The following is a 288,358-nucleotide window of genomic DNA, read 5'->3' as shown; positions in this document are numbered from 1 at the left end:
AGGTCCTAGAGGCCCCGGATGTGCCCAGCATTAACTCAGCAGTTGCCCGGTCATGGTGACGTGCCCAGGGTCCTGGGGGAGGGGCTGGGACACCCAGGCAACTCTGGGCAGTGGCTACTTCCTGACCTATATGGAAGCATCCTGCTATGTTACCATCAGGAAATGCATCCCACTAAAGACCAGCCCCACCTGTGATGTGGAAGAGGCACGTGTTTTGGTTCCCAAATCACAGGTGGGAAAACTAAGGCTCAGAAAGCTATAGAACCTGCAAATGTTCCAGGCCACTGACTGAAATGAGATGTTTTCCTTCCTGCTAGGTTGGCCCGCCAGATTCTGGGGTATTGCCCCACCACAGGCTCTGTCCCCACCACGAGCTCTGCCCCCACAGCAGGCTTTCAGTATTCTCCGATATTCTGTAACTTCTGGGCTAGAAGAAGCACTATACACAGGTGTCGGATGCCCCTGCTAACCTCTCCTCGGGGCTGTGTGCAGATGACAAAGGTCTCTCTCCCTTCCCTGAGCCCCCTAGCCTGTCTCTGCCAAGGGCCTGGTCCTGCTGCCTGCCCTCCCTGAGTGTCCTCTGGGCACACCTCCCTCCTCGTCTTTCCTGGGCTTCCCTACTGGGCTTTATTCACTCTCCACAGGCAGCCAGTTGCTGGGCCAACACCTAGGGCTGTCCCCACAGTCAACAGACACAAGCCATCCTTTGGGATATCCTTCACAGGTGCTGAAGTGATTTGCTGGCATTGTCCTTTATTTCCATGTCTTTTAATCCTTTTTGCCCCCGGCTCCTATGTGTAAGACCCTTCTAATCAATTGCGTTGGGTTGAATCACTTAAAAACTGTCATTTGTGTGGGTCAAAAACAGTCGAAGAGCAGCAACGTCATGTATTTTTCAGGAAGTTGGCAAACTAGAGCAAACTCCAAGAGGTCAGGTTCGTTCTGGAGGTGGCCAGGTGGGGGCAGCAGAGAGCTGAGCTGACGGAATCCGGGCTCACATGTGGGACTGTGGACAGAGTCAGGTCCAGAAAATGGCCTGCCAGGATCTTGCCAAAGTGGAGAGGGCCAGCCTATCCGGGACCCCTTAGGTGGACAGAGGTGAAGTGTGAGCACAGCGGTAGGCACTGTGGAACGGTAGACAGTTGCACCAATAGCTCTTGGATTGGGCTCTCCTGCCCAGTCCAGTCTGACTACCCTTGAGGCTGAGCCTCTGATCAAGGGACATGCCAAGCCCCTGGGGCTCTCCCAGACTACAGTCCACAGTGGAGAGATGACCCAGCCAAATGCAACAGCACATGAAGCAGGGAAGGCTGATCTCTGTTACAGAGGCCCTTGAGCTTGATTTTGACCCATGTATCTCTTGCAACATTGCTTTCCACACCTGCAAGCTCCCGGGAGCTTTCCACCACCCAAGCAGCATGGGGGTAACAGCCAGCATTGGAGGCAGACTCTCTTGATTGGAAGCTGGAGGGGCTTTTGTTGGGAAGGCTTATAGGATTTGCTGGGTCCCAGTGCAAAATTAAAATTCTGGCTGACCCTTGGGTCAAAAATGATTAAAAATTTTAAGTCGACAAGGCAGAGTGTAAGACTAAGCCCAGATCCCCTTTGAGGGCAGGGCCCATTTGTCAGCACGGATGGCATGCCTGTGAAGCCAGCCCTGGCTTTGGTCTTGAGCCTAGATCCTGTCTGGAGTGTGTTTCGGGGAGGGTGAGCTTGCCTTCTACACATCGACCTGTGCCTGTGTCTGAGATGCTGATGGCTCCATGGATCAGGAAGCCAGGAAGCCCTGGCACAGGCCAGTCATCTCTGTCTAGTGCTGTCTTCCCTCCAATTGTGAGCAAGATGGGTGCTGAGGCACCTGAAATAAGAATGTCACCAAACTCCTGAGGCCCCAGAGTAGTAGGCACACCTTCCTGGTGCAATGGGCGTGTGCCACAGGTATGCCCCTGTGCAGTCCAGCCGGGTGAGAACAGCCAGCATCCTTGATGGTCCATCCCCAAGGAGCAGATGGGAGAATTAGAACAAAGACAGCAATGTGGGGCGCCTGGGTGGTCTGTTGTTTAAGCATCCACTCTTGATTTCAGCTCAGGTCATGGTCTCGCTCCTGGGAGTGAGCCCCGTGTCAGGCTCCCCACTCAGCGCTCTCTCTGTCTCTCTCTAAAATACATAAATGAATCTTTAAAAAGAAGAAGAAGAAGAAGAAGAAGAAGAAGAAGAAGAAGAAGAAGAAGAAGAAGAAGACCAGCATTGCAGTTCCATAAGAGAAAGAGGAGAGGGGCAGAGGAGGAGAGGGGCCAGATTTATGGCAGCCGGCTGAAGCAGCCCAGGACAGTGAGATGGTGATGCTATTAGCCATTTCAGTTCCAAAACTGTTGCACTGTTGAGTACTGACTAATGTTGATGTGGATTGTTGGATACTGTAAACATCACTCCTGGATGGTGGCAGGCCTGGTCCCTCTAAAGATGGGTCACCATCCGCAATGGGCACATTCTGGAGTTCATGGGGTGGAAGGAAGCCCTCCATCCTGCCTGCCTTGGTTGAAACAATGGTCAGCAGAATGGGGAGGTCTGGAGGTCTACAAATCAAAGGCGTGGCTGATCCAGATCCTGTTTCAGTCCCAGCTCTGTCATGTACCAGCTCCATGATGTGGGCAAAGTCACCACCTCCCAGGGACTAAGGCTCCCCATTTGCAAAACAGAGGAAAAAACGCCACTTTTCCTTACTCACAGGATAGAGACAGATGCCAGGCATAGACTATACTAGCCACGGGAGCCCCAACTTCCAGCCTCCAGGCCTCACTTTAACACTTAGACCACATTGCTTCATTTCCCATATGCAGGGAGGGCAGTGTCTGCCCCAAGATGTCTGAGAATCCCTGGCACTGCCCAGATCCCATTCCATAGTCACGGCTGATTGCTGGAAATTCCCAATGCCTACCCCCCGCCCAGAAGCTCCTGCAATGCTCCTTGTCACCATCCCCCCCCTTTTTAATATTTTATTTATTTATTAGAGAGAGAGCACAAGAAGGGGAAGTAGCAGAGGGAGAGGGAGAAGCAGTCTCCCCCCTGAGCAGGGAGCTGGATGTGGAGTTTAATCCCAGGACCCTGGGACCATGACCTGAGCTGAAGACAGACACATAACCAGCTGAGCCACCTAGGCACCCATCCTTGTCACCGTCCTTCCCAAGCATGGATTTGAACCCTGTGTGACCCCCAAACCACCACTTAGCCAAGGCAGTCATATGAGGTCAAGTTGTAGTGAAGTTTTGAGAACAACCGTGAGACCAAAATGGAATGTTAGCATGGCCATCTCCTAGCCCTGGGCTGCCCCAGCCAGCGGCTATAGATCAGGCCCCTCTCCCACTTTCTCTTCACCCCCTTTCACCTCATTTGTCTTGTGGAACTCTATTGTTTTTCTTTGTTCCAAATTCTCCTATATGAGTCCTGGCCTTCAGAATGCTGCCTTTTACAGAAAATCAGGCAGTAGAATGACTTTCTGCGAAACTGAAGACCATCTGCCCCCACAGGACTGGTGGCAACCTGGAATCGCATCCAGATGCCAGCTGCCCACAGAGGCCTGGAGTGGCAGAGACTCAGAAACATAGTAACTGACTGGTCATTTAAGGGGATTCTGTGAGATGTACTTGGAGATGGTCCCTTCTCCACTGTCTAAGTCAGGAATCACCCAGAAACCCAAGAGGGGTTCCCAGGAGTGGGAAAACCTGGGGATTTAGCCTTGCAGCTGCACACATCTGCTCCATGGGCTAATCTCAATTCGGTATTAATGCATTGGTAAAGTGCTTCGAAAATCAAGCCATTTCTCCTCTGGTCAGCACCTGATAAAAACCTTCCAGCAATTCATCCTGTCCACACTGCCAGTATCAGCTCCCTCCTCCAACTCCTGGCCCCCACCTCCCGGAACCCGGACCCACAGCAAGGGACCATAGGTATGTCCAACCCTTCCAAGGGATGGTAGGAGAGTTCTAAAGGGACAATGGGTAGGGAGAAGAGTATGGGAACATCTACTAAAACCCTGGGTCCTATATGCACATATGTTGATCAAAGGAGGTGTCCCTCTTAAGAGACAACCCATTCCTACATGCATTTGCTGTGGTCTGTTATTATTGTTAGATGAAATCTATGAATGTCTCTTCAATCATTTTTTAAATTGTGTTGCTCAAATCTGTATCATTTTTTTTGCTTTATTATCAATCATTAAGAAAAGATGTGTTTAAATCTCTCACTATGATTTCTTCTTGTGATTCTGCCAATTTTTGCTTTGTGTATTTCGAAGCTATGTCATTAAGTGTATACATATTTAGAATTCCTTTAACTCCCTAGTGAACTGAACATTTTCTCATTAACTTTCTCTGTATCTTGGTCATTCTTTTTGACTTAATGTCTGCTTTATTGGAGATTAGTTATGTCGTTTTCCATCCTTTTGGTTTCAAGCTTGCTATATTCCTATATTTTAGGTGAGTCTCCTGCAAATGGAATATGATAGAGTTTTTAAAATATATATAAAGCATGAAAATTTTGGTTTTTTTCCCTATAGCACCTATGCCATTTATACATAATATAAATTCTGATAAGGTTATTTAAACCTACCATCTTACTTCGTATTTTCTATTTCTCGCCTGTTGTATGTCTCTTTTTCTCTCATTTTCTGCCTTCTTTTAGATTATTTTTATTGTTATCTTTTTCCTCCTTACTGGATTGGAAATCACACTCTTTTCCAACACTTTTATTGTTTGCCTGAGACTACACACGCATTCTTGATTTATCAAAGTGTAGTGTTAATTAGTACTTTTACCTCTTTCCAGTCAATGCAAAGACCTTAGAATTCTAAATCCATTTAATACCCCCACCTTTGTGTTATTAATGTCATGTATTTTTAAAATTACTAGAACGTATTTTTTAGAGTAGTTTTAGGTTTCTAGAAAATAGAGCATATAATAGAGACTTCTCAAATATTTCTCCTCTCCCCCTCACAATTTTCCCAATTATTAACATTTTGCAATATATGGTACATTTGTTATAACTGATGAACCAATATTGATACATTATTATTAATCAAAATCCATAGATTACATTAAGGTTCACTCTTTGTGTTGTACATTCTATGAGTTTTGAAAAATACATAGTCATGTATCCACCATCACAGTATCATACAGAATAGTTTCCTGCCATAAAAGTCACCTGTGCCCCACCAATATATCCCTTCCATGCCACTGAACCTCTGTCATCGACTGTTCTTTTTAATGTCTTCATGGTTTTGCCTTTTCCAGAATGCCATATAGTTGGAATCATACAGTGTGTAGCCTTTTCAGACTGGCTTTTTTCAGTTAGCAATATGCCTTTAAGCTTCCTCCATGTCTTTTTGTGGATTGATAACTCTTGTTTTTAGTGCTAAATAATATTCCATTGTTTGGCTCTACCACAGTGTGTTTACTCATTGAACTATTGAAGGGCAGATTATTTGCTTCAAGTTTCAGCAACTGTGAATAAAGTTGCTGTAAACATTTGTGTGTAGATTTTTGTGCGGATGTAAGTCTTGAATTCATTTGGGTACATATCTAGGAGCTCAATTGCTGGATCATATTATAAGACTATGTTTAGCTCTGTAGGAAAGGCCAAACTGTATTCCAAAGACACATTCTAACCAGCAAAAGTAAATGTTTCTGTTGTTCCACATCCCTGGTAACATTTGATATTGTCTTTCTTAAGATTTTAACCATTCTAATATATGTGTGTCGGTATGCTTTGTTGTTTCAATTTGCAATTCCTGCTTTTTCTGATAACATATGTTTATTTGCTCTCTGTATATCTTCTTTGGTGAGGTGTCCAGATCTTTTGTCCAATTTTTAATTGGGTTGTTTGTTTTCTTATTGTTGAGTTTTAAAAGTTCTATGTATATTTTGGGTGTAAGTCCTTTATTGGAAATGTTTTGCAAATACTTTCTCCCAGGCTCTGGTTTGTTTTTTCATTCTCTTAACAGTGTCTTTCATAGAGTAGAATTTTTTATTTTAATAAAGTTCGACTTAGCAATTTTTTCTTTCATGGATCATTCTTTTGGTACTGTATCTATAGTCATCTTCAAACCTAAGGTCACCTTTCTTTGATTTTTTTTCATTAAAATTTTGTAGTTTTCTCCATATTGATCTTGTACAAATTTTGTGAGATTTACTACTAAGTACTTCATTTTTTGATGCTAATGTCAATGGCATTGTATTTTTAATTCCAAATTCTAATTGTTCATTGCTGGTACATCGGAAAGTAATAGACTTCTATCTATTGATCTTATATTCTGTAGCTTTGCTGTTATTGTGTATTAGTTCCTTTTTTTAAGAAAAAATTATGCCGTTTTTTTTTTTTTGGATTTTCTACATAGACCATCATGTCATTTGGGAACAAAAGCAGTTTTATTTCTTCATTTCAATCTGTATGCCTTTGGTTGCATTTTATTATCTACTGCATTAGCTATAATTTCTGTATGATGTTGAAAGGAGTAGTGAGAGGAGGCATCCTGGCTTTGTTCCTAATCTTAGCAGAAAAGTTTCTGGTTTCTCACCCTTCAGTATAATACTAGCTGTAGGGTTTTTATACATGTTTTTTATCACGTTAAGGAAGTTCTTCTCTATTCCCGGTTTGTTATGAGTTTTTATGATTTATGGGTATTGTATTTTGTCAAATGTGTTTTCTTCATCTATTGATATGATTACATGATTTTTCTTCTTTACACTATCAATGTCATGGATTACATTAGTTGATTTTTGAATATTGGACAAGACTTGCAGACTCAGAATAAATCCCATTTAGTCATGATATATGATTTTTAAAATACATTATTGGATTTGATTTGCTAATATTTTGTTGAATTTTTGCATCTTTGTTCATGAGAGATATTGGTCTGTAGTTTTCTACAGTTTGTAGTTTGGTATTAGAATAATGCTGGACTTGTAGAATAAGTTAGGAAGTTTTCTATTTTCTGGAAAAGACTGTAGAGAATTGGCTTATTTTCTTCTTTAAATGTATTGCATAATTCACCAGTGAACCCATCTATATGATAATGTGCAGTATTGTCAGCTTATTAATTATTGACTTGATTTCTTGAATAGATATGAGCCTATTATCTATTTCTCCTGTGTGAGTTTTAGTAGACTGTGTCTTTCAAGTATTGATTCATCTCATTTAAGTTGTTAAATCTGTGTACATAGAGTTGTTCATAATATTCCAATATTACTACTACTCTTTTAATGTCCATGGGGTCAGGAGTGATGGCTTCTCATTGGTAACTGATATTAGTAACTGTGTCTTCTCTCTTTCTTCCTGGTTAGCCTGATTAGAGGTTTGTCAATGTCATTAATCTTTCTAAAGAACAAGCTTTTGGGTTAACTCATTTTCTCTATTGATTCCCTGTTTTTAATTTCATTGAATTCTGCTCTATTTTTATTATTTCTTTTCTTTTTCTTGTATTAGATTTCATTTATTCTTCTTTGTCCAGTTTCCTAAGGTGAAAGCTTAGATATTAATTTTAGATATTCTTTTTTTAAGAAATGCATCAAGGCTATCAATTTCCCTCAAACACTGCTTTCACTGCATCCCACAAATTTTGACTAAATGTATTTTCATTTTTACTTAGCTCAAAATATCTTTAAAATTCTCTTGAGATTTCTTCTTTGACTCATGTGTTATTTACAAGTCTGTTGTTTAATCTCCAAATATTTGGGGATTTTCCAGCTATATTTCTATTACTGATTTTAGTTTAATTGCATTGTGATCTGAAAACATATTTTTTTGATTTTTAAAAATTTGTTGAAATGTGTTTTATGTCTTCAATAGTGGTCTATTTTGGTGAATGTGAGTTTGAAAAGAATGTACATTCTGCTGTTGTTGGATGAAATATTCTATACTATAAATGACATTTACATCCAGTTTATTGATGGTGCTGTTCAGCTTATTGGTTTTCTGTCTGTTGGAACTATAAATTACTTACAGAGTTGGTTTTAAGTCTCCAGCTACAAATAGTGGATTTGTCTATTTCTCTTTGCAGTTCTGTCAATTTTGCCTTACGTATTTTGATGCTCTGTTGTTAGGTGCATACATACAAGAACTATGTCTTATTGGAGGATTGTTCCCTTTACATTACGTAATGCCTTCTTTATCCCTGTTAGTTTCCTTTTCCTGAAGTCTCATTTGTCCTGAATTAACACAGCTACTCCACCTTTCTTCTGATTAATGTAAGCATGGTATATCTTTCCTCATATTTTTGTGCTTTTTTTAAAGATTTTATTTATTTATTTGACAGAGAGAGAGAGACAGCCAGTGAGACAGGGAACACAAGCAGGGGGAGTGGGAGAGGAAGAAGCAGGCTCCCAGCAGAGGAGCCTGATGTGGGGCTCGATCCCAGAACGCCAGGATCACGCCCTGAGACGCAGGCAGATGCTTAACGACTGAGCCACCCAGGTGCCCCCATATTTTTACTTCTAATCTATCTGTATCTTTATATTTAAAATGGGTTTCTTGTAGACAACATATAGTTGGGTCTTTTTTTTATTATTTACTCTGACAATCTCTGTTTTTTAATTGAGGTATTTAGACCATCCACATTTAAAATGATTACTGATCTAATTGGATTAATCTACCATATTAGTAACTATGTTCTATGCATTACATTTTTTCTTTGTTTCTTTTCTTTCCCTATTTTTCTGCTGTCTCTGGTTTTAATTGAGCATCTTACATGTTTCAATTTTTTCTCTTCTCTTAGCATATCAATTGTACTTAAAAAAATTTGTTGGTTGCCCTAAAGTTTACATATATATTTACAAGTGATCTAAGTCCACTTTTATTAAGACTATACCATTTCATGGGTAGGCAAATATAATGTATTCCCACTCCCTTCCTCCCATTCCTTATAGCATTCTGTCATTGATTTCACTTAACTGTAATCTATAATCATCCAATACATTGTTTCTATTGTTATTTTAAAGTTTTAAGTATCTATTAAATTGATGATAAAAATAAAAGGTTTATTTTACTTTATTTTTTACCTTATCTAACACTCTTCCTTTCTTTATATAGATCTGAGCCTCTGATCCATACTTTTATCTTCTCTTGAGGAAGTTCTTTAAGCATCTTTTTGCAAGGAAAATCTATTGGTGACAAATTCCTTCAAATTTTCACTTCATTTTTCTTGTTTGCATGGTTTCTGATAAGATTCTGATGTAATTTTTATCCTTATTCCTCCACTGAGAAGACCATTTTTATTCTCTTGTTTCTTTCAAGATTTTTTTTTTTTTTTTGGTTTTCTGAAGTTTGAATATGATATGTGTAGGTATTCATTTTTTTTAAAGATTTTTTTTATTTATTCGACAGAGAGAGAGAGACAGCCAGCGAGAGAGGGAACACAAGCAGGGGGAGTGGAAGAGGAAGAAGCAGGCTCCCAGCAGAGCAGGGAGCCTGATGTAGGGCTTGATCTCATGACCCTGGGATCATGCCCTGAGCTGAAGGCAGACGCTTAATGACTGAGCCACCCAGGCGCCACTGTAGGTGTTGATTTTTAGGTATTTATCATAAATAGTATTCTCCAAGCTTCCTGGATCTGTGGTTTGATGTATGTCATTAATTTGGGAAAATACTCAGCCATCACTACTTCAAATATTTCTTCTGCCCCTTTCTTTCTTCTCCCTCTGGTATTCCTATTATATATAATGTTATAAATTTTCTCGTCTGGTAATTCCAGAATCTCTGCTGTTTCTGAGTCTGGTCCTCTTACTTGCTTTGTCTCTTCTGTTTTGTTTTGTTTTTATTTTTTATTTTTATTTTTTGACATTTAGCACTTGTAATTGTTGTTGAAATCCAGGCATGATGTATTGGATAGAACTGAGGTAAATAGGACTTTATTTGAGGGTTTATATTTATCTGGCTAGGAGTTATATTGTGTTTACTGTTCACTGTACCATAGGTATGTGAAGTTTTACTCTCCTCTAGTAACTTCTTTTTTTTCTTTCCTTTTTTCTTTTCTTTTCTCTATTCTCCTTCTTCTTCTTCTTCTTCTTCTTCTTCTTCTTCTTCTTCTTCTTCTTCTTTTTCTTCTTCTTCTTCTTCTTCTTCTTCTTCTTCTTCTTCTTCTTCTTCTTTTTCTTCTTCTTCTTCTTCTTTCCTCCCCTTTATCTTTGAGGTCTTGAACTCCTTAAAAAGAGTCTGAGGCTTGCAATTCTTTCAGCTGCAATCCCTTTACTATATATAGGAGCACTGTTGTGGTAGTGATAAGGTATAGGGAGTAGAGAAGCATTCTGTCATGCTACCATCAGGGCTCAGTCTTTCACTGAGCCTTTCCCTGTGGCTCTGACCTTCACAAATGCTTATCAGCTTTTCCCCACTCTTAAATGAGACATGAAAACTAGAGGGGGCTGTAACTGTGTATTTCCCACCCCCACACTCATTAGGGTTTGATAAAGTAGTTTTCCTTGGGGGCAGATGGAGAACAGTAGGATATAAGCATATATCAAAACGGATACTTTTCCCTCCCCCTGACAGAAGCATGCGGAGGATTCTTCTCTGACCTTCACTGTGAGAACCTAGTTGAGCTCTTGGAGATAATACAAAAATGTGGGGAGGCCTCCCTAAGACTGGGCCCCCTGAAGTGTTAACTCTCAAGGTAATCCATAGTCAGCTTCCAGCAATTTGTCAATTACAGTTTAACTTTTCTTACCTATTCCTGGTTCTTGTGAACTGTGATTCTCTTCACTTGCCTGTCTCTCTAGTTTTCTGGGTGTCTTTCCCATGACCTCAACTCTTTGATAGATTAAAGAAGATTTTTATAAGAATTGAAGGTGATGGATTCCAAAATCTGTACATGTTCAAGCAGAAACCAGAAGTTGTTGTCAAGTATTTAAATTCTGCATCTTCTTTAAATCCCAGAAGATATTACTGATATTACCTTATATAGTTGGTAACCATGTATATGTACACACACATTTACTATTTTCATTTCTCTGCATTTCTTTCTGCTCCATACTTCCATCTGTGATTCTTTTACTTTATATGAAGGAAGCCCTTTGTAATTCTTTTAATGTGTGCCTGTTATAAATGAATTCTTTGTTATTGTTTGCCTGAAAATGTCTCTATTTTCCTTTTGTTGTTGATGGATATTTTTGCTGGGCATAAAATTCTAGTTTGGCAATCGTTTCCCTTCAACATTCTAAATACATCATTTCATTATCTTCAGACTTTTGTTATTTCTGTTGAGAAATAAATTGCCTTTTTTATAGCTGTCTGCTCTACTCAAGGTAATCTGGATTTTTCTCTTCAACCTCTTAAGACTTTCTTTTTGTCTTTGGTTTTCAGCAACTTCACTATTGCATGTCAAGATGTGTACTTTTTCACATTTATTCTGCTTGCAATTGATTGGGATTCTTAAATTGTAGGTTAATTTGTTTTATCAGTTTGGGAAATTCTCAGCCATTATCTTTACAGTTGTTGTTTCTACTCTATTTCCTCTCTATTGCTTCTGGGATTCCATATAAACGGTTAGACGTTTTCCTTGAATTATCTGCATTTATCCTCTCTTCTGTGTTTACTTTTCTCTCTACTACACCATTCTGAGTAATTTCTTCTAATTTGGCTTCCAATTCATCAACTCTCTCTTTAATTGGTTTAATACATTGTTGATCTAGTCCATTGGATTCTTAACTTCAGTTAGCAGATTTTTCGATCTACAATTTCTAGTTGGCTGTTTTTAAAAGCTGTGAAGATTCTTTTTAAAGCTTTCTGCAAAAGTTTTCAACTTTACCTTCTCTCTCCTTGGTCACATTGGTATTATTTCCTTGAAGCCTGTGTCTGGTAGTTCCAATACATGGACACGCTGGTGGCTTTCTTCTATTGTCTGTTGTTTTGGCTAGCTCTTTTTCTTTTTGTTTTGTATCTCTAAGTGTCTGGTTATCTTTAATTGTTTGCATAAATTGTATGTAAAGAAATATTGTTTGTAGTAACACACTGAGGCTTAGGATGATGTTATCTTCCTCCAAAGAAGATTATCACTTTTTTTTTGTCCTTTCAAGCACTTTGAAGCATTAACAATCTAGGATCACCTTAATTTAGTTATACGAATTGAGATTTTTTTTTTACACGTAAAACCTTAAGCTGAGTTGCAGTTCCTGTGCAAGCTGGTCTATTCATGTTTTTCCCTAGAGAGTAGCTCTTCAAGGTCCCACCCCAAAGCAACACAGGGAATTTACCATGGTCTGAGAGTCTGGATCTGAGGATTGTGCTCAGCATTAAGGAGAAAAGTCCCAGCACAGGAAAGGCTCCATCCATTCCTCTTTCTCTAAAATTTTAATATTCAAAAAATAAAATAAAATAAAATTTTAATACTTAGCAGGAAAATTCAGTCTAAACTTCTACCAAGAGAGCTATGAAGGAACAGAACAAGGGTAAATCCCAGAAGGATGCTGGTATGCTCAGCAGAGAGGCAGTGTGGCAAATTGGCTTAGAGCATGGCTCTGGAGCTTGACGGCTCTATTTTTTTATTCTGTAGCTGCCATTTACTAGCTGTGATGTTTAGACAAGTTGTTTAATCTCACAGTGATTCATTATGTCTTATATGTAAAATGGAGATAATTACGTATCTCCCTCACAGTGCTCTTGTATTATGAGTTAATTTCCACTTCACACCCATTAGTATGGCTATTATTTAAAAACAACACAAAAACAAAGAACAACAAATGTTGGCATGGATGAGGAGAAATTATAACCCTTGTGCATTGCTGGTGTAAATATAAAATTATGCAGCTGCTGTGGAAAACCATATGATGGTTCCTCAAAAAGTTGAAAATAGAATCACCATTTGATCCATCAATGCTACTTCTGGGTACATATACAAAAGAATTGAAAGCAGAGACTCAGATATTTGAACATACACGTTCATAGCAGCATATTCACAGAAAAAAGCTGAAAACAACCTGAATGCCCATTAACAGATGAATGGATAAACAAAACATGATCTATACCTACAGTGGAATATTATTCATCCTTAAAAGAAAGGAAATTCTGACATTTGTTACAACATGGATGAACCTTGAGGATTATGCTCACGGAAATAAGCCTGTCACAAAAGGAAAAATATTGTATGTTTCCACTTATATGAAGTCCCTAGAGCAGTCAGTTTCATAGAGACAGAAAGTATAAGGGTGGTTGCAGGGACTCAGGAGGTGGAGAGCATGAGTTTCACATTGAGATGGTGAACAAATTCTGGAGATGGATGGTGGTGATGCTTACACAACAATATGAATGCACTTAATTCCGTTGAACTGTACCCTTTAAAATGGTTAAAAATATAAATTTTATGTTACATACAGTTTTCCATAACAAAAACATTTAAGTTTATTTAATTTAGAGTGTTTTATAGGAGAGCAAAAAATGTGGTTATGATTAGGTATTTTGAGCTGGGGATAAAGAGAAGGAGAGGATTTCAATTATTATAAAGCAGTGTCAGGGCTATTCAAACTTATCATGGAGAAGCCACCTGCTTCTCCTCATCCTTCCTCGTCTCTGTTTCTAGGTTAGAGTCTAGCTCATCCTCAACAGTTTCCAAAATCACTTGGGTAATTTCCCACTTCCCTATCCCCAAGGATAACCTGACACTAGAGCAGTGTTTTCTAGAGTGGCGGTGTAGACCCCTCAGAAACATTTCCATTTCTGAACCTATACTCATATTTGCCTGCACACACCATCTTCAGATGGTAACAAAATAAACCAAGACAAGTGTTATCAATTTTGGAGATGTGGAAACTGTAGATAGCTGCCAGGTGTGGGTGGGAGACTTCCCTATAAACCTGCCTGTGCTTTTAAAATGTTTGAACCGTATGGATATAAACCATTACTAAGTTAAATTAATTACAAATAAAAATGACTTTAATTTGCATTCTTTAAAAACAAAAGACACTAATTTGATGACATTGAATCTGCAGATTGGGGCTGGTGTCTTCGCTTAGTCTGCATGTCTTTGGTCACTCTGCAAGATGAGTGAAGGCAGGGGAAAGGTATTGACCTTTCATCAGTGAATGGGGAAAACTCCAGTCTTTCTGCAGCTCCCAGAAGGGGCAGAGCTGGGGACTGGGCAGGCAAGTGAGGATGGGCAAGAGAGCCATGTGACCTCCAGTGGAGCAGAGGCAAGGCAGTCAGTTATGGGTGGAAACCCCACAAGCATAGCCAGAGCAGAGCCTCCTGTGGGGCCCTCCAAGATGGGCTGCAGCAAGTACAAAACCTCCAGCATACAAGATAGGAAGCCTGGAGCTGTACAGCATGGTAGTGAAAGTATGTCTCCCCATGGGGAGCTGTGCAGATCATTATCACCCAGTTGAACATCTACTAGGCACATGGGAACTCCTGCATTATGATGAGGCCCTTGGCAGGGGGGTCATGTATAGCAGGGAGCACAGGGTTCTGCACAATTGTTCCCATCTACGGCAGCAGGCGCTAGGACAGAAGGTGCTGTGACAGCCAGAGAGGGCCACAGTCTCCAGGCTGGGCTGGCTGGGAAGGGCTGATGGAGATGCTGCCCCCATGTGGGGCATGAGTTGGGCACAGAAAGCAGGGTCCAAGCTTGGCAAATGTGCTGGATCAAATGTCAAAGGCCAAGAAAGAGATGGGAAGAAGAAGGGCGTGTTTGAAGATCCCTACACAGGAAAGGCAGTCAGCTAGTTTGGTAGATGTGGGAATAGAACCACAGAGGCCAGATTTTCACAGAAAGCTAAGTGCAACCAGTGGCCTTTGAGAGAGCTCTGGGTCCAGTGGTCACAGGCTAGTGAGCAGCTCAGGAGGCAGATGCTTTCCCTGGAGTCTGCCCATGAGTTGGGCAGGGGCAGGGCTGCTTGTGCCCTCTCCTCTTCCTGCTGATTTAGCTAGGAGATTCACTCTTATCAGGGACCATTCCCTAACCAGATCATTAAGTCACAGTGGGAGCTATTTAGGTATAACCCACACTGGGACATGATTCCATCTCACCAAAGCCAAGGAAGCCCTCAATAGGGACCATCAGGAACCATTCTCCAGTCCTTTGAATGGGACCTCTGGGAGTAAGTTTCCTCCAACACTGAACAGTTATGGGCCCCTCGAATAGTTAAGTTCATGGTTACTTGAGTTTGGGGCTTCCCAAATCCTTCCTTTGGCACTGAGTGATATTTAGAGATATTTTAGAAGAACAGAAGGACTATGAATTTAGGAAACGCTGGGCTCCATAATAGTAAAAAGGTTTCTTCATTGCGTGACTTCTCAGAGCCTTTAATATCTTAATATGCACTGTGACTCTTTAGAAGGAAAAGAGACAATGCAGAATTGCCCCAATTTAATTCACATGGAGTCATTTTTTGAGAATGCCCAATCTCTTAAGAGCCTACTTTAGAAGTTTAAAGAATGTTGCTCCCAAGCAGACGCAATACTGTAAGAGCATCTCTGAGGTAGGGACTCCTCAAAGCAGACACCACTCTTCTTCATCCCAGTGGCTTTAAAAAAAAATGTAATTGCCCCCTTGGGAGGAAGGAACTGGGCATGATGAGAAAGGAAACCTCAGCCAAGCAGTTTCCTGGGACAATGGAAAATTTGGGACTAATTACTAACAATCTCTTTAACCAAAGTGTTCCTGTTTGCTTGCCTTCTGAGTCAACTGGGAAAGAAATAATTATCTTTAAAAAGTAAAATGATTCAGCCATGAGACAGAAGGAAATCCTGCCATTTGCGACAACATGGATGGATCCTGAGGGTATAATGCTAAGTGAGATAAGTCAGACAGAGACAAATACCGTATGATCTCACTTCTTGTGGGACCTAAAAAAGTTAAACTTTTTAGACTCTCAGAGAAACAGAGAATAGAGTGGTGGTTAGCAGGGGCTGGGGGTAGGGAGAAATGGGAAGATATTGGTCAAACGTACAAACTTCCAGTTGTAACATTAACAAGTTTGGGGATCTAATGTACAGCATGGTGATGATAGTAATAATTCTGTCATATTCTTGAATGTTACTAAAAGAATGGATCTTAAATGTTCTCACCACAAAAAAGAAATGGTAACTCTGTGAAAGGATGGAGGTGGTAGTTCATACTATGGCAGTAATCACTTTGCAACTTATAAATGTATCCAATCAATACATTGTACACCTTAAACGTACACAATGTTATGTGTCAATTGTATTTCAATAAAGCTGGAAAAAAATAAATGTAATATGGATCCTTAGAACAGAAGAAAGGGCGTTAGAAAAAAACTAAGGAAATCTGGATATAGTGTTTAGTTAATGATAATATATCAATATTGGCTCATTAATTATAACAATATACCATAGTATATATGTTACCATAGAAATATATATATATATCACATATATATTCTTATTTCACAGTATAAATGTACCATAATAATATAAGATATTAATAATAGAAGAGTGCAGGGTATATGGGAACTCTCTATACTATCTTCTCAATTTTTCTGTAAATCTAAAACTGTTTTAAAAAATAAAGTCTAGGGGCACCTGGGTGGCTCTGCCGGTTAAGCATCTGCCTTCGGTTCAGAGAAACTGCTTCTCCCTCTGCCTCTGACTCTCTATCTCTCTGTCTCTCATGAATAATTAAATAAAGTCTTAAAAAATAAAAATATTTCTAAAAAAATAAAAAATGAAGTCTATTAAAAGTATTTAAAAGAAATAAAATGCCAGAATCTCTCCTGACGTTTCCACACTTTGCAGAACTAGCCCTTAACCACTATAAGCTCTGTGTGCTCACACTTGTTACACTTCTCCTTAGCAGTCTTCCTGGGCCTGTTTTTCAGAGACTTTTCAAAAGATTTTTATCAAAAGATTAAAATTCAAAGTGATTCTGCTAATTGAAACAAAGATTCAAGTAACAAGGGCACTCTGTTCCCAGAACTTTTTGCTTAAAGATTTATTGAGATTTACTGGACATGCCTGAATTTTTGTTTGGAGTGCATTTTTGCTTTATGGGTTATTGCAACCAAATTGGGTAAAATCCAAATTTTAGTAGCTACGAAGCATTACTCAAAAGAGATGAGTCTGGTAGGAAATTATCTTGAAGACCATTAGGAGCTCTCCCTTTCCAGTGAGGCATGATACATGAAATATAAATAACTTCTGTGCCAGGTGTCAAGGGAGCACAGCCTGTGGCACCTTTACACATTCGAGGCATCTTTCAGTGCTGATCTGTGAGAAGGCACAGCTGGCTTCATGAGGCTCATGCACATCCTTTTATCTCCCAGAGATCTGTTCTCCTTATGCATCAGCTGCTGTAAACCAAGTCACAGAGGGGTGAAATAACTTCTTGCCATGGCTCCCGCCCAAAGTTCTCAGGAACACACATATCTTAAAGGAAGAAAAGGTCAGAGTGACTTTCATATAACTGGACTCACATTTTGGGAGATTTGCCATTGCTCCACAGTGAAGAAGAGTATTTAAGAAGCATGAACCACAGTGTGTTTGGAATTTGAAAGTACACCCACCAGAGGGCAGCACGCTATATTCAGACTTGGACAGGTTCCAGCACTGTGATGCACTGCTCCTTACGTGTGGTTGGTGGACTTGTGGATGAATGAGATGTCAAGAATTTTGTGAGAAGGAAAACCAGCTCAGATAATGCTCTTTTTTTTGGAAGTTCCAGAAGCTCCAGCCATGACGAGGCCACCCCGTAGTCGCTCCAGGCACACCGCTCTTCTTTGCCCAGACTGGCCATACCCGTTCCTGACGTTTATGTCACCATAAGACTACTACAAAGCTTTGACATAATTGATTATTTCCACAACAAAGTCACTAGCTTTACTTTTGTTGTGGAGATTATTCTGGAAACTAAAAATAGTTAATGTTTGGCAGGTTTCTCACCCATGTGCTTGTTATCTTAGCTCACGTCATCTGCCAACATTGCAACATAATCCACTGCCAAAAATAAATAAATAAATAAATAAAAAAGAAGAGAAAAGAGAAAAAAAAAAGAAAAGAAAGCTGTCATGATCAGACAGGAAGCCATTGTCCAATTGGGACCCTCCAATTGGTATCTCCATGGTAGGCTCTCCAGAGCCTTTGTCCTTCATTGCAGAATGAGCAGTAATGAAGGCATGCTAACAACTCCAGCTCTCACAAGCCTGGAGCCATGTAGAATGGAGAAGAGCTGTATAAAGAGGTTGCTGCCAATATTCAACTGTTGATGAGGCCGGGAATCCTTTGAAAAATGGCCAGCATATTTTGGCCCACTTGGCTCCTGAGACTCACCAGGAAGGACCTCTGCCTTCCAGAGAATGGAGTTTACACAGCCTATGTTCCAAATGTTTGAGGATCTTAGTTCCCCCAAGTGGAAAAACCCACTTTATGCGTCAGTCAGTAGAGAATTTACGGAGAAGTGGAGGCAGATTTATGGCGATCAAAAGCTCTGATAGACTTGTAGGTCTCTGCCTAGTCTAGTTATTCATTTATTTACTTTTATGACTACCTTTGATAACAATACCAAAGATTTTAAATTCCTCTGTAGCTTTCTTCATTTGCAGAGGCACTGTTCAATGAAATATGAGTTTAATTTACAATGCAAATATATCTTTTTAATCTACCACCTCAGCTTCTTTATTTCAGGGATTCTGCTAATTAAGTCATTCAAAAGTCAACACTATCTTGTTTTTTTTTTAAGATTTTATTTATTTATTTATTTGACAGAGATAGAGACAGCCAGTGAGGAGGGAACACAAGCAGGGGGAATGGGAGAGGAAGAAGCAGGCTCATAGCAGAGGAGCCTGATGTGGGGCTTGATCCCACAACTCCGGGATCACGCCCTGTGCCGAAGGCAGACGCTTAACCGCTGTGCCACCCAGGGGCCCCAACACTATCTTGTTTTAAAATGTATGTAAACAATACAGAAATATGGAAAGTGGAAACTCACCTCTGCAGCCAATCCCAGGAGCAATGCGTTGTTGTACAGATACAAGTCCTACCCCAAATAAGACTTTGAGAAGGAAGGTACTTAGGGAACAAGACTTTAAGGTCAGGATTCACAAACCTTCTGTTTGGCTAGTACTAGCCTGAGCCCTCAGCATCCCCAAGTATCTCCCACCTTGCCCTCTATTCCCAGCCTAGTCTTCCCCCTTCCCTGTTCATCACCCCTCCTGGCCTGGGAACTATGCTTCAAGTCACAGGGCCTGTGGGCCTGCCTGAGTCCCCGCTTATTCCCCCTCTAGCTCTTTGCATAAAGTGCCTTCTTTCCTCAAATCTGCCATCTAGATTCCCATCCAAACATGTCCAGTTAAAGCACCTCTCCTCCTGGTAAGTTCTCTCTCCCTTTATATTTTCTTACTTCTTGGCAAGTTTGATTAGAATGCTTCCTATAGTCTGCCTTGTATTTCAAATGTGTTTGTATAGGTGCCATCTCCCCCACTAGCCTATGAACCTTGGAAGTCATATCTGAGTCATTCCCACACCTCTGCACAGCCCAGAAAGGGTGATGTCATATCTGATAAAGGGTTAGCATCTAAAATATATAAAGAACCCATACAAATCAACACCCAAAGACAAATAATCCAATTTAAAAGTGGGCAGAAGGCATGAACAGACATTTCTCCAAAGACATACAAATGGCCAACAGACACACGAAAAGATGTGCATCATCACTTACCATCAGGGAAATGCAAATCAGAACTACAATGGGATATCACCTCACACTTGTCAGAATCACTAAAATCAACAACACAAGGAACAATAGGTGTTGGCAGGGATGTGAAGAAAAAGGAGTATTCGTGCACTGTCAGTGGGAATGCAAACTGGTACAGTCACTCTGGAAAACAATATGGAGGTTCATCAAAAAGTTAAATATAGAACTATCTTATGACCCAGCAATCCCACTACTGGGTATTTACCCAAAGAATACAAAAATACTAATTCAAAGGGATACATGCACCCTTATGTTTAAAGCAACATTATTTACAATAGCCAAGATATGGAAGTAGCCCAACTGTCCATTGATTGATGAACGGATAAAGAAGATGTGGTATATATACACACTGGAATATATTTAGCCATAAAAAGGAATGAAAATTTGCCATTTGCAATGACGTGGATGGAGCTAGTGAGTATAATGCTAAGCAAAATAAGTCAGTCAGAGAAAGACGAATACCGTATGATTTCACTCATATGTGGAACTTAAGAAACAAAACAGACGAGGAAAGGGAAACAAAAGAGAGAGAGAGAGAAATCAGGAATCAGACCCAGCTATGCAGAACGAACAGGTGGTCACCAAAGGAGAGGGAGGCGGAGGGATGGGTTAAACAGGTGGTGGAGGTTAAGGAGTGCATTTGTTTTGTTGAGCACCTGAAACCAATGTAACACTGTATGTTAACTCACTGGAATTAAAATAAAGACTTTAAAAAAGAGAGAAAGGGTGATGTCAGTGATGAATTAAATTGATGAACTATGGATAGCAAGGAAGCAAGAGGCCAAGGCAAGTAAAGGAAGTTAAATGACAAATGACAAGAGGGTGGAAAAGATTTGCCACGTATCACAGTCACGAGTTCACCATCTTTATATGAACAAGCTTTAAGAATAAAGAAAAAGATCCCATTTAAAAAATGAGCAGAAGATGTGGAGAGTTCACAGAAATAGAAATGCAGATAGCACCTAAACACGAAAAGGTGCCCAACTTCACTCATAATAACATAAATGCAAATTAAAACGACACTGACCTATAGACATGTAATAGAACACTCCACCCAACAGCAGAGTGCATATTCCTCTTGAGTTCACATGGAACATTGTCCAGGATAGACCATATGCTACTCCATGAAACAAACCTAAATAAGTTTAAAAGGATTGAAATCATACTAAGTTCTCCAACCACAGTGGAATTAAATTCAAAGTCAATAACAGAAAGAAATTTGAGAAATTCACAACTATACATACACTTAAGCAATCAAGGGGTTAAAAAGTCACATGAAAAATTAGAAACTACTTTAAGATGAACAAAAATGAAAACACAACATACCACAACTAATGGAACGCAGCTAAAGCAGTTGCAGAGGGAAACTGATAACTTTAGACACCTACTTTAATAATGAAAGACTGCAAATCAACAGTCTAGCCTTCAACTTTACAAAACTAAAAAAAGAAGAGCAAACTAAACTCAAATCAAACAGAAGAAAGGAAATAAGACTAGAAAGGAAAGAAATATAATAGAAACTAGAAAAACAAAAGAAGAAATCAATACAACCAAAAGTTGGTTCTCTGAAAAGATCAACAAAGCTGACAAATCCTTAGCTAGATTGACAGGTGGGGGGGGTGAGAGAGAGAAGACTCTAGTTACTAAAATCAAGAATGAAAGAAGGGATACCACCATTGACCTAAGAAATAAAAAATATTATAAGGGAATATCATGCCAACAAATTGAAAATCCAGAAGTAATAGACAAATTCCTTCAAAGACGCAAATTATTAAAACTGAGTCAAGAAGAAATAGATCTGAATAGATCAATAAAAAAGTAAAGAGATTGAACTATTAATTTTAACACTTCCCACAAAGAACACCCCAGGCCCAGATGGTTTCTGTGGAAAATTCTATTGAACTTATAAGGAAGAATTAGTACTAAGCCTTCACCAACTCTTATAGAAAACAGAAGAGGGAGAACATTTCTCAACTCATTCTATGAGGCCGGTGTTACCCTGATCCAAAAATCAGACAAGGGCATCCCAAGAAAAGAGAACTACAGACCAAAATTACACGGAGACACCACTTCTTAATCGGATTGGCAAACATCCCAAAGTTTCACAACATATTCTGTAGATGAGGCAGTGGGGAAACAAGAACTTTCATAAAATGCTGGTGGAAACACATAGTGGTAACCTGTATGGAGGGGAACTTTGCAATATTAGCAAAATCACATGTGCATTTACTGTTAATTCTAGTCATCTCTCCTCTAGGAATCTAGCCTAAAGATTACTGGCAAAACACAAAAGACTGTATGGCATGGCTTTTTATTGCTATGAGACCTGTAAAGACTGAAAACCACCTGAGTGTCCATTCGGCTGAATCAATTTTCATTCATTTACCCAAAGATTTAGGCTATATAACTACAAAAAGAAACGAGTGGCTAAGTAACTCCCACGAAAAATGAAGACACAAAGTACTCTTCCGTCTATGTGAAAAAGAGGAGGAGGGATATATATATGTATATATACATATATATATATATGCACACACACATATATATACATATATATGGAATTAATATTATGCACTAATATTTAAAAATGGAAAGATAAAAAAAATTTTTTTTACTTTACTTGTAGAGAGGGAAGGACAAGGGGGAGAGAGAGATACAGTAGCCAGATCTGAACAAATCTTATCTGCAGTTTTGGTTTTGCAATAATATGTTCTATAAAATTATAAAACAAAAGTAAATTGAAAAACCAATTTCTAAAAATCCGAAGGAAAATTAAATAAATGAACCTAATTGTGTATAAAGTTTGCAGAATAATGCAGAGAAGAATCATTTTAAGTAATTTTAAAACTTGAATAGGATATACCTAAGGTCAAAATGAACAACAAAACAATGTTTGAAACTGCATTTAGTAATTGTATTATTAATGGTAATATTGGCATTGTTGCTCTGAAACTACACCGAGGATAAAGGAAGAGAGAAATTATGTTAATGTCATTAGGAATAAGACTCAGCATAAGCAAAAAGAGACACAGATATAAAATCAGGACATTAAGTAAATTAGCTGTGTTTCTAAATTGGAATTGGAACTATCAATGTGAACTCACGATGCATTTTCTCTTATATATCTCATATATTATATATAATTATGTTACATATAATTATTATATATAATTATACTATATAATTATTATATATTGTATACCATATGTATATTATATGTATATACACATATAAAATATCACCATTCTGCCAACTGCAGGGACTAGAAACAATTCAATTCAGAAGCAGATACTAGTTTCTAAGCACCTTTCCCACTAAAATGGTATTTAAAAATACTCCTCAGACAAATGGCCACATTCAGGTCTAGGCAAGAAATGTGCCCGATAAGCGTGAAACACCTTTTCATTCCAGATATCAAGGGTGCTCTCGGAGACCCCTGGTGTCGTGCCAGAAGGATTCAAGAGCCCATGTGAAATTAGGACAATTTGAACAACAGTAAGAAAGTTACTGCTGTGAGATGAAATGCGTCAAGTATGTTTCCATCATGAACTCATACATACTGACACTCTGAAAAAAGAAACACATTAGTCACCTTGGGATGATGCCAGGGAACCAACTCATTACTCTGGAAACCAAAACCTTTTGCCTTTCCTGTGTGAACCACACTAACCAATTTGGTCAGAGGAAGTCTCTCGTCATAAGTGAATTCCAGTGAATAAATGAAGAAGGAAAAGTAGAATTGAAGATCACCCTTTTGCAAGTTCTAGTGATTGCTCTAGGCGATCGTCATCAAGATCGCCCAACCTCACAAAAGACAGACAAGCGGACATTAGGTGCCTCCTGATGGAAGGACACATGACACCAGTGAGTCTTGTCAAAAAATCCTTTCTGAATCCGAGCGAGTCTCAAGGTCTGACTATTGGTCAGGAAATTCAGGGCACAGAGCAGGATGAGAAACATCACAGACTTAGCTCAGAGTCTCCTTTGAGGGGAACCCAAACCAAGACCCTGGAAACAGATGCGAGTGCTGACTTCCCTGCCGCCTGGTTGCTGCTGCCTTCGCAGGAGCCCATACAGGTGACCACACAGGTCACTGTCCTAGCTCCTCTCACCAACTGCGATCACAGGCAAGCTGCACGTTCCCTAGGATCTTCGGCACCTTTATTCCTTACTCAGGATAAGAAAGGCACCACCTCCAAGGCTGGCTGACCAATCGAGTAGGTCACTATCCAAGTGGCAGGACCTGGCAGCAGTTAACTGCCCGGTGTATCTTCCTCGTCACGATTATCAGTGCCATTATCATTGGCTCAGATGCTCACTGGACACGTAATAATCTTCACACACCAACCGCGTGTCCATAGTTCTTGTGTATTGTCTCCCAGCACCAGGTTCTTCCAGGTGCCATGCCCCGAAGGGGATACCTCCTGAATATGGGAATTCGCTCAGGATCCCCTCCCTTCCCCGGCTCCAGCTCAGCACCAGCCAACGGGAATATACTGTGAGCCATAGTTGCGAGCCACAACCATCATTTTACATTTTCTAGTTTTCAGGTAGGTAGAAGCAGGTAAAAAAAAAAAATTAATAATACATTTTATTCAACCCAAAACATCCAAAATATTTTCTCAACATGTAGTCAGTATAAAGTCTTGGCCATCTTGACTGTTGTATGCCTGGAGCATATTTCATCCCAGACTGGATGAACGTGGAGTTCCTGATGGGCCGCCACACGTGGCTCGGGCCACCACGTTGCACTTGGCAGTTCTGGTTGCCTGCCTCACTGTGCCAGCCCCAGAGAGAAAGGTTGTTCACTTTTGGAAGGCTCAGGATCACATGCTGTCCATGTTGTCTGACCCTAGAAAGGGCCTGTTTGACTAGTGACCGTAGCGTCCATTGGCTGGAGAGGCATTGACTGCCAGCTGAGATGGGCTGCTCCGTGGCATGGAACACAGGGTTTCCATAGTTTGTAGCCATGCTGGAGCTCGAGGCTGACACAGGGAAGACAAGACAAGCACCTGCCACAACGGGCCTCCCAGCTGCTTTCAGTTTGATTCTTGGTACCCCAGCAACACCTTGCCTCCGTAATTCTGTCTCAGCCTGTGCCATCCAAAATACTGTCATTGCAGATGCCCTCTGACCCCTGCAGGAACTCCTGCTAAAAGCCGTGAGTCTATCTAGAGCCAACCATGAGTTTACAAGGAAAACAACAGTGGTGCTGGGCCAGAGCTGCCACTGGGGGTGGGGCGGGGGGGGGCGCTGCCCTGCCCCCAGGCTGTGTGCACCTGCAAAACATGGGCAAAGTCGCACTTCACCCCCACTGGGCCCAACCAAGGTTGTCAACCTCTGGTGGGCACAGACCTGAGGGAAGCTGATGAAACAAAGGACTCACTCCCACCCCAGAAAATGGCCTGGTCCACCTGCCTGGTCTAGCATCCACCTCTGGAGGTCAGAGGCTCCCTGGGCCCCCGGGTGTCCTCCAGGTGTGGATATGGTCTCCTGCAGCTTGAGGTCGGGACACGGTCCCAGGTTCAGGATGCACCCCCACCAGGGCTTGATGGGGTGAACTTACGTTCCCGCTCCACCTCACGTGCTCACTCAGAGGCCTCAGTGTCTCATCTGTAAAATGGGACCTTGCATCCAGTCTGTCTGCATTTCTGTCCACTCCTCTGGGAGATGAGGGAAGCAGCCCAGGAGACCTACAGGTGCATGGGGAACCCGGCCCCCCGCCAAGAGGCTTGTGGACAGGAGAATTTCAAGGTTTGGGTTTTCTCTTTCTTGCTAGTCTGAGAAAGCTTGCTGAAAGTTGGAATGAATGTGCACATCCTTACAGCATACCCCTACGGCAGTTTTAGGGTGACTGTGGATACGGCTCATGCAGGCTGCTGGTAGTGCGGGGACGAGTGGGGGTTAGGAGCACCCGGATGGGGACGGGAGTCATGTGGGACTCACACTGCATTTGTGGTGGAGTTCACCTCGACCTCTGGCTCAACCTCAGATGATCTGAGAAAGGATTACGGGTGATTAGTGCCATGTGCTGCCTTCTCCGCGCTCCCTGGGGCCCTGGCACTGCCCGCCTGATGAGGGGCTTCTGAAAGAACGATTATGTCCAATTGTCTCAATTATGCAAACCATGCTGACATTTCTAGCAGGGGAAGGACTGGCCGGGGGGAGGGTCACTTCAAAGGGAAAGTTCTAGCTCCCCCATCTCTCTCAGATCTCAAGGCTCCTTTCATGGGATCCCACACTGAGCAGCCTGGCAACATGGGGCCCTGGTTTCCTTTTCTGGCCTGGGGGCGAGGTCATGGGGCCATCGCCTCACCAGGATCATGAGGGCCCCAGCACGGGCGCTCACATGCTCCTCATGTGGACTTCTGTTCTTAAAGGGTGGGCCCACCTCCGCCAGCTTCCTGTCTGGCCAGAGGAGGAAGCTGGAGAAGGCCGGGCTGAGCCCCCTCCCCGCCCTGCCACTGTAGCAGGTAAGCCCAGGTGGGGCTAAGCTCAGGTGTGGGCAAGCCCAGCTGGGGGACTCTGCTTCTGGGGGCCTCTCCTGCTGAGGCTGGGCAGGGATGTATCTGTTCTCAGCCAACAAGGCCTCCGAGATGATTCCCGGAGGGGACAAGCCCTGTGTCAGCTGGCCAACACCAGGCTCCAATGTGTCGAGGCTCCCTCAGAGCTGGCTTCTAAATCTAGGGGCCAGGGATCTGCAGCAAAGCCCCAGCTCGAGCTTAGCCTCCTTGCCTTCACTCCTTATCATCTTACCTCTGCTCCTTTGCTTCCTGGAGGGTGTGCCTCTTCCCGAGAGCCCTTGCGGTCGCTGAAATTCTTTGGGGTGGGGGGCAGAGGTTATACCTATGAGCCTTTATCAGCTGATATTCCAACTGTTAGTTAAAACCTCAGGGGAAAGACAGGCTCTACTACACAGGGCTGTGAAGGGAGGTGGGGATGCCCTCTCACTGCCGGTGGGACGTGGGAAGGGGTTTCTGGAAGGCAGTGTAATAGTATGTAGCAAAGTACAATTCTACGTGTAGGGATCTCTTCTGGGGAAATAATCCTGAAGGGAAGCCAAGATTTACTTAGTGTTGTGTATTGCAGTCGGACACAGGAACAACCCAGTGTCCAAGAGAGGGGACTGAACACGGAAATCACGGTCGAGCCACAGGATGAAATATAATGCAGCCACTTGCAAAAGGACAGAGAACAATGTATAATGACAATTGCAGAATGGACATGTTTTTCATTACACACACACACACACACACACAGACAATCTATTCACAGAAAAAAGCCTAGGAATACACTGAAATTCTATCTGTTGTTATTTTAGGATGAAGGCCATCTGGTTGATGTTTATTTATTCCTTGGTGCATTTCCTCTTCTTTTACTTTAATCATTTTCTATAGCAAACACATTTTCCTTTTGTTACCAGAAGTTATACCTTTCAATTTTTTTTTACCTTTTTTTTTTTTTTAAACCTTAGCTAAAATTAGCAAAAATAGAGGGGCGCCTGGGTGGCTCAGCTGGTTAAGCATCTGCCTTCGTCTCAGGTCACAATCTTGGGGTCCTGGGATCGAGCCCCCAGTCGGGCTCCCTGCTCAGTGGGGAGTCTGTTTCTCCCTCTCCTTCTTTCCCTCCTCCTCCCCCCTGCTCATGCTCCCTCTCCCTCTGTCTCTCTTTCTCACATAAGTAAATAAAATTGTTTAAAAAATTAACAGAAATAAAGAGTAGGGGGACAAAGAATGGAAATATTTACAGGACTCATTCCTGGGTTGACCAAGGATAGGAACTGAGAATGAAGGAGAACCAGAAAGGTGGGGAAGGGAAATAGGAGACAAATTTGCTCTTTCTGAATTAAATATTTAGGGAGGAATTAAAAAGGACACCAGCCTCTCTGGGAGTGGACTTCATACGGGTTTGACTTTAAGGAAGGACTGACTTTGGCAATCTTCACCAACTATCATTCTGTACACTACCAGCAGCACTTTGAATTCATGGCATTTGCAATGGTATTTATAGCATAAATTGGCCACTGTCTACAATGTATTTCAGGCCCCAGGAAATTTAATTGAAAACATCAACTAGCATAGAATGTGTTTGCCCTAATTGTTTGTGTTTTATTGGTTCTTTTCTAGGAGAAGTCTGGAACTTGGTTTGGTTTGGCTCTTTGCATTCTCACTTATTTGCTTTGCAAAGTTGATAAGTACAAGAAACAGAATGACGTTCAGGCATGTTAAGTGGCTAGTCATCTTCATTTTGAACTAAGTATAAACAAAACACACTTTCTATTAACTTAAAATCCTCTTACTTGGAGCATTTAATATTTTTAGAAGTCTCTCTTTTGTTTTGGTTGAAAATGTTTTCAAGAATGTCCTATAGTTGTGTGTGTGTGTGTGTGTGTAAATTCTGGACCTGGGAAAATAGAAGCCCTCATGCGGGGGAATAATGGAACCCACTCCTTGATTCTCTTCCACAGCCTAGAGGTTAATAGGGTTCAACATCTTAACACCTCCATTAAAAAGGCAGTAGCCAGAGACACGTCGACGTGCAAAGCACCCCAGGCAGTCAGTGGCTGCGATACCCCTTCGTTCTCTAGCTCTATTAGCCTCTGTAGTCAGTGAACAAATTACAGCGTCCACTGGGAGCAAGCGGGGTCCAGGAAATGTTGGTTCATTGCCCCAGACACACATCAAATACAGGAGCACTTTTCCCAGGCTCCCACAGAAAACACTGACTAGAATTTATCTTGCTATTTTCCAGAAACTGTGCCCTCAATTGCTAGCCACGTCAGGGGGAAGAATGCATTTCCAGTGCTAGCGATGGCTTTAAGAAAACAACCTAATGTCAGCTCACAGCGCTCCCCTCCCCGGCTGCCAGGGCCTTCTTGCTGCTGTGTGACCTCCCACCTCCCCCCACTGCTCCTGGCTCTCACCCCGCCCGGTCTGCTCTCCGCATGCCTGTGGCGGGGAGACAGCGTGTCCTGCATCTGTTCCGTAAGGGCTGGTCATGCTTGATATGCCCCAATGTAAAATTAATGCTGAAAAGCAGGTGGCCTCTGCCCACGGGCCATGGGCCCTCCCTATAGAGAGGGCATCGGGAGGGCAAATTTGTCAGGCGTGGGGAGGTGGAAAGCATGCTGGCCAAGAATCATGGCAACAGCATCATTTTTCTGCTAATGTATACAGAGAGGTAAAGTTGTATAACCATATGCAGAAGAGCCGAGGGAAGGTCCTGCTGTACACACCTCTCCTAATCCCACCCCCACACGCTGAGCATGCTTGGTGGTTTGATGTCTATCGTTCTAAACGAACACACCCAGTCATGCCTGAGCCACAGATATAATTTTAAATTGTAGAGTAGCCACGTTAAAAAAGTAAAGCCATGTTAAAATAAGTGAAATTAATTTTAGAACTTGTTTAACTCAATATATCCCAATTATTATCATCTCAACATGTAGTTATTTTAAAAAACTTAGTAGTGACGTATTTTATGTCCTTTTTTTTTTTACTTCAAAATCTAACCAAATACTACTCCTACCCTTTTTCTGAGCTCTAATGTCAGACATAAAAAATGGAATTTGCTGTCTTGCACTTGAACTCATGGCATATCTCAGTTAAGACTGGCCAGATTCCAGGCGTTTAATAGCCATGTATAGCCAGCGGCTACTATGTTGTACAGAATAGCTTTAGACCTCTGCATATCAAAGTTTGTTCCTCTTTTAAAAAAAGATTTTTTATTTATTCATTTTAAGAGCGAGAGAGAACGAGCAAGAGCATGAGCAGGGGGGAAGGTCAGAGGGAGAAGCAGACTCCTGGTTGAGCAGAGTGTCCGACAGAGGGCTCCATCCCAGTATCCCGAGATCATGACCTGAGCAGAAGGCAGACACTTAACCGACTGAGCCGCCCAGGGGCCCCTCAAGTTTTGTTCTTGCACAGGTGGATCATATGAGAAAGATCTTACTACAACTTCTTTTTCAATTCATAAGAGAAACATTTACACTCAAGAACGTAAAGTTCTACTTTCGAATGTCTGATAGTGGCACAGCCCATGATTCAGTATATCGTCATTGGTTTAACCAGTCCCTGATGGAGAGGAAACAAGAAATTGGAGGTTTCTAATCTTTCACTCGGTTCAAAACATACTGCAACAAACACCCAAATATTGCCTGTGTACACATAAGACTATTTCCGGGTAATAGGCCCCTAGAAGTGGATGTGCCAGGTCAAAGGGTATGTACATTTGACCCTGTGGCAGACGCTGCCCAGCTTCCCTCTTCCAGAAACACGCTGCAAGGAGTCTGTAAGAGGGAAGCAGATCCATAGCAAAGTGGGCCACCAGCTAGCCTTGGGTTTGGACCTTGGTTCCCTTAGAAGTAAAACCAAAGAGTTGGGCTAACCCCTCTTAAATGCCTGATTCTATGGCTCAAAGGTTGGTGGTTTCCGCCCATCCCTTTGGTGGGAAGGGGGGCGCCTGGGCGAGAACCACCTGCCCCACCTCCAGCAGGGCAGGCTCAGAGAGGCAGACGAGAAGCTCCACACGCACCTTGTCCAAGGTCAGCAGAAAACTCTCAGCGAAGACCCTCTGTTTTTCTGTACAATTACTAGTACACTATGTTCAGTTAATACAGTATTGTCTATTCAGTGTCATCACCGCTAAGGAGCAGAGGAGCAAGGACCAGCCCCAGCTGTTTGGCTCCTGAGCTGGCTGCCTCAGGCATCACATTGAGCTGCACCCACCTCACTCCCACTGGCGTGCCACCCAGTGTCCTTCCCCACCCTGGTGGCCCCAGCAGTCATCACAGTCCCTGAGGGACACAATCCTTGTTTGCACACACCACCAGTGGTGTGGGGCACCTTCCCAGGTCCTGGGAGTTCTGATAGAGGAAGCCTTGGGGATAGGGACCTAGAGAGTAGCAAAAGAGCACTGAAAAGGAGAGGGTGCCCCCCATGGGAGCCAGGTGGGCACCGGGAGGTCAGTCTTGGTCTTCCAATCCTCTCTTCCACGGGCACTGGGCTGCACCCTCCCAGCCCGGGAAGACCAGACCGGGCTCCCGTGTCAGGTCAGGGAGGCTCTATGCATAGTGGCTTCCCAACTTGCTTGCTTTCCTCAGCAAGCCAGCCAGGTGACGCTGCTGAACCAGGAAGGGGAGCTGCAGAGGGGGCCCCCTGAGACCCTTGTGGCAATCCTCAAGTTCCCAATCAGGGAGGAGCTGGTGATGGGGGGAAGGGAAGGTTGGGCGCTTGTCCATCCCCAGCTGTGTGCGACTGAGGCTTCTGACCATGGACATGGGGGTCTTTGCATTTAATCAGGTCTCTCACCTTCTTCCAGCGATGCCTTATGGTTTTCAACGTGCAGGTCTTTCGCCTCCTTGGTTAAGCTTATTCCCAGATACTTTTCTCTTTTTGATGTTATTATAGATGAGATTGCTTTTTTAATTTCCTTTTTGGGTTCTTCACTGCTAGTGTTCAGAAACACAACTAATTTTTGTGTAACGGTCTTGTACCCTGCACTTTTGCTAAATTTGTCTATTAGCCGTAGCGGGGGGTTTTTTGAGGACTCTTTCAGAGTCTTGCGATTGTTTCATTTTGGACTGCATCTGTATCCCTAAACAATATATTGTTTAGCTTTGTCTGCTTTTGAACTTCATATAGACTCGCACTGTGTGTGTCCTTGGGGACTTGATTCTTTTGCTCTGTGTTATGTTTTGAGAGCCATTCAGATTGTGTGGTTTGTCTGTTTCTGTGGCCATATCATGTTCCCTTGGTTGAATATGTGGTGATAGACTGTAGTTCCTACTGCAGCTGGGCGTCTGGGGTGCTGTCTGTTGGGGTTCTCATGAACGGTGCTACGTGAGCATGCATGGGGGTTTCCTGGTGCACACATGCATGAGCGTATTTGGGGTAGGACTGCCAGATTCAAGCATGTGGCCGCTCTGCTTCCCCAAACGATGCCAAAGGTTTTCTCTCCTCTTTAAAGGGAGGAGCTCGGAAGCATCTGCCCATTTTGGAGAAAACATTTGGAATCAGCCAGAGGAGACAGATGTGTGAGGAGGGACGGGGCTGTGCATAGGAGTCAGGACCAGCCATCTGGCATGAGGACAACCCAGACCGGTGGCTTCACCATGACTCAGTCTCCTCTCTTGATGCCCATTCACCTCCCAGAGCCCTGACCAAAGCCCTGACCCCTCCACCCTGTTTCCCCATCTTTAAAACCACAGTGAGGGAGCACGTGCTCTCTGTAGACCCCTGCCGCCCAACAACCATGGCATCTCAGTTCTGTGCGACAGTCACGGTGACCTCAGTGGGAGACGGGATCAGGTGCTCTGCCTTGCACTTGCTGTTCCCTCTTTCAAGGGACCCTTTCCCCTTTCCCTCTGCACCCACCTTTATTCTCCTCGGGCTTCGAGGATGAGCCACATGCCCCTTCCTTTCTTTCCCCATCTCACCAGTTCCTCCCCAGAGAAAAGTACTTGTTCCTGTCCCCCTACACCGTGCGCACCTTTGCAGTGCCGTCTGTGCACCTGGGAGCTCCCGAGGGCTGAGTGCACTCACTTCCCCTGCAACTAGCAGAGCCCACCAGGTAAGGGAGCTTTGGGCATGAAACACACGAATGCCGGCTTTCTTTCAGGTCACACAAGGTGGTTCAGGGCGACAGAGGTCCTCCTGAACTTTTGAATATAGATTTTCTCTGCCATAACCCTCCCAAGTTATAAATGCTGAGTTGTGTGTGGGAACACTTATCTATAAATACATGAGCAGCCCAGACACTGGCCTGAGTCACGGGTCACTACAGACCACATTGGTTAGGACAGCCCTAGAGGAACACAGCAAATGTGAACCGCATTTGGGATGCTCTGCCATGCCCTCTCCTCTACACCCAGCCCCCCATGCATCTCTTCACAGCCCCTCCCTCCCCAGGCCCCCTCCCAAGACTGGTCCCTGCAGGAGTGGCCCTGTTGAAAGCAAGGAACTTCGTATGATTTGTTACAAGTAAGAAGAAACAGGGAGCTAGCTCTCAAAGCACTGTCTCCCGTGGGGTCAGTACAGTGTACCGGGGGCCAGGGGAAGGAGGTTGCATACACATTCAGGAACTTAGACGTACTCTATTTGGGCACTTCGGTTCACTTGCGCCTGCCCAGTGTTTCAACATGCTAGTGCACACATTGCATATTTGAAAAGTGGTGGAAAACTCCACCCATAGGAGGAGATCTTAGTATCATAATGAGCTAAAGGTAACTTCAGGACAACTCAGGGGGGCTTCTCAGCTCCAGCCTGGCTCAAACTGGCTCATGTAAGGTGTTATCAGGCTAGACCCATCTAGCAAGGGGCTCTCAGGTGAAAGACCTGGTGGGGGTCTCCTTCGCTGGAACTGTTGCTTCTGCAAAACAAAACACATTCTTTCTCTGCTTCTGTCCCTCCCCCATCTCCCTTCCGCTAATAATGCTTAGCCCTCTTATTTCAGTAACTTCCCTTTGCATTCTAGCTGACCAAATCTGTCCCGTCCTGGCTCTCAGTCTCTCGGAGCTGACTGTTGCAAACTGGCCATTGTCTGCACAAACAGTACTGAAATATGAGAGGTGCTTGCTGATTAATGCATGCACACTGGTCCCCAGGAGCCCCAGGAATCTGACTTAGCATGGATGGTCATAGTGTCAGCACAGAGCTGCTATGAGGACAGAGAGGGAGAATACTGGTGAAAGAAAGCCCTGGAAAAACACAAACCAAGACTTATGTCTGACATTGTCAGGGCTGATGACTGAGCTGTGAGTTTGAGAGGGAAGGCTCTCTGTCTCATCAAAGTGTCACTGATCTCAGGGACAGCTGGTCAGGCCTGGGCTTGGCTCTCAGCCCCACATCCCACCGGCCTCCTGCTTCCTCTGCCATGGACCGGGGAATTAGGAACAGTGTTCCAAGGTCCACCGACCCAACCTGACAGATCCTGGGCATTTAAAAGGAAGCTGAAATCTTACCCTGGTTACACTTCATCCAGTTCATGCTCATTTAAGAAACTCAAAAACTGCTTCCTGAGTACTGATCTCTGCCAGACAATGGGCTTGGGGTTTTTCACACTAAATTGTATTTAACCCACACAACAATCCCACCTAACAGGCAAGATAACTGAGGCTTAGGAAAGGTAAATAACTTGGCCAAGGTCATAAATGTAAGAAACTTAAGAATCTGGGAGCTGACAGGTATGTCAGAGTTCCAGAGTCCTTTTCTTTCCCCCACACCTTTGATTGCATTTTTACTTTAGGGACCACCTTCAAAGCCTTCACCCAAAGAAATGACTTCATTAGTAAAACTTTCAGGCACCAGGCCAAACCCACTGGGAAGATTCTTTTCAGGGGTGACCCCATGTGGAATATGCCCAGGGGATCACAGGATGGAACACGATGCTCACTGCTTAAAGGATGAGGAAGCTCTCTGTGCAGTGGGTTCAGGTTGGCCAGGTCCAAGGACCCAGAGGGGGTCCTGCAGGACTGGCCAAGAGGGGTCGTGGCTTTATGCAGGAAAGAAATCAAATGCAAGCCAAGAAGTGAGAGCAGAGTTTATTGAAGACAGAGCAGATACAGATAGAGTCTGGGAGACTCAGGAAGGAAAGGAGAGTGAGTCTCGTCTTTGCTTGGGGTCTGGGGTTTTTATTGAGGATTGTGATCTGGTGCACGTGTCCTCTCAGGCACTGGACAAAACAAGGACAAGTGCTCAGGTATCCTCCATAAGTCATTTATGTCCTGGAGCCCGGGGTCTTGCCGGCAAGGTGTCTGGAGTCGGTGGTCTTAGAAAATGTATACACTGACCTCGCCCGTCACTCCTTACATGTTATCTATTGTGCTGGAAGACGCCAAAGAAATCATTAACTCCTTGACTTTTACAAGGAGGACATACATGTGTGTGGTGAGGGTACAAGTCCTAGCAGGGAGAGAAGCAGAAAAGAAGCAGTCCTTCACGACACCTGTTTAGTTTTCCTATTTCACGATGGTTCAAAAAGATGCCCACAAATATCACTAACTGTCATTCTTAAAACGCTCTTTACAAGAGTGTGTGTATTTGAATAAACAGGAGGAAATGTCTGCAGGGCGGACTGCAAGTGTTAGTGGGCGTTCCTGCTGGAGGCTAGGGGTTGGACGCAGATGGAGGGAGAATCACTTTTTAATTTAGACATTTCCCAATCTTTTTAATTTGTTCCATGGAGCACATATTAGTTTAGGGATGCTTGTTTGTTTCTAATTCTAAACAAAGAAAAAAAAAACCTACACCATCTCCAGACCCCACCTCCACCAGCCCATGGAAATGGTCACCCCCACCCCCACATTATGCTCCAGGCTTGAAGCTTTGGGGGCCATCTCTTTAAGGAACAGAATAGAAAACTGAGCTCCAAATCAAGTTTCAGGTCTTGGAGAGGTGAGCGTGGGACCTGCCAAGCCCGCCCCACCCCCAACCACTGTGCCTTCTAGAATGTAAATTCTCATTATGATCCCAGGTCCCCTTGTAGCCCGGGCACAGGGGTGCCGGAGCACCTGGCTCTGGAGCTCCCAAATAGACCAGGTTTGGCCACTCACTGTGACAAAATCTGAAGGGAGAGAGAACAGTGGTGACAAAACAAGAAAGGAATTTATTTCAGGGAGGCCAACACGAGGAAGACAGCTGACCAGCGTCTCAAAGACTGTCCCCCAAGTGCTGAAAATACTTCTAGGTTCATAGAAGGAGAACGTGGGACAAAGGTCGGTGGGTTTGTGCAATGGGCGTAAAGGTCAGGTGGATCACTGTCTTGGGGTCAATCACATGGAGTCTTGCTGGCATCAGGCCAGTCGCTATTGTGGCTCCCATCATGGGATGCATTGCCCACTGGATCTTTTGCCCGAGTTAAGAGATAAGCTGGAAAGAAGAACTTCATTCGTTAGAAAGTACAGACTAGGGTCAGAATGGAGGTTAGTTGAAGTCCTCTATCACACTCAACATGGGCCTCCCCACCATCCTCCGACAGCGGTGTGGGCCACAGAGGGCCAACCTGCCATGGTTACCAGTGACCTGTTGTGGGCACCACACTGAGCCATACTGGAGTCTGTGGGAGAAGGAACAATGAGTGCCCTACATACACTTACCAAAATATCCTCTCATGTTTTCACCTGCGTGGGAAAAATGAATAAGAACTCTCCAGTCAAAACGCATGACTATATAAAAAGCCTCCCACCACCCAACATGCTGGCCACTGTGAGCCCTCGCACACTGCCCAGTGGACACCGGCTGGTTGCACAACCCAAGAACTCTGAGCTGCTTGGAAACCACCTTTGCACCATGATGCAAGGTCATGAAACAAGCGACCACAACCTGTCTTTAAAATGTTGATATTGTGTTCACAATGGACTCTTTGCATTGATTTTATTTTTTTAAAATTTCGTATGACATGTTATTTATTGTAGGTACTGACTTTTGGGAACCCTGGGGTGAGTGTCTGACCAGCTTCACCCTAACCCTGGCCCTGCCCATCACCCAAGAAAGGCACACCAGGCCCAAGTGCACTATGGCTGCTCGACAGCTTCCGAGCACTGATTCCTTCCCTGGGTGTCCAGGTGACAGCGCTGCCATCAGACGCGTCTCCTCTGACTTGTTCCCTCTCTACCATGAACTTGCAGCTCCTTGAGAGGTCTAGCTTGGAAGGACCCAAACAGAGTAGCAGCGAACTGAGAGCAGCATGGGCAGCGGATCTCGAAAGCTTGTTAAAATACAGACTCGCACACCCTGATTCTGATTCCAGGGCCTGGAATGGAGCCTCGATATCTGCATTCTTTAAAATGTATACTTAATTATAGTAAGATACACACAACATAATATTTACCAACGTCGCGATTTTTAAGAATCCGTTCACTGGCATCGAGGACATTTACGTTGCTGTGTGGGCCGTCAGCACCGTCTTATCCAGGATTTCTTCATCCCCCCCAAATGGTAGCTCTACCCAGTAAACACGAACTCCCCATCTCCCCTCCTCAGCCCCTGGCAGCCCCCATCCCACTGTCTGCGTCTATGAATTCGATTGTTTGAGGTAACTCATCTAAGTATCTGTCCTTTGTGACTGGCTTGTTTCACTCAGCGTAACGGCCTCAAGATTCAGCCGCATTAGAGCAGGTGTTAGGATTTGCTTCCTTTTTAAGACTGAGACTATTCCATTGTACAGACAGATCACATTTTTTTGCTCACTCAAGCAGAGGGACACTTAGGTTGACTCTGCCTTTTGGCTATTTTGAATAATGCTGCCATGAACATGGGTGTACAAGTATCTCTTTGAGATGCTGTTTTCAATTCCTTGGGATATAGGCTCAGAAGTGGAATTACTGGATCATGTGATAATTCCATGTTTCGGTTTTGGGGAACTACCATACTGTGTTCCAAAGTATCTGCTCCATTTCAGAATCTCACCTGTAGTGCACAAGGGTTCAGATTTCTCCCTCTTCCTCGCCAACACTTGTTATTTCCTATAGTTGTTTAATAGTAGCCATCCTAATAGTGTGAGGTGATATCTCACCGTAGTTTTGATTTGCATTTCCCTATTAGTGATATTAAGCCTCTTTTCCTGTGTTTGTCGGCTATCTATAGGTCTTCTTTGGAAAATGGTGGTTCCAGCCCTTTGCCCATCTTTAAATCAGGATGTTTACTATTGTTATTTTTGTCACTGTTAAGTTATAAGAATTTTTTACATATTCCAGATGTTCTTTTTTTAAAGATTTATTTATTTATTTATTTATTTATTTATTTATTTATTTGAGAGAGAGAGAGTATACATGGGAGGGACAGAGGGAGAAGGAGAGAGAATCTCAAGCAGACTCCCCACTGAGCACAGAACCCAATGCGGGGTTCGATCCCATGACCCTGAGTTCATGACCTGAGCCGAAACCAAGAGTCAGATGCTCAACTGACTGAGCCACCCAGGTGCCCTGGATGTTGATTCCTTATCGGATATTTGATTTACAAGTATTTCCTCCCATCCTATAGTTGTCAGGTATCTGCATTTTTAACCACCTCCCCTGCACCATACTTTGAGGAACACTGGCACAGATCCTAGGGAATCCCATTCCAGAAGCAAGTTTCTGGGCCAGGTTCTGTTGAGGAGCAGGGCTCGAGGGGAGGAGACAGGAAGAAGAGCTGACTCCACTCAGCACCCACTGGCCCATTCTGGGAGAGGTGGCATCACTGACCTGAACAGGTATAGGTGTCTGGCACCGGAAGGAGAAGAGGCATGTAGGGTGGTGCAGATCCTAGCACCCAGAAACTGTGGCTTCCTCCCATCTACAGAGCAAGGCATCCTTCTTCAAAAGCATGATCCTTAAAAACACGGGCCACCCCTGGGTCCCGTGCTATAATGGGGAAGAGAGACCACTCACGTCTGTGAAGCATAGCTTGTGTTTAGAAGTGTTTGTCTAGCTTATCCTTATGTGATCCTGGAAGTGGGGAGCAGAGGCATCAGACATCCAGATGGGCATGTAACTTGCAGGAGCTTTCTGCTCAGATGGCTCTGCTGGGGGCTAGAAGTTGACCTTGGCCACCTTCCCTCTTCTCCTCCATCACCCCTGCCAGCCCATCATCTTACCTGAGCTCCTGATAGCTCACGCCTTTTCTTCAGGCTCAGTGGAGAGCCCTCAGCTGAAGTACAAACGGCTCATGCTCCTTGCCCATCAGTCCTCATTCTTGACCAGACCGGCAGAGCTGTCTGGGGGGTGGAAGAATTGCATCTCCCAACACATGGCCCCTTCGTGTTTCCTCTCCTCCTTCAAATGGTCCAAAATAAGTGGATGTGTGAGTTGGTCCCACAAGACCTTCCTTCCAGGATATCGAAATATCCATCTGGGTCCAGGGTCTTTTGCTGTGTCTGTGGGACCTGGAGGTCTTTCCTGTCAGCAGTAAAAATGAGACGCGAGTATCAAAGACTCAGTGGCCTAAGCCCAGCTGCTGCCTGTGTGGTTCGCCCAGCTCTGTCATTAAGTACCTGGATTGCTCTGATGGGTTCTCCTTTTCTTTTGTTTTGCTTTGGTTTTTCCTCCTAATTGGTGATTTGCACTTGCTCGGGGCTAATAACCACCCTGCATTCCACCCAAAGGTCAGCAACCCCCTCACTGAAGGTGAGGTCAGCCTGGCAGGGAGCACGTGTGAGTATCTGGCCTCCAGGCAGCACCACTTTGAATTAAGACCTTATCTTATGTGATTTGACTGCATCAAGAATGATCATTCCAAAAACAAATGGGTGTGTGCTCACATTTAAACAGGAAAACCCAATTTTGATGAGATCCACACACTGAATTGTGGCAAGACTTTTGTCTTAGTCCATTCAGGCTACTGTAACAGAATACTGTAGACTGAGTGGCTCATACATGTATTTCTCACAGGTCCGGAGGCTGGGAAGCCCCAGATCAAGGCACCTGCAGATGTGGTGTCTGGCGAGGGCTTCCTGGTTCACAGATGGCTGTCTTCTCCCTGTACCCTCACATGGTAGAAGGGGCAAGGGGACTCTATGGAACCTACTCTGTAACATCACTAATCCCATTCCGGAGAGCTCCAGTCTCCTGACCTAGTCACCTCCCAAAGGCCCCACCTCCTAATACCTTCACACTGTAGTTAGGATTTCAACATACGGATGGGGGGAGGGGGGCACAAACGTTCAATCCATTGCAACTTTTCTACAAGTGTAGAAAAAATACATAGTCTTTTGTCATTGTGAATCAAACTACTAGTTGCCATTCAAGACGTGTCCTATAACTCCATTATTTGCAATCACAGCTCAAAATATTCATAAACCCGAGATGATGGAATGGCAGTCAGCTGCGTTATTGGAAGATTACAAAATTAGTGATGCTGCTAAAACCCCAAGGGTTTTAGGCCAGACCATGAGGCTGGCCTCCCAGAGCTGGAGTTGGGAGACCCTGGGCTCAGAGACTCTGAACACTGGCCAGGTACCATGGGCACATTCTCATTTTCTTTTTAAAGTCAATTGTAATTTTCCTTAGACAATTAAAAACATGATATAAATAATGAAGAAATGAGAGGAAAATATTCTGTGTCCCCTACCACAAGCACAGGTTAACAAGCTAATAAATTTGCTTCTTTTTTTCCTGGCCTTATTCAGTACTCGCTCGAAAAAGAGAAATGTCTTTAGAGCAGTGCTCTTTGCAATAACCAGGGAGTGGCAACAACCCTAGCGTCCACGATCGGCTGAATTCCTCCCGTGGAATATTACTGAGGCATAAAAAGGAACGAAGCCCTGACACCTGCTCCATTCCTGCTACGCAGGAAAACATGCCAAGGGAAAGAAGCCAGCCGTAAAAAGCAACATTTTGATGATTCCATTTATGTAAAATGTCCAGAATAGGAAAATCCATAGAGACAAAAGGCAGTTGAGTTGTCGTCAGGAACTGGGGGGAATGCGGGAGTGGGGAATGACTGTTAATAAGCAAAGGACTTTTCTTTAGGGATGACAAAAATGCTCTGGGATTAGACAGTGGTGCGGTTATACAGTCTTGGGGATATACTAAAAAAACTACTGACTGCACCCTTTAAAAGGTGAATTTTAGGGTATGTGAATTATATCTCAATTTTTTAAAAAAAGAAAGAAAAAGAAAAAGGTTACTCCCTGTGGCCTAAAGAGCCAGCTCTGTTCCCGGGACTCCAGTCTGGAGGATGGTTTTACAGTGTCCCAGGGAGGGTCCCTAGATAGAAGAGGGCTGGAGACCTGGGATCTGGGGAAGAGGGAACCCTGGCCCAGGGGAATGAGGGGCTTCGATGAACCCTGACATTTCCTGCAGGCCAGCCCTGTCACCTCCTGGGGACTGTGCCAATAATTCAGGAAACCAGATCTCGAAGCTCTTTCAAGCACTATCATTGGAGTCTCATGTTTTCATCCCCATTTTACAGACGTGAAAACTGAGGCCCAGTGCCAGAGGGGCAGCCACACAGTGGGCCATTACTTGGGGCTCCTAGTGGTTCTCTTTGCTGTAGGGGGCAAGTCTGTCTGGCCCAGGAGTCTCCCTGAGAGGCCAGAGCAGGAGTATCAGGCAAACCACCCAGAAATGGCCTGTTGGGTGGGGCCCAAGACCTCCTACATGGTGGGGTGAGTGCATGGCAGGTGGAGGAGGAAGGAACAATTGTGGAGTTCTAATCCTTGTGCACACAGAGATAGATGCTTTGTGCCAGTGCTTTGGCAGGGGAGTTGTTTCATTCTCTGGGATGGAGAGTTTCCAGGCATGCAGGTGCTGCCCCGGGTGAGGCCCACAGGTGCTCCCAGAAGCCAGGCAAGGGCAGCAGCTTGGGGCATGTGTGGGGATGTCCCCTGGTGTCCCCCATGTAGCGAGGGCATTCCAGAGAAGCCAGAAGTCAAGATTTCTGCACGTAATCCCCCTCTCGGTTGATAATGGCAGCTAATTCTTCCCTTTCTACAAGGGTCAGACCAAGTCCACGTGTGGGCCACACGCAGCCCTGGAATGAGCACTTGAGGCATCTGCTTTAAATACACACAGGAGACAAGCAGTTTCTTTTGGCTAAATTGGTCCGTGAATCAGTCGTTTCACTGTGAGGTTTGCTGTTAATTTTGGCCCAAGAAACAGGGCCACTGAGTAAACAGAGACTCGCCTGACAGTAAACCAGCTCTTATATTTGGAAGCCACATCCCAGGGTTGGTCGCATCTGCCCAGGCCAGAAACCACTCCCTGTCCTCCTGGCCCTGCCTTCTGCCTCCCCCTGTTGCCCTGCCCCTCCCCTTCCTCCCCTTCCTCCCCTAAGTTGTCCAGTCCCACCCCCTCCATTCCACACCTTCTCCACCCCCGCCCCCGTCACCCTATCCCAGCCCCAGCCTTCTCAAGGGTGTCCCCCAGCAGACTCCTCCTCCCTGCTGCACCTCTCCTAAAGGGTCATCCCCATTGTGTGTACATGTTCCAGAAGGTCAAATACTCCTGACTCCTCACGCCCCTCCAGCTCCCACCACTTCTGGGCCTCCCAGGACACTTCTCACAGGGGTTGGTACCAGCTGTCTGCACAGCCTCAGGCCCCACCCTCTAAATCTACATAAAAGTCCAGAGAACAGTCTGACAACCAGCATCTGGGTGACCACAAAACCCAGACTGTACAAAGTTACCTTCGTCCTGTTTACAGTAGGTATTTCTTTCTTTTATTTTCTTTCTTTACCAAAAGAAAAAAAAATCATAATAAAAACCTGGTAGTCCCTGGACACCGTTGAGAAGGCTGGGGCTGGGGTGGGGGGATAGGGGAGCAGGGCCTGGACAACTTGGGGGAGGAGGGGGAGGTCCTGGGACCCTGTGCTCTTGCGCCATCATCTGGTGCGGCCCATCGTGGGCACAGAGTCCCCGGCAGAGGGACCATTGCATCTGTCCTCCAACTCACCGGCCTTTCTTCCACAGGCCCCTCCTCTGTCCCTCGAGGCTCAGTGCTAGGCCGCCTTTCTCTCTTAGATGTGTCATTTTTCCTCCACAATCTCAGTGACTCCCATTATCTTAGATAGCACATACCCAAACTTGTGCAGCCAGCAGCTATGAGACCCCTCTGCTGTACCTAGAAGTCTAAGGGGCCCCTGGAGCCTGGGTTTTCCTCCCCAAATCTGTTCCGGAGCTATCCCACTTCCGTAAATTGCACCACTAGCCACCCAGTTTCACAAGCCAGAAAGCCAAGGGTCATTACTGGGTTCCCCTTTTTTCACTCTTATCAGCACAAGTTCCATTCCCTGCTCCACCAGCTATCTCCAACCTGCTCACCCCACTCCACCTTCCTTGCTCCCAGGCTAGTCCAAGCCTCCAACATGTCTTGCCTGGACCACACTCCAGTCTTCCTACTGGTGCCCTGCGTCCCCTTTGCCATCCCCAGAAGTTCATGCTACTCCTCTGGGTACCCTTTCCTGAGGCCTAAAGTCCTCACAGAACACGCCCCACCTGTCTCTCCAGTTCTACGGTCTACCGTGTACCCAGTCCACGCTTCTCAGCAGCCACCCCAGCTGTCTGCCCCAGGTCCCCCCCACAGCCTGTTCCATCACCTAGAATTCTCCTCTGGTCTTTCTCTTCTCCATTTAAATGTGTAACCAGTTCAGCCAAGGCTTCCCAATCTAACAAGACCTCCAATCTACCCACATGCACACCACATACTCCATCACACCCTCCTCTTTATTCCCTTCATGTTCTTACCACACTCTGCAATGCTCTGGTTTATCTGCTGCCTTGTTTGCTTGCTGCTAGTTGTTACTGGACCACAATGGAAACCCCATGAGGGCAGGCCATGACTACCTGGCTCACCTCCACCCCCTGCCCATCGCCCTGAGCCCGGCCAGCCCCACACTGGCCACATGGTGGCGCTCACAAAGCACGTGGAACATGAATCTGTGGCAGCATGGCTTCCTCCTGCCCTTCAGTTACTGAGAGAAGACCCCACTAAAACATTCATCTCATGGTGGGCCTTCTCCTTCACAGCCCATCCCCAATCTCATGTGAGGGGTGGCACAAGAAACCTGCCCCTCCCCTCCATGTCCTCGCCCACCTGCGCCTCAGCACCCCCTCTTCTCCTCCACCACCCTACTCCCCTCCCTCCCCCCTCCACTGTCCACCGGCATCCTCACTCCCTCTGCTGTGCACATGCTGTTCCTCCCACCCCACCATTCCCTGGCCCCAGATGTCTTCGGCCCACCTTTTCAGATCTTGCCTGTACTATGAGGTTTAGCTCAAGTCTCTTCCTCCCTGACTTACCTCCTCCGAACCCCTGAGCACCTGCTGGTTTTAGAAACACCAGCTGAAACCTTGACAACATACGGCCTCTATTTCCATCATGCATCTTACTATCCTGTGACAAAAATAATGACCTGGATTTCTCTTTAAAGCTAGTACCTCACTGGGGCACCTGGGTGTCTCAGTCTGTTAAACGTCTGCCTTTGGCTCAGGTCATGATCCTAGGGTTCTGGGATCGAGCCCTGGGTCAGGCTCTCTGCTCAGCTGGGGGTCTGCTTCTCCCTCTCTCTCTGCCCCTCTCCCCACTCATGCTCTCTCACTGTCTCTCTTTCACTCACTCTCACTCTATCTCAAATAAATAAATAATATCTTTTTTAAAAATCTAGTACTTCCCAGATACTGTACAAGTGTTATCCCAGGTGAGGCTCAAACTATGTAAACCCGTTTCCATCTCAGAGATGAAAAAGTCACAGCTCAGAGGGCTTGGGGAACATGATGGTGGCACCACCTCCATGTCCCCTCTCTTCTCCTTGCAGACAGACTGTCCAGTGAGAGAGCACTCTCGCAGGTCAGATTTAAATCCCCAGTGCCAGTGTTCCTGTTATCTTGCCCTAAAGTGTTTAAAATAACCATTCGTGATGGGCAGGAATATTTCGATGAGTGGATAATATCTACCCTAACAGGGGGATCTGAAGGGTTCATAATGAACTATAGAGACTCTGTTCTTTCGTTTCACAAGGACGTGCTTTACAAGATTCTCTGGCTCTTTGTTGTTACCTTGGCAGTATTCAGCCCTGGTAGCAGAGGCTGGAGGGGAAGGAGGAATGTTTGACTAAGGGGTCCTCCACCCTTCGCCTTTCCCCTGCATCAGTGCTGTGCAGCCACTCAGGAGGCTGAACTTCCCCACGGTGAGCAGAGACTCTCCTCAGGCGACCTGGTTACCTCCCTTTTGCTCTGTGTGCACACGGCTGGGGGAGCGTGGGCCCAGGGGCTAAGGCTGCGGTAGGCGGTGTTGATAAGCACAGAGCAGCCCTGGCAATGTTCCATCGGGTGATTTATTGACTTATTTAGTCATTACAGGGTATTGAGCACCTCCTCTCTGCCAGGCATTTGTGGAGGCACTGGGGATAAAACAGAGAACTGAACAGGGTTTCAGCTTCCATGGCTTTTGTAGGAGAAGACGCAGAAGGAAAGAGAGGGATGAGGTCAGTGGGATGAAGCATACGGAGGACAGGGAGCAGGGCTTGGGGGCGAGATGGGGCGTCAGAGAGCCTCCCTGAAGAGGGGACATTTGAGCAGAGACCGAAACAGTGTGAGAGATCGGATGCAAAGACCGATTCTTATACCTTCTGTTTATCCTCAGAAGATTCTAGAATATTTTGGAGACTCAGCAGTAACTTGGAAATTTTGAACAAGGACATTCTTCAGGACTAAACTTTTAAAAAATCAGTAGTTAATCCTTAAAGCAAAGCACTTTTTCCCTCAGGGAAAGTATGTCAGTCACATGCTAGTTTATTTATTAGGGGAAAAAAGGATTTTTAGTGAAGCAGAGGGAAATGAGTTGAGCCTGGAGGATGCCAGCTGCTGCTCTTGGCTACAAGCAAGGGCTGGGGCTTGGCACTCTGAAAAGGCCCCTCCCAAGTTTGAGGGGTAATGTGCAAGCCAATGCTCCCTCAGGATCACAGATGCCCTGCACCTGCTTGTAAAGGAGATGGGGTGAGGGGAGCACTCTGTGATGGAGGCATTTAAATGCTGCTTGAGACAGAACAGACATTAATAAAAACGAGAGGCACATTACTGCCTTCCAAGTCCTGCATCCACCTCAGCATATTAAATCCTGTTGGGCAGGTGGCATTTCCCTTTTTGATGATGTGGGACCTAAGCATATTCCTCTAGGAGCTGGACATTGGTTTTCTGATTGCCAACTGTGTTGGCACAGGTTTCCTAGAGGTGCCCACTGGCTGGTTTGTTATGTGAGGGGGGCTGAGAGGGAGGACCTATGGAACAGGCAGAGAGGGCAGGGCCTAGCAGAGAAGGGAGAGGGCTACAGAGGGAGCAGGAGGAGGGGCTGAGAGGGAGCCAAGACTGCAGGGCCCAGAGATGGAAGGGCATTCCATAGTCATGTGTCTATAGCCTCTAGACCCATTCCCCAGTCTTGCCTTGTCTTTCATGGCCTTGACATTTTTGCAGAGTATGGGTCATTTTGTAGGATGATTCTGTTTGGGTTATCTGAGGTTTCCTCTTGATTAGATTCAGGTTATGTATTTTTGGCATTTTTATCCTCTGTGCATTTTATCGGGAGGCTCATGGTGAATATTTGTTCCATTACTGGAGATGCTCACTTGGTTTTAGGTGGTGTTCACCAGATTTCTCCACTGTCAAGCCATTAATTTTCTCTTTGTAATTAGTAAATATCTGTGAGAGATACTACGAGATTGTTCCCTGTTACTCTTCAAACTTTTACCCACAATTTTTAGCATTCCTAAAACATTTGTGATATCCTGATATTCATGCCTTTGAAATTGTTGTGTTGGTCCCAGCCTATTGCTAGTGATGCTCCTGGCTGGGAATACCTGAGGCACTTGCCAAAGCCGGTGTTACTTACAGCAAGCCCGCGCAGATATTCCCACCATGGGACTAATGTTGTATGGCAGGACCAGCCCTTGTCATTCTTATCATGATCGCAAGATGCACTTCAGCAAACAACAGCAAGAAACTTTGAGGAATGAGATTTATTACTCACAAGCCTGGAGGGTATATGGCACACCTGAGGACCACACAGCAAGATCACAGATAAAGATTAGAGTGCAAACCTAGAACTCTACCCTTTTTAGGGTCCAAAGGTGAGGTGTCTAGGGTTTTGAGGGTTTACTCTCTATGGCTAATTTCAAGCATGAAAGCAAGAATTAGGGCATAGGAAGGGCAATGGTCAAGTATCTAGGTCACCCAGGGCTTTCTGAAAGAAGGAGCTTGGTGAGTGGGGGCAGCCTAGTTCTTTACTTGGTTGTTTTGCTAGTAGCTGTATCACACACCGGGCAATATGTTTATTCAAGGTGGATGTCTTTGACATGAATGCCTAAGCAGTCAAAGGCTTAATGTCAGGCACTCACATTATAATAGAAAAAGCTTAATGTCCACTTACACTACAGTAATCCTCTACATCTGAGTGTGGGGGGCAAGACTGGGTGACTGTCTTCCAATGCATGGAATACAGTAAAAGTGATGAGATATCACTTCAGATATGAGGTTATAAAGAGACCGTGGCTTCTGTCTTCTGTGACTCTATGCTCCCCCCTCTGATGGAGGTCACCCACCATGTTGTGAGGCACCTTGTGGAGAGGCTCACATGGCAAGAAACTGAGTGAGGTGCTGGGCCCACAGTCCTTGAGAGGAAATGGATCCTGCCAACAGCCAAGTGAGGGGGCTGGGAATGGGTCCTCCCCAGTGGATTTCCTTCGGGTGAGACTGCAGCCCCCACCCATGGTTTGATTGAATCCCTGAGAGAGACACAGAGTCAGAAGCACCCAGCTAAGCCTCATCCAATTCCTGGTCCACAGAAACTGTGGGATAATAAATTTTATGGTTTTAAGCCACCAAGTTTGGGGACAATTTATTATATTAAGCAATAGGTAACTAATACAATATATTATGTATACTGTGTGTGTGTGTGTGTGCATGCACGCGCAGAGGGACCACACACACCTATATCTATATAAATTTTTCTCTCTATACACATTGCAAACCATGGGTTCATACTAATCATTTCAATTTCCAATCCCCTGCTGCAGGGATTTGTTCTAACCTTCCCCACTTTCTATGTTTGTAATCCTTCTCCAATAGTGAGAAACCCAGCTCCCATTATTCACAATATACTGATCTCTTTCTTCTGTCCTAGAATACACAGAAAGTAACTTCAGAATTGCTATCCTATGTCTCTGTGAAAAACTAGCCTACTCATGGGAGTTCAGTATTTGTTAGCGCTCTTAGTGTCTTTAGTTAAAGGCATATAGTCCAAATACTATGAACTCTGTTTAGAAAGAGTTCCCCTTGTCTGGGAAGTGAGGAGCGACATGCAAAAGGGAAAACATAGTTTCTCTCCAGGCAGCAAATGCCCTGCTTAGCTATTTCGCACTGGATTGTTGTAACACTCCATGTGAGAAGGCCTGGGGCCAGACCTTGCCACTCTGAGCTTTCTCCTCTGGGCTGATGTGGCCACTTTCCCCTCATTAGCAATGTGATTTTCAAGCAGTCATTAAATTATTTGGAGAGAAAGGTATACAGCGCTGCTTTTTGAAGGCCCCTAGGGAAGATTTTGAATTATAACCATTCCTGTTATTCAAAAAGAATTCAAGTGACCGGCTGACTCTACGGTCTTCCCAGAAAGGCTTGGGGCCCCATAGGTCCCTCCAGAAGGATGAAAACCCTGATCAGACTGTCTCTGCATGACTAAGACTGGGGCCAGGACTCTGTGGCGCAACAAAAGTGGCATTGGGTCGTGACACAACCTCACTGGGGAGAGCCTCTGTGACAGGTGGTTGTTGCTGCCACGCTCTGAAGAGTGGCATCCATGGACACAAGGGAACCCCTAAATCAGCGTTGCTGCCCAGGTGAGTGAAGGCCACTAGACCCTCAGGTCACAGGTCACACTGTGATGCTCTCTGGAAACTGTGGAAGAGTGGCCAAGAGCATGAGGCTCTGCCCTCCATGGTTTCTTCAAGATCTGACTCAGGATTCTCCAGGTTTCACATGCGAGGCTTCTCCTCTTCCCTGTGCCTGCCAACCCACCTTCAGAGACACACTCGTGTTATATACACACCGCATGATACATAGCACACAAGCCACACCCGCTCACCTACACACCATCACACATGTGCATGCATCACACCACACACACATACGTATACACCATACACTCTACACTCATGCACCACACATACATCGTACACACGCACAAACACACCACACAAGCACACACATCGCACATACACAGATATCACAACACACATTGAGCCAGGCCTCAAGGAGATACAGGGAAGGGTGCTGGCTCCCTGGTAAAATGGACAGGCTTTCCTCCTGCCTCCCTTGGCTCCAGAACGCCACCCTGTGCTTCCAGCCTCCTTCAGTGCACGCGGGCACTGCACCATCCGACATTGCCGGGGGGGTGGTGACCCAGCTTGCCCTGGAAGTCCCCAAGCACTCAGCACAGCGCCTTGCACAAAACACATGTTCAACAAACGGACATAGAACAAGAGGTCAGAAATGAAAAATGACAGCACCCAATTGTTAGAGCGGCCTAGGGGCTTTTCTCTTTTTTGTAAACTTGCTTTATTTTACTTTTGCATTGCAGGCAAACTTTTGCTATTTTTAAATAGTTAATACATTTACATAATTCAAAATTTTTAAGGAAAAAAACCCAAAATTTTAAAAGGGAAAACTTAAACTGGCACATAGGTGTTTACTGCATCTTTATTCTATTTTTGCATCGTTTATTGTGTGTTTATGGCGTCGTTATTCCAAAACTCAGAAGTCACCAGCTTCAGTGGGCGAATGGATGAACGGCGGCTCACCCAGACAATGACATCTTATTCAGCATGAAAAAGAAATGAGCTACCAAGCCACAGATAGGCATAGAAGAATCTTAAATGCATGTTAGTAAGTGAAAGAGGCCAATCTGAAAAGGCTACAAACATATGACTCCAACTGTATCACACTCTGGAAAAGGCAAAACTACAGAGACAGTAAAAAGATGAGTGGTTGCCAGGGGCTGGGTGGGGGAGGAAGGGATGAAAAGCAGAGGGAAGAGGCTGTTTAGGGAAGTGAACTGCTCTGTATGATACTGTAATGGTGGATACTTGTCATTATACATTTGTCAAACCCATAGGCTATACGACACCAAGAGTGAATCCTACAGTAAATTATGGGCTTTGGGGGATTATGAAGTGTCAATGTAGGTTCAACCTTGGCAAACAACGTACCACTTTGGTGGATAATACTGATAATGCTGATAATGACTGAGGCTGTGGCTGTGTGAGAACGGGGTTATATGGGAATTCTTTGTACCTCCATTTCAATTTTGTTATAAGGCTAAAACTGCAGTTAAAAAATAAGTCTTTTTCAAGAATTTAAAAGAGCACCCAGTCTGTGAGTGTCTCCTCTTCTCCCATGTCCCCCAGGCTTCCAGATCCCCCCGCCCCCTCGGAGGAACCAGTGTTAGCTGTTCCTTGTGAGCCCTTCCTAGTATATTGTGTCATCTTCAAGCAAGTGTATTTTCATATACATATTTCTTCCCTGTAACAGAATGACAATACCCTAGAGATTATTCCATGTCTTGCCTTTTCACTTACTGTAGCTTGATGACCTTTCCTACTGGGACAGAGATAAAGTCTGATACAGAATGCCACGGATGACTCTTCCACAACACAAAGAACACTCCCCTACTGGTAGACAGTAGGTGATGTCCAGTCTTTTGATATCATGAATCGTGAATGCGATAAATGAACCTGAGCGTGTGTCATTTTGCATGTGTTCAGACATGTTGGTAAGGCAAAATACTAGAGTGTCCAAAGGTATGTGCTTTGTAATTTTGATATTATTGCCAAATTGCCCTTGAAAGAGATTGCCACTTTCCAGCTGCGGCGGCAGTGTTATGTGAGTGCCCATTTCCTTACAACCTTCAAAATTTTTAATTATAAAAATAACATGCAATGAATCTGAACACCAGTTAGAGTCCACTTGTAAAATTACTATGGTGTGTAGGTGCCTAGAAGCCCACAGAAGATGAGGTTCTTTTTTTTTTTTTTTTAAGATTTTATTTATTTATTTGACAGAGAGAGAGACAGCCAGAGAGAGAGGGAACACAGGCAGGGGGAGTGGAAGAGGAAGAAGCAGGCTCCTAGCGGAGAAGTCTGATGTGGGGCTCGATCCCAGAATGCCGGGATCACGCCCTGAGCTGAAGGCAGATGCTTAACGACTGCACCACCCAGGCGCCCCGAGAAGATGAGGTTCTTGACAGCAAAACAAAGCCGTAATCAGAGACTTGCAGACTTTGTGGGTTGGCTCCTCCAGTAACTCATATTCACACCAGGGCTTGTCTGGGCACTGGTTTACTCCAGGGCGCCGTCATGCCTCCTTTGCGGACTCTGACTTGCATGCAAAGCCTAGGTGTTTTAGCCCTATGGAAACCATGAATACATAATTCCAAGCCATTTCTCTGAAAAGGAACCAGAGCTAAGATCCTTGAAGATTTGCCCCCACTCTTACTGAAGGTGTCTATTCAGATGTTTTGAACAGATTTCCTGTTAGTGGCATAGTGATTTTATAAAAGTAAAGGAAAGAACTTTGACTATAGTTTGGGAATATATCAGTCTAATTTTCATTTCTTTCTCTTCCAGGGACAGAAAACTTGGATAGAAAAAACCTTTTGCAAACGAGAATGTATCTTTGTAATTCCCAGCACTAAAGACCCTAACAGGTAAATTGGAAGTCACAACTGAGACATTATCCAAACCAGCACTTGTCTACCAGGCACCAGCAACTATTCCTCTTGTGTTTGTGGGAGGGGGGAGAGGATACAAGAAGAATGACTAGAATCCATTCCCCACGGGAGGCATTAACCAGGGAATACTTCAGCTAAGAAGCTTCTCTGTTAAGATGCAGAAAAGATTGCTGTCCGACACTCATCGTAATCTAACGTGTGCTCTCATAACCAGATGAGCCCACAGTGTTCCTCCAAGTCTTGGGGAGATCAAGATGCTAACAGCATTAGACAGATTTCCAGGATAACTTCATGGCCTCTTGTTAGAGTTTCATGATGTTATTTAGATAAACAGGTACCTCCACCATGGGAAAGATCTGAGTGGTTAAGTTAACTAGATGTAACTCTATGAAAAGGCAGACTTTGTACACATAATGTCAATTTCATTCACCTACATGAAAATGAATCTGTTATAAACTAAATAGTGGGTCTTCTAAAGCTGTGAAAGTGACCAGAGATGAATTTAGCTAAGCCTTCCCATCTCTGAGGACAATAGCTATGAGTGGAGTTTGGAGAGCCGAAGGAGGATGATTTATCCATATGTTCCCCCAATATGAAATCCATTCAGGTGGGATCACTGACACAGAGTGTACAGACTCTCAGCGATCACCTAGGTCAAATTTGACACATACAACCTCAGCCCTGCCATGTCCCCAAGCTCGCCCTTTCCATTGTCACCTCATGGATTCCTCTCCTTGCTTAAACCCCAGTGATTGCCCCCCAGGGCAAGCAATATGCATTAGGGGACAACGCCAAAGATCACAAAAGTCTTCCTTTTGTTGTACATGAATGTCCCTTCTTATTTCAGTGACACCTAGACCCTCCTTGATGGAAACTACCTATGCCAGCCCTCTTTAGCACCTGCCGCACTGCAGGCCCCCACACAGCCAAGTGGCTAGGCAGCAGAAGAAGCGGAAAGGGCCTCAGGGACTCACACATGAGACTCCTCTGTGAGTTGTATGCATTTTCTAGCATGCGCTAAAAAAAAAAAAAAACTGGAATGAATAAACAATCATTTAAAGTCCCTGGAAATGGTCCCAAGGGCCAAGAAGAAATAAAGAAATATCTATTCCAAAAAACCGACAAAAATTCAGTAAGAAAGACTAGAGTCTGTGGTATTTGAACCAAGAGAGCTCTGCCCCTCCCCCCTCCGGGCTCAGTAAGATTAAACTAAATCTTAAGGAAGCAGAAGGAAATAATAAAGAATCAAATGGAAGTTAATAAAAGAGAAAATTTTAAATCAATAGAGAAAAATCAATGAAATCAAAAGCTAGTTCATGGGAAACTCAATAAAATTCACAAACTTTTAACTAACTCGATAAAGAAACAAAGAGAGAAAACTCAAATTACTAGAATCAGAAATGAAAGGACATTACTACCAATCTTACAGAAATAAAAATGTATATAGAGAAGTGCTATGATTTAAACACCGATGACAGTAAATTAAATAACTTAGATGAAATGGACAAATTCCTAGAAAGATACAAACTACCAGACTAATTCAAGAAGAACTACACAATCTGAATAGACCTATAAGAAATGAAGACATAGGATTACTATCAAAAATTACCCACAGAATAATGGCTTCACTGCTGAGTTTTACCAAATATTTTTAAAAGAATTAATACCAATTTTTCACAAAAAAATTTCAAAACATAGAAGATGAGAAAACACTCCCCATCTGAGTTTCCAGTTTCATGAGGCCAATACTACCTGGATATTAAAACCAGACAAAGATTCACAAGAAAGGAAAACTATACAACAATATCTTTTGCAAATATGGATGCAGAAATCTTGAACAAATACTATCAAACCAAGTCTAGAATTATACACTATAATCAACTGGGATTTATCCCAGTGATGCAAGGTTGGTTTCACATCAGAAAATCAACTAATGTAATACATCGTATCAGTAGAATAAAAAACAAAAATCACATGATCTTCTCAACTGAGAGCAAAAAAGGATTTGATAAAATCCAACACCTTTTAAGATTAAAAAAAACCCTAGGAAATAGGAATAGAACTTCTTCAGTCTAATAAAGGACACCTATGAAAAATCCATAGTTAACATCATTCTTAATGATGAAAGATCGGATGTTTTGCCCCTAACATCAGAGACAACACAAAGATGTCCACTGTCACCACTTCTATTCAAAATTGTACTAGAAGTCCTAGCCAAGGGTAATTAGGAGAAAGAAATAAAAGACATCCAGAGTGGAAAGGAAGAAGTAAAGCTATCTTTATTGGCAGATGACATATGTTGTATATAGAGAATCCTAAGGAATTGCTGAAAAACTATTGTAACTTATAAGCAAGTTAAGCAAGGATGCAGTGTAAAAAAAATCAATATACAAAAATCATATGTATTTCTAACTACTTTCAATGAACAATAGGAAAATGAAACTAACAAAACAATTTCATTTACAATATCATCAAAAGGAATAAGATAGTGGGGTGCCTGGGTGGTTCAGTCAGTTAGGCATCAGACTCCTGATCTCAACTCACATTTCGATCTCAGCATTATGAGTTCAAACCCCACCTTGGGCTCCATGCTGGACATGGAGCCTACTTAAAATTAAAAAAAAAATTAAAAACAAATAAAAGAATAAGGTACTTAGGAATCAACTTACAAAAGAAGTGCAAAACCTCTACTCTGAAAAGTACAAAACACTGTTGAAAGAAATTAACAAAGATCTAAATAATTGGAAAAAATAACCCATGTTCATGGGTCAGAACAGGCTAACATTGTTAAGATGGCAATATTCACAAAATGATCTACAGACTCAATGCAGTCCCTACCAGAATCCCAGCTCACTTCTTTGCAGAAATTGACAAGCCAAATGATACGGAATTTCAAAGGATGCAGAATAGCCAAAGCAATCTTATTTTAAAAAAGAACAAAGTAGGAGGACTCACACTACTTGATTTCCAAACTTACCGCAAAGCTACAGTAATCAGAGTAGCGTGGTACTGACATAAGGACAGACATATAGACCAATGGAATAGAATTGAGAGTCCAGAAATACCCATACAACTATGGACAATCAATGTTTCAGCAAGGTTGCCAAAAGAAATAGAGAAAGAATAGCCTATTCATCAAATGGTACTGAAATAACTGGATATCAAGACGTAAAAGAATGTATTTAGACCCCCACCTCACACCATATATATAAATTACCCCAAAATGTATCAAAAACCTAAATGTAGGGGCTAAAACTATAAAACTCTTAGACAAAAACATAAGAGCAAATCTTCATGACTTTGGATTTAGCAAAAGATTCTTAAATATGATGATAAAAGTATAAGCAGAAAAAGAAATATATTTTCGATGTTACTTATGTAGAGAAATGTTTTACGAAGCAGGAGAAGAATTCAACAATATTGAAAAATCCTGGAAGGTCAACTCTTTATCTGGAGGACATGATTATACTTTGTCACAGAATGTTCAACAACTGATGACCGTATTGATGTTTTCAAGACATCAAAGAGTTAAAATATGTTCAGTAAGGAAGGACAACCATCCGATATGTTTTAAATGGACTGGTATATAAATAGATACATATTGGTTATTTGGAAAAGGCCATCATAAGGGGTATCTCTATCCCTAACAAAGCCGAATAAGTAAGGTGTTAGTCTGCCTCTATTTAGGTGTTACCCTTCTGTTTAGAGGAACTCATCTTAAGGAGAAAAATGTTACAAAAACTCTTTTGTACCTTTGTGTTCAGGTGTTGCTGTGGCCAGCTCACCAACCAGCATATCCCCCCACTGCCAAGTGTAACATCCAGCAAAAATGAAGAGGAAAATAAACTGGTGGAGACTCAACCCGAAAAATGGTCTGTCAGCAAACACACCCAGAGCTACCCAACAGATTCTTATGGAACTCTTGAATTCCAGGGCGGCGGATACTCCAATAAAGCCATGGTAAGAGGGGCCTTCGGAAGGGATGCCGCTGAGCCCATAGTCTCCCTTAGAGAACCAGCTTCCCAGACCCGCCAGACGGCAGACACCTGGGTCTTTCAGGGGTGTGGCTCAGTCCTCCTAGACATTTCATTACAAAGGCAGGAAATACATCTGCACACTCAACTTTTTAGTCATGAGATTTGGAAACTGAGCACTATTATTTAAAAAAAGCACGTAGTGCTGGGGTGCCTGGGTGGCTCAGTCTTTAAGTGTCTGCCTTCCGCTCAGGTCATGATCCCAGGGTGCTGGGATCGAGCCCCACATTGAGCTCCTTGCTCAGTGGGAAGCCTGCTTCTCCCTCTCCTTCTCCTCTTGCTTGTGTTCCCTCTCTTGCTGTCTCTTTCTCAGCCAAATAAATAAATAAAATCTCTAAAACAAAACAAAACAAAAAACATGTAGTGTCACTAAATTCATACCAGAATTGTGAATCTGCAAATCACGCTCCAGCCCAAGTCTGCAACCATACTCATCACTCCATCTCCAGTGATGAGTGAGAAATTACGCTATTTGTTTTTTGGGTTGTTTGGGGTTTGGTTTTGTTTTTTATGACTGTGGACCTTCAAGCCCCCCCACCCCCAAATGGGTTAGGAGTGTCTGGAAATAGTTCCCTCTGAAGTCCATCCGCAGCCTCCCTGGGCCTGCATTCAGCTGGCCCAAGAAGACTAAGGTCTTTCACATTTGCGTGTAAACAGGGAGTGCCCTCTGCCTTTCTGATGAGCCCTGCCAGAGAGGGGAGGCGTTAGCACTGTGATTCCTTTCAGTTAGTTCTGAATAATACTCCCACATGCCCAGTCAGATCATTTTTGCAATTTCATTTTATTTCACTGGCCCAACGTCTTGTGCAAATAAAATTCATTTGTATTCCAAATAGCACAATATAAGGACTTCTGGAATGGCACTCTACATATTGGCATGGACACAGAGAAGTGGTTCATAGGGTCCAAGGCAGATATCTGACCATTAACCTCTTCCTCACCTTGGAGGGAAGGTCAAGTCCAGAGGTTGGCCCAGGATCCCCGTTCTCAGCACCCACTCAGTGTGGCCAATGGACCACTCCCTCAACATTGCCCTGTCCAACTTCTGGAGCCATGGCTGTAGCTGAGCCAGCTTTAGAATTGATTTTTTTCAAGATTAAGTGTTGTCAGGTAAAACACGGGATACCCAGTTATATTTGAATTTCAGATGAACAGCATAACTTTTTAGTGTAAGTATGTCCCAAATACTGCATTAAGTCATACTTACAATAAAACATTTTTCAATGTTCGCATGAAATTCAAATTTAACTGAGTGTCCTATATTTTTGTTTGCTAAATCTGGCAACTCTTCCAAAGTTCCCTTCCCTCACTTGGCCACAGACTCACACAGAGGAACAGAAAGCCAAGACAGCTTTTGCTGTTTCCCTGTGATATGAGGGAAAAACCAAGAACGGTACTGAGTGTCACATACTCTTTTGCAGTATATCCGAGTATCCTATGACACCAAGCCAGATTCACTGCTTCATCTTATGGTGAAAGACTGGCAGCTGGAACTCCCCAAGCTCTTAATATCTGTGCACGGAGGCCTCCAGAACTTTGAGATGCAGCCCAAGCTGAAACAGGTCTTTGGGAAAGGTCTGATCAAGGCCGCCATGACCACTGGGGCCTGGATCTTCACTGGGGGCATCAGTACTGGTAAGAGCAGCCTCATTCTCTTGCAATAAACATACAAGCTCAGGACTCATGGTGGTTCCCAAAGAGCTTTTGAATAATTAATATAAAAAAATAAAACATATCTCAACCTAACAATATTTATGACAGAAGTAAACTCCTTATCCAGTAGCTTGTTTTTTATTTTGATGTGATAGTGATAATGGTTGACCTTTCTGGCACCCACGATGTGCCATTCCTTGGGCTGAGCCCTATACAAGCCTCATTTTCACTGAGGCCCATGACAATCCTTTCCACTGTCTTATAGGAGAGGAAACTGAGGCAAGGAGAGGTTAGGGACATGCCAGGCACTCTAACCCTCAATTTTAGCCAAATGCAGCCAAGGACTGCCAAGACACCCCACTTACTTCCCTCTTTAGGTCTCAGAAAAGGAAGTCCCTGAACCATTGCTTTGGTTTTTGGCTTTTGTTTTCCCTTTTCAAGGAGCAAATGCAGAATGACTAGTTATTATGAGCTCAGACTTTCGATGTACTTTCTTTTAACGATGAAGATAATTATGCTTCAATCCTATTCTATAGGGAATGGAGTGGCTCAGAGAAGAGGTTCCTAATGTTCATAAATAATGATATGACGGGAGGTAATGGGCCTAAAAATATGATTCATGGCTGCTTACAGGTGTTATCAGCCACGTAGGGGATGCCTTAAAAGACCACTCCTCCAAGTCCAGAGGCCGGGTTTGTGCTATAGGAATTGCTCCATGGGGCATCGTGGAAAATAAGGAAGACCTGGTTGGAAAGGATGTAAGTGTTTTCTCCCCAGATATTGGCAATTTTTTAAAATCGAAGTCTTTATTTTGAGATAATTGTGGATTCCCCTGCAGTTGTAAGAAATAATAGAGGTCCCATATGCCCTTCCCCCTTCCCCAATGGTAACATGTTGCAAAACTATGGTACGGTATCACAACCGGGATATTGACATTGATACAGCCAAGATGTGAACATTTCCATCACCACTAGGATCACTCATGTTGCCCTTTACTATCCATACCTAATTCCTTCCCACCTCTACTACCTCCTTAACCCCTGGCAGCCATTAATCTGCCCTTTATCTCTTTAATTTTATTGTTCCAAGAATGTTCTATAAATGGGATCATGCTCTTGTAACCTTGAGGATTTTTTTTTTTTTAATTCCCCATTCCTAGAGATCCCTCCAGGTTGTTATGTGTTTCAATAGTTCATTCCTTTTTATTGCTGAGTGGTATTCCATGGTATGGACCTACCACAGTTTGGTTAGCCACATACCTGTTAAAAAGCATCTGAGCTGTTTCCAGTTTGGCTATCACAAATGAAGCTACAACAGACGTCCATGTACAGGGTTTTGTGTTACTGTCAGTTTTCATTTCTCTGCATTAAATGCCCCAGAGTGGAATTGCTGGGCCATCACTATCTAAAATGCTAGGTTGTCATTATCTAAAATTACTTATTTTTTTCTAATTTAATAAAGAAATTTGCAAGAAGAAATTCTTCAGTAGAGAGGACAGGGAAGTGGGAATAGGTTTAAGTGCACGATGAACCACTGTCCATATGTATTCTTCTTGCTTCCCCCATTAGTCTTCATGTCTGAGTTCTGCAGCTCTGATTTGTGTTATGCATTTTGTCAGGTAACAAGAGTGTACCAGACCATGTCCAACCCCCTAAGCAAGCTCTCATTGCTCAACAACTCGCACACTCACTTCATCCTGGCTGACAATGGTACCCTGGGCAAATATGGTGCTGAGGTAAAGCTGCGGAGGCAGCTGGAAAAGCACATCTCTCTGCAGAAGATTAACACAAGTAAGTTCCAGCAAAGGCCATGGGCACTGGGCTGCCACTGCTGCCATGAAACCCGGGCTGAAAAAGAAACTTCCCAAGGGTGTCGAGAGCTTTCACCTTGATTCTAATCAGCTCAACAGAACAACAGATCAACAGACTTGTCTAGCCCCCTCACCCTGGCCACCTACCCAATCACACTCACTGAGCTGTGTGGTGATGCTCTGCCCCAGGTTCACAGGGAAGGACGGTGCAAGAAATAGCCCTGCGGCAGTTGTCATGGTGATGGCTTTGCCCACCATGTTGCACAGTGTAATTACCATAGTTATTTTTACAATGTCTGAACAGGAAGAAAGCTTCTCACTCAAAGACTTAGTAGGATTCCTTCCATCAACCAAGTGTTAGTGTGATTGTCACATTAAATAGCTCTGTAGCTCTGGGTCTCTCACCCAGACCAAGGCAGGCTGGGTGGGGAAACCCGTAGACATGGCAATAGGAACCATCTGCTCCCCACAGCTCCACCTGTGCTGGTCCAGAGGGCAGGCCCTGCAGCAGAGCTGCCGCCCAGGGGAGGATGGTGAGGGCAAGCTCAAGAGAAAGGAACAAACCACAACCAGATGAAACAATACCAGTTAGAATGAAAATAACTGGTGTCATCTCTTGGAACACGTTCATACTCCGGAGGTTCTTATTGCCAAAATATTATGAAAAGAGTTTAAAGAGTATTTTGTTTTTACCATTACTGATAAGATTTTTCTGAAAGGCAGTGTAAGCCCTGGAAATGGTCATCGTCAAGGTGAATAAAGGGCCTAGAGGATGGCAAAAGTGGTTAGAATGCTTGCCTGCTAAGGGGACTGAGGATTTCCAAGATTCAAATCTGTATTCATAAACTGCTTGATGACTGACTTTTTCATTCTCACATTTTTCATTGTCTTGGACTTGTAAGTTTTCACACTACCCAACTTCATCTGGCCATGTGACTTGTGAGCTTCCCTTTGTCATCCTTTGCCTAGGGCTCTGAGTGGGGCAGGGACAGCAAAGGGGTGCTCAGTCGTCACCTCTCACAGCTTGGAGCTTCGGGGAGTCCAGCCTAAACCAGGAAGAACCAATTTTACCCTCTTTCTAGAAATTAAAGTGATATGGCCACCCTATTCCTGAGGATCTAGAATGCCAAGCCTTGCTTGGGTTGCAAATCTCAAAGGCAGGGTCCACAGTCATCTGGATCCATTTTTCCAGTATCTGTTGGCCAGGGCCTGGCACAAGACAGACCCTCAGTGCATATTCACAGAAATGAACTGAACTGATATTATCCTGGTGGGAGAAGACAAAGGTGTGCAAAAAATTTTTGAGAGTTCCTGACTATAGAAAGGCATCATGGAAGCAAACCAGAAACTGAATTTGGCCACTTGAAATTTTTAGATTTCCTCCTCCTGTCCTAGCAGATTTTATCTGAAGGCCTTCAGAACTATGAGACAAAGGACATTTCTCCTACTTGCCATTCCTTAGTTCTCATCGAGTAACTCCCATCACAACCAAGGGACACGGGTTGAAACATGCTCAGTATACACCCTGTCCTGCTGAGTCTGGGGTAAAACTGTTACGTAGACACATTTCTCTCTGTGGCTCCTCCAGTCCCGCTGTCTTCCCTCTCCAGAATCTCGGGTTCTTCCAGCTGCTCCTGCTTCTCAGAGTTCACCCTGTTGGTTCTGCCTCCAGAAGTTAGCCTGTTCCTACCACGTTCCTGAAGGGTCCTATTATCTGACAGAGACAGAGGGAGGACTCCGGGAACAAGTTAGACACTGACAGGCTAATGATGGCGGCCCGAGTTTGACTTCCCAGGTATTTTGTGCTGTGACATTGGTCTCTGCGATGAATGTGTTTTATGTTGCAGGATTGGGGCAGGGTGTGCCCCTCGTGGGGCTGGTGGTGGAAGGAGGCCCTAACGTGGTTTCCGTTGTCTTGGAATATCTCCGAGAAGACCCTCCGGTCCCCGTGGTGGTTTGTGACGGCAGCGGACGAGCCTCAGACATTCTGTCTTTTGCACACAAGTACTGTGAAGACGGAGGGTAGGATTTCTGACATGTTACAGAGGGTGGGTTTTTAACTGCCTTCTTGTTAGGCCAAGAAGAAAACTTTCAGTGATACATTTAGCCATTCCAAAAATGCTAAATAATGAAGGTTTACTAGATCTCTCTCATTTTCTGAGGTCAGCATGTGAGGGAGCTGTCAAGAGCCTGATGTTTCTTACGGAATTCTTTCTCTGGAGGAATACAGTCTCTTCCAACTTCATTTTCCCTTATAAGGTTTTCAACAAGCCTGGAATTTAGGACACGTGTGAATGCAGTTTTTGACTGCGGTCCCTTTTTGTCTCCTAGCCTGGGATACCCTCCAATGGTAAAGTTTCAAGTCAAAGACACCAGACGGACATAGAGTTGTCTGATTTATTCACGTACAGATTTAACTCGTGCTGTTTTCTTCTCTTTCACGTTTCCTTGGAACAGGGTAATAAACGAATCCCTCAAGGATCAGCTTCTAGTTACCATTCAGAAAACATTTAATTACAACAAGACACAATCACATCAGCTGTTTGCAATTATAATGGAGTGCATGAAAAAGAAAGAACTCGTAAGTGTCTTGAGTTTATTTCCAAACCAGGCTCCACAGAGAGAATTATGTTTCCTTGCTAATTCTGCCCATGTGTGCATGATGGACTTGCTCATATTTTAGGTCAGGCTTTTCCAAGGGGCAGTTTACAAACCCCTACCAAATTGACCGTTATACCCACGTGATGAAAGCAAAATACCCATGCGCAGAGGAGGGACACCCCCCACCCACCCCGGGTGCTTTCAGATCTTAGCAAACATCAGGTGACACCATGCCACATTACACCAGTTCTGAGGTTTATGACATTAATCATATGTAAAGGCCTGAGGAGTGACAGACACAGCCTTTTAGATGTGCTTACAAAATTCTACCCCTTCACTTTCCAAATAGAGTAATTATTTCCCACTCCTCGCCCTCCCTAATTATGCTGGGAGAGGAATACACACATAAGGCAGCCCCTTCAAAATTCTAAATCTACACATTTCCTACAAATGGAGCATGCTTCTGAGTAGAAATGATTGTGCCATCTCCGATAGCGATTTAGATATTGGAGTACCTAGATCCTGACTGGGCTCTTTCCTCCTGAGGGTGTTGAAGCAGATTGGGTAAAATCATAAAATAGGGACCAAGGCAAGTCCTCAGAGCCTGGAGGAGCAATGCTGTCACTTGTGGAAATGAAAGGCACCTGGTTTAAAATTGTTGCACTCTCAGAATTATTGCATTCCATGTCAGGCTCTGTCATCCTTTCTAAAAAAACACCCCGATTCTCCCTTTCATCTGCAACTTGGCTTTACCTAGTCTTTTCACGATTAACCTGTTTTCAGGTCACCGTGTTTAGAATGGGTGCTGAGGGTCAGCAAGACGTCGAGATGGCAATTTTAACCGCCCTGTTAAAAGGTGAGCTCTCAGGAAACAGCGACTGCTGGCCTCTTGGTGCTGGCCTAGCCTGGGACTTTGCTTATGGCCGGGAAGCCCCACTCCCTCTTCTCCCGCCAGGAACTGTGTCTGTTGGTGATAGATCCCGAGCCCACCAGGCTGCCTAGAGTTATCTTAGTATGAAGCCATGGCAGAATGAGAAAGCTTACAATGGGTTTTCCGGGAAGGGGTGTTTTCTGTGGGTGCCAACAGCCTGTGATGGGTTGAAGTCAGACCAGTTTCTATCTGTCTATCATTAAGGGTTTCCTCGTAGAGGTGACCATGAACCATTTTTCATTTGTTATCACTGCATCTCACAGTGTTGTGTTCAATTTCCCCATCCCACTCCTAATGACAGGCTGTCACCTGGCCACATACGGGGTCGCTCCAGGACACACATTTCCTCCCTGCCTCTTGGCTACTCTGGGAGGATAAGAGGGCAGGAATGAAAGAGGGGAATGTCACCATCTGGCCAGCTGCCTGGTAGTCCTGTGCTGGTCTCCCTGCAACTGGGGGCTGGCTGCTCTTGGCCTGTACTCACCCCTTGCCCTGGCCTGGCAGATGTCAGGGCAGTCCCAGGGCTCCTGCCTTCTTGCAGATGAGGGTCCTGGAGTCACCGGGTGCCTCCTCTATCCTTTCCAGGGAGACCAAGCCAGGCAGGCATGGAAGGAGTTTGCCTCTAACCTCCTCCCAGGCAACTCTTTGAGAATATGAAGTTCTTAGCTTTGGGGCCTGAGTAATCACTCAGGGGCAAGAGAAAAGACAGGAGTGCTTGGTTCCAGGCTAGTGTGAACCAACCCAGGGAAGCCCGTGCTCACCACCCAGCACCTGCCAAACCAGAGCGGTCCAGGCCTGGAGTGAGAAAAGCCTCATTTCTTGCCTTTCCAGGAACAAATGCATCGGCCCCAGACCAGCTGAGCTTGGCCCTGGCTTGGAACCGCGTCGACATAGCACGAAGCCAGATCTTTGTCTTTGGGCCCCACTGGCCGGTGAAAATAAGTGTTTTTCATTTTATACCATTTACCATGACCTTGTCCAGAAGATATATTAGTATGTTCTCCCTCGTGACGTGGATCTTAGGAAATTATCTGGGGTTTCTGATGATACAATGTGTAATCCATTAGGGTCACTAGGAGATGTTGCTATTTAACTTCAAAGAACCAGCCAGAAGAGCTACTAGCAGTAATTACAGATTTAAACCAGTGCTCTCGAAGAAATAAACAGTAAATATTTTCTCTCTGCTGGTGAAAAGTGGGGCTTACACTTTTCAAAAAAAGAAGAAAGAAAATAGCCCATTAAAATTAAATACAATGATTGCATTGACAGCATTGTTTTTTTTTTAAATTCTGTTCCATGGTACCCTGGAGGCCTAGAGAATCGTGTGTGTGTGTGTGTGTGTGTGTGTGTGTGTGTGTGTGTGTGTGTAGCACATATGTAGGCGTGTGATATGTGTAATGTGATGTACATGTAGGGTTTAGCATGTGTGTGGTATCTCTCTGTGTGTGTAGTACGTGTAATGTGTGAGAGGATGTTCGTGTGTGAGATGCGGTTGTGCGTGGGGGTGAGGGTGTGTGCAGAATGAGCATGTGTGGTGAACAGCTCTAGGTGCTCTTCCTTCCTGATAGTTCCATTTTCATGCCAGCCTGTTTTCATCTCATGGACGCAATACCTGAGGATGGAAATCGGATTTTTGTTAAGTCCTCTTCTGTTCCCTAAATTATCTCTGTTTTTCTCCCGGTCAGCTGTTCCCATTAAGATCATTTTGTCTTTTTCTGTTGCAAATCCTGGTTTGTCCATCCCCATCTCAGAGTGAGGGATGTGACTAATTAGTACAGGAAGCCTACTTGGCCTCTGAACGGCTTCGCTTTGCCATGTGCAGATTGGGACAGACTAGTGAGGCTCCGGGCCTCTCCAAGCAGGTCCTTCCAATTCTTTAGCAGCTGTTCTTCAGTTTCTGCCTGGGGATGAAACCCAGGAATGCAATTGCTCTGCACCTGCCCGCTGGGGTCGTGGCGTGGCACACAAGAGGGGATGAGTGGTCTCCTGCTCTGTAGACAGTCCTTCCGTGAATCACCATGCTTTCCACCCCCCACTAACTCTCATCCTCTAAAAATCTGGTCCCACCTCTACGGCTACCTCCACATTACTCCTTCTGGGCTTCAGCTTCCTCTTCATGGTTTTAACTGCCCACCAGTATTTCCAGAAATTTGTTAATAGCTCTTGTCTGCCTCTTCTTGAGATAGATTTTCCTTTATCATAGTCTTCTGCAGTCATTTCCATGGGGAGAGAGGGCAAGCAGGAGATGTGATCAAGACTGCAACCTGGAACCCAAATCCTTCTGTCTTCCCACGATGCAGTATATGGTCTCCAAAATCTTCCTGTAATGGTTGAAGCACTCGATTAACTATGTGGCTGTGAATCTATAGTGTTTCTAGAATTCTTGACATAATTGAGAACTCATGGTAGGGAGGACTTGATAATTATCACAAGACAAAGTAATCTTAGGTCTGATTTGTTTATATTTAACTAGTCAATATTCGTCTATCTATATTTTTTGTTAAGTACAAAAATCAAAACTGTCCCAACAAAACTCTTTGTTAAAGGGATTTGTTAAGGGGCGCCTGGGTGGTGCAGTCATTAAGCGTCTGCCTTCGGCTCAGGGCGTGATCCCGGTGTTCTGGGATCGAGCCCCACATCAGGCTCCTCCGCTAGGAGCTTGCTTCTTCCTCTCACACTCCCCCTGCTGTGTTCCCTCTCTCACTGACTGTCTCTGTGTCAAATAAATAAATAAAATCTTTTAAAAAAATAAAGGGATTTGTTAAAAAAAAACATAACAACAGCAGAGAGAGAGGGAGTAGTGTTTGACATGTACATATAACAAGGTAATATATTTATATTGAGTCACAAAACTTGGACTAGCAATTTTTTTAAGGGAATAGGCCAAACTCAGTCTGAGCATCCAAGAACAAGGTTTGAGGACCTCTAGACCACTGCCCATTTTAAAGACAAAAATCTACAAACCTTGGCCAGCCTCCCTGAGATTTCTGAAACAGAAAGAAATGTCTGCTTATTTTTCAGGATGAGAACCCTTTGGCTTCCATCTGTAGGCAAGGGCTTGCCCTTGGTAAAACGCATGAACTAGAATCTTAAATTCAAAGTAGAAATTGGTAATAATGCCTGATGTTTAGATCATACACTGTGCTCTACCCCACGTGTTCACATCCATAAGCATTACTGGATCAGCCTTCACAACTCTGAAATAGATCTGATTGTCCTCATTTTATAGCATGGGAAAAAAATGATGCTCCCAAGAAGTTAAACATATTTTCCCAAGTTTACTCATCATACTTCTCAATAGCATATAGATCAGAGAAGAAGTCTCAAGAGAAATGTAAAAATATTTTCAACTAAATGAAAACGAAAATACAACTTAACAAAATTTGTGGCATGCAACAAAAGCACTGCCTAGAGGGAAATTTCTAGCACTGAATGCATATATTAGAATAAAAATTAAAGCACAAATCAATAACATTGAAAAAAGGAAATCAATAGAGAAAATCAACAAATCAAAATCTGGTTATTTGAAAAGATCAATAAAATTAATAAGCCTCTAGCCAGGCAAGCTGAGAATACTAATGTCAGAAATGAAAGAGGGAATATCAATACAGACCCCATGGACATTAAAAGGATAATAAAGGAATATTATGAACAACACCCTCAACAAGTGATTGTTTCACCTGTATTTGAGGTTGCAAAGAGGAATTTCCTCTCTCCAGACATGGTCCATGTCATCCTTTATCCACAGCCCAGAGTAGGACTGCCACCTGCCCCGTGCTGGAGCTACTCTTTTAGTAATATGGCAATATATAGTCCTTCACTTGTACTAAGTTTCCACCTGCAGAAATTCCCAAGAGTTTTACCATGCTCACAGCTAATAAACCACATCTTGCAGTTCTGATGTTAGCTGTTCTTGGGCCCAGGTGGACCTGGGTGGAAGACATCATTCCTTGTTACATCTCAACTTGCTAGATTCAGTCCAACATGTCAACCTATCAACATATTTAAAATTGAAATTGTGTCACCTGATATACTTACCATCTCACTTTCCTCTCAGCCTACTCAAATGCTATAAGTACCCTACCTACCCTCTCTCCAGCCTGTCACACCTCTCTTATTATTTGTGATTCCTCCAAAATGGTTGTTTTCAAGGTACTTTAGTTAGAAGAGCCCTTTCTACAAGTGGCATCTTGAGTAGAGCAGCAACATATATAGCAGATAAGAGCCAAGCCCACCCCATTGGTTACCTCCCCCCAGGCAGCCCCTGAAGCCCCTCCTCAAGATAAAGAATTCTACTGACCCAGGCCAAAAGCTACCTCTCTAAGATTACCAACCATGCTCTTAGAATTCTAGGGTGTGACCCTTGAAGGAAGAATGGGTGAGCTTGTTTGAGCATCTAGAAATTCTCTTACAATGCCTGACCACATCTACTCCATCTTTAATTCTCTCCAATGGCAAAGACAGAAGTTAGAAGAGGAGGGATCCTGTTCCTCTCGTTCACCCAGCAACAGCAAATGGTAGAACTAATCTCTTCTTTGGCTTTCTTGAACTAAACCAAACTTTTTTAAAAATCCGTGTTTTTACTCATTCATTCACTTATCAAATGTTGGTCAACCACTTCCTGTGTGCTGGGCCACTGTGCTAGGTTCTGGGGACACAGGGGTGAATAAAACAGACCTGCCACAGCACTTGCAGAACTCTCTGTATGGTGTTGGTATGGACATGGTGTGGAAGGGTGGGCTAGAAAAGGGAAGCAGGCAAGAAACAGATGACCAAATGAATAAATATTGGAATATAAAATATAGTAATTGCTAAGAAGGAAAAATGCACATTTCCATGAGACAGAATGTGGGGGATGGGAGGGCTACATTTTTATTGAGACACCAGGGAAGACCATGCTGGAAAAGTAGAACTAACACTGAGACCTAACAGGAGAATAGATGCTGGCTGGTGAAGACTGAGGGGCAAGCACCCTCCACACAGAGAGAAGAGCATGTAAAGGGCCTTGAGGCAAGAAAGAACTGGACATTTTCAAATAATTTATTGAAGAAGTAAAAAAGGCCAGTGTGGCTGAAATGCAGAGTGAGCAGGGGGTGACTCAGGAGGAGGCTGCAAGTCAACCAGGAGCCATGCATTACACAGCACTGCAGACCTGGTACAGGACAGAAGGCTGGGGCTGAGAGTTTGGGGAACAACTTAAGCACTTTTCTTTTTCTGAGCAACAATAAATATTATCTCACACAGGGTCTGTGGGTCAGGAATTTGGGAGTGGCTCGGGTGGATAGTTCAGGCTCAGGGGCTCTCATGAGATTGTAATTAAGCTATAGGCTTGGGCTGCACTCATTTGAAGGCTTGACTGGGGCTGGAGGACCCACTTCAGGATGGCTCACTAAATAGTTGGCAAGTTGATGCTGGTTGTTGACCTCAGTTTCTCCCCACGTGAACTCTCCATAGGGATGCTTGAAACTCTTCAGAATAAGATGCCTGGAAATGTTTAGGTTCCTTCTGGTCTTTCGCCCTTTGTTACCTCAACTGCTGTGTCATCCTGTTTTGCTTTTTTTCACCCAATCTGTTTATTGCAGTAAAAGACATCTAAATAAAATTTAGCATCTTAAACACTTTGAAGAGTACAGTTCAGTGTCATTAAACATTCACATTGTAGTGCAACCATCACCATCCATCCACAGATTCTTCATCTTGTCAAACTAAAATTCTATACCTGTGAAACAATAACTCCCCCTTTCCTACTTCCCCCAGCTCCTGGCACCGCATTCTACTTTCTGTCACTATGAATTTGACCTCTCTAAATACCTCATACAAGTGAAATCACACAGTATTTATCCTTTTGTGGCTGACTTATTTCACTTGGCTTAATATACTCGAGGTTCATTCCTGTTCTGGTATGTATTAGGATTTTCTTCCTTTTTAAGGCTTAATTTATTCTGTTGTATGTATAGGCCACATTTTCTTATCCATTCATCCATCAGTGGACACTTGGGTTGCTTCCACATTTTGGCTATTTTTAATAACACTGCTATGAACATGGATGCACAAATACTTCTTTGAGACCCTGTTTTCAATTATTTTGGATATATACTCAGAAATGGAATTGTTGGATCATATGGTTATTCTATTTTTAGTTTTTTTGAGGAGCTGCCAAACTTTTCGATGGGAGCTGTACCATTTTACATTTCCTCCAACAGTGCACAGGATTCCAATTTTGCCACATTCTTGCCAACACTCGTTTCTGATAGGGGTCCTCTCATTGTGGTTTTGATTTGCATTTCTTTAATGATTAATGATATTGAGCATCTTTTCATGTGCTTGGGCATTTGCAGATCTTCTTTTAAGAAATGCCTATTCAAGTTCTTTTCTTGATTTTTGAGTCAGTCTGGGTTTTGCTGTTGTTGAGTTTTAGGAGTTCTCTATAAATTCTAGATATTAACCTCCTATCAGATATGTGATTTGCAAGTATTTTCTTCATTAGGTGTGTTGTCTTTACTCTGTTGATACTGTCTTTTGATGCACAAGTTGTTAATTTTGATGCAGTCCCATTTGCCTATTTTTTCTTTCGCTGCCTTTGGCACCATATCCAAGAAGTCATTGCCAAATCCAATGTCATGAAGCTTTGCCTTAGTTTTTTTCCAAGAGTTTTGTAGTTTTAGCTTTTACATTTAGATTTTTGATCCATTTTGGGTTAATTTTTATATACTATGTTAGATAAGGGTCCAGCTTCATTCTTTTGCATGAGAATGTCCAGTTTCCCCAACACCATTTGTTGAATGCTGTGTCAGTTTTTCCGTGAGGATTGTAATAGTCTTGTCCGCATGAGGAGTCAGCCAGGACATTCACCCACATCTCTGTGTTGATCAGGAACCACACAAATATGCATGATGTCCTCAATACAATCTCTGCCCTGCCCTCCTTAAGGATTTGAAGCAGGAGAGTTGCATGGTCTCATTTACATCATTAGGATCGTTCTGTATTTAATGTGGAAAATGCATTGGGTGGGTACAATGGCAGATGGAAGGAGCCCTCTTAATAGGCTATTGAAGTAATTCAGGAGAGAGACATCACCTTGGGCTAGATCAGAGGCAGAGAAGTCAAAAATAGGACAGAATAAAGCAATATTTAGGATTAAACACAATTGCACTTTGAGACAGATTAATCATGGAGGAGGGCAGTGAGGGGAGTGAGATGTCAGCAATCATCCTCAATTCTCTGGCTTGCCACTTCACTGAGTTAAAGGACACTGGAAGATGAATAGGTTGGAGGGAGTGGTTTTGAGTGTGGTTTTGGACATTATGAGCTGAAAGAGCCTTTGAACATCCAAGTAGAGGTGCTAAGTTGGCAGGAGGAACTCTAGGGAGAGACATGGACTGAGGCTAGAAAGGACAGGTCATGTGCAAATACATGGGGACTGGCAGAATGGGCCTTGACAAGGTTGTCAAGGGAGCATACAGAAGAAAGGAAGGGGGCTGAGGACAGAGCCCTAAAGAGCCTCAGCATTTACAGCCTATGCTGAGAAGCAGTGGCCTGATAGGAAAACAGAGCGTGCACTGCCTGAGAATCAGGGAGAAGAGGCTTGAGGAGGAAGCAGGCAGCAGAGTCCCAGATGCACTAAGAGCCCAGCATGAGAAGGACTGGGAAACACCTGTCGGGTGACACCAGAACAGCCATCCGTGGCCACGGCCAGAGCCATGGACAGATGGGAAGAAGCAGCATGGGGTACGTGCAGCAGAATGTGGGAAGGGAGGGGATGGAGACTTTGCATGAGGTTCACCAGAAGAGTTTGGCCAGAGGACAGGGCAAGTCTGGCAAGATAAGACAGCAGCTGGAGGAGGCAACTTTGTTTCAATGTTGGTGTCACTGTGTCTGCACCAGGGCTGTATTCCCGTCCTCTCCTCCCCCGTCATGTTCTCCATGTGGCCAGAAGATAGGTCCAGGGGCCAAGTCCCACTTCTGCACTCCCTCCTCTTCTGAGTGGAACAAATTCTTCCTTTGATGCAGTCAGTCTGTCACCACATTGCATTCACCTCAGTAACACCCAGGAGGCCTTCTTTAACCACCAATAAACTCAGTCACGGTTCTATCCAAACAGGCGTCCTCGGGTATACCAGATATACCCATTGTCTCTGATCCCTTCACAATCATTTCCTTCTTTCTACATTAGCAACTTGCCTTTGGTGCCTTTGAACTTACCTCTCAGCATCTTTCCTTTGGGCAAAACACACGTGAATCAAAATGTCATCCACTTTAAGTACATAAATGTGCTTCGTCAAACACATGAGTAACAGTGGTTCATGGTATCAGGGCCTCCTCCTGCAGGTGGCGGGCCTGCAATGACCAAGTGTGTGCGTGCACTTGTGCGTGTGCTCGCATGTGCACGTGTGTGCATGTTTGTGCATGGGTGCCTGTGTGCTTATACGTGCATGCATGTGCGTGTGCACATGTGTGCACCCAGAGGTGAGGGGGGCCCATGTGCCTGTCTTGGGGCAAACGGCAGCTTTTTTTTTTTTAATTTTTTATTATGTTATGTTAGTCACCATACAGTACATCATTAGTTTTTGATGCAGCTTTAACATCTTTTCCCAACTCTGTTTGCTGTGGACTGCAGCCCCTGGGAAGCCTGGCGCCCCCGACGGATAACAAGGTCACGGAGAAAGAAAAGAAGCCACCAACAGCAACCACCAAGGGGGGAAGAGGGAAAGGAAAAGGCAAGAAGAAAGGGAAAGTGAAAGAGGAGGTAGAGGAAGAAACCGACCCCCGGAAGATCGAGCTGCTGAACTGGGTACGTGCAGTCTTCGCTCCCCTTTCCTGAGATCAAGGCGATCACGAGTCGGTTATACTTTCTCCAGGGAAAGGGGTCAGTCGCTGTTGTCCTTACTTCAGCCCTACAGAGGCCCTGAGTGCCGGGAGGCATTGGCAGAGCACTGATGGGATAGTGTCAATATTTCAAAAGGCTATGGCAGGTTTCACAAATGCCAAAAATTCTTGCTTTGTGGGAGAATGAAGCCCCTCAGGGAGGTTCCCAACATTGGCTCTCTCTGCCTGGCAGACACGTAGATGCTTGATGCCTGAAAACATGGGAAACAAACCAATTATTACAAAACAAACACAGTTCCGGGAACAGAAGAAGGAGCCCACGACTGGGATGTGCAGGTAACAGCACTTGACTGGGCCAGGAGGCTGAGCCGCATGCTGCATGGTGTTCCCGGCTTGCTGCTCTGAGGACACGGGCAAGGAAGGTGCTGGGCCTCTGCAGTGACATGTGACGGGCATTGGCACGGCCACTAACCCTCGTGGCACGCTGTGTGCCCGCGAGTCCCACCCGGCTAGCATGCAGCCATCCTCAGTCAAGAAGACAAACTCTCCCCAGCTGCTCTCTCCAGAAGGCTTCACATTACACTGTATGCTGCAGGTTCCATCATTTTTGAAGGACAGAAGCACACACAATAGATAATAGCATATAAAATATTACAATCCACCACCTCAGAATACATTGTTTATGGAGTCCGGAGCTTGGTTGTAGTTGCATTTTGCAAAAAATACTACAGCTTATATGGTTTTTCTTTCCCATCTTTATTTCAATAGAAAAGCAAATAAACTCCATTTTAATTCAAACAAAATTGAAACTGGAGAGAGCAACACCAGTTTGGCTGTAATTTTGAATCCTCTTCAATTTGTTTCGAAGAGGAGAGAAGCACTTACTTTTCTCCTTTTATCAAGATTTGATACTGTGATAGGAAAGGTAGGGGCTAAACTGAGAAAAAAGAGGGAGATGGGGTGTGTTTACTGCAAAGAGAACCAGGTTCAGCATGCTCTAGGGTCCAGCGGGGGCAGGGGGGCGGTCAGACTGCGTTTTGCCAGATGCTTCTAGTCTGTGTCTTGCTGGAGTCCCTCTGAGAGGCCACTCAGCAGCTCCCTCCTGTTGTTTCGTTCAGGTAAATGCTCTGGAACAAGCCATGCTGGATGCTTTAGTCCTAGATCGAGTGGATTTCGTGAAGCTCCTGATTGAAAATGGAGTGAACATGCAACACTTTCTTACCATCCCAAGGCTGGAAGAGCTTTACAACACAGTGAGTGTTCTCGAAGGAGGGAGGGCAGAGGGGAGCTAGCCGATGGATTATATTTATCACCAGTGCATATTTTGCATAAGTGCCCTTAGATGAGCACAGAATCAATGGGGCACTGGTTTCCACTGGGAGGCCCATCATTTAATGACAGGTGGCTGTTCTCACCCACACTGGCCACTGCTTAGGTTCATGTCCTTACCAACTACTGCCATGCATCGCCAGACAGCTGCAATAAGAACCCAGGTGTGGTATATGAAGACTAGTTTATATAAAGAGGAAATCTCACATCCTCAGTCATTAGCGGAGTGAAAAGTTACCAGGATGAGCAGTTCCTTGGGACCCCTACCTTTTTAGGCAGCTTCAGTGAAAAATGTACAACTAAGCTTTCACTAAGCTTTCACAGCAAAGAGCTCCACTATCTGAGAATGCAAGTATATGGGCGAAATCCCCTTGGCGTATATTATTATTACAATGTGGATTTTGAGAATTTACATTCTCTGTCCCCATTCTAAAATTTCACATAGTGAAAATGGTCCTCAGCAGTTGTTTGGTCCTTGCTGAATTTTTCACACAATATTGCACACCATAAGATGCCCTTCAAAATAATTCAATAGAAAGTAATTAACATATTTTTGAACATGTTGGATACTTCTTTTTTTTTTAAGATTTTATTTATTTATTTATTTGACAGAGAGAGACAGCCAGAGAGAGAGGGAACACAAGCAGGGGGAGTAGGAGACGAAGAAGTGGGTTCCCAGCTGAGGAGCCTGATGTGGGGCTCGATCCCAGAACGCTGGGATCACGCCCTGAGCTGAAGGCAGACGTTTAACAACTGAGCTACCCAGGTGCCCCATGTTGGATACTTCTTAACCACAACCAGTCCTATCTTGTAAAAGAAACATACTGACAGTGCGTTACATTCCAGCTCTCACAAGTCATTAATTCTATAGAGTAGGGTAGGATTTAGCTGCAAGAGTTCAAGAGAAAAACATATTTAATATGGCTGAATGCTTCTCTTTCAGAGGCTGGGTCCACCAAACACACTTCATTTGCTGGTGAGGGATGTAAAAAAGGTCAGTCTGTCATTTTGTAATTCTTACTCAACGGCGTCTTTCAATAAGACACTTTATAAAGCAATTTTTAAATTTCTAAAATGTGTTGTCATATTATTGGCGGCATCAGAAATAATAAACTCCTCTCTCCATAGAAGAGTTTACTTAAAACTAATACACACACACACACACACACACACGCACACACACACGTTCATCCCCACGCATGCTAGGCTCGTGTTGAATGACTGTGTGGTTATGGCACTTTGGCACCATTAGCAACGCCCGGGGCCACAGCCAGGGAGGTGTCATCTTCCCGCTGACCTGAGCCTCCCTCTGTCAGTGGAGCCTCGTGTTCTGTATCTACTTTAAGATCCTCTGCTCGCTCCTTCACTGAGCCAGTTTCCAGAAGGAACGTGCCTCATGTCACTGTGTGTGTTCTGTGCTGAAGCAGTTCTTCTTGTTCTCGCATTAGTGAGTGATAGATGTTTTCCCCCCTTTCCCCTGCTACTAACTACTTACAGTCTGTGTTCCTGTAGGATCTCGTTCGCTCTGTTCTGTCATGTCGCCACAGGCTAGAGGATTAGATTGAGTCAACCTGTGAGTGATTCATTTCTCTAGGATGCAGTCCCTGGCTTGCAAAGTGTGGAACGTGTATTCGTATTCTGAGCAAGAAAAAATAATTCAAAAGAGAATAGAGTTTTTGTAGTCCTAGGTAGTCTGGCCATCCTTTATACAAATGTGTACTTCTAAGAATATAAGAATTCAACTTCTAGAGATACTCATTGGATCAGTGCATTATCAGTGGATCCAGGAACCAAGAGGGACCAGTGCCCTTGCTTCCTGCATTAGGAATCTGATTTCCCAGATTTCTTAGATTAGGAAGAGCAAACATTCAAAAGCCACAGTTATTCAAGTTCATACCCAACCATTTCTCACCTGAATGGCTTCAAGTATCCTCTTTCCACCTCCAGCCCCACGTCCTATGACCATCCCAGTCACAGGACTCCCTGACTTAAAATCCTCCAAAATCTCATGAAGTTCAAGGTCTTCTAAGGAAATTGTACCCCACTGGGCCTCGTTCATCAAGATCCCCTACTCTTTCTGGTCACATCCCCACCACGGGGTACACATGCCTTGCTCATGTCTGCAGAGCCCTTCATCTTTGTCCCCTGCAGTTTCTGCTCCACCTGCTTCTGGTTACCTCAGGTGTGCCTCTTACCCTCCCACCTGCCCAGAGTTGAGGAGTTCAGGGCCACACTTGCTGTTTATGGCTTTGCCCCCTCCTCTAGAGCAGTGAGCTCACGGAGGACAGGGCTGCACCTCCTTATCTCTACAAATGGAATCCCTGATGTTGGGGAGGAGTTCAATAGGAGCTGAACAAACTCCTTAATGCCTGAGTGAAGTATTTGGTAAATATGGCCAGTTCTAATGTAAAGGGAGGACATTTGGAATGTGTATTCTCCGTGCAAAGGACCCCGGGTTCCCACCATCATTTCAGCCATTTGAAATTAAACAAGCAATAATAAATGGCATATAGCAAAAAAAAAAAAAAATCCTTACAGTTGACTGGTCATCTCTGCCTCCATAAGTCAGCTGTCCAGGGACATGAATGATTGGCCAACCTCATCTCAACATACCCTGTTGTATTTTGTTGCAACACTCTGCCCCTTCACTGACTCCCAGTCACACCAGACACTTTGTGGGGCGTGTATTCTTACTGAAATCTGAGGGGGTCCCCCAAAAAGTCACAGGGCACTGTGTGGTACTTTCTCTAAGAAATTCCCAGTCCGAGGGATACTCTGTCTTCCCACTGCCTCCTGTGGAGTCCTCCTTCCCGTCATGCAGGTCACTTCCTCCTTAACACAAAATCTGGACTTCAGTCTCCTGAAGCTGGCTTCTCCCCTGCAAGCAACTATCAAAGCACCTTCTCAACACAACTCATAGGCTCTCACAAAGGAGGTCCCACGACAGGTGCACCGTATCTCCTCTACATCTGCAGGTGCACACTGCAGACCATCTTGAACCAGCCCATGGACAAGCCCAGGGCTCTACCCTCCAGTCTTATGGGTTTCTAACTCTTCTCACTGGGAAAATTTAAGCCATTTTCTGAAGTATGGCTTATCCCTTCATCTCCCTCAGCTATATGGCAATGGACTAAATATTGCTTAATGCTCCATTCCATACTTCAACACCCAAGTGGTGGCCAGGAAAGTCCACTTACATCCAAGGTGTGTAATGAAGACCACACTTGGAATGCATTCTTGCAGGGCCTAAGACACACCTTCTTTTCTTCCAGGGCAACCTGCCACCTGATTACCACATCAGCCTCATTGACATAGGGCTTGTGCTGGAGTACCTCATGGGTGGAGCATACCGCTGCAATTATACTCGGAAGAGCTTTCGGACCCTTTACAACAACTTGTTTGGACCTAAGAGGGTAGAACAAAATGAACTTGTGATGTTCTATGGTCCCTTGCTGTCCTTTCCAGTATAACTCAGCCTGTTCAAAGCCAAGTTCATCATCCCATCCCCAAGTGCACCTTTCCTTCCTCCTGTAGCAATCCAGGTGTGAGGCTGCACGGTCCTTAGAGATGCCCCTGTTTCACACAGAGCCTGTATCCCCTGAATAAGGCAGGCCCTTGGCCCATCAATTACATCTGCTCCTGTCTTTTGTCTGCAACAGACTTCCTCCTGGGCTGCCTTGTCTGCCTTCTCCAATCCATCCTACTCCTATAGCCACCTTCATCTTCCAAAGCACGGGACCGTGCACTCCCTGCTCAAATACTTACAGTGCTCCCCACCACCTGAGGAATCACTGCCAAGCTCTTTATCACAGCATCCAAGCCTCTCTGACAGCCTGAGAGCTGTTCCACGCTGTCATGGGAGACCACAAACCTCTGCCAAAATCAAATTGTACTATTGTACCAGCCATGTCTTTCCCCTGATCAAAATTCCGTGCATATTGCAAGCCCAACCCAAATGTCAGATCTTCCATGAAGCCCTCCTCTTGCCCCCCACATAGAGCCCCGAAAGCTCTGTGTCTGCATTTCTGTTAGTGAACTCTCTTGTTCTACCTGGAATAAGGGTCATGTGTTTGCACAACTTTCTTCTCTGACTTTGGCTGTCCAGAAGCAGTTTCCATATTAGAGCATTTCCTTTCCTTGTGTATTGCCCTCAATTGTTAATGATACAAAGTACTTGTTAACCTAGGATTCTGTCCCCTACTAACAACACTGCTAAGGTACTACTAACGTTACTGCTACTACCACTAGTTATCTGATTAACTGGATGTTTTTTCCTCTTTTATTATGCAGCCTAAAGCTCTTAAACTTCTAGGAATGGAAGTAAGTAAGATATGTTTTCATTGGTTTTATATCGTCATCAAATATATGTAGCCCTCTTTGTGTTGTATTTGTTTGATGTAAAATTGAGGTTGTTTTCAATGGATCAAGGAAATGTTTTATAACATTTTATAGCCATGTGTGGATTTTTATTTAATTTGGTATATTCTTTAAATATGTGTGTGTGTGTGTGTGTGTGTGTGTGTGTGTGTGTGTGTGTGTGTATTTAGAGGTGGGAAGGGCAGAGGGAGAGAGAGAGTCTTAAGCCGGCTCCACCCTCAACATGGAGCCTGATGCAGGGCCAATTTGGTATATTATGTGTTTATTTTTAAATTTCTATATGGCAATTTTTAACCTCTATAGAACAACCTTCCCTAAATTACTGTAATTGCAGTTTTACGGAGACAAATTAGAAAAAACATTTAAATCCAGGTCAAGGTATGGCAGTTTCAGTAGAAATGTTACAACTAACTCATTAAGAGACTGTAACAATTAGGTCAGCCATGAATAACGTATGATAGGAATTGGAGAGCCAGGCCCCCAGCCCAGCCACTTCAGTTGTGTGAATGTGGGCAAGTTATTCAGACTTTGGGGCACAACTTCCTCATCTGAGGGAATGGAAGAAATTCACAACCTCTGAGGCATTGAAGAGTAAGTGTCGGTAATTGGGAAAGCTGTTTTTTTTTTTTTTTAAAGATTTTATTTATTTGACAGAGATAGAGACAGCCAGCGAGAGAGGGAACACAAGCAGGGGGAGTGGGAGAGGAAGAAGCAGGCTCACAGCGGAAGAGCCTGATGTGGGGCTCGATCCCATAACGCCGGGACCACGCCCTGAGCCAAAGGCAGACGCTTAACCGCTGTGCCACCCAGGCGCCCCTGCAAAAGAATAAATATCCGTATCTATTATTCCACTGAGTACTGAGGTTTTAGCCTGCAATAATCTGAGCCCCACAAATTTTCATTTTGCTTCCATGTTTCGCCCCCAATTCTCTCTGTCGTTACACATCTTTCTTTTGGATCCTGTTCTATTTTCAGAACCATCCTTGATCATCCCTTTAGGAAATGGAAATTTTGGCCTTCCCTTTGCACCATACACATGAAAGGACAAAGCTCATTTAAAAGGGAATGTTTGCTACCCTTAAACATTAATAGGGAAACCTACGACATTTTTCTCTATCCCTTTCTACATTTTCCTATTAATCTCTGGTTCACCTATGTCTGGCAAATGAGCATTGATATTGGGAGACTTCCCCGAGGCAATAAACTTAACCTCTCCCGGGGTGTGTTTGTATATTAGTGTATTCTTTGTTTCAGTTTTGCAGCATGTCCTCAGGCTTTTTAAAATATTTATTATTGAAGTATAGGTGACACACAATGTGATATTAGTTTCAGGTGTACAACCGATTCAACAGTTCTATGCATTACTCAGTGCTCACCCCGATAAGCGTTGTCGTCATCGGTCACCATACGGTGTTATTACAACGTTATTGACTATATTCTCTATGCTGTACTTTTCTTCTCTATGACTTGTTTATTTTATAACTGGAAGTATGTACCCCTGAGTCCCCTTTACTTATTTCACCCATCCCTCCACACCTTCCCCTCTGACAACCACCAGTTTTTTCTTTGTATATAAGTCTGGGTTTGTTTGTTTGTTTGTTTGTCTGCTTATTTATTCGTTTTTTTTTTCTAGGTTCCACATGTAGGTGAAATCATGTAGTATTAGTCTTTGTCTGACTTATTTCATGTAGCGTAGTACCTTCTATGTCCACCCATGTTGTTGCAAATGGCAAGATTTCATTCTTTTTGATGGCTGAGTAATATTGCATTGTGCATAAATACCACATCTTTATTCATTCATCTATTGATGGACACGTGTTGCTTTCACATCTTAGCTATTGTAAATAATACTGCAATAAATGCAGGGGCTCATGTATCTTTTCAAATTAGTGTTTTTGTTTTCTTTGAGTAAATGCCCAGCAGTGGAATTACTGTATCATAGGGTAGGTCTATTTTTAATTTTTTGAGGAACCTCCATGCTGTTTTCCACAGCGGCTGCACCAGCCTGCATTCCCACCAACAGTGCAGGAGGATTCTCCACATCCCCACCTACGCTTGTTATTTGTATGCCCTCAGTTTTCAAAGGCTTGTGGGAAAAAAAAAACAAAACCCTGACAACCCAGGAGTATAAATTCATCAAACTGTAGCATGCCTTTTCAGTCCATTTGGGTTTAGATGGTTTACTTATTATAAAAAAACATGTGCTTCTTTTCACAAGAATTAATATACTAAGTGGGAACAGCAGATGTATTTATAAAATCTCTTTATTAATGCTGACAAAGGGGTCTTCCTTTTTTTTGGTCGTCATGAAACCCTTTGCTGTGCACTTATGGCAGAACCATGAAAAAATGTACTTGTCTCCTCTCAGGACGATGAGCCTCCAGCCAAAGGGAAGAAGAAGAAAAAGAAGAAGAAGGAGGAAGAGATTGACATTGATGTGGATGACCCTGCTGTGAGTCGGTTCCAGTACCCTTTCCACGAGCTGATGGTGTGGGCCGTGCTGATGAAGCGCCAGAAAATGGCGGTCTTCCTCTGGCAGCGAGGCGAGGAGAGCATGGCCAAGGCCCTGGTGGCCTGTAAGCTCTACAAGTCCATGGCCCACGAGTCCTCCGAGAGTGAGCTGGTGGACGATATCTCCCAGGATTTGGACAACAACTCGAAGTTAGTGTCTTGAGGGAACTTAAGAACCAGGAGAGACTATTGTCCTGAGGACCTGTCCCTTTGGGGGAGGGCGGCAATATTTTTCTCATTTAAGTCCAATTATGTTTAAAGCTTGGTCACAAATCACTTTGTCCATCATGTCAATATTTTTTTCTTCTGTCTCTCTGAGGTATTTCTAGACTGTCATTGTTTTGTTTTTTTACTGCCCTCTCATGGGAACTATTGAAACAGAGTTTTAATGTGAAGACAGTGAAACAGATTTCCATACAGAAACACACAAAAGAGTACAACTCCAGTGAACATGTGCCTCTGAACTTGACTTTCCCAAGTGCTCCTCCATTTCTCTCCCATTTAGGTGGGACAGGACAGCTAGAGGGTCCTGCAGCTGAGTATTTCCCTTCTCCCAGGCCAGTTAGGCTCTGAGAATATCCCAGTAAGATGGGCTATGGCTAACTTGTTTCTCCTTTGGGCAGGCCTTGTTAAGAAGAACAGAGTACACTGACATATTTCTCTGTCTCTATGGTTTTGGAAGCAGAAGTTTGCCCTGTGACCTCAATTCTCTGATGAATTTAGAAGAGCTGTCAATTTTCAGCTTGTTCAGTTTTTCACTTATCGTTAAGACAGACTGGTCACTTCTAAGTCCCTTAGGTACAGAACCAAACACAGAAGTCCCAGTCCAACTTTATAGACCCATGAACTTGAGGCCTATACAAGCAGCTCTGGCAACCTCTAACATGTCTGACATCTCTGTCTCCTGAGGCATGCTGCTTTTATTTTCTAAATAAAATTAGATCACTAGCTGATTTCTAAACATTGAGAATTCAAGGTTATCTAAAATATGAGGAGGTATTCCCCTGTCTCAGTAGGTTGGTAAATGCTTTTCCCTCTGCTTCCTGGAGGATTCTCATGGTAATATGTCACCCCACAGCCTGTAGGACTTGCGGCCAGAGAGCATTCCTCTTCAGGGAACAGGGAAGGCCATTCTTCCACACATAATTCCTCCCTTCTACCTCCTTCAGCTCATCATTGGAATGAAATCTTACCGAAAATGGAGAAACAAAAACTTCATGAAGGGTGATCACTATGGAACTTTATCTTAACCACATTCCATGAAAAATGTTGAAAGAATAGGGAATGTTTATGACTGCCATCGAATATTTGAATGAGGGTCATGCAGAAAATGGAATAAATTTTATGTTTATAGGGGCGCCTGTGTGGCCCAGTGAGTTAAGCATCTGCCTTCAGCTCCGGTCATGATCTCAGTGCCCTGGGATTGAACCCCACACTGGGCTCTTAACTCAATGGGGAGTCTGCTTCTTCCTCTCCCTCTGTGCTCTTTCTTTCTTTCTTTCTTTCTTTCTTTCTTTCTTTCTTCTCTCTCTCTCACTTTCTCTCAAGTAAAAAAATTTTTTAAAAAAACTTTAAAAACATTTTATGTTTATAATTAAACTTATGTCATCCTCTCTCCCCTTCCCCCAACTTGGCTCCCATTACTTCCCCACCCTCCACCTCCAACAACTAGGCCCTTGCTGCTCTAGGCCCCCAAGACAACTAGAACCTCTCTCTTTCATAGCACTGTGAGTGTTGAATTCTCTTGTGTCCAGTGTGTTACTGAAGTATTGCTCACATGCAGAGAAAGGCATCCACACAAATGTGTTCACAAACAGAACACACTGGTATGACCAGAACCTAGATCAAGAAACAGGACCTTGCCCAGACCAACCAGGCCTCCTGGTGTCCCCTTTCAATGTCCACGTGTACCCTCCACAAAGGGTAGTCATATTCTGACTTCCATCACCACAGGGGCTTTGCTGTCCTTTCTGTCTGCATCCCTGTTCTATGAACACTCGAGGGAAGGAAATTTGTCTTCTCATCTCTGTGCCCCCAGAGCCTGGGGGGCAGATGTGGGGTCAGTCTAAACTTCCTTTGCAGCAAGAGCAGTCAGTCCCCCAACATGACTGAGCACAGAGCCCTGGTCCCAGCCATTCCCATCTGGGGACATACCCCATGACCTTTCGGACTGCAGAGGATTGGAAATCCAGGATTCTGTGTCCTATGGCTCCATGACGTCCCTGTGGACACGTCTCTCTGACAAAGAGTGTATGGCCGCTGCAGCTTCAGCCCTGATTGCATTTCCTTCCCTCCAGAGACTTTGGCCAGCTTGCCGTGGAGTTGTTAGACCAGTCCTATAAGCACGACGAGCAGATCGCCATGAAACTGCTGACCTATGAGCTCAAGAACTGGAGCAACTCCACCTGCCTCAAGCTGGCGGTGGCAGCCAAACACCGGGACTTCATCGCTCACACCTGCAGCCAGATGCTGCTGACTGACATGTGGATGGGAAGGCTGCGAATGAGGAAAAACCCCGGACTAAAAGTACGTAGGACTTGTTGTGAGCTCTTACTCTGCACTTTGCTGACTGGGCACTTCCTGTGGATTGCTTCATTTATGCCTCTGAGCAACCCCATCGGGGAGATGCTTGCCTTACAGATGAAAACCTGGCACTTCAATGTTAAGTCACTTACCTAGGGTCTGAGCTGGTGAGACGTGGGTCCAGGACCTGCACCCAGGTGGTCAGATGCCTGACCAAACCAGCATGCCTGGCTTACAGAGCTTGGAGTCCACCCTAACTATCCACATGCCCCCAGACAGGCCATCTACCTGCCATTAAAGCAGGCACCTGAGCTCATTCTTTTTTTAATATTTTTATATTTATTATATTTTATTTTATTTTTTGTTATTATTATGTTCAATTAGCCAACATATAGTACATCATTAGTTTTTGATGTAGTGTTCAATGATTCATTAGTTGTGTATAACACCCAGTGCTCATTGCATTTGCATGCAAATGGTGGGTATTCATTGTTTCTGTTGGCTGAGTAATATTCCATAGAACTCTTTCTGTGATCCCTTTACAAATCTGAAATTGTGTGATATTATTTTAATTGGTGATGTTTTCATTACATGGGGTTTATAAGAGAATATGATGTTATGAATGGGTTTGAAAAGGATGTAGTGGGTAGAAAAGTGTATTGTGATCAAATCCTAGTTCTGCTGCTTACTACTGTTAATGACCAGGTTACTTTTTTTTTTTTTTTAAGTAGGCTCCACACCCAGCATGGAGCCCAATGCAGGGCTTGAACTCATGACCTTGAGATCAAGACCTGAGCTGAGATCAAGAGGTGGATACTTAACCAACTCAGCCACCCAGGCACACTAACTATTAGGTTATCTTGAGAAGAGATCCCAATCTTCAGATAACCCAGTCCCTAACGGAAATATTATACCAATCTCATGGGATTGCCATGAGAGTAAAGAAAAGACACTATATGTTGTGCTGTGTGGTTCTGGCAAATAGAAGCCACTCCATGTCTTAAGAATATGAAGGTGATGCTTTATCCCTGTATGAAAACTGAGCAGCAGGATTAAAAGTCAGTCAGATTAAATGCATATAAGGAGTCAGTGAGATCCAGAAGAAAGTGCTCAAGAAGAACAGAAATGAGTCCAATAAGTAGATGGAGTTACTGAGAAGCTACAAGTATCAGAGATACAGGTTAAGGAAACAAGAACAGTTTCTTAACAAGAAAATCCTTCATGAGAACATAGAAGGGAAATCAAATTTCAGGAAGAAAACAAAAATGCACACAAAAATTAAGGTTCAATTATGATTCAAATTAATATTCAGAATGATTCTGAGCAGCTGGTAGAATGTAAAAAAGACCATTTGACCTCTGATGCCAAGAACATGATCCTTTTGTGGCGCCAGAATTCTACATTAAAATTGCCATATGGCCATGCAATAAACAATATTTATATAGTAATAAAAACGGAAATGCTTTTTCTTGGTTTTCAGCTTTTAGAACAGTCCCGTAGACAAAGCATTGAAGACTCAAATATTATTCCTAAACAGGGTACAAATGCCACCAAGTATGAAAATACAAAAGCAAGGTCACAGCTGGGAAAAACTGGGTGGTGGAAGGCAGAAGGGAGGGTACTAAGAAGGATAATGTCCCATATTATAAAGTGGGCAATTGAGACTATCAAAAGTTGTTGAGACAGGTGATAAAGGTTTCAGTTTATGACATCAAGTTACAAAGACAACTTTGTAGGAATTGAAAATATTCCTGTGGCTATTAAAAATGGAGCAGAGGAATAGGATGTCAATAGGTAATACTTACATTATCAAAGAAATAGCAACATAAAGTATCACTCAAGTTGTTCAGAATGTGAAATTATCAATAAGGACTAAAACCAGAAATTGTTCAAAGTGATTATCTCAAAATATAATTCAAAGATTTCTCTTGAAGACAAATGATTTGAAATTATATATTGCAAGAACGCATTCCAAACCTGAGTTTATCAACCCAGAACAACCACGATCAAAGCACATTTTTATTTTTTATAATATTTTTTATTATGTTATGTTAGTCACCATACAGTATATCCTTAGTTTTTGATGTAATGTTCCATGATTCATTATTTAACGCACATTTTTAAATTACTGGATTTTAGTAAAAAAGAAAAAACTCTCTGGGCATCCAGGCAAAACACAACAAAAGTGACTTACAAGGGAAAGAAAATTAGATTATTGTTAGACATTCAACAGCAACCACTTGTGTCAGGGAGAAAAAAAATGGAATGTATCATATAGATACTCCCAGAAGAAAAATGATAGGCCAGGATTTTATACCCAAAAAAGTGACTGTTAAATATAAGGGGTACACACAAACTTTTACCAACAGGCAAGAATCCCAGGAAGTGTTGTTCCTAGGAACTCTTTCTGAAGACTCTATTAGAGAATGAGCTTCCAAGAACCAAAAAAACCAGAGAGGAACAGTATAAGGACCAATGACGAGCCTCAGATAGATATTTACTTACAGTGCTGAGACTAAGGGAGGGCTAAGAGGAAGAGAGGGTAGGATGTAACGGCTATGTGTTCTGATAATGTAGATATAATATAACCATTCTCAAAGGGAGAGAGAATCAGAGCACTTATGCAAAAAAAAAAAAGAGAAGAAAAGAAAAAGAAAGAAAAGTAACTGTTTTCAGTAATCATGATTGATTGTAGTAGTATTAGCATTGTTATTCTGAAACTATAAAGTTAAAGCAACTGAGTACTGAGGGATATTTTAATTCTAGCATCATGTCAGTCCTTGAGAACTAGGACTCAGTGTGAAACAAAAGGAAACACAGCTAGTCTAGAAAGGGGTAAGCGCAAAACCTATAGCACTTAACTGGAAACATCAACATAAACTCATTCTACCTCTGACCAATGAAAAGCCTAGAAACAATGACCTACCCAAAAGCCACGAACATCTCCAATGCCCGGACTGTGGTCTTGAAATACCATTTCCTACTAACTGGAGCCAGAATTTCTTAGAGAAATTGTTCATTCCAGATCTGGAGCAAGAAATGTATAACATCAGCCGGGAACATCTGGACACATCAGATGACAAAGAAGCTATCAAAGACCAGTAGAGTAAGAATAGGGAGACCAGGAGCACTCGAAGAGGCTTCCACAGGCCAAAGATGGGACACTTTGACTTTCAATAATATTACTAATAGCAATAGAGGGAAACATATCATGCATGTTTAAATCCATGAGTTTATAATGACATTTTAATACCTTCAGTGGATGATAAGAAACCAATTCATTATCTTGAAGATAGTTAAATTAAGAATTTAGCCTACATTTCCTAAATGAACTCAACCATGGATAACCAGTGAGTAGATGAAGAGAAATGTGAAAGTCTTCATAAATTTATTCCAACTAAGAAATGAAAAATAAGGGGTGCCTGGGTGGCTCAGTTGGTTAAGCATCTGCCTTCAGCTCAGGTCATGATCTCGGGATCCTGGGATGGAACCCCATACCGGGCTCCCTGCTCGGCAGGGGAGTCTGCTTCTCCCTTTCTCTCTGCCCCTCCCCGTGCTTGTGCTGACACTCTCTCTTTCAAATAAATAAATAAAATCTTTTTAAAAAATAAATGATAGAGTTAGAACATCACCAATTCTCAACACCCAGTGAGTTACCGAATCTAACAAGCATCAATGGCTGCGAACATCACCAAGAGCTTTCTGATGAAAGAACACACGACCTACCATCTCAGCAAAGGGCTTGAACCTGGGTCTGGTCAGGCCTCTGCATCCAGCTGCCAAGTGGACAGAGGAACACCTCAAATAGCACAGGAGTCATGTAATCCCCCAATTCCACTCCGTGATCAACTCTACAGGTCCAAATCCTCTAGCTCTTCAACGGATAAACAGCCAGAACATATGCATATTAAAAAACAATTTAAAAAACATACCAGAATTTTGAAGGACAAAATTAAACTGTAGTGTCTACCACAGCACTGTCCAATAGAAATAATATGCAAGCCACATATGTCATTAAAAATTTTCTAGTTACAAAAAGTAAAACTTTTAATCATTATTAAAAAAAGCTATTTAAAAGTGCATTGTACTACTGGGTATTCACCCCAAAGATACAGATGTAGTGAAGAGAAGGGCCATATGCATCCCAATGTTCATAACAGCATTGTCCACAATAGCTAAATCGTGGAAGGAGCCGAGAAGCCCTTCAACAGCTCTTTCCATATTATTATATAGGAAGTTCTCATTCTTTCCCAGCTGGGTCGTATCCCGTTATTTCAGATTCATATTTAGCCAGTCTGCTCTGAAGCCATGGAGGTCACTCCTGTCTTGCAGGGTTACAACCACTGCCACAGTGAATGCTCTTATATTATAATATAGATAATATAAACGTCCAGAAGTGGAATTGGTGGCCCCATGGGGATATATGCTTGCAATTTTGACAGGTTCAACCAGCCTCCTCTGTGAGGATTTTTCCAATTTACACTTCCACCAACAATGTAGGAGAATGCCTGTTTTCCCACAGTCTCCCCGACACAGAGGAGGAGTAAACTTTTGAATTTTTCTAATCTGATGGTAAACAACGACATCCTTGTGTAGTTACTGTGCATTTATCTCATTTTGAGTGAGGTTGAGAGCAGTTTCCTGTCAGTACCAACGTTTCAGCTCACAGCCTTTGCCTGTTTTTCCGCTGGATTGTTGAAATTTTTTTCTCAATTTCTAGGAACTCCTTTCTAATTAGAAAGATTAGCCCTTTGCCTGTCACATGAGCTGCAAATATGTTTTCCCATGAGTTGTTTTTTACTTTGGTTAAGACTTTTCTTTTTTTTTTTTTTTTTTTTGCTGTACAGATCTTTGTGCTTTTTTTTTTAAACTGATCTTTTCTTTGATTGCTTCTTTTATTTTGCTAATTATTTTTTTAATTAAGGTGTAACTGCTTCTTGATTTGGGGGCATAATTAGAAAGGCCTTCCCCCGACCATCTTCTGAAAAATTCTCACGTGATTCTTTTTAGTTTTTTTACATTCTTCCCATACCACTACCTTTTTTTTCTTCCATGAAATCTTTAATCATTAATTTATGCTGGCGAGTGGTAGAATCCAACTTAACCGTATTCTGGATGATCACCTGGTTCCTCAATACCACTTATTAAATAGTCCATCTTTATTCTTCCAACTTGAGGTTGTACTTTAACCTTATGCTAATTTTTGATGTGTATTTGAATCTATTTCTGGACTTTCTGTTCTATTCCTTTGTTTGGTCTATTCATGCACCTATACTGTGCTGTCTTAATTATGGATTTTTTATTGTATAATATAATATAAATTTTAACATACGGTAGAAATAACCCCTCTGTGATGTTCTTAATAATGGATCACTGAGGGGCGCCTGGGTGGCTCAGTCGTTAAGCGTCTGCCTTTGGCTCAGGGCTTGATCCCGGCGTTATGGGATCGAGCCCCACATCGGGCTCCTCCGCTGGGAGCCTGCTTCTTCCTCTCCCACTCCCCCTGCTTGTGTTCCCTCTCTCGCTGGCTCTCTCTCTCCAATAAATAAAATCTTTAAAAAGAAATAATGGATCACTGAGGGAAATTTTTCAAACTCAGCACTGAACACTAGGAACAGATTTCCGTATTGGAAACATTGATCACAGCACCGATGAAACTGACAACAAAATTTTCCTTCCATGGGCCGGACCATCCTTTTGTCTAGATCAAGCCCGAATTACATTTGTCTCCCAATTCTTGACCTGTACATCCACATTTACATCTAACTTATTCTATATAAAATGCTTTCTATCTACTTCACCAAAGGTATTATTATATTTTATGTATTTATTCTCCTTCATATTATTATATTTTAATCTAAAGATTTACCTGCTTTGAAACTCAGTGTAAGTTCTCTGCTTTTTAAGACAGGATTCCACACAATACTGCTTGCTGTTTATCTGAAATAATTTGGTGCAAGTTCTTAAATTTTTCACAATCTGTGACCCTATACCAATGTATCAAGCCGAATAAACCACAGAACCTCAGAGCAGTGATAAACCTGTTCTAGGACTGCTCAATTTATTGAGTAACGCTGAAGGTCATCATTTTAAAATTTTACGTATACTAGGAAAATGTTCTAGAATTGCCACAGCCTTAAAAATCTAAAAATCTTAAAAACTTTTTTTCTCATTCTACATAGGTTATAATGGGGATTCTCCTTCCCCCCACCATCTTGTTTTTGGAATTTCGCACATATGATGACTTCTCATATCAGACATCCAAGGAGAATGAAGATGGCAAAGAGAAAGAAGAGGAGAATATGGTCAGTGCTACTCTTGATCATAACAGTATCAATTCACTCTCATTTTCAAAATTGTTGAGATTTCTCTTACCATGAGTTTAGAAGCCACAATAATGGGGGAACTCCATATAATTCTTTATTTTCGAAGACACCTATCTGTTAAATGCTGTGCATTTCCCATTTGGCAACCTGCTTGCCGTGTGCCGTTCTGTTTTCCAGGACACAAATGCAGACGCGGGTTCGAGAAAGGGTGATGAGGAGAATGCGCACAAAAAGCAAAGAAGCATTCCCATTGGGACGAAGATCTGTGAATTCTATAACGCTCCCATTGTCAAGTTCTGGTTTTACACAGTAAGGCTTCCTCCTTAGCATCTGCCATGTAACATGTTTTGAACACACAGAATTGTGACACTAGAGAAACATGTCAAAAGCTTTTAAAAATGTTTTAAAATTCCCAGAATTAAAATGAAGTACGAAAACAAAATCGGGACTAATTCAGATCTTCAGCTAAGACTGTATCTGGGTATCTTTTTTTTTTTTTTTAAGATTTTATTTATTTATTTGACAGAGAGAGAGACAGCCAGCGAGAGAGGGAACACAAGCAGGGGGAATGGGAGAGGAAGAAGCAGGCTCATAGCAGAGGAGCCTGATGTGGGGCTCGATCCCATAACGCCGGGATCACGCCCTGAGCCGAAGGCAGACGCTTAACGACTGAGCCACCCAGGCGCCCCTGTATCTGGGTATCTTGTCCTATATTTACATGCATGTAGGAATATGGCCATCCTAGCCCCAAATACACCACTTCGTAAAGCAAAACAGTCCTGTTTGCTTAAGATGAAGGATTTTTTTAATGCCTTCGGTAATACAAACTTAGGGAAATACAGTTTTATTTTTAAATGAACAAAGATGGCTTGTGATTTAAAGAGCAAACTCACAGATCATAAAACAAGTGGACTTAACAAAGCAGTGTGGTCGAACCCAGATCATAAACTCCTAGAACAGGGGAGGAAATCAAGGCCTCTCCACTCTGAAATGCACACCAAATGACCACTGCTTGGCTGCACACTCTCCTCCAGATGCCTTTGGTGGCCACTGTCTCCATGTCCCCAAGAGTGAGGCACCATCTGTAACAAGAGTGACCCCGGCCTTACATGTGCCTACTATGACTTCTGCAGATAGGCTCTGGCTGCAGGAGGTCCCAGCAGGCACACAGAGGCTCCCACAACCATTGCAATCTGGGGAGGGTGGGACAAGACTACTCATGAAGTCCCAAGCACCAAGCTACGGTCTACACCAGGCAGGCCCTAGCATGGGGTTCCATTTGTAACTAGGCAGGACAGGTGATGGGAGGTGAGGAAATGGGTCCAATCTGTAAATGGGGCATTAGGCAATGGGGTAGGCAGCAGGCAGAGGAAGGCTGCATGGGGACCCAGATCAACCATGGGCCTGGACACCCAACATTTGGTAGCCACAGCTGGTGATGCAGAGAAGCCACTGCTATCCACCTGCTCTGGCCAGAACCAGCTGAGCACCGTTGATGCACCTGGCCTGAAAGAGAGCTCAGCACAAGGCAGAGCCAGGAGGCAGAGGAGCCCCAGTGTCACCCTGCACCTCTAAATACTGTCTCTGGCCTGCGGAAGGACATCGCACGTTTTACAACTTCCCAGGGGATTCGATGCAGCCCAATTTTGAGAACTCTGGTTGTAATCCTTCTGCAAGAATAAATCATCTATGCAAGGGATTTTACCTGTATTACTGGTAAAGATTATACAACTGGGAGGGGTGGGAGGTGAATCTTAAAAAAAAAAAAATGCTGAGTCACAAATACACAATTGCTAGAACACCCCACCCCTACCCCTCAACCCCACCCCCATAACTCCTAAAGAGGCCTGGGCCAGCAAAGGCTCTGGAGGTGAAGATTCATCAGCTCCACAGTGACTCAACCTCAGACAATCAACTTCAGACCACCTCCCTCCACCCCACAGCTCACTCCCATATATCTCCAAACTCTGCATCTTTTCTTGCCACAAAGATAGGGAGCATGCTGTGGCCACAGCAAACCATAGATTTGTCAATCCTGGTAGTGAAGACTCGGGACAGCTCTGTGCACCTGGGCAGACAGCTCTCACCGCCCCCCCACCTCTAACCTCCCACATCCATCAGCAGCGAAAAGATTCAAGAGGGAAATTTGCAAAGCAGGGAGAGTAAATAACAATTTCCAACTTCCAGGAATGTAGAAGACACATTAGTGAAATATTAAAAATTTCCCTATTTTCATAATTTTGTGCAGCTCCATAATTCCCCCATGAGGGTGACAGTAGCCACAAATACACCTTCATTTAGAAAATGAAATGCCTGTGTCCATATCATCCTGAAGTATAAAATGCCTCCCGACCTGCCCCACAGTTTATCTGCACTGGTGATGTGAACAAGGTTCCTCTAGATGAGTTAGTCCAGTTGGAAATGCAAATTTGTTTTAGAAGACCCGTCAACCTGAAAATAGGATTTTCAAAAGTTTTTTGTTTCCAACACATGTTATTTCCCTAAACACTGCTAATAGTTGTTCTGCCCTTCAGATATCATACTTGGGCTACCTACTGCTATTCAACTATGTCATCCTGGTGCGGATGGACCGCTGGCCCTGTCTCCAAGAGTGGATTGTCATCTCCTACATCGTGAGCCTGGCATTAGAGAAAATACGAGAGGTGATTACTCCAAAGGCCTGTCCCAGCCCCACTGAACGCTGACTTTATTTTTTTTATTTTTATTTTTTTAAGATTTTATTTATTTGACGGAGAGAGAGACAGCCAGCGAGAGAGGGAACACAGGCAGGGGGAGTGGGAGAGGAAGAAGCAGGCTCCCAGCAGAGGAGCCCGATGTGGGGCTCCATCCCAGGCAGGACTCCAGGATCATGCCCTGAGCCAAAGGCAGACGCTCAACGACTGAGCCACCCAGATGCCCCTAAACACTGACTTTAATTCAGATATAGCTTCTTACTGCAAAAACACTTCATGCAAATCACGAGTGCCATGGTACCTCTTTCTTTGGGGCTATGACAATCCCAAGTTTATTCCATTCCCTTGCTTAAGATTTCTATGTCTTCTGCTTCCAACTGAATTTAAATTTGCAAATCAAAGCATAAAGCAAAATAAATGATGTTTAGTAATAAAACCAGTCTCAGTGCCTGTAAAAGCAATAGTAAATGCTGCCAGGAGATAAACCAATTACTACAACCGGGTACAAATTTTGGCTCTGTTTACTAGGAACTGAAACTAAAAACAGAGAGAGACACAAGATGATGTTTTACCTACAACTTGGGACTCAGGATCTTGGCTCCCTACCACCTGCAATGGGGGTTCTTCCTTCTTATTAAGGAAGGGCTCTCAGGAGACTCAGAGGGTGGCAAAGGAAATAGGGCCAGATACTTTTCTACAAGTTTTAATTCACTATATTAGCTTGTAAAGGGAAAGCTTATATCCAAGAAAAAATGAATCTGAGTTGAAAAAGCACACAGAAGGATTTCACGTGCTTCTTGCAACCGGTAGAAGACCCAGTACTATTATTTTGCAGTTGTTATTGAACTTTTCACTGAACTGAAAAAAAATAGTGTTGGCAACTTCTTCCCAATAGAGTGAGTTTGATGCTGTCAGTCTAATGAGAGCCTAAGAAACAAAAGAAGTGCCAAATCCAACATTTACAACTCATCTCCTTTGCTACTAGTCTTTCTTTCCTAGTTGGGCTTCATCAAACTCTGCAAATGTTACAACTGAGTTTCCCCAAGTGGCCTGCCATGCCATCCCCACACCACCATGATCCTGCTGAGCCTCAGCCATGTGCTAAGATACTGTTCTATATTCTAGGAGCTCACCCTCCAGTTATAGCTCACCCTTTGGGCTACAGTGTACACAGGTTGTTAAACTAGTGAATCCCTTCTGTGCTCTTAGCCAAAAAATACCCCACCCCATTCCACTTGTGGGGTCTCCAGGACCCACCCAGTCTCCATAACTAAAGGGGTACCACATGGCACAGCATACCCCCACCTTACTGCACACCATAGCTGCGTCCGTGGGGTTCACTCTCTGTGTACCTATGCATGCTGTTTGCTAAATATTTTTAATTTCACCCTGAGGAAGTAGTGATTTTTAATCAGTGGTGGTTTTTTTTTTAAAGATTTATTTATTTGAGAAACAGAGAGTGTGCATGGGGGGAGAGGCAGAGAGAGAGGGAGAGAGAGGTTCAAGCAGACTCCCTGCTAAGCACAGAGCCTGACGTGGGGCTGGATCTCGTGACCTTGAGATCATAACCTGAGCCAAAATCCAGTCAGACACTTAACCAACTGAGCCACTGAGGCGCCCCAAATCAATGGTGATTTTTAAAGGGTAATAGCTCAAGTAGGAGAAAAATCATTTAACTTTCCCCTGACTTCTCATATCTAAGTTGCAAAGGAATTGTGGCAAACAAGCATCCACTAGCCCAATTCTGCCCTCTCCACAAGGTGGATTACCCTTTTGTGAGACCACATGGGTGTATCTCCACTCTAGACTTTTCCTCTTGTACTAACTCTGGAGCGTGGGCTGACAGGCACATATCCAGAGAATTAAAAAGAAATCAAGAGGCAGCTGCTTTAATTTCACCCAGAAGGACATAATTTAGAAGGCATTTCCTGAGAATTTGTGAAACACTGCATCTAGGAATATAGAGGATTCCATGGAATTTCCCTTTCGAGATATCTTTCTCTGTCTGAGAAGATTAGTGTTTAAAGGTCTTAGGCAGGAAATGGGACCAGATGCCCTGGAATGTTCCACGAGTCCTATCTTTCCAAGATTCTAAGAGGCTTCCAACACAGCACTCCCTGTTTATTGTTCTTTGGCATTTGTTTTCAGATCCTTATGTCAGAACCAGGCAAACTCAGCCAGAAAATAAAAGTTTGGCTTCAGGAGTACTGGAACATCACGGACCTTGTGGCCATTTCCATGTTCATGATTGGAGCAATCCTTCGCCTACAGAAGCAGCCATACATGGGCTATGGCCGAGTGATCTACTGTGTGGATATCATCTTCTGGTACATCCGTGTCCTGGACATCTTTGGTGTCAACAAGTATCTGGGGCCCTATGTGATGATGATTGGAAAGATGGTTAGTACTGACACCCCACTAGGAACTAGAGACGCTGTGGTTTTGGTTAAGACCTGAGACCAGGCCTTGGGTGTGGTTTTGTTAGACTTCATTTGGTCTTTCTTTTGCAGTTGGTTTCTTGCAGGAAACATTTTTGCTTTAAGATACATAGTTCTCCTACATGTTGGTATTGTGTTGTATATGTATATATACATGTGTATATATATGTATATATACATGTGTATATATATGTATATATACACACACAGAGTATATACTACTTTATATAGAGAAATACATATATATTGTATATGTGTATAATACTAATATTGTGTGTGTGTATATACACACACACACATATATGTATGTTTATAAATATAACAATAACCTGATTCATAACATGGGATGAAAACCAAAAACAAATGAGGCCCAGGGTCACTCCCCCACCCCTATTCCAAACAGTCTTCAGCCCATGTACTCTGACCTGGAGTGGACATAGGCAATTCATGTGATTAGGGCCAAGACAAATCCATGGCAACATTTCTTCCAGAATAAATCATACAATATGAAACAAAACAAAACAAAAAAGAGCCAGCAGATCTTCCTTACAACACCTAAAATAGCTTCAGTGTTAGGACTGGTCCCAAAAGAAAGGAAGTCTCTTAAGTTTAGGAATAACTCTTTATAGCGCAAGCCACTTTGAGTGAAGGGATATATGGTTTAGCTTATCCTGGCAAGGTCTCTCATCTTCAGGGATATCCAAAGCTAGGAATTATACCAGCTCAGTATCCACAGTAACCAGAGCATTGCTCACTGTAACCACTCAGCATTTGTGTAATGAATGAATAAACATTCTGTACTCTCAATCCATTATCTTGTTCCTTTCTTAGATATCTCTGTTTCCCTTACAAATTCCCATGTTTCCCCCATAAATCTTCCCTTTTTCCCTTTGCTGTTGTAGTTATGAGGAATATTTGTTTATGGACAACAATAGAGGAGAAGAAAGAGTAAGAGCAAATGAGGGAGTCAATGCTCTAGAATAAGATGTATGCATTGCATGGCGTATAAAACTAGGAGCCCGTGGATGGGCTGGAGAGAAAGGAAAGAGGTTCTCTTCATCCACATTAAACACTCATGAAGTCCTCAGGGAAAGCAATAGCAAGAGAACCTGGCCCATGAGTCAAGACAGTAAGAGACACATTTTCTTTCTACCCAGATGATTGACATGCTGTATTTTGTGGTCATCATGCTGGTTGTGCTGATGAGTTTTGGAGTAGCCCGTCAAGCCATTTTGCACCCAGATGAGGAGCCTTCTTGGAAATTGGCCCGAAACATCTTCTACATGCCTTACTGGATGATCTACGGAGAGGTGTTTGCAGACCAGATAGACCGTAAGAATAGAATTGATAGTAAGATTCTCTTCCCTGCTTCTGAGGCAGATGATCAGTTCCAAATTAATGGAAGAGCATGCGTTAATTTGGAAATAAATTATTTTTTATTCTGCCATGAGCATCAAATCATTTTACAAAGGAATAAGTGCAGAATATGAAATGTAGATTTTTGAGACATCAGTCATTTCTTCTACCATTAACCAGAATTTTGAAAGAGTCTCACATCCCTTTAGCTGGACCTAGTGAATATCTTATCACATGAATGTAGTCCCAATGCCAATATGCCAATATTTCTTCAACCTAAATCTCTTTCTACCCTAAGACAGAGCTTATTGTTATTTCAATATGAAAGTGTTATTTCAATAGAATGAGATAGTAAGCATGACTGGGTGACTGGTGTCTTGAACCATCCTCTGCTTCAAGTTTCTTCTCCAAAGCCCACTATCCACATGGCTATCAATTTCCTCTTCACTTATGGAGTTCAACTTTTTAAAATCATTATTATCAAAAATAATCTAGATGTTAGCAGAGGAAATGAGCCACGGTCCTTCATGGATTTCTGAGGTGTGTAGGCCCCAGCTCCTCCCCAGGCTGAGTCGGCAGGTCATGGTGTCTCTTGTGTTGTAGGAAGTGAAGCTCAAATGTTCTTATACTATGTCACCTGGCCAGTGAATGTCCCACGGATGAATGACGCTCTTCAGACCTGTTTTTGTGTGCAGACCCATGCGTTCATTTGCATGTTGTGCTCTGTCACAAAGATACAGATGCAACAGCATGCCTGCCATTTCCAGTATTCTGCTTCTTGGGGATAGATGGTCTTGAACATCCTCTTATATGAAACGCAGGGTTCTCAGTACATCCTCTGCGACTGGGTTAGACTGACAACTAGTTCACATAATGCCTTCTATCTAGCTTTTATAACATGATTCTGAACACATCGTTATCACCGGTATCTCAAAGTCAATTGTTGAATATGTTTGTAGCTTGGTAAACTGGAACGTAAAAATCTAATTTGCTTTCAAAAGAATATTTGCTTTGGTAAATATAGGATCCAGACATAAATTGTAATATTTTTATTTTTTATTATTAAATTGGGTAATGAGAAGATAAAGAGGTGAACTTAAGGCTATTTTCAGTAACACCATTAAATGCTGGTTTTTGACTCTTGATCTGATTATTGCATAATAATTTTTCACTTATTTGTGCTGATGAGGTATTTGAATTGTGATATAGAGAATGCCTGATTGGTTAAGCATTTGGTTAAAATGATCATCTGCCAGTAGCCTTATATCTTTTTCACAGCATTTTTAACTAGTGAGCTTTTTATTGCTTATGACATATGGTAAAATCAATATTCATGAAATATATATGTATTTTCTAGAATTAATGATGTATACACTTTCTTCTAAATAGATCACTGTTTCCAAACGTGAATCTATAACTCCCAAACTTGAGTACTTTGTATTTCTTGACACCCAAAACCGTTCTTGTGTTGCTAATCATTTGTTTAACTTTTTTCTAAACTGTCATCTTATTTTCTTTCCTCCCTTCCTGTCACAACTAAAAAAAAATAAAATCCTGCTTTCCAATTGCTATATAGTCTACGCTATGGAAATTAATCGTAAGTTTACGCAGAATTGATGACTCTGACCTGTGAAATGTGTGTATTAGTCAGCCTCTCGCTTGGCTAATTACTGACAACCTTAACCTGGTTTTAAATACTTCTCTTATTTTCTGGTGTCAATACTCTTTTAAACTGTAAGCAAGTAAAAAGTAGGTAGACTATAAGTTCATGGAAGTTATTTCACTGATCGCTGTTGGGATCATTCTTTTTTTTAGTTCAGAACATAGGTCCCATAGGATCAAAGTGACATTCTTGAATGAGCTGAGAGAGAGAAAAGATGATTTTCTAAACATGACACCAGAACCGTTGATTAATGGATTTGAGGGTAGAGAGCATCCTTACCTCCTTCCTCGTAACAAAATTATTTCAAAAGTTCATGTACAAGTGAAACCAAGGAGACAACATAAGGCTATTTTAAATCAGAAGACACAGTAGCTTTCTAATGGATAACAGTACAGAAAAAAAACATAAAGATAGATCTATCTGCTTAGAAATTAAGAACTTCTGTATATGAAAAACAAAAATACAGAAATGGGAAAATGTTTATAAATATGATAGGTCAAAAATGACTATCACTTAGTGCAGAAATGAGTTTCTTATTTTCTTTGTATGAGTTGATATTTTTCATATGGAAAATTATTGTTTATGAAGTCAGGGAAAAAATCACCTTAAAAAAGAAATAGATCACGTAATGGCATATGTAAGTTATTTATTCTATTCATTTTATGTAAAAATTACAAGAAGACAAACTTTTGTTTCAGCTCCTTGTGGCGACAACCAGTATGATGAGGAAGGCAAGCGGCTCCCTCCCTGTATCCCGGGTGCCTGGCTCACACCGGCCATCATGGCGTGCTACCTACTGGTGGCCAACATCCTACTGGTGAACTTGCTCATTGCGGTTTTCAAGTATGTATCAAGGCTGATGACTGGGTGCCTAGTATTTATTACATTACAAATTTCCAGTTTATTCTTGGAACACTCATGAGGCCATGGATTTATACAGAATTTCAGTAGGGCTTTTAAGTGTGTAGAATTTTTCCAATCTCTTTCATTCAAACTTAATCAGCCTTCATGTATTCATGAATCAAAAGTTGACACTTAAATACATTTAAAAATGTTTTGATGGATCAGTAGTTTATTTTTTATTGAAGTATAATTAACATACTGTGTTGTATCAGTTTCAGGTGTATAGTACAATGATTCAATAATCCTGTACATTACCCAGTGTTCAACGGGATGCAATTAAGAGTCTGGGTTTTTTTTTTCCTTTCCTCTCTTTTTTGTTTGTTTTGTTTCTTAAATTCCACATATGAATGAAATCATATGGTATTTGTCTTTCTCTTAAATACATTTAAATTTAATCTTGGTTAGTATTTTAACACTTTAACATGTATTTTAATCTAATGAAAATATTTCCTTAGATGAAAGTCTCCTGGGGAGGGAAGATTTGATCAAGACATGCCTTTAATTCATTATCAGATGGGCTCAGAAAGCAATGTTAACTTCATAAGCTGTGACAATTACAGTAATATTATATAAAATATTTTCCTTATCATTTACAGAATAGAAGATAAAATGGCCTAGGAAAGACATGGCTTAAATTATAAAATGAAGTTTCTTGTAAAACTTGCCCATTTTGGCATGATGTGTTCAGCATGTGACCGTGCTTAATAAATGCTCAAAAAAAATTCTAGCTTCTAAGATGAAAAATACGAGGGAAAAATCCTTCACAGAAATATAGAATCTTAGAGCTGACCGGGGCTTTGGAAAGACTCTGGTTTAAACTCTTGTTCCAGTATTGAAGGTTTAAATACTTCAAAATGCTTAGTTGAATAGCTCCTACCTTTAAAAATATGAAATAAAATTTTCCTGAGCATATGAATCAGTAGACTGTAGTATGGTGTTTCAAGAGAGCAAGAGGTAGCAGTTTCAGTATACTTAATTCTTAATTAATTATAAGAGTAAAATATCCTTGGGTGTAGGCAATCCACATTGATAGATAAACCAGAAGGTAGGGTAATCTAGGAGTCAGTACTAAGGGGCACTAAAAGGCCATTTCACTGTTTATTTTCATTTCAATGTGAGTAATTGATTGCCCTGGGAAATCAAAATGAAAAGTAAAAAAACTAACTAAACATTTATTCTTTTTAAAGCAATACTTTCTTTGAAGTAAAGTCAATCTCCAACCAGGTGTGGAAATTCCAGCGGTATCAGCTGATAATGACATTTCATGACCGGCCAGTCCTACCTCCACCAATGATCATTTTAAGCCACATCTATATAATCATTATGCGTCTCAGTGGCCGCTGTAGGAAGAAAAGAGAAGGGGACCAAGATGAACAGGATCGTGGACTGAGTATGTCCAGGACTCTTTCATTTCTATCTTGGGCGAATTTCAAGAGTGTTCCAACTGGACACCCTCATGGAACTCTCACTCAACTACTTAAATTGTGTGAAAACATAACACTCCAGTCCAACTGCTGTTCTTTGCAGAATGCTTCTCATTTTATGTTGATTTTATTCCAGTTCTGTTAGTTTATGAGTAATTAGTGGAGTAGTCAGAGAATTGCCTGCAAGTGACGGGCAAGGGAGCTTAATTCAGGTTGGGTTGTGAAATTCACAATGGCGCAACTAAATTGATTCTTCATAGACAGAGCTCATTTCTCACTTGGCAAACACTTCTCCCTTTACGCAGAGCTGTTTCTCAGTGACGAGGAGCTGAAGAGGCTGCACGAGTTCGAGGAGCAGTGTGTTCAGGAGCACTTCCAGGAGAAGGAGGACGAGCAGCAGTCATCCAGCGACGAGCGCATCCGCGTCACTTGTGAGAGGTGTGCCCACCACGGGGCCAGTGCCCACCAGCGGGCCAAGGGTGTGCGGGCTTCTCTTCCCCATTCTAAGGGAGATGCCAAAGTTCATATAAATGATCACTCCAAGTTCTCTTGTTTGTTCAAACTTTGGGTTCTTTACGTGTTTGCTCCCGAAGGAGCAAACAGGAAATATCTAGCGTGATTGGTGATTGTAAATTGCATATAGAAGTGAATGGTGACATGTATTGCAAATATTCCGGATGACCCAAACTAAATCAAACCAAACCAAAAGCCCCTGACAAGTTCTTGCCCACCCCCAGAGTGGGCGCTTTTACTTCAATACCCTGCATCAATGAAAGAAAAGTCAGCTGCAGGGCTGTGTAAACGCTAGGGAAGCCGTCTTTTGACTTGTGGTTGCCTTTGTCAAGGATGGTATTCCCCTAGGACTGGCCTGCTCGTCATACCTTAATGTTCTTGTTGCTCCTTTCCCAACCTGGCAGAGCAGAGGTAAAGGCTCCCTCCTCTTTGCTTCTATGAGGCCAAGAGCTATGGGAGAGGCAGAAGTGTCTGTCCCCCGTGAGGGCGGAAACTTCTAAACTAGGGCAGGGTGTGTTTTTCAGACACTTTCGCATCCTGGGTCCCAACAAAATCAGCATTACCCATATGGTACTGCTTAATAAATGCAGAACGAATGAATGCATGTGTGCACAAATCTGTGAATGAGCAAATGAAGGCAGGTGAGGGAGAGCCAGAAAGGGTGACATTTTGCAAACGTTTCAGTATTGCCCTTCCTGCAGCTGAGAACGAGTAACCAGCAAAGGGTAGACAGAAACAATAAAATGACACTATCTATATTTTTCTAATCATATAATTTTTAAGAACCTTTATCACTTAATAAAAGCAGTGTAAGCTATTATTATTATTATTATTTAAAGATTGTGATACTTGATAAAACATCATTTCAAAGAGTTTAACCAACAATGCAGATAGAAGGATGATGCCTACGGGGATTCTAGCTTATCATTCTGTCCTTCAGTACTCAGAATTAAAGTTTCCTAGTAGAGCTACATGTATATATTGATAAACATAAAGACATTCAAAAGAATATTTCAGCAGACCATCCAGTCAAGGGCCTCAATAACTACAACAGAATTCACAATACACCTTGAACTCTCCCTGCTGTGAATGTTCAAGCCAGTGACTCTGCCACAGGCCACAGGAGAGGCGATGCCCCTGAGAGCTCCAGGTCTGTGGCCCCTCTCCTCTCCTAGCCCTAGTCACCTTGTAATCCAGCCTACCAAATTCAAGGGTTCTCTGCACCAATTTTTGGCCTTAATAAGGCACATTATCAAAAAAAACTTTTAAATGCATCTTTGCTGTTTTAATAGTAATTGCGAAGCTTTCAAGATATAAAAATTATTTCTTCCTGAGAAAGATAAGCTACTCCCATCTTAATAATCTAAAATCTCAACCTTTTAGTTAGACATTAACTTGGATTTACAATGGAAATTGTGTTTTGTTTCGCTCTGCCTCTTCCCCTTCCCCCTTCCCCCAGCATTGTTTGGATTTTTACCATTCTTGGAGCAAGCCTCGAAGAATGTGGCTATCAGGTCACTACCAAGCTACATTTTCCTCTTGGGGCTCTGTGCACACGTAATAGGAATGAAAGTGTGTTGGGCAGTAAAAACATCTACTTCCCGTTTCCCTTGGCTGAGATCTCCAGGAGTGATGGGAGTACATTCCTGCCCCTCCGGCTCCCTTGTTGACCCTTTCTAGGCTGAATCACAGGTGAACATCAGAGACAAATGGAGGAGGAGGTTTGGGGAGAAGGTACTTTTCCTTCACCCTTAACCAGGACAGCTGAGGAGCAGGGAAGAGGGTGGAAGAATACAAATAAAATTAGTTATTTTTACCTAAATTTGACACTAGTGATTACCTTTAAAATCAAATCTTTGAGTACTCAGATATTTCTGCCATTTTTAAAAATCTTCTTTAAATATTGGATTGTTTTTATTTTCCACGTCACCATTTGCCATTTGATGATTCTCCCGTCCTTCTCTCAGCTGTCATCCCCAGCACCATTTGACCTGCAGGGTCTGGTTAGGAGCGAGCCTCCATGAAAGGTGTGGTTGGCATCAGTCCCTGCCTGGCCTCCCTGTTGTCTGGTACCTTTCAAAACGTGGGCCAGCAATTTGCATGACTCAGTCTCACAAACGTGTTCACACAGGAAGTTTACAGGGTGTTTTGAGGGCTCATGTACAGGAACCAAATTCATGGCTTTCCCTTAATGTTTGGAAAGTAATATATAAAGTTCTAACGATTTCACCCAATGTCACCATTTTGTGAGATCCAACATTTAGTCCCTCAATCAGATATTTACAGCATGATTCAGTTTTTAGTTAGCACAACCCTGCAGCAGGGTATTTAACCCAAAGCCCCACCCAGCATGCCCACTTAGCTGACTTAGGGCACTGCACTCATGGTTTTCCTCCCAAATTTGGACATCCTCTTCCGTAGTCTGGGCTCTGAGAGTAGCACCACTAGCCACCTCATTTAGCAAGACAGACACTGTCAAATCATCAATTTCTGCTTTCTTCCTCCTGTGAATGAATACACACACACACACACACACACACACACACACACATACACACACACGCACTTCTTTCCTACTCTACTACCAGCACACTAGTACAAGCTACCATCATTTCTCACTAGGATTCCTGCAGTTGCTCAGAAAGCATCTGAGCTCTGAGAACATCTGAGCTCTCCATAATCATTTCTGCTCTTTCAATTCATTTTGCACTCACTAGATTCTAATCTGGTTGCATCGCTCCCCACTAGCTCTCTTTAAAAGACTTTCAGTAGTTCCCATTGCTCCCAGGTCTAGCCTCCCCCTGGACTGCCCTCCCTTCATTCTTGGTACTGAAGTCTTTTCGGCCTTTTATTTCCTCAAAGCCACCACTCCCTTCCTGCATAGGGGTTTTTGCACATGTTGTAACCTCTGTCTACTCATCCTTCGGATCTCTGCTCAAATGTCAATTCCTTATGGAAAACTTCCCTGACCACCTCACACCTTAGACTAGGTCAAGAAGCCTGCGTATCTCCACATAGCAGGAGCTTGAGTTTTTGAATGAATGGATGACTAAAAAGTTCATGTCCTGACGTCAATGCAAATTACCATCCTATCCTCAATGAATATCAAATAGGAAATCAACTATGCTCCCTCTGAGTTTGAAACTTTGATTTTGACAGGTGCTATTGGCAACTAGGAACAGTCTCAATATACAAACGATTCTGCTACCCATAACTGTCAGGAAGAATCTTTAATATCAGCAGCACCAAAACAACTGGTGGTGTTGACAGGTGTTGTTTCTTTGCTTTAAAGGTTAATATCAGATAACCAAGAGGGCTGGTGGAAGAACATTTTACAAATAACTTCTGCCAGCACAACCAAGGTAGAATTTGTCAACCTAGATATTCTATCTCATCATACCAGGCTAATACCTAGTAACACGTATCTTTATCAATCAGAACTTCAAGGCCATCTCTATGTCTCTTGAAAATCCACTGTTGAGAACATCATTCCTTTTGTGGTTTGGCAACCCCTGGTTCACAGGTTCAAGAGCAATTGAGTTGAAAAAATATTTTCTAAAAAAACTTTGTCAGAGATTCAACTTCCTTTTCTTGAACAATGAGAATTATGTAATCCAGTGTGGTTTTTTTTCCCATGTCATCAAGGAAGCTTAGCACCAAACTTAATATTTAATTATAACAGGTACATTATTATAGGTTTTTGGAATACATGGTGTACATTGCCTCCTTATTATCTCTTCTTCATTCGTATCTTCCATTTACATAAATTTTTATTTTGCATATATGATATTTTCAAATATGCAGGCTATAATTCATAAATTATACATTTTAAATGCTGTTGGTCTTGTACTTAAGTGTCTATGGGTCTTAGACTAGCCAAACCTATAATCGAAGGTTTGGATTCCCTCAAAACCTCTGGGTCAAGTGGTTTCTTGTCATATTTGTGGATCTGGGTTAAGGTGTTGGGTTTCCTCTAAGCTTGATTAGGAAAGCAGCAATGTGTGGTCTTGAGATGTTATTTAGCATCTTTTCCTGAGTAATCAGGTAGAGATGCTGGTAACAGAAACCATAACAAGAAAGACAAGAAGGAGAGAAATGAGATAGTCAGTAGAAGAAGATCTGAAAGAGAGAAGAGTCTCAGAGAGGAAGTGTGTAATTCCTCTGATGTAGACAAGGTCATAGAAAGACAAACACACAGTGATGGGAGAGACGTTTGGGAAAGATTCCATCTGAATGTCTTAATCTCAGAAATTAATAGGAGTCAAAGTAACTTGGATTATGGCGAAGGGGTGGGATTAAATCTGGGAGTTTTAATGTGTCTTGTAAATGACAATCTTGTTCCTTGCCTGACTTTGAGAGCCAATTCAAGGACAGGTGCAGATATCAGGCAGAGAGAGATAAAAATAGTATTGGCTTTACTAGTAATAAATGTTGTGCTAGAGGATGTGGTTCAGTTGTTGCCAAATTCACAGAATTAGCCAGAATTAGCCATAGCCACTCAGTCACAGGCACCTGCAGGCCTCCGTTCTCACAGGCAGAATCAGCTTTCCCCACTAAGCTTACCATATGGACAAAACAAAGTGCAAACCCTTGTTCTCTGCAAGCAGCTGGCTCCCAAAGAGAAAGAGAGAAAAGCAAGCTGGTGTCCTGGTCCCCAAATTCCAACCAGAAAATCAGTCTTCCTCAAGGATAAATAAAGGGCTAGAGAGAGGCCAAGAGTTTTATACCAACGGAAAGTCCAGACACATAGGAAGGAATGCTAGGAATGGGGAAAGAGTACACCTAGCAATATTACAGACTTGAAGCCACTAGGAAGATTTGAATTCACCTTTGGGGAAATATGATAGGAAAGGAGCTAGCCAAGAGATTGCTCAGCAGGAATACTGAGGATGTAAGTGAAATTAGCTAACATGACTTTGTATTGGACCAAGTCAAGGTGACTCCCATGACCTTCATCAGTGACTCTCTACAGTCCACGGGCAAGGATGCAGTTAGTGAATGAAGCATGGGGCATAGCAAAAGCGAGGCTGAAAGTGACCAATGCTCCCAAGAACCAATCAGTGGAGATACCACAATGATGTTAGTGTTTAAAATGGTAGCATAAACATATTACATGGCCTCAAGATACCATTTTTCTCTGCCCAGCTGTGGAGTCCTAGTGGCAGTAGAAAAAGGAGTAGAGTTGGCACTATTATGTTGGAAGTAAGGGAGAAAGAGCCTAGGCTATTACTGAGAGCTTCAATGAGTGGCTGACCAGAGTCTTGCCTGAACAGAAAGCGGAATATAGCCAGAAAAAGCTAATTTAGATGACTTGAATTCTAGAAACCAAGGAGGTCTGAAGTATGGCCATGTCGGTATATATAAATGACGTGGCCTAGAGCTAAAATCCTAGAGAGCTTAATATTCTTTTGGTAAGTCTTCAGTATTTTGCTTATTAAAAACAATGAGAAAGCAGGAAGACTTAAGACTTAAGTCTTGTTCTTTGTTTAGTCTTTTCACATAAAAAACTCTGTCAATAAGCACAAACAGGTTCCATCCTGAGTGTTCTCACTATAATTACTAAACTTAAAAGGCAGCCTCAAATGAAGAAGTAGATGGAAATTAAAATAGCTGGATATAAAATTTGGACTGGATTAGACAAGTTTATGACCTGTAGACCTGGAATAAAATTACAGGGTAAGAATAGTCTTAGAACTCAATATAGAATACCATGGAACCTTGAAACATGGGTTTCTTCAAGTATAAACCAGATCTAGTTGTTCCACTAACATTATGTTTTTAGGTTAACATTGAGCTCTGTCATTAAGGAAATGTTCTCATATAATTTATAAGATGCCTTGCAGGTGAAGGGTAATGATTGCACATGAAAAGATGACTGCACATAAAACAGGTTTTGGTAACTACCATACTACAGAACTCCAAATATCTAAGTTCTGTCTTTTGGAAACACACACAGGGACTCTTACCATGAGAACATGAATTTGGACCTTATATTTAATAGATAAGAGTCTATGAAACTCCAATAAAGTCATGTCATATATAGGTATTTTCTTGGAAGTTACTACAAAAGTGCCACAAATTTATATATTGCTGTACCTGTTAGAATGAAATGGAAAATTTTATTTACAATGCCTTAACAAAAAAAGTGTGTTTTAATTAAGCTACTTTCAGGTTTAGTAGTATAATGTCCAAAACCAAATATCCTAAATAATAGATATATGAAGATACAGATGAAAGCCTCAGGAGATTTGCAGTCACATCTACTTCACGTGGTCATGCTATTTTACACTTGGGTAGAATTTACAGCTCACAGAGTGCTTTCATTTACACAATTTCACTTAATTGTCACAGCACTATCATGCTACTACTGTTGTTATTGCTGTTCTTGCTGATGTTGTTTATTGTCACTGGTGACAGCTGCACAATAAAGAGGAGCTGGTGGAGCACTTCATCCCTAAGATGAATATGGGCACCTCTCAAAGAGAATCCTGAAGTTGACAAAATGTTGATCCTAAACAGCCTTTCTTTTTCCTTGAAAGCAAACTAAAACAAAAGAAGTCCTGATATGCAATGTCAATTGCTAATCTGGTACCATTATCTCTAACTTTCTTAATTTACAAAACAAGTAGAATTATGTATGTGCCAGATTTTGAGACTGATTAGGGCATTGGGATGTGGCCTTTTAAAGAAAACTCTGCAGACCAATCTGTACTAATCTCTGAATCAAACAGAGAGAAGTGTGAGGGGGACAAACACAACTATTAACAAACACACTAGGACTGATAAAGCAAGTTAGGTTCTGGGCTCCCAGGGGTTTTAGAAGGAGACACCATAAAGTAGTAAAAGGCAGGGCAAGTGTTGTCATAAATGATGTGCGGCTTAAATTCTATTCAAAGACAGGAAAATGATTACTTTGGGCCCAGCCAGTTTATAGATTTCACTTGGTTCTGGTTTCCTCTGGTATAAAAGGCTAGCCCTCACAAATTGTCCTTCTGGTCTGCCAGTTGAAACTCAGTAGTTTGGTAGTTAGAAAAATGGCCTTCGTGCCCTTTACAAAAGTATTCTAAATGGAAGAATTTTTGCTGCAAAGTAAATGCTACCACAGTGTGTGAAATAAAAACCTAATGAAGCACACGTGACGTGATGAGCACCTGGTGTTATACAAAGATAATAAATCATTGAACATTATATCAAAAACTAATGATGTACTATATGTTGGCTGATTGAATTTAAATAAGAAAAAACCTAGTGAAGCTACTTATGTGATCTATATGTGAATCCACACACAGAAATAATTACAAGAAGCCATGAATTCAAGTTGGCAAAAATAGATAGAAGTAGATCTGGTAAGAAATCAGTATTTCAGTCTAAAAAAGTGCATTTGTATCACAAAAATACTTACCATCCAAAGAAATAGTCCCTTTGAGCCAAATACTAGTCATACTAGAGTAATAGTTATAAGTGATTTGACCAACTGATTTGAAACACACAAAAGCAAATATTGACCTATTTTATAAAATGAATATTATTTTAAAAAATAATAAACAATAATAAACAATGCAGTCACATTAATCTAATTAAATAGTACTAGAAGCCAGGGTAACAATGTAATTTTATATACAATGGCTGGGATCCCTGGCGTCACCAAGGCAGCTTTCATTCATCTGGTTCTACAAATATCAGAGGTAGTAAGTTCTAGACCAAGTTTTCCCAAACTGAGGTCATCAAATGCCCTGGCTTTTGGGGTTCTCAAGTTCTAGGAGAATTTTCTTTTTCCATTTTGATGATGATGAAATGTTTGTGAAGCAAATTTGAGGGTGAAGAACAAGATGAGACAGAAAGGCAGGATGGGGACCAGATTCTGAAAAGTCTTAAATGTATATAAGAAACAGAAATCTTTTTAAAAAGATATTATTTATTTATTTATTTATTTATTTATTTATTTATTTGAGACAGAGAGAGAGAGCACAAGCAGTGGGGAGAGGCAGAGGCAGAGGCAGAGGGAGAAGAAGACTCCCCACTGAGCAAGTAGCCCAATGTGGGACTAGATCCCAGGACCTTGAGATCATGACCTGAATCAAAGGCAGATGCTTAACCGACTGAGCCACCTAGGTGTCCCAAGAAACAGAAATCTTTATAGAAGGAGGTTAAGGGCTGCTATGGAATTGGAAGGGAAAACCTGAAGCTGCATTTACGTGGCACTTTACATAATACTGAGATAGTGCCAACTGTTTCTATCATAGAAACATTATCAATGGAGATTATAAGGTTTCCTTTTTTAAAAAAAGATTATTTATTTATCTATTTATTTTAGAGAAAGAGAGCACGAACGGGGGGAGGGGAAGAGACAGAAGGAGGCTCCCCACTGAGCTGGGAGACCAACATGGGGCTTGATCCCAGTCCCATGAGATCATGACCTGAGCCAAAGGCAGATGCCTGGTCATCTGAGCCATCCAGATGCCCCTAAGGTTTCCTTCTAACACACTCCTTGGTACCCAACATTGCAATAAAATATAGCTTTTAATCTTATATGTTAAGATAGTAGCAACAGCTGCTACTGTTTTTAAGCAAGGAGTGACATGATTGAGTACCTGTGTTATTGTTTTGGATTGGAGCAAGAAGCCATTGGAGGCAAAGAATTATTCCTAACAACTAACATTTTTTGCTTTATCAGCTGGGGTATAATATGAGGTCATATCTCTTTTAATGTTAAAGAAAATTATACTGAGACTTCATCCTGCTAATTCCAGGAGTGTCTTCTTTCCCTTCCTATTGTTCCCCTAACTGAGTCAGTTGTAGGAGATCCAGTGGTCTAGCAAATTCCCTACCTATTGCATCAAGAACCAAGAAGGTGGAGCCATTGCTTTGTGTTCTCTCTCTATTCTCCTGCCACTTGGTCCTGGAAGTTGTGGAAGTGCAGGGCAGAGTGAATTAATTAAAGCCCCAGATTTCTGATTGGAAGTTGGAAAGAGGGAGCTCCAGGGTACTGGAAATACCAAGCAGATTACAGAGAGGGATGAGATTGGGAAAGTAACCCTACGAATTTGCTTATGAACTTTAGAGCTCACCCCCAACTGTATTTGTATGTGTATGTGTGTACATGTGTGTGTGCATGTGTGTGGGGTGTGTGTGTGTGTGTGTGTGTGTGCGTGTGGTTCTCCTTATTAGCATACCTAAAGCATTGAGGGAGACAAAGTGAACAAAAAATGTTAGAGTAAGGAATTGTTAAATTCCACCCCTCCATAAAACTGGCAAAACTTTCAATCAACTTTTTTAGAAAGATGGAAATGAACCAATGGCTTGCAACAATTTGTGGAGTGCTTATTCAAGAAACATAGCTGAATCTTTTTTTTTTTTAAGTGAGATTTGTGGCATTTCAATTTACCTGGTCCCATACACTGCTCTTCAGTTCAGTGGCAGCCATGAGAATAACAGACTGAATTCCTGGTACAGTGGAAGCAAAAATTAACTCATCTACAAAGAACTGTAATCATCTGTTTTGATCCATCTGGTGACTCCCTGAAAGATTGTCTCAAAAGACTTGTCTTAATTTCCCCTGACTTGTAACTACCCCTGGGCTAAAACTGCTAGCCAGAGGTGAGGATGGGGAGACGGCATTTGTCAAAAACATTTACAGGCAAATGTTTTGGTCACTATTCCCCAAGGTGAAAAATAACAGAGTTGGGGCAAATGAGACTAACCAAAAAGCTTCAGAGAAAAGGTTGGGACATGAGATGTCCATAGGGCTTTGAAAAGCTCTGACATATTCCTGCAAATCTAGAAAGCCATGTGCATTCATAGGCTGTGCACACGCTCAGAAAGTACCTGAGAAGGCTGAAAGCCTCCAATTCTAGATGCCCTAAAGGTGCTGTGCAAACAGGAAGTGAAGGCTAAGACAAAGATGCAAACTCTGTCTCAGTGTTGAAGATGTGTATGCACAGAGCCCCTCAGCAAAGACTGGGAGATTTTTTTTATTCCAGATTTAAGGAAATCTTTGTTCAATCATCAGCTGACCACTGAGCTAAAAAACAAAAACAAAAAAACAAAACAAAAAAAAACGAAAAACAAAATTAAAAAAAACAGGATTTCAGTGACCACACACAACAAAGAATACAAGCTTTATAGAATCATTTCAGAAAAATCACTAAATAAGCAACAACTATCACAATATGAATCAACAAGAACAAACCTGGGGGAGGAAAGAGAATCTGACTTCCAGAGTTGCCATGCTATATTACTCAAAATGCCCAGTTTTAAATAAAAAGACATGCAAAGAAACAAGACAGTATGGTCCACACCTAGGGAAAAGGCAATAAAAAAAACTGGCCCTAAGAAATCCCAGATGTTGGACTTTCTGACAAAGACTTCAAATCAGTTTTGTAAACACATTCAAAGAGCTAAAGAAAACCATCTCTAAAGATCTACAGAGAGGTAGAGAATGCTGTCTTGCCATGTAGAGAATATGAATAAAGAGATAGAAGTTATATTTTAGAAGAAGAAGAAGAAGAAGAAGAAGAAGAAGAAGAAGAAGAAGAAGAAGAAGAAGGAGAAGAAGAAGAAGAAGAAGAAGGAGGAGGAGATGACGACAATGGCAGAGGAGAGGGAGGAGGAAGAGAAGGAGGCGAAGAGGAGGAGGAAAGAGGAGTAGGAGAAGGAGAAGGAGAAGAAGGAGGAGGAGGAGGAAAAGGAGAAGAAACAAACAGAAATTCTGGAATTGTAAAGTACAAGAACTGAAATGAAAATTTTACTATAGAGTCTCAAAATCAGGTTTGAGCAGGTGGAAGAAAGAATCAGTGAACTTGAAGATAAATCGATTGAGATTATCCAGTCTAAGGAAGAGAAATATAAAAGAATGAACAGAGTCTCAGAGATCTGTGGAACACCATCAGCATAAAAGCATACACATAATGGGAGTGCCAGAAGGAGACAAAAGAGAAAGTAGCATAAAATATCTGAAGAAATAAAGGCCAAATTTTCCCCAAATTTGATTAAAAAAAATATGAATCTACATATACAAGATGTTTAATGAACTCCAAGTAAAATAAACTCAGACATCCACATTTATTCAAATCATAGCCAAACTGTCATAAGCCAAAGGAAAAAAATCTTGAAAACAGTAAGAAAGAAGGAACTCATCATGTACAAAACATCCTCAGTAAAATAAAAGGCTGACCTCTCATTGGAAATCAGGGAACAAGTAGGCGGTGGGATGAAATATTCAAAGTGCTGAAAGAAAAATATTATCAACCAAAAATACTTTATCTAGCAAAACAGTGTTTCAAAAAATGAAGGAGAAATTAAGATTTTCCCAGATAGCAAAAACTGAAAGAATTTGTTGCTGCTAGACCTGCCCTAGGAGAGATACTAAGAAGTCCTTTGGGCAGAAATGAAAGGTCACCAGACAGTAACTAAAATCTACATGAAGAAATAAAGAGCAGCAGTAAAGGTAACTACATACATAAGTATAAAAAACATTATAAATATATTTTTTGTTTGTGACTACTTTTTATTTTCTATAAAATTTAAAAGATATCTGCAGAAAGCAATAATTACAAGTCTATATAGATGGGCACAAAACATATAAAGATGTAATCTGTAACAACAGCGTAAAGTAGAGGAAGAGGAATAAACTTTAAAAGAGCAAATTTTTTACACTATTGAAATTAAATTGACATTGATCTGAATTCAATTGCCATAAATTAAATGTTCATTGTAATCCTAGGACAACCACTAAGAAAACAACTCAAAAATATATAATAAAATAAATGGAAAGGGAATTAAAATGGTACACTAGAAAATGTCTATTTAACACAGACAGAGGTAGTAATGGAGGAATTAAGCAAAAAAAGACATAAGACATGTGGAAAACAAATAGTAAAATTATAGGGGCAAATTCTTCCTTGTTAGTAATCATATTAAATATAAATGGATTAAACTCTCCAATTAAAACACAGGACTGTCAGACTGTATATTTTTAAAAACATGGTCTAATTGCATTCTCTCTACAGAGATTCATTTTAGATTCAAGACACATAGTTTGAAAGTAAAAGGATGGAAACAGATACTCCACATGAACAGTCATCAAAATTAGTATAGCTATCAAGTGCCTGGGTGGCTCAGTTGGTTAAGTGGCCTACTCTTGATTTCAGCTCAGGTCATGATCTCAGGGTCCTGGGATCAAGCCCCACATTGGACTCCACACTTAGTGGGAAGTCTGCTTGAGATTCTCTCTCCCTGTCCCTTTGCCCCTACCCCCCTCGCACTCTCTCTTTCTAAAATAAATAAATAAGTCTTTAAAATATTAGTATAGCTGTGGTGCATATGCTAATATTAGACAAAATAGATTTTAAGACAAAAATTGTTATTAGAGACAAAGAAGGACATTAAATTATGATAAAATGGTTGATCTATCAAGGAGATAGAATAATTAGAAACATATATGCACCTAATAGCAGAGCCTCATAATATGTGAAGCAGAAACTGACCAAAGTAAAGGGAGAAAAAGGCAGTTCTACAATAATAGTTGGAGACTCTAATATCTCACTTACATTAATAATAGAACAACTAGGCAGAAAATAATAAAAACATAAAAGACTTGAATAATAACATATGCCAACTCAACCTAACAGAACACTACTCAACAACAGCAGGATATACATTCTTCTCAAGAGCATATGGAACATTATCCAGGATAGACAATATGTTAGGCCATATAACACATCCAAACAAATTTTTAAAAGATTGAAATTAATCAAAGTGTGTTCTCTGGCCACAATGAAATAAGATGATAAATTAATACCAAGAGGAAATTTGGAAAATTCACAAATATATGAAAATTAAGCAACACAGTCTTAAATAACCAATGAGTTGAAGAAATCACAAGGGAAATTAGAAAGTACTTTGAGGCTGCACAACAGTGTGAATAAACTAAATGCCACTGAAATGTACATTTAAAAATGGTTAAGATGATAAATTTTATATGTATTTTACCACAGTTTAAAATTTTTTTAAAGAGAAAGAAAATACTTAAAAGTGAGTAAAAATGAAAACACAACATAACCAAAATTTATGGGTTGCAGCAAAAGCGGTACTCAGAATACTTATAACAGTGAATGTCTGTATTAAAAAAGAAGAAAGATCTCAAAGGCACTGAGTTCTGAACTAACGAGTAGACCACTACCAAGGTCCCAAACTGATCACTGGGCTTTACATACACAGGAAAGATTCCAAAAGCACAGCCAAGACTTTTAAAATTCAACTGAAATTGGAATCACAACACAAAAATCATGGTGGAACTTGCAGCTTGAGCCTAACTAGGTCAATCAATTGCTGAAAGAAAAATATCAACATTCTTCATGGGATTTAAACAAGACTCTGTGTCGCATGACATAATATTCAAAATGTCCACGATATAATTTAAAAACAACTTAGAATCTGAAGAATTCAGAGAAAATTCAGTTTACCTGGAGAAAAAAAAATCAATAAATGTGAAGGCCAAGGTAGTACAGATGTTTGAATTATTTGACAGACTTCAAAGAAACTATTATAAAAATGCTTGAACAAAATTGCAAAGAATGTTGAAGCTAATGGAAAAATAGAAAGTCTTAGAAAAAATAGAAGATATAAAGAAGAACCAATGAAAATTTTAGAATTGAAAAATACAATAAGTGAAATTAAAATTTCACTGGCTAAGCTCAATAGCATAACAGAGATGACAGAGGAAGGAATCTATAAACTTGAAGATATATATATATATAGATAGAGATAGATAGATAGATAGATAGATAGATAGATAGATAGATAGATAGATACATAGATATAGATATATAAATTACCTAATTGGAGCAAAAGAGAGTAAATAAACTGGGGGGGGGGAGGAACTTCGTCGAACTATGGGACAGTAACAAAAGGTGTAACACTGTGCTATCAGAGTCTCAGTAAAAGAGAAAAAATGTGATGCAGAAAATAATACTTCAAGAAATAATAAATGAAAAATTCCCAAATTGGGTGAAAGACATAAATCTACCATTAAAGAAATTTAGCAAACACCAAACAGGAATAACTCAAAGAAATGCACACCCAGGTACAAGTTAGAATCTTCTGAAAACAAAAGACCAAAAAAAAAAAAAAATTACAACAGCCAGAGAAAAATGACACATTACTTATAGGGGAACAGCTATTGAAATAAGGGCAGATTTCTCACAAGAAACCAAGTAGGCCAGGAAAAAGTAGCATTATGGTTTTAAAGCTGAAAAGAGAACTGTCAACCCCAGAATTCTATATCCAACAAAAATTCTTCAGGAATGAATATGAAATAAAGACCTTCTTAGAGAATTCATTGTTAACAGGTGGGCACTAAAAAGATTACTACAAGAAATTCTTCAGACAGAAGAACCTATACCGGAATAAACTTGCAATATCAGGAATGAAGGAACGTTGGGGGTTTCACTATGTGTCTATGTAGTATCTAAAACAACCAAAGCATAAAGGGGTGGACAGAAAATGGACCCATATGGTGGTAATGTTTTTACATCCAATTGAAGTGGTAAAATACTGATGCTAAGTAGACTGTGAAATGTTACTATCCACCTTGTCGTCCCCAGAACAACCACTATAACATCTATACAGTAAATGGTATAGTCATTTCCCAACTTATTTCTGAGGCCAGCATGACCCTGACACAAAAACCTAACACAGAACTAAAAAAGAAAACTATAGGATACTAGCCCTTATGATCATAGATACAAAACTTCACAACAAATATTAGCAAGTTGAGTCTAGCCACAACCAGGCAGAGTTTGTCTTAGGAATGAAAGGATGCTCAATATTTGAAAATCCATGTAACCATTACATTAACAGTTTAAAGAAAACATATGATATCAACTGGTGAAGAAAAAAATATTTCCACAAAATTCAACATCCATTCCTGATTTTTAAAAAAAAGAATGAATAAAATAAATTTAAAAAAAAAGGAAACTTATCAGCAAACCAGAAACAGAGAGGAACTTCTGCAATCTGATAAATGGCATTTATTTAAAAAGCCACAGCTAACATGGCAAAGACTGAATGGTTTCTCCCCCTAAAACTGAGAGCAAGGCAAGGATGTCCACTCTACCAGTGCTACTGAGCAACATTCTAAAAGTCTTAAACTTCTGGAACTCTTCTGGACTTCAAAACTTAATTAGATGGGAGAAAATGACCCAACTTTTAAAAAGGGGAACAGATGAGAATAGACACACCAGAGAGGACTTAAGTTTGGCAAATAAGTGCATAAAAGATGCTCAACATTATTATCTATTAGTGAAATGCAAATTGAAACCATGATGAGATAACTCTACACACATATTACAATAGTTAAAATAAAAACATACTGACAATACCAACTGCCAACAAAGACACGGAGCTCCTGGAACTCTCCTACACTGGTGGGACTATAAAATGGGGCAACCACTCTGAAAAATGGTTTGGCAGTTTCTTATAAAGTTAAACATAAACTTGCTGCATTCTCTAGGTATGAAATGAAAACTTACTGGTTCAGCCACTATGAATAACAATATGGAGGTTCCTCAAAAATTTAAAAATAGAACTACCAGATGATCCAGTAATTCCACTCCTGGGTATATATATCCAAAGGAAATGAAAACAGGATATCCAAGAGATATATGTACTCCTATGTTTATTGCAGCATTATTTGAAATAGCCAAGATATGGAAACAACCCAAGTGTCCACAACAGATGAATGGATAAAGAAGTCATGGTTTATATATACAATGGAATATTATTTAGCCATGAGAAAGACGGAAACCCTGCCATTTGTGACAACATGGATGGACCCTGAGGACACTATGCTTAAATGAAATAAGTCAAACAGAGCAAGAGAAATGTGTATGATCTTATGTACATGTGGAATCAGAAAAAGCTAAAGTCATAAAAAAAAAAAAAGAGTAGAACAGTGGCTACCCAGGGGTTACCATGGGAATTGAGGATATGTTGTTTAAGGTACAAATCTGCAACCAGTAGATAAATAAGTCCTGGAGATCTAATGTACCATATAGTGGTTATAGTAAAAAATACTGTATTATTAACTTAAGCATTGCTAAAAGACTAGATCTTAATCCTCCCCACCCCCAAAAAATAAAGGATAATTATGTGACATTATAAAGGTGTTAGCTAACACTACAGTGGTAATCATGTTGCCATATATAAATGTATCAACACATTTGACATCTTAAAGTTACACAATGGGTGATTCATACAACTGAATACCAAAAGAAAAAAACAGTCAATTTACCTTGTGAAAATTTCTAAAAGAAAAATTAAAAAGAAATAAAAGAAATTAAAAAAATAAAAGAAAATATGAAATTAGAAATATGGCATGTGAGAAATACGTCTTTAAGAGCAAACCACTTAGCCTTAGAATACCCTTGTATTCTGTGCTATGCTGAAAAATATTTCACTCCATACTGAAAGGAAAGCAGAATTAAGACTTAGAAAGTAAGAAAGTTCATGTTTTGCTACAAGCTCTATCAAAAATGACAGACTTCTCTTATGTGTTTTCCTGCCACTCAGTATGTCAACAGGTCCGGGACTCTTGTCAAAGTGTTTCCTAGCTAGCCTGTCCTTCCTCATCTGATATGGAAATCACTCTTTGTAGGGATGTCAAGATTTGTGAAATGTCTTAAGTAATTGAGGGAAGTCACAAAATATGGCTAGCATAGGAGATGGTTAATTATCCACCCTTTTTGTTCATCATTTCAGATATAAGTGACCTTAAACTCATTTATTTCTCTCTCCTTTCACACATACTATAAAAACCTCAATACAATGTCCCTTGATTTGATATAACCGTTTAAACTTTGTTGTCTCCAACACTGCAGCTGTTTATAAGCTTGAAATAAGCAGCTGATCATTTTTCTTAATCTAAGCCACATCGTGAAACATTGTTTCTTCCACAGTTTCAATTAAGGGAGTGGCAGTAGGAATGGGAGGAGATTTAGAGACACCCACAGAGGAGTCCTACCATGGGGCTTGGTAGTTTATTCAATGCCGGGGGCTGGGGGGTTAGAGAAGTAGGAAGGCAGAGTGTAGTAAGGAAGACTTAAGAATCAGATGACTTTGGGATTTCCTTATTATTTTGTTTTTTTATTGAAGTGTGGTTGATGCACAGTGTTACATAACGTCAGGTGTACAATGCTGACTTGAGACACCTGTACATTATGTTTTGCTCACCATGAGTGTAGCTACCATCTGTCATTACCCAACACTAGTACAATACCACTGACTACATTCCCAATGCTATACATTTCATGTCTTTGACCTATTCTATAACCAGAGGCCTGTACCTCCCACTCCCCTTCACCCATTTTGCCCATCCTCTCTTCCCCTCCCCTCTGGTAACACCAGTTTGTTCTCCGTATTTAGGGGTCTGTTTCTGTTTTGTTGTTTGTTCATTCACATGTTTTGTTTTTTAGATTCCACATATGAGTGAAATCATAGGATATTTGTCTTTCTCTGTCTGGCTTATTTCATTGCGCATAATACCCTCTAGGTCCATCCATGTTGTCACAAATAACAAATTTCCTTTTTATGTATGAGTGGCTGGCCATGTTGTTATCTGAATTAGGTAATACAGGAAAAACATAGGGACTTACAAAAGATTTGAGAGGAGAGATATTTATCTATGTTCTACCAGAGATATTTATCTATGTTTATTTATTTATTTATTTTCAGAGTTTGGACAGAGTTTGCATTATCTCCTAATGTAGTATTTGTTAAAGGATCTCAAGTTTGACTTTACAGAGGATATTGTGGATTTTGACACAAAAGGAATCATTGAGGGTAACAGATTTGAAGTGAGCAAGGAGACATTACATTTAACAGAGAAAATCAGGTCTTAATTGAAGTAATGTAAATTAATAGTGAAAGTTCTGTTGGTCCATAAAACGCAAGAGGAGAGAGAACCCTTGGAACCTGTAGTATCTCTAGTCGGGAAGTGAGGACTTCTCATACACAGTGAACTTGGTCCTCCTGGTGGCAAATGTCCAGGAAGCCAGACCCTTCCTGCTCAAATGATGTGGTTTCCTAGGGGACATATAAATAGACTTTTCCCCACAAAAAAAAGTTAAGAATAGAAGCCAAGGACCCTCCCACACATCAGAGCGCAGCTGTCAGTGTGGCCAACAGAAGCACAGCATTGGCAAAAGCAGCTCTGGGAGAACATAGGGAAGGGTAACCACAGAGGTAGCAGGGAGTGAGGAAAGCACAGGAGACGCGGTCGGAGAGCAGAAATGTAGTGCAGAAAAAAGCAGCTGCCACTCAGGAAGTAGGCAAGAGGAAAGCAAGGAGAACAGGTGAAAGGATTTATAAGGCTGTGTAAAAAGGTAGCAAGGACCTGCTAGAAATAGACTCAATGCAAACTGGGTGACCCTAGAGACTGCCTGTGTGTTTCTAAGAAAAGATCGGAAGGTGGGAGTAAACCAAAGCATGACAGAATCAGACCGAAGTGTTGGTCTTCACCCAGGGAAACTTGCTGGAATGGCCCACCATACTGCTGGTTCAGAGGATCCAGAGGGTTGTCCCCACTGCCCACCCCCACCAAGTCCTGGGGGACAAATTCAACATTTATTTATTTATTTATTTATTTATTTATTTATTTATTTATTTATTTATTTAAAGATTTCGTTATTTATTTGAGAGAGAGAGAGAACACACGCATGTGGGGGGGGGGGGGAGAGGGAGAGAGAGAATCCCAAGCAGACTCCCCACTGAGTGTAAGCCGGAGGAGGGGCTCGATCTCCTGACCCCGAGATCATGACCGGAGCCAAAATCAAGAGTCAGACCCTCAACCAACTGAGCCACCCGGGTGCCCCAAATTCAACTTTTAGAAGGCAGTGCTAGGTGGCGCCTGGGTGGCTCAGTCATTAATCGTCTGCCTTTGGCTCAGGGCGTGATCCCCGGCGTTCTGGGATCGAGCCCCACATCAGGCTCCTCTGCTGGGAGCCTGCTTCTTCCTCTCCCACTCCCCCTGCTGTGTTCCCACTCTCGCTGGCTGTCTCTATCTCTGTCAAATAAATAAATAAAATCTTAAAAAAAAAAAAAAAGAAGGCAGTGCTAGGTCCTGGGCATACTTCACTGCCCCTTAGAGTTAAATTTCACAAAGCAGTTGAAAAAATTCATATTGTACATATTCTTGAAATATGAAACATAGTCTATACAGCAGGTTTTAATTCAGACAACATTATGGTTTCATAAGTTGTTGCCTGATCTTCTAGGAGTTAAAAATCTAACAGTGGATATTTATAATTTACCATGGTCTTTTTTTTAAAAACCCATTAAGGGAATGCTAATTATCAAATATAATGAGCAATTTAAAGTTAGTGGTATTCTTCAGATAATTAAATGACCTTTTGTTCCTTAAGTAAACCATCTGGTAATCTGTACTTAATTACTAACAATTCATGTTCTGAATCCCCTGAACTTTAAATAAGGATTTTAATTAATTTCATCATCATAACCATTAATTGCTGACAGGTGTAATCAAACCTCAAAAACCTAAGTGTTAGTATCTTCCTTTATTCTCAGAGGCAATGTGATGTACCAGCTAAGAGACAAAAGCTGGAGCAAATGCTAGAATAGATTGTGTGCATTCAAATGTACACTGTGTACAGCTTCACTGCTTACCAGCCATGTGACCTTGAGCAAATTATTTACACGATGACTTGATTTCCTCATTAAAATGGGGACGATGATAACAGTGCTTACCTCATAAGGCTGTTGTGAGGATTAAACCAGCCTAGAACAGTACCTCACTGAGTACTTATTAATCAATACATAAGACACTTAGAGCCCCGAGTGGTTGACTAGTACACACTGTTATGTGTTAACTGTAATTCTATTACTTTCTGATGCTCCTACAGTCATTTTTAGTAGTTTGAAATATGAAGTAGTATGAAAACACACCCAATGAGCTCCATGATTCTCAAAAGACCAGAAAATCACATAACAATAATAACATTATACTTTTGTTTTTAATATTTAGGTCATCTCAGCTTAATAAAACTATCTTTTGTGTTCACCAGAGTTGAAAACATGTCAATGAGATTGGAAGAAATCAACGAAAGAGAAAATTTTATGAAAACTTCCCTACAGACGGTTGACCTTCGGCTTTCTCAGCTGGAAGAATTGTCTAACAGAATGGTGAATGCTCTTGAAAATCTTGCAGGAATTGATAAGTCTGACCTGATACAGACACGGTCCCGAGCTTCTTCTGAATGTGATGCAACTTTTCTTCTAAGACAAAGCAGTATCAATAGTGCTGATGGCTACAGCATGTATAGATATCATTTTAATGGAGAGGAGTTACTCTACGAGGATGCTTCTATCTCCATGCCACCAGGGACAGGATTCAGGAAAAAAGCCTGTTCCTTCCGAATGAAGGAAGAGAAGGAGTCAAAAATGCATCTGGTACCAGAGCGTCAGGGCAGCCTTCACCTTTTACCCAGCACAAGCCCACCAGCAACACCAGACTGCAGTCAACTTGCATTAGACAATGTCAAGAACTCTTCAGAGCTGAAATTAGGTCCAGATATTGGGATTTCAGCCGAAGATGATGGAAGGCAGGCAGACTCTAAACAGGAAGAAACTGTTCCCCCAAGTGTAAATCAAACAGATGTTATGCATGGACAGAACAAAGCAGATTTTCAAAACCCTCAGCTCACAGTGGAAACAACACAGATAGAAGGCGCGATTTCCTATCCCCTGGAAGAAGTGAAGTTGACACGCTATCACCCTGACGAAACGTTGAGTGCTTATAAAACAATGAAGTCCAGAAGCTTTGTATATTCCCGTGGACGAAAGCTGGTCAGTGGGGTTAACAACTGGAGTACAGAGTACAGTTCAATCATGGACCCAGCACGCCCCTCTACAGTTCAACAGTGGACGACAGAATGGAAATACCAAGTTCAAAAGATCACACGTTCTCGCAGTACCGACATCCCTTACATCGTGTCAGAAGCTGAGAGGCACGCCGAGCATAAAGAGCAATTCGCAGACACCGAAGATGAAAACTGTGTGTCTGAAACGGTCCCTCGAATCTCTCGTTTGTCTCTAGCTGTCACAGACAGAACTGAAAAGGAAAGTTTACTGTCTGTGAAACCAGACCAAACTCTGGGATTCCCGTCTTTAAGGTCAAAAAGTTTACACGGCCATCCTAGGAAAGCTAAAGCCAGTCAGGACAAACTAGACAGACCTGGACATGCCAGCAGTGTAAGCAACTTAGCAGTTGTGTCTGGGATTACGACAGAAGAACAGAAGGCCAGGCAAGAGAAAACTTCCGCAGAAACCGAATGTTGACATGTTCTGTTTCTTCGATTTTTAAATCGAAACCATTCACGAATACCATCCTGGTCATCTAAGTGTCATCAATCTCTGAAAACGTTTTCATTAAAAAATGTTTGGCAATTTGAAGATTTAAAATTGAATGCACTAAACACAAAGTAATATTTTGCTAGCATATGTTAGTAAACTTAGTTTGTTTTTAGTTGGAGTAGGATGGAGTGAACGTGACAATACTCCAGTTGAGATAAATTGCTTAATCAGTAAATGATTCTACAATCTCTTTATTAAGCAATCTCTAAATTGCTTAATCAGTAAGAGATTCTACAAACTCTTTATTTCTCTTTATTTATTTCTACCAAGTAGCCTAAGAAATGCCTTTCGGTGCCACCAATAGGTTACTAAAGGAGTAAACAGCTACGTAAAAAGAGAAATTAAAGATGAAGCAAGCATGAAAAAAAGAAGGGGGAGAAGAAAAAGAAAACTGAGGTGCAAGAAGTGAGAAGTGGAAAGGAGTCATCAGCATCATATTTTTATGGGTTTTTGTTTTCTGTTTCAATGTTCTATGTTTTACAATTACACAGTGGAGACAAAAATACACAATTACATCAAAGATCACACTGTAATACATTAGGGTGACCAGGAGTCTTGTTCATGTGTAAAAATTAAGTATCCAGTGTGCATTTTCCATTGTCATGGAGTCCCTGATAGCAAACACAAATAAATTGTACCTCTATTTATTCAATGGTTTGTGCAAAGCTGAGGCTAAAACCTGAAAGATACATCATCAAGGTGGAACTGTTGAGAATTGCAGAGACCATTCATGGCTGAGAATACAAGGTGTTATGCTTCAACTTGTAAGTCAAAAACCCATCAGACTGCTGAGCACCCCCATGCTCAGATCAGGGGCCACTCTCTAGAACCCTTAATGCCACCCCTACCACCACTACTCTTGACTATACAAACAGGGGCAGAGAGGGGCAGAATGGGATCGTCTCTGGCTAGTGCCGAGGCCACCAACATTCATAGAAGTTAAGAGTTGGATCCTGGGCCCTTGCCATCTTGCAATAGGATCTCCTGGGAGGACTCAAGGGATCTCTGGAGCACACAGAGAAGGCCAGCCTCATGCCTGCAGTTACATGCCTACCACTACTTTAGTGAAGTACCTCATGGGGGGAGGCAGGTCAGGCAGAAATGGGGATAATCACAAAATAACCACTACACCCATTCTCATAGGAGACTCAGACTGTCACATTGTCATAAACTGGCAAAGGAAGAGAAAGAGAGAGAGAGGGAGAGAGAGATTCACTGCAGTTATGCTAATTACGTAGTTATGTTAGTTATAAAGATAGTGATCAGAGATAGCTAACAACTAAATGAGACTGAAGTAATAATCAGGTTAGAATCCCTGAAACAGGCTGAATTTATCAAAAAGCACTGGATACCACTGCATGAATGATGGGGTTTTGAAATGTAAGAAATGATGACATTTATTTAATAAAGCTACTGCTACATTGAGATACTGTTTAATCAATCCTGCTACATGTGTTATTTGACCCAGTGCTTAACCCATTACATTTTACCTCATTCCTAAATCTTTCCTTTTGGTGCCAAGAAACCTTTCAGCCCTTTGCCACATTCTAGAAAAAAAGGTTTCTCAGAATAAGCTGGAGAACTTATGACTGCTAAACAGAGTGGGTGTGAAGAAGGCGAAGCTTATCTTTGCAACCCCCCCTTCTGCATTCATTCCACAGCTTCCCCCCTCCCTTTCTGAGGTCTTTCCTACCTTGCCATGGGGCCAAGTCCATTCCCATAAGTCTCATGAGATTTGTGACACGTGCCTCCTGTAGAGGTGTTGGCTGAAAGGGATGTGATATTTTCCTTTAGATATCAGTCTGACAGACCAAAGGAAGTACATTCTAAAGGTGGAATTTCAGAACCTGTGGCCGGGACCTTTCTTGCACACCTGAAATCATACTATATGACTACGCACTCTACCAACTCAATACAGCTCAAATACTGAAGACCTATTATGTGGGGCACTGTGCCAGCCTGCTGATGCTATTATTATTACTCTGTCATTCTAAGGTTGCTAAATATGGAGCACTACATATTAGGAACTAATATCCAACCTGATCAAATCTAGCAATATCTAATACAATTAAAATAGGAACACTCTGTATGTTCAAAGCATTTAATATAAAGTTCTCTTAGTAAGGGCCCCTGGGTGGCCCAGTTGGTTAGGCATCTGCCTTCAGCTCAGTCATGATCCGGTGTCCTGGGTTTGAGTCCCACATTGGACTCCCTGCTCAAAAGGGAGTCTGTTTCTCCCTCTCCCTCTCCCCACTCATGCTTCCTCTCTTGTTCTCTCTCTTTTTCAAATAAGTAAGTACAATTTTTAAAAATTGCCTTAGTAAATAAATTATAAGCATATTTCTGTTCTATGTAAAACACAGTAAGAAACGTAGTAAGAAGGCTTTATTTTATATCCCATAAATTCTGGCACACTCATAAATGTTATGATAGTTGTATAAGCTGAAAGTAAACTCATTTTTTACTTTGATCAAGAGGAATTAAGAATTGAACTCATTATAAGTGGCTCTCTCCCTTGAGACTATATGCTTGCTTATTTTCTGAATATATATTGCATCACCTTGAGGCTTCTATAGGCTTACACAGGTTAGGTTTCAAATTTTTTTAATTTAACTCTTAGCATCATCTGAGAGTTATTTCATATGAAAAAATGCATTTTGGGGGGCACCTGGCTGGCTCAGTTGATAAAGCATGCAACTCTTGATCACAAGGTCATGAGTTCAAGCCCCACATTGGGCATAGAGCTTACATTTTAAAAAAAAGTTAAAAAAATGCATTTTAGGGGCACCAGGGTGGCTCAGTCAGTTAAGCATCTGCCTTGGACTCAGGTCATGATCCTGGGTTCCTGGGATAGACCCCCGCATCAGGCTCCCTGCTCAGTAGGGAGTCTGTTTTTCCCTCGTCCTCTGCCCCCCAACTCCTGCTATCTCGCATGAACTCTCTCTCTCTCTCTCAAATTTTTTAAAAAACAGAATCTTTTTTTTTTTTTAACCAAAGACATGATTTAATTGGCTAGATTTTAACGGTTGCCTCATTTGGGAAAGTCTGGTTATTTCGCTGTTAGAATAGTGGTTCTTTTTTTTTTTTTTAAATAAAATCTTCTTTAAAAATACATTTTGCTGGATATATATTGGAAAGGAAAACTGAAGTCATCTCCTTACTACCTCCACCATAAAAAAGACTATTTTAAAGAAATTTTTATTATAAAGGGCACAGAAAATCACACAAAACAAATATATGACTTAATTATTTCAAGAACATCTTTATAGCCACCACCCATATTAACAGAATTTCCAGCTACCCCAGAAGTTTCAGAAGTTCCCATCTCAATCACCTTCCTCCCCACAAAAGTGACCACTATCTATTTACAGTAGTCATTTCCTTGTTGTAAAAAAAATGACTCTGAACCTAGATGGCTTAAAATACCTATGTTATTATGCTCATCGATGTTGTGGGTCAGGAATTCAGACAAGGCACAGAGGAATGCCCCTGATTTAGTATTTGCTGATTTCTACGGGGTAAATACTCCTACCATGACCACCTGCAAGCTACCTTGTGACATCACTGAATGTGGAGTTGGGAAAAGATGCTGACAATTGGCTCCTGCAAGCCAGCTGAAACGGGCTAGAACACACCACCATCTCTATTTCATGGTGTTTGAGCTGGGAGGACTCAGTGTCTGGAGGTGATTCAACAGCTGGAGGCTGATGTCATCTAGAAGCATCTTCCCTCACATGTCTGAGAGTGGATCTTATCTGTCAGCTATGATCTGAATCTCAGCTGGGACTATCCACCAGGGGACCCATGCATGGTCTCTGCACGTGGCCCAGGCTTTCTCACAACATGGCAGTCTCAGAGAAATCAGATTTCTTACACAGTAGTTCAGGGCTCCAAGAGTGAGTGTTCCAGTGAGGGAGGAGGAAATGTCTTTGATTTTTATAACCTAGCCTCAGAAGTTATGCAGAGTCACTTCCATTGCATTCTCCTGGTTATAGGTGAGTCACTAAGGCCAGTCCAGATTCAAGGAGAGGGAGGAGTGCTTAGAATTTTTGCAGACATGGGGCTTTCTGGGTGGTGTAGTCAGTTAAGCATCTGACTCTTGGTTTCAGCTCAGGTCATGATCTCAGGGTCACAAGATTGAACCCCATGTCTGGCTCTGTGCTCAACATGGAGTCTGCTTGAGATTCTCTCTGCCCCCCCGCCACTGCACTGTCTCTCAAATAAATCTTAAAATAAAATAAAATAAAATAAAATAATGCAGACATGTCTTAAAATCATCACACTTGCATTTCATTATAGCTTCATCACCTGCATGCCCTTTAGCACTATAACTGAGCTTTGCTCTATTTTTTTTCCCACTTACTGACTCTCTCCCATTCCTTTCTCTTCCTTATTCTATCTGTTGAAGAACATGGGCCATTTTGTCTTGCAAAGTTTCCCACAATCTGATTTTTACTAGTTGAATATTCATGTGCAGTTTGACATGTTTCACTGTTTCTGCAAGTTGGCAGAATTTAGAGGCTTACTCAGGCTTGGATTCAATTCTTTTAGCGAGGCTATTTGGGTGGTGTTGCTTCCTTCCTCATGAGGCACATATGTCTATTTGCCTCTCTTTTTGGGATGTCTATAGCTGTTGATACTGCTTGACACTATGAATTAAGGTTTCTTAATTCATAGGAAGCTAAAAATCATAATAAACTACCCTATGATTTCTTTTTCCTTTATTAGTTGGAATACTTTATAAAGAAATGATTCCTTTCACCTGCTATTTAGTTTCATAGTAGTACAGTTCATACCAAACAGCAAGGACAACGATTGACTTTTCCATTTATTTGCCAGTTTTTAGGATACTGAATTGGTCCCCTATCATCCTCTAATGGTGACCAAAAATTGAAAAAAAAAAAAAATATATATATATATATATATATATATATTCATACCATCATTACCTCATGGATTTTAACATATGGATGTGTTTCAAACTCTTGCAATTATCATATTCTCACATTTTTTTTCCTTGAGTATACTAAATATGTTGCTCCATTTTCTTCTGGCATAATGTATTGCTGCCAAAAAGTCTGAGGATAATTTAATTCTCTTTCATCTAAGTCACTTGCTCTTTTTGTCTAGATACACAAAGAAATTTGCATTATTTTTTCTTTAAAGTCCAGTATTTTTACAAGAATGTGTCTTAGTGTTAATAATTCTAGGTCAGTTTTCTCAGGTGCAATGTGTTCTCTCAATGCGTAGATGCAAATACATATTTTTTTTTTTATTTCAAGGAGGCTTTCTTGAAGTCTAGTTTGTAGTATTTGTTGTTTTCTTATCCCTGCCTCCTTTTTTACCCCCAGGGACTCCTATTACCTGAATGCTGGATCTCCTTTGCCTATCTTTAATATTTGCCTTTTTCTCTCTGATCTTTTTTAAACCTCTTTTCATTGATTTTTAAAATCTTCCTCCTCTTCATCTTCCACTTCTCTTAAAGCATAATCAAATGTGTTTACTAACTTTGGGTTTCTTTAAGTTTAGTCTTTATTTCCAAAGTATTTTTTTTCTTATTTTTAATTCTATTCCGAGTTTGTTCGTTTCATTTTGATTGTTTCTAACTCTGATTTATATAGTTTGTTCATATGTCATATCATTTTCTTAGTGTCTTTTAAGTAGTGGGTGTTAGCTTTGATCTACCCTGTGGGCATGTCTTTCTGGTGTGCTTTTATTGTCTGTAGAAGTGCTATTCTGTTCTTATTCTCTTTTTTACTACAGTAGTCTTCTATGGGATTTGACTTCCATACTTTCCTGTTGCTTATGTGTATGTGAAATGGGTTTTCTTGAACTTTTTGAAGGAGTCAGTTTTCAGGATAGATTTTCTAACTTCACAGAGAAACTTTTTCTGCTTTTACAGTGGGGTATTAACATTTTAACTTTCTGGTCCTCTATTTTTTATCTGGACCTCCTCTTGCCTTTGTCTCTATCTGGTTCAATTTTGTTTCCATGTCTAGAAGTCTGTCTTCAGTATGGGCCCCTTTCCTAAGAAAGCCCTGGTAGGTCAGTGTCAAGAGCTCCTACAGGTATATTGTTCCGATCTCCTCAGATCTTACCTGAGCCCCTTGCACTCCCATGATCTTGGAGATAACAAACACCCTTTCTTATTTCAGCTGCTCTTCTCAACTTGACTGGATGGGCCTTCCAGTGAATACCTTCTGGCTATTTTGGAATTTTCCAGATGCCTTACTGATTCCCTTTGCTGATACCATAAAGATCTTGTGACTGCTATTGCTTTGTTCTCACTTGCCTGTACCGGAGATCATGGGGATACCATGTCACTTAGAGTTGTTGTAGATGTCATCCATGGGTTTTGGTTTTGCTTTAGAATTGCTTTGTCTGTTTTTATGTGGAGACCAAACAATAATGCTGCTGCTGTCATTTTCCCAGAATCTCCCCTCAATAAACAGATTTTTTAAATTACTTAATAGTCATCTTAAAGGCCCACATATGCAGGCAATGGCATAGTTTTGTAGACAGTATCCGTAGCCATGTCTTACCTTTCCCACTGCTTCCACCTTACCTTCTTTTATCTGGACTCTTCTAGTAGCTCCCAACTAGTCTCTTGGCTTCTACCGTGCTGTACCTCTACAGCAGTAGGAGTGATTTCAAAACATCAGCCAGATCATGTCACTCTCAGCTCAAAATATTGCAAAAGCTTTTCTCGACTTTCAGGCCCTCTGAGATCTGGCCTGTTCTTTCTCTCTGACTTCCTCTTCTAGTGGATTAGGCTGCATCATCCGATTGGCCTCAAACACACCAGGCAGGCTATCACCTCAGGGCATTTGCACTGCTATTCCCTCTGTCCCCAAGCTTTTCCTTCTGATTTCTACCTGGCTTGCTCCCTCACTTCTTTGGTCTCTGCTCAAATGTCATCTTATCAGGAAGGCCTTCCATGACCACACCTCACCTCCCATCACAAAATAGAACTCTCATCATCTTCCCATGTTTTATTTTTTTTTCATGGCTCTTATTACCATATGACATGTTATATATTCATTTTTTATGAATCGTTCTACCCATAATGCTATGAAAGTAGGAACTTTGTCTTCTTGGCAACCTGAACGTTTTTTTTTTTTTTTAGCACAAGGGTAGCACTCTATACACATTTGGTAACTGAATGAATATATAAAATACTTAGCACCTAACAGGTATTCAAGAGATGTTAGCCCTCTTTTTTTTCCTCTTCATAGGGGAAACGAAGTGATCTGTAGGGAATACAGAATATCCTCCATGATAGAACCAGTAATGGAATAGAGTCAGAAAAATAGGAGAACAAAATAGTGGCATTAGAGCCAAAAGAAGGGGGTAGTCAAAGTATCAAGGAGGTCAGGACTGAAATGAGGCTGTAAGACTGGTGCTATGGACTGCACTATATCCTCCCAAAATTCATATGTTGAAGCCCTGACTGCCAATGTGGCTACATTTGGAGATAGGGCCTTTAGGAGGTAATAAAGTTTAAGTGAGATCATTAAGGGTGGGATCCTGATCCAACAGGATCAGTGCCCTTAAAAGAAGAGATGCCAGAGCACAAGTGCTCTCTCTCGCTCTCTCTCATTCTCTCTCCCTCTTTCTCTTGCTCTCTCCCTTTCTCACTCTCCCTCTTTCTCCCACCCTCAGGCCTATGAAAACACAGTCACCACTGGCAAGCAAGTCAAAGAGCTCTTAGGAGAAACTTATCTTGTTTGTACCTTGATCTTGGACTTCCTACCCTCTAGAACTGCGAGAAATAAAATGTTGTTTAAGCATAGAGTCTGTAATATTTTGTTATGGCAGCCCAAGCAGACTAATACAATAAGGTATCTGAAAATGTCATCAAATTTAGGGTTAGGTTAATAACAAATCTGGAAATCAGTTTTTCTACTTTTCAATTGTAGGGTCATATCTTAGAGCTGTAGATCCTGACAAAACCCAAGTCACAAAGTCATTTAAGTATAAAGAAAAACCCCCATATTGCTTGAAGAGTATTTGTGGGAAAAAAACACATTTTCCCCCAGTGTTGAGATTAATTGACATACACGTCTATGTAAGTTTAAGGTATACAGCATAATGGTTTGACTTACATATACTGTGAAATGATTACAGCAGTAAGTCTAGGCAGCATTCATCAACTTATACAGAAACAAGAAAGAGAAAGCAAATGAAAAAACTTTTTTTCTGGTGATGAGAACTCATAGGATTTACTCTCTTAACAGTTTTCCTATCTATCATACAGCTTTATTAACTATACATTACATCATGCTATCCATTATTCGAAATTTTTACTGTTTCAATTAGCAACAGTTGTCAGCATGATTGTGATTCATATGACCACATTGCAGCTTCCTAACATTTATATATCTTGTAACCAGAAGTTTATACCTTTTGACCACCTTCCTCCAATTCCTCCTCCCCTACCCCTGCCTCTGGTAACCACAAATCTAATTTTTTTTTTTTTTGCATGAGTTTTTTTTTTTTTAATCCATTTAAGGAAGAAAAGTCACAGACTATTTATAAAAATTTTTAAAATGTATGTGAGCAAGTGTCTTTAACACCTATAACCACATGAACTTAACATTTTAAAGTACAGTTGTGGTTCGTGAGCAAATGAAATCATGTGTTACCCAAACAAATTAACAACAAAGATCAGTAGGGTTCTGAATCCAGGATAAATTGCTTTCAGAGAAAAAGCAAACTTTTGAACCTTCGAAATTTTTACTGTTTCAATTAGCAACAGTTGTCAGCATGATTGTGATTCATATGACCACATTGCAGCTTCCTTGTGACATTAGTTATAAAATGCTGGATTAGGGTTTCATTCTTCAAAGAAAAAGAAGAATCAAGTCTCAACTAATTGATTAACCAAAATGATACATCACTAGCCCCCTTCCACCAAAGGCTGCTCCAGTTTAGAGTTAAGAAATGCCCTGTGCTTTCGATATGCTGAAATTCATCCGTTCTTTGCAATTAATGGGTGGATTTTTTGGTCTATAGCCTATTGAAGGCCCCCACACTGATAGCTCACTGGGCTTTTGATAATTTTTCTGCTCACTAGTATCTTTACCTGTGAGGATGGGCAAGAAAAGAAAGGAAGGCACCCTGCTTAATATCTTTCTCCACATTAAATTTCAGGAAGGAGGGTAAAAGTTAGTGAACTAAGTTGAGTCTGGATTGCCTGCCAATGTCATCTCCCAATAGTTCCCAGGCCCGCGCATCCCACGGAAATCAGCCGTCAGCTCAGCTGTTAGGACATCCCGGCCTCAAAGCTTTGCGCAAAGACAACAGACAGGATGATGGAAGAAAATCTTCCCCAATTGTGAGACCTTTAAGGGAGCTTTATCACATGCGGTACAGAGCGCACTGGACGTTTGATCCTGGTCACTCCTGGCAGCACCTGTCCACTTTCCCATGCGGGTCCCTCACACGCCGGATGCAGTGTGACTGACTGAGTCCGGGCCACCTGACTCCCCTTCCCCAATGACCCGGCCTCCTCCCGACGACTTAAAACCACAATGATCGCACGAGCTGGGTGACAAACCAGCAGGAGTCCAGGGAGCTGTCCCAGGAAAAGAGAGCTCGGAGCAGCCGAGAAAGAGAGGGATCTGAGCCAAAGTCGCCGGCCCCTTCCAGCCTCGGCCATGACCCCCGCGGGCCGCCGTAGATCCCCATGGGCTGCCGTGAGCCCTGCGGGCCGCCGTAGGAGCGCCGACCCTAGGCTGCGCTCTCAAGATGGCTACCGATCCCCGCTCCCCCCGGCGCCGTCGCTGAGGTCCCGGCAGCGGGGAGCGGCGCGAGCATTGCGTTCCGGCACCAGCGCGGCCTAGAGGCCGAGAGCGGCCGGCCGCCCTTCCCGCACGTACCGTCTTTCGGGGCGGGGCGCCAGGCCCCTTCCGGGGATGGGCCCCGGCGCCGGAGTCGACCCGACTTTGCCCCGGCTCCTCCCCGCTCGGGCGGGCGCTCCGCCGTGTCCCCGCCCGTCAGTCCGCCCGGCCCGGCTAGCCGCAGACGGGGCCTGGGCGGCCGCACGGGGAGCTCTAAATCCCCGGGCGTCGGGAGGCGTCGGCGCTACCGCTGACCCGCGACGGGTCCCGGGTTGTGACTCGGCCAGAGCGAAAAGGCGCCGACACCATGTTCTCCCTCAAGCCTCCCAGACCCACCTTCAGGTCCTACCTCCTGCCGCCGCCCCAGGTAAACAACCCCCTCCCCGCGAGCGCCCCTTTCCTTGGCGCTTCCTGGGAACCGCCGAGCCGACCCCCGGGAGGCTCCCGCGGTCTCTATTCCCAGCCGCGCGATTGCCAGAGCCCCGGCGCGGGGAAACGCGCCTTCTCAGGAGCCCCCACGGACTCGGTGGAAACTTGTAAAACTTCGCCGCAGCCATTCTCAGCCCGGAGACCTGTGATCCGTAGTTTTGCCGTGTGATGAGGCTCCAGGGAGTGTTTGGAGTTGGGTTTATTTAGTTCTTCGCCTGGCACTTGTCCGCACTGTGGCCGCCAGCGTGATTGCATCGCTTGTGGGCATCTGCTGGAAGAGGTTACCTCTCTGTCATAAATGTGAACACCTGGAAGCGGCACAGGCAGTTTTAATATTTTGGGCAGACTCCCAGTTGGTAGTGAACAGATCTTTAACAAGATCTGGTAAAACATATGAAAGACTTTAAGGGGGCGGGGGAAATATGTGTCTGTTGCATGTGTCATCACTTAGAAAACAAAAATTGCTTTAGTATTTCACGGGGGAGGAAAAGTTTTGATCTTGATTTATTTTGCTAATGTATTTCAGACTGACGATAAGATTAATTCGGAACCGAAGATTAAAAAACTGGAGCCAGTCCTTTTGCCAGGTAAACATTAGAGTTTCAACAGATGCTTTAGTAATGTGTTGTGGTCCAAGATTATTCTACCAACTAGTACCGTGTGGTTAACTTCCCCCTTGTATTTATGTTAAACTTTAGCCGGTTAAAAATCTTACGACTGAGATGACAGAAAAACTTGGTTAGAACTAAACAACAACAAGAAGTAGTGATTAATTTGGTATTTGTCCTTGAAAATGTAAAAACCCTGGAAAGCTGTAGAGAATACCTCATTTCTTTTTTTGTCTCCTGAAATGTTCATTTTTAAAGCAATCATTAATTGGTTAGAGTACTCTTTGCCCTTCATGTCTGCAACTTCTTGCATTAATGATTAATAGGTCATTATTTTAGTAGTATGAAAAGCAACTTTTATTATGTTTGGGTCTCTATACCAATAACAAAGCTTAGTGAACCTTGAACTACTTACTTGGCAATTGTTTTTTTGAAGGTGTCAGCTGTGTTTGCAAATTTACTTGTTTCAGTTTAGAATGGGGTTTCCCACCAGAAGCTCTGTTGACATTTTGGGCCTGATAATTCTTTGTTATAGGGATTGTCCCATGCATTATAGGATGTTTAGTGGTATCCTGTCCCTGGTCTCTACCCACCAGATGCCAGTAGCACCCCCTTCTCCACCTCATAGTTGTGACCACCAACATGTCTCCAGATGTTGCCAAAACTTATTTTTTGTCTTTTGCCTCTGGGAGCAAAATCTCCTCCCAGTGGAGAAGCACTGGTTTAGAACAAAATTTACCTTGGAACACCTTAAGAGGTAGAGGTAGGAATTGGTGATAGATAGGAGTTAAGTTTTAAAGCACATAAAGTATTATTTAATTGGTATTTTGAATTGTATAACAATTGTGTAATAATTAGGAAAATTCAGTTATTTAATATGATTCTTGCCGGGAGTAGCCAGATACTTAGGAAAGCCTGTTTGTTTGTTTGTTTTTTAAGATTTTATTTATTTATTTGACAGAAAGACAGCCAGCGAGAGAGGGAACACAAGCAGGGGGAGTGGGAGAGGAAGAAGCAGGCTCCCAGCGGAGCATGGTACCTGATGCGGGGCTCGATCCCAGGATCCTGGGATCATGCCCTGAGCCAAAGGCAGACACTTAATGACTGAGCCACCCAGGCGCCCCAGTAAAGCCTGTTTTAAACCTGAAATCTAATCAAATACCAATTTGTGCGGCCACTGTCACTTAGTCACTACTTAATGCTAAATCTAGTAAAATGATTAGAACTTTACAGGTAGTAATTGAACAAATATGGAAACTTTAAAATTTTGTGCTTTAAAATTTTAAATGTTAAGTAGGAAGAAACATTACAGTCAGCCTGTGGTTCAGTATTATAGATGCTAACTCTTAAAAATTATTTTAAATGTTATTATGGGAGTTAGTTATAAATATTTTGCCTGTATTTTATTAATGCTTTTTATCCAACCAGTGTGTACTAAATAATTTTTTGTACTTTTCTTGAGAGTGAACAATAGAATTAATAAGTAACCTTTGCTCCCTGTGCGTGCTCTGTTTTAGTCTTAGTCACTCTAGGCATTTAAAAGTCAGTTGTGGGAAAAGGTACTCATCTTAAATGAGTGAGTGCCTGTGAGCTATTGAACTTTGGCTTCCTTTACTTTGTCTGAATAGGCCCTGTTCTTAGGCCTTGATTTCCCTCTTCTGATATTATGATTTGGCATTAATAAACAACAGGTCTTAGATATAAATGATAGTGCTTGATTTTTTAGGATTGACTTTTATTTTTAAGATATACTTTTGAAAGTGTTACTAAATATCAGTGAGTGGGAAGAACTTCACACCGAAGGATTATGCCTTCTGTAGAATTAACCAAAAATTTACCTTTCTACTAAAAAGTCACAGTTTTCTGGGGAAGATATGAACTTATTTCCTGCCTGTAAGTGGTTTACATGTCCTAGAAAGGACAGCTAAATCTAGATCTTCTGATTCGTGTTACCTTTTTTTGCATTGGCTCTGGGTATGCAAACATGATGGCTCTGGTACCCTGGGTTCTGTTTGCAGCTAACCTATTTCTTACAAAACATTTAGCCAGTCCTAGGTGAGTGTGTCTTTTGCCTTCCTTCCTCACCCATTCTGTTCTTACTTTCTCATCTTGGCCTTCCCATACACTCCCCAGTTTCTTTCTATCCGGCCACCCCATTTTGGTCTCTGTTTCCTGCTTCCCCTCTTGAGCCACCTGTCTGATTACCGCTAGAACCTCCATTGCTCTTCCTTTGGCCTGCATCCTACTACTCTACCTGTGAAATCTGGAAGACAGCTGGAAAGTTACTGAGGCATTGGTCATCTAAAGACCTGGGCTAGGCTAGGGTTTTTACTGAGAGGGCTTAATAATATAGTTCTTGCCTTCATTACAGTCAGAAACCAAGAGGAAATTTGGCCAAGTCACCTGTGGCTTTACACAGGCACACGGAACAAGAAGTAATTGTTCAGAGATATAGTATTGCATGTTATGCTTTGGCATAGTGCCTTGAGTTCAAGGATATCCTACTTGAGTTGCCCAAAGTTTGAACTTTTACAAGCAGATGAAAATTAGACACGAAATGAATCGTTTGTGTGCAGTTACTGTGTGTTCCTTTGGAACTTAATAAGGCTAAATTTTAAATGATCTTCATCTTTTATTAAGTGAAGAAAATAGAAGAAACTGGTCATTTAATTTAGATTGTGCTTTTTGTTAGTAATTTGCAATTTGCGTGGTTCATGAACCTTCTTGAGATAGAGGTTGTACCTAATTCAGCTTTGTGGCCTTGATGTCTGGCATAGTGCATTGAGCTGCTGATTGAGTGAATGAGTAAATGAAAGAACCCCTAGAACACCAGCTGGAATTGTTACCATAGTCATGCACACAGGCAGACAGGCCAGCTCTCAGATTCAGTAGTGGAAGACTGTTATTTTATGCCTTGTGTCTCTGCTGTCTCCCAGAGCCACACTTCTTTTTTTTTTTTTTTTTTTTATTATTATTTATTTGACAGAGAGAGAGACAGTGAGAGAGGGAACACAAGCAGGGAGAGTGGGAGAGGGAGAAGCAGGCTCCCTGCCAAGCAGGGAGCCTGATGCGGGGCTCGATCCCAGGATCCTGAGATCATGACCCCAGCCAAAGCAGATGCTTAATGACTGAGCCACCCAGGTGCCCCCCAGAGCCACATTTCTTAAGAGAATTATTATCTGAGCCTGGAATTGTGATACAGTGCCCTGTCACTGGGCCTTCTCTTCATCTTCCCGTCATTACATGAATCTCGTTCTTTTAATGATTATGTGGTGTATGTGTAAAATCACCTCAGTTCTTTTGACAATAGAGTTTGAATTTTTAAATATATGTGTGTGTGCACGTATGTTCTAGTATATATTTGTTAAGGGCACATACTACCAAACTGTTCATATTTAGGGGGGAGGGGGAGAGAGAGAGAATCTTAGGCAGCCTTCACGGGCCCGAATGGAGCCTGATGTGGGGCTCCATCTCAGAACCCCGAGACCATGACCTGAGCCAAAATCAGGAATTGGACACTTAACCGACTAAGCTACCCAGGCGGCCCAGACATCTTTTTCAGATAGCTGCTGGACTGGTGAAGCAGTTCACTGAGCACCTGAGCTGGGTAGCCTGGCTCTGTCCTAGATGGGGAAAGAGCTGGAGGAGTAGTGTGCCTGAATCCCAGCAAAGCCTGTGGACAAGTAGAAGATAGTGACCTACATCACTGTTTTCCAGGGTCTGGCTGGCATCAGATCTGGATGAAGTTTTTATCAGCCCTTGGTCAAATTGAGAAAATAAAGAAAAATGCAGCTTTTTCCCATAGAACTAAGTTGATTTAAAGGATTGTCCTGTATTCTGAGATTTTGTCCTTCCAGCTTCCTAGGTATAGATAAGTTCTCCATTAAATGATGGTGATAGTAGCTTGGCTTTTAAGAAGTTTTTAAGTTAGCAAAATAAAAGGTTAAGAATTCTGTGTTGGTTGCCTGAATTGTTTTTATAGTATACCTGATTTGTGGACTCTGAACTAGATACCACTTAATGAGGTTTTTATGATACCATAGATACGATTTTTTTAAAAAGATTTATTTATTTATTTTAGAGAGAGAGTGAGCACAAGTGGGAGGGGTAGAGGGAGAGGGAAAGGGAATCCCAAGCAGACTCCTCGCTGAGCATGGAGCCCAATGTGGGGCTGGATCCTAGGACGGTGAGATCATGACTTGAGCTGAAACCAAGAGTCAGATGCTTAACCGACTGCACCACGTAGGTGCCCATCATAGCTACAGTTTAATGAGCACTTACATGGAGAACATCAGTAATTTTGTCTGCCTAGGAATCGTTTCACTATCTTCTGAAAAACGTACCCTCTCTCCTTTGACACGTTGATCTTCCCCATCCCCACACCACCTTGGGTTCTAGCGTGGCGAGCAAGGATAATAACCCACCCCCAGACTGCAAGAATGGGCACAGTAATGCCTCTGGATATTTTCAGATTGGTACTAAGGGAAGAGATCCTTTTTGGTAATTCTGCCAGTGGTCATAGTTCCAAAAAACCTGCCCCAAAGAGTGAAGTCCCATGTTTTAGAGAGATGCAGAGACACAACAGTGAGGGGGACTTCTGAAGGTGTTCAGGCTCCTGGGCTCCATTTTCCTTGAAGTCCAACTAACACAAAAGCCAAAGACTTCTTTTTGCTTAGCTAGCTCCAGGCACACTTCTGACACTTTCAACTAAAATCCTTAACTAATATATAGCTTTCAGGTTACTCCTCATAACAGCTGTCTCAGGGAGCCACCCACTTATCTTCATGCGCCGGATGAGAGACTACAGTTGCGCATGTTAAGTGACTTATCCAGTATCCCACAGCTAGCAAGGGCAGAGCCGGAATTCCGAGCCCAACTCCCAGGCTGTGCCTTTAACCACTAAGCAGCAGGGCCTACCTGACCGTGCTGGTGACAGTAGGGTACAGATTTATGCTTTGGAACTGGAGAGAGGGTAGATTGGATGTCTGCCTAGAAGTTCTCTAGTGAGGTAAAAAGAGCTCTGTCCTTGGCTGTGCCCTTCCACAGCAGTGACAGATTTTGACCCAAGTTGAGGAGCAACTTTCAGTTCCAGCTGCCAGAAAACGGACTGCCTTGGGAGGCAGTGGACTTCCTGTCACTGGCTGTGCTGAAGCCGAGGCTGGTGGAGTGCCAGCGGCTTTGTCATGAGGTGGTGAGATTTGCAGTAAGTGGGCTTGTTGGCCTTTTCTCTCTTCTAAGTCTGGGGCAGGATCTTGTTAAGGATCTGTGAGGTAGGAGGGAGGATGGCTTGAAACACTGTAGCTAACAGTAACAATTGTTCCACAGGTATTGAATTGCATGTTCCATGCTGTTTGGCGGAGACATAAAAAGCTGACTGATGAGTCATTGAGCACTACATCAAAAACTAATGATGTACTATACAGAGGCTAATGGAACATAAAAAATTAAAAACTAAAAAAGTTGGGGTCCTGCCCTTAGATGGTTTCAGCTCATTGGGGGAAGTGCTTCAGGAGAGCAGAGGTTGTGAGGGCTCAGAGGAAGATGACCGAAGCGAGATTTGGGGTTGGAGAGGTGTCAGGAAATGACTTCTGCACTGCACCTTGAGTGCCTGCCGAGCCTCCGCCTCTGTGCTAAGGCTGTGTGTCAGCGCAGCTCTTTCCCCCTTCCCATCTGTGACACCAGCCGCGCTTTCAGCATCAAGATTAGCTATGAGATCGATCATGAATGCACTCATTGTCAGAGTCTTTTGTAATCGGATCAGGAAAGCATACGACCCCGGGCCATCTGGAAAATGAAAATAGCCATTGTTGGGTAGATGTCTTGTTTATTTTTTTACATATTCATTGTTTAGACCATTTATGTACTGTTCTTGTCTTCGGCCTCATTGTAATTCTTATTTCCTCACTTGGACGGTAAGTCCCTTAAAGGTAGACATTCTTTTTTGGGTATTTTACGTTTTGTGTGGTTTTTTAATACCTTTTTGTAGCTCAGCTTTAGAGATGATTGTAGACTGATTTTTTTGTAGTATTTTAATTTATACATACGTTGCTTTTGAAAGCCCCGAAGGACTTGTGACTCCACTTTGGAACAGTGAAGCACGGAACTATTACGTTTGTCCCTCACCTGTGGAGCCTTTAGAGCGGTCCTCCTCAGGCTGCCACCGCAGAACCGCAGGCCAGCATTTTGTGACTCGCTTCCTCGCTTCTGACCGACCATTAGTCTCTCTGTATCTTAGCTCCTGCTCAGAATCTCTCCATGAACTTGCCCAAGTAAAATCCTGCTTACCCACGATAAAAACCCAAATTCTGTAACCCCTATAAATTGCCAGCACTCTACCTTGCTGACCTCTGCCCTGTTACCCAGGGTTGATACTTGCCACAGTCAGGCTGGTTCCCTTCTCTCTCCCAGATGCCTGATTCCTTATTTAGGCCTTTGTCACTGTTGTCATCACATGTTCTCTCTATCTCAGTCCTTTTCTGCCTTCAAGATTTCCTTCTGGTTTCTTCCCAGGGTCTGCACTTCTAACCCTCCTTCAGCCCACATTGTGGGTGGCACTTACTGGACATGCTACTTGATTACATGCTTTTCTGTATTGTGTGACCTGCAAAATTGGACCCTTAGTACCCATGATAGCATCAGATGTTTTGTGTTTGTCTTCCATATAGTTTCAACCTCCCTTAATAATTTTTAGGCCACTTTAATTCCTGAATTTATCTATAGCTTGGGTGACAACTGGTCCCACTTTGCCTGTGACCATCCTGGTATTAGTGCTGAAAGTCCCGTATGCAGAGAATCCCCTCGATTCCAGGCAGTCAGTCACCATATGTAAAGCTACATATTGAATTCTGTATTGGCCTAAACACATTCCGTAGGTTAATTAGCCACTGTATGCAGTAAGGCTTTGTCTTAAACTGTTTTCCAAGCTAAAATGTATTATGAGAAAATTTATTCATCAAACATGTATTGACTTTCTAAACGTGGAGGGTATTATGAAAGATGATATAATTTTTTGGTTCTCTGGAAGTTAACTTTCTTAGCTATACCATTTTTGAAAATTTATTAATTTTAATTATATTCCCATATTTATTTTTATGGGTAAAAGGGTCTTGAGAAAACAAACTTTGATGATTTCTTGATCCCTTCCCAGGTTGTAGTAGAAACTCTTGACCCATCATCTGATTTAGATAGCTTTTTCTGCAGGCCTTTTGCTTACCCCACAATGAAACAAATTTCCTCCTTTATCTTGCGTGAGGCCTCCCTGTGGCTTCCCTCCAGTGGTGTGCTGGAAGGTGCTTGGTGGTGAAAATCCTCCCATTAGAGCTGATTGCAGGCTGTCAACTTGAGTGCCCAGAGCCAGGGCTTGCGGGGTAGGGTGGGGGGGGGGTGGTGGAGAGGAACTGGAGATTCTCCTGAGCTGGTGCAAGCTGGCTAGCACAGTACTGCTCGGCCACCTGACAGGCACAGGAGTACAGTCCCTGGGAAAACTGCGTGGTCTTCTGCAGATTGAAGCTTTTGTTAGGCGCTTTCTTTCTTAGGGCTCACTAATTCAAGATGCAGCGAGGACAGTCTCAATACTCTTCTATTTATGTATCTATTCTCTCTAGGAACAGGCCATTTCCTATTTTTTTCTTTCCTGTCTCTAAGCTAGTGTTCTGGCCCCCAGTACCGCAGTACTTGCAGTAGCTTTAACAGTTCCTACCCACTGTTACTGCTTTTTTTATGTTGTATGAGCAGAAAATTATTATGAGAGCGGACAGCTGTGCTACATGAGCCAAACATTTTAAAGACTGGTTCCATGTGAACATAATTTAGCATTATCAAATAAAACTCAAGCCAGGTTAACTTGACACTTACTTAATTTTATGCTTATAATAAAAAGACCCAAACAGAGGATCTCTCCAGCAGTGCCCTCTTTTTTGTCCTCCCCTCCATCCCACCCGACTTCTCTTCTCTCCCAAGGGTTCGTTCCCATTTTCCACTCTCAGTGCTGTTTGACACTTCAGTTTCCTTAAAAGACCACAGCCCCTTGGGGCGCCTGGGTGGCACAGCGGTTAGGCGTCTGCCTTCGGCTCAGGGCGTGATCCCGGCGTTCTGGGATCGAGCCCCACATCAGGCTCCTCCTCTATGAGCCTGCTTCTTCCTCTCCCACTCCCCCTGCTTGTGTTCCCTCTCTCGCTGGCTGTCTCTATCTCTGTCGAATAAATAAATAAAATCTTAAAAAAAAAAAAAAAAAAAAAGACCACAGCCCCGAGAGTCCCTATTCAGCTTTTGTTGTTGTCGTTATTTTTCTATTTCTTGTCCAGTTTTCTCTCAGTAATTTTATTTTTAAATACACTTGGATTTATAAGAGTTGTATAAAAGAGTGCAGCTAGTTAACATACACTGTTTACCCAGCTTCCCCTAATGTTATATCTTACCTGACCTTGTTAAATTTAGCTAAATTAAGAAATTAGCAATGCAAGTTTTATTCACATTTCCCTAGTTTTTCCACTAATGTCCATTAGCTGTTCCAAGATGCCATCAGGGATACCATATTGCATTTAGTCATTATGTCTCCTTAGCATCTTTAGTCTGACAGTTTCTCCATTTTTACTGATGGACTGATGAATTCTTTCATGTTGGTGCCTGTATCCTTTTGAAATGTCCTCCCCCCTACTCTTTCTCCTTCCTTACTTTCTGGCATTCTGGAACTACCAGAGACTCCCTACTTATGTTGTGTTTCTTCTGCCCTGGCCCTGGAATTAGCTGTTTTTGCAAGGATCCCAGGTTCCTGTCATTGGAGAATGGTCTTTAAATACCAAGATTCCTGTGCCGAATGTGCTTTGTTTGTGGAGTGTCACTGATTTTAGGCCTGTAGGGGCCAGAGTAGAAAATATGCACCTGTGTTACTAACCCATGTGTATACACATCTCTTTATGTTTCTGTATCCATCTGAATATATGTAAAAGCCCTTGAACCATGTCTAGCAAACTTTCTGTAGAGTATCAGGCGGTAAATGTTTTGGACTTTGAAGGCCATAAAGTCTCTGTTGCCAGTACTCAGCTCTGCCTTTGTCCCATGAAAGCAGTCATAGCTGATACACAAATAAGCATGGATATGTTTCAGTAAAATGTTACTTACAAAAACCAGGATGACTGTGCTCAGCCATCCTCTGAACTCATTAAATGCATTCCCCTTTTATTTTTGGCTCATTCTTACTGCATTCATGGGCCTGACATTTTACATTTGTGCCATCAGTAAGAGAATCACGTTGCTAGAGAAGAGGGGCTGTCCTTGAGTGTGTGCCTCATAAATACAATTGGCTGATGGTACTGTAAGGCCGCCATGTCCTGTCGCACAAGACCTCCATTTCCTTCTTTCCATGATCATGTCTTCTCCCCTTCTCAGAAACCTAAAATCCTGTGGTGTGGCTTTTTTTTTTTTTAAAGTAAACTTTTGAGTATAACATATATAAAAAATATACATGAATCTTTTGAGTTATAACCGAATGAATTTTTGTAGCATTGGTTTGAGAGTCCTTGGGTGGATGAGTTTGCTAGTTAAGAAAAGCAGCACAGCGTGAAGTGATGTAGGCTCTGCTTTGTGAGCCAGTAGTTTACTCTGAAGAAATCAGTGTTACAAGAGTACAACATCTAACTGTGTGAAATGTGGCTAATTTAGGGTTTTGCTTGTTTTATTTTCAAGTTAAGGCCCTCTTATAATTGGTAGCTAAGATTTCTTGGTGGGAAGAAAGGGTTGAGTACTCACTAGCCCACATTCTGGTATTGGGAGGAATTGGGTTCAAGGAGTTATGGAAGATTTAAATTTTATGTATTTGAATTATTTGATGAGTTTCAATATATATTTTTGTCATTTAAAATTTTTTTATCATTAAAATCCAGTTAAGACTAGTACTTTGAAGCTTTAGTTCACTTTTGGTGCTTCCTGTTTCTAGGTACAGTACATTAATTTTGTGTAAGCATAGAGAAATACTGGATTTGAAATCTGAACACTTGGTTATCAGTTGAAAATTTACTTCTTACTATCTTTTAAATCTTAGGAAAGTGATACAACTTCTTTGGGTCCAAGTCCCTTATCTGCCATACCTGTTGAAAGAATCAAATAGGAAAAATGTTGAGAAACTCCCATTGGTAGATTTAACGGCTCCCTATGTATGTGGTAGGCAAGCGCAGCAGTTCTGTTCCTTTTTTCTAACTTCATATGAGTTTACCCGTGCAGTTTATCTCCTCACCCTCTTGGCTGCTGGGCCATGTTAAATTCCTTGTTTCTGTTCTGTCTGGAGCACCTTCTCTTCCATTGGTGGTAGTTGCCTGGTGAACCAGGGAGAAGTGAAGTGATTTAATTCATTCACATGTTCAGCACTCATTTAATAGGCACCTACCTTGTGCTAGGCATTTGTCTAGGAACTGAAATTTCAGCATTGAGGAAAAATCAGTCCACCTTCTACCCTCATGAAGCATATGATCCTAAGGGTGGGACAGGCAGTGATTTAAAAATATATGTATAATTGTGGCTGTGTAAATGCTAGGAATTACAAGTATATGATGCTAGGATTGAGGGATTTAATCTAGGCAGAGGGATTTAAAAAAAAAAAAAAGCATTTATGAGAAAGTCATTAGGCTAATGAAGAATATTCCGGGAAGTGGGAACATGTGCAAAGACCCCATCCAGTGGAAGCAGTATGATCCCTAGGAGGGATTAAAAAAGCACTGTGGTGTGAGTGTGAAGGCGGACAGTGGCAGAGGGGGAGGGGGCAGGGCCTCACAGGCCATGTGAAGAAGGCTTGTCTTCAGGGTGGAAAATTACTCAGATGGTTTAAGCTGAGAATTTGACATGAGTAAATTTGAATTAAATCCTTAAGTAAATGGTAGGTTGCTGTTTTAAAAATAATCTTATGTATTTTTAAGAACTTGGAATAAAAATTATTATTGCAACTCAAATGTATTGTAACAGTTTTGTTGAGAGAAAGGATCATTTTGAGACTACAGTGGCATTCTTGTATTGGTAGGTATTTGGTGCTTGTCAGCAAACAGGTTCTATCCACCACTCTTAAGGTTTTTATAGTGATAAATATAGATGAAGTAGATCAGTATCCTTACTTTTCTACCGTTGACCCTGGAGATGGATGGCTTAAAAATGTCCTTGGGTCTAGTTGAATTTTAGATCTTGAAATTGAGGTTATTTTAATGAAGATGACACTTTAAATAAGTTATTCCTTTCAAAGCACATTGTAAATTTTGTTTTGACCCGTTATATTTCTTTCTTTAATCTTCCCTTTTAGCTCTAAAACTGTATTTTAAAGTTTTATTGCCAAGTAAGTTATAATTAGGGTACAGAGAACTCACTTCTTTATGGAATATACCTTATTTAAATTTTTTTTAATTCAATTTTTTTAAACTAAAAAAAACCAAACCAGTTCACCCATTTCTCCTGTCCTCGACTTCTGGCAAACACTAAGTTGTTCTCTGTATCTAAGACCTTGGGTTGTTTTTGTTTGTTTGTGCTTTAGATTCCACATATAAGAGAAATTCTTAAGTATTTGTCTTTGACTAATTTCAGTTAGCATAATGCCCCTAAGGTGCATCTGTGTTGTTGCAAATGGCAAGATTTCATTTTCTTTTATGAGTGAATAATACTGTGTGTGTGTGTGTGTGTGTGTGTGTGTGCTTGTGTGTGTGTGCGTGCCACGTCTTCTCTTTCCATTCGTCCACTGATGGATACTTATTTTGTTTCCATATTTTGGCTCTTATAAATAATGCTGCAGTGACATGTGGGTGCATATATTTTTTCATGTTAATGTTCTAATTTTTTGGATAAATACCCAGAAGTGGAATTGCTGGATCATATGGTAGTTCTGTTTTTAATTTTTGAGGAACTTTTATACTGTTTTTCAATGTCTGCACCAATTTACATTCCTACCAACAGTGTAGAAGGATTACCTTTTCTCCACGTCCTTACCAACACTTGTTGTTTCTAATCTTTTTGATAATAGCCATTCCAACAGGTGTGAGGTGATGTCTCATTGTACTTTAGATTTGCATTTCCCTATTAATGATATAGAGCATCTTTTCATGTACCTGTTGGCCATCTGTGTGTCGTCTTTGGATAAATATTTATTCAGATCTTCTGCCCATTTTTAAAATCAGGTTTTGTTTTGTTTCAGCTGTTGAGTTGTATGAGTTTTTATGTATTTTGGATGTTAGCCTCATATAATTTCAGAGTATTTTCTTTCATTCAGTAGGTTGCCTTTTCATTCTGTTGATGGTTTCTTTTGCTGGCAGAAGCTTTCTAGTTTGATGTAGTCCCACTGGTTTGTTTTTGCTTTTGTTGCTTTTGGTGTCAGATTCAAAAAAATAAGCACCAAGACCTATGTTAAGGAGTTTACCACCTATGTTTTCTTCTAGGAGTTTTATGGTTTTAGGTCTAATATTCAAGTCTTTAATCCATTTTAAGTTAAGTTTTGTGTATGATGTAAGATAGTGGTCCAGTTTCATTCTCTTGCATATGGCTATCTTATTTTCAAAATACCATTTATTGAAGAGACTGTCGTTTCCCCATTGTATACTCTTGGGTCCTTTGTTATAAATTAATTGGCCATATATGTGTGGGTGGGTTTATTTTTGGCCTGTCTATTCTGTTCCATTGATCTATGTGTTTGTTTACAATGGCCATATTGTTTTAATTACCATAGCTTTATAATATAGCTTGAAATCAGGGAACATGGTGCCTTCAGCTTTGTTCTTTTTCAAGATTGCTTTGGCTATTTGGTGTCTTTTATGGTTCCATACAGATTTTAAGATTGTTCTATGTCTTTGATAAATGCCACTGGAATTTTGATAAAGATTGCATTGAATTTGTATTGCTTTGTGTAGAATGGGCATTTTAACAATATTAATTCTTCCAGTTGTGGGCATGGGATATCTTTCCATTTATTTCTGTCATCTTCAGTTTTTTTCATTAATATCTTACAGTCTTCAATATACAGGTTGGGTTTTTTGTTTTGTTTTGTTTTGTTTTTTGCCACCTCGGTTAAATTAGTTTTAGGTATTTTATTCTTTTTGATACAGTTGTAAATGGGTTTCCTTAATTTCTCTTTCTGATAGTTCATTATTAGTATATAGAATTGTAACCAAATTTTGTGTATTGATTTTTACTGAATTTATTAGTTTAGCAGTTTTTTGATGAAGTCTTTAAGGTTTTTTGCATCTGTGTTCATCAGGGAAATTGGCCTGTAATTTTCTTGTGCATTTAGTAATTTATTCAAATTATTGACAATAATGGAGTCCCCAACCATTATTATATTGCTGTCTTATTTCTCCCTTTAGGCCTGTTAATATTTCCTTTATATATTTAGGTTTTATATTTTTATATATTTATATTTCCTTTATGTATTTAGGTTGGGTGCATAAGTGTTTACAAATGTTCTATCTTCTCATTGGATTGACCCTTTTATCATTTTGTAGCACCCTTCTTTGTTATCACAGTCTTTGTTTTAAAGTCTATTTTGTCTGATGTAAGTATATATACTCCAGCTTTGGTTTCCATTTGCATGGAAAATCCCTTGTTCATCCTTCTTTTCCAGTCTGTGTCCATACATCTAAAGTGAATCTCTTACAGGTAGCATATAGGTGAGTCTTGTTTTTTTTTAATCCATTCACCCACTCTGTGTATTTTGATTGGAACATTTAGTCCATTTACATTTAAAGTAATTATTGAGAGTTATGTGCTTATTGCCATTTTATTACTTGTTTTCTGGCAATTTTTGTAGTTCCTCTGTTGCTTTCTTTCATTGTTCTCTTCCTTTGTGGTTTGATGGCTTTCTTAGTGGTATGCTTATATTCTTTTCTCTTCATCTTTTGTGTATTTAGTATAGGTTTTTGCTTTGTTTTGCAACCATGAGGCTTGCATATAACAACTTCTGTTACACTCTATTTTAAGTTGGTAACAACTTGTTTTATCCCATTGTAAAGCTCAAGATTATTACTCTTCCTGCCCACACTTTGTTTTTGATGTCATATTTTACATCTTTTTCATTTTCCGTATTCCATAACCAAATATTATGGTTTTAGGTAATTTTATTACTTTTGTCTTTTAACCTTCTTAATAGCTTTAGAGGTAATCACTACCGTTACTGTATGTTTATCTTTCCAGTGAGATGTGTTCTTTCATATGTGTTCTTGTTATTAATTAGTACCCTTTTTTTTTCAGCGTAAAGAAGTCTTTTTAACATTTCTTGTAAAGCTGATTTAGTGGTGATAAACTTCTTTAGCTTTTGCTTGTCTGGAAGATTTTTTATTTCCTCTTCACTTCTGAATAATAATTTTGCTGTGTAGAGTGTTCTTGGTTGAAAGGTTTTTTCTTTCAGCACTTTGAATATATGGCGTCACTCTCACCTGGCCTGTGCAGTTTCTGCTGAAAGGTCTGCTGATAGCCTTGTCGGTCTTCCTTAGTAGTAAGTTGTTTTTCTCTTGCCACTTTTAATATTCTCTCCTGTCTTTAACTTTTAACATTTTAATTACAGTGTGTCTTGGTGTGGGTGTCTTTGAGTTCCTCTTTTTGGGGACTTTCTGAGCTTCCTGGATCTGGATGTCTGTTTCCTTCCCCAGGTTAGGAAGTTTTCAACCATTATTTCTTCCAATAAGATTTCTCCCCCTTTCCCTTCTCCTGGGAGCCCTATGATGCAAATGTTAGTCCATTTAATGTTTTCCAGTAAGTCCTTTAACCTATCCTCACATTTTTCCATTCCTTTTTTCTTTTTGCTGTTCTGATTTGGGTGGGTTTTATTGCCTTGTCCTGAAGTTGATTGAGTCTTTCTTTTTTTTTTTTCATGTAGTCTGTTGTTGAACCCCTCTGGGGCATTTTTGGTTGGTTATTGTATTCTGTGACTTCTGTTAAGTATCTTCTTACATCTTCCATCCTTTTGTTGAAGTTCTCATTGTGTGTGTGCATTTCTTTCTTCCCAGTTTGGTGATCATCTTTTTTTCCTAAATTTAAATGCAGTTTTTTTAATCTGAGTATAGTTGACACAGAGTGTTACATTAGTTTCAGGTATACAACTTAGTGATTTGACAACTTTACACATTGTGCTCTGCTCACCACAAGTGTAACTACCATCTGACCTATTACGTAGCTATTACAATATCAGTGACGTATTCCTTCTGCTCTGCTTTTTATTCCTGTAAGTTACTCGTTCCGTAACTGGAGACCTGTATCTCCTGCTTCTTTGCCCAGCCACCCACTCTCCTCCCCTCTGGCAACCATCAGTTTGCTCTCTGTATGTATAGTTCTGATTTTGATTTTTGTCTATTTTTATACTTATGAGTGGAATCATGTGGTATTTGTCTTTCTCAGTCTGACTTATTTAGCATAATACCCTCTAGGTCCATTCATGTTGTCTCAAGTGGCATGATCTCATCCTTTTTATGACTGTGTAATATTCCATTGTGTTTATATACCACATTTTCCTTATCTGTTTGTCTATTAATGGATACTTATGTTGCTTCCATGTCTTAACTATTGTAAATAATGCTGTGATAAACCTAGGGGTACATTTATCTTTTTGAGTTAGTGCTTTCGTTTTCGGTGAGCAGCTTTACCACCATTACTTTGAACTCTTTATCAGGCGAATTACTTATCTCTGTTTAACTAAGTTTTTTTCCTCTAAGGTTTCATCTTTTCTATCATTTGGAACTTATTCCTCTGTTTCTTCACTTTGCTTGACTCTCTGTGTTGGTTTCTGTATAGTAGATGAAAAAACTACCTCTCCCAGTCTTGAAGGAGGGGCCCTGTGTAGGAGATGAACCTTATTGTTCAGCCCTCCCCCAGCTTTTTGTTATCTCTCAAACCATCCTGTTTGTCCAATCAGCCTATTAGATTTTTAATAGTTCCCAGTAGTTTAGGATGTGCCAAACCAGTCAGTGTTCCAGAGGGGAGGATCTCAGCACCTAGATTCTGGCTGACTGGATGCCAAACCCTCAGGCATCAACTTTTTAAGGTATGCAAATATATATAGTCTTGGGGGACCACAAGCATAAGCCCTACTGGCCACAAAAGCAGGAGAGCTGGAGGTGTCCCTTAAGTAGCAGTTACAGAAATCAGTGCTCCAGAAAAGTGTATAAGCTCTTTTCTGGGTGACCCTGGTAGGCTGGTGAAAGGCAAAGGGAGAACATCAAGATGGCCTCCATAGCCCACTTTCTTTGACAGCAGTTCTCTAGACCACTAAATGTATGCCACACCTGAAGCCTGCTCTAGCATAAGCAGAGAGGCCTCCTTCAGAAAGACTGGGGAGGGGGGTGGGGGTGGTGCCTGTCTCCTGTCTGCACACCACCCTAGGGGTGGTTGCCTGCCAAGAACCATCTCTCTCATTGCCACAGTGTCATGGGATCCAGAATGCAAACCCCCCTGGCCACTAGAGCCATGATCCGTGGGTGTCCCCTGGGCAGCAGCTGCAAAAACTAGGACTCCAGACATAAAAGCCAGGACACCAGAGACATGTAAAGTGTCCCTCCAGGAGACACTGATGCCCTGAAGTGCTACAGAGCATGAGCACAAAGATAGCACATACCCTCCGAGGTCTCTGCAGTGGATTACAGTAGACCCTAGATTTGTGTGTCATTAGAAACTTGCCTTTCAGGCTGCAGTTGTGATGATTAGCTAATGGTCCTTCTTCACAGAAAGACTGTGCTCCTGGGTCTGTTGCCTCTTACTATACCCTGGGGGTGATAGCTGTTTAAGAACTCTTTCTCTGTTGGTTATAGTCCTGTGGGACCTATAAGTGTACATCTCCTACCAAAGCCACATGATGTAGAGATGTCCCCTGGCAGCAATCACAAAAATCAGAGCTCCAGGCAGGTGTATGAGCTCCTTTCTGGGTCTCACAATTATTACATCCCATGGGACGAAGAACACAAGCTCCCCTGGCCTCCAGAACCAGGCAATCAAGAGGTGCTCCCTAGTTGGAAGCCACAAAAATCAGGGTACCAGATGTATGTAAAAGCTCCCTTCTGAGAGAGATTGGTGCTCTGAGCACAGCAGAGAGTGTGTGAATGTGGTGCCCACTAGTCTGTGTCCCCAGAGAGTGTTCCAACAGGGTCCTACATAATGTGTTAAATAAGGCACCTGCCCTTCAGGCCAATGCTTTAATATAAGCAGGTGAGCCTCCTTCACCTTACGTCTGGGCACCACTGCTGCCTCTGACCTGGGCCCCCGGGTGTATGAGTCCAAGTGTCTGAGCCTTTTAAGAGCAGTTTCTCAGATCTCTAGGGTCTTATAGGTCTTGGGACACAAGCCTCATTGGTTTTCAGAGTTCCATGTTTTGGGGGCTTGTCTCTCAAGGTGTGTGTTAAAACTTGGGATGCCTGATGTAGCATTTGAACCCTTCACTCCTAAGGGAGAGCCTCTGGGTTTTGAGTTCCATCCTGGTTGTAGGTCACCATGCAGAGATGGAGTTTATAGTGAGATTATGTCCCAGCCTCTCCTACCTGCTTGCTTATGGTTTAGTTCTCATTTACCCAGTACACGTGTAGCCATCGCTCAGCTAGCCTTTAGGTTTTTTTTTTTTTTTTTTAAGAGGAACTTGTCCGTATGTAGCTATAGACTCAGTATGTCCACCAGAGGAGATGAGTTCAGGGTCTTCCTAGCTCACCATCCTGAACCCTATTTACCAATAATAGATTGTATTATTAATTTTGAGGTTAAACCCAAACTCTGTTTCTCGTCCGTTAGTGAAGGAATTAAAGACATTGGTTTGGGATGTGAAGTCACATATTGTTAAAACACAAATATTCCATCGAGTAGTACTCTGAAGAACAGAGTGTAGTTTATTTCTTCTCCAGAATGCCTTTCAATAAAAGATTATGAGAGGCAGTATCGCCTAGTACTCAAGAATGCAGGCTCGGTTTTAGCCTTTCTGGTTGAACCACCTCAGACCCCTCAACTCTTCGTGCCTCAGTTTCTGTATCTTACAAATGGCGGGCAGCGCCTCACTGTCACTGCTGCTGTTGTGAGGATAAAAGCACTCCTGGCACCTGGTGAGCCTCTGGAGTTCATTCTTGGTCTCGTTGTCATGAAGTAGTCCTTGTAGGCCACACAGTGACTGTAGATATTTTGTGGTATAGTTGTAGCTCACACAATCTTTTTCTTTTTGAAAAGGAGAAATTGTCGTAAATGAAGTCAATTTTGTGAGAAAATGCATTGCAACGGACACAAGTCAGTACGATCTGTGGGGAAAGCTGATCTGCAGTAACTTCAAAATTTCCTTTATTACGGATGACCCGATGCCCTTACAGGTGTGTGTTGTTTGGGTGCTATTTAATTGTATCAAGGATTTGACTCTAAGCAGTACATACAATTACATAAAGCACAGATATGGAAAATTATAATGAAATCATTACATGATTAACAATGTTGGGAATGTATTATATTGAAATTCAGAATAAAGTGTAAGGAGACTATTGAGACTCAAGGAGTAGAATTAGTGAGATGGTTGAATCACCTTGCTTTTTTATCTCCTGCGATTATTGCTTAGATATCCTTTCAATAATGGAGTTAGTATTTTCTTTCTTCTACATATTTTAAACTGCTTTTAAAAATGAAGCTGTCCTTATTTTTTTACTAGTCCTAAAGAGAAGAGCTTAATTATTTAGCAAATAATTGTATAAACACAGGACATTTTATAGATTTCATAGTATTTTTAACTAATTCCTTTTCTGAAACATCAAATTCTAGTTTGAAATTTCAAATTTATAGTACAGTTAGAATGAAGAAAAGTATTAATAAAATTTTTCTTTAATAACCCTCTTGCCATTTTATAGTCTCACTGGAAAACGGTAGTACCATTTAATTTTGGTTTTTAAAAGTTCAGGTATTCATTTGATTTAACTTAAAAATTCTGGACTTTTCCTTGGCTGTTCTATTTTGGCTTGTAACGTGTTATATACTTTCATCCCCTAGACTTTTATTTATAATAGGAATTGTTCTCTAATCAAATATTTGGATATTAATGTAAACTTTTGACTGAAGTGTCTGACTTGGGATAAGTATATTTCATACAGTCATTCATTAGTTTACCAAAATATTTACTTTATATTTGTGCGTTTATTGCAAACCATTGTAGGTATATTTAGACTAAAGGCATTTACAGATACCTAGTGTGTAGACACACTGACTTATTTGGCTGTAGGCTTGGGTTTTTCCCCTTTGTTTTTAGCTTCATTATTATCTGTGGCTGCAGATTTCACTGTAAATGAAATGTGTGTACTTAAAATAGCTCACATGTCATACCAGTGATAGGGGAAATAAACCAGTGCTATACTGACAGCAGGGTAATAGCGTCAGCTATGTTCTCAGTTTAAAAATGGGTATAAAGTGTTTGTTGATGGGTTAAAAAAAAAAAAGCTATAGTTTGCCTGAAGATTTTTATTTCTAGTAGAATTTCTGCTCTACTTTCTAAAGAGTGATTTTCTAAAGTCTCCTTTGTAAAATCAAGCCATGATTTTACCCATTAAAATCTGATGACTTAAGAGTCTTTCTTTATTATTTAAATGACGGTTTAACCAGAACTAGATGTGCAAATGGTTGCCTATGAAGTGATTGGTAATATTACATTTCTTGGATATTATGGTATTATCGTATACAGTTTAACCTCATTTCATATTTAAAAGTATGGAGAGAAAGGTGGGGAGAGTGTGAACACAGCATGTTTCTTTTACCTTTTCATGACTGAAGTGTGTTCTAAGATACTCCCTCCTTAGAACTGTCACAGTACTGCAGACAAAAGCTTTTTGTTCTTTTTAGAGATAGTCATCATAGCTTCTTATCATGTGTAGAAGCAAGGCTGTTACTACCATTTGAGGTTGTTGGGGAAAAACTTAACATGAGCATAATTTTTATTTCAGAGATTCCATTACAGAAACCTTCTCCTTGGGGAGCATGATGTCCCTTTAACATGTATTGAGCAAATTGTCACAGGTATGTAGTATTCCTTACTAAGTCCATAAAAGCTAATTCTCAGGAAGTATTGCTTGAAGCATCACACCTCTCAAATATTTGGGTTGGAATTTTATTTCTGTAGGTTTATGTTTTCCCCCTATTTTTTGAGTCCCAAGAATATTAATGAAAGAGAAGTCAATAAATTATTTTTTTAAACATTTATTTGTTTTAAGAGAGAGGGAGAGCAAACTCGAGCAGGGGGAGGGGAAGAGGGAGAGGGAGAGTGAGAATCTCAAACAGAATCCCCGTTGAGTGCAGAGCCTGATGCCGGGTTCAATCCCATGACCCTGAGATCATGACCAGAGCTGAAATTAAGAGTTGGACGCTCAACCAACTGAGCCACCCAGGTGCCCTGAAGTCAATAAATTATTTTCAAATAGAAATATAGCATATTTAGCTTTTTATGCTTTCTAAATATTTCCCCCCCCTTTTTTTTTTAAGATTTTATTTATTTATTTGACAGAGATAGAGACAGCCAGCAAGAGAGGGAACACTAGCAGGGGGAGTGGGAGAGGAAGAAGCAGGCTTCTAGCGGAGGACCCTGTGTGGGGCTCGATCCCAGAATCCCGGGATCACGCCTTGAGCCGAAGGCAGACGCTAAACGACTGAGCCACCCAGGCACCCCTATTTTCCTCTTTTTAATTAAAATTTTAAGCATTAAATGTATCTAGATGATGGTGGTTTTGTACAAAGATCATTTAAAATATAGTCAAAAGCAAAGTTAAAACTGATTCCCTTTCCAAGTTCTATAAATTGTAGACCAATATAGAAGATTCCAGAGAATCAGTTTTAAGTAGTGGGTAACCTTCTAATTATTTTCAGTAATAATTTGTTAAAGTATACTAAAGAGTAACAAAAAATAATTCTTACACATTTTTTCTTTATTTTTTCATTTTTAGTAAATGACCACAAGAGGAAGCAGAAAGTCCTAGGTCCTAACCAGAAACTGAAATTTAATCCAACAGAGTTAATTATTTACTGTAAAGATTTCAGAATTGTCAGATTTCGCTTTGATGAATCAGGTCCTGAAAGTGCCAAAAAGGTAATACTATTAAGCTTTATCACGTTTTGGGTTTCCTACTATATTACCAATATTACCCCGTTCTATATGGAAGTTCTCTTTTCTCAGTTGCTCAGGTTTTTTGTTTTTTTTTTAGGGGAAGTCATCAGATATCTCCGTAGGTAAAGTTAAAGCGAGGAATGTTAATAGAACTGTTTCCTTGGACTAATTTATGGCTGCTTTAAAGTATTCTGTATAGGTTTTTTATTTTTTGGGTTTTTTTTAATCAGCTCCTACAATACTAGAAACTGTGATGTGGAAATTAGTATATCTTTTGCATTTATACCATGACTAGCTGGTTTCTTTCTCGATTAGAGCCTTAGAAAATACCTCAGAACATCATCAACAGATTAAAAGCTAGACTGAAGTTACATAAGGGTTAGGTAAAGGTACAGTTACGGGAGAGGGCTAATAATTACTAGTGCTTTAAAGAAATCTTAGTGAATTAATTTGAGTGCAATTGCACAGGAACAGCTAAAAGCTAGGGACTTTTTAATTGGCTTTGTTTTTCTCCTGCCTTCCGGGGAATGTTTATTGCCTGCTCCTGGATTAAGATTCATGGGCAGAAATTCCCACTTCCTTGATCCCACATTTTGGCTTTGGCAGAGGAGTAAAGCTGGTGGACCTGATGCTCTACTGGGCTAATCTATGATGCAGCAAATGGAGAGAACACTTTCCAGGAAGAGTCTGCTCCCACACATTGGGAATAAAGGAACAGTTTCTTAGTGAAGTGGAACCTTCTCCCAGAAATGAGTCAGCTTTTGCACCACCCCACAATGCACCGGTGCATTTGGTTTTCTTGGTTAGTAGACATATTGCAGTGAATTTTCTGTTGATATCAAAATGAGGTCGCCAGAAAATTCTTAAGGCAGCTGTTTTCATACAATTTGGTGAGGACATTGTAGATTTATTTTTAGAACTTAGAATCAACAGTTTCTTCACAGGAAGGCAAACATAAGATAAATATCTGAACATGCTGGACCTCTAGAACTAGATTATCTAGCAGAGTGATGGCGGGTTCTATGGATGAAAGTTTTCAGGTGGAGTCTGAAACCATCTTTCGGCATGCTACGTTACCGAAAATTCAGCTAGGTAGCCGTAACTGGTTCACATTTTATAGGCCCCTTTCATCTGTTCAGTTCTGCAGTTTATGATTTTGGCATTTTACTAACTTGAGATGCCTACTCTTATATAGAAAGACTAAGACTAATTAGTTAGTAGGCTATATAAAAACATTTTAGCTGAGTTACTTTCTTGAGCTTAAATATATAATTGTAATTAGTCAAAGCATCAATAATCTACATATGAAAATCTTAATTTCAAGATGTATAGCATTTCAAAAATAGGGACACCATAGAACTTAAGAGATTTAGTAGGACAGGATTTTTTTTTAAGTAAGAAACTGATACAGTGGCCCAATACACTTTCAGAAAGTTTCCCTCTCTCCCACTCTCAGCTGTATTTTTCAGATGATTCTGTTTCAGTAATTGGAAATCATACTTACCTGGCTTCATTCTTGAGCCTTCTAATAAACACCTGCTGGTCATTTTTAATGTGTGAGGCAGTGTGCTTAGTTGAGAAGATAGATCATGACAAATGAAAATTGAATAGTGGCTCAAAGTAGTGGCATAAAAGAAGTTTTCACGTAAGTGATTAGTTGCCAAATGAATGAAACAGTAAGTGCTCTGGAAATTCAGGATATCCCTTGTCTGTTGTACTGCTGGTAAGTGATGAAGGGGGCCACACTGAACTGTCTGCATGAAACAGCCTAGTCCAGCTATTTATGCCCTTTCCCAAGACTTGTGGCACAAATTCTTTCCCCTCTGTCTTAAAATATTAAAAGCATGTAACCTCAGGCCTGAAAGAAATGCTCTTTTTGTCTTTTGTACAGTCATGTTGTGGGGAGGGGCAGGTACAGGAAAGAAAATTAGAGGCAATAAGAATATAAATAGAGAATTTTCCCCCTGATTTACGTTTCGAACACAGAGGTTAGGGCATGTGTGCTGCCAAAGCTCGCTGGCTTCATGAGTTAAAAACAAGAATTCTAGCATATTCTTTTATTTCAAGTGAAAGTTTTCATCTAAAATTAGGTAACAGTTGGGAAGTTACAGCTTGATTTTACCTCCCGGAAATTTTGAATGCTAAATTTTCTCTGGAAATGCTCTGATTTTATAAGTTGTTTTACAATGACCAGATGCACATTTGGAGTTCGCTGGTGGGTCAACCACTGATTAGCTTTGAAATACCAAAAGCATTTATATTTCTATCTGAAATATGAAATCTCAAAATGCTTAATTGGTTCACGTTTTGTTAAAAACTACTCTGTAACCTTCTGGTAGGCTAGTTGGTGTTGCCTAAATTGTGTTATGACAAAATTAGATTACACTGTGCTCCTGCATCCATTAGCATTCGTCCTCCTCATCCTTGGTCTGTCACAAGTAAATAAGCATGTTTGGAACAGATCTGTATAAAGGAAAAGGGAGTTTGATATTGCAGAATTGGATGTCTAGCCTCAAAGCAATTTGGAGCCACCCTTCCCTTTTGAAGAACCTCTATTCAGAACTGAGGAGAAAAAAAAAAAAAAAAAATGTTTTTTACTGATTTATCACTTATAAAATATATATGCGTGTGTACATATATATAAAGATGGTAAGTGAAATGTATGCCCTTTGTTTCTACTTTATTCTCAAGATGAGTTGGTTGTGAACCACTTGTCAGGCATACTTTCTAAAAGTGAAAATTCAGCCCATCTACTTGAAGAATAAGTTGGCTTTCCTGAACTTTTTTTTTGCCTTGAATCTGAGACTTAACTCTTTGGTGGCTTTCAGACCACAAAATATAGGAAACCAGTTTTGTTTGCCCATGTTCTAGAACTTGATGAGGTTTGAGCTTCTCCACTGCTGCGCCCCCAGCTGGTCTTAGAGGAGGAACCAACTGTGGGTACTTCTGGCTTCTGTCCACAAGATTGTTCTTAGTCCAAAAATAACTTCAGAAGTAGTTTACTTTTTTCCTGCAATGAAATATTTATCATAATTTAATGTCTTTAATACCAAGATATTCTTCATTCCCTATGACAGCCAGGGCAGATGAACTATTTTCAGAAGCAGTTTTTAAAGATGCAGAGTTTTTCTAAAAATTTTTAATGCTTATGGAGTACATTGCAAAATTAGAATAATTTTACATGAAAATGAGACCTACTTTTTTAAGTATTTCAGGCTGATGGAAGCTAGGAATGTGGACATATGCTTTTTAAAGAGCGTGTATGGGAGAAGCTTGAGGGAGAAGATTCTTGGCTTTATTTCTCTTCTCAAAATGTCCTACATAACAGCATGAATGTAACCCAGGTAGCACAAGTGGAATGTGCCTTTATCTGGGTCTCCAGAGATACCCCTTGCTTAGGTTACACAGAAATAAGTTATACACACTTGTAATTACACTACTCAGTACCAGCTTTAGTTCAAGTTGTGCCCCCTCCCCCCCATCAGCCATTATGCAGGTGATTAAACCGTTTTGGTTTCACAAGATTGTTTATAGTCTTCTTGCAATGGAGATACTATTAGACATACTCATTTGTTTCCTAACCTTTATAAATATGTGCTATTCTAAAGGGCTTTTTAGAAATGGGCTACGTTGGGTTTGCCTAGTTGGGTTTGCTTTGTTTGTTTTTTGCTTTGTGACCATAAACAACATACTCCATAATGATCTGTGAATTTCTTTTGTGTAAACAAGGCCTGTGGCTGCTTTCTAAATGTGTTAGACAACGTGATATGCTCGTTTCATTGGCTTAGAGCATTTTCCTTACTATGTTAGTAAATAATTTTGTCAACTAGTATTTTTAGCGCAGCAGCTGGTGTGCACAGAGCACCTTAAGGAAGCTACTGAGAAAAAGCAGAAATGCAGCAGTCTTCAGGTCTTCACTCAGCTCTGCACAGAGAGGTCTTTTCTGGTCTCCTCTAAATTATTAACCTGCTCCCTTCTCTGCCTCACCATAACACTTCATATCCTTCCCCTGCTGGACTTCTTTTTCCTTTAGCACTTACAATGATCTCACATACTGTCGTTTTTCTTGTTTCTCTTGTTTCATGTCTGTCTTTCCCCCTAGAACATAAGCTTCACGAGGCTGGGGATCTGTGTCTGTGTTGCCCATTGCCGCAGCCCAGGGCTTTGGATGTGGTGGATGTGTAGGAAATACCTGTCGAATGAATGACAGAGGTAGCATCTGCCCTTGAGGGATTGAATTAATGGTGGAAGTAAAAGAACCCTTATGCCCTTTTCATCTACACTCAAAACTATGTCATGAAGGCTTTGAAATTCATTCAGCTATACAAGCACAGCTAACTGAAGAGACACTTCATATCAGAGCGGTTGTTTTTCAGAGAGAACGGAAGGGTTTCTGCAGTTAATACTGTGACATCAGCTTGGTCTAGGAAGGCCTGTGAAGAGATTGGAGTTGAACAGAGCTGGTAGTTTCAGAGACAGCATGGTTGGCTGAGCAGTGGAGAAGGATTTCCCGGCAGAGTGTGGCGGAGGAGGTGGCTGGGAGGCAGGCAGGCAGAGTGTGCAAGGGTGTTGTTCTCTGCAGGAGACCACTGTGGGAACATTGGGAAAGGAAGGGATGTCTGGTAGAGGAGAGCCAGCTTGGTGAAGAATCAAGAATGAGAAGGTTTCTTTTATTAGGCAGGTATCTGGGAACTACAGCAGGTTATCTGGGGAACAAAGTTGTTGGTCAGAATTCATCTTTCGAAGAGACTTCTTAGGCATTGTGAATTTTTTTTTTCCAGAATGTAGGGAAGCTCACAGAATTGCCAGGAGGTGAGTATGGCTTAAGAATATGGCTGTGGTAGTGCAGAGAAATGGAACAAAAATGAAAGCTAACCTTGAGGAAGGTACAACAAAGCTTATAAACTACATATGGTGCCCAGAGGAATAGGAGGTGGCTGAGGACTTCATCAAGGTACCAATTCCAGTAGTTTCGCTGCTAGAAGAAGCTCTCAAGGAAGACTGTTGGACAGAGTAGAGATGGGAATGTAGATTACCATCTCCTACTTGCATAAATGGGACTGTTCTAGAAAGCTCTCCTTGTAGTCATCAAGAAAATTGAGGTATTACATTAAAGTTTCAAGAACCTTTTGTTACTGTTTTTAGTCAAAATTAAGCTAGTGGTAAACTCTGTCCTCTTATTTGTACATATATTCTAATTCAGTAAGACAGGAAACATTTTGTAGAAGACTTTACAAGACTTTTACAAGAACTTGACACATAGTTACCTGTTAGTAGAATTTGCATCAACCCTCCCACACACCACTAATTGACATGGACTAACAATTAACTAAACTTTTCCTGCTTGCTCACTGTGAAAAGTATATTGTTCTGGCTTAATGCTTTTCCTTCTACATGATATTTAATCTTTTTAAGATCTTCTCTTCTCTTCTCTTCTCTTCTCTTCTCTTCTTGCAAATGTCTTAAATTTCTTCTTTCTGCTCCAATCATTTAAGAGTATTTTCTTCTGCAGGCTAGTCCAGGGCATTGTCAACGTAGAGCACTGTCCGTCCTTCCTTCTCTCCAACAGCATTTGGGACTAATATCAACCATATTTCCATGTATGGAGCTTCTGCAGAGGCCAGGCATGCATTAAGATTATTAATCCTTAGCATAGCCATAGATATTATCTTCATTTTACAGTTGCACAAACCGAGGCTCAGAGAGATGAACTGATTTCATACCATTTGCATGGCAAGTGTTTGGTAGACCATAGGATTCAAGCCCTGATCTGTTCGATTGAGAAGCCCACACTTTCTCTACCCTAGACATGGTCTCAAACCAATTTCTTAAACACAGTTGTTTTGTTTTGTTTTTTTGATGTACCTCTTTGAGCCACCCTGTACTTTTGGGTTTCTTGCTAATTTTCATTTTTTGTGATTGTAGCTTTTTTATTAAGTCTAGATTGTTTTCAGTCCATCAGGTATGAACATTAAAATTTCATACCTTACATTAAGCCTTCCAGATTGCTGGTATTAAGTCATTATAGTCTACCAGAAATGAAACTTTTAAAATCCTTTCTTTAGGAGTGTATATTTGTGTGTGTGTGTGTGTGTGTGTGTGTGTGTGTGTGTGTGTGTGTATATACATGTGTATATCACTGCCTTTTTGGAGAATGCTTCTTTAGGTTTCAGGTTTCTTTTTTTGAATAAAATTACTTTCCTGTTAAAATTCAACTCCGCAAACACTTACTAAATTCTTACCATGTACTCCCTAAAGATGATAAACAGTGTCCTGGGAGCACAACAATGAATGAGATACCTGGCCTTAAGGAGCTCTTTCACATTCTAGGTTCAACAGTAAAAAACATGTAAATAAGTACCTATAATCACTGGCCCACCCAAGATGATGCTCCCCGTAATCAAGGCCTTATTGTACATTTCATTTAAATAAGTGTGTTCAAATCAAATTCTAAATGTAGAATTTTTCCTAGGTATGCCTTGCAATAGCTCATTATTCCCAGCCAACAGACCTTCAGCTACTCTTTGCATTTGAATATGTTGGGAAAAAATACCACAATTCAGGTAAATATGAAAATATTAAATATTGTGACTAACTTTACATTGTATAAGTTTTATTCTTATGTTTATCAGAGGCTTCCAAGTACATAAGCTTTAATGATTGTAGAATTATTAGTTTCATAACTGCTGGAGAAGAAACCACTATATACTAAAAGAGACAATATTTGTTAGATGATTTCTTAGAAAGTGACCAGGAAGAACCTATAAGCAGCTATAAACATAGGCTCATAAGAATCATGTCAGGTCTTTTACCTACAGTCCCTGGCTTGTATTTTATGGTGAAGAAAGATCCCCCTCCTCCCTACTTTTAATTGACAGCTTGAGTTGAAATAATCTCACCTTTTAAGAAGACTGACAGAAAATTAAAAGGTATTTGAAATGCATGATCTTTTCTGACATGGTGTGATTTCGTGCAAAAGCTAAAGTAGTTAAACGTTTTAGTGGAGAGATCATCATTGAGATCATCAAAATACTGACTTTATATTTCTTAATAAGATTGATGAAAGAAAGAGGAGCATTTGTCCAAAGGACAAGTATATTCTAGGCAGTTTTTGTAAAACTAAAATAGTACTGTTCATATACTGAATATGTAATTACTCAGTGATGACATCACCAAGGAAATTCCAGATGATCATGTAATTCTGTACATTTCTTATATGCAAATGTAATTTTAATCAACCATTTAAAAAAATCTCATAAAAGGATAGAGGAAAAACAAAGGGGTCAGTCTCATATTAGTCTCTTGTGGATTAGGGACCACACATCAACTCAACCTACTAAGGCACGTGTTCTCCCACTATTAAGGAAGAAAATTAAATCAGTTATGTATTTACAATGAAAGGTCATTTCACCCCAACATGGTCTGGACGGGGATCTTACAAATTATTAATTGTACTGGCCTTTCATTTTATGATCTCGAAACATACTGTAGTAATTTAATTTATGTAATAAAAGCATGTTTGAGTATCACTATATTATAAATACATTAAGATGTAGGAACAATACAGAGTATCTGCAGATGCATATGGTAAAAGTATATTTTCACTACTTTAAAAGATACTTGTAAACACCATAGAGATGGTATATGAAAGTCATGCTTTGCAGGAGTAGCTTTTATCATACGGTGCTGTATTTATAGAAATTGGATGACAAAGTATTTCTAATTTAATTAGAAATTTGATAAGAAATATCAAAATGTAACCAATTGTAACTTAGGCTTGAGCAAAATAATTAATTTTTAAAGTTTATTTCTTAATATAAATTACAAAATTCACTGATTGTCTAAACAAAAGTCTTGTAGATCCTGCACTGCTCATTAGGTGAATATTTCTTTGGATCATCATCAAGCTACAGACCATGATCATCAAGGTTATTTTCAATAAGATCCTCACCTACACTTGCAAGAGAGTAGCTGAAATGAAAGTTTCAAAAGAGGTCCAAGAGGCGTAAGAGTCTTTGATTCCCACTTTATGGTACAGATCAATTCTTGATGCTGTTTTTTTCCTAGTAGAAAAGATTCCGTCCAGGATATAGATCCATGATTTCCGCAGTAATGTAATGATCCTGAGCTCAGCATATGCAGTAAACTTCATTACGCATTTGGGAACCTGATGCCTGCTCCAGTTACTTTGCAGTTTTCTTCATCCGTTCCTTGTGGGCATCTCTGGGTTAATAATACTTTAAATAGTTATTCTACCCACAGCTCTTCTACTGCCGGGTTTTCTTATTTATATCAATCAGTTCTGTATGTCTTCTTATGTATAGCTTGTTGATAAAATTTGATAATTAATACTTCAAATATTCAGGAACACTTTATTACATCCTTCAGTCACCTCCTGCTTTGACAGGTACTTCATAAACATAACACTTGGCCAGAGTTTTGTTAAGATTCCTCATAGGGTAACACCCTTTAATATCCTTCCGTGCTGTTGCAGAAGCATAAACTGCATCCTTAAGATCAAAAGAAGCCTGAACTATCCACACACTGCAGTCAGAATTCATTAATTTGTGAGTGAAAGATGCCCAATAATCCACTCTTGAACTTCTGGATGCCACCTTGATTCATTGGCTGGATTAAAGAATAAAGAAGTCCTTTTTGCAGGCAGGTAGGTGACAAAGCTGTTTCCACGAATAAGATCTGAAGTTAGAGGATGTCCCCTGCAGTTGTCTAAGGAAAGAATCTTTTAGATGGCCTTAGGCACTCTAAGGTTTTCTTCCATGTTCAGCATCCCTTGAGTGAAAACACCATCTCTGCAGAACTCATCCAGGTGCTTCTGTGAGGATCCCGAAGGAAAGGGACAATGCATTGAACCCCCAGGCTGGGAACCCCTCAGGAGGCGCTGGCACAAACAAGCACAGTGGTTCTGGGTTTTTTTCTTTTTTAACTTGAAAGAAACCACAAGGACTCTGCTTTCATCACTCAGGTTATTATTGGGCAAATAATGTCACAAAAGTACAGATTGATCTTTGTGATAAAATTGATAAGATGTCAGATTATGTTTCCAGTCTGAAGAATTGAAAACCTCATGGAGTTGGGGCGCCTCAGTGGCTTAGTCAGTTAAGTGTCCAACTCTTGATTTTGGCTCAGGTCATGATCTCAGCATGGTGAGATGGAGCCCCACATCAGGTTCTGCCCTGGGCGTGGAGCCTCCTCAAGATTCTCTCTCTCCCTCTTCCACTGCCCCCACCCCCCCCTAAAAAAAAGAAAGAGAAAGAAAGAAAACCTCATGAAGTTATCTGCAGCCTCAATGTTAGTAACTCTACTCCATGGCAGACATTGAGCTTGCAAATGTTGTGATTGTAATCTCAAGTTATCATGTAGTCTTACAGCAGAAAATGTACTTTTCAGTGCTTTATTTTGTAATTTTATCCTTTTTATTAACATAGGCCTTGATATTAGATTTTCCATTAAATGCTGCTTTGAAAACCACTTACAGAGTACGTAGTCTATTTGAAATTGTAGAAGAAGTTTGTTGCTTGTCAGTTCTAAGATTCTCAGTGTAGCTATACATGGTTGTGATCGATCCTTCTGTCTCTTGAATACTAGTGTTTCCCAACCAGCCTCCTGTATCAGAATCCCTGGAAGAACTTTTAGACATGCAGCCATCCCAGCTCTGCCCCAGGCCCAAAGTCCAAACCTCCCAGTCAGAACCACTTCACTGACTCACCCTGTCAAACTTCACAGCTCTGTTTTTACCCTTGTCATCCTTTATGACTCCTGATTTCTACAGTATCCTCAAAGCAATAGGCTTTCTTCTCATATGTTGACCACTTTTATTGTCTTTGCTATTCTAAGTATAGATGGGGCTAGTTAAGTGGAAATTCTCTGATAATTTCGGTGCAGCATGGGATTAGACTTCTGAACTGTATCACAGAAGATAACCAAGGTGGGGCACACCTAGGTGGCTCAGTCGGTTGAGCACATTCAGCTCTTGATTTCGGTTCAGGTCATGATCTCAGGGTCCTGGGATCAAGCCCTACATCGGGCTCTGCGCTTGTTGGGAAGTCTGAGGATTCTCTCTCTCTCCCCCTCTGCCCTTCCTCCATCACCCCCTCCCCAGCTCATGCGCACATGTGTGCGTGCACTGTCTCTCACTCTCGCTGTCAGATAAATCTTAAAAAAACAAGAAGAGCAAGAAGAAGATTGCCAAGGTCAGGAGTGCTTACTATCTAGTTTTCACTTTTAGTTGGCTGAGGAGCTGTCCGAAAACCTCAGGTAACTCTCAGGGAAGCTGGATCTTCCAGACATGACTGATTTTGCCAGTCTGTGGTGCACCCGTTAGTAATCCACTAGTAGAGCAGGCCATAGGCATCAGGCCTTTGGGACTTTCTAGAAGGCATTAGAATTTCCAGACTCTCTAATGCCAGATTAAGTATCTGCTACACATTCTCTAATAAGCTCTCACTGAAGAAGATGTAGAACATATAACCTAGTCCTGATTGTTGAGAAATGGACAGGTTTTCAACAACCGAAATCTGTAAAGTAGTAAACAGTGCAGTATTCTATAGTTTTTGTCACCCGATGTTCAGAAAATTTATCTTTTCATGGTTAGATCTTGAGACTAAATCTTGCCAGAGAAACAGTCTTGTAGACTGTATGTTCTCAGCCTAGCTTACTAAAGTGTGTAACTTCAAAACACTCAAAAGTATTCAGTTCTAGACTCCTAGCTGAGGGTATCCTGCCAAACTATTGATATAGCTCTTTAAAAACGGTGAATTGTGCTCTTTATACTTCTTTTTTGGTGGTAGCTGTCTCATTGCGTGGCGAGGACCTCTGGTACAATGTTGGATAGTAATCAGGATAGCAGGCATCATTTCTGTTCTGGATTTTGATAAGGATGATGTTTACTGTGTGTCTCTGGTAATTACCCTTTGTCAAGTAAGGAATTTCCCTTTTATTCCCAATTTACTGAAGTTTGTTTTATTAAATTACGAGTAGGTGTTGAACTTGAGCAGATATTTTTCTGCACTTTGAACTGATCATATGGGGTTTTTTTTTTCCCCTTTAATCATATGAATTGCTTCTGTTTTCTAATGTTGACTAGCTTTCTGTGGTTTTTGGTGTTCTGGAACACCATGTGTAAAGTGATGGTGGCCTGGACATTCCGTGAAGGTTCTGCATCCTGGAGAGATTACAGCTCTTGAGTTCTTCAGCATACTTTCCAGATGTAGCTACTCTGGAGAAGGCTCAGAGATGGAGTGGCACTCCAGGATATGTGCTTGCTTTAGCATTTTAATATGAAACAAGTTCTGCTGAAACCAGAACCACTGGGTAATTTTGATGCCACTTAAAGTATAAAATTCAGAATTCCTAGCGTGGTGCATAAGACCGTTTCTAATCTAGAGTAGCGCTGTCCAGGGAGGGAAATGCCTCCTCTGCATCGTCTGCTATAGGAGCCGCTAGCTACATACAGCTGTCGAGACCTGGAAATGTGCCTGGTACAAATGAGGACCTGCATTTTTTATTTTATTTTATTTTGTTGTCTTTCGGTTTAAATCACGTGGCTAGTGGCTACTGTTTTGGGCAGCACAGACCAAGAGTCTTGGCCCCATCTCATTTTCCAGCCTCTCTTCTGCCATCCCTTGCATCCCTCATGCTCTAGCTGCATTTCATGACTGGATGTTATACAATTATGCTGTGTTTTTGGTGTTCTGCTCTGCCCAGCATGCCTACCTCCTTATCTCACCAGCCACCTGGCAATGTTTGGCTCATTCCTTAGTTCTCTGTTCAGGTGTGGTCAGGTCCTGAGGCCTCTCCTGACCCAGCCTCCGTCTCCAGTGAACGCTAAGGGCATTCTTCTCTGGGCTCTCATTGCACTTGTACAGCCAGCTCACTGTGACTGGTGCTGAGCTTACCTTCCACCATCTTGTTGGCGCTTTCAAGATATGGATAAAACCTTACTCATTTTTAAATTTCCAGGCCTTAGCACATGGGAGGGTCTCCAAAACTACCTGTCTTGCACCAGGTGTTAAGAAATGGTCCACAGAAGTGGGCATGGCATGTTCATGGAATAGTGAAGGGGTTTCCATGGCTACAGGGGAGCACGGGGGTTAGGCAGTAATGAAAGGTCAGGTTGATTATCTAAGGGCTTTTTAAGCAAAACCATTTAGTTTTGCTTGAGGAAGTTGGAAAACGAGCATGAGGGAAAGTTTGGGACAAGGGTATAGCACCATGAAAGCATGATTTTGGGGAATTGTGTCCTGTAGCAGGCTGCAGCTGGTTTGAGTGCCGCAGAACATCGTGTCCTGCATGTGGGGCTGGAGACTTGCCACCACCATCGCAGCCTGCACCGTGACACACAGTGAGACACTGGACCAGGAAAGATCATGCCGTCTGTCGGCCCAGATTACCAGGGTAGATCAGGCTGACTGCTGAGATGCCCTCTTTCCTCCCGCTCACTCTGCTGGCCTTCTTGAAGCTGTGGGCATCTCCCAGAGGACAGCAGTTCTTCTCGATGAGAGAGGGCTCCTTGCTAAGGAGATTCAAGTGTGGGCTCTCTGCAGAAATCCCCAGATGGGAGTGGCCCTCTGGTGGAGCAGAAGGAACCCTTGTGGGCTTATCAAAGGAAAATGGAGTAGATATAGGGAGAGCAAGAATTTTTTAATGAGCCACAGAAAAGAGTAGGGAGTCAGTATTAGAAGGATGAAAGATTTGGTCGAGAACAGACAGGATTGGATGCATTCGTTGTTCCAGGCAAAACTGTGGGGAAAATGAGCCATGATTTGAATTGACCCCACAGTTTAGGGCAGGGGGTTAAGGGAGGCTCATGTGTGGCTTCCGTGGAATGGTAGGGATAGAAGATCGTTGAAAAGGAGAAAATCTGGGCAGCTGGCATTGTTCATTGTTTTGGGAAGACTGTCAGTAACGGAGGAGGGAGAATGTGTATAGCACAGTAGCTGGAGTGGTGCAGCTTGGTCAAATGAAAGTCTTCAAAAGCAAGGTGACCTATTTGTGTTTGAAGGCGGAAAAGATAGAGCCAGTAGAAGGACAGAAGAACGTTAACGGTACTGAAGGGGTCAGGAAAGAGCTGGATAAGGACGAGACAAAAGGAGTTCTGACAAGAGGAGGGCTGCCTCTTTCTCAGGACCCTTGGGAGCAGTCGGAACATCTGAGGCAGACTTGAAGGACCCGCAGGGAGGAGACGTCCCATCCAAGTGTGTTCCTGACGGGAAGCACCGAGAGAGGAGAGGACACATGGGACGAAATGTGACTATTGAAACAAAATTAATAATATTGCTTTTCCTTGTAGCCAATAAAATTAATGGGATACCCTCAGGAGGCGGCAGTGGACCTGGTGGCGGCGGCGTCCAAAAAACTCCGCTCTTTGAGACGTACTCAGACTGGGACCGAGAAGTCAAGCGGACAGGTGCTTCCGGATGGAGAGTTTGTTCTATTAACGAGGGTTACATGATATCCACTTGGTAAGTCCAATTTTAACAACCTTATTTATAGCTGGGAATGACGACTTATGAATAATAGTCAAACTCTGTTCTCTGATAACTTTCACATTATGGTGAGTGGAATATTTTTTAATAGTGCTTTTGTGACTATTTTAAAGATAAGGGAAGAAGAGAGGAAGGAGGATGTGTTGTGGTGCAGTGAGCCTGCCCACTAGGAATTGCTTTCCAGGCAGTGTCCTGCAGTCCGGGTGTCTGGGGATGGGAACGGTTAGAAGAGGGAGCTAAGGAGCTAAAGCTTCTTAGATTTGTGGATTTGGTTAGGTTTTATCTTGTGTGCCTTTTGTCCTTGCCCATAGAGAACAAAGGTGGATATGTTTTTCAGAAACTGAATACATCTTTGATTAAAAATCACTTTGGAGACTATTTCAAACTCCTTTGGGTATTTTCCCCTGCTATATATATGTTTTGTGATAATTGACCACATGAAACATGTTTTAGGCAGAGATGTCTGGGGTCAGCCCTGTCTTCCACGGTAGATGCCATGTGGCCGCCAAGTAGGGTACACGTTAAATGGGGATAAATGTGTATATATGGGACCTGCAAAGCACCCTTGCCTGCCAAAAGCATAGGACTCTTAGGTTACGGTTTGCTTTGTCCTCTCCAGCCTTCCAGAATACTTTGTAGTGCCAAGTTCTTTAGCCGACCAAGATCTGAAGATCTTTTCCCATTCTTTTGTTGGAAGAAGGATGCCAGTAAGTGATGTCTATTGGATTTCATTCGCACCGATGTCTTTTTTTTTCTGCCCAGTTTACTAAAGGCTCTGCTTCCCTCCTAGCTGTGGTGCTGGAGCCACTCGAATGGCAGTGCTCTTGTGCGAATGGCCCTCATAAAAGACGTGCTGCAGCAGAGGAAAATTGACCAGAGGTAATCAGGACGTGGCCACTGTTGCTTCAGACATTTTTAGTTGTGATGAATGAGTAGCTCCTAACTACTTGAAAATAGTTGGAAAATGGCATAGTTTTATTAATTAGTTAGCCCCATATATTCTCTACATGAATTACCATTTTGAAAAAAATGTACATATATTAAAATTAACATTTAAGTTATACTAAATATAAGTTAACTCTTTGGCTTGTAAGACACTGGAGGATCTTACGTTGCTGATGTCTTGTTATAACAATGTCGCCTTTAACATACTTCCAAAGTGCAGGGATTTCCAGTTGAGATACTTCCGGATAAATCAGACTTTTCTATTAGTTCAGTGTGTCTTTGGTGTTAGAGTCACAGTAGCTTAGATGATGGTAAGCTGTCACAAACAAGTCTGGCGTCGTCTGCTGAAGTCACCAGTAATCCCCGTATCGTTAAAGCAGTAGGCATTCAGCAGTTGGCGGGCATCACTACTGGTCTGTCTGTCCCTAAAGTGCTCTGAGGCCTAGGCTCCTGCCGTCCTGCTCGCCTGCAGCCCCTTCCTCACCGGCACTCTGCCTCCCGCAGCCCTGGCTCTTTGCAGACTGCCTAGAACCTGTCTGACGCCACTGCTGTCGAGTCTGTATTTCCTTCCTAAAGAAGTTCATCTGTGGCTGTGGCTTTAGTGACCATCACATTTCTGTCTCTAACGTGACATCTTCCATGGAAGTCTCCAAGGCCCTTTAAACTCATGAGGTCCAAACCCAGATTCCAGCACATGGGCACCACGCCCTCTCCCGGCCTGCTCTCAGAAACCCGGGAGTCATCCTGGATATGTTCTCTTTCGCTTCCTTCCCCACGTTCAGTCCTTCATCAAATTCCGTCTCTTCACTTTCTCGAAATCTTACAAACCCGTGTGTGTCCACCACTCCCCGGTGCGCGGTTGGGTGCCCTCATTTCTTCCTTCCGTGTCTCATGCATTACCACGCCTGTTGCTCCGGGCCCTGGCCCCATGGACTGCCGGGCTTTCGCATCTCATGACATTCGCCAGCACCGTTCCCTTCCGGGCTGCCTTTCTTCATGCGCTCGCGCATGAGTGCAATGAGGGAGCGCTCGAGCGCTCTCTACCCGACCTGCTGAGTGCCCACTCATTCTTTATATCTCCATTTGAATATCACTTCCTGAAGATAAGCTTTCCCTCACCTCCTAGTGTAGACCAGGCCTCAAGTTACACATTCTCCGTGGCTCTCTCAGTTTTCTTCAGAACACTTATTTCGGTTTTTAATTGTATATGTGTGTTAGTTTGATTTCTGCCCGTCTTTGCTACTAGGCTGTGAGCTGAAGGGACTATGTGCACACACCTTTGTACATTCAGCACTCAGGAAGTACCTGCCATATCAGATATTTATTACTTACTTTATTAGTAGTATTTATTGATACTTACTAAATAGATGGGGAACAAAGGAACAGATCTTAGAAAACCGACTCAGAGAGCCTCTGTTATTGGTACAGCCAGGTCTTGGGTTTTTTCCCATGCTGCCATACCTAAAAAAGCCAGGGCTGCTGAAGCAAATAGCCATCAAGTGAGCCTTCAGGTTTCTGGAAAGGAGGGTGACTGCCTTCGTGTAATCTTTGATGGATATTTTTTACCTTGGTTGCTTTGAAAATGACCTGTCAGTCGTGTCACTCTCGTAGGCCACTGTTGACTGCCATGTCTGCTGGTTGAGTGTACAGGGAGGGCCGCTGCTATTAGAGGGAAACCTACAGCGCTGCTGGGCGAGAGTTCACTCTAAACCCTTACAGCCAGTGGCATTTTTACCCTTTTAACTTTATGAAGCTGTGGATTGCTTTGATTCCTTTGTTTTTCCAGCTCTCCCACCCTTCATACGTAAGACAGATGCTCTTCATTGTCCAAGCTCTCTCTACCCCTTTCTCCTTAGACACCTCAGCTCAGCCCCACTGGCCTTCTCTAGGTTTCTCCACAGCAAGCTCGTGTCTACCACAGGACCTTTGCCCTTACTGTCCCTCTGCCTAGAACACTTGCCCACAGATCTTGCATGGCTCCTAGTCATTTGGGTTTTGGCTTCAGTATCACTTTTACAGAAAACCCTTTCTAGCCACATGACTGGAACTAGCCTGCGTTCACTTGGTGATGCCACCATGGCCTTCACGCCAGCCTGTTACTTTCTCATTTATCCTCCCACCACCAAGAATAGGAGCCTCGTGAGAGCAGAGGCCCCACCAGTCTTTTTCATCTGTCTCCAGCTCTTAGAATAGTGCCTTAGCTCATAATTGGTCCTCAAAAAATACGTGTGGCATTAATGAATGACTCATGGATTTTGTCTTTATTAGGATTTGTAATGCAATAACTAAAAGTCATCCACAGAGAAGTGATGTTTACAAATCAGATTTGGATAAGACCTTGCCCAATATCCAAGAAATACAGGCGGCTTTTGTGAAACTTAAGCAACTATGCGTTAATGGTAATTTCATTTTTATTTGCTTTTTGTGTATGTATGTATGTATATAGTGCACGGGGGATACAGCATTGCATGAGGTATGTCAGAAAAAGTGATATTTCTTGAAAATATAAAAATAGATATATTTAAGTAGAGGCTCATTGAAATATTTGTACAAATTTTATGTGACAATATCAGAAGCTCTTAGAAAAGGAAGTTTAAACTGCTTTTCGATTTGGAGGAAAAAAACCAATGAACTCACTTTCGAAGCATGAACTGTTGTAGTAGGATCCTTTTGTAAAAGCGCCAAGGAGAGCGACGAGCTACCTTACAGACAAACGTACTAAGTTTTTAATGCAGTTACGTTTGAGACACAAGCCTTGACACGGATTTCGGGCAGAGCCGTGTTGTAGTGTGTGCGGCCTCAGAGTTCTAATACGTGTGTTTGAGCAGGTGCTTCTCAGGTGCTCTGTGTGTCCTGGGGTGGGGGTCACTCTCAAGAAAGCATCTTTGGTATGAAGTGCGTCCTCCCTGAAGGGTGCCCGGAGAGAGCCCCCCATTACCCGGGAGCCAGGAGAGGCAGCCACTGTGGCAGGTCTGCAGTGATGTGGGGGCGCTGGCCTGGAGGGAGAGCAGGGGCGGGGGGGCGGGGGGGAGATGTTAAAAAAAAAAAAAAGTACAGTGACGTGCAGGACTATCAGCCATCTGGCAAGTGGAGTGTGACTAGAGCCTGGAGTTCGTGAGGTGAGAGACACCTTGAGACAGGCCGGGCAGGACTGGGCAGTGTATGCGAGCCCTGCCGGGAAGGTGCCCACGTTCCTGCCGCGGCCGCGGTCATGGAAACTGTGCGCTGCGAGGCAGTGCGGGCGGCAGGGGAGGCGGAGAGAAGCAGGGAGGGCAGGGTTTGCAGGCAGGAAGCCCCAGAATCCAGGCATGGGCTCACCGGGACGGCGGGAACCGCTGGCTCTTAGGAGGCAGAGGTACTGAGACTCTCCGGGGTTTCCCTGAAAGCCAGAGTGAAGGAAACCGAGGCCCAGGGCAATCCTTGTTTTGTTTTGTATAGAATCATAACACATCTTAATGTTTATATCATTAAATGGAAATGCATCATACTTTCTTAAAGCCAACTTTTAAATATGAAAAACTGAAGTTTTTTTGCTTAGCTTTGATATTGATCACGTAAAGTTGTTTAAAAAGCCTAAACGTGTGTGTGTATACATACATTATATTTATGTGTGTGTATATATATTTGCCATACTTATTTCAGAGCCTTTTGAAGAAACTGAAGAAAAATGGTTGTCTTCACTGGAAAATACTCGGTGGTTAGAATATGTAAGGTTTGTACAACCACTTTCTTTTTTTATTTTTTATTTTTTTATCTTTTTTTACTTGGAAATCATTACAGACTCAGAGGAGGTACAAAAACAGTACAGTGCTCCACTTGCTCCTCACCAGCTTCCCCCAGTGGTAACATCTTCCATAACTAGAATATGGTATCGAAGCCAAGTGGTACAGGGGCACCTGGCTGGCTCAGTCAGTTAAGCGTCTGCCTTCAGCTCGGGTCATGATCTCAGGGTCCCGGGATCGAGTCCCGCATCGGGCTCCTGTCCCCTGGCAACCACTGATCTCTTCTCCATCTCTGTTTTGTGATTATCATTTCAAGAATGTCATGTCCTTTTTTATAAAAGGGTTAATGAATTTCGTATGAAAGTCAAAATGTACTTTGTTGAATAATCACATAAATACTAATGAAATTCATAAGGGTTACTGGGAATACAATATAGTGAAAGATTAGGTGTGTTTGATTTCAAGTACTTTTAAAGGAATATTTATAGGGGAAATCTGATTTTTTAACAGTATTTTTCCCTTTCTCTTTTCAGGGCATTCCTTAAACATTCAGCAGAACTCGTGTACATTCTAGAAAGCCGGCATCTCTCTGTCGTCCTACAAGGTAATTTGTTCCTGAAAACAGTGGTCATGCCAGGCAGCTTGGTGACTGACCACAGCCCAGTCAATCACATGACACCTAGCCGTCTCTTACCATAGTGCCACCAGACACACTACAGCTTCCGCACCTCAGTCGAGAACAGCAGTGGTACCACAGCTTCAGGCAGAAGAGTAGAAAGGAGTCCAGTATTCTGCCCTGTGTTAAACCTTCCTTCCTGTAGCGTGAGAAGGGTGGGTCACAGCTCCTGCTGGAGTCATACAAAGTGTTAATCTTGGCAGAGCATCCTTTCTCTCTAATCTTGCTACGTTTCGAATTCATGCAAATTTTAGTTTAAATGCCTTTGGATCACACTGGATTGGACTCTAAAGAAATTGTTTGGTATCAAAAAATTGATGGAGTTGAATAGCCAATAATGTGAATTCTCTCTGATGTTTAGGAAGAGTAAAATGTAATATAAAAGTATTTCAGTTAAGCAAAGGATAATTATATGTGAAATAACTTTACGGCTAAGAGAATTTCTGAGCTTATTGATGATAAAGTTTCATAAGCCATGAACTACGTTATTTTATGATCTATTCACACTGCATAGTTTATGAACATGCTATGCTACTGAACCTTACAAAAGTATTTTTACCAACTATTGAATTTAACTGACTTGAGCAGAGTAAAGATATTTAAAACCCATAGGGGGAGAAAAGAATAGTGACGCACTATTTCAAGTAATCCTGAACCGATGCAATCAGAGTTATTTAATTCACAAATGCATGCAGAGCCCAGCAGCCAGTAATCTCTCCTCTCAGCCAGTGGGTGTTCTCATGTTCTCTGAGTGTGGATATCCATAACTTTTAGTAAATATACAGAGTACAGGTAGAGTTCAGAGTCCAGTTTTAGAAATTTTTTTATCACACCAAAAAGGATTCCTTGTGTCCCAGCCCCAGACAACCACTAATCTGCTTTCTATTTCTGTAGATTTGCTCTTTTGGGGTGTCTAATATAAATAGAGTCATACACTATGTGAACTGTTGCTTCTTGCTTCTTTCATTCAACATACATGTTTTTGAGGTTCATCATGTAGCATGTATCAGTTTGTTTCTTTTTGTTTCTGAATAGTATTCCTTTGTCAGTACCACATTTTATACATTTAGCTATTGATGGATATGGGGTTGTTTCCATTTTGTGGCTATTATGACTTACGCTGCTGTGAACATTCCTGTCTAAGTCTTCGTGGGGACATATGTGTTTATTTCTTGTGGGTAGGTGCTTAGAAGTGGAATTGCTCAGTTCTAGGGGTTACCATCCTTAGAGAATGACGTTGGTTGCAGGTTTTCACAGATTCCTCTTGTCAGGTTGAAGTACCCTTCTATATTCCTAGAAGTACCCTTCTATATTCTAGTTTGCTGAGAGTTTTCATCCGGAATGAACTTTGAATTTGTATCACACATGATTTTTATGCATCTAATGATTGTTATTTCTTTTTCTGATTGTTATTGTTATCATTTATTTTATTTATATGAAGTGTTACTTTAATTGATTGTTAGATTTTAAACCAACCTTGCATTCCTGGAATAAATTCTTGCATTCATAAGATAATTTGATTTACTCATATTTTGTTGATGATTTTATAATCTAATTACAAGGGGTACTTGTGGACAGTTTTTTCCTGATTTCTTTGGCTGGCTTTGATATTAGAATATTTACAGGCATTATTGAAAAGGACACCAGCTATTAAAGATGGGAGGAGAACGTTTGCCACCTTTTTAGATGACGGTGGATAGTCCCATCCCCCTCATTCACTTCTGAGTCACCATGTCTAGTTGCCAGTAGAAAGATTACATTATATTTAATATTCTTAGGAAACAGAAGTAGAGTGGACTCATGAAAGATTTCCGCCACAAACTACTGAAATGTAAAAAGTGTGAGGGCTATGCTCTATTTTCTGGGAAATACTCATGTCTAAAAAACTATCTCCCATTAAACACTAATTGATCTGAAAGTCTTGTAATGTTTTAGAGTTGCTGGAATCCCAGCAAACTTTCCTAACTTGGATTATTTTGAAGGCAGCCTAGGCAGAGAGTACTGTATTATCCACTTTACCCTTTCTTCCCTTTCTCTCAGCATTTTTCTATGTAGTAGTCATTTTCTTTCCATTTTCTTGACAGAGGAGGAGGGAAGAGACTTGAGCTGTATTGTAGCTTCTCTTGTTCAAGTGATGCTGGATCCCCATTTTAGGACAATTACAGGATTTCAGAGTCTGATCCAGAAAGAGTGGGTCATGGCTGGATACCAGTTCCTAGACAGATGCAACCACTTAAAGAGATCCGAGAAAGAGGTAAGGGAATTGTAATGCTCATTGGGAGGGAGTCTTCAAGTATGCACAAGAAAAAATTCATGTCCTCATGTGAAGAGGTGTTCTGTCTATAAAGAGAGGCGAGGAGCCTTATTAAATATTGCATTTGGTAACGCTTAGCTTCTTTAGTCTAAGACTGAACGATGGATTAACATCTAAATTGATGCACTTACGAAGATTATTGTAACTATATAGGTGAAATTAAAAAAAAAATTGTTGCATTTCTCCAAGTTGAAAACTACTTGAAAAAAATGCTGTATTATCACTTCTGCAGAGGAGATAATGAGCACATTAGGTATTTTGAAAAATCAGTTTTGGAATATCACATTTTCTTAAAATGGGGCACGTGTGGGGAATGGAAAGTTGGGGAAGGACGTCTTTGTAACAGCTGTGGGCATAGTGGCTGCCTTGGATGCAGAGGTGAGAGAGCTGTGAACGGCCCACCAGCGTCTCACGGACGTGCTTGTTGCAGAGAGCACAGTGTGACGCGTGCCGTCTCATGGCGCACGGCAGACTGCACCGTCCAAGGAAATCTCAGCAGTGACTACTTGACTTTTAAGTTGCCGGGACTCCAGGATACAGTCGCTGTCATCAGCTGCTGTCCTTGGGGATCCCCCATGTGATGTAGAAGCTAATGCCAACCGCTTCCTGAAACTCTGGGAAGTTTCTGGATGCTGAGCCTGCACGGTCCACCAGAAGCGAATTACAGAAGTTATTTTTTTCTTTGGGGTTACTTTTTTCTTTTTTTCATGTTCTAAAGAATTATTTCCAGGACAGGCTTCATCACATATTTTAGTGTCCCCCATTCATACAGTGACACCTGCCTGTTTACCTCGCCATTTCAACTTGATATGAGTGTTCGGAAAGGAAGGGCTGTGATGTCTGGCAGTTGAACCTACTTCTGAGCTTTGACATAAGCCCTGTTCAATCTGTCCGCATAGCCTTGGCTCAGTTTAGGCCGAGATTATTTTCTTAGTAATCTCTTTCTTAATATGAGCCATAAAGTTGGGAATAAATGGGGACAACTGAAGGACAACATTAAATGATCCCGTGTTCTGTCTGTGTCTGCCAGTCTCCCTTATTTTTGCTGTTCTTGGATGCCACGTGGCAGCTGCTTGACCAGTACCCGGCGGCCTTTGAGTTCTCGGAGACGTACTTAGCAGTGCTGTACGACAGCACCCGCATCTCCCTCTTCGGCACCTTCCTCTTCAACTCTCCTCACCAGCGGGTGAAACAGAGCACGGTAAGCGAGGCTGTGGCAATAGCGACTTCTGGGTCCGACAGCTTTTTTGTTGTAGAATTAAAGTACAATTAGCTGCATATTTAAAACATGTAAATTAAAACTATCTCAGATACCATTTTAAGCTGCAGTTTCTGAATGAATTAAAGACGTGAAAAATCTAGGAACCTGTTTCATTTTTATGGGTGAGCACTTTAGGTATTTTTCTTGATGTACATTGTTCATAATAAACCAGTTTTTAGGGGTGCCTGACTGGCTCAGTTGGTAGAGCATGCAATGCTTAATCTCAGAGTCATGAGTTCAAGCCCCTTGTTGGATGTGGAGCCTACTTAAAAAAAAGAGAGAGAAAGAAAATGTGATATGTAATAATTTTTAAAAAGCAACCAGTTTTTAAAGATGTAAATTATTTTAACTACCTTAAATGTGCTTTTATATTTATATTTTCACATTTAGGCTATCCGGATGGATAATTAAAAAGGTCCTGTTAGAGGACTTTTATTTCCTAGAATAAAAGTTGTATAAAGCAAGGTTATTTGCTTCAAGAGTTCTGTGGAGAGGGACTGTCAGAGATGAAGGGTAGCCATGGTGCTAGACTGAGATACTCAGTGGGTGCTGCCTTACGCAGTAATCACAGAATCAGTCCCACCTGCCACACAGCAGTCCCTTTGGGATAGGATTATCAGTTTTTAGTCACGTTTCATTGACCTAGAGGAAGATCATGACTAAGGAGGGGGTCTCAAGCCAAACTTGAGAATAACTTCCAATTGCCGCTGGTAGAACCTTCCAGAACCACAGGTTCTGGCTCACCCACATTTGAACCAACAATGGGAATAGCTGGTAAACGCTGCAATAACCATTGAGAGAAACAGAAAGAGCAGCTCTTTTGGGCCCCTAGGAAGACTTTCTAAGAAGGGGTTTGCCTTTACAGTGAGATGTGGGGTCCTCAGCCTTGGTGGTAAGGCCCTTGTCCAGGCGATGTGGCCTGGATTAACGTGAGTCCCGCCCAAGGTCTGGGAGAATGGTGAGCCCAGGTTCCTCATCTGTAAAAATGGATCCACCAAGCTAACAGTATTACCTTTGTGAATTGAAAACATTTTGTAAACTGTGAAGCATTATGCTGCACTATTTCCTAAAGAAATGAATCATTCTGGATGTGGTTGGGAAAGACAAAGTGCACTGGACATCTAAGGAGATGATTGTATTCAGGCTGTTGCAGTAGGAAGAACTTTATTAACGAGGAACATCCCAAAGTAAAGGAGCGGACCTGGGGGCTTGTTACGAGAAGCAGGAGACAGGAGGGAGCAGGTCTGACCTCAGGGCAGGTGAGCCGTGTCTCAGCGGTGCTGCTCTCCAGGGTCTTAGGTTCAGAGAAACTCAGCACTGTCGTAGGCTATTTATTTTAGGTTGGAGAGTTTGGAAAGGAGATTTTCATAAAATATATTCTCTAATTCCCTAGAAGAACGTAACCTATCCCAGTTCTCTGCTGAGACCAGTGGTGGGCTTGGGCTCCTGAAGTGTGGGAAACTATTTGTTCCTAAAGTGAATAGTCTCCGGGTTGCTCCTTTTCATTTCTTGTCCACTGAGCATTATCAGTCTTGTGCCCCTTGTTGTCTGGGGCCTGTACTGCACATGGCGATGTTTGCCTGCCCCTGGTGCTTCTCCCTTCCCCCGCTCCACTGCCTGGAGAGCACACCTGTGCCCGCACCCAGGCACGCTTGCACACACGCCACACACACACACACACACACACACACACACACACACACACACACACCAGTTGAGCCTAAAAATGTACACGAGGCTAGGAAATCAAATAGCCTTGTTAGAAGTAAAACATCAGATGTAAAATGCCAGCACGTCGGCCTGGAGGTCCCAATGACCACAGTGCCTTGGGTGGGCGTGGGGGGAGAGCTCTGTGGAGCCCAGGTTGGCCTCCTGGAGACACTCACTCCTCACCCTGAGCCTTGGCTGGATTCTGGATGTGCCGACATATGTTTACAAATACATTTCCATCCAGGAATAAAAGTTAACAAATATTTTTTTAAAGTGTATCATCTGTTTTTCCTGGTCTGTGCTTCAGTGCTGTATTTTTTTAACTTGGCTTTTTTCAAAAGCTTTTTCTGGCAAGTACTAACATTGGATCCCTCCCTTCCCTCAGCACTTCATATTCATGATTTAGTGTAACAGCCAGACTGGAGGCCGTCAGTGCCTCCTCCTCCCTTCCTAGGAAACTGACTGTTGATTTAAGGTCCTGATTTTTAGCATGACCAGTGTTCTCAGTCCCTTCCACAAAGATGTTTCCTTCTTTTCTCCACTCTGAGGCCGCCTTGGATGCTCAGGTACTGTCTGTGGAAAATCTGATCTTCTTCCTTGGAGATATTTTTAGTTTCCACATTTGAAAAAAAGATGACTGATTTCTATATATTTTCCTGAGGGCCATTAAAACAGGTTGGGGTTTATATTTTACTAGATTTCAGCTTTTAACAATACTGAATGGGTTGTTTATACATGCACATATGTGATGAAATCTCAAATAACTAAAAAAAATTTTTTTAAATATATTTAGTACTTAGTGAGTTCAGTTTTACTCATTTGAAATAGACAATGTTGTAAAATGCCCTGTGCTGTTAGATAGCTGACCTGTTTCCTGTGGGCCCCCAGCCGACATGGCGGCGTGGGTCACACCTGGTCACCCCTGTGGCGTGGAACTGGCCTCCTCACGGCAGTGCTGCTTTTCTGATGACATTTAGTCTTTGCCTTTTTTTCTAATTTCCAAAGAAATTCTTGTTTTTTTGGAGAATACTGAAACGTACAAAGCAGAAAATAAGAATCCATCATCATTTACCATCCAGAGAATCAGTATCTTGAGATATTTCCTCCAGAGAGCCAGTAATCTGCTTTTGTCCCTCAGCCGAGATGAGGGTCATGGTTTGAGATGTTCCTCACCTCCACGCGGAAGGGGCAGACCATCACCCCGCAGCGTTGTGCCGCTGCCTCACCGGCCCCGTGAGCCCAGAGCGGCCTGGAGGTGGGATTCCCTCCTCCCTGCTCCTGGGCTGTGGTTCAGGTGTCGAAGGTCACTGGGTGGTTAGCGGAGGGTGGCTGTCCACCTAGAACAGCGGCGTAAAATAGACGGCAGTGGTTTCCATCCGAAGATTGTCTTGCACATCCATTCACCAAGTTCATGCCCAGCAGGTAGACCTAAGTGCGCAGTCACGTGCTCCGAAAGTTAAATGCTCCAAGTACAAAGTAACTGTGACGTGTCTAAGACTCTGTGGTATCGTTTCTGTGAAATTTCACCTGTAATAACATACTCATTGCTCAGAGGGCCCAGCTTCCTTGGTGGCTTCCAGAAGAAAATGCCCTCTCCTTGCTCACACAGCATGTGAGGTGTACCTCTGATCTGTGGTGCCAAGAATGTTTCTTCTCTCAGGGGCTAGAGTTGCTGCAGTCCAGAAAATTCCACTTAAATAGCGATGAATGGCTCGTCACAAAAGAGTATTTATTTAAGAAAATCTTTCATTTGGCATCTTTTCACAGGTGTTCAAATATTTTATTTTGCAGGAATTTGCTATCAGCAAAAATATCCAGTTGGGTGACGAAAAGGGTTTAAAATTCCCCTCGGTTTGGGACTGGTCTCTTCAGTTTACAGCAAAGGATCGCACCCTTTTTCATAACCCCTTGTACATCGGAAAGAGCACGCCTTGTGTACAGAACGGTTCTGTGAAATCTTTCAAACGGACAAAGGTAAATTACAAAAATGCACTGACGATAAAAACCTGGTGTCTGCTCAACTTCACGCAAGGCGTATCTTCAGAACACTGAGTATTAAGAGCCAAGTCATGTCCCTAAACAACACTGCCAGTGCAGGTTTTGAGGGATCGTTCGCTTTGTAACCGAAATGACCCTGCCCTGACTTTTCTTCTTGGTGACTGAGGCCCACAGAGCTGCTCAGCCTCTAGGGTTTAGCAGATAGGAGCTCTGAGCCTGGGAGGCCTCATTCCTGAAACCCATCCACTTGCCTGTTCTTTCTAGAATGAGCCAGGTCTACATTGTTTCCTAAGGCAGAAGTCTGAGAAATTTGCACTTAAGCAAATTAATGAACAGGGTGTATCACCTCCCCACCCCCGTGCAGGCGAGTGCTAATAGCCAGGGTCTGTTCCTAAGACAAATGGGTCTCCAGTGAAGGAGGATCGGGATGAGTATTACAGGGGAAGTAACAGAATGTTCTTTATGGCTGCAGTTCCACCGTTTTTCATGGTACTAGGCTTCTATTTGCCACTGCCTCTTTACTGTCTTTCCAAAAAGGGGAGTTCTGCAGAAATAATGCTAAACTCTCTCTTCTGTACAGAAAAACTACAGCTCCACACTGAGAGGAATGCCAGCTTCCTTAAAGAATGGAATCATCAGTGACCAAGACTTAGTTCCAAGGAGAAATTCATTAATATTAGAAGCAAAGCCCGACCTTCCTCAGCAGCCCGAGAGCCAGAACAGCGGGATGGAGCGGTACTTTAGAGAGTGGTTTTCCAAACCAGCCGACCTGCACGGCGTCATTCTGCCACACCTCTCCGGAACACACGTGAAACTCTGGAAACTCTGCTACTTCCGCTGGGTGCCCGAGGCCCAGATCAACCTCGGGGGCTTCATCACTGCCTTTCACAAGCTCTCCGTGCTGGCCGACGAGGTGGACGTGCTCAGTAGGACGCTCCGGCAGCACCGGGCCGGCCCGCTGGAAGCCTGCTACGCGGAGCTGGACAAGAGCAGGATGTACTTCCGAGCCAGCGGCCCGCACGACGCCTCGGGGACACCGGAGTTCCTCTCCTCCTCCTTTCCCTTCTCCCCCGTGGGCAACCTCTGCAGACGAAGCATTTCAGGAACACCATTAAGCAAATTTTTAAGTGGGGCCAAAATATGGTTATCTACTGAGACACTAGCAAATGAAGACTAAAATGTACTATTTTCTGAACGTTTTGAGGGAAGACAAACTTTTCCTCTGCATTAAAATTGCTAACCTAGGCACTTGAGGCTCTAAGAATTTTCTGTGTCAGAATAATAGTTGAAATTTGCACTAATATTTAAGAACATGTTGAATTATGCTTCCTTCATAATTTTAAAAAAAAATATGCAGAACTTTTATTTCTTATGGCCTCTTTTTGTCATTTCAGGTCTGGCTCAGTTCGGTGATCTGTAGGCAGACATTCCCCCACTCTTACTACTGTGAGCAAACGAATCAGGTTTTATCTGTGGCATTTGTTTTGTCCGCGTCCATTTTCTCCTGCCACCTACTAAAGGTTACCTGGCCCTCAGATGAGCACCCCACAGAAGCAGGCATCAGGAAAGTTAAGAAATTTAATGTGTAATAGATTTTCAAGACGCATCTGGTAAGCGCCCCTCACAGGCGCTAGGAGGTATTCGTGTATTTTTCTGGTCACTCCGTTCTAATTGAACTCACCTGAGGGTTCAGTATTTCCAAGGCCATAATTTATTGTAGATCACCTTCTTTGGGACCGTAGATCACTGTGTTTTAAAATCATGAGTTTGCTTTTACCTTCGTAGGACTAATATGCACTGTTGACTTGAAAAGCATTTGCTGTAGATAATACAAACTTAGAAGTGCCTTTGACATTAATATTAATTAAGGTATGCATTAACACAAAGTAAAACACAATTTCAGTTTTTAAAATTAGGGTGTTAAAAGCCTGCAGATTGGAAACAGGCTTTTCACCACTGAGCTTCATACCAATAGCCAGGAGTCCCCCAAACTCCCTTTCCTTCCCTCTGAAAGTCAGCGAGGACACAGCGGGCCTGTGGGGAGGTCCGGGTTGGTGTGATAGCAGCAGGGGGTGAGTGCTGTCCGCGCTGAAACCCCCCCTCAGAAATGGAGGTCTGGCTCAGAGGCGTTTGGGGCACTTCCATCAGGATTTCCAGTGTGGTCCACTGTCGCTGACACTTTCCCTTGGAAGTAACTGATGAGGCCGTGAGTCCGCTCGCCTGTACGGAAGTCCCTCCTCCCACCGCCAAAGTTCTTAGTGCCAGCAGGAGAAATAGAAGTGCACTTCTCTCCAAATACTGCCATTTTCATGTGGAGAGAAGCCCCCGCCCCCGGCCTCTGCCGGCGGTGTCGACATGGAGGAGCACGCAAAGATGTGTGTGGGTCCGATTGTGGGACAGGAACCCAGCCAGAGCCGTGGGGGCCGAGCCGAAGCTTCCACCCCTCACGCCAGCGCACACCCCGTTTACAGGATGGATGTTCAAATTGGGCTGTTTCTTAAACTGCCATCTTAAGCTTTAAAAAAGTTTTATAGTGAAGTGGTTAGTTTATCTTTTCTAAAACAGGTTTTTTCAAAGCAGTGTTTTACTGTTAAGTGTAACGAATAGCTGTTTCTATTTGAATTATTCGCCTTTTAAAATGGATGTCTCTGGACTTCAAGGGACAGAAGTTCTTATAAATGTCTTAGGAAATTCGTCTTGGGGATAAACCCAATGTTTTTGCCAGCTTGTTGCCTAGAAAAAAGGGCTTTTTTCAGTTTATATAAAAAAAAAAAAGCATGTTGCCATTAAACATTTTATAGTCCTTGATTGGAAACCAGTCCCAATCCCCTTAAGATCCCACAGCATATCCTGCCATAGAAAGTGTAATAACTCTCCCTTTTTGATTAAGCTGCCTTTTAATTATTACAAATTATTCTAAATTGGGGGGTTCTGGAGAGGGATTGTTGAGCATTTATTTCTTTATACTTCTCTTTCCTCACACATTTATTTCAACTCCTTTAGCAATTTTTTGTTAATTTACAAGTTTAAAAAAGAGTAGGTACTATTAATACTGTTTTAAAATAGAAAATGCGCATATTTTTGTATGATAATCAAATGTAGTAAAATATGGTTTTTCGTTTATTTTTGCTGGACAGTTGTATCATGATTATTGTGCCAGTTTATCGTGCATAATATGAAGAACGACTATCACAGCTTTAAGTCCTGGCCATCGTAAAGCTGCCTGGCACCTCTGCTGGCAGAAGGGACGTGGTGGCGACCGAAGCCCTACGTGTGGTTACGGACGCCACACCGGAGAGCGCCTCACGCTCCGGCCCCACCGCCCTGCAAGCCAAGTGCGTGCCGACCGGACGCCACGCGGGCCCCAGACAGCTTGGGACTTCCTCGTACTGAACTGAGAGATGTACAATGTCTTACTGTTATTTTATGATGGAAACCGGTTTTAAAACCAAAAATGTCTTAACTTTATTTAAGAAAAGTATATTAATTTGTGCTAACAGAGGGTGAAAATTAGTCAATGTACCTTCAACAAAACCTGCTTGCCGTACAGTAACCTCAAGTAGTTAGAACTTGATTTTGAGAGAAAACTAAAACCTTTGTGCCTAAAATTATGACTTGAGTTAAAGTAGGATGAGCAGGAAGATGAGAGATCTTGTTCAACAGTGATGAATGTGAAGGAAATTTTGACTGCTAAATAAAATTTCCACAGAAATTGGTTGTTGTGTTATCAGTGTGAAACCATCTGCAAGAACGCAGTGATTCAAGAAGCGAAGGCATCTTCTTCCAGCTAGGGCGCATCATCCACTCAGGTTTTTGCCTGCTCTAAAGCAAGGTAGTGATCGGTAACATTTTTAACATCGATTCAGAACTGGCTGTAGTTAAGGCCATGTGGTATTAATGGACCTGCCCTAACCTGTCCTTTCAGTCAATAAATTACCAAGCTGGGAGTAACATTTCCCTAAGAAGGTCTCAGAACTAGTCTGTGGGGAGACTGGGGTTCCTGTCCTGGACTCCTGGTCCTATCATTCTGGTTAGTTGCCTTCCTACCATACACCTTCCTTGGCCTAGGGCTCTTACGAATAGCCCTGTTGCATTTACACCATCTATACAGAAAATTGCTCCTCTAGTCATTAGGGAGGTTAGGGATGAAAGGGACAGTTGCCTTTGATAAAGACTGTTCATTCCTTTGATGATCTAGGCCCAATTAGTAAGAGCAAGTTAAAAGTTAAGGAACTTAATGAAAATTTGTTTTTAATTCTCAGAGAATTTTCATTTGTTTGTATCCTTCTTAGATAATCATAAAACAAGAATGTTTAAGAGTTGAGTGTATCAGGGTACTATAGAAAACCTTAAATTCAGTCTCTCCAATGTACTTAACTAGAAACATTGGGTATGCTACTTTTATAAAAGACAAAAAGCTGTGAAACATCCCATTTGTTTGGATTTTTGCCAGCTGTTTCGCAAGTCTAGTTTAATAACATAGATGCATCCATTTCCTAAAATGGCCACCAAGGCTCTGACCTTCTAGAAAATTCATTACCTGCTATGTGTAATCAGTGAGTACATTCAAGCTAAGACCAAGTTTTATGACACAGACAGACACGGTACAATGATGAGTTAAACTCTCCGGTTTATTACTGACCTAACAAAATCAAAGTTAAATAAAATGTAATGATGTTTTATGCATTTGAAAATCAACCCATGTGTCACCAGACACCCCCAACTCCACAGCTCTCAGTTAAGTGAGGCTTTTGCTCTTAGCTCCCACGGCAACCACGTGGCAGACTTCTACGTCGGCCCCCAGCTTCTGCAGTTCATCCAACCAGAGCATTTGCTTATGTGAAAGACGATCATTGGGGCCTTTAACTTCCACCAGCTGGAATGTAAGTGTTTAAAAAGTTAGTTATTAGTATCTTCCTGAAACAGAATAGCCAAGTACACTAGAGTAGTTTTCACTTCTACTGCTCTACTTAACATACATAAAACAAAGACATACGTATGAAATTCACTGAGAATTATTCTGAAGAAAGTAGGCAGTTCTTTACAGAGAATTAGTAAATGGATTCTGAATCTGCAGTTGAAAAATAAAGCATGCACTAGATTGTTGATCCCCTGCTTAAAAACCCTTTGATTATCTTCTATTTGCAGTTAAATCCAAACTTTTGCCATCACCTACAAAACTATGGTCTGGACCCTGCCAACCAGTCCAGAGCTCCTGCCAACCTCTTTGCAACTGAAGGGCCCTTCCGTATGCTTGCTGTTCCCTCTGCCCAGGACATTTCTTGCTGTTCCTCACATGTCTGACTTCTTGCCCTTCAATGCTCGGCTTAAATTCACCTCAGAGAGGTCCGGCACATCTCTAAGCAGGGTCCTTCCCGTGCACTCCCTCCACGGCATTTTACAGAAGACAAGACTGTTACACAGCAGCTCCGTGAGGGTGGAACTGTGTCAGTTCTAGTCACTGCAGATCACTGAACTTCGAAACAGCAATAAAACCTATCCGGATTTTCCAAATTGGATGGAAACTATAAACCCAAAGATCAGTGAACCCCAAGCACAGAAACATAACACTACACAAAGAAACATGATTAAATTGCATAATTGGTGATAAAGGGAATATTCTAAAAGCAGCTAGAACTTTTTAAAGCCTAAAGGGAAAGACTACACATTTATCATTAAAAAATAATGCAAGGTAGAGGACAATGGACCAGTATTTCAAAATAAAGAAAAAAACTATCAACACAGAATTTTTTCCTCAGAGAAAATACCTTTCAAAAGCAAAGATGAAATAAAGACTTAGACATAGAAAACCTAAATGTTCATTACTAGCAGTCCTCCATTTCAAGAAGTGTTAAAGTTCTTCAAGCAGAAGGAGGACAACAGCACGTAGAAATCTGGATCTTTACAAAGGAATAACAAGCGGTAAGAATTTTTATCTAGGGAGCACCTGGGTGGCTCAGTCAGTTGAGCGTCGACTCTTTTGATTTTGGCTCAGGTCATGATCTCAGGGTCCTGGGATCAAGCCCCGCATCGGGCTCCCTGCTCAGCAGAGGCTTGAGGATTCTCTCCCTCTCTCTCCCTCTTCCTCTACCCCTCCCCCTGCTCGTGTTCTCTCTCTCTCAAATCAATCTTTGAAAAAAAAAATTTGTATCTAGGGGAGGAAAAATAATTTGTATCTATGTGAGTAATTATAAAGATTCTTAAATCAACTGTAGAAAGCAAAAAAATGTAGAGTTTATAACATGTAGAAATATGACGTATGAACAGTACAAAGGCCAGGAGAGGAGATATAAAAACATTCTTGTTATGGAATACTACACATGGAATCGCATAACATCACTTGAAAGACAGGAAGATTCAGATCTACAACTGTCCACACTGGAGCGACCACTTACAACAAAGAATTATAGCTAATAAGCCAACAAAGGATTAGAATACAATCTTTAAAAAGAAAAAAAAGGTAGAAAAAGGTGAGAAAAGGAAAACGAGAGCTGGACAAACAGGAAACAAGTAGCAAGGTGGTAGCTTTAAAGCCAATCATGAATAATTACATCAAATGTAAATGGTCCAAATAACAAATTAAAAGGCAAGAGGCTGTCAAACTGAATTTAAAAGTCAGACCCAGCTATAATGCTGCCTATAAGAAACCCATTAAAGATGAAATAAGTTAAAAGTAAGAGAACAGAAAAAGATATGTCCTATTAGCACTAATCAAAAGAAAGCTGGAGTGGCTATTTATTAATACCAGTTGATTTCTGAGTGGAGAACACTACCAGGAATAAAAGAGGGTCATTTCACAATGATGAAGAGATCGACTCATCAAGAGGATGTGACAGGCCTTCAAGTTTATACATCTAATCACAGAGCTTCAAAACATATGAAGCAAACTGGATAGAACTGCAAGAAGTACACAAATCCACAGTCTCAGTCCGAGAGGTCCCATGACTCCAAAAGCATGATCCGTTAAAGAACAGAGAAGCTGGACTTGACCAAAATTTAAAATTTCTGCTCTTCAAAAGACACTATTATGAGAATGGAATGATAAGCCACAGCCTGGGATGAAATATATCTGGTACAGGACTTGTATCCAGAATTTTTTTTAATCTCAGAACTCAGTAATAAAAACCAACCTGGGATGGGCAGCAGGGAGAACCAGCGTGAGGCAAGGGTGGCCCTGAGCTGAGAACACGTGGCAAGGCCCTCACTGCTGGGGAGCTTAGAGAAAAGCTCTCGGTCATCTCAGCCTCCTGGTGTCTACACCTGCAGAATCCCTTCCCTTGGAGGGGGTGCTGGAATCTGCGACTTGCTTCTAACAGAAGAATACAGCAGAACTGATGGAATGTCCTCTCTGAGATCAGGTTATAAGAGACTGACTCCCGTCTTGGTCACACTCTGGCTCTCCTCACCTGCCTGCTCTGATGAATGAGCTGCCAAGTGGAGGGCTGCATGGTGGAGAGCAAAGGAGCCCACAGGAGGGGCTGAGGAGGAGGGCCCCGTCAACAGCCACCAAGGATCCGTGCGTGGCCTTTGGTCCAACAGCTTTCGAGGGACTCAATCTTGCCAATAATCACAAAAGAAATGCCTAGATTGTAGCCTTTGATTAAGCTGCTAATAAAATTACTGTAGAAATAGGACTTTCCTTTTGGCGCAACTGACCTTAAAGCGACGACTCTGGGAGTTCCACACCACCAGGTCGGGGAGGCCCCCTCGGCAGTGTCGAAAGTCCGCAGCCAGGCGCCGGCACACACCACTGAGGACGGGGCCGCCCAAGCAGGAAACGAGATCCTGAACACAAAATACGTGAATGGTTAGCCATTCCTTATGACAGAGATCCTGAAATACTTTCACTGACCACGAGATGGAGAAAACTGTAATTCCACAGAAATGGATTCCAAGGACAGCAGGGGTCATTCTGCCTCTTGGGCCAGGTCCGCCAAGCCGCCAGCCAAAATGCCCACTGGCAAGCTCTGGGAAATCAGGTTTCCTTCGGTCAGTCAGACTTCTGTCCAGCCAGGAAAACCCTGGGGAACAGCTGAGGAAGGGGGAATTTGATGTAAATACTCAGGAATATGACAGTGACAAAGGCCAGTAGTTGCAGGGACAGGAAAACATCCTCCCTGCTGAGGGTCACAGGTCAGGCAAAGGGAAGCTGTCAGCTAAGGGGAAGAAGGCATCCCTGGGATTATTTTGTGCCCTGACATGTCCCACTGTTACCAGCGGCATCTGAACTAGGAGATTCTCATCTACACAGATGTATGCAGAGGCGCCGTCACATACAGAAACATGTGCACACACACGTACACACATGTACGCAGATCTTGCCAAAAGGACACCTGGCACTGGGAGGGGTTCCTTTCTGACCAAAGCCTCCCGCCGATTTTCACCTGAGCCTGCTGAAGAGAAGCAAAGCGATCCCAGCTGACGATGGAAGCCACTCTGCCTTCCTGGGCCTGCCACGCGGCTGCCACCCAGGCTCGCAGGCTCTCGGCAGGCGCACTGTGAATCTGCTGCAGCCTGGCCTCGATGGCCGGCCCCCGGCTGGCGAAGAAGCTGTCTGTGCACAAGTCCAGCGGGGAGGCCTACGTCACAGGGAAAACAAGCTCTCGTACTGTGCCGGGACAGAACCGTTCATCAGAAGAACACCCAATACCCATAAAATCTGGAAACTGGCCAATCTGATTACATTGACACATTCTTCTCAAAAGATATGTAAAAATGATCTAGGTAATCTAAACATAAAGCCACGTATTGCCCTAGTTTGTCAGAGTCGTAATGGGTGAAAAGAGCCTTCAGTTTACATCAGTGGCGCTCTCAGCAGGCGCGTGCGACAGCACACGCAAGGGCGCCGGGCCCTGGCAGGAGACTGGTCAAGGTTGAAGCTGAAGCAACCCCCACTACAAGTTTCCAGTCGAATGAAGGTAAAGTAGGTTCAAGTTGAACACTGAACAGACTTACATTTTAAGATCTATGACTCTGAATGTAAAATTAACAACTATTCTTACAGAGACTTAGCACCATCCCAGACCGTCGCTGGCAGGTTTCTGATGGCTGCAGACACACAGCACATGGGTGGGCAAGAGTCACAAAGTGCAGAAGCATCTGCTCGCCTAAAAGAAGCACACGCCGGGCAGGGCGTCACTTGAGCACCTGGTAGGCGTTTCTGAAGACGTCCGGTATCCCGTCCATGAAGATTATGTCCCACAGGAGGAGGCCACACAGCGTGCTGAAGGTGGACCCTTCCCCGTGAATCCCTAAGACAAAGCCCACACAAACAGGAGTCAGGTTTTTCTGTTTTTCAAAAACCATCACCATAACCTACTGCTTACTCAATTTGAAGGAAATAATACATTTTAGTTTCAAATGCAAATGCTGTTTTCTTGCCATTTCTAGCTCATTTGTTTACATTACACTGCTTATATACAGAAGGCTCGTTTAAAAGCAAAAATCTTAGTAATTACGAGAAAACTCAAATACACATTTCAGAGCCAATAAGTAGCAGTTCTCCAACTTTAGTGAGAAATGTAAGGAACGTGTTTAAAGATAAATAAATAAAAGCATATTCCCTCCTCAGGCTTCACGGGTTCAATCTGATGGGTGTGGGTGGGCTAAGAACGCTGCGCGGGGCTCCGGTGCAGGGCCCCTTCGCCACACTTGCAGAAAGGCTTCCCAGAACAGATCTATCGGAGACAGACCGGCACCCGGCAGCCCGTGCCCTCTGACCTACCAGGTGCTGTCTCCATCCACCTCACTGGACCTAGCATTCCACTGCTTTGTCCTGGACAAGCGTGCCCAGTGTTTCTGAGATTTGTGGGTCTTCTAGAAACCTTCCACCTCATAGAACACCTAACTCAGACCCCTCCCTCACACCACATACAAACTGTACTGATTGGGCCACGAGCTCAATCGACCAGGGCCAGGCCACGTAGGTGTCATAGCAGAACTGAGGAGACCAGGGGCTCGGTCTTGGCACAGCACACAGACCTGTCTCCCAGTGCAAGTCCTCTGCACTTCAACACGCCTGACCAGCGATGGTGGCCATGTGGGCGCCTCTCTCCTCACATTATGACCTTGGCCAAAGGAGGTGCTGACCCCACGACCCTGTCCCAATAGGCAGGAAGAAGGGCTCCTCTGGCTGGTGGGCCCTGTTCCAGTCTGCACAAGGTCACAGTGCCACACAGACCAGGCTGTGCCCACACGTGGATCCCGTACAAAAGTACACAGACCAGAGCCTCCGTCAGAAGCAGCATGGCCAGGCCCCCTCCATACTGAGTCGCTGAGGCTGTGCCTTCTGTCCCCCTCTCAGTTCTAGCCCCTTGTCCTTGCAGCCTGTCTCAGAGATGAAAAAAGGAGCAGGAACAACCAGATCTCACGCAGGCCTCTGGGCTGGAGCCGAGCCCTTCTCACCAGCAAGCTCTACACTGGGATCCCGGGCTCCTGCCCAGCCAGGGGTAATGCTGCCTCTCGATTTCCAGCCTGCTTTCTGTCCTGGCGTGCACACTGTCCCCTCTTCAGGCAGGAACACTGGCGGTCAGAATTTCTGCACTCCTCAGTGGTCTACAGCATGCATTTGTATTGGAAGCTAAATCATTTTTGGTGAGCTCCTTCTGAGTAACTCCGAAATAAACTGCCCTGAAGGGAGCTTAAGATTGACCTTACTCCAAATCTCCTCTCAAACAGAAGACAGCAAGGGTTCTGCTCATTTTCACTGCATCAATTTTAATAAATGAAGAAAATATTTTATATAAAAATATTTTATACTCTGGAAATGGAATCGTCTGTTTTCAGGCTCATGGCTAAAAAAGCATTCCGCTGTGTTCGCCTCACAGCCTGCCCACCACACGCCCTAATATCCGTGCCCTTCGCCCTCGACTGCCCCGTATATGTGTCTCCTATGGCTTCTCTGGGGACAGCTGCTCATTCTGTTCTTTTATTTCTAACCTTTCGGGTCTGTGGTATCTCTGTCTTCACTGGGCTTTGTACTTCTCCCCTTATAGCATCTCCCTTCCCTGTGGGTAAGAAAGATACCACACAGATTAACCTTAACCGTTCGTACACTCGTCACCGTTTTGTGGTCCTCATTAACCTCCTGAACGCTGACATAATACTCAAGAGAAATAATGTCCTGATTTTCATATATTTGAAGGTATCAGCGTGTTTGTAATCCTGGTGACCCCTCGGCGGGGCGGAGTGGACTCCTGCCTGGATGAAGGTTGGGCTTCGAGGGCCCCGCCGGGAGTGAGCACGTGGGCCCATGTCCAGGGCTGGCCCTCAAGGTCTGAGCGTGGGGAGGGCAGAAGGAACACCGCAGCTGGGCAGTACACGGCGCTGACTGCACCTCTCCGCTTTTGTACAAAGGCATGTACAATAGCTTCCATAATAAAGTTTTAAAAAAGAAAAAACGACTAGAGTGGGACCCTCCAAGAGAACTGCCCTCCCCCTTGTCTCTGGTGGGGCAGACGGGCGCTTCCTCTGCAATTCCTCTCTCACAGCGTTCGATTTGACTTGTTCTAGTCAGTACTACACTTTGCTAAGGACAGTCATCAGAAGGCAAATTCCCAACATCTCCTCTTTTCCTGGGCCTCAGATAAAGCACTCATTCTCTGAGAGCAAAATCAAAACGAGAGTAAGAGGGAAGAGGGCTGATGCGGATAAACACAAACACCAGGAATGCCAGAAGACCCAAGAGATAATTATTTAAAAACAAAACAAAATGCTTTGCTGCTCCTGTGTTAATATACCCTGTATGTTAACGAACTAGAATTTCAATAAAAAACACACAAAAAAGAAAACAAAAACAAAACACTGCTCTTTCTAGCCATTTCTCTGGTTCTTCTGGTGCTATGCCATCCCAGGACTTGGTCCTTCAATCCTCTTAAGGTTGTTAGCTGATTATGAGGCCCACTCACTCCTTCCAGAACAGCCTGGCCCAGCTCCACAGCTCCTACCTCCTCTAACGGGCTTTGCTACCAGGCAGCACTCCTGGGAGTCCTCTGCCCTCTCTTCTCCTCCCAGGCCCAACACAAGCTTTCTGAGAGCAAAACCAGTCCCACTTGCTTCTAACATCCCACCAGAAAGCACTGCTCCTCACAGGCCTTGGGTGGTAGATGCTGGTTAAATGGAAGAAGATGGCCTTTAACAACTATAGTGAGTAAAATCCCTTTCCACACCCTCCCAGGTCAGCAGCATCTTCCACTGCGGCAGGACGGAGACAGCAGCCACCCGCTGCTGACAAACCATCACCAGGGACCGGGCCAGGAAAAACGCTGTGCGTTACTTACCCTGGTCGAAGCCACTGCGTCTGTAATAGGCCAGGGCCACTTCCTCCACGGAGCACAGGACTGTGGCAGGGGCGGTGGGCCCCCCAGCCTCCATCACGAACACAGACTTGCCCATCCCGCGCTGCGGGCACAGCCGGCCGGTGATGGTCACCTGAGACGGCAGCAGAACATCCATCAGCCTCGCTCGAGCCACAGTCCCTGCAAACCTGACTTTCATGTCCTAAGGACATACCTTCCTACGTTCCCCCAAGCCACCTATTCTCAGCAGAGTCCAAGGCCACGTGACCCACACTCTGGTGCCTGCGAGGGTGTGGACAGGTCACTACCCTGGCCCCGGGGGTGGGAGGACATGGTCCCCAAAGCTGCTCTCTGGGCACCCCGACCAAGCAGCAGACACTGGCAAAGGCTGTGAGCTTCTAACTCAGGAGTTTTACAGAAAGTCACTCAACCCAGGGCACGAGCAGACCAACCCCTCGGCCAGCCCAACTTCTGATGCAGGAGGCACTGGTGTGAAAACGGAGTCCTGTCCTAAACGAGCACTACAGTTTTCTAAGCCTAAAAGAAAATGCACACAAAAAACTCTTCTTAGGCTGTTTTCCATTCAGGAGAAAAACGAGCATATGCATTTAAGTCCAAAGTGCCCAAAGGATATTTACTTACATGTTTAACGTCACCCACAGTTACTTCCGGTAGCTGATGGAAGAGGTGCCTGTACTTCTGGCAGCTCGGAGACTCTCTCAGGCGCACAGCTCTCTGATAAAGTGAAAGACGATGTCCGGTCCTGACTTCCGGATCTGCCAGCCCTTCTGTGATGCACTTAATAGCCTAGCAAAGAACATGGTCCCACATCAGGATCCTGAAAGACCTCATGGCAGCATCTGCTAATTTAACGTGACAGGAAACCCCACTGTTAATTATATTACTCAGTTTTGCTAATTAGCAAATGGGCAAAGCAATACTTCCAGGGATAAAGGATGTTTCCTTTTATCTCATTCTGCTACATTTCTTCTTCCTTCCTTCCTCCCTCCCTTTATTTATTTATTTATTTATTTATTTATTTATTTATTTATTTATTTATTTATTTTTAAGTAGGCTCCATGCCTACTCCCATCCTACATGGGGCCTGAACTCCTGACCCGGAGATCAAGAGTCGCCTGCTTTACTGACTGAGCCAGCCAGGCACCCCATCATCCTGCTACTTTTAATGCTCGGGGGCACTCAAGAACCACAGAGCTGGCCCGGAGTCCTCATTTACAGGAGAACCTTGGGTTTGGAGAACTTAAATGCATTTCCTAAGGTTATTCAGAATTGGACAAAAAAACAAAAGTACTGAAAATACCATAGCATACCACTTCACGCCTAATAGGATGACTATACTCAGAAACAAGGAAAACAGTTAAGTGCTGACAAGGATGTGGGAGAAACTGGAACGCAGGTGTGATGCAGGAACGAAAGAATGATTCCACACTCTGGAGGTCAATGCAGGAGTCCTCAAAAAGCTAAACACAGAATTACCGCGTGACCCAGCAACGCCACATCTGGGGACCGGGTATACCCAGAAGAACCGAGAGCGGCATTTCAAACAGATATTTGTACACCCATGTTCATAAGCAGCGTTATTCATAAAAGCCAAAAGTGGAAGCGAGCCAAGTGCCCATGTTGAGATGAGAGGACAGACAAAACATGGCGTGTCCAGACAATGGAATATTATTCAGCCTTGAAAAGGAAGGGAATTCTGATACTTCCTCCAACATGGATAAACCTGGAGAACAAGCTGCTGAGTGAAATAAGCCAGAGACACGAAAGACCAAATACAGGAACTATCTAGAACAGGCGAATCCATAGAAACAGACAGTAGATGAGCGATTACCAGGGGCTGTGGGGGGACAGAACAAGGAGCCACGACTGGCTGGCTACAGAGCTTGTTTGGAGCGATGACAAAGTCTAGAAATAGGGGCAATGTTGGCACAAACACTGTGATTATAACTAATGCCACCGAACTGTTATATATTAGTTACTACAATACGAGAATAAAAAGTAAAAAACAAACGAACAAAAAAACACCCTGAAACTCAGTGAAAGAGCAGGCCATCAGGAGCGGAATGGTCAAAGGACCAAGGAAGAGGGACGGAGACACGGATGCAGCTCTGTGAACCCCTCCACAGGGAGGGCCGGCCAGCGCTTCGCGCTCTGCTGACAGATTCCTCCACCGAGATGGATGTAAAGAAATGAACGGACAGTAACAAAACGATGAAGACTGTGAGTGTGGCCAGGAAGACCTTTGAGAAAAGGCTAAAAGGAACTAGGATTTTCCGTCAATCTCAAAAATACCTCCATGGCTGTCTACCTCTGTGCGCCTGAGCAAAAGCTCCTATTAGTAGAACTGTGAACCAGGGGGAAATCCAGACCCTTTGGAACCTTTCTTTCAGGGAGAGAGAGAGGCAGCATAAACACAGCCTCTCTCTGCGTTTGGCTGCGGCTACCAGACGCTGTCTCCGGCTACTTCAGCCTGAGCAAACGCAGAGAGGTAAGGAAGCGCCACCCCCACCCCCAAGAAAGGAAACAGCTTTCACCAGCTCGAAGCACTTTAGGTAACAAGGAACTTTTTCAGTTTAAGGCAGTAAAAATAGTATGTCCTATTTCCACACCCATGGTCAACTTTTCCACCTCCACATCACCCTGATTCACTTAATGTTGCCACTGGAAAAAACAAAAGCTTCCAGAGGCACGGTCCCCTCCGTTCAGCGCAAACGCAAGGTTGGCAGCGAGGAACCCCAGGCAGCCACACAAAGAGCCACTGTCACCTCTGGGCTCTGCAGAAGCTGCCTTTGGAGGCCCTGCCCTGCTGAGGCCTGGTGGCAACCAGAATCCAGGACCCCAGAGAAGATCCCTGCCAGAGAATACCAGTGCCCAGAGGAGAAGGTGGCCTGCTCAGCATTCGGAAGACAACGCACTTCCCAGTGGAAGGAAACATCTTTCACCAGACTTTCTACGTGGAGGCCCCACGCAACAAATGAATAAAGTCACCATTTCCAAAACAAAAAGCACCTTCCTTGAAAGCACCTGCTGAGGACAGGGACCTCTAACTCTCCTGCTCCCCTAATTCCTAAACCCCAACACAGAGCCCACTACCAACCCATCTCCCAAATCAGAGAAGAAAAAAACTGTCCTGTCTTTGTTGTAATGCTTTTGTTAGCATTTGGGGGGTTGGAGGAACAGAGACAAAAGAAGAATGTTAAAAAAATATATTCTCATTACATTTAGGTTCCTTTTTTTTCTTTTTTTTTAAAGATTTTATTCATTTGACAGAGAGAGAGATAGCCAGCGAGAGAGGGAACACAAGCAGGGGGAGTGGGAGAGGAAGCAGCAGGCTCCTAGCAGAGGAGCCTAATGTGGGGCTCGGTCCCAGAACGCCGAGATCACGCCCTGAGCCGGAGGCAGATGCTTAACGACTGAGCCACCCAGGCGCCCCTACATTTAGGTTTCTAAGGTATTAATAGCTGGCTATGTATTTTAACTTATGCAGAAGTTAAAGAAGGCTCAGGTATATCTGGTTACTGAATACCGGTTCAAGGCGTTTCAAGTGCTGGTGTAAGTTGAGAGCCAGTCTATCCCACCACCGGCCTCTGCTGTCAGGACAATAAACCCTCTGGGACAAGAGGCTTTCAAGTTCCTTGACTGCTTCCTGTTCCAACAACAACAAAGAAAGTTCATTAGACTCGTACACTCCAAAAAAAGTAATTACATTTAGTAACCAATAAGGTTGGCAAAGTACATTTAGAAAGCCCATCTCCCATCCTAAAAGGAGGCCAAGGACCCTGGAATGAGAACAGGACTCTGAGACATCCCTCTGGAGCAGGCCTGAGCCTGAGACATCCCTACTTTTCTCCCAGGTCTCCTGCCAACCAGTGAGTGAGCGTACGGAGCTCTGTGAACATGCATGATGTTCTCTGCACACCAAGTCAACTGGCGCAGGGCCGCACACAACCAAGTTCCAGGCAGCCGAGCATGGTCTGGGGCTGCACGCCTACATGCTTCTGGGGACACGGCAGGGCACGGGGCGATGGCGTGAGGAACGGGGCGAGCAGACAGTAATGAGTGGAGTCTTCATCCAAACACCCTAGCTCAACAGGGAGACTTTCGGGTCTAGATTTATACACACCTGTTCAGTTTTTGTGGTTCATGGACCTCTTTCAACATCTAATGATTCCCCTCAGACAGTGCAGCAGAAACCCCCATATACTTGCAGTTGTGGGGTTCACAGACTCCCCAACACCAATCCCATGGGTCCTCTTGGGTTTTGTGGACCCATGTCAGGAAGCCCAAGTTCTGTGTATCCTCTTTGTAAAACGGCATTTTTCCATAAATGTTATCATAACAAAAGTTAACTCTGGCAATCTCACAATGTTTTGTACAGGAGGGATAAGACCAAATCTCTGATTTGTGATTTTAAATTATTTCCAGGCAGACCACGCCAGTTGTCAGGGAAACACAAGCACATGCAAGGTCTCCACCTCACAGCTTTCTGAGACCTCCCAGGTCACACGTGGAGTCTTGACAGAGACCCAGGCTCAGGCTGCAGACACTCAGTCTGGGGCTCCCTGCACGGCTCCATCCAGGACCCCCAGGCCGTTCTGGTGCTTGCAGAGCAACTCACAGGCAGACAAAACGGTTGGTCCTCTTCGGCCGTCTCCCAATAACCCTGCAGACCGCGGGCGGCCCACATCAAGCATGCTTTCGTGACATTACTGTACGCTGACCAAATATGTGGAAAATGCTGACGGGCAGGCTCTCCCGCACAGCTTAGCGCTGACGTATCAGTAAGCCAGGGGTCGGGGCTTGTGCTCTAACCTCATACATGTGGAGTCGCTGCAATATTTCAACAGTCCGAGACAAAATCCTGGTATAAATCCACCCAACAGTAAAACAGCGCAGAAAGAGTGGTAAATTCTCATGGTATCTAAAATGAAGACGGACACCAGCAGTTTAGCAATCTGATTTATTCGTGGCAAGACAATTATAAGAAGTGACAAAACAGACTGAATTCTTAGCTTTTAAAAAGATATATTCCAAATACTGTCAATTGTTCACAATTTTCCACACCACAAACCTACATTCTTCTAGCCAGCCACCATTTCCTGGGGCACTCAGTGGGTAAAATAAGAACAACCAGAAACCTTCTAAGCTGGAGCTCAACAAACCAAGGCCAAATCCTGGGCCCACCAAGCTGATTCTGTATGTCCTTGCAGACTAAGCACCGTTTTCGCATTTTGCAATGGTTAAAATAAATCAAAAGGAGAATAACAGTCTGTGGCCTATGAAAATTATATGAAACTCAAATTTCAGTCCATAAATAGTGTTGGCATACTTCTCGTTCATTCACATTCCTCCTGGGGCTGCTCCTGCCCGGGGACAGCAGAGGTCAGCAGCTGCCACAGAGGCCGGACCAACTGACCTTTTAGGAAAGTCTACCAACCTCTGGTCTATAGTCCTCTAACTTCCTGGCTATGATTTCTTCTCTTTCTCTGATGAAGAAAATCACCTATCAACTTGTTTTAACCATCTGTCTTGCTGTTTGGTGTGAAATGTTAACAAATTTACCTAACCTGTCATAAGAAAACTTCCAATGTACCTGGATATCACAGGAGTAGCGACTCTACATTGGTTATCTCATTTCTACAAGGGCCTTTAAGTGAATGGCTCAATTTTCTGTCTGAATTACAGAATACTTCTAAATGAAATATGGGCAAAATATTCGGTTATTTTTTTCCCCTAACTTTAAAGGTCATCTTCCTGGCAATGATTTTAAAGTCATTATCATTTCTGTATGAACTTTATATCCTAAAGTTTTTTTTGAAAGAGCTATTTAACAACACAAATTTTTCTCATCCCTATATAAAAATAAAGGAATAAAATTTCTTAACAAATACAGAATGTTTCCCATTGATCAAGTAAAAAAACAATCGTGTGCTGTGTACTTGATCTTTTAAAGAAAATGTTAATTTAGTTTTCTTTTTCAGATTAACACCTACTTGAATTTCCATTGGAAGAACACATCCAGCATGGCTCTCATCACCTCTGTCCTCTGCTGGGTTCCCCCCAATTTAAATTCAGCCGACCAATACTCAGAGGAGCCAACGTACCAACAGATGGCGAGTTAAGGGGGTGGAGGGTGCACAAAAAGGGTGAAGGGAATTAAAAGGTACGGACTTTCAGTTATAAAATAAGTAAGCCATGGGGCGCCTGGGTGGCACAGCGGTTAAGTGCCTGCCTTCGGCTCAGGGCGTGATCCCGGCGTTCCAGGATCGAGCCCCACATCAGGCTCCTCCGCTATGACCCTGCTTCTTCCTCTCCCACTCCCCCTGCTTGTGTTCCCTCTCTCGCTGACTGTCTCTATCTCTGTCAAATAAATAAATAAAATCTTAAAAAAAAAAATAAATAAATAAAATAAAATAAAATAAAATAAAATAAGTAAGCCATGGGGATGTAATGCACAGCAGGAGGACTACAGTTAATAATACTGTATTGCATAACTGAAATTTACTGAGGGTAGAAAAAAAATTTTGTAACTATGGTGATAGATGTTAACTAGACTTACTGTGATGATTATTTTGCAAGAGAGAAATAGCAAATCATCATGTTGTATACCTGAAACTAATACAATGTTATATGTCAATTATATGTCAATTAAAAAAAAAAAGAAGGCAAGCGAAAAGCCATTTGTTCACTCCCATGCTTGTTGCACGGTGATCTGAGTTATAGAAGATTCACTTCAGACTTTCAGACATTTCCTCCTACAGCACACAACACTGACTATGCAAAGCAAGTGGGGGAATTCAACTGCACAGCTGACTTGATCACAGAACGAAAGGACTAAGTTCTTCATGAAAAGAATTACCTCAAGTGGTCGAAACAACCTGGTAGATAAGTAAATTGTGAAAGGTACCTGGAAAAGATCTCACCTCAAGGAAGGGTGGCTTTTCAGTTTGTTCCAATCACTTTTCGCACACTGAGAGAGCTCGTTAGCTTCTTTCCAGTTCCCATTGGCCATCGCGGTAGAAATGTCACTCAGCATGTGCGCGGCGGCTGCATATCTGGGGGAAAATCCCATCCCATCCAAGTTTCAAATGTGAATGGACATTCCCATAACAAACACCACATTCTGTCCCCGAGATCTAATTCTGAACGGTAAAAGTGTGTTTTTTGAAAATATGAAGGGTATTTAGATCTGATTCTAGTCAAAACATAATATTACTGTCCTGAGGTAGCCTGAAACTACTAATATAGGCTACCCAGCTAGAAAGATAAGAACATTCATGTATTATTACATAACATGTTCCATTACATACATGTAGTATTGATCGGCTCATCAGTTCTGATTCTTGGTACTCATTCATTCATTCACCAATCTGGAAGCAACCCCAGAAACACGTAACTGACTTTGAAATCACATTAGGCCGTAGGTCTGGTAACAGTCATTTAGTCAGAGGTAGCCCAGCAAATGCTGCCCAAGAAGACACTCTTTGGGAGAGGGCAGTGCTGAGAGGTTATGAAACCACTCAGCTGAACAAAGACAACTTCTCGTTGCATCTTGAGGTACCAAAAACAACAACATTTGCCCAAGTGACACTTTGAGTGCATGGTCTTTGTATTTTGGACTCACACCTAAAAGAAAAGCACGAAATATCATTATGGGCAAACGTGCTCAAATAAGAATAAAGAAATTGCCTCTAAAATGTAAAAATATGCTCACGAACTCTTAGATCTAATTCTCTTATAAGATGCTACTGGATAATTCTCAGATTGATAAGAAAAGAGAATGCAACAGGGAGAAGTGTCCGGAGGCTGGCCCAGCCCCGCAGGAGCTCCTCCACGGTCAGGAGCATCAGGAACGGCCCCCACGCTCCCAGCCCTGTGGCCCCGACCAAGCCCCACTTTAAGGGGCCATTGAGACCAACCCCAAGGGGCCTCATCTCCCGGTCCACCTCCAGCGCCACTGAAAATAGTTACCAGCTCTCATCTCACCTGCACCTCTCCAGTGCTGCTGGGAACTGCCCTTCAGCAGCACCTCTCCCATTCCCTCAGCCCCTTCCCTCCACCCTCCAGGTCTCTACCTCCTCTAAACCCCAGCTGAGAACACGGCTTTGCCCTTCCTGCCGTGCCCCAGCCCTCCCACCCAGGGACGGATGGTGGAGACTCCCTTTCTTCCCAGCTGCTTCCAAATCTTACTCTCCCCTCCTTGAAAGCCCCCCATTCCTTGGAAGCCTGTGCCTCCTCCTTGCGGGCACTGGCCCGCCTCCTGTCTTCTGTCTTGCTCCGCCTCATGTCTCCAGCCACAATGGCCTGAGACTTCCCCATCTGTGAGGATGAAGAGCACACTCAGTTTCAAGACCTCCTGGCCAATACCCCTCTCCCCACCTCCCTTCAGCTACCCATATGCCCACAGCCGCTCAGAGCCTCTGTCTCTGATGCATCACCCTCAAAATCTCCATTTTGAGCATTTCATTCACTGACCTCCACCTCCAGTCCTTCCAGCTCACTGACTGATGGCAACATTCCCCAACTTCACCGACACCCACCATGACCCCCTTCTCCAGCCACAGCGCCTCCTGTCCTGCAGGCGTCCGTGCCCCCCTGGAGTCAACCAGCCCACCGCTCACTGGTGAATTCGCACTGGACATCGGGCCCACCCTAGTTCCAGTGTCCACACCGACCACTTCCTCTGAGCTGGACCCAGCTGCCTGAACGGTGCTGAAGGAAACACAGAGCCAGGCCAGCCCTGCTCCCCTGGGAATCCTGCCCACCTGCTCAACCTGCGGGACTGCTGCGCCCCTACCTTTGCCTTCCCGGCCACACTTGCAGGCATGCTTCCCCATCAGACTCTCCCGCAGGGACAGAGGCCAGCGAGGGGCCCTCTCGGCTTCCCACCACAGCAGCCTCACCCCTGCCCCCACCTCTACCCTCCCTCCAGTGCTCCGGAGCCCAGCCCCTCCGGTCTCCCCACGGCTCACCCTCCTCTGGTTGTCCCCTCTTCCATTCCGGTCAGCCTCTCCTTTTCTGCCGGTTGTCAGGGCAGGAGGACACACACACCCTCATATCTGCCCCCTCAAAACAGCAGAACAAAACCGATTGCCCTCACACCCACTGCAGCAGTAGCTGTTCCAGAGCCAACCTCTGACTCCCCTTCTTCCCAGAGAGGCTACCGTCCTCACCGCCCCCCTCCACAATCTCTCTGAAGCGGCTCTTAACGCAGGCCACCAACTGCACACATCTCACTAACTCCAACGGTTCTACTCCTGGCCACTCTTCTCCCGGCTTCCAGCCGCACATGCTCCTGACTCCCCTCCCCGACTTCGCTGGCTGCTCCGGCCCTCTCCCCGACCTCTGAACGCTGGCAGCCCCAGCTCAGTCCTCCTCTCCCCCCTCAGGGGTCTCTCGGGTTCCAGGGCTTCCAACACCATCCTGGGCTGTGACTCCAAATGCTCTCTCCGGGCTGCAGCTCCTCCCCGAGCTCCCGCCAGCAGGTCGGTGCCAACATGACAGCCCCACCTGAACGGCCAGTGCGCACCCCCAACAGCGATCCCCACCCAGTGCCACCGCCCCTCCCGCCACCCCTCTCCTGACCCCCCAGCTCATGGACAGTACCAGAGCTCCGTCAGAGCACCAGAGCCATCCATGACTCACACCTGTCCTTCTTGCACCATATCTAGTCACAGTCATCATAGAGGCTTGTCTCTCCTCCTTCCAAAATAGCCCGTACCCATTTACCTCATTGCCACTGCCGCCAGTCCAGACCGTTGCCTAGACCACCAAGGTTAGGTCAGCCTTCTGGTGGCTTCCCTTGCTTCCCTTGCTTCCCTTCACCCCCTATTCCACAGGACGCTTTTGGAAAATGTGAAACAGATCACTGGCCTGCCTAAACCTCTTCAACGGCTGCCCATTGCTCGGAGAGCACCACTGAGTCTGCTTCCGGCCCTGCCTTCCTGTGTAACTACTGCCCCTGGGGCGAGTGTCTCCATCTTGGCAAGCTCGCTCCTGCTTCAGGGCCTGGAGCACGGGCTCCCTGCGTGGCCCCATGCTCACACCCCTGCATGGTCAGCTCCACCCCCCCAGTCCTGAGTCTCCATCCAAATGTCACCTCTCCAGGGACACTTTTCTACAAAGCGGCACTCGCGCAGCCTGTCCCTCAACCATCACAGCACTTTTTCACATGCTACGACTCTTCTCTCCTATTTTCTATCTCCCCCAGGAACACACAACACCATGGTGGCAAAGACCGTCTCCATTCATGCTGCAACCCCACCACCTCGGCACGTAATAGGTACTCAACACTCAACTCATGTATATTGAATAAATGAGGAAAAAGAAAAGACAGGATAAATTATTTCGAGTACCAACACGGCCAAAAAGAGTTCTCAGACCAGGTATCCTATTAGCGGGTATTATATAATTACCACTACTGAAGTCAGTTAAATCCAATTTCATTTACATGTGAAGGCCCTTTGTATAACAAAAGGAGTTTTAGTTATTATTTACAGGATACCTACTTTCTCAAAGGAATCTGGCATGGTCTCTTTCTTTCTCCCTCGCTCCCCACTTTTGAACTTGTCAACCATGGTTTTGTCAATGCTAGAACTAAAAAGCAATCTCCCTTAGATATGCCAGTAATAAAGACAACTATAATGCTAACTAAGACGTACTAAGCCATCCGCAGGGGCCAGGCTCTAAGCACTTTACATGTATTCACACAGATCCGGAGGACTACACTATTATTCTCCCCGTTCACAGATGAGGAGAGGAGGCACAGGGTGATTTCACAGTTCATTAGTACAGAGAGACTGGAACTTGGCTTCAGCATACAGTCTCAAGGAAGAGAGCAGCATAAAGTCACTAAAAATGAGAAAGTAGGGGCGCCTGGGTGGCACAGCGGTTAAGCTTCTGCCTTCGGCTCAGGGCGTGATCCTGGCGTTGTGGGATCGAGCCCCACATCAGGCTCTTCCGCTATGAGCCTGCTTCTCCCTCTCCCACTCCCCCTGCTTGTGTTCCCTCTCTCGCTGGCTGTCTCTATCTCTGTCGAATAAATAAATAAAATCTTAAAAAATAAATAAAGAAAGAAAAATAAATAAAAATGAGAAAGTAAGAAGATATGGGACAACTCAAAACAGAGTTTTGAAATTCTCTTACTAGAAGAATTTATTCCAGTGGGACACAAACAAGGGAGTGAGCTTCCTGAGAGTCAGCAAACTGGGGCTAGAGTGAATTATATCAACGCTGCTTTGATTCAGTAATTTCAATGTTACTTTTAAAAGCACACATTAGACAAACATAAAGGACTCTCCTAAAATCAAGTATCAGAATCAATTTCAGTTACAATTGAGTAATAAACTTCAAGTCAAGAATCAAAAGTGCCATTTTAAGAATATGAATTAATCTTTCTCATAAATGATGGAGTTTTAAAGGAAATCTAAGTATTTTTTTTCCTCTAAGACCGATATCATTCTTTACCAAAACCTACTTTTGCCAGTCAAACCGAACATTCACTGAGTCCATGTACCAAAACAGACTGGTGACCATCTCTAATCTAGCGGGTGTATGACTCGAGTACACGCACACAAGTTAGTATTAGCTTTACCTGAAGCGCTATTGCTAGGAAAACATTCATCTTCCGCCTTGTTCATGCCAGCAACATATTCACAAGGCAGGTTTGTTCAAATGTCTGTATTTACAAAATGTTTCCTGCCAAAGCTATCTGGGAATACGAGCCACGGAAAATTTGTGTAGTAACTCAAAACTCATTGGTTTTGGCAACCGTAATCAAAGCACATTTCTACATTCTCCTTATAGTCTCAGAAATGTATACAAGTGAGGCAGAAAGACAACAAAAAACTTCAAAAACTTCTCTGGCTACAGCCTTAGGTTTCTACTGTAACTGGCAATTAGTAATAATGAAACCTTTTACGTACATGTAAAGTGACAGTTATTCCTACGAGCTAGTATGATCTTACCTAATGAGATCGTCTCTGTCCTGGAAGATTTGGGTTTTCCGATTGATGGTGTACCTAGGAAACTCCATGCGGCCGAGATTGACCAACAGCACGGTAGAAAGCTGCCCCTGTCCACCACAGGCGGCTTCCTCATCTTCCAGCGAGTCCGTCAGTGAAAACAGCAGCAAGACCCGGGAGAAAACAGCTCGAGGACCTTTACAGACTCTCAGTGCCTGTCCCGCCAAACCTTTAGCTCTGAAAAATGTACAATATATAAATAACTTTCTGGTTTTTTAAAAAGCATTTGGATGTTAGATTTTATAAATTATTTTCAGAAAAAGTAACAAGTGGCCTTCATTATTCTAAGCCTAAAGTAAATCTACCAGTTCCAGCTGTGTGACCCTGGAGCCTAATTTAACCTCTTTGGGGCTCAGAGCCCACCTATGGACATGGTGAAGATGAAGTGAAATTCTATCTCCAAATGATTTCACACATGGTTTGGCTCAATAAAAGAGCAACATAGGATTTACACTGGTTGTAAATGTGTAAAATACCAGGAAAACTCATAAAAGTATTATCTATTTGACATTAGCCATTCTCACATAGTGACAAGTGACATTCAGATTAAATAACAGTTATTTATTTTAAATGTCATTATTTGGGTGCCTGGCTGGCTCAGTGAGCAGTAGAGCATGAAACTCTTGATCTTAGGGTTGTGAGTTTGAGTCCCATGTTGGACACAGAGATTACTTAATAAAATTTTTGAAAAAATAAAATAAAATAAAATAAAATAAAATAAAACACCTTTATCAAAAGCTGATGGCTAGGTAGCATGATTTTGTACACCAAGAAATGGTACAAGATTTGGTGCTGTTCTGTGATATGCAAAGTGGTCCAGAAACATCCCCACTCCAGGGTAACCTCAGAGTAAATTCAGTTTGATTCTGGATGCCTTCGAGGTAGGCCTGGAGGTCTGAACTAAATTCAGGGCCACATGGGCCCTCTGGCTCTTACAACTTGGATAGCCTCTAGAACAGGGTTTCTCAAACTTGGCACCATTGACATCTGGGCAGGAAAGCTCTTTGCAGGGGAGGAGGGTGCCTACGCATTACAGGACGCTCAGCAGCATCACTGGCCTCTACTCACTAAATGCCAATAGTGCCCACTTCCCTCTTCGTCATGACAATCAAAGATGCCTCCAGACATTACCAGATGCTCCCTGGAGGCCAAAGTCGCCCCCAGTTGAGAACCACTGGCCTAGTAATGGAAGACCTCACTTTCCTATCCACGCCAGAAGCTATTAGCCCAAAAGCAGTGCGGCATCTCTAGGGGTGTTGTAGAAATTAGTGCCGCCATCAGATACATGAGGGGACAGGGGTGAGATTCCTACCACAGCACTGTGGGATTGAGAACCACTCATCTACAGAGACTGATACCAAGTGCCCACTTCCTCCATCTCCATTCAGAGCCCCAGGGATGCCCCAGTTGGCCAAGTCTCCGAGTTCAGAAGGAACCATTAAACACCGTAAAATGAACAATGATTATCTACTGGGATTAAGACAGTATAAATAGTGTGATCATAACAGCAGAGTACGTAAACAAGGCACCGCCCTCCTGTGGGGCTGTCAGAGGCTCAGGCTCCGTTGCTAGGCTCTACAACGAAATGAAGAAGTAAAGTACAGTCTTGAAGGACAGTGACTTCAGTACAACTAAAATAGCCTTGAGAATCTTATGTTCCTAACAAGTCCAAAGTCAGGGATAAAAAAAAAAAGTTAAACTTTTTATTTCTGTTCAAATGCTTAGTGCTTATGCTGAGAGAGGGCTGCTAATTTTAATGTTCACTTACTTGTAAAATGTTATATAAGAATAACATAAAATATTTAAATACAATTAAAGAAAGGACTTAGAATGCAAGATACAAAATCAATGTACAGAAATCTGTTGCATTTCTATACACCAATAATGAAGCAACAGAAAGATAAATTAAGAAAACAATCTCATTTACAATCGCACCAAAAATAAAAAGATACCTAGAAATAAACCTAACCAAAGAGGTGAAAGATTCGTACTCTGAAAACTATAAAACACTGATAAAAGAAATTCAAGATGACACAAAGAAATGGAAAGACATTCCCTGCTCATGGAATGGAAGAACAAGCATTGTTAAAACATGTATGCTACCCCAAGCAATCTGCACATTTAATACAATCCCTGTCAAAATACTAACAGCAGTTTTCACAGAACTAGAACAAACAAGCCTAAAATTTGTATGGAACCACAGAAAACCCCAAATAGCCAAAGCAATCCTCCAAAAGAAAACCTAAAGGAATCACAATTTCAGACTTCGAGTTACATGACACAAAGCCATAGTAATCAGATATCTCTACACCCAACATGGGGCTCAAACTCACAACCCCAAGATCAAGAGTCCCATGCTCTACCAGCTGAGCCAGCCAGGCACCCACAGAGCTGTAGTCATCAAAACTGCACGGTGCTGGAACAAAAACAGACACACAGATCAATGGAACAGAACAGAAAATCCAGAAATGAACTCACAATTACATGGTCAATTAATCTTCAATAAGCAGGAAAGAATATCCAATGGGAAAAAGACAGTCTCTTCAACAAATGATGTTAGGAAAACTGGACAGCAACATGCAGAAGAATGAAACTGGACCACTTCCTCAAACCATACCAAAAATAAATTCAAAATGGATTAAAGACCTAAATGTGAGTCAGAAAACCATAAAAATCCTAAAGGACACAGGCAGTAACCTCTTTGACATCAGCCGTAGCAACTTCTTACTTGATATTTCTCCTAAGGCAAGGGAAACAAAAGCAAAAATAAACTATTGGGAAGACATCAAAATAAAAATTTTCTGCACACACAGTGAAGGAAATAATAAACAAAACTAAAAGACAACCTATGGAATGGGAGAAGATATTTGCAAATAACATATCCAATAAAGGGTAGTATCCAAAATATATAAAGAACTTATAAAACTCGATACCCCAAAAACATAATCCAATTTAAAAAATGGCCAGAAGACATCAACAGACATTTCTGTGGTGCAGCCACTCTGGAAAACAGTACGGAGGTTCCTCAGAAAGTTAAAAATAGAACTATCCTATGATCCAGCAATTGCACTACTAAGTATTTACCCAAAGAATACAAAAATACTAATTCAAGGTATACATGTACCCTGATGTTTACAGCATTATTTACAATATCCAACTTACAGAAGCAGCCCAGGTGTCCATGAACTGATGAATGGATAAAGATGTGGTAAACACACACACACACACACGCACGCGCACACGCACACACACGCGCGCACACACACACACACACACACACACACACACACACACACACAGAAAATGGAATATTACTCAGCCATAAAAAAGAATGAAATGTTGCCATTTGCAATGACATGGATGGAGCCAGAGAATATTACGCTAAGGGAAATAAGTCAGAGAAAGACAAATTCCATATGATTTCACTCGTATGTGGAATTTAAGAAAGAAAACAAATAAGCAAAGGGAAAAAAGAGAGAAAAATCAAGAAACAGACTTAATTATAGAGAACAAACTGACAGTTACCAGAGGGGAGGGGAGTGTGGGGGATGGGTTAAATAGAGGATGGGGATTAAGGAGGGCACTTGTCATGATGAGCACTGGGTGATGTACAGAAGTGTTGAATCACTGTATTATACACCTGAAGCTAATATAATACTGTATATTAACTGACTGGAATTAAAATAAAATTTAAAATAAATTTAAAAAGAAAGGACATAGAAGACATTTAACATACCAGAAAGATGAGGATTTTATAATCCTATAGTCAATTAACTAGAGATAGATAATTAAAACATTTTTAAAAAATCTACGGTATAAACTTTTTGAAGTGTTAGTAGTGACAATTTTCTTAATAATGCATACCTTGTTCATACCTATGTTTTATAAAAGATTAGTATTTGTAGTATCTTCCCAATGAAGATGGGTTCTTGGCACATAACAGCTGAAAGTTACTTGTGCGCATGCACACATATGTCTGTATGTATATTCAGACAGACACAGAAAATATTAGACAAAATAAGTAACACTGACATTGTTTTAAAGTGTTTTCAAAAGCATCACTCACTTCATCCTCAACAATTCCAGAACATTGGATTCCCAGACTTAAGTTAATATAGTTGTATTTTATAGATAATGTGAGTAGAAGAAATAAAGTCTCACAGTTTTTACATCTTTCCCCAAATTGAAACAGTTCAAGGTCTTCACAAAAGCGAAAGAAACAAACCACAGTTTTTGGTACATTTTATGTCCTAAACTCAAGAAAAGTTGCATATTAAGACTGACAGATTACATGTCAATAAAAAGTTGACTAAAATAAATATTTAGTAGGAATCCTGTAGGAATAGTAATTAAAACTGCATTTTTCTTGAATAATAAAATACTAGAATTTACTGAATATCTACTGCCTCCTGATTTTTCTTGGTCCTAGGACAGTATTACAAGAATTATTAATAATAAACCAAGAAAGGGGCGCCTGGGTGGCGCAGTCGTTAAACGTCTGCCTTCGGCTCAGGGCGTGATCCCAGCATTCTGGGATCGAGCCCCATATCAGGCTTCTCTGCTAGGAGCCTGCCTCTTCCTCTCCCACTCCCCCTGCTTGTGTTCCCTCTCTCACTGGCTGTCTCTCTGTCAAATAAATAAATAAATAAAAATCTTAAAATAATAATAATAATGATAGTAATAAACCAAGAAAGAATCCAGGCTATTGTTATAAAGGCTCTTCTGCCTTCTCAATATAACTACAAATGAAATAAGCAATTATAATTCAAAAAAATGTACCATCTGTTATCATAAGTTAATCTGTGCTACCAACATTTTAAATGTTTTTACTGTAACAATATCCAACAACACCTTTTTAAAATCACTGCACCAATTCCAGGCTGATTCTTGCCCCAAGTGCAGACTGAAGGCTGTTTGGCCAATTTGAGAAAGGTGTCCACCAGCTGCTGTTTCTGTCCGTTGGGATTCACCAAGTGGAAGGTCTTCGCCAGGGTTTTTAATTCAGGCGCAGAAAGCAGTTCAAGCACTTCAGAGAGTTCCTGCAACTCAGACTCTGAAATGGGTTAAAAAAAAAAAGTTAAACATAGTTTTAAAGATTTTTACTATTTTCTAGCTCTATTTAAGAAGAATGAAGCTTAGTTAGAAGCAAATATAATGAAACGCTACTGCAGAAATTGTAATCAGTACGGGCACCTGGGTGGCTCCCTGGTTAAGCTGTCCCACTCTTGATTTCGGCTCCGGTCATGATCTCAGGGTTATGAGATTGAGCCTGCATCAGGCTCTGCACTGGGCATGGAGCCTGCTTACGATTCTTTCTGCTCCTCTCCCTCTGCCCTACTGCCCTCCCTCTTTTTTTTTTTTAAAGATTTTATTTATGTATCTGACAGAGAGAGAGACAGCCAGCGAGAGAGGGAACACAAGAAGGGGGGGGGAGTGGGAGACGAAGAAGCAGGCTCCCAGGGGAGGAGCCCGATGTGGGACCCGATCCCAGGACTCCAGGATCACACCCTGAGCCGAAGGCAGACGCTTAACGACTGAGCCACCCAGGCGCACCCCCTCCCCCCCGTCCCTCTCTTAAAAATAAATTGTAATTAGTTTGCCAAACCAATTATTACAGAATATGGAAAACAGGTATCTCATAAAAGTTATAAAACAGAATTTCTCACTAAGAAGTAAAGGAAAGTCTGAATAAAATAAAGACACATATGGATAGCTACTATGGCTTGGACATCCTCCTAAAAAAAACTCACTGGTGTATTCACTCTCTGATCACGAGGCCTCCAACCCGACCTCTCCCACACAGGTCAGAGAGTAAACTGACTATCAGCTCTCCTCCCTCCCCACAGGCTCCAGCTGGACACCCCTGCATGGGATCACTCACTCAAAATACATAGACATGTCTGCTATTATGGGAGCCAGACACCATGCTAGACCCAGGATTCAGCCGAGTCAGACCTGGCTGGTGTCTTCCATCAAGGCATTTACAGCTTAGGGCAGGGTCTCTTTCCTCCATTCAGTAACTACTTATTGGGTGCACACTTCGTGCCAAGTAATGTCTGATGGCCTTGGGCACACTACAATGAACAAACCAAGTCCTGGCCCACGAAGAGCTCACCTCCTTGCATAATAAGCAAGTATATATGTCAGGTGCTGATAACTATTATAAAGAAAAACAAAACTAAGGCAAAGCAAAGGTGGTGGGAGGGCTGCCTATACACGCAGCGCAGTCAGGCAAATCTCTGAGGAGGTGACACAGAGCAGAGCTAGATGAAATGAGGGAGCAAGTGGAGGGAGCGAGGGAGCCTGCTGCCGCAAGTACCAGGCTCTGAGAGGGGAGTGCACCGAGCACTGTGAAGAACACGGGGGCTCTGTGGAGTGGAGGAGTGAGCAGGAAGAGCAGCAGAGCCGGGCCCACAGGGTCATGCAGATCAAGGGCACGACTTGGACTTGATTGAGTGCAACAATGAGCCACTGGGGTTCTGGTTATGTAGGTTAAAGGTCATTTAAAGTAAGTTAAGGCTGGCCTGGCACACCAGTCAAATCCTGAATTTACGAATCTGCATCAAATCCTCCGAGTCAGGTGAGGACAGAAGCTGCCAGGTGACCCTTAGGGCACGGACATGTGGGAAGCAGTGCTCTAAGCTGGGTCCGTGTCCCGATGCCTAGTCCCTCACATTCAAGCTTCTTTGCCGCGCCTCTCTGCCTTTGCCTGCAGCCCCACCACCTCACCTAACCTCACCTTACTAACTGCTCTCCACGACAAACTTCCACACAGAAACCACCTGGCTTTTGCTGGATTCGCTTATTTTGGTCTAAACTGTTAGCAATTACCCAAGACTCCCATTCTCCCTCCACCCACATTTCCAGTACAATACTGCATTCAGTCGGGGAGGTGCTTCAGGAATGCTACTGAGGAGACCTCCATGGCTCCCTAACAGTCTCCTAGGCTTAAATCAACAAACTTCTGAGGCAATCAACTTAGAAACTCTAAGAGCTGTATGTGTGTGCAGGAGGGGGTGGACGCAGCTTTCAGAGGCAATATTAGCCTCAAGCAAATCAGCTGTATTCTATCACAAAGATGAGGCATCTGAACGAGTCAGATTCTTGCTGGAAGGGGAGAACTGAGAAGGGATGAGTTTCTTCAGTGGCCCATGGCCACACAGCTATCCAGAGGGGACTTTATGGTCCTAAACATGAGACAGTCAAGAAAACAACAGGAGTCTTCACCAGGCTAAAAATGGCTTTAACATGAATAATTTGTTGTCCTAAAGTTAAAACTGCAATTAAAACAAACAAACAAACAATTACTATTTACCAGGCACCAGAGGATGACGCCATACTGATATCACCATAGTTCTGCAGGAACTTAGTTCTTCCTGTCGTATTTTCATTTTACATTTCCTTTGACTAATCATACCTGTCTGCAGAAAGCCTGCTTGCTGCAATTCTCCAATTACAGGTGTTAAGTCAGGGGCAATCTCTTCGTATTCCAATTTATTCACCTTAAGCCAGCTGAATTTACGTTGAAAAAGTCTTACATATAACTTCTGAGCACTAGCTGCAATAAAGAAAAATAGTGAAAAATATTATCTCTTCTCAAAACAACCAATATTCACATTTTAAAACTTAGCTTAAAAGTGAAATATATTCTATTAGAAATACACTTATGCTGAGGCACCTGGGTGGCTCAGTCGGTTAAGCATTTGACTCTTGGTTTTGGCTCAGGTCATGATTTTGTGGGTCATGAGATCAAGCCCCACATCCGGCTCCATGGGGAGTCTGCCTGACAGTCTCTCCCTCTGCCACTCCCCCACTCAACGTGCATGCTTCTGCTCTATATAATGAATAAAATACATCTTTAAAAAAATCAGGAAATACGCTTAATGCTTACTCAACTGATCTTACAAGAAAATCTTTCTCTTCCTTTGGAAAATATAATTTATTTCAAAAAGAAGTCCCCATGGAGACATCTCCCTGCCCTGTGTGCTTGTTACCACATGACAGGAAGAGCATCCAGGGTGGGAAGCCCTGGGCCAGCTCTGCCACTTCTGAATTATACAAGTCTATGAACCTCACCGAGACGCCATTTTCTCTTGTTAAGAAAAGGGGGGGTTGGGGCAATAACATCATCTTCCCGAAGTTGGTGAAAAGATTTAAAAAGATGAGGTATTTGATGATTGGTGGACCAATCACTGAAAAGTTCCAATATTGGTAATGGTTATTGGCGATTTCAGAACTTCGAAGAACCAGGATTCCCATTTTCCAGCCATCAACATTTTCACTCCCTCAGAGAAGCCCCACCCAGAATTCCAGTTATTTTGTTCTCTGCTCTCAGTTTAATATACATGATTCTACAGTTAACCGAAAATAATCTGAAAAGATTATCAAGATATGTGTAGCTTTGGTAAGGCAGCCATCCCTAACTCAGTGATCTTGGCAAAGTTACTTAATTAACCTGGTCACGGTTTTCCTGTTATCTGGATTATCCTTAAATTTCTGTCAATTCTAAAACGATATAATTTTACTTCTTAAATCTTCAACTTTTTCCCCCTTTCTTCTTTAAAGAGGCAAACTCAATTAGCATTTATTTTCACACAGACATTGCAACTGACTCTCTGTGGGGAGCCATACACAAGAATCCACAGAACTTGCACTAGGGAAACTATTCATCGTTCTCAATTATACAGAAGCACAGAGCCATGGACTCACTGAATGCAGACGTGAATGCAACCAGCACCCAACCAAAGATCTGTGACTTCTGTGGACAGAAGAGTCAATATGGTACCAATTATGTCCATGTTCTGGGACAGCACAAGTAGAGATGGAGGCTGTGTCGATAATTAATGCAACTGTGCCCAGAGAAGTCTCACTCACACGTTAAAAAGTAATACAAAGACTATAATTCCACTGTGTTTATTTAAAACAAAAACCCTTCTCTTGAACATTACCGGTAATGTTTAAGATATTTTTTAAAACTCAACTGAAGGGTCAGACCTGACTACAAATTGTGAGAGATCAGTGTAGCCCCCAAGTAAGCTTTTCCTACCTCAGGGGGGGGGACTCAGTTCCATAAAAGCGTCATGGCCCCTTGGATGAGCAGTGGAACAAGGGTGGCTTTTGCTCCAAATCTGATCCACCGGCTTAGAGCCACCACTGGCTGCCAAGGAACTGAGGCATAGACCAGCATCTTTAAAGGTGCCAATTTAGCCTGAAAGTTTCCAATTCCTCCACACCCTGACCTTAAAAGGCAGAGCCTAGAAATCTAAAATATTATCAGAGGAAAAAAATATGCCTTAATATACCTTGGTTTGTTCTTTCCTGTATTTTACTTCACTTTCATTTTTGAGAAAATGGTATGTGAACACAATAGAACAACCTAAGTTAAGCTTGATTACAGGCTCAGAACGCAAAGTACGCTTTTCTCAATCACTGTATTTTTTTTTAACCTGGAAAAGGCTGTTTTACAACCATCAAATACACACAAAAAGGAAAAGCAGCTGCTTCCATTATAACCAAAGTCCAGCTTGTAAGGCGGTAATACTGCAGAAGCAGACATCACCAGACACAAAATCCTGTCTTTTTCATGCATATTCTTCTCAAACCTTGTAGCTGGCTGATTCCCCTAAGTATTCCCAGAGGACTCACAGAACCACACTGACTCCTTGTGGTCATTAGATTCCTGGCCCAATCATGACAGCAAATGGAAAACAAAAACTTGGAAGCACACAAGGTTAAGATACCTGATAACTGATAAAATTTAGTTACAATTTCCTTCTCATGTTCATCGAAGAGCATCCTATCCTCTTCATTCTCAAATACAGCTTTCAGCACCACCAGGAAACTCCGAAGGTAGTAAGGATGACTTGGTGGTACTGTAACTGTTTTATCAGGAACATCACAGCTTGATCCCTGCTCTGAAGGAATTCTGCAAGTGATTTCATTCTTTAAGTCACTGTCACCTTCCAGAAGAAGGTCCTGGATGTTACCTTTAGAATCATCAGGTGTAGAACTATAAGATTTTGCTTCCCAATCTGACAACTGTGTTTTAGCTTCTGAAGCAACCGTTATTTTTACTTCTTCACGACTACCTGCCTCACATTTTTCAACATCTTTACCATCTATTCCTGTGATAGTCTCCCACTCAAGACTGTCCTCTGAAGTAGACCTCAATGGATTCCCACGAGTTAAATCTGGTGAAAATAACACAAAAGCGTTATCTGAGAAGGCAGGGGTGAGGGGTGATCTCCCGCATTCCTGGGTAGCCTTCTGGCTTTCAGCTTCCAGTAGTTTAGTGTCTTCTACAGTATGTTCAGTTCTCTGTTCCTTAAGAGAGTCACAGGTAAACACGTTTTCCTTTTGAGAACTATTCTCCAAAATTTGATCCTTGTCCTCAATCTCTGAACAGTTATCAACTGGGCTCCTAACCACTGTGGATGAGGGACTCTGTGGACTCTTACTGGCAAATTCCTCATTCTTCTTACATATTGATCTTCTAGCCTCTATGTATCTTCTGGACAATTTAGATGACAGGCTTCCCAAAGTAATGACTTTCACATTATGATGTCTCAGCTTATCTTGATTTTTGCACACCAAGTCTTTATTATTTTTAAAGTAGGGGCTGGTCTGCTGTTTAATGCCCATTTTTGCTGAATCACTTGGGTCAGGGGTTATACTTGCCTTTGATGGTGACAACTTTCCTGGCGTTACATTTTCTAAGACAGTATTGGTTAAATTTACTGGGGACCCACTTGAATCTGTGAAGCCAACATGCCTCAGATCAACTGGAGTGATGTTATCGTTAGCACACTTTTCATCAAGATGCCGGTTTAAGTCATATCTTGGCACCATTTTACTACAAATGGGGCAGGCAAGTTTAGCAGGTGGTACATTGTTAAAAAATGAAATAATAGAGTTACACTCATTTTTTTTAGTTTTACTAATTGATAAACTTCTACGAGCTCTTTTCTTTGCAGGAGATTTCCCTTCTGACATAATGAGTATTAGAAAAACGGGGTGTTTCTAGTAATAAAACCCAGGATATCACTGGGGAAAGACAGCGCCGGTATACTTTTACTTCCCTGACTTGAAATAGTAACAAGTGGGATTCTAATTCTATTTGACTTCATGTTTTTCATTTAGTCAATTTCTTCTTCCTACAAAATAAAACACACGTTGATTAAACACACTGTTATGAATTCAACAACAGAAAGGGTAAAGTAAAACACGCAATGGCAGTACCCCTTGAGATAAGGAAAATCCTGGACTTGGGACAGAACACCAGGGCTGTAGTCCCAGGTCCACATGCAATCTCGGTGTGACCCTTAGCCATAAAATGACAGCGCTGGGCTCCGCAGGGATAATTTCTGAGACTTCTTACGACCTAAAATTACCTATTTTTAAAAAGGGAAAAATCTGACTATTCCAGATCCCCTTTTGAAAAACCATTGCATCTGTAACTTTTTCTGGGCGAGAGAATGCCTATCTGCACGATCTCCGGAGTCACTTGAGTCCCACAGGCCTGCACAAAGGAAACCCCCAAGTCACGGGCATCTGTCAACACGCTTGGGGCCCCCAGCACTGCTTAGGCCACCGAACCTCTGAGGCTCCGGGGAGCACGGCCGGCCCTTCCCGCTGGGGCCGCGTACGTGCACCTGGGACCCGCACCTGGGACTCGCACCTGCGCTCCGCCACCATGCCTGCTCGCCCGCCCTTCCTCCCTCCTTCGCCCTCCCCGCCCGGCCACCCCTAGCCACCCCTAGCCGCCCCTAGCCGCCCGTGCTACCCCCTCGAGCCCGCAGCGCCCACCAGAGAGGCAGCCCGCGACCCCAGAGGGCCGCCCCGCGCTTCCCACCGGGCTCCGCGCGCCCAGGCATTCCCAGCCGATCCCCGCGTCTCGGCTCGCTACAGGCTCGGCGAGTAGAGGCCCGAGTGATCGATCCTCCTCCCTTCCACATTAAACGCTTTCCCCCATCCAGAGCGGCCGAAGCTGGCCGAGCCGCCCTGGGCGGCCCCAGAGCACCTCCTCCTCCACACCTGGCGACCCCTGTACGTGCACTCGTGGGGAACCCCTGCCGCGAGTCTGTGTTAAGGTGGCCTGTGGGGGGCGCACTCTGTCGGGCGAAGCGGCCTCCTGCGGGCAGATGCACGCGCGGGTCCACTGACCCCGCGCCCGCGAGTCCGCGCGGGGGGCTCAGCGGTGCGCAGGGCTTTGCGGAAGATGTGCTGCTCCCCGCCTTGCTGCAGCAGATGTGGATAACCTCAAGAGCAAAGGGACAAGAAAATGTGGTCAAGTAGTGAGGGAGTAGTGACTGTGGAGTATTCATTACTTCTGTTTTTCATAGGGTTTAATTGTGAAGTTAAACAGTTTACTGTATAATAATGGCTGCCTAACAAGGGAAAATTTAACGAACCAGAAAGTGTATCACTCAGCCCTTGAGCACTGACACCAGCTGGTTCCAGCATCCCCATGAATGCCCCAGAACGTAAGCTTTCTGAGCGCAGGGCCGGTGCTGCCCTTCACCAGGGCTTGCAACGGTGGCCAGCACTGTGTAGTTACTCCGTAAACATGTGTCGAATGAATGCATGAATAAACGAACAAGCCAGAGAGAAAAGGGACATGGATAGGGAATTCATCAACAAATATGTATCGCGTACCTGCCTCCTGTCAGGTAATGTTCTTGATGCTCGAAATATGGCAGTGAACAGAATGAGGAATGTGAGAAAAATCCCTGCCTTCCTGGAGAATGCATTCTGGTGGGGGAAGACGGAGAAAAAAATAAAATAAAATAAATCAATTATGCAGATAATTAAAAGATAAGTACTTTGAAGAGAAAGCCAGGAACATCGGGGAGGGCAGGGAGGAGGATTACAACATGAAAGAGTTGTAAGGAAAGGCTTCACTGAAAAAGGTAATCTTTGAGCAGACTTGAAGGAGGTAAGGCAGTGAATACTTGAGAGAAGGGAATTGTAAGCAGACGAAATAGCAACAGGGAGTGTTCCCTGAGGTAGAAGCTTGCCTAGCAAGTCTAAGAACACCAGGTAGGCTAAGACAAGTCACTGGACCAGAAGGGAAGTGAGCAAGGTAGCAGACGTCAGATCATGTAGGACACCAAACATTTTCTGTAAAGGGCCAGGTAATGAATGTTTTAGGCTTTGCTGGCCATAGGGTCTCTGGTAACTCTGCTGTTGTATTGTGAAAGCAGCCATAGACAATATGTTATATGAGTGTGACTGTGTTCCAATAAAACTTTATTTACAAACAACTGACCACATTTGGCCTCTGGTTATGGTCTGCTGACATTTAATAAAAGGCCTTGCTGGTCATATGGATTTTAGCATTTACTGTGAGTCATATGGAGGAACCACTTTGCTTGTTAAGCATAGATGATGGGGGCAGAGGAATGGAGAGAGTGAAAGCAAGAGGGGGAGCAGGGAACACAGAAAGCTAAGAAGAGATGACAGTGGCTTGGTCAGAGCGCTAATGATAAGAAATAGCAAGATTCTGGATACACTGAGTAGGTATCACCAACAAAATTTGTTCATGGTAAAGGATGTAAGGTATGAGGGAAAGAAAAAACTTTGACCTATCAACTAGGATGGAGGGGGAAAAATCAAGAGTTCAGTTTCAGACACATATCTTAGTCCATTCAGGCCACTCACAGACTGGATGGCTTATAAATAATAGATTTACTTCTCACATTTCTCTTGGCTAGAAGTCCAAGATCAGGATGCCAGCATGGTTAGGGGCTTCTTCTGGATCCCAGTCTTCTCGTCGTATCCTCACATGGTGGAAGGGGCTATGGAGCCCTGTAAGGTCTGTTTTATAAGAGAGCTAATCCCATGCCCGAGGGCTGTGCTCTCATGACCTAATTACCTCCCAAAGGCCCCACCTCCTAATACCATTACATTGGGGGTTAGAATTTCAGCATGAATTTGGGGGAGGAGGGGTGGGGCACACACAAATATTCAAATCATGGCAACATGTAAGTTTGAAATGCCAATCAGACATTGCTGTGGATGAGGACACTTGAATTTATTAATTAAATCAGGTCAGGAAATAAAAACTCGGGAATCATCAGGCTTTATATGGTATCAATATATGACACCAAGGAATGACTACAAATAGAGAATTAAAAGATCAGGAAGACTGAGCAGTGCAATAAAAAGAAGGGAGATGAGAGTTAGCTAGCAGAGGAGTCTGAGAACTTACGGGTGAGGAAGAAGGAAAACAGCTGGCATCCAGAAAACCATGATGTATATTGAGGATTGGGGGGTGTCAGATGCAGCTAGAATGGAAGGTGAGTATTGAGAGTAACCATTAGATCTAGCAATGTGGAGAGCATTCGGTAACTTTGATAAAAGCTCTTGTGGAACAGTGGAATGATTGAAGAGGATTCAAGAAAGATGGGGAGACAGGAATTGCAGACAATACAGGGACCCATTCAAAATCCGAGTTGGTATGAAGATTAATCTGAAGGCATTTGGGATTCAACAGATACAGAAGGAAGCATTCTTGGAGCTTCCCTTATCTGACTAAAAGAAACTTCTAGGAAATAAGGCTGCCATAAATTCCCTCTTTGGAGGCTGTGTGGGGGTGGGCTTTTATTACCAGGAAGGAGACCTAGAGAATATCTACCATAAATTCTCTCTCCAGGGAAGTCTTGTGCCCACAAAAATGGAAAAACAACTCACACCTGCATGAACAACCATTATCACAAATTTTCTTATCTCCCATTTGTTCTTCTAGAAACCCATGTGCTCTTCCCCAGAGGCCTTTTTTACCCCCTCTTTCCTACTAACTTTAATCATTTATCAAGCTACTTCTTTTGTAAGCTCCCATAAGTATATGAATAATTTTTCCTGTTCATCTTTTGTCAGTTTAATTCACAGGCCCCCAGGCACTAAATCTAAGAGGGCAGGGGAAAAGTTTTTCCTCTCCAACAACAGGAATTGTAGACTTCAAGAAGTTTTGTAGTGAAGGAAAGCAGAGAGGTATAGCAGAGCTAAAAGGGGAGGTGGGATTAAGAGTTTTGTTTATTTAAGATTGAAAAAATAACAAAATGCTTATGTGCTGATAGGAACATCCAGATAGAGTGAAATCTAAAGCAGGAGAGAGAAAAGAGACTTGCTGAAATAATATTCTTAGGTAGGTGAGGGGATGGGATACAGTTCACAAGTGAAGGGGTTGGCCAAGTAATGAAATAGCATAGCACAAGAAAATCCCAAACTATTTATGGGAATGCAATAAATCCAGCCCCCAGCACAGTAAATGTAGGGTACTGAGGGAAATGACTGTTCAATAAATGGCTTTTGAGAATAGGTTACCTATGTGGGAAAGTGAAATTGGATCCCTACCTCACACCAAATAAATACAAAGATTAAGGCTAACTAGATTAAAGTAACGACTGTGGAAAAGCAGACTTCAAAACTTTTAGAATACAGGCATTCCTCAGAGATATGGGTTTGGTTCCAGACCACCACAATAAAGTAAGTATCACAATAAAGCAAATCAAATGAATTTTTTGGTTTCTCAGTGCATATAAAAATTATGTTTATACTACACTGCAGTCCATGAAGTGTGCAATGGCATTATGTCTAAAATAAACCCCAACTCTACGTATATGCCTTAATTTAAACATACTTTATTGCTAAAAAATGCTAACCATCATCCGAGCTTTCAGCAAGCCATCTTGCTGAGCTTTCAGCAAATCGTTGATCACAGATCACCATAACAAATACAATAATGAAAAAGTTTGAAATATAGAAAAAATTACCACATGTGACCCAGAGACATGAAATAAGCAAATACTGTTGGAAAAATTGTGCCCGTAGCCTTGCTCGACACAGGGTTGCCATAAACCTTCAATTTGTAAAAAAATCCTCAGTATCTGCAAAGCACAATAAAGTGAAGTACATGAGATATGGCTGCATAAGAGATAATTTTATTACCTTGAAGGTATTTTAGGATTCATTAAATAAGAGAAAAAGTGCTACCACAAAATAAGAGATTGATAAACATGACTATAGATAAATTAAGAACTGTCTAGTAGTGGCTTCGTAGCTTATACTTTATTGGGTGAAAAATCTTGGATATAACAAGTATAAACAATGCAAAAATTATAAACAATATAAAAATTACAGAAACAAATGTTTCATTACAATTTTAAATTATAAACAATTATAAAGTGTAAAAAAAAAAAGTCTATTTGAAAACACTGGAGAATGACCAAAAGTAGGCAGAAACTGGAGGCCAGTAGCAAAAACAGTAACAATGCATCATAGGATTTTAACACACCTAGATGAATGACAAATAACAACAATAGCAAAAAGGATGAGATTGTAAATATAACTATATCACTATGAAGGTCTTACATCTTATATGAAGTGGTAAAATATTAACTCTAAGTAGACTGTCTTAAGTTAAGGATGCACATTGTAATTCCTAAACAACTGAAAACTAATGCAATGTAGAGCTAATACATTGAGAGAGATATTCAATTTGAATATTAACATATTTGATTTTAAAAGCAGAAAAAGAGGAAGAGAGAATAATTAGAAGAGACAAAGAGAAAATAAATAGCAAAATAATAAAACCAAGTGTAACCAAACCAATAATTACATTAAATGTGCATGGATTAAAAGCTCCAATTAAAAGAGAGAACCAGGGACGCCTGGGTGTCGTTGGTTAAGCATCTGACTTCAGCTCAGGTAGTGATCTTGGGGTCCTGGGATCAGGCTTGCCTCAGGCTCCCTGCTCAGCCAGGAGTCTGCTTGTCCCTCTGTCCCTCCCCCCTCCCTTCTAGTGCTCTCTCTCTCTCTCTCAAATAAATAAATAAATAAATAAATATTTTTAAAAATAAATAAATAAAAGATAGAAATTGTCAGGTTAGACTTAAAAAGCAATTCCTAACTATGTGATATATATAAGAGACACAGGCAATTGGAAAATAAGAGAATGGAAAAGAATATATTATTCAAACAAAAATCAAAAGAGCCATAGTATTATATCGAAAATAGACTTCAAGATAGGGAGTACTACCAGAGAAAAAGAGGCCATTTTATAAAAGTCAAAAGGATCAATTTGTGAGAAAGACATAAAAATCAAAAATGGGTATATATATCTGATAATAGGTCTTCAAAATACGTGAAGGAAAAACTGACACAATTATAGGAAGAGAGAAATCCACAATCATAATTAGAGATTTTATATGCTTCTCTAATTGACAGAACTAAACAAAAAAAATTCAGCGAGGATACGTAATGACTGAACAAAAATATCAAAGCTTTAGACTAACTGAAATATAGAGCACTATATTCAACAACTGTAGAACACATATTTTCTTTTTCCTAGTCGTATAAGTTTACTAATTCTGAAAACTACTTGTATATTTCAGGCTTGAGTAAATGAATAAATATACTAAAGATAATGGGAGCAAGATTTCTCAACTGTTGGAAAAGACATTACAAATAAGGAAAAAGTGAATACTAGAATTTAATCCTCGGGGGTATTGGATTAGAATTGGAGGTTTTGGTATGAACTCATATATGAAATACATATAACACACACATTTTCCAGCTCTGGTGAGTTGGGCCAGTGGCAACAGTAGCAATGACCACATTTAGCACCCACATCTGTTTCAAAATACCATTCTCCAGGAGGAACCAGGGTTCTGTGGGAAAATGGCCAATTCCAGGAAAAGACAAGATAAGCCTGGAACATTCGTTAGCACCAGAAAATAAGGAAGTGCTCAGAGAATAATGGGAACATATCAGAACCCAGAAATTAGTTTGAAGGGCCTTCCTCTGTACTGGCCCAGAACAACTGGAAAATCAAAATTCATAATAAAAGGATTAAAAAGCATTGAATAATACAAAAATCAGTCAATACTGAAATAAATGAGAAGGGAAAACTTTCCTTACAGAATGCCAAGTAATAGAGAAGAAATTAAGATAGAAATTCATCAACGGATGCCACAACTGGTGAGTTTGTTGAGGAATGGGATATTCACAGTATCAAAGTATCTCCCTAACAGATTACTCAGTAAAAAGGAAAAGCAGTAACTTTACAGTGGGGAGACCTGGGAGTCATCACTATAACAAACTTGCAATGCTTTTATCACCAGCTTCACAGAAACGGACTATCCTGACCCTCTGTATTTGAGGTACTAAAGACACACCTCTGCTTTGGCTTTCCTGCCAAAAATGTATATAACCTCAATCTAACCCTGAGAAAACAAATCCAATTTTGTGAGACAGTCTATATAACTGGCCTACATACCTCAAAAATGTTAGTCAAGCCTAAGAAAGGCTCAGGAATTGGAAACTAAACATAGCACCTAAGTACAATGAGGAATCTTAGAATTACTTGATGCTGGACCAGGGGAAAAGAGCTAGAAAGGACATTACGGGGACTATTGACAAAATTTGAATATGGACTACAGATTAACAGCATCATATTAATGTTGAATTTCCTGATTTTGATAATTATACCTCACTGTTTGTAATTCACTGTTTGTGAATATTCGTATTCTTAGGAAATACATCCTGAAGTATTTAGGGGAAAGGGCTACGATGTCTCTAACTTCCTCTCAAATTGTTCAGAAAAAACAAGGATAGTAAAGCAAATGGAGCTAAATTTCCTGGAATTTTTCTGTAAAAAGTATACAGATATTTTTATATTTATTTTATATTTGTATTTTATATACAGATATTTTTATATTTATATTTGTATTTTATATTGATATATATTTTATGTAAATTTTAAAATATAAAAAACTAGCTAAAAATGAGACAGAGGACGCACAACAAAATGCTCCATCTCATTAGCAGAGAAATATAGATTAATAACACATAGGTACATCATTTTATATCCAGCAGAAAGGCACATTTTTTAAATCCTGCCAATGCCAAGTCTGACAAGGATATGATTAAGTCCAAGTCTGTACAACTACCTTGAAAAACAAGATGGCCTTAATCTTCTGTACTTTCTACCCAGTAATTCTACTCTAAAGGGCATTAGAGGCTAGAGCATAAGAGTAACAGTGTGTGGGAACAGGATGTTCGAAAAAGCATTACTCCTAATAGTATAAAACAAAACAAATATCTTCACAAGATAGGGTAAAAAAAATCGTGATAGATGCATAAGATATTATGTGGTAGTAAAAACAAATAGCATTATGGATGAATGAGGGAAATCAAGAGGGAAAAAGCAAGGCAGAGATGAGTATACACAGTATTTTATTTTCATAAAATCCAAGTACTGGTAAACAATGCATAGACCAGGGATGCATGTGGTCAAATATATATCAATGTAAAGGAATGAGGAACACACCACTCAGAACCATGACTTCTTTACCTCCTTACCTAGTTAAGTGAAGCGGATGAAGAGCACCAATGAGTATTGTTTTTGTGTTTTTAAAGATTTTATTCTTTTTAAGTAATCTCTACACCCAATGTGGGGCTCAAACTTAGAACCCTGAGATCGAGTCACGTGCTCCACCGACGAAGGCAGCCAGGCGCCCGTTTTGTGTTTTTAGATAAAGGATGGTTTCTCCAAAGTTATATGATGCTTCTAATTTATACAGAAAAAGTATGTAAATATTCTACCAGAATGAACACTCTTAAGTGTAAGAATTATTGTTTTGTTCAGTTATATCCCTGGTACCTACAATAATGCCTGGCACAGAGTAGGTATATAAGATGAATATAATCTTTAGAATGTACCAAATATTACATTAAAAAAAAGTCAATGAACAGATACGCCTCCCGTAGAGATGGCGGGGGGAAATGAAGATAAAAGGGATTCAAACTATGCAGACATCAAACTGTCCCTGGACCCATAAAGTGAATCATCACCTCAGGATCAAACACTCTGATCCTGATGAATGATTATGAAAGGAAGATTCAAGGCAAAGAGAACTAAGCTAGCAGTTGAATGGGGACTGGCAAACTGAATTTAAAAAGAAAGCAGGAACTCTTAGAGCCATAGAACACTCATGTCACCACTAAAATGAAATGACACTCTAAGGCTAGACAGAGACCCGGGGTTGCTCAAACTGTTAGACAAAGGTGCAATAGTGAAGAGAACTCTCCTGAATAAAACTTCCAACAAATGACAATTTAGTATTGACTGGCACTCCATCCAGCCTCGGCCAGCCTGGCTCTACCGATGTGGCCGGCTTCTGCATTAGGAAGCAGAAATGCAGAAAGCACATGCCCACGAGCTCTTCCTGCCTGCTGACTGTCCTCTGCAGATGAAAAACCTGAAGGTTTTCCTTGTTGCTTCGGAAGAAGCTGTTCTCATTTTCCACCCCTTGAGCATTTCCTTCAAAGCATAATATGAGGTCCTATCAGACAACAGGCAGTTTTCCCTGCATGGGGAGGTGAGCACCTGGTAGTCAGCGAAGATTCACCACACCGCCAGTCGACCTTTCTTGTTGGGTTCACCTTCTATCACAACTAGGTCACACCTGCCCTGTATGCATCTGACTGTGGGCAGACTCTAGGGCCTACATGAAACCTTCGTTCAGGTGGACAGGAGATCATCTCCCAAGGGAAGGATGGAAGGCACGTGCACTGTTCTGTGAAAGAGCAGTGGGAGAAGAAAATCAGGACCCCAAAGAATGAGGACCCCTGTTGCAGACAGCTGCTTGTGACAGGGATGGCTGGCTCCTGGACCCTGGTCAGCTTGCAGGCCAGGTCCTGCTCACTGACCACTGCCCGAGCTGGCCTTCACCTGCCCCAGCGAGGACACAGTGTGGGAAGGGCCTTGGAGCTTAGTCCAGCTTCACAAAGGAAGCAATTTGGGGCTTTCCAATGACAGTCTGAAGTCTGTCTTTTCAAAATGAGGAATTCTCAAATATCTGCCATCTATGCAAAGAAAAGTTGTCAAAAAATTTATTATAAAAGAGAACAATGACAGAATATAAGCTTACACATTAATATTTACATTATATTCAAAATATATTACAGCTTTAATTTATGAACAGAAATATCCTGTCTTTTCTTCTTTTTCTTTTCTGCTTTCTTTGCATCGCTGATTTGCATTTTTACTTGATCTTGTAATTTGGAAAAGAATGCTTGAGATGACTTTAAGGCTTTGTCTTTACCTTCATCCTGCAATTAAAAATAATAACACATTCATGCTATAAAATGTGCTTGTAAGTAAAAACAGCCAAATGATTACAACAGCGTACAAAAGTATAAAAATGCAGAAATTGAGAAGAAACTATGAAAAATCACACCAGTTAACACAGAGATATATGCGTTCTACGCTGCTGCAATGTTCTTGTAATTGAAGAGAGGAGGGAGCGGAAGACAACGCTGCCAGACCCCAGGTGCCGTGAGGGCCCAGAGTTTCAGGCTGTTACTCCAGCCAGGCACCAGCAGCCTCTCACCGGCAGGTGGGTGGCATCAGCAGGCTCAGACACTCAGTGGAGCAGATGTCACCCACTGCTTGCCACGCCCTTCCCCACAAGGGCCCCCTGCAGTGATTTTCTTTCCTGCATCCTTACCTTTAGTAGCGACGCTTTGCCTGTTTTGGTCAGCTGTTTTAACTTCTCTGAAGCTACGGCCTTCGTGTATTTCCCCGCTTGGTCTGGGTTGTTCTTTTCAAGCAGTTTTCTCCGCTTTTCCTTCTCTTTTAGTTTCATATGCTTCTGATATTTCTTTTTCCTTCGTTCTCGTTTCTTGTCTGTAGCTGTTTTTTCAGCAGCTGTTTTTACATCTCCAGCTTTATTTTTTTCCTATTGAAAGTAACCACCAGTATACTAGTTAATCCAACTTAACACAACTCAGGAAATGGGAGGAGCAGCAATCCCACAGTGTGGCCAATGGGCTGTACCCACCACCAAGAGCTGAGTACACAGTACCTGTCTGCACCCCACAGAGTTTTGGGAGCTCAGCTCTTTAAGACCTGGAATACGTCCTTTGACAAAGCAGACTCTTACAGCAGCAGTTCAGCTTCCAAACTACATCGCCAAAGGCAGCCTGGAGAGCTGGATTATCACACTGACAGTGCCAGAAGCAAGCCCCCTACAGCACTTAAGACTCCAGATGGGATTCAGGGACAACCTCAGTGCTAAGCTGCCGAGGACAGCCACTGGCTGGCAGGAGGGGCTCCCAGACATGGAAGGGAAACATCTATCCAGGGAGGATCAACGTCCTCTCTTTTCTCCCCAGCTGCCAGCCTATCCTGCCAGCACCGTCACCTGTAGAGGTGGCAGAGGTCCTGAAGGGGTGGGTGTGGGTGCAGCAAAGCAAGGGCAGACGGACAAAGAGCCACACTGCCAGGCCAGCCGTGAAGACGGGACCTGGCAGAAACCATCGTTCCTGTATAATGCATGAGCTTCAATGTTCATGAGCCAGGGACTGCCTCCATTTGGTTACATCCAACTTCTAATAATCCAAATGTTCTATTCTAGACACCGATTCCATTATTGGCTACATAATGGGGGAAAATGCTGATATTAAAGGACTGCTAGTATATGAGCAACATAAACCATTTATTTCAACCCAATATCACTGCTAGTATTCAAATTGGATTGTAACAAGATACAGACATCACATATTTATAAGAAGATTTTATAAAGTAATTCTTATACCTGTACCTCATAATATCTGATTATAGAAGACTGATGTTTGAATACTATGTAATATTATTAGTTTGATTATACTTAGAAACTGCTGATACATTAGAATAAAAGCTACAAACTCCAGGATAATGACACTGAGTAGAGATCTAGCTATAAACAACTAATTTATTTAAAAAAAAAAAACCCACAAAAACAAAAAAACCCTATATGTTTCAACACTGGTTTCTTACCTTGACTTCCTCCGGGGCCAGCAGAGCTGCGTCACTCACGCTCACTGGGGCTACCTCCTCCATGGTTATGGCTGGCAGATTTGACACAACTTTAATCTCTGGAACAGGCTAGAAAAGAGACAATATGTTGAAGAGGAAGTCAGAAATAGTCCTAACAAAATATTTATATTTTGAACCTATTAGTTTTTCTTAATATCCTTTAAAATTGACTCTACTATTATTATTTTTATGTAGCGGTTCATCACTTACATACAACACGGGTGATTATCACAAGTGCCCTCCTTAATCCCCATCACCCATTTAGCCCATCCCCTACCCACCTCCCCTCTAGCAACCCTCAGTTTGTTCTCTATTGTTAAGGTGTAAACCTATTAATTTAAAGCATAATACATAAAATACTTTATGGAGGGGTGCCTGGGTGGTTCAGTCGGTTCAAAGTCTGACTTGGTGAAAAGTCTGACTCAGTTTTGGCTCAGGTCATGATCGCATGAGTCATGAGATTAAGCGCCACACAGGGCTCAGTGCTCTGTGTGGAGTCCACTTGTAGATTCTCTCTCTGCCCCTCCCCCCACTCACTTACTCTATCTCATATAAATAAATTAATCTTAAAAAAAAAAAGGTCTCCTAGGTCTTAAAAAAATAAAATATTTTATGGAGATTATTTAAAATGTGCGACAGTTGATGGCAAAAATCTTAAGCTACCTGGAATGATGGCAGTGTAGGTGGGCAGCATGGGCTGCCTGAGCAATCTTTTGATACCTGAGTACTTTGGGGTCTTCTCTGTCTCACTGATGAACCAAAAACACTTTTTTCTACACTTTTGCAGGACATTTCTGCCATATTCAAACACCACTTCTTTCACCTATTACACAAACTATTCTCATCTGCCACGGATGTGGACATTTTCCAACAATCCTATTTAATGTTAAATAAAATCCATTGATTTTTGTGAATATTATCCTGTCTTTGGTTATAAAAAAAAAGACCAGCTATAAGAAATATATAGAAAAAGATGCAAGGAAAAATGCTTATTAGAACAAGAGTCAAAATAGTCTACTTGATAAATTTTCTCATCTTCCAGCTACTGAAAACATAGCTTTATAAACAACTGTGAGATAATACAGAACTGCTTTGGAAAACTAAAACAGTACTGAAATAAATCAAACCTATTAGCTATAAAAAGGAGAAATGTTATGTAATGTTATAAAATGTAATGTTAATTGAAGAGCTTCTTTTGGGAAAGAAATGCCCAGGAAAGAGAGAAATGAAAACAAGCTTCATACTGTCCATGATAATAGCAGGGCACTAGTGATTATTTACCCAACACTTACACTAATGCTCTTTACATCTAATTCTTGTACATCTCTAAGGAGCACCAGGGGACAGGGACTGTGTCACTAGAGTGGAGTAAAAGATAGAAGTGGGGGACACAGCAGGTGCCCTGGAGAGAACATAGGACTGAGGGGAGAGGGGCTCTACTGCAGACAGCATCACTGATTCCTTCACACATCCCTTTTCTTACCGCAGTCCTGGCCATATGCCAATCAACTAGCAGATGTGTGCCCCAGGAAATTTCAGAGAGAACAAAAATAAGTCATACACACAACAGGATCCTGGATTCTAACAGAAAAAAATGTCAGACTGCGAAAGAAATAATTTCTTCCATTGGACCACTGATCACTTATTTATTAGGAACATCATGTTCCATTGTACAATTTAAAGAGAAATACAAAGAAAATGGGAGATAGCCCAGAAAACAACAACAAAAACAACAACAAAATGATGACTGGTCAACAGGGTTTATGGAGATCGTGAAATATGGAACTGAAGATGAAAAAAGTTCATATTAAGGGGAACCTGCACCAAAAATTCTACATTTCTGAAGAGTAATAAGAAAGGCTTTCAAACTGGGGCATGTAGGCCCAAATATATTCCCTCCTTCTTCAATTCCCAAGGTTCCAAGGAAGGTCTGAGTACTTCCCCATTGTCAGGCTCCGTGTTAGTGTGGTGGACATAACAGGGAAACGGCAGTGAACAAAACACACTTGAGGTGGTTTGGAAACAAGTAGAGAACGATCAGTAATTGACCAATTGCAATCATAGTGCTATGACGGAAATGAATGCAGGAAAGAGGGACATGGCATTCAGCCTGACACCCCAGAGGTAGGAAGGAGCCAGCCATGGAAAGAAGGAAGTGCGGCCTAACAGGCGGAGAGCCCAGCAGGAAGGTATGAGGAAGGGGGCACTCTGCCCACTGAAGGCACAGCAAAGAGACCAATGTCGCTGGGGGGAGAGAGGAAGCCAGATCATGTGGGGCCTTGTAAGGCACAGGAAGAGATCATGTTCTTCACATCAGTGACTTTTTCACAGTAAGACCTGCTGGCCAAGAGGGGTTGAGAATTCCTCTCTTTTCTTCATCCATTACACAGCCCACACTAGGCACTTTGGTAACTAAAGATGGCTCCTGCCTCCAAAAACTTACTGTCATATAAATTACATGTGATTAACCAAAACCAAAAAAAAAAGCAGGTGATAAATGCTGATTGTCTGAGAAGACAAGATACTCACACAGGACAAAACACCTAACCATCAAAGAATCAGAAAGATTTTGGTGATTACCTCTTCTGTATAGACGAAAGGTGAAGCAATTTCCCTAATTCACAAAGCTAGTTAGGGGCAGAATCAAATTCAGGTTTCTGACTTCTAGACTAGTCCCTGAGATTCATGACACCTCATTTCTAGAAAACACAAGGGACACAAAGGGGCAATAGGTGAGCAAGTACCAAAAGGATGGCACAGCATGTTTTATGGGTTCACAGGGGACAGTGAGAAGGAAAGGAATCTCTAAAAAGTACAGAGGCATACTGGGCCAAGCGTGGTGGGAGTCAGACAGACAGACAGGGAGGTCACTGGAGGTCTGGGCCTGGTGCAGGAGTGTGATGCAACAGGAGAACATGGACCTACAGTTATATCCAACCCGCCCAATCTCCTAAGCCTTGGTTTCCTCATCTGCAAAACAGAAAGAGTAATACCTGCCTCAGTGTTTTGTGGCTGAAGAGTTAATGAGCAGGCCACTACCATCATCAAGATGGCAACACTGGTCAATCCCAACTTTAGTCCTCCTCATAAGACAAACTAACTAGCAACTATTCATAGATGAGATAGTACTGGGAAAATCCCAGAACCCAAGGTAAGGCTGAAGCAACCCTCCGGACCACAGAGACTTAAGAAGGACCACATTAGAAGGGTAGAAGAGGTTACACTCTCACCATATCATCCCTCTCCCAGGCCAGCACAGCGCCCCATTGACAGAGACCTGGCCTATGGTTTCTCCAGTGGAAGAGAGCCCAAGGTAGCCTTCCAGCTCCCCAGCACTGCAGGATGCTTCTGGGCAGACCCAATCACACCTGTGTCATGGGGATCATGGAGGGAATCTGTGGGGCTTGACCACTGAGGATCATATTGGGATGAAGAACAAGGGCAGGGCTTCTAGCAACCAGTGCTTGGATCTTGGCAGACCATGTGCCTCCTCACAGGAGTGCCCAAGTAAGAGATCCCAGCCAGCAGCCTTGCCCATCTGCAGAGCCAAGCTAGTGCCCCTGTCTGGCTCAAAGAGATATCTGCACCCCCATGATCACTGCAGCATTATTTACAATAGCCAAGTCATGGAAACGACAGAAGTGTCCATCAACAGATGAAAGAATAAAGATAATATGGTGCATATATAAATACACACAAACACATACGCACACACAAACACACGTACACACACACACACTGGAATACCATTTACCATAAAAAGAAGGAAATCCAGCCATTTGTGACAATACTGATGGACCCTGAGACATTATGCTAAGTGAGGTAAGTCAAACAGAGAAAGACAAATACTGTGTGATCTTGTTAGGCAGGAAATTAGGCATGAGCAACAGGAGGATAGACTTTAGATGTCCTGCCAGAGAGCGCCGCCCAGGGACCACCACATTCTACCCATCTAGCAGTAGGTTTGGGGTTGCAACATTCCAGCAGAGTAAGAGTTGGGTTTGTTGTGCTTATTGCACTAATGCAGAAAGCAGCTATTTGTCCCTACTTGACCTATGTCTCTAGAATAGAAATGTTGCAGTTGCCCACTCTTGCAGGCACTTAGAATACATCTTGGGAAAGGACATGAATAGGTGGCTAATTATTATATAATCCAGACCTGTCACTCAACTGTTGCCACCCTAGGACACTCAGAAAAGAAAAAAAATGACATAAGCCCACACCCCAGAGTTTCTTGGCCCTTTGTCTCTCTTGACTGGCCCGCTCCTCCCTTGGAGTGTACTTTAATAAAATTTTCTGTGCTTTAAAACAGCAGGGTGACTACAGTTAACAGTATTGTATTGTATATTTCAAAGTTGCTAAGAAAGTAGATCTTAAAAGCTCTCATCATAAAAAGAAAACTCCAACTATATGGGGTGATGAATATTAACTAAACTTACTGTGGTAATCATTCCCCAATACACAGAGGCAGGTATGCCATGCCTTTCAAAAGTTAATGCTAGGCCACTTTGCTTTTACAAAAGACCTACATTACTATGTGTTTTTGCTAACTGACAGAAATCTGAAAATCTTACAAAATCACTTTCATAAAAAAAGTGAAGGCAAACATAGCATTCAGCATCTGTTCTGTAGCAAGTGGCCCTGCCCAGCCTTCCTCAGGAACTATACTTGGTATCTCAGCATCAAGCCACCAGAGCTTTAAATGGTGTCTGCAAGCATCTGTGCTTTATCTCAATTTACTTGTGCATCCATTACGAGATGGTCCTAAAGTATAAGGAAAGCCTAGGACAGGTTATTTTTGGGGTCTGAAAAAGCTCAAAAAATTTTCCATTTAATTAATGGTAATTGCTTCTTTGCTTTACCCCATTTAGGATTCTGAAAGGTTTTATAAGAATAGTTTGCTTTCTGATGGTGGGGGAACCCATATATCAAACCACTATTGTACATCTTCAACTTACACAGTGTTAAATGTCAATTATGTCCTAATAAAACTGGGGAAAAGGGGTTAATATACATAAAGGACTTAATATGGGAAATAGCAGGTATTCAGAAAATATCAGGTACAGACATCACAGGTCTCCGGACCAACCACAGGATGAAAATACAACTGAAGGCTGAATAACAAGAAAGAGTGAGAAATGAAGAGAACCCGTGGCTAAGACTTTAGGTCTGGCAAGGGCCCATTCGGAGATCAGGTTGGATCAGCAGAGGAAGCCAGAACTGTCTAGGACTAGAAATTCCTACAGGTCTGTATCCTAAAACCAAACAAAGAGCTAGCCTCACAGAATCTCAGAGGAATTAAGGTCACATCTGCTCTGACTACACACAGATTTGTTAACACACTTACTGGTTTAGGGATGAAGTGAAAGTTTGAGAGGGCATCCAATTTTAAGAAGAGGGAATCCATCATCTTCTGAATTTCTTTGTGTTCTGGATTTTCTTCTTCTGCTGTTTTTTGCTTAGGAAATAAGTTCAACAACATCAGATTGAGCAGCTTAGTACACATCACAGGACAAAACACAAGGGTCAATAGGGTATGCCCCCATTTCTCATCAAGGCTTCAGCTTCAAAGACACATTACAAGGCAGAATCAAAGTCATCAAGATCATAACGGTGCCAGCAGCAGCCAAAGCAGCAACGTGGCGTGCACCTTAGGAGCTGCAGCAACCCCCCTCTCTATGATTCAGAACTTACAATTTAATTCCCTTGGTGTTTACTTCTGTCAAGAACTAAGCCACTCCCACTCGGATGGCTCTCATTAAAAGAAAGGGGAGCTGGGTAACAAGGGTTGGATGTTGAGGAACTGGAACAGCGCGCTGTGCACTGTTGGTGACGATGTAAAGGGTGCAGTCACAATGGAAATGAATGAGGCAGCTCCTCAAAAAGTTAAACAGAGAACTGCCATATGACCCAGCAATTCCATCCTTAGGTAAATACCCAGGAGAATGGAAAAAGAGGTTCCCAAACAAATATATGTAAACACCTGTTCAGAGTAGCACTATTCCCAACAGCCAAAAGGTAGAAACAACCCAAATGCTCACAATCCCCTCTTCCCTCTGCCCATAACGTTTATTCTAAAAGGCTAAGAATTTTTTTTATTAAAACATAACAAAACACAACAAAACAAAACACACCAGAATGGGGAAGCGACCGGCTCTTTGCCTCCACGACCATGATGCCATCGGGGTCTGTTTCCAATGTCTGTCATCAGTGCCCACTTTTGGCCACATCTAAGCATTTGCCACTCCTTCTTTATCTTAACTCATTTTTTTATCCTGAACATGTTTGCCTCATCCCAGATAGTAATGGCTGTGAAATCGTACATATAAAACTAAAGTTCATTCATGTGCTATGTACCATCACCTTGCTTATTACCTCCAGGATGGATACCAAACTTCAGAAAATACTCATCAACATCCCCAGACGAACTCTTAATGGAATGGGTCTAGAATTAGCCTAAATTAAGTCCATACTCAAAAACTTGTGAACTGGCTGCTGAATTCTGAGACATAAATGAAACTAGTATTTACAGAGCTCGTACAGCTCTCGCATTACATATTTAATTTTTAACTCTCATGGTTACAAAATGTTTTCTGTGTTTACTGAATCTTCTAAGTAGCCAAGCTATGTTCAATAACATGTTCCTTCAACTACCACTTTGGGTTGCAAAGCAGCCAGGAAGACTTAATTCAAATCTTTCCAAATCTTCAACTTAGCAGTGGCATCAAGGGCACTGATTGCTATTGCTGCTAAAGTGACATTAATTAATCAAATCTGGCAGGAATCCTAAATGGCTTTTGCAAATAAAAACGCCATCTCATCCCCAAGCACATACTGACCACATTCTCAATAAATCAAGTGTGAAGGAATAATTCAATCACTATATTGGTAATACAGTATTATTGGAAATACGACTTTGTCCTACTTAACCAGGTATTTTTTTTTAAGAATCTAAGTGAAAAGAAACAAGAATCAGGGGCGCCTGGGTGGCACAGCGGTTAAGCGTCTGCTTTCGGCTCAGGGCGTGATCCCGGCATTAGGGGATCGAGCCCCACATCAGGCTCCTCTGCTGTGAGCCTGCTTCTTCCTCTCCCACTCCCCCTGCTTGTGTTCCCTCTCTCACTGGCTGTCTCTATCTCTGTCAAATAAATAAATAAAATCTTTAAAAAAAAAAAAAGAAAAAAAGAAACAAGAATCAAGAATCAAAAACCAAATAACCCACCAGACCAAAAATCTGAATGAATTTCACAGATAATGTTCTATCGATAACTTCTAAAGTATGAATGAGAACTGATTTTAAAATTGTAGGACTACTATAATAGTTGCTGGAAAGTTAATTAGCTGTGGAACGATCAGACGACCAATGAATAATTGCAAAACAAGCTCTCCTACCCCCTCGCATTCAGTGGCAATATTATAATCCCTCTACTCCTACCATACTGTTTCACATTTAAATGAGGTGAACCAAGAGCTCAAGATTTATTTCATGAATTTCAGCCATCGGGGTGGAACCAGCAGAGCTGAATATCTACTTCTCTCTCTCTCTCTCTCTTTTTTTTTTAATAACGATGGCTTTGCCTTCTGGGCTTCCTTACCTGGTTGAGTTTGATGTACTCCTGCTCATAAATTTCAGCAAGGCTCAATTTGCTCTTCTCATGGTCTAATGTTAAACGTTTTTTATATTCATATGCATCCTCTTTAGGTCTTTCTTTACGTACTACATCATCCCAAGCCTGCAATATCAAAGTTGGAAGGAACATAAATCTATCATTTCATTCCAGGCTCACTTAAGACTCTTTCCCTGGAATATTTATGGCCAGTCCAGAGTAAGCAAATGATAGCAAAATTAATTTCAACCTGCAAAATGACTATTCAAGTCACAAAAAATAAGTATTATGAAAAGCAAAGACAGCATTACTTAAGTTTCCTTTTTTTGTTTTAAATGCATCTTTCTCCTGGTTACGAACTTTAATTCCCCATTTCCTTATCATGGTTTGTTTAAAAGTCAACACTTAAGAGTTTGTCCTGTTGCATTTCAAATTTAAGGACAGTCTACATATAGTACCTACCCTTCAAACTCTTCCTATTTTGAGGAAACATTATACACATTTTAAAGCCATCCCTTATTGTACATGTCATATGTCCAGTCTTATTCTAAGTTTACAAAGTAAGATCAATTCTTTTTTTTTTTTTTTTATGTGACTGATATTATTGAACACCGGTGTAGCAGACTGTGTAGATGCCCTGCTTCATATCCCCTGGCCCATCCCTGAGTTCACCTGTAGCTGCAAGGAGAACTATTCCCATGTTTGTAGATGCTGACAGCTTCCCATTTCAAGCTAGGACTCTGCTTCTTATCCTATGGGTTTTCTGGAAGGCTAGGGGATCTTGCCTACCTGTGCTCAAGAGAGCTCTGAGGTGTCTAGGACTTAACACCTCCAGAGGCAGCTCTCAACCAGTTAAGGACTGAGTTTAGTGGATAAATATTCCAGCAGACCCATCCCTGGTGGGGTAAACCTGAGACATATTCTACATAAATCTTCAGGGGTCCCCCGCAGGTGCATTCCCAGTTGCCCATTGTGACAGTTAATTTCATGTGTCAATTTGACTGAGCGAAGGAATGCCCAGATAGATGGTAAAATATTATATCTGAGTATGTCTGTGTGGGTGTCTCTGGAAGAGATCAGTATCTGAATTAGGAGACTGAGTAAAGATGCCTTCACCAGTGCGGGTAGACATTATCCAACCCACTGAGGGCCCAAACCGAACAAAAAGTGGGAGGAAGGGTGATTCTGCTCTCTGATTGAGCTGGGACATCCATCTTCTCCCGCCCCTGGACATCAGTGCCTCTAGTTTTCCGACCTTTGGACTTGGATTGGAACTTGTATCACCAGCTCCCTGGTTCTCAGGTCTTGGGACACAGCATTCCTGGTTTTCTGCTTGCAGACAGCAAACCATGGGGTTTCTCAAACCTCCATCATCACATGCATCCTTTCCTTCCCCATTTGGGGTTATTTTTCAGTATCCAATTTTAATGTATCAATTGTGTTTTTGATTATCTTTCTATACTTTTTAAGTGGTTGCTCTAGGGATCTAAGATCAATTCTTAAACAAAAACTTTGCTAGGTTTTTAACATTTGAAAAAAACCCTTTATCTGTCCCAGCAGATACTGTGCCTAAATGAAGGGTCCCAAGTATGACCACATCAGGTCAGAACTAGTCCTCATACCTGTCACCCTCCACCAGCTTCACCAGGCACCACCAGACAGGTGAACAAGGGGCAAGGAAGATCGGCAGTGGCTCTGGCTACCCGTTCTCCTCAGGCACAACTGCCCTTCTTTCCAGAGCACTAGTGAAAGGCAGAGTCTCACACAACAAAAGCAATAGAAGATGAGGATAGTGTAGACTTAGTAGTAGACTTCAGGGTAGATTTAGGGCTTTAAATGAAAAACTGATACAAACAAAATTTCTATGAAAACAAAGAAGAGTGATGGTCCCAAAACAGTCTCATATTATTTCTAAAAATTCCAGTGAATTTTAAATTAAGTTAAATTTCATTCTTACTGACCTGATCTCTTATCCTCTGCTTAATGATATCTTCCAGTTGAAGGGTGGTTTCCTCTGTAATCACAGGTGCTAAAGAAAATATAACATGTACTCATTAGGTAGATATAAACTAGACCAGTCCCTGTAGGCGCTAATTAGCATAGCAGTAACTCCTGGGTGAATTAATAGTACTGTGGCTATGTAAGAAAATGTCCTATTTCTTAGAAGATAGATGTAAAAGTACTTAGGAGTGAAGTGTCATGTTATTGGTAAGTGATTCAGGGGAAGAAAGTACACACACTCGATCACATACATACACAATGCAGGGAAAGCAAATATGCCAAAATGTTAACCTGTGAATCCAGCTGAACGGCATCTCTATGTTTGCTGTACTATTTTTTCAACTTTTCTGTACACTTATAAGTTTTTAAAATAAAAAGTTGGGAGGAAATAAATAAAACTACTTCTCTATGAATTAGAACCATAGAAAAAGCATAGAAACACACAACTTGCAGGAGCCCAGCAGGCTCACGTACCCATGCGGACTGCGTGGTCAAAGTGCAGAGTCTCCTCTAGGAGGCTGTTCTCTGGGCGCTTTTGAGCTGTCACTTCCCCTTGAAGCTGCCAAGGTTTTTTTTCCAACAACTCTTTTTCTAAAGATGCAATTTTTTCATTCATCTAAGAAAGAGACAAAAATTACACATTTAGGAAACAAAATCAGGTTTATAGCTAAATAAAAGCAACTAACATCTTTACAAGCACAAAAACAAGAAACGCATTATTCCTCAATACATTTGTTTGGTTCTTGCCACTGTTTTATTACTAAGCCAACAGTGACCTCCTATTGCTGACACCTGAAGTGGGTGAGGAGCTGCAGATGACCCTCCTCTTTCCCTCCCTGATTTGAAACGCCATGTTTATAATAGACTGAATTCCGCCAGCAGAATCTGGGTAGATTTCTGGGCTCTATTCTAGTCTAATGGTCTATCTATTCAGAAGCCACTATCAATTTTAATTATTAGAGCACCGCAAGATTCATTAGAACATTAGTAACTGAAGGAGCCTCTTTTCACCCCACACTCCCAAATCCAAATTATCTCTAACTACTAAAAGACATCTACAGTGACTTTATAGTGTACGGAATGCCAGCCTCCTCAGCCCCTTTACTAAATTCTCATATTTTTCCTAACAGCTTTCAATTCATCTACTTAGGTTTTTCCAGTACCCTTTGCAAATATTAACGCTCACTTCAGTTTTTCCTACCTCTTATCCTTCTCTTTTGTAGTTGCACCAACACTTCTACAAGGATGTTGAATAACAGTGATAATGGTAATTGTGGACATTTTGTCTTATTCTTTATTTTAGAGGGATATTTCTAGAATTTCACCACTGAGCAGGACAGCACCTTTTGGCTAGATGGGTTTGTATTTCACTACAAGTGAAAATTAGGAAGGGATATTGAATTTCATCAAATGTCTTGTTGACATATAAGAAAAGAACCATATGGTTTTCTCCTTATTCTGTTATTCTGTTACGACCAAGAATTACATTAAGAGATTTTCTAATCCTGAATCAAGAAAATGAGGCCCATTTGGTTGTGGTGTTGTTAGTCTTCCGCTGTGTTATTTTAGATATTTACGTCACTGTTCATAAAAGGAACTGGGTGTGAGTGTTTTAATGTCAGGTTTGGGTATCATGTTATAAGAAAAAAAGTTTGGAAGCTTTACTCTTTATATGTGGGAATTGATCAAACAACGTTCCATTATGTATTTCTTCAAAGTTTGATATAATTCTCAAGTAAAAAACCTGCTTTTCTTTCTTTCTTTTTTTTTTTTTTTTTGAGAAGACACAGGGAGGTTGGGCACTAACTCAATGCAATTTCACATTTTCTTTCCCAATGCTTCCCCACTCCCTCCTTTAAATCTTCTCTCTCTTCTGGGAACAATCTGACAATCTTGGATTTAATTCAGATTCTCTTTTTCTAATAATTCTTTTGATATCCTTGATATATTTGATTATTTGCCTGTTCTCAGTTCTAATTGTGTGATGTAATTTTAATGTGGTTAAATGGTAAAGACAAATAACTGGAGCCAGGCTTATCTATTACTTGCAAATAACACTTCCATTTGTCTGAAATCATAAGGAAATAATTTTTATCAACTTTGGAAGATGTGTTTGAGATGGTATTAATTAACATTCAGACAATGTGGAGATATCTACAGAATATCTCAAAGAAGCAGTATCCTTATAAGCAGCTGAAACAGCTACAAAGAGAAGTTCACAAGACAGCTAATTAAAAAAACAACAACAACCCATTAGTATAAAGAAACCAAGGACAGAGGAAAAAAACAGGTTTTTACATAAATCGAAAGTGGCAGGTTGGGAAATCAGCACTGAATTTTGCAAGTTAGCTACCTTCCACATGGGCATCTCTATACAGTGTCTGGCAGAGAGTAGCAGCAAGATTTTTGTTTTGTTTTTTAAAGGATAATTAAGCATTCCACCAAGAACAACAGAGTAGATTAGTTATCTGTGAGTTCCACAGTCCTGGGAAACATATAAAAAATTCCTTAAATTCCCAATTCTTACCTTTTCCTGTCTCTTTTCAAAAGAGGATTTAACTTCATCAGAATTTTTCTGTACACTTAAGATATTTGTATCCTCACATTCCTCATCATATGGCAAAGCAAAGGTTACTCTTTTCGAGGTTTCTTTACGTTGTTTACTGTCTTCACTTTCTTCAAGGTCATTATCTTCATCACTATAATACCAAAACACTTATGAAAGGATAATACACTATTTTTCATTAGGAAAACAAAACCAATTCTCTAGTAATTGAAGATATTTTGTGTACCTAACACAAATGGTCAGAATTCCAAAGTCATTCAGTTATTAAGGAACAGATGGTAATATTTAGGGGAAATAGAACAAAAAAGTGTGCAACATATAAAAAATAAATTATTCCTCAATCTATAATACAAATGTATCTCACAATAATAACAGTAAGGTACTTTTATTGGCACAAAAAAGCAAATAAAAGCTCCTTGTAATAAAGGTTTGATTGCCACTGCCAGTGATATTTATCTTCATTAGATGATCTCTAAAGCCCCTTTAAACTCAGAGACTTTCTTCTGGCTACCTTGAGACTATCTGATCTTAGAGAATGTAACTTCTTAGAACAAACATTTGACGACTATGAGTACACACATATAACTGGATGGTTCTAGCTCACCAAGTAAAGGATTCAAAATACTCACGTTTCAGAAACGCTCTCTTCTCCTTCTTCATCAGCAATTTCTTCCTCTTCTTCATTTGAACCCAGTCCATCGTCAAGAACACCTCCTGGGTCTTCATCACTTTCAACTGGATCAAAGAAGTCTTTGTATTTCAGGTTTCTGGAACTTTTACCTGACTAAAGTAAAAACACTTTTCAAACTTTCAATTAAGAACAGAAGAACACATTAAATCATGCATATATGTGTATGCATATTACATACGTGGAAAGAACTACTAGACTATATAACAAACTGGAAGGAAGGATAGATTCATTTATAACTGATAAGACACAGCACAATATTCCTAATTCTAATTACTTCCAAAATATCCCTGCCTAAAGATACAAATGCTTTCCTCTTCCTATTATTATTTTTAGTGTTTAGTGAGAATATGTTGAGGAAAATTCTGACTACTTCTAACAAGTATTCTGTAATAAGGAAATAAGGGCTTTGGTTTAATTTTTCTAGTCCATTGTTTTCAACTGATCTAAATATTTCATTTACGCCTGGTGAGTTTTGAGGTATTTTAAACCTCTTCTCAAGAAATAGAACAAAATCTAATTTAAGGAGGTAGAAAGTCCTCTTTCTCTCTTCCCCCAAAACCTTACTTTAGGTTTTTGACTTCTAAGCAGTTCTCCCTCATCTTCATCAGAATTAACATCTTCAAAAAAATCAATGTCTTCCTCTTCCTCGTGATCTTTTTGTTCCTCTTCCTTTTCCATGTTTTCTAAAAAGGTCTCCATTTCAGATAATTTGAAAAATTTATCATCTACTATGGACTTCTCTCTTGGTTTCCTAGGCACTTTGTCTTGCACCTTGCTCTGTTGCTCCAATTTGCTGATATCAAAATCAAGATCGGAATCCTCATCACTGAAAACTGGACTTTTCCTCAGATCAACTTTGCTCAAGTTTTTAGCTCTCTCATCCACTTTAGGATCATCACCACTCAGGTCAGCCACTTCCTCCTCCTCTAGATCTTGTTTGAGGGCCTCCTGACCATCGGACTCCACCTCTGAGCCATGCTCTTCACACTCCTGCTCTTCGTTCTCTGGAAGAAGACTGATATCTTCATCTTTAATGGTTTTACTAACTGCATTCTGGAAGTACTGTAAAATTGGTTCATTTTGCAATTCGAGTTGCTGCCAAATCTGCTCATCATCAAAATTGTCTATCACCAGTTTTTTTAATGGACTTCCATGGATCCTGTCATTCTCTAATATTTTATTAAAATCATAAAGTACTTTTGTTAACGAAGTGAAGTTTGATGCCAATTCATCTTGAATCCTATTAAGGGAGCACAGGGAGGAAGTTTAAAGAGATTTATAATTACAGGCAATAATTTCACAGCACTGTGAATTAAAAGGAAAAAGAAGCCCAACTCTTGTGCAAAATCAAATTTGAATGAAATATCCAATTTTAAGCATAGATTCTGGCCCATAAGAGTGTATTATCTTGCTGAGGAGCCACATTAATACATAACTAAGTCTGTGAATCTGCTATATGGATTTTAGGCAGTGAAACTATTACACACCTCTTTACCTAAAGATATATAGTGAATCTTAGCCTTAAATGCTCCTATAATAAACGCTATATTATATGCCACTCCATTCAGTCAATGGTTAACATATGTTTAGCAAGAGTACTCAGAGAATACCTCTGAAGATGTGACATCTGAAATGAGACCTGTATACAAGACAGTCTTACAAAGATCTGGAAACACATATTCCAAGCAGAAAAAAACAGTGAGAACAAATTTCCCAAGATGGGAATGAGCTTGATGAGTTTGAGGAATACCAGCATGGTTAGGGTGTGGTGAAGGAGGTAGAAGGCCAGGGAGGTAGATGGGAGCTGAATCATGCAGGGCTAAGAGGTAAGAGTTTGCTGTTTTAAGTGTAAAGACAAGCCATCAGAAGACTGTGAGCAAAGGAGCAAAATGATATAATTTACACTTTGGAAAGATGGCCAATGGAGGACAAGGACCGAAAGTACAGTGATTAGGCTGACACAGTCATCCAGGCAAAAGATGATAAACAACTGTGCAAGGGTTAGAGCAGCAAATACTGTGAAAAGCAGTCAAATTTAGAATATAGTTTGAAGAGAGAACTGACAGAATTTGCTGATGAATTAGCGGCAGGAATGAGAAAAAGTAAGATATGAAGGAAGCAGCTTAGTTATGTCTGAGTGACTGAAAAAACAGATGCCATTTACTGAGATAGGGAAGGCAGATGGTGGGAGCATGTGGAAAAGATTTCCGGGAGGGCAGAGTATAACAGAGTAAACAGAAACAACAGTTCATTTTGGACATAAGAAATCTGAGATTATGAGAGAGTATATGGCTGTAGCTGCTGTGCACCTGACGCTCAAGGCAAAGGTCGGGTGTGAAACACAAATCTGAGAGCCACACTTTCATAGATCATACTTTAAGTCCTTCAACAAAATACAAAGAGCTTGTGTTGGGAAGAGAGATTAAAGACAATCTAATTCTCAAGAAGCTCATCGTTGGGGGGAGTAGACAGACAAACAACAAATCTAATACTTTCAATAAAGTATGATAAGTAAGTTAAGCACTGGGTGGTTTGGAAGCATGATGGATAAAGAGCAACCAACCTAGTGCGCGCGCATCTGTATATGCAGAGTAGGGGGGCGCTTAAGACTCAATGGAAGCCTCTGGGCGTTAATAAGTTGAGCTTAGTTTGGTTAGCACACGACTGGGAGATCTAGACTGTACAGCATTTAACAATTTAAAATTTTTTGATAGGCTAGGGGAGCGTAAACTATTTGAAATCTGGGGGAAACAGATGTACGCTTCCCTTTACCTTCCCCCCACTCCAGAATCTGCTGGGGGCCGCAATCAGCGCCCACGTGAGACCTGGGCCGCACCCCGAACCCAGGCCGTGTTCACTTACGTGAGAAAGCACTCTGGCTGGCCGGTGGCTTTATCAACCTCCTTCAGACACCGCTCCAGGGTCCGTCGACGCCAGACCCGTGGGGCCATTACTGTCTGCAACCCGGGACACAGCGCCGCATGCACAGGAAAAGGGTCGCCCGGAAACCGCACCACAAAGACGCGCCACGCGCAGCCTGGACCCTGGAGGCGAAGGTTCCGCGGAATACAGGTTCCGGACCCACCCCCTGCCGGAGCCAATGGCAGCACGAGAACTTTCACTGGGCCGTTGGTCAGTTCTAGCGCCTTTGAACTTTCTCTAAACTTTCTGTTTTGTATTCCTGAGGGGCCCACAGGAGTGATGCGTACTTCGTTTAAATTTCTGCTTTAGATGCACTGGGTGGTTTCAATACGTAAAATAAGAACGAGCAGCACTACAGGAACGCAGCAACGCTCGCCACGCCCCCTAGCCTCGTAGGCTCCGCCCCCGGCCGCGTTGACCCGCCCCTCGACCGAGCTCCTTTCTCCGCGTGAGGCACCTCGGGGTTCAGTAGGTCACTTCCCAAGATGGCAAGCATGCTGAAGGCGGCGGCGGTGGCGGCGGCGGTGGCGACCGGGAGCGCAGGTGAATACCCCGCGCGGTCGGGGCTCTCCGGGGGCGGGGCGCGCGGGACGCGAGGCGGGGGCCTGGAGGAGGCGGCGGGGGTCAGAGCACTTAAGTCCACTGCGCTCTGTTCCCTGGTCAGCACCTTTAGGCAGGAGGTATCTTACGGGAACGCCTCAGGTTAACGTGGGGCTTCCTTATAGTATCCGATTCTCACAGCCACCTTAGGAGGTGCAGTTGACATTGCCCCTCTTTATAGACGGCCCCGCAGAGGCGAGGGACCTGCCCGAGGGGACAGACAGCAAGGCTGGGACAGAAGGAGATGAAGTAAATGGCAGAGGGACAGTGAGTGTTAATGTCCAGTGCACCATAGCCTGGGGAGAAACCAGAAAGAAGGGCAAGTCCTTTAAAAAACGTAAGCTGAACTCCCAAGTACTTCCAGTATCCAGCTGGAAACACTTGGAGGTCAGTTGTGTAAAGAATACCTAAGGAGTGGTTTTTCCGCTCTGCCCCGTATAGAAACAGCAAAGAGAAAGGCAGATGGATTTGGAAGGTTCCTGGAGTCCCCTAAACCTCCATTAAAAAAAAAAAAAAAAAAAGGCAGGATAGACTCAGTAATGGCAGAAACTCAAGTTTTCTGACTCTAAAGCCACTCACTTTCTCCTCTTTCTTTGTCCTCTTTCTTCTTCATCAGAAGGCCACTATTTCAGTTAATCTGAAATTCCCTGTTAGGAAGAGTGCCAAGTGATGTCTCAAGAGTTACTGCTGAACATTTGCCATAAAGCCTTCAGCTTAGCACCTTCAGAAAGTTTTCAAGGGGATGAACCTTTAATAATGTTAGATCTCTGTTAGATGGTCCTCTCTCTATTCCACCTATTCCAACTTACAGTTCTAGCCATCCTTTGAAGTCCCATCTCAAACTTCTTTATTGATCACTATAGTCTTCCTTACCAGTCACAACATTTCTTATACATTTATTATTGCAAGTCCCCAGGGCTAAGTATGAGCCACATACAAAAAAGCAACGCCATAATAGTTTTAGTTGTCTCTGCACTTTATCAGTTTAAAGAGGTGATATGTATACATGAAAAAATTTTATAGGGGGCTGAGCACAGCTTGTTGAAATGAATCTAATTAATAGGTGATTATCAAGGTTTTATAAAAACACACCCTCCTGGTTCTTCCTCTCCTTGGTAAAGTACAAGCAGTATCTTAGCTCACACACAATAGCAAGTAACCCTTTGCAAAAACACAAAGATAAGAAAAATAAGACAAAGACTCATCTCTTATTAAATCTTGGAAAGCCATCTGTTAGAATGTAGATATTGTTCATAAAACACACACTAAAGATGTTAAAAGTTAAGAATCAAAAGAATGGTAAAAATTTCAGAGGAAAAGAGAAAATTCAACATCATGGTTTAATAACATCAACTTTGATGTCAAACAGACCTGGGCTTGAGGCCCAGCTTAGTTTGACCTTGAAGAAATTACTTAATCAGGCCTATTTTCCTTGTTTGCAAATGGGAAAAATAATATTGTCTGATGCAGAGTTATGAAGATTGAAGTGCTCACCGAACTATTACTGTTGTATCTATTTTATGGCCATGAGAACTAATAGGCAGAGCTAGGCTAGCACATGATGTACTCCCACTTCAGAATTCATGATTTCACCATTCGCTTAGGCAAGATTACAGATTTAGGCAAGCTTACATGGTAATATTGTTGCATAACTCTAGCAACGAAATAAAGCCATGGGTCTCTACTGGTAAGATGAGATCAAATCAACAAGATGGTACATCATGGTATGCCTTAGGATTCAGTTCTCTACTATTGGTGAATCCCAGAAGTATGGAGAACGCCTAGAGACTAGGGCGTATCTGCATTGGGGATAATAACCAGCTTATACAGTTCGTGAAAGGCAGAATTGTTACATAGTTTCCACTTCTATATGATATTAAAAGGAGTTCTCAAGTTAAAGCGATAGTCATGAGCAGTGTGGGTGAGTTAGAGTGTTCCTATAAGCAACTAATTTTAACTTGAAAAAATTGTAAATCACTGTTCTTGTATCAAAAAGCAAAAAGAGGACTATGCCTATAATACCTTCCAGCAGGGTGTCAGTAGTCACTAAATACTGAAATACTACCAAGATCTTCTAAAATCATAGCCCATATCGTAAGTTTTCCAGAGTAAAAGGAGAGTAGTCTCCTTGTCATAAAAAGTAGTAAATTGTGGATTAATGAAATGATACAGGAAATACTGAAATACTATGTGCGCCAAAACATTAATACAAGTAGTACAAGTAATCTTTAGTGTTTGAGAAAGATTCTTCATGTAAGTCTAGTATCATATATAGGGTAAGTGCACAACCAGTTTTTTCCTTTAAAAGCGTAAAATATGTTAGAAGTCAGAGATGCTCACATTTATAAGCAAAGTATTGATGTAACCTTTCTGTAAGTGCTAATAATGATCGTTCTTGGAATTTGTTATGTACTTTGTGCGAGGTGCTTTTCTAAACCCTTTATATGTATTATTCATTTTAGTCTCATGACAATTCTGTGAGTTAAGTATTATCTTACTATACGAGAAAAGAAAGACACAGAGGGTACATAACTAGCCCAAGTTACAGAACTAATGGTAGGGTCAAGATTTGAACCAAGGCAGTTTAACACTGGAGCCCACATTCTTAACCATATGGCATGCTGCTTCTCGTATGATACTTACACACAAAACCTGAAAGTCAATATATCAATAATAACTTGAATATTAGAGAAGAGACATTTTTATATGTGTATCTTTAGAAATACTTTTATTCAGTAGTTGATGGCAAAAACTAAGGGGAAGGGAATGTAACTTCCAAAACATCATACGTTTATTGCTGCAAGAATTGAATATTAATAAAGATATATTTTTTTGGTAAATTACATAGACATCTTGTCACAAGGGAAAAGTAAAATGAAAATAGCGTATTCTAAAGGCCAGCTCTGATTTATCCTCCTATTTAAGATGCTTGAACCTTAAATAACCCCACTTTTTCTTTTATTGTGGTTAAATATTCATAACATAAAATTTGCCATTTTAGCCATACTTACATGTACAGTTCAGTGGCATTAAATACAGTTGACCCTTAACAACACAGGTTTGAACTGCATGGATCCAAGTATACTCACAACTTTGCAGTAAAGTACTGTAGATATATTTTCTCTTATGATTTTCTTAACATTTTCTTTTCTCTAGCTTACTTTATTGTAAGAATATAGCATATATATTACATATAACGTGCAAAATATGTGTTAATTGACTGTTAATGTTATCAGTAAGACTTCTGGTCAACAGTTACAATCTGTGATAGTCGAAAGTTATATGTGGATTTTTGACTGTGTTGAGGGTCAGCACTCTTAACCCCCCATTTTGTTCAAGAGTCAACTGTATATTCATATTGTACAGCCATCACCACCATCCATCTCCATAACTTTTCATCATCCCAACCTGAACCTCTATACCCATTTAACAATAACCCCCATTGGGGCGCCTGGGTGGCTCAGTTGTTAAGCGTCTGCCTTCAGCTCAGGGTGTGATCCTGGCGGTCTGGGATCGAGCCCCACATTGGGCTCCTCGACTGGGAGGCTGTTTCTACTCTCCCACTCCCCCTGCTTGTGTTCCCTCTCTCTCTGGCTGTCTCTCTCTCTGTCGAATGAATAAATAAAAATCTTTAAAAAAACAAAACAAAACAAAAAACCAATAACCCCCATTATCCTCTACCCCCAGTCCCTGGTAACCACTATTCCACTTTCTATGAATTTGACTACTCCAGGTACTGTACATATGTGGATCTATACAATATTTGTCCTTTGGTGAGTGGCTGTTTCTCTTAGCATGTTTTTAAAGTTCATCCATGGGGCACCTGGGTGGTGCAGTCGTTAAGCATCTGCCTTCGGCTCAGGGCATGATCCCAGCGTTCTGGGATCGAGCCCCACACAGGCTCCTCTGCTAGGAGCCTGCTTCTTCCTCTCCCACTCCCCCTGCTTGTGTTCCCTCTCTCGCTGGCTCTCTCTCTCTGTCAAATAAATAAATAAATTCTTTAAAAAATAAAAATAAAAAATAAAGTTCATCCATGATGTACCATGTGTCAGAACTCCATTCCTTTTTAAGGCTGAATAATAGTCCATTATATGTGTACGCCACATTTTATCTTTTCATCTGTCAATGGACACTTAGGTTATTTCCAGATTTTGGCTATTGTAAATAATACATCTATAAACATGGATATATAAATATCTCTTTGAAATCCTATTTTCAGTTCTTTTGGATATATACCCAGAAGTGGGTTTGCTGGATAATGTGGCAATCTTGTTATGACCCCGCCTTCAAGGAACATAGTACTTCGCAGAAGAACAGGAGAAGCTCAGAAAAATGAATCCTGTTAAGCACACACAATAGATTCCAGTTTGGCTTGCAAAGGATTGACTTCATGAAAAAAGGTGGTTTTGAAAATAGAAGATGATCCTGTTAGGAGACAACAGTAGCCAAATTATAGGACTGTGAGGAGAGATTTACTTTTATTATGGAGTCATGTATAAGTGGGGAAACAAAAATACAGTCTGTTTACTAACTGTGATGAGTAAAAAATTATTCCTACCAAAGTTTTATTTATTTATTTACTTATTTGACAGAGAGAGGGGGTGAGAGAGTACAAGTAGGCAGAGTGGCAGGCAGAGGGAGAGGGAGAAGAAAGCTCCCCATCGAGCAGGGGCTCGATCCCAGGACCCTGGAATCATGGCCTGAGCTAAAGGCAAACGCTTAACCGACTGAGCCACCCAGGCACCCCCTGCCAGAGTTTTAAACAGGTTGAAAATATGTATTTGGTGCTGGCAATCCACTGGTTGAATGCTGAAAACAAATGGGCTTCTTACTAAACAACTTGAAGGCACTTCTCATGAATGGCTAAGTATGTTATGTCTCCTCAAACAAGATATACAAAAGTTCAGACTTAAAAACTTATTACATGTGCTAAAATTAGATTATGTAAAGTTTGTACAATTTTGCAAATATATAAGAAAACATTGAATTGTACACTTCAAATGAGGGAAACTTATAGTATGGAAATTATATCAAGAAGTTAGGAAGACCTTATTTATTTTTTTATAGTATTTTTTTATTATGTTATGTTAGTCACCATACAGTACATCCCTAGTTTTCGATGTAAAGTTCCCTGATTCATTACTTGTGTATAACACCCAGTGCACCATGCAATGTGTGCCCTCCTTAATACCCATCACCGGCCTATCCCAGTCCCCCACCCCCCTCCCCTCTGAAGCCCTCAGTTTGTTTCCCAGAGTCCATAGTCTCTCATGCTTCATTCCCCCTTCTGTTTACCCCCCCTTCCTTCTTCCCTGGGTGGCTCAGATGGTTAAGTGTCTATCTTCAGCTCAGGTCATGATCCCGGGGTCCTGGGATCGAGTCCCACATCAGGCTCCCTGCTCTGCGGGGAGCCTCCTTCTCCCTCTGTCTGCTGCTGCCCCTGCTTGTGTTCTCTCTCTCTGTCAAATAAATAAATAAAATCTTTAAAAAACAAAAAAAAATTTTTTAAATCGGTAGGAGAGGAGAAAAGGAAGACCTTATTACAAGTGACTTTTCGCAATTTTGTGACACTTTATGTACAAATTTAACATAAAATTTCTTTTAAACAGTAAGTACCTTTAATGCATTTGAGTATAGACCCTTGCAGCTAAGCCTTTACTTATTTGGAGCCAGTGTTTGAAAAGACTGGTCCGACATAAATGCAATCTGGATGGAAGGAAATGCAATGTTATTTTTAAGCCAAGGCACTGAAAATATTTAGTAAGAGCCAATATTGAGGGAAAGATGGGAATCAGAGATCAGCTTTGGTAACATATCAGCTTTGGTAACATATCTATTTCTTATATATCAGATTCCTGATTTGTGGAAGTTGTTTGTTCTTAAATCTGTAGATACTCATCTTTGCAATCCCGTTGGGTTTTAACACTCCTGTTTTTATTTTTTAAAGATTTATTTATTTGAGAGAGAGAGCCTGAGAGAGCATGCACACCCAAGCAGAGGGGAGGGGCAGAAGGAGAGAGAGGGAGAAAATCCCAAGCAGAGTCAGGCACTGAGTGCAGAGCTCAACATGGGGCTTGATCTCACCACTCTTAAGATTGTGACCTGAGCCAAAATCGAATCAGCCGCTTAACTGACGGAGCCACCCAGGCGCTCCAACACTCCTGTTTTCAAATATTTGATACATTTATTCACGTATTTATATAATGTAGTTTATTGTGAAACTATGTGGAATAGTCACAAATTACACATTATGGAGTTCAAAGTATTGCACTTGTACCTTTCTGAGATAGGAGGCAGAGAAACCTAAACTAGAATTGTGAATTCCTACCAGTCAGAGGGCAACCTGAATTAAAAATATCTTTTGTTGCCAAAGGCAAAGGAGAAAGTATAATTTTTTAAATGTTCACAGCAAACTTTTCAGAACTCTTTTTTATTAAGTACCTATAAGGATCTATATCACAGTACCCCTTTAGTCCATGTTTCCTGCCTCAGTTTGCTTGATCTACAGGATTTCACTTTAGATTTTTAACTAAAGTCACTCCGTTGTTGTTGTTGTTGTTGTTGTTGTTGTTGTTGTTGTTGTCGTCGTCGTCGTTGTTTTAAGGTAATTCCATAACGTCACATTTTAAGATGTACAGTTTAGCAGCATTTATTACATTCACCATGTTGTGCAACCATAATCTTTATTTAATTCCGAGACATTTTCATCACCCCAAAGGGAAATCTCTTGCCAGTTAAGCAATCAATCCCCCTTCGCTCCTCCGTCCAGCCCTTGGCAACCACTATCCTGCTTCTTGTCTCTATGACTTACCCATTTTGGATACTTCCTATAAATGGAGTCACATAACATACGACCTTTTATGTCTGACTGCTGTCACTTAATAGAGTGTTTTCAAGGTTCATCCATGTTGTATCATTGCTTCATATCCACTGTATGGATGATATTCCACTGTACAAATATGAATCATTTTCCATAGCTATTGGGAATAGTGCTGTCATGAAAATTTGTGTACAAGTTTTTGTTTGAGTACATGTTTTCAATTATTTTAGGTACTTAGGAGTGGAATTTCTGAATCACATGCTAATTGTGTAATAACTTTTTGAGTTTTCCAGACTGTTTCATGGCAGCTCTATCATTTTACATTCTTACCAGCAATGTACAAGGATTCCAGTTTTTCCACATTCTCATCAACACTTTTAGTTGTGGGTGTGAAGTGGTATCCTGTTGTGTTTTTGATTAGCCTTTCCCTAATGGCTAATGATACTGGTATCTTATGTACTTTTTGGCGCTTTTTATGTTCTTAACCCTTCATTTTTTTTTAAGTTTATTTATTTAAGTAATCTCTACACCCAGTGTGGGGCTCGACCTCATGACCCCGAGGTCAAGAGCCTCATGCTCTACCAGCTGAGTCACCCAGGTGCTCCTCTTAACCCTTCATTTTAAAAAAGTTGAATTATTGAATTCTCACCAGTATCACTGGGTTTATTTTTGTTCTATTCCTAGAGACCAGATAAAACTAATAAAGTGATATTTCTTTTCTCAAGCTAGTTTACATTTCTAGAGTTAAGATAAACCTGTAACCACAAAGCCTTGACTTTTACATTATATAAGGATGTTATTATCTTTCTATTTTCTTAACATATAATGAAGATTTTGTGCTCCATTGAAAAAGAACCAGTCATTCTAATAACTCTTTCCTCTTCTCCCATTTCCAAATGATAAGGTGGTTATGGAGAAAGGTAGACTACAGGGAGGCTTCTAATAACATGAGTTGCTTGGGCTTCCTTCCCAGTGTCAGAGGTTTTCGAATGTCCCCCAACAAACTGGAACAGTATATAAAACTTCACCTTCACTTGCACATCTTGTAATTTGTTCCTATGATATTTCTATATGTTCCATAGCTAGTAATAGGATGCCTGCCACAGAACCACCAGCTGCCCCATCTCTTGTAGAGATAACACCGATAAGGAGAATTCAGAAATACCTAGGCTCAGTATTTGACATACCGTTAAGATTTCACAGAGCAAACGACTTCTTTTGATGTGCATTTTACTCTAAAGATCATTGGCCTTACCTACAATGTTTTTTTTTAATACAAATACATTTTGTATTGAACTTTCCTTGCAAAATGCACAGATTAAGAGTTGCAAGGAAAGAAGGGAAGAGCAGTAGAGCAGTTTGACCAATGATTTTGTTGGTTGTTAACATTTTTAAAATTCACTACCGCCATGCTTTCGAGATAGTTTCTTGGTCTCCACAGATTACCCTGCATAACGCTCAGTGAGCAAATGACCATTGTAAATCAGTAACAGTGAGAATGGCTGGATTTATTGTGCACCTGTTATGTATGTCTGACACTGTATTATATTTTTTATACCAAATATCTAATCTTTACAACAAACTTGGGAAGATAGATATTTAGTGGGTAGTACCAGAATTTTTTTTTAAACTGAAATAAAATACAACAGAGTAGAAAAATATCAGAGCACATCACATCTATTGAGGATTAGGCATGCTTTTCATGAAATTTACTTTCAATTGTACATTTATATATGTGTATACTAGTTTGGAATACACTCGAATTATAAAATACAGTGAGTCCATAGAACTGAGCTGTGTCAACCTATTGTTAATGACAACCTTTGGGTATTTCCGTAATCAGTAATACAGGCTCGAGCATAGCAGAAGACTATCTTAGGCTGAATTTTGCCTTCTACTGAACTATGATGCATCGTGTTTGTCAAGCAGTACCATACACTGGTTATCAATCCCAGGGGAGGACTCTAAACACTTCTCCCCATTGTGTCTTGGTGTCAGAGTCTTCAAAGAAAACAAGCAGTAGATGGAACAGTGCTTTACGTAAATAGAAAGGAGACCAAGCAAGATTATCTTTAATAGTGGGTGTTGGCCCACCATTGCCAGTGAGTCTTTCCCAGTGGCCAGTGTAGCTCAGTTTACCTATGCACACTGCTCTTTGCTGTCCCCTCTCCGCAGAGGACTGCTATGACACACACATACTTTAAGCTGAGACAAAAGAGCATTCACTGATAAGCCCTGTGATAAGCCCTGCACAGGCGTGTGGACTCTTTATCTGTTGGTAAGGAAGTTTTCATCCTTATGCGGTTGAGTGGGGGTTGGAAGACTACACATGTGAGACTGCCTTTCCCCACAAGGTTTGTGGTCTTAAGTAGTGTCACTTTAATTTCCTCATTATCAATAATTTCAGTAAAGGGGAATTAATTATTTGTTAACCAGAGCTCTGTGATACTAAGTACTGTTTATTGTATTTTCCATTAAGAGCTAAATCTAATTGTTTAGAATATGTGTTCTTCTATTTGCTATTTTGAACCTTTTTTATTAAGTGATGTAGTTTTATAAGATTATTTTTAGACCTCATCTATGTATATAATTTTCATTCTGGGGAGAATCTGGCTCTTAAAATCCAGTGTCTTGGGACTGGGGATACAGTAATCCACAGGGAAAACACATTTTAGGTCTCTTCCATTTCGAAGTGAAAGAGATTTCTTCATATTCAGGAGCAGTTCTGCTTCTAATTCTTCAAAATTATAAAAAGAAACAGTTTTTAAAAATCTGGTCTCAGAGGAAATTCTCACAAGTTTAAGGACCCTCTTAATCTTTGCTTGTTTTTCTCCCAAACAATGAGATATTTTCCTTTGTAATCATTAAAAAAAAATCACATTAAAAAGCACTGTTAACAGTCATGACTTTAATACATATTACTATAAGACAAAAAATTGGTTATAGGTAGGGAAGAAAATTGCTTGTTCTCATCATTAAATGTGTGTTGTTTCACTGTCACATTCAAACTTACCTCTTGCGAAATGCAGAGAATAGCAAGTAATTCTTAATGCTGTGCTGTTATCATTTAGGTGTTATCAGTAAATAGAAATTATCATGAAAAATGCCATCTTTGTTTTAAATCTAAAAAGCTCAGAATTAATTTTTTGATTCCAGGCAGTTGTTTCAGAGCAGAGTAATTTTGACATAGTTTTTCCATTTATCTCCCTGATTTAATTTCAGTAATTAAAACCAGAATAGGTATATAAATGATTTTTATGTGTATTATGCATTTAGTTTTTTAAAAAATAATTTTATAAATGCGTTAGTTCTCAAAAAAAGGATATCAATGGCTGTTCCATTTTCCAGGGCTTTTTTCCAAACTTCAGACTCCGGTTCCAAAAGCAAGTACTTTTTCCACATCACAGTCCTCGCTTCAAGTGGCAGGTCCTGTGTGGAACCTGGGTCGACTCAATCATGTAGCAATTGCAGTGCCGGACTTGGAAAAAGCCAAGGCATTTTATCAGAATGTTCTGGGGGCCCAAGTAAGTGAGGCGGGTCCCTATTCCTGAGCATGGAGTGTCTGTTGTTTTTGTCAACCTGGGAAACACCAAGATGGAGCTGCTGCATCCATTGGGAAATGACAGTCCAATTGAAGGTTTTCTGCAGAAAAACAAGGCTGGAGGAATGCATCATATCTGCATTGAGGTATTTTATTTCAATGTTTGGTGTTTCAAATTTCTCTTTTACAAAGTATCTTTTACTCTTTAAGACTACATATTGTCACTGTCATCAGAAATTGGTATTAAGTTCTTTAAAGGGAATGGTAATACTGGTCTCACTCAAAGATGGATCCATAGATATACTCTCTTTCCCTCTAGAAAACTAAATAATTAATAATAATATATTTTATTGAAGTCTGGATTTAACGGCCACAACAAAGGCCACCAAAGCTGGCCAAAACAGATTTGTATTTAGTATTTATTGATTATACATAACCTTGCATGTAATAGGAATACAGCTGTTTTCACTATCACAAGGCAATTAGAAGAAGAAGGTGAAAAGACTTTATAGAGTAAGAATTTCCATATACATGCTAAGTATTCTTATGATTATTTTCTATCCTTAAAATTCAAATAACTTGTTCCTTATTACAAAGGCAATACATTTTCAATTACTGTGATTTTTAAGACCTTTCAATTGCATCTGCTTACAGTTCCCACGAAAAACTTGAAATGTTAGACAAGAACATTCTCATTAGAGAGCTTGTATCTGTAGATATTCATGTTCAGATAACTGCCTTTTGTAATGTCAGCGAAACTAATTATGCTTCAGTTTAAATTATTTTGATAGGACAATTCTTTTGATAGAAAGACTGGCATAATTAATTGGTAGGCCTCATTCCTAATCTAGTAGAGAAGGGGGTTGATTCTAGAGTGAATTCAAAGATTTATTCAGTTCATTTTGCAATCATATTTGAGAACCTACAATGTGTACTCCACTGAGTAGTGAACTTCAGCATTGAAGAAGAAACGGACCATGCGGACAGTGAGGAGGGGCAGCTATTTAGAAAGGCAATTACAGTATCCTATGATAAAGCAGAATTAATATACATGTCTCCTCAGTAACATCAATAAGGGAAAGATTGCTCCTGGCCAGTGGAGGAGGTGAGAAGGCATCACAGGGCATGAGTTGTAATGAATGTGAAGGAATTCCTCAGATCAATGAGAGAGGAAAGGTATTCCAGGCAGAGGGAATAGCATATGCAAAGGAACAGAGTTATACTAACAATTCACATTGAATCCTCTGGCAGTATACGAAGGACTCAGTGTGTACTATTTTCTTAATTTTCACAGCTACTCTATGAGCTGTTCTACTCAACTTTGACAGTTAACTTGCCCATAGTCAAATTAGTGGGCGGGCTGAGGGCCAACACAGATTTGTTCTGATTCCAGGATCTGCACTGTTAGCCATGGTGCCAGATTGCCTTCATTATATTGGCTAAGTTTTGGAATCTGAGGTAGGGGAGCCATAACATGTTAGGAGCTAAACAAACCTAATATTTAACCTTTTTTTAGGAGGTTAATTTTGGCTGCAGGTCTTTATTTCAGTGGACCTGAGGGTTTGTCTAAGACACTGCCCCCAGGATGAGAAGCAGGATCATCAACCTTTGAATTGACTCTTCCCTCTCCCACACTACAGTGTCTGTGTTCTACATCAGAGAGCCCAGGCCTTCAAAGGAAGCTGCCATGTGAGTTAGAGTTCAGTTAAGTAAAGAACAGTGGAAGTTCAGTAATGTAACAGCAAATTCAAAAGTACAGATTAAAAGGGGGAAATGAAAATATGTCAGTATAAAATGAAGGTATGTAATAAGAAGAGGTGTGAAAAGTTAGTTGCTAAGTTAGTATGACACCCCCTGTCATTGTTCTCTGCTTTCTGTAAAAAATAAAGTGGCTTAATTAGATAGATGGATAGATGGATTTTATTTTTCTCTTCTCAGTCTAGAAGTGAGGTGTCCCAGAGGGGAGGGAAGGCAGAGAGAGAATACAGGGCAAATACCGGTTAAGAGAGGATCTAGAAATTACACATGTCACTCCTGTTCATGTCCCATTGACCCGAGCTTAGTCACATGGTACTCTTGGTTGCAAGTGCAGTCTGTAGTCAGGCAGTAGGTAACCTGCTCAAACTTGCGCTGTTGCTATAATTAAAAGGCGGAAGAGGGGAAACCGCCAATCTATGCTGCAGTTGGTAATTTTTTAAAAAGTGGTATTGCCAGAATAGTATGACACTTTTTCTGAATGAAGATATGTTGTAGGATGGAAACATGGGAGAGTTAGTGTTGCCTGCTGCTGCAGTCTGTGAAATGAAGTCATCATCACATGCAGGGGTTTGATTCCCTGACTCACCAGATAGAACAGAATTCCTCGCCTATCCCTGAACAAATACATTTTTGTTGAATGAAACCACTGAGATATCAGGGTAAATTTTCTTTTTTAATGTAAAGACATATTTAATGATTCTTATAATCACAGATACAGGATTAGGGAAACAGCAAGAAATGGATGGCATATTAAACTGGGTGATTCGAGGAGAGTTTAGTAAGGGAATTACTTATAAGACATGGGCAAAGTTTAGGTAATCAACAGTACATGGTGCAGTATCCTTAATTCTAGCTCTGGGATGGGATGGGATTTTATTTTCAAAGACCCAGAAGTGGGAACCACCAGCATTCTCATATGCTTGAGGAAATAACCTATCTAGCCTTTGTAAATATAAGGAGCTTCAAGATGGGTGCTTGCTTAAGTAGAAAATGATAAATATCACATACACGGTGATATTTAAAAAACCAGTGACTTTGGCTTTTCCTGTTTGGGGGATAGGCAACATTCAGAAATGTGTCTTCTGAAGATGCTCACAATCTTCTATAGCATTATGGCTCATCGCCATTTATTTATTAACGCCCTTCCTTCTTTTAAAATGTTAAATCCATATCTGCAGATTCAGATACTCTGTTTTTGATGTCTAGACTATGTTAATGGACCTCATTCACTTAAACTAAAAATCACATTGTGGCACAGAAATGATGACAAATATTTCCCAGAAAAGCCCAAAGTGAGTGTTTATTCTTCTTGTAATCCACTGATTGTAAACAGAAGAAAAGCACTGAAGAACTCTGATATGCTCTTTTAAAATTTAATTTAATTTTATTTTTTGATGTAAAGTTCGATGATTCATTAGTTGCATATAACACCCAGTGCACCATGCAATACGTGCCCTCCTTACTACCCATCGCCAGCCTATCCCATTCCCCCACCCCCCTCCCCTCTGAAGCCCTCAGTTTCTCAGAGTCCATAGTCTCCCATGCTTCATTCCCCCTTCCGATTACCCCCCCTTTCTTTATCCCTTTCTTCTCCTACCGATCTTCCTAGTTCTTATGATCCATAGATGAGAGAAACCATATGATAATTGTCTTTCTCTGCTTGATTTATTTCACTTAGCATTATCTCCTCCAGTGCCGTCCATGTTGCAGCAAATGTTGAGAACTCGTTCTTTTTGATAGCTGAGTAATATTCCATTGTATATATGGACCACATCTTCTTAATCCAATCATCTGTTGAAGGGCATCTCAGCTCCTTCCATGATTTACCTCTTGTGGACAGAGCTGCTATGAACATTGGGGTGCATATGGCCCTTCTCTTCACTACGTCTGTATCTTTGGGGTAAATACCCAGTAGTGCAATGGCTGGGTCATAGGGTAGCTCAATTGTTAACTTTTAAAGGGACCTCCACACTGTTTTCCAGAGTGGCTGTACCAACTTGCATTCCCACCAACAATGTAGGAGGGATCCCCTTTCTCCACATCCTCTCCAACAATTGTTGTTTCTTGCCTTGTCAATTTTTGCCGTTCTAACTGGCGTAAGGTAGTATCTTAGTGTGGTTTTGATTTGAGTTTCCCTGATGGTTAATGATTTTGAACATTTTTTCATGTGTCTGTTAGCCATTTGTATGTCTTCGTTGGAAAAGTGTCCGTTCATATCTTCTGCCCATTTTATGATTTGTTTATTTGTTTCTTATGTATTGAGTTTTAGAAGTTCTTTGTAGATCTTGGATACCAGTCTGTAGTATCATTTGCAAATATATTCTCCCGTTCCGTGGGCTGCCTCTTAGTTTTTTTGACTGTTTCCTTGGCTGTGCAGAAGCTTTTGATCTTGATGAAGTCCAACAAGTTCATTTTATCTTTTGTTTCTCTTGCCTTTGGAGATGTGTCATGAAAAAGATTGCTGTGGCTGATGTCGTAGAGGTTGCTGCCTATGTTCTCCTCTAGGATTTTGATGGATTCCTGTCTCACATCGAGGTCTTTCATCCATTTGGAGTTTATCTTTGTGTATGGTGTGAGAGAGTGGTCAAGTTTCATTCTTTTGCATGTAGCTGTCCAATTTTCCCAGCACCATTTATTGAAGAGACTGTCTTTTTCCCACCAGATGTTTTTTCCTGCTTTGTCAAAGATTAGGTGCCCAAAGAGCCGAGGGTCCATTTCTGGGTTCTCTATTCTGTTCCATTGGTCTATGTGTCTGTTTTGTGCCAGTACCATGTGATCACAGCTTTGTAGTACAGCTTGAAATCCAGCATTGTGATGCCCCCAGCTTTGTTTTTCCTTTTCAACAATTCCTTGGCAATTCGGGGCCTTTTCTGTTTCCATACAAATTTAAGGGCTATTTGTTCCAGTTCTTTGAAAAATGTCATTGGTATTTTGATCGGGATAGCATTGAAAGTGTAGATTGCTCTGGGTAGCATGAACATTTTAACTATGTTAATTCTTCCGATCCATGAGCATGGAATATTTTTCCATCTTTTTGTGTCTTCTTCAATGTCTTTCAAGAGTGATTTGTAGTTTCTAGAATATAGGTCCTTTACGTCTCTGGTTAAGTTAATTCCAAGGTAATGTATGATTTTTGATGCTATTGTAAATGGGATGGATTCCCTAATTTCTCTTTCTTCAGTCTCATTATTCGTGTATAGAAATGCAACTGATTTCTGAGCATTGATTTTGTATCCCGCCACATTACTGAATTGCTCTATAACTTCTAATAGTTTGGGAGTGGCTTCTTTTGGGTTTTCCGTATAGAGTATCATGTCATCTGCGAAGAGAGACAGTTTGACTTTTTCTTTGCTGATTTGGTTACCTTTTATCCCTTTTAGTTGTCTGATTGCTGTTGCAAGGACTTCTAGTACTATGTTGAATAATAGTGGCGAGAGTGGGCATCCTTGTCGTGTTCCTGATCTTAAGGGAAAGGCTTCCAGCTTTTCCCCATTGAGAATGATATTTGCTGTAGGCTTTTCATAGATGGTTTTTATGAGATTGAGGAATGTACCCTCTATCCCTACGCTCTGAAGGGTTTTAATCAGGAAAGGATGCTGTATTTTGTCAAATGCTTTTTCTGCATCTATTGAGAGAATCATATGGTTTTTGGCTTTTTTCTTGCTGATAAAGTCTATGACACTGATAGATTTGCGAATGTTGAACTACCCTTGCATCCCAGGGATGAATCCCACTTGGTTATGGTGGATAATCCTTTTAATGTACTGTTGGATAATATTAGCCAGGATCTTGTTGAGAATTTTGGCGTCCATATTCATTAGGGAAATTGGTCTGTAATTCTCCTTTTTGATAGGGTCTTTGCCTGTTTTGGGGATCAAGGTAATATTGACCTCATAGAATGAGTTTAGTAGCTTTCCTTCTGTTTCTATTTTTTGAAATAGCTTTAGGAGAATAGATATTATTTCTTCTTTGAATGTTTGGTAGAATTCCCCGGGAAAACCATCTGGTCCTTGAGTTTTGTTTTTTGGAAGGTTTTTTATCACTGTTTCAATCTCTGCATAATTAATTGGCCTGTTTAAAAAATCAATTTCTTCCTGTTTCAGTCTTGGTAGTTTATAGGTTTCCAGGAAGACCTCCATCTCTTCCAGATTGCTTAAGTTATTGGCATAAAGGTGTTGATTAAAGTTTCTAATAATCCTTCCAATTTCGTTGGTGTTGGTTGTGACCTCTCCCTTTTCATTCATAATTTTATTAATTGGGGTCCTTTCTCTATTCTGGATAAGTCTTGCCAGTGGTTTGTCAATTTTATTTACTCTTTCAAAGAACCAGCTTCTAGTTCTGTTGATCTGCTCTACTGTGCTCCTGGTTTCTAATTCATTGATCTCTGCTCTAATCTTCATCAACTGCTTTCTTGTGCATGGACTAGGCCTGTTCCTCTGTTGCTGTTCCAGCTTCTTGAGGTGAGAATATAAAAACTGCATTTTAGATTTTTCTATTCTTTTGAGTGAGGCTTGGATGGCTATGTATTTTCCCCTTAGGACTGCCTTTGCAGTTTTGGACCATTGTGTTTTCATTCTCATTGGTCTCCATAAATTGTTTAAATTGATTTTTGATTTCCTGGTTTATCGAATCATTCTTCAGCAGGATGGTTCTTAGTATCCAAGTGTTTGAGTTTCTTCCAAATTTTTCCTTGTGGTTGAGTTCCAATTTCAAAGCATTGTGGTCTCAGAATATGCAGGGAATAATTTCAGCCTTTTGGTATCGGTTGAGACCTGTTTTGTGACCCAGAACATGGTCTATTCTTGAGAATGTTCCATGGGCATTAGAATAGAATGAGTATTCTTTGGTTCTGGGGTGTAGTGTTCTATATATATCTATGAGGTCCAACTCATCGAGTATGGCATTCAAAGCTCTTGTTCCTTTGTCGATTTTCTGCTTAGGTGCTCTGTCTGTTTCTGATAGTGGAGTGTTGAGGTCCCCTACTATTAACGTATTTTTATCTATATGTCTCTTTATTCTGGTTAAGAGTTGGCTTGTGTATCTTGCTGCTCCCCTGTTGGGGGCATAGATATTTATAATTGTCATATCCACTTGTTGGATACATCCTTTAAGAATAATATAGTGCCCTTCTGTATCTCTAACTATAGTTTTTAGTTTAAAATCCAATCTGTCTGATATGAGAATTGCTACCCCAGCTTTCTTTTGAGGTCCATTGGCGTGAAAGATGGTATTCCATCCCTTTACTTTCAGTCTGGATGTATCTTTAGGTTCAAAATGAGTCTCTTGTAGACAGCAAATGGATGGGTCATGTCTTTTTATCCAATCTGCAACCCTGTGGTGCTTTATGGGAGCATTTAGGCCATTTACATTGAGACTGACTATTGAGAGATATGATTTTAATGATGCCATGTTGCCTGTAAAGTCTTTGTTTCTATAGATTATGACTTTCTGTTCTGTATCACTCTTGGGCCCTTTTTACTTTTATAGAACCCCCCTTAGTATCTCCTGTAGGGCTGGTTTCGTGGTTACGAAATTGGTCAATGACTGTTGATTCTGGAAGGTCTTTATCTTTCCATCAATTCTGAATGACATCCTTGCTGGATAAAGGATCCTTGGCTACATGTTTTTCTCTGAAAGAACTTTAAAAATGCCCCCCCCCAACCCTTTCTCTCATTCCAGGTCTGTGTAGACAGGTCTGACGTAATTCTGATACCTTTGCCTTGGTACGTGAGAGATTTCTTTGCCCTGGCCGCTTTCAATACTGTATCCTTGGATCTAATATTTGCGAATTGCACTATGATGTGACGTGGCGTAGGTTTGTCGTGGTTGTGCTTGGGAGGGGTCCTCTCTGCCTCTTGGGCACGAATGCTTGTTTCCTTTGCTAGATTAGAGAAGTTTTCAGCTACAATTTGTTCAAATATCTCTTCTAGACCTCTGTTTTGCTGCACCCCCTCGGGGATGCCTATGATTCTGACATTGGAACATTTCATTGAGTCAGTAATCTCCCGTAACCTACATTCTTGAGATTGGATTTTTTTGAGCTAAGTTTCTATTTTAGCTTTCTCTTTTACTAATCCATCCTCCAGTTCGCCGATACGTTCTTCTGCCTCATTCACCCTGGCCGTCGGAGCCTCTAGTTTTGACTGCATTTGATTCATAGAATTTTTAATTTCTGCCAGATTTGCTCTCATTTCCACCCTTAGAGATTCTATATTCTCATTAACATTTTCGTTAATACTTTTTTCAAGTCAACACATCATCTTGACCATTGTTACTCTGAATTCCATTTCTGATAATTTGGTTATATCCATATCCATTAGTTCTGTGGCAGAGGCCACAGACTCATTGTCCTTTCTTTGCTGGGGGGATTTCTCCTTCTCGTCATTCTGATGAGGAGAGGTTGCGGGGTTGTCCAGAGCCCAAATTATTGACCAGAACCCAGGCAGTGTGCACTTGTTTTATAGGGACCTTAGGGATGTGGGCTTCTTGATTTTTCAGCCTGCCTTCTGGGGGAGGGGCCAGCCGCGCCGATACTGAGGCAACCCTGTTTGGGTAGAGTCTCCGTGTCCCCTGGGACGGGGGATGGGGATGGGCACACTGTGAGCCGGTATTTCCAGGTTTTTGTTCTCTGGTGGCTTTCCCTGGTGGTTTGCTGTGCCTCTTCTGAGAGTCAGAGCAGCAGTAGCCAACTCTCAGCCTCTGTCTCAGAACAGAAGGATTGCAGATGGTTCTCCACTGATGTTCTGGACACTTTAACTCTGTTTCTGTTGGTGCTGCTCAACCCTGCAGCGTCTCTGGATGTGCGCCCCACAGCTGGCATCCCAGCCCTCACTTCCAGGGTCGGCGCATCTCTGTCCTTTGTGTTTCTAACACCACCAGCCACTATCCACCAGCCACCCCCGTGCACTCTGGAGCTCTGTCTCAGTGTGGTTCGGGGGGGCACTCCAGAACTCTGGTTTTCAAACTGGTCGCGCGTTCCTGGGCTCACGGTCTCAGTCTGCTGTCTCGCGGGTGCCAGTCCTCGAGTCCGCCCGCTCCCCCGTGCAGGTGGCTACCGCTTCCTGGCACCCGAATGCGGCGGCTCCCTCCCCCTTCTGTTTATCTTCCGATATCTGTGCTCGGTTTCACAGCTCCCCACTTCGTACCTCAATACTCATCGCTGGAGATGTTCATTTGTAGAGATCCAGATGTATCTTCCTGAGTCTCATGCTGATTCCGTGGATGTTCAGGATGGTCTGGTACCTATCCAGCTCGACTCAGGGCACTGGCTGAAAAAGGGGTCCCTACTCCTCCGCCATCTTAACTCCTCCTCCAGACTTTCTTTCTATTTTAGTTTTCATGGATTTATGTCAATTTGAGGATTAAATTTCATTCATTATTGATATCAGTTAGGATCATTGTAATTTTATATAGGGTAAAAAGCCTATATTTTTGGAAGTAGTCAAAATATGCACCATTGAAAACACATTATTCTGTACATTACTCAATGTAGAATTATTGAATCAATATAGTTGTATACCTGAAATTAATATGTTGTGTGTTAATTATACTTCAATAAAAAAATTTTTTTAAGTAGCCCACTACTGTTCATAAAGTTTGGTCACTGAGAATTACATACCTTAAGATTTTTAAAAAGATGTTACTTAGTCCAACTCCTTGTCTTCAAACAAGTAAGACTGCATTGACATTTTTCAGATGAGGCAGTTTAGAACCAAAGAGAGCATAAGCTTTACCTGAAGATTCTGAATTCTGATTGTGACAGTCCAGACATCTTTTATTTGGAGTACTGGCACTCTTAATTTACCAATGACAGGAGAAAATCAAAATAAATTTCCAGGCACAAGCTACAACCCCCACAACCACTACTACCAAAAAAAAAAAAAAAAAAAAAAAAGCTGATAAGAAGATGAGGTAAATAGCCCAGATTTTCACTTGATGGCATTCAAGGTCATACAGAGTTATAAGATGCAAACTGTGATTGTACAAGGGACTGTAAAAGCAAAATTTCATAGCTGGGTTATTATTGACTGTGTTATTTTTATTCCTTAGGGGGAAAGACTTATTTTCCCAAATCAAATTGCTTTGCATTTCTTATAATCTTAAAGTATATAATGCATCTACTTTCAATTCAGAAAATTCAATTCAGAATATTAAGACAGTTTTATTTCATTGTTTTATTACTGCCAAGCAAAATATTAAGAGTACTTCTGAAAAATTGTAAATTTTATAGCAACACTCTAACAGAAGGATGAATGTGGTACAAGATCTTTAAAATCAAAATCAGTAATAGAAATAGTAACAGAAATAGAAATAGATGCTAGTGCAATGTTAATGTAGGCATCAGAGACACAGGAGTCAACCCAAAGTGCCCTGTTAAGTGTCTATGTTATTGTAGGCATTTTTTCAAAATATAAATCTAACTTATTAAATCTTATAAGTATTTATTGAATTAAGGGATATTGAAGAGGCAGTATACTAAAAATGAGATGCAACATCAGAATTGTAGATATTTGTGCTTGGGTAGAATGTTCTATAATGAGAACATCCATGATCATATTTTGAGTAGAAGTTACCAAAAGGGCACTTAGAAAAAAGTCACGATTCTGTTATGAATTTTTTCAAACATACAAGAAGTAGAAAAAAAAGATAATGTAATGAACGCCCATATTCCCATCATGCAGATTCAACAGTTTTCAAGATCTTGGCATATTGCTTTATTTTTTTTTCTTAAACTATTTAAAAATCATTCACAACATGTCATTTTACCATTATGTAGTTTGTGTCTCTAAAAAATTAACTGTGATGACGTTATCATATTGATCAAAATTAATGATGAATCATTTGTCACCATCACATACACAATCCATGAGGCAGATTTATTAGATGATTCACAAATGTCTCTAGATTGACTTGTTCTAATCAGGACTCAAACGAGGTCCACTTATTACAAACAGTTGTTAATCTCTTTAGGCCCTTTAATAAAAAATTATTAACCTCTTACTAGTATAGTATATTTGTCAATGAACCAAATCGATACCTTATTATCACCTAAAATCTGTGTTTAGATTTTCTTAGTTTTTACCCAGTGTCCTTTTTCTGTTCTAGGATCCCATCTAGGATACCACATTACATTTAGTTATCATGTCTCCTTAAGCTCCTCTTGCCTGTGACACTGTTTCAGAGTTTCCTTGTTTTTGATGACTTTGATATTTTTGAGGATTACCAGTCAGTTATTTTGTGGAAAGTCCCTCAATTGAGATTTTTCTCGTGATTGGATAGACTAGGGTTATTGATTTTTGGGAGGAAGACCACAGAGGTAAAATGTCATTCTCGTCACATCACATCAAGGATACATATTATCAACATGACTTATTACTATTGATATTAACTTTTATTCACTACCTGAGGAAATGTCATCATGTTTTTCCACTGTGAAGTTACACTTTTTTTCCCCTTCTCCATCATATGAACTTGGGAAGGAAGTCACTGTGTGAGGCCAACACTGGATGGAGAGTTGTGCTCCATCTCTTTGATAATTTCATAAATTATTTGGAATTTCCTGAATGGAAGATTTGTCTGTTCTTCCCCATTTATTTAATTATTCGTTATTCAATAATTTACTTATTCATTGAGACATCTATATCAGTGAGGACTTATAGGTATTTATACTTTGGGCTATAATTCAATATCACTTTATTTTGTTGCTCAGATTGTTCCAGTGTCAAAAGGGCACTTTAGATTGACTTCTGTGTCTCTGATGTACCCCATCTTTTTGTTTATTTGTTTTCCGGGAGGAAGTGGGAACACTTCCTTACTTTCTGGCACTGTAAGATGCTCAGACTTACCATTTGTATTCCCTGCCCTAGCCTAAAACCAGACATTTCTCCAAGGAGCCCTGGTTCATTTTACTGGAGAATGGTATTAGAAACGAGGATCTGGGCTCTGGATATGCTTGTTGCTACTGGAGTGTCATTGTTTCTTGGCCTTTTGAGCTAACAGAGCAAGGACATATATGTATATATACTGGATGTATGGGTGGATGGATGGATAGATGGTTGGATAAATAGATATTTCTTTACATAACCAGATAGAACTTTCACGATATATATATAACATACTCATGAACTCATGAGTTCATACTGTTGTCTCTAACTCTAATCCATTACCATGTGGACCACTGGAGCCTTCTTTGCTTGTTCATAACTGCCCGTTCCAACAGTGAGAAACTTGGCTTCCACCATCTTCCATCCATTTATTTAATTGTTCAATTTCAATATGAATATATAGTGGTTGTATTTGTTTCCTAGGGATGCCGTAATAAATTACCACAAACTTGGTGGCTTAAAACAGCAGAAATTTATCTTCTTACAGTTCTAGAGCCTAGAGCCCAAAATCAAGAGGAAGAAATATGGAGGGGGAAAAAAAAAAACCAATAGATCATAGGAAAGATGTAGAACATGGTCAAAGGTTTTATGGTTATAGTTGGAATCCCAGAAAAAGAGGAGAGAGAAAAGAGAACAGAAGCAATAATTGACGAAATGTCTACAAAGACATTACCAATCTGAGGTAAGACATCAACCCATATTGAGCAGTGCATTCATATGAGGAAGGTACCTGAGGTTGGGAGTAGAACCCTTTGAAAGTATTGGAGCGGACAATCCTTACACCAACTGCAGTAGTTTGTGTTCTTACCCACCATAGTGGAAGTCCTTGTGATTTATGGGACATTGGGTCAAGTATTCAGAAGGACTTTACCTTATCCGTGAGGAAAATCAGTCCTAAATTAAAGGCTGCTCTGATCCTTCAGAAGGTGAATGGGTAAATAAACTGGTACATCCGAACACTGGATTCTTTTCAACACTGAAAAGAAATAAGCTATCAAGCCATGAAAAGACGTGGAGGAATCTTAAATACATATTACTAGTGAAAGAAGCCAATCTGAAAAGGGTATCTACTGTGTGATTTAACTATATGACATTCTGGAAAAGGCAAAACTATGGAGACAGTAAAAAGATCAGTGGTTACCAGGGGTTGGGGGTGGGGGAAAGGATGAATAAGCGGAGCACAGAGTATTTTTAGGATAGTGAAATACCTTGTATGATACCGTAATGATGGGTACATGTCATACATTTGTCCAAACCCATAGAATGTACAACACCAAAATGACCCTAAGGTGAACTGCACTTTGGGTGATAATGCTGTCAGTATAGGTTCATCAGTTGTAATAAATACCACACTTTGATGGGGTATATTGATAATGATAGAAACTATGCATCTGTGGGGGCAGGGTTATGTGAATGAAATTTTTGTACCTTTGGTCAATTTTGCTGTGAACCTAAAACTGCTCTTACAAAAAGTTTAAAACAAAACAACGGCCATCATTCTAGAATTTTGCAATTGATGAAAATATCCTTCAAAAATGAAAGTGAAATGGAAACATCTTACATTGAACAAAAATGAGAGGATTCCTGTCCAGTAGATCTGCACTACAAGAAAAACCAAAGAAATATTCAGGATATATATTCAGTATTCATCCCTTGAGGATAAAGGGAAAAATACCAAATGAAAATTCTGATCTTTACAAGGAATGAGGAGCACCAGAAATGGTAAATTTGTAGGTTAAAATGACTTTTTTCTTACCTTAAATTATGTAAGAGACAATTGACCTGAAATTTTTTAAATGTAGGGTTTATAACAGAAGAAAAACGTATGATAATAGTATAAAGGAGGGGAAGTGGGCAAAGGGAAGTATACTGTTATAAGCTTCTTATATATGAAGTGGTAAACTAATGAGATTACATTGTACATTGTAAACTCTAGAACAATCGTTAAGAAAATTAAACAAGGGATAACTAAAACATAATTAAGATAAAATTGAATAGTACAAAAATACATGGGTTTTTCCCCCAGGTTTTTATTTAAATTCCAGTTAGTTAACATACAACGTAATATTAGGTTCAGGTGTAGAATTTAGTGATTCAACACTTACATACAACACCCTGTGCTCATCCCAACAAATTGCACCCCTTAATCCCCATCATCTATTTCACCCCTCTCTCCACCCACCTCCTCTCTGGTAACCATCAGTTCTCTATAGTTAAAAATCTGTTTCTTGTTTTTACTCACTCTTTTTTTTTTCTCAAAAATATGTGTTTAACCAACAGAAGTCAAGAAAGGAAGAATGAAGTATTAATGAGATAAATAAAATGATAGACATTCAACTATATGAATTGGTTAAATGTAAATGAACCAGACAATTAAAATGCAAAGATTATGTATCTGGGTTTTTCTTTAAAACCCACACATCTGAAAATTGAATTAAGAAAATAATTGCCTTTATAATAGCATCAAAAGTGGTAAAATACTTAGGAATAAATTGAACAAGAAAACCGCAAAAATTGTACTCCAAAGACTATAAATCATTATTGAAAGATTTAAAAGCCCTGAATAAATGGAAAGATATTCTGTGTCATGCATCATATGACTGACTATTGTTAAAAATGGCAATATTCCCTAAATTGATCTATGGAGTTAATGCAATCCCCATCAGATTCTAGCTGGCATCTTTGCAGAAATGGACAAACTAATCCTCAAATTCATATGGAAATGCAAGGGATCCCAAATAGCCAAGGCAATTTTGAAAGAGAAGAGCAAAGTTGGAGGATTTATACTTCCTGATTTCAAAACGTTATACAATGCTACAGTAATCAAAATGGCATGGTACTAGCATAAGGGTAGACATAGAACTCAATAGAATAGAGCTAAGAGTCAGACATAAATCCTCATATTTACGGTAAGTTTTCGACAAAGGTACCAAGACCATCCAATGGGGAAAGTCTAGTCTTTTCAACAGATGGCATTGGGACAGCTGGATAGCCACATGCAAAAGAATGTATTGGGACGCTTGCCTACACCATATGTTTTATAAGATTTGAAGATTCTTTTGATGGTGGGACAAAACACAGTGACACTTGGTTAGATGAAAGGCAAACTCTTTGTTCCTTAGAGCTCCAAATGAGAGAAAGCTGCCATGTAGGCCACATGGGATTGCGCCTGGAAATAAAGTAACAGCAAACTGGAGCTGTAGGGGGCAGCTTAGTGGGACCAGTGGGGTAGAGTTAGTTACGTTTCATAGGCTCCCTTTAGATTGGCTAATTGAATAATTCAGTGGGCTCTGGGGTGTAGGGACTGTACCTGGTTGTCTGGTATCTATCTCTGGGGCAATTAGAGTGGGCACATAATGGGTCCAGACTGTGAGGCTGATAAGGGAAATAGTTGGGATGTGGACTTTATTAGTTGCTTGAGAAGAACTGACCAGCCCTTGCCAGGGCCTCAGAACTGGGTCAAGACAGCGTTTCAAAGAAACCCAAAGCTGTGTTACACCATATATAAAAATTAACTGCGAATGGGTCAAAGACCTAAAAGTAAGAGCTAAAGCTATAAAACTCCTGGAAAAAAAACAGGCATAAGTTTTCATGACCTTGAATTGGGCAATGGTTTCTTAGATATAACACCAAAAACACAAGTAATAACACTGGGCTTCATCAAAATTAAAAAGTTTTGCATAAAGACAACTCACAGAATGGAAGAGAATATTTGCAAATCACATATCTGATAAGGCACTTATATCCAGAGTAGTCAAAGAACTATTACAGCTTGTCTTTATCCTTAAACTCTTGTCTACTTGTGTACTGAGAGCTATGCATGTTCGGTTTGCTTTTTATTTTTCAAGGCAGTACTGTTAGGTACATGCAGAGTCAAGATTGTTTTGTCATCTTGGTGGATTGTTCATTTTATTTTTAGGTTGTATCTATTTTTTATTTATTTAGCGTATTTCACCTTAAATTTTGTTTTAGCTGATACTGATATTGCTGGATCAACTTTCTTTTGGTTAATATTTGCCTGGTATATCTTTTTCCCACCCTTTTACTCATCTTTTGTGGTTTTGTGTAGGTAAGTCTCTTCGAGGAAGCATATAACTAAAGTCTTTTTCAATCAACAAATATACTTTTAAAAATTTATATTCATTCTGGTAATCTCATTTTATAATTCATACATTTAATCCATCTCCATTTATGATAACTAATAACTGGAACATATTTTTTGCTCTGTTATATAGTGTTTTTACCTTTTCTGTTTTTGTTTTTTCCCCTTCTTTCTGCTATTCTTTTTTTTTTTTTTAAGATTTTATTTATTTGGGAGAGAGAGAGAGAGGGAGCTTGAGCAGGGAAGAATTAGAGGGAGAGGGAGAAGCAGACTCTCCGCTGAGCAGAGAGCCCGACGAGGGGCTCAGTCCCAGGCTCAATCCCAGATCATGACCTGAGCCGAAGGCAGACACTTAACCAACTGAGCCACCCAGGCACCCCTGCTTTCCTTTGGATTGAGAAACTTTTTTTTTACATTCCTTCTTCTACTATTTTAGAGGTTACAGATTTTAGTGCTATTTTTTTTGTAGTTAGCTTTATTCTTTTAGCTTGGAGAAATTTTTGAACATTAAAAAAAGACAATATAATGAATTCTCATGTACCTAAACCTAATTTTAACAGTTATCAATTCATGGGCAATCTCATTCCATATATACTTCCTCCACCACATTTCCCTTTTCCTTAGTTAATGTGAAGCCATTCCCAGACGTCATGTAATTTCATCCATAATGCTTCAGTTCTGTATTATGTATGTGTGTATGTATATGTATATATATATACTACTATTAAGAATTTGTTGTCAGTTTAACTGTAGGTGGTTATTGTTTTTCCCTGAGAGCTCTTAAGATAGTCTCTGTATCATTGATGTTATTAAATTTGTCTGTTATATATACAGTAATTGGTTCATCTTTATCCTGATTAATTCTTGTTTACTTTTAATTTGAGGACTTAAATTGTTCTTCAATTATGAAAACTTACCAGTTATCTCTTCAGATATTGCTGCTGTCACTCCATCCTCTTTGTCTTTACCTCAGTTTTGTTGGAATATCTCAATCTGTTCTCTGTCTCTTTAATTTTATTCAATCTGTCTATACCAGTTCCTGTCATGTGCTTATGCCTTCAAATGCCAGTGGAATCTTGCCCATGAACTCAGTCATGAAGCTCTCTTGTGTTCCATTGGCAATACCAAGGAAGGCCAATTTAGCATCTAGCCATTGAGAAGGGGCTAGGTTTCCCTTCTAACCTAAATGTTGATTAGTAGGGGAATGATTAGGTCAATTTTTGTATTTCTAAAAAGTAGTTATTTAGAACACTATGTAGTAGTTAAAAAGTTGTTCACTTATATGAGAGCTGACTTAGTAAAATAGCTAAAATATTTTAAGTAAAGAATCAAAAACAAATAATGGATACAGAAGACATTATATATGTGTGTGTATATACATATATATATACATATTTAAAACTTTAATTTATATACATATTTGTCAAACTGCAGAGTTTAGAGCCAACTGTCAAGTTTATAGGACACGTAGTCCAACAGAAGATCACCCTCACTTCTGATACCATCTGCAAATTTAGGGGGGTTCCAAAACAACCCTCATGCTCAATACTTCAATAAAAATGCTCACAAAACTCAGTGAAAGCTATTATACTCATGGTTATAGTTTATTGCAGGGAAAGGATACAGATCAAAATCTGCCAAAGGAAGAAACATATACGGCAGAGTTTGGAGGATTCTAAACGCAAAGCTTCCATTTTCCTCAGGATACTTTACCATTCTGGCATTGATGTGTGACAGTGTGTGTTGAGTATATTGCCAACCAGGGACTCTCACACAAACTTTGGTATTGAGTTTTTACTGGGACTTTATTACTCACGCATGATTGATTGTTTGCGCACGTGGTTGAACTGTCTCCAGATCTACTGCTATCATGTGACGCACAGCTCCTACCTTAAATCTCATGGTTTCTGGCATGGCCAGCCCCTACCCTAAGACTTGGGTATGGCCAGATGTACTTTAAGAATTATTCTGGTCAGCCTCTACCCTAAACAAAGACACTCCTCTCAGGTTACTAGGTTATCTCCCAGACATTGAAGCAAGACTTCTCTTTAGACAAGGCCAAATTCTTTACTAGTATACACTTATATGTAAATTTATACGTAAGTTTATTTCAGGATTTGGAGGAACATGTACTGACCTGGGAATAGTAGTTCCCTCTGGAGAGAAAAGTGACAGTGGTGGTAGTAAAAGGGTACTTAGCTGTATCTGTATGCTTAAATTTTCATGTACCGCATAATTTTTAAAGTATTTTAACATGAAAAGACTAATTTAGACTAACTTTGGGAAAATGGAAAGAGAAGTTACATTCAATAGAATGAACTTCATTATATCCAGATATGGAAAGATAAGCCATCAGGAGGAATTCTGTTCTGAAAAGATGGGAGTAGACCAATTATTTCAAGATACATGAAGTGACCATGCTGATAGTCTGGGCATGACTTTGATATAGCTATCAAGTTTAAAATGAAACATTGTCAGGAATGTACAGATAGAATGCATACTATTTGAAGAAATCATCATTTATTTATAGTAACATCTAGTATCCTCCTTATCGGTTGTTTGTCAAGTTTTAGAATTTAGTATATAATCCTTGACTCACTGAAAATTATATATATATATATATATATATAATATCTATATCTATATCTATCTATCTCTCTATATATGAACATTTGTTAAATCTATATGTTGGGTACATGGGTGTTATATTCTGTGCTTTTTTTTTTTATGTTTAGAATGCCATTAGATTATTAAACTCCAGGGTGATTTATGACTGCCTAGGAATAGGCGATTTCATATACGTTTCTGTCCATTTACTGGGTTCTCAGTCTAAGAAGGATGACTTTCCAAGATAGAGGAGCATCACTCTTTCATCAAGTATATAGAAACACATTTGCCCCTTTCCCAGACTGCCAATAAATATGAAGAAAATAGAAATGATTTAGAAGAGAGTTATAAAATTATAAATGTTTGGATTTTTAGAATGGGAAAAAACATTTTGGTGGCAATTTCATAGTAATTTACATGAAAATATGAAGTTTTAATCTCAAAAGTAATAACTAAGTGGTTTGGCAGATGGGAAGTTTGGGGATCCAGAGAAGCACTCCTTATCTTTTTAGCACCTACTATAACCTGTGTCATATACTGCTACGAGCTTCTAACCTGTTATCTTGTTCTAATCTCTTGCCCATTTGTATAGCCTCATCTCTCTACTATAAATTACGAACTCAGAGCTCTTAAGAAAAAACAATATGTGCAGTATCACCAATAATACTGCTAAAAGAAAATATAAAGTGTAACATACATTTTTTAGATTATAAGGAGAAATGTTTACTAATGGTGAAAATTATAAAGCATTTGGTTGCTCACCTATGAAACTTTAACAACTTCTTTTCCTTCTCTGGAAGCATTAAGCTTATTTTTGTGATGGTTTAAGAATGATTCTGCCCGAAGGCAGAGGAGATAGACCTCATGAAGCTTGCAAAGTTTCTTCTAAGTCTTAAGATCCTATAGTTTGGTATTTTTGTGATCTCAAATGTGTTCTTATTTATTTCCTTTTCTCAAGGTGGATGATATAAATGCAGCTGTGATGGATTTGAAAGAGAAGAAGATTCGTAGTCTAAGTGAAGAGGCCAAAATAGGAGCACATGGCAAGCCAGTGATTTTTCTCCATCCTAAAGACTGTGGTGGTGTTCTTGTGGAATTGGAGCAAGCTTGATTTATATTTGCAAGAAACTTTAAAAATCCCCACCAAAATATACTGAAAATCCACATCCAATTATACTGCAGCATTGAATCCTTTACTTCTTCCATCACTTAAAAGTTCACAATTAAAAGGGCACCTGACTGGCTCAGTCAGTGAGGTGTGTGACTTTATCTCAGGGCTGTGAGTTGGAGCCCCACATTGACTGTGGAGATTACTTAAAAATAAAATCTTTTAAAAAAAGCTCAAAATTAAAAATTAAATTACAGAGGTGCCTGGATGGCTTGGTCGGTTAAGCATCTGCCTTTGGCTCAGGTCATGATCCCAGGGTCCTGGGATGAGGCCCCACGTCAGGCTCCCTGCTCAGCGGGGAGTCTATTTCTCTCTCTCCCTCTGCCCCTCCAGCCACTTGTGCTCCTTCTCTCTCTCTCAAATAAATGGATAAAATCTTAAAAAAAAATAAATAAATTACAGAAAGATTTTTTAAATTGTATATATGTATAATAAATATCAATATATATAATTGACATTTGTTAATTTGGTTTTTTTCTGATTTGGAGGAATCCTTGATCATTAAATATTTAGGGAATATTATTAAAATCATGGGGCGCCTGGGTGGCACAGCGGTTAAGCGCCTGCCTTCGGCTCAGGGCGTGATCCTGGTGTTATGGGATCGAGCCCCACATCAGGCTCCTCAGCTATGAGCCTGCTTCTTCCTCTCCCACTCCCCTGCTTGTGTTCCCTCTCTCGCTGGCTGTCTCTATCTCTGTCAAATAAATAAATAAAATCTTTAAAAAAATATATTATTAAAATCATATTCATAGAAATAAATTATTCTTGTCCGAAATGGGGTAATTGACTACAGCATGTTACTGTGTGAAAGAGTGTGTGTGTCTGCACGCATGTACATGTGTGTGTGAGTTGGGATGGAGTTACGAAAGGGTGCCTGACAGTTGCATAGCTACATATTTGGGACAAAGTGCTTTCTGAGGATATTATGGAGAGTTTTTTACATGGACTTTAAGGTTAAGGAGTTTTGACCTCAAAGTTTTTGCTCTTCTAGAACAATTCTTGTTCACAGTTTCCATATGGACAGGTATTTTGGGTGCTAGTGCTAGATACATGGATAAGTTTTGTGGAAAACTTCATGCATGATCTAGTGAGTGCATAGGTAGCTGAATTTTTTTATTCTTTATTTAAATTAAGTTTAGTTAACATATACTGTATCACTAGTTTCAGGGGTAGAATTTAGTAATTTATCAGTAACATATAACACCCAGTGCTCATTACATCAAGTGCCCACCTTAATGCCCATCAACCAATTATCCCTTCCCCCCACCCACATTCCCTGCAGCAACACTGTTTCCTAGAGTTCAGTGTCTCTTATGGTTTGCTCCCTCTCTATTTTCATCTTATTTTTTCCTTCACTTCCCCTATTTTCATCTGCTTGGTTTCTTAAATTCCACATATGAGTGAAATTATATGGTATTTGTCTTTCTCTGAGTGACTTATTTCACTTACCGTAATACTCTCTAGTCCCATCCACATCGTTGCAAATGGCAAGAGTTCATTCTTTTTGATGGCTGAGTAATACTGCAGTGCGTGTGTGTACCACATCTTTATCCATTCATTTATTGATGGACATCTGGGGTTTTTCCACAGTTTGGCTATTATGGACATTGCTGCTATAAACATAGGGGTGCAGGTGCCCCTTCAGATCACTATGTTTGTATACTTTCGATTAATACCTAGTAGTGCAATTGCTGGGTCATAGGGTAGCTCTATTTTTAACTTTCTGAGGAATCTCCATACTGTTTTCCAGAGTGGGTGCACCAGATTCCATTGCCACCAGCAGTGTAAGAGGGTTCCTCTTTCTCCACGTCCTTGCCAACATCTGTTGTTTCCTGAGTTGTTAATTTTAGCCATTCTGACCAGTGTGAGGTGGTATCTTACTGTGGTTTTGAGTTGTATTTCCCTGATAGTGATGTGGGGCATTTTTTCATGTGTCTGTTGGCCATTTGTATGTTGTCTTTGGAGAAATGTCTGTTCATTTCTGCCCATTTCCTGACTGGATTATTTGTTTTTTGGCTGTTGAGTTTGATAAGTTTTTTTAATAGATTTTTGATATTAACCCTTTATCAGATAAGTTATTTACAAATGCCTTCTCCCATTCTGTAGGCTGTCTCTTAGTTTAACTGTTTCCTTTGCTGTGCAGAAGTTTTTTATCTTGATGAAATCCCAATAGTTCATTTTTGTGCAGAAGTTTTTTATCTTGATGAAATCCCAATAGTTCATTTTTGCTTTTGTTTCCTTGCCTTCAGTGATGTGTCTAGTAAGAAGTTGCTACAGCCGAGATCAAAGAGGTTGCTGCCTGTGTTCACCTCTAGGGTTTTGATGGTTTCCTGTCTTACATTTAGGTCTTTCATCCATTTTGAATTTATTTTTGGTATGGTGTAAGAAAGTGGTCCAGTTTCATTCTTCCGCATGTTGCTGTCCAGTTTTCCCAACACCATTTGTTGAAGAGACTTTTTTCAGTTGGATATTCTTTCCTGCTTTGTTGAAGATTAGTTGGCCACAAAGTTGAGGGTCCATTTCTGGGGTCTCTATTCTGTTCCATTGATCTATGTGTCTGTTTTTGTGCCAGTACAATACTGCCTTGATGATTATAGTTTTGTAATACAGCTTGAAGTCTGGAATCGTGATGCTTCCAGCTTTGGTTTTCTTTTTCAACATTCCTTTGGTTATTTGGGGTCTTTTCTGGTTCCACACATTTTAGGATTGTTTGTTCCAGCTCTATGAAAAATGTTGATGGTATTTTGATAGGGATTGCATTAAATGTGTAGATTGCTTTGGGTAGTATAGACATTTTAACAATGTTTGTTCTTCCAATCATGAGCATGGAATGTTTTTCCTTTTTTTTTTTTTTTTTTTTTTTTTGGTCCTCTTCAGTTTCTTTCATAAGTGTGCTATAGTTTTCAGAGTACAGACCCTTTACCTCTTTGGTTAGGTTTACTCCCAGGTATCTTATGGTTTTTGGTGCAATTGTAAATGGGATCATTTCCTTGATTTCTCTTTCTTCTGCCTCAGTAGCGTATAGAAGTGCAACTGATCTCTGTACATTGATTTTATATCCTGCGACTTTGCTGAATTCCTGTATGAATTCTAGCAATTTTTGGGTGGAGTCTTTTGGGTTTTCTCCCTAGAGTATCACGTCATCTGCAAATAGAGTTTGACTTCTTTGCTGATTTGGATGCCTTTTATTTCTTTTTGTTGTCTAATTGCTGAGTCTAGGACTTCTAGTACTATGTTGAACAACAGTAGTGAGAGTGGAGATCCCTGTCGTGTTCCTGACCTCTCAGTTTTTCCTCATTGAGGAAGATATTCGCTGTGGGTTTTTCATATAAGGCTTTTGTGATATTGAGGTATGTTCCCTCTATCCCTACATGGTGGAGAGTTTTTATAAGAAAGGATACTATAGGGGTGCCTGGGTGGCTCAGTTGGTTAAGCATCTATCTTTAGCTCAGGTCATGATCCCAGGGTCCTGGGATCGAGCCCTGCATGAGGCTCCCTGCTCAGCAGAGCATCTGCTTCTCCCTCACCCTCTGCCATTCCCCCTGTTTGTGCTGTCTCTTGTGTACTTGCTGTCTCTCTCAAATAAATAAATAAAATCTTTTTTAAAAAGGCAGGATGCTGTGTTTTTTCAAATGCTATTTCTGCATCTATTGAGAGGATCATATGGTTCTTGTCCTTTCTTTTACTAATGTGTATCACATAGATTGATTTGTGGATGTTGAACCATCCTTGCAGCCCAGGAATAAATCCCACTTGGTCATGGTGAATAATCCTTTTAATGTACTGTTGGATTCTATTAGTATCTTATTGAGAATTTTTACCTCCATATTCATAAGAGATATTGATCTGCATTTCTCCTTTTTAGTGGGATCTTTGTCTGGTTTTGGGATCAGCATAATGCTGGCCTCATAGAATGATCGTTTGGAAGTTTTCCTTCCATTTTCATTTTTTGGAATAGTTTCAGAAGAATAGGTATTAATTCTTCTTTAAATGTTTGGTAAAATTCCCCTGGGAAGCCATCCTGCCTGGAATCTTGTTGGGAGACTTTTTATTACTGCGTTACTATTACGTGTTGAGGTGTTGACCTATTTTTATTGATTTTGAGGGGGGTTCTCTGTGCCTCCTGGACTTGAATGCCTGTTTCTTTCCCCAGATTAGGGAAGTTATCAACTATAATTTGTTCAAATAGACCTTCTGTCACTGTCTCCCTCTTCATCTTCTGGGACCCCTATTATCTGGATATTATTTCACTTTATGGAATTGCTGAGTTCTCTGAGTCTCCTTCATAATCCAGTAGTTTCTGTCTTCCTTTCAGCTTCCTTATTTTCCATCATTTTATCCTTATCACTGACTCTTCTGCCTCATTTATCCTCACTTTTAAAGCCTCCAATTGGGACTGCATCTTGATAATAGCATTTTAAATTTCGACCTGAGTAGATTTTAGTTCTTTTATTTCTACAGTAAGGGATTCTCTAGTGTCTTGTATCCTTTTTTTCAATCCCAGCTAGTATCTTTATAATTGCTCTTTTAAATTCTAGTTCAGACATCTTACTTATATCCATATTGATTATATCCATGGCAGTGAGTACTACCTCCTGTTCCTTCTTTTGGGGTGATTTCTCTGCCTCGTCATTTTGTCCAGAAAAGAATAGAAAAGAGAAAGAAAATACAACAATAACCACAATGACAGCAGAAACAAAACAAAACAACTGGAAAAAAACAAAAACAAAACAAGAAAGAAAAACAAGAAACAAAACAGAACAAAACAAAAAACTAGACCCTGGGTGTTTTTTGGCTTGCTTGTTAAATGAAACTAGATCCCAAAATAAGAAAGAAAAACATATACAAAAATTTTAAAAATAAGATAAAATACAATGAAAGGAAACAATAAACTATGTATGTATAATGTATATAAAAATAAAAATTCAAAAGAATTGAAAAAATAAGAAAATGACTGAAAAAATAATACTGAAAGACTTAAGAATAAAAAAGCCCATGGGTGCTCTATACCGTCGTCCCCAAGACCTGAAGCTTTGCAGCTCTCTATGATCAGTATACTTGGTGTGGGCCAGTTGTTCCTGCCGGTCTTCTGGGAGAGGGGCCTGTTGTGCGGATTCTCAGGGGCCCTTGCCCTGTTGGAATTGTGCCTCCTTGCCAGGGGGCCGGGCTCAGTGTAAGCAGCTCCGATTCTACTATGTGGTGCTGTTTTGCTCCCTGGAGGCTTTCAGCATGGATGGGTGGGATGAATATGGTGGCATCCCCCTCTCTACCCCTGGAGCTGAAAGTTCACGGCCTCTACTCTTCAGTGAGCCCTCACAGAAAAGCAGTCAATCACTCTTGTCTCCCTGGTTTCCATCTGAACTCTGTGTTCACCTGGCCTGTGACAAAGCATTTTTATCTTGGACACAAGACTGAGCTTCAAAAACCAAAGTTTACAGACTCCTTTGGCGTGAATCCAAGATATTCCTCCTGGTGGTGGTGGGGGGGGGGTGGGTCTCACTGTGCTTCTGCCTTTTGCTGGGTCCCAGCCAGGAAAGTGGTCGTAGGACCGTGCAGTGGCTCACAGTTTATGGCAACACAGAGCAGAAAGCTGGCACCTAGACTTGCTGTTTTCAGCCAGATTTCCCTCTCCCATGCCTGGGAACTCTGCTGCACTCAAGCACCCCCATTCTTCTTGTGACCCTGGGAATCCTGAGACAGTGCTGTCCCACCTGGGATTCCAAACCACTCCACCACTTGAGCACCTTTAAGCCAGGGACATACCCCACTGTAGCAGACCTCTGAAAGTTCTGATTTCGCATTCCACTGCTTGTAATACTTTGCGGTAGCCTTCTTAAGCAGGCTCCCTCCCCTCCACTATATCCTCCAATATATCACCCTGGATTCAAGTCTCTGCACCTTCTACCTTCCAAAAAGTGGTCACTTTTCTATTTGTAGAATCGAAGCATTTCTTTTCTCAGATTTCTGATTGATTTCACAGGTGTTCAGAATAATTTGATAACTATCTACCTGTATTTGAGGACTCAGAGAAATTTAGGGTCCCATACTCCTCTGCCATCTTAACTCCTCCCCTGCCCTGATTTTTTTTTTTTTATCATGGAGAGGGCAGTGAATTTGTAGGGTTATCTATCACTTCATGTGGTGGAACATCACAAATCCTAGAGGAAGATACAAAATAAATAGAATCCCATTGCCAAGAAGCTTATGGTCCCGTTGGGGAAACTACTTCATGAAGTAAATGTAAATACTTACAAAGCAACATGAATGAGTTGAAAGCAAAAGGGAAGAGAAAGGAATATAGAGGCAGGAACTTAGAGGCATATCAGGTTAAAATGTAATAGAAGTAATCAAGATGAATTTCAAGAATCATGGATGGGTGAAATGCATAATTATGGGAAAGTGGCTAATGTCTTATATTCGTGGATGATTGGATGTTGAGTAAATGAGTCGTTGTGTACACATTGAGCTTGTTATGGAAGACAAGTACAACATCTGGTTATACTTGTCACTTAAAAGTTAAAAGCAAAAATTATAACATCTGATGTGATTGTATGTACGTAGAGGTAATATTTAAGACAACTGTAACATAAGGGAAGGGGGAAGAATAATGGGATTAAAGTGGTGATTAAGTACCACACTCTACTTGAAGAGGTAACTATTGACACTAGTAGACTGTGATAAACTGCATATGTATATTGTAATCCCTAGTGTAACCACTGAAAATACTATACAAAAAATGACACTAAAATTGGTAGATAAATCAAAATAGAATACTAAAGAATGCCCAAATAACCCAGTTGAAGACAGATAAGGAGAAACAGAAGAAAAGAAAAAGAAAGAAAGAAAACAATAAAATGACAGACCTACATCCTAATGTATCAATAATTACATTAAATGTAAATGGTCTAAGCACACCAATTAAAAGAGATTAGGTGAATGAATAAAATACAAGGCCCAGTCATATGCTATGTATAAGAAATTCGCTTCAAATATAATGGTAGATAGAGAATGAAAAATATATGTACTCTGAAAACACTAATCTAAAGAAAGCTAGGGTAACTGTAGACTTCAGAACAAAGGAAAATTGTCAGGAACAAAGAGGTACATTACATATGATAAAAGTGCCAGATCATAAGAAAACATAAATGTGTGTGTGTGTATAGATATAGATATAGATGTATAGATATAGATATATAGATATATCTCAAACAACAGAGCTGCAAAATAATATAAAGCAAGAATTGACATAACTGGAGAAGCTTTTTATCTTGATGGAGTCCCACAAGTTCATTTTATCTTTTGTTTCTCTTGCCTTTGGAGATGTGTCATGAAAAAGGTTGCTGTGGCCGATGTCGTAGAGGCTGCTGCCTATGCTCTCCTCCAGGATTTTGATGGGTTCCTGTCTCACATTGAGGTCTTTCATCCATTTAGAGTTTATCTTTGTGTATGGCGTGAGAGAGTGGTCAAGTTTCATTCTTTTGCATGTAGCTGACCAATTTTCCCAGCACCATTTATTGAAGAGACTGGTTTTTTTCCACTGGATGTTTTTTCCTGCTTTATCAAAGATTAGTTGACCAAAGAGCCGAGGGTCCATTTCTGGGTTCTCTATTCTGTTCCAAGTTGTGGTCCATATATACAATGGAATATTACTCAGCTATCAAAAAGAACGATTTCTCAACATTTGCTGCAACATGGATGGCACTGGAGGAGATAATGCTAAATGAAATAAGTCAAGCAGAGAAAGACAATTATCATATGGTTTCTCTCATCTATGGAACATAAGAAGTAGGAAGACCAGTAGGAGAAGAAAGGGATAAAGAAAGGGTGGTAATCAGAAGGGGGAATGAAGCATGAGAGACTATGGACTCTGAGAAAGAAACTGAGGGCTTCAGAGGGGAGGGGGGTGGGACAATGGGATAGGCTGGTGATGGGTAGTAAGGAGGGCACATATTGCATGGTGCACTGGGTGTTATATGCAACTAATGAATCATCGAACTTTACATTAAAAAAAAAAGAATTGACATAACTGGAAAAAAGATAGATCAATTCACAGTTAAAACTGGGGACTTCAACACTTCACTTGGTATTGTAAAGAATCACCAAACGAAAAGTCAACAAGTACAAAGAAAAACGGAATAGTACCATTAACTAATATAGGATACACATTCTTTTCCAGCAGGTATGGGACTTCCACAAAGATAGACCATATCTTGGGTCATAAAACAAGTATTAACATATTTTAAAAAAGTAAAACCATAAAAAATATGTGATCATAACTGAATTAAACTAGATATCACAGATAATAGGAAAAGTCTCCAGAAATTTGTAAATCCTTATTTTTTAATTTAAATTTTAGTTAACATAAAGAGCAATTTTGGTTTCACTAGTAGAATTTAATGATTCATCACTTACATACAACCCCCAGTGCTTATCACCACAAGTGCCCTCTTTAATACCCATTACCCATCTAGCTCATCCCCCCCCACCTCCCTCCATCAACCCTCAGTTTGTTCTCTATTATTAAGGGTTTCTTATGGTTTTTTCCCCCTCTCCTTTTTTTTCTTTTCCCCCTTCCCATATGTTTATGTCTTCTTTCTTAAATTTCACAGATGAGTGAGATCATATGGTATTTGTCTTTCTCTGACTAACTTATTTTACTTAGCGTAATACACTCTAGTTCCATACAGGTCTTTGCAAATGGCAAGATTTCATTCTATACCACATCTTCTTTATCCATTCATCAGTTAATGAACATTTGGGCTCTTCATAGTTTGGCTATTGTTGATAATGGTGCTATAAACATCAGGTTTCACGTATTCCTTCAAATCTATATTTTTGTATCCTTCGGGTAAATATCTCTTAGTGCAATTGCTGGATCATAGGATAGTTCTATTTTTTAACTTTTTGAGGAAACTCCATACTGTTTTTCAGAATGAACACAGCAAACTTCTAAATAATTAATGGGTCAAAGATGAAATCTCAGGGAAGTAAAAAATATTGAGCTAAGTGCAAATACATAACCTTTTTGATAAAATTCACTTTGTGAATTTAATTCATCAATTGATAATTTGGTATAATTCTGTTTTCATAAGCAGAATAAAATGTGGTCGCAACTTATACAAAATAGTATGTGTCAATAGTGTTGATAGCTTCTTAGCATCCATTTATCATTTTCTCCCTAATAGAATTCTGACTCTGTTAGGTATCAATGCTTATTTGCATGCCCCTCCCTTCCCACACACACACACAGATAAGCCTCAAGTAAAGTCTCATAGTTGGACTTAAATTCCATTCTCCTTGCCAATGATGGGTTCATAACATGTAATCTGTAGCACCTCATTACATTTTTCTAAAATTTTTTTTAAATGTTTTTAAAAATATGGTAATATTTTATTTTATTTATTTTTTGGTAATATTTTATTTTAAAATACAAAAATGCTTAAGTTTTCATCAAAATTATAACTGAGAATTTATATATTGGAAATTATTGGTATATCTAATTCTTCCGTGTGGAAGATACATGTATTTTCCTTTTAAGTAAGCTTTATTTTTAGAGCAGTTGTAGGTTCACAGTAATATTGAGCAGAAAGCACAGAGTACCCATAGAACCTCTTCCCCATAAATGCATAACCTCCCTCCACTATCAACATCTGCATAAGAATTGTACGTTTGTTAAACCTAAGGGTTTGTTAAACCTAAGGGTTTACTCTTGGTGTTAGATCTTATATGGGTTTTGACAAATATATAATGACATGTATCCATCATTATGGTGTCATACAGAATACTTTCGCTACCCTAAAAAACCTCTGTGCTGTCTATTCATCCTTCCCTCCCCCTTTTCCCCTGGCAACCACTGATATTTTTACTGTCTCCATAGTTTTGCCTTTTTCAGAATGTCATATAATTGGAATCATTGAGTATTTAGTTTTTTGATTGCCTTTTTTATTTGACAGCTCATTTCTTTTCAGTGCCAAATAGTATTCCATCATCTGGATGTAATACAGTGTATATATCCATTCACCTAGTGAAGTATATCTTGGGTACTTCCATATTTTGAAAATTGTGAATAAAGCTGCTATAAACATCTATGTGTAGGTTTTGGTGTGGACATATTTTTCAGCTCATTTGAGTAAATACAAAGGAACATGATTGCAGGATCTTACAGTAATAGTACGTTTACTTACTCTTAAGTATCTTTCTCTTAAGAAATCACCAAAATGCCTTCCAAAGTGGCTGTACTAGGCACCTGGGTGGCTCAGTCAATTAACAGCTGCCTTCTTCTCAGGGCATGATCTGGGGATCCTGGGATCAAGCCCTGCATTGGGCTCCCTGCTCAGTGGGGAGTCTACTTCTCCCTTTGCTCCCCCCCACTCATGCTTTCTCTCTCCCATATAAATAAATAAAATAAAATAAAATAAAATAAAATAAAATAATATAAAATAAAATAACCAAAGTGGCCATACCATTTTATGTTACACCACATCCCTACAAGCATTTGGGATTGTCAGCGTTCTGGATTTTGGCTATTCTAATAGTTATATAGTGAAATCTTGTTGCTTTAATTTGCATTGCCCTGAGGACGTATGATGTGGAGCATCTTTTCATATGCTTATTTCCCACCTGTATGTTCTTGATGTTCTGTTCAGGCCTTTCCCCCATTTTTAAATTGGATTTTTTTTATTAGGTTTTAAGTGTTCTTTGTTTATTTTGGATAATAATTCTTTATGTGGTATGTTGTTAACAACTATTTCTTTCCAGTTTGTGACTTGTCTTCTCCTTCTCTCGACATTGTCTTTTGCAGAGCAGAAGTTTTTATTTTAATTAAGTCCAGCTAATCAATTTTTTCTTCAGCTTATCAATCCTTTTTTTTTTTTTGTTTTAATGGGTTGTGCTTTTGGTGTTGTAACTAAAAAGGCCCCACCATGACCAAGGTCATCTAGGTGTTCTCCTATGTTATCTTTTAGGAATTTTATAGTTTTACATTTAGGTCTATGATTCATTTTGAGTTAATTTTTGTGAAGGGTGAAAGGCCTGCATCTAGATTCATTTTTTTCTTTTTTTGCATGTAGATGTCCAGTTGCTACAGTTCCAGCCTGCTTTGTTGAAGTGATTATCTGCTCCATTGTATTGCCTTTGCTCCTTTGTCAAAAATCATTTGACTATACTTATGTGGGTAAGTTCAGGGGCTTTCTATTCTGTTTCATTGATTTATTTGTCTATTCTTTTACCAATACCACACTGCTTGAGTCCTACAGATTTATAGTACTTCTTAAAATCAGGTAGTGTCAGTCCTCTGGTTTTGTTCTTCAAGATTGAGTTCTCTGTACTGACTATTTTGCCTTGGCATATAAACTTTAGACTCTCTTTATTGACCTTCACAAAATAACTTGCTTGAATTTTGATTGGAATTGTATTTAATCTATACATCAAGTTGGGAAGAACTGACATCGTGACATCCTGAGTTTTCCAAACATGAATATGGAATATTTCAATTTATTTAGGTCATCTTTAATTTCTTTCATCAGAGCTTTGTAGTTTTCTTCATATAGATCTTGTATATTTGGTAGATTTATACCAAAGTATTTCATTTTTTGGTGGAGCACTAATGGAAATTATAACGTGGGGTTCTTAAAAGATTTTATTTATTTGAGAGAGAGAAAGAACACAAGCAGAGGCGAGGAATACAGGGAGAAGCAGGCTCCCTGCTGAACAAGGAGCCCGATGCGGGACTTCATTCCAGAACTCCAGAATCATGACATGAGCCAAAGGCAGATGCTTAACTGACTGAGCCACCCAGGCACACCCCCCCAATAATGTGTTTTTAATTCCAAATTCCACTTGTTCACTGAGGCTATTTAGTAAGGCAATTGACTTTTTTATATTAACCTTGTGTCTTGCGACCTTGCTATAATTACTTGGTAGTTCTAGGAAAAAAATCTTTGGATTTTCTACTTGGATGATTATATCATCTGTGAACAAAGACAGTTTTATTTCTTCCTTCCCAATCTGTATACATTTTATTTCCTTTTCTTGTCTAATTGCATAATCTAGAACTTCCAAGTTGTAAAGGAAGGGTGAGAGGGGACATTTTTGCCATGTGCCTGATCTTAGCAGGAAAGCTTCAAGTTTCTAACCACTGAGTATGATGTTAGTGGTAGGGTTTTTGTAATTTTTTATATCAATCAATTCTGCTCTCTTCCTAGTTTACTGAGTTTTTTTTTTCTATCATGGATATGTGTATTAAGGTTCTCCAGAGAAACAGAATAGAATAGATATACATTTAGATTGATCGATCGACAGATAGATAGAGAGATAGAGAGATAGATAGAGAGATAGATAGAAAGATTTATTGTAGGAATTGGCTCATGTGGCTATAAAAGTCAAGAAGTACCAAGATCTGCTATCTGCAAGGCAGAGAACCTGGAAAGACTGGAGTAATTCAGTCCAAGTTCCAGGCCTGAGAATTGGGAGGCTAATGGTATACATTCCAATCTGAATCTAAAATTCCAGGACCCAGGAGTGCCAACGTCTGAGGGCATAAGCAGATGGATGCCTCAGCTGAAGCAGAGAGTGAATTTGTCCTTCTTCCACCTTTTTGTTCTGTTTGGGCCCTCAGAGGATTAGATAATGCCCACCCACCCCAGGGAGAGCCATCTGCTTTAAGTTTACCAACCAACACAAATGCTAATCTCTTCCAAAAACATGTACACAGATACACCCAGAAATAATGTTTATCAGCTATCTTGGCTTCCCTTAGCCCAGTCAAGTTGACACATAAAATCAACCATAATTATGAGTGTTGGATTTTGTCAAATGCTTTTTCCCACATCTATTGATATGATCATGTGGTTTTTCTTCTTTTGGCTGTTGATGTGATAGATTGCATTAATTGATTTTTGAATATTGAACCAGCCTTGCATACCTGAGATAAAACCCACTTGGTCATGGTGTATAATTCTTTTTATACATTGTTGGAATAGATTTGCTAGCATATTAAGGGTTTTTGCATCTATGTTCATGAGCTACATCAGTCTGTAGTTTTCCTGTAATGCTTTTGATTTTGGTAGTAGGGTAATCTTGGCCTCATAGCATGAGTTAGGAAATATTCTCTCTGCTTTACCTTCTGAAAGATTATAGAGAATTGGTATAATTTTTTTCTTAAATGTTTGGTAGAATTTACCAGTGAAACCATCTAGGTCTCGTGCTTTCTGTTTGTAAAGTCATTAATTATTGATTCAATTTCTTTAACAGATATACTCCTGTTCAGGTTGACTTATTTCTTTTATGAGTTTTGGTAGATTGTGTTTCTCAAGAAATTGGTCCATTACATATAGGTTATCAATTTTGTGAGCTTAGATTTGTTAATAGTATTCCTTTACTATGTTTTTAATGTCCAGGTGATCTATAGTGTTGTCCCTTCTTTTATTTCTGATATTAGTAATTTGTTCATATTTCCTTTTTTCTTAGCCTGGCTAAAGGCTTGTCAATTTTATCCATCTCTTCAAAGAGTCAGCTTTTGGTTTTGTTGACTTTCTCTATTGATTTATTGTTTTCAATTTCATTGTTTTCTACTCTAATTCTTACTATTTCTTTTTCTTCTGCTTAGTTTGGATTTAATTGCTCCTAAGATGCAAACTTATTGATTTTAGGTATTTTTTTCTAATGTATGAATTCATTGCTATAAATTTCCTTTTAACCACTAATTCTGCTACATCCCAGATGTTTTGATAAGTTATATTTTTATTTAGTTCAGAATATTTTTACATTTATCTTGAGATTTCTTCTTTGACCCATGTGTGTGTTAGAAGTGTCTTGTTTAATCTCTATGTATTTTGGGATTTTCCAAGCTATTGTTCTGTTATTGATTTCTATCTTAATTCCTCTGTGGTCAGAATGAATACCCAGTATGATTTCTATTTTTTTAATGTGTTAAGATGTGTTTTATGGCCCAAAATGTGTTCTATCTTGGTGTATGTTCCATGTGAGCTTTGAAGGATATGTCTTCTGGGGTTGTTGGATGAAGTAGGCTATACATTTCAATTGTACCCAGTTGATTGGTGGTGCTGTTGAATTTAGCTATGTCCTTACAATTTTTTGCCTGTTGGATTTGTCCATATCTGATAGAGGAATGTTGAAGTCTCCAACTATACTAATTATTCATTTATTTCTCCCTACAGTTCTATCAGTTTTCCTCTCATATATTTTGACCTTCTGTTGTTAGACATACACAAATTATGGATTATGATATCTTCTTGGAGAATTGACCTCTTTATCATGTGTAATGCTCCTATTTATCCCTGATAATTTTCCTTGCTCTGAAGTCTGCTCTGTCTGAAATTAATATAGCAACTCCAGCTTTTCTTTTGACTGGTGCTTACATGGTAGATCCATCACTTTACTTTTCATGCATTTGTGTACTTATATTTAAAGCAGATTTCTTGTAGACAACATATAGTTGTAAAACTCATTGCGAGTTTTAAAATCTGTCTTAAATCTTTAAAATCTGTTTTGGTGTATTTAGACAATTAACATTTAAAGTGATTATAGAGGGCCACCTTGTGGTTCAGTCATTTAAATGTCTGACTCTTGGTTTTGGCTCAGGTCATGATCTCACGGTCCTGAGATCAAGCCCCGCATCAGGATCCATGCTCAGCTCAAAGTCTACTTGATAGTCTATCTTTCCCTCTCACTCTGCCCTTCCCCAGCTCATTCTCTCTTTCTCTCTAAAATAAATAAATAAATAAATAAATAAATAAATAAATAAATAAATATTTTTAAAAAAGTGATTATTGATATGGTTGAATTAATATCTACCATATTAGTTATTTTTCTCTATTTATTGCTTTTTTCCTCCTTATTTTTCTGTTCTATGATTTTCTGCCACTTTTAGTTTTCATTAAGCATTTTATATGATTTCATTTTCTCTCCTTTCCTAGCACATCAATTATACTTCTCTTTTAAAACTTTTTCTTAGTGATTGCTTTAGAGTTTACAGTATACATTTACAACTAATCCAAGACTACTTTTGAATAACACTATTTCATTTAGCAGGTAATGCAAGTGTCTAATAATACCAAAATACTTCTAATTCCACCCTCTCATCCCTTATAACATTGCTATCATTCATTTCCCTTATATATAAGTTATAATCGTCAAATATATTGTTGCTATTATTATTTTGAATAAACTGTTATCTCTTAGATCAATTAAGAATAAGAAAATTTTTTTTCTTTATGTAGATCTGAGTTTCTGACCTATACCATTTTCCTTCTTTCCAAAGAACTTCTTTTAATGTGTCTTGCAAGATAAGTCTACTGGCTTCAAGTTCCCTCAATTTTTGTTTAAGAAAGTCTTTATTTTTCCTTCATTTTTGCAGGATAATTTTGCAAGCTACAGGATTCTAGATTGGTAGCGTTTTTTTTTTCCTCTCTCTTTCTCAACACTTTATATATTTCACTTCAGTCTCTTGCATGGTTTCTGGGGGAGAAGTCAGATGTAATTTTTATCTTTGTTCTTCTATAAGTATTTTTTTCCTCTAGCTTCTTTCTTAATTTTTAATTTCCTGTAGTTTAAATATGATATGCCCAGGTGTAGTTTTTTAAATTATTTTTCATTTTATTTTACCTGTTGTTCTCAGACCTGTGGTTTGGTGTCTGACATTAATTCAGGGAAATTCTTATAATTCTCACTTTAAATACTGCTTCTATTCTTTTCTATCTTTCTTTTTCTGTTATTCCAATTACACATATATTCTGTTCTTTTTTGCATTTCAATTTTGGAAGTTTCTATTGACATACCCTCAAACTAAGAGATTATTTCCTCTGCCATGTCTAATCTACCAATGAGCCATAAGGCATTTTTGGGGGGGCTTTGGTGGCTCAGTCAGTTAAGTGTCTCTCTCTCTCTTTTTTTTTTAAAGACACATTTTTATTTATTTGAGAGAGAGAATAACCAAGAGAAAAAGAGAGAGTGAGAGCAGGCACATGAGCAGGGGAAGGGGTAGATGGAGAGGGAGAAGCAGGCTCCCTGCTAAGCAGGGAGCTTGATGTGGGGCTCTATCCCAGGATCCTGAGATCATGACCTGAGCCAAAGGCAGCTGCCTAACTGACTGAGCTACCAGGTGCCCTGGTTAAGTGTCTAACTCTTGATCTCGGCTCAGGTCTTGATTTCAGGATCATGAGTTTGGGCTCCCTGTTGGGCTCTATGCTGGGTGTTTTTGGAGTCTAGTTAAAAAAAGAAAAGGCATTCTTTATTTCTGTTACAATGGGTTTTTATTATTTTTAAAAACATTTTATTTATTTGAGTGAGAGAGTGAGATAGAAAGAGCATGAATAGGGAGGGAAAGAGAGAGAGGGAGAAACAAAGCAGACTCCTTGCTGAGCAGGGAGCCTGACTCAGGGCTCCATCCCAGGACCCTGAGATCATGGCCTGAGCTAAAGGCAGATGCTTAACTGGCTGAGCCACCCAGGTGCCCCTATAGTGTCATTTAAAAAAAAAACCTCAAACATTTCTGTTTCTTTCTTATAATTTCCATCTCTCTTCTTAGATTGCCCATCTGTTCTTGCATGCTATCTACTTTATCCATTAGCCCTCTTAGCATATTAATCAGAGTTGTTT

General features: G+C 41.4%; 5 protein-coding genes across 8 annotated transcripts; 3 read left to right on the top strand and 2 right to left on the bottom strand.

Annotated features, from left to right (window-relative positions):
* Positions 1–49,914: 49,914 nt before the first annotated feature.
* Positions 49,915–120,139, top strand: TRPM1 (transient receptor potential cation channel subfamily M member 1). The gene is made up of 27 exons (XM_087856558.1): positions 49,915–49,920; positions 50,774–50,853; positions 54,642–54,837; positions 56,333–56,546; positions 57,198–57,322; positions 58,183–58,354; positions 60,222–60,396; positions 60,832–60,955; positions 61,759–61,831; positions 62,738–62,838; positions 70,524–70,697; positions 71,851–71,985; positions 73,005–73,055; positions 75,334–75,474; positions 76,352–76,381; positions 78,807–79,099; positions 81,247–81,475; positions 87,655–87,777; positions 87,976–88,107; positions 90,333–90,461; positions 92,640–92,891; positions 94,087–94,261; positions 95,862–95,882; positions 96,647–96,791; positions 98,039–98,241; positions 98,581–98,713; positions 118,867–120,139. The coding sequence occupies exons 1-27, from the start codon at positions 49,915–49,917 to the stop codon at positions 120,137–120,139; spliced, it is 4,905 nt and encodes a 1,634-aa protein (XP_087712684.1).
* Positions 120,140–129,942: 9,803 nt separating this feature from the next.
* On the top strand, positions 129,943–181,985 carry MTMR10 (myotubularin related protein 10). Of its 3 annotated transcripts, XM_045795352.2 has the most exons (16): positions 129,944–130,423; positions 131,012–131,072; positions 149,244–149,380; positions 150,989–151,061; positions 151,982–152,124; positions 158,615–158,705; positions 165,452–165,623; positions 166,267–166,354; positions 166,438–166,526; positions 168,861–168,991; positions 170,235–170,304; positions 170,848–170,918; positions 173,075–173,244; positions 174,335–174,505; positions 178,067–178,249; positions 178,854–181,985. In XM_045795352.2, exons 1-16 carry the CDS (start codon positions 130,364–130,366, stop codon positions 179,448–179,450), a joined length of 2,307 nt encoding a protein of 768 aa, XP_045651308.2. In that variant the 5' UTR covers positions 129,944–130,363; the 3' UTR covers positions 179,451–181,985. The 3 variants fall into 3 exon arrangements, with proteins under 3 accessions (XP_087712850.1, XP_045651308.2, XP_087712849.1); XM_087856723.1 differs by lacking the exons at positions 129,944–130,423; positions 131,012–131,072 and adding an exon at positions 135,200–136,296; XM_087856724.1 differs by lacking the exons at positions 149,244–149,380; positions 150,989–151,061; positions 151,982–152,124; positions 158,615–158,705 and having other exon boundaries at positions 129,943–130,423.
* A 901-nt stretch (positions 181,986–182,886) lies between these two features.
* FAN1 (FANCD2 and FANCI associated nuclease 1) lies at positions 182,887–214,513 on the bottom strand. Of its 2 annotated transcripts, XM_045795355.2 has the most exons (14): positions 214,419–214,513; positions 212,354–213,766; positions 210,031–210,171; positions 207,465–207,666; positions 202,557–202,790; positions 197,514–197,645; positions 195,403–195,511; positions 194,117–194,236; positions 191,212–191,376; positions 190,552–190,702; positions 187,421–187,524; positions 186,658–186,852; positions 185,930–186,058; positions 182,887–183,149 (listed from the first exon to the last, which is right to left on the bottom strand). In XM_045795355.2, the coding sequence occupies exons 2-14, from the start codon at positions 213,603–213,605 to the stop codon at positions 183,012–183,014; spliced, it is 3,072 nt and encodes a 1,023-aa protein (XP_045651311.2). In that variant the 5' UTR covers positions 213,606–213,766; positions 214,419–214,513; the 3' UTR covers positions 182,887–183,011. The 2 variants fall into 2 exon arrangements, with proteins under 2 accessions (XP_045651311.2, XP_045651309.2); XM_045795353.2 differs by lacking the exon at positions 214,419–214,513 and having other exon boundaries at positions 212,354–214,339.
* Positions 214,514–221,832: 7,319 nt separating this feature from the next.
* Positions 221,833–241,358, bottom strand: MPHOSPH10 (M-phase phosphoprotein 10). The gene is made up of 11 exons (XM_045795356.2): positions 241,202–241,358; positions 238,904–239,579; positions 238,278–238,432; positions 237,610–237,781; positions 235,557–235,698; positions 235,043–235,110; positions 233,070–233,207; positions 230,822–230,932; positions 225,436–225,543; positions 224,126–224,356; positions 221,833–223,727 (listed from the first exon to the last, which is right to left on the bottom strand). The coding sequence occupies exons 1-11, from the start codon at positions 241,288–241,290 to the stop codon at positions 223,578–223,580; spliced, it is 2,040 nt and encodes a 679-aa protein (XP_045651312.1). The 5' UTR covers positions 241,291–241,358; the 3' UTR covers positions 221,833–223,577.
* A 192-nt stretch (positions 241,359–241,550) lies between these two features.
* MCEE (methylmalonyl-CoA epimerase) lies at positions 241,551–272,196 on the top strand. The gene is given in 4 exon segments (XM_045795357.2): positions 241,551–241,804; positions 252,030–252,217; positions 252,219–252,368; positions 271,532–272,196. Coding segments are annotated over 4 exon segments (549 nt in total). The 5' UTR covers positions 241,551–241,746; the 3' UTR covers positions 271,685–272,196.
* Positions 272,197–288,358: the final 16,162 nt, after the last annotated feature.

Source organism: Ursus americanus, chromosome 28, assembly GCF_024610735.1.
Source record: "Ursus americanus isolate L20-20 chromosome 28, mUrsAme1.1.p, whole genome shotgun sequence".
NCBI classification, from domain to species: domain Eukaryota; kingdom Metazoa; phylum Chordata; class Mammalia; order Carnivora; family Ursidae; genus Ursus; species Ursus americanus.
Note: the sequence above shows the minus strand (reverse complement) of the source record. Positions and strands in the feature narration are given on the sequence as shown.

Coding starts and splice junctions, on each gene's coding strand:
- MTMR10 (XM_045795352.2), top strand. CDS start 130,364: ATGTTCTCCCTCAAGCCTCCCAGACCCACCTTCAGGTCCTACCTCCTG. Junction 152,125..158,614: donor GTCCTGAAAGTGCCAAAAAG/GTAATACTATTA, acceptor AATTTTTCCTAG/GTATGCCTTGCAATAGCTCA. Junction 174,506..178,066: donor AGCGGGTGAAACAGAGCACG/GTAAGCGAGGCT, acceptor TTTATTTTGCAG/GAATTTGCTATCAGCAAAAA.
- TRPM1 (XM_087856558.1), top strand. Junction 60,956..61,758: donor GCATGAAAAAGAAAGAACTC/GTAAGTGTCTTG, acceptor ACCTGTTTTCAG/GTCACCGTGTTTAGAATGGG. Junction 94,262..95,861: donor GTTTGCAGACCAGATAGACC/GTAAGAATAGAA, acceptor ATTGCTATATAG/TCTACGCTATGGAAATTAAT.
- FAN1 (XM_045795355.2), bottom strand. CDS start 213,605: ATGTCAGAAGGGAAATCTCCTGCAAAGAAAAGAGCTCGTAGAAGTTTA. Junction 190,703..191,211: donor CTGTGGGTGACGTTAAACAT/GTAAGTAAATAT, acceptor CTGCCGTCTCAG/GTGACCATCACCGGCCGGCT. Junction 186,059..186,657: donor CTTCTCTTCAGCAGGCTCAG/GTGAAAATCGGC, acceptor TTTTGTGTTCAG/GATCTCGTTTCCTGCTTGGG.
- MPHOSPH10 (XM_045795356.2), bottom strand. CDS start 241,290: ATGGCCCCACGGGTCTGGCGTCGACGGACCCTGGAGCGGTGTCTGAAG. Junction 238,433..238,903: donor TTAGAAGTCAAAAACCTAAA/GTAAGGTTTTGG, acceptor TTTTTACTTTAG/TCAGGTAAAAGTTCCAGAAA. Junction 235,111..235,556: donor TGACCACGCAGTCCGCATGG/GTACGTGAGCCT, acceptor TATTTTCTTTAG/CACCTGTGATTACAGAGGAA.